The sequence below is a fragment of the Aquila chrysaetos genome, chromosome 21, assembly GCF_900496995.4.
Source record: "Aquila chrysaetos chrysaetos chromosome 21, bAquChr1.4, whole genome shotgun sequence".
In the NCBI taxonomy this organism is placed as follows: domain Eukaryota; kingdom Metazoa; phylum Chordata; class Aves; order Accipitriformes; family Accipitridae; genus Aquila; species Aquila chrysaetos.
The window spans coordinates 17,856,859-18,090,445 of NC_044024.1; the positions used below are offsets into that span (position 1 = coordinate 17,856,859).

The 233,587-nt window shown below is 41.0% G+C and overlaps 3 protein-coding genes across 11 annotated transcripts; 1 reads left to right on the forward strand and 2 right to left on the reverse strand.

The window, feature by feature from the left end:
- Nucleotides 1-1,544: 1,544 nt before the first annotated feature.
- Nucleotides 1,545-3,050, reverse strand: LOC115333893 (collagen alpha-2(I) chain-like). Its single transcript, XM_029997465.1, has 3 exons — nucleotides 3,027-3,050; nucleotides 2,548-2,831; nucleotides 1,545-2,502 (listed from the first exon to the last, which is right to left on the reverse strand). The coding sequence occupies exons 1-3, from the start codon at nucleotides 3,048-3,050 to the stop codon at nucleotides 2,025-2,027; spliced, it is 786 nt and encodes a 261-aa protein (XP_029853325.1). The 3' UTR covers nucleotides 1,545-2,024.
- GRIA3 (glutamate ionotropic receptor AMPA type subunit 3) lies at nucleotides 2,807-158,357 on the forward strand. 6 transcript variants are annotated; one of them, XM_029996557.2, is made up of 16 exons: nucleotides 2,807-3,224; nucleotides 4,127-4,285; nucleotides 37,966-38,205; nucleotides 71,288-71,475; nucleotides 90,323-90,376; nucleotides 91,851-92,012; nucleotides 95,536-95,703; nucleotides 99,075-99,179; nucleotides 100,531-100,638; nucleotides 101,818-102,024; nucleotides 111,911-112,287; nucleotides 119,755-119,953; nucleotides 134,730-134,977; nucleotides 152,507-152,621; nucleotides 154,925-155,172; nucleotides 155,798-158,357. In XM_029996557.2, the coding sequence occupies exons 1-15, from the start codon at nucleotides 3,134-3,136 to the stop codon at nucleotides 155,168-155,170; spliced, it is 2,667 nt and encodes an 888-aa protein (XP_029852417.1). In that variant the 5' UTR covers nucleotides 2,807-3,133; the 3' UTR covers nucleotides 155,171-155,172; nucleotides 155,798-158,357. The 6 variants fall into 6 exon arrangements, 5 of the variants coding, with proteins under 5 accessions (XP_029852417.1, XP_029852416.1, XP_029852414.1 ...); XM_029996556.2 differs by lacking the exon at nucleotides 152,507-152,621 and adding an exon at nucleotides 135,537-135,651 and having other exon boundaries at nucleotides 2,808-3,224; XR_005931023.1 differs by lacking the exon at nucleotides 155,798-158,357 and adding an exon at nucleotides 135,537-135,651 and having other exon boundaries at nucleotides 3,011-3,224; nucleotides 154,925-155,141.
- A 9,726-nt stretch (nucleotides 158,358-168,083) lies between these two features.
- THOC2 (THO complex 2) lies at nucleotides 168,084-224,518 on the reverse strand. 4 transcript variants are annotated; one of them, XM_029996710.2, is made up of 40 exons: nucleotides 224,344-224,518; nucleotides 217,160-217,218; nucleotides 214,848-214,939; nucleotides 213,589-213,640; nucleotides 211,212-211,282; nucleotides 210,363-210,484; nucleotides 209,403-209,536; nucleotides 207,548-207,714; nucleotides 206,849-206,941; nucleotides 204,188-204,343; nucleotides 200,394-200,566; nucleotides 200,043-200,238; nucleotides 198,171-198,212; nucleotides 197,425-197,466; nucleotides 196,000-196,130; nucleotides 195,811-195,912; nucleotides 194,448-194,532; nucleotides 193,307-193,400; nucleotides 192,742-192,822; nucleotides 192,364-192,460; nucleotides 190,413-190,530; nucleotides 189,454-189,633; nucleotides 188,608-188,772; nucleotides 187,648-187,923; nucleotides 187,062-187,203; nucleotides 184,413-184,570; nucleotides 182,629-182,757; nucleotides 181,954-182,085; nucleotides 181,686-181,870; nucleotides 180,714-180,898; nucleotides 180,329-180,431; nucleotides 179,507-179,943; nucleotides 178,590-178,648; nucleotides 177,031-177,066; nucleotides 172,600-172,737; nucleotides 172,184-172,253; nucleotides 171,950-172,107; nucleotides 171,220-171,296; nucleotides 171,071-171,118; nucleotides 168,084-168,942 (listed from the first exon to the last, which is right to left on the reverse strand). In XM_029996710.2, the coding sequence occupies exons 1-39, from the start codon at nucleotides 224,403-224,405 to the stop codon at nucleotides 171,091-171,093; spliced, it is 4,827 nt and encodes a 1,608-aa protein (XP_029852570.1). In that variant the 5' UTR covers nucleotides 224,406-224,518; the 3' UTR covers nucleotides 168,084-168,942; nucleotides 171,071-171,090. The 4 variants fall into 4 exon arrangements, 2 of the variants coding, with proteins under 2 accessions (XP_029852570.1, XP_029852571.1); XM_029996711.2 differs by lacking the exon at nucleotides 198,171-198,212; XR_003920852.2 differs by lacking the exons at nucleotides 168,084-168,942; nucleotides 171,071-171,118; nucleotides 171,220-171,296; nucleotides 171,950-172,107 and having other exon boundaries at nucleotides 172,186-172,253; nucleotides 177,859-178,648.
- Nucleotides 224,519-233,587: the final 9,069 nt, after the last annotated feature.

Sequence of the window (233,587 nt, forward strand, 5' to 3'; positions counted from 1 at the left end):
TATGGGACAGCTGCTGTACCATTTGTATCTGCAAATAGTACCACGAGACTAACTGCCTAAGCAAAAAAGCAAAGTGTGTATTGAAAATTATAATAATGACATGTATATTAGGGACTTCAGGAGGAAAAATGTGGGTGGTAATGAAAATTTATTTGTCTCTTAGCACAGATATATTTTGGATTATAACAAGACTCTCCATTTTGAGATGAGGCTGTGAAGCACCATTTTATTTGAGATGAGATACCCACCCTACTGACTGTGTATGAAAATGAGATTCTGACACACGCCACCTTCATTCATGGCTATTTTATCTCTTCTCTTGTTCTAACATCTATAATGTTAAACATAATTTCTTTCATAATTTTGTCACTACATCATCAGCTGTCAGTGTGGCAGGTGGCAGTCAGCCTGGAATACACAGCTGCAGGGATGGAGAGAAGAACTTTGTGAAAGCAAGTGAACAGGAAGAAAGTAGGGCCACTAGGAAAGGACACAAAATAGAGGACAGCAGGACTTTGTGGAGAATGTGTTAGAAATGGGCTGGAGGTGGGTAGAACAGGGAAAGATAAGTAGTTTGCAACCAGAGAGAGAAATTATTTGCCTATAGGAACATGGTTTTCACAACTATCTTGAATGTCTAAACTTCACGTACCTGTCTGTAGTTTTCAGATCTGCTATGCTCACCGAAGGACACTGGAGAGAAGAGTGCTCTACAGTGAAGCCGGGCTGCTGCTCATGATCTTAATTCTGGGTCTGAAACTTCCTGTCTAGGTGAGCTGGGCCAGTTGCTTCCCTCAAGTTTTTACATCTGTAAGAGAAGAATACAATCATGCTTCATGGGGATGTTTACGGGAATTCATAGGTAATATCTGTAGAGTGCTTTGAGCTTGTGGAGTGCTACAGATATAAAGACGGACTTTATACTCCACCTGTCCATACAGATAACCATTTCTTTAAACAGATAAAGTGACAACTGCCATCTCGATCTAAACAGGGAACATTACCAGAAACCCCGCAGCCTGATCCCTACTCCTGCCTGAACTGGAATAGACTCCATTTTCTGGGAGTAGACGATTCTCATAAAGCAACACACATGTAGCAACCAACGCACGCACCTACGAGTAAGTAGGAGTCGCGTATATGCTGCTAAAGGCATATGTTATGCTCCTGTGTCATTAATGGGATGCCCTGTTCTTCACCTGTGCCTTTGGCTTCCTTCAAGAGTAGTGGTTTGAATCTCTTATGTTATTTATTAGCATATGTGCAGTAACCTGCCACCGTCTCACATCTCGCATACTTATGCGACGCTAGAGCCAGTGGCACTGGTTGATTATTTTGCAAATGCAAAGCCAACTGCTTTTGATATTATCCCTAACTCAACTGAACATAGACCCAAAGAACACCAAAGTCTGAGATTAAGAAAAAAAAAAAAGCAAGCAGAGGAGGACCAAGGGAAAGCGACCTCCTGAAATCAGAGGAAAAGGAAACACTAAGTGAAGAACAATCTTCCCTAAGCCTGTGAGATGGACTAGGTGACCCGATATCTCTTTTCTGTCTCCATTTTCTGCAGTTTTGTGAGCCTCGAAGCAGTGAAAAGAGCTGCAGGATTCATATAGCGAGGTGTCAAGGAGACGGAGCCCTCGGAGAACCAAGCTTCGAGCAGAAGCACAGTAGCTCCCTACGAATGTGCAGGCCAGGGGCGTATCGAGATCGGTGCTCAGCCAAGAGGTGGGTAGCTGAGCGGTGCACAGGACGTCCAACACGCGCCTGCCTGCTGCCCTGCGGCCACGGGGTAGGCCACGCTTTGTGCTCTGTGCTGGAGCGACGCAGCTTCTGACAGAGATGTTCCCTGTCCGTCTTTTCCCAGCATAAGGGATGAAACAGGGCGACTTTGTTGGATTTCCGTCCTTTAGAGGAGGTTGGGGAGGACCTAATATTCCCTTGTGCGGGATAAACTCGTCCTTGTCTGTCTTGACTTCATGGCACCGTGGGCGGAGGAGTGCGGGAGCCTCCCCCCTCAGGCGTTAGCACCGGAGCAGGGACGGGGATAACTCGGGGCCAGGGCAGGCAGCCCCTCCGGGAAAAGTGCATCGTCCCTCCTCGCTCCTTGCCGGCTGCCCCGCGGCCCCTTCCAGCCCTCCCTCCGGCCGCCCCCACGCTCCCGCCTCGACGCCAGCCCCTCTCCCCTCAGGCGGGGCGGCGGAGCGCCGCGCCGGCCCTCGCCCCGGCCGCCCCCGCCCCTCGGGCGCCTTCCTCCGCCCGCCGAGGGGCAGGCCCGCCGGCCCCCGGCTGCCCCCGCCCTCACGGGGGCCTCTCGCGTCGTGTCCCGGCCCTGAGGCGCCCCTGCCGCCTTCGGGCCCCCGGCCCTGAGGCGCCTTCAGCGCCCGCCTTCCCCCGCCCTGCCCTGCCCTGCCCCGCCGCCGGGCGCGGGCAGGACCCGGGCCGCATTCCCCCTCGCACCCCCCCGCCCTCCTCTCCCGGCTCCGGCTCGGCTCCCCCCGCCTCCTCCCCCGCCCGCAGACAGGCGCACGCACCGCACTCACTCACACTCTCTCTCTCTCACACACACACACACACACACACCGAGGCGATGCAGCTTTAAAGGGGCCAGCTGCAGCCCGGGGGCCGGCCCACGTGAGGCCGCTGAGCTCCCTCCGACCGCAGCCCCGAGCGCTGCTGCCGCCGCCGCGGCCGGGAGACGCCAGCGCCGGGGCCGGGCGGGCGGGCCGAGCCGAGCGGAGCGGAGCGGCGGGCGGCTGCCAGCCCGCCTCACGCCAAGTTTGATCGATAACCCCCCTCCCGGCCCGGGCGGAGCAGCCTCGCCGGCTCCGCTACCCACCATCTTTGGGGGAAGTCCCTGCGCTGGGGGGGGGGCTGCTGGAGACGGGGGGAGAAAGGCAACCTCGCAGCCAATGAGCCCTCCCAGGCTGGGGTGAAGACAAGAGGAGAGGGATTTGGGGAAAAAAAAAAAAAAAAAAAAAAAAGAAGAAGGGAAGAAAGGAGGGGGAAACCATCCTCCCCGCTACCTCCGCCAGCATCGCCACCACCATTGACACTACTCCGAGTCTCCAGTTGCGCTCATGCCTGTGCCGCCAGTTTCGTTTTAGGGGCTGAACCGCAGGGGCCGAAGAAAATGGGGCAGAGCGCGCCCCGGACCCTCCTGCTGCTGCTGGCGGGGCTGCTGGGGGAGGCTCTGGCAGGCTTCCCCAACACCATCAGTATCGGTAAGCGCCCGCCGCGGCACCGCGACCCGCTCCTTCCCCCCCGCCAGCCGCGGGGAAGTTGTGCGGAGGGCGAGCGGGGGGCGGCGGGGGGCGAGCCCGGGCGCAGCCGGCTAGGGGCGCGGGCGGCCCCGGCGGCTCTCGGGGCCAGCCCCGCTCCGGCTCCTTCCCGTTGTCGTGAGCGAGAGGCGAGGCAGAAACGGCGCCTGGGCTGCGCCGGCGGGCGGCGGTGAGCGGTGCCGGGCGGCCGCTGGTGCTGCTGCCGCGCTGTCCGTTCCCCTCAGGAACGGCGGGAGGATTTGGTCCGCGCTGATGCGGAACGGTGCCCTGAAGCTGCGCATCCCGCGGTAGCGAATAATGCGAGAGAGTAACGGCGCGAACGTGTACCGACGTGCCCTAACCCCGGCGCCGAGCGAGCCGTGGGGCTGAGGGCACGCGAGTGAAATTTGGGGTTTTTTCCCTGCCTCTCCCTTGGAGCGGCGCGCAGCGGTGCCCGTTCTCCAGCAGACCGTCTCGCCACCCGCGTCCGTAGCGAATAACTCCACGGAGACGTTGTTTGGGGAGTCTGGAGATAATTTAGGGGCCGCGGTTCCGCAAGTTAGACTTTTAAATCGGCGTGTGGGCATCCGTGTAGAAGTGGCCTGGTTCTCAAGGTGCGCCTGCAGCTCCCAGTGACTCCCGACCGCTCGGGGGGCACCTGGATGTGATGCGTGGCTTTAAAAGCCCAACTTTGGACTTCGAGTATGTATTTCATGTACACGCTCTGTCAGAATTACGTGCTCAGGCTCAGCCTGCTCCTGTTCATTCTTTCCTGAGATGTGCGGTATGCAAATGTAACTTACTGCCGCTGTTTCTCCTCAAAATTCATTCTGAAATACCTTTTCCCTTTTTTTTTTCCATCCTAGGTGGACTTTTCATGAGGAACACTGTTCAGGAGCACAGTGCATTTCGATTCGCTGTGCAGTTATACAACACAAACCAAAATACGACGGAGAAGCCCTTCCATTTGAACTATCATGTAGATCACTTGGACTCTTCCAACAGTTTTTCAGTGACAAATGCTTGTAAGTAAATACATGCTTTTTTAAAAAAATACTTATTTGTTATCTAGCTTTACATTCAATTCCTCCCTGGTAGCCCAGAGTTCTTGTTCATACAATGTAGTGCAACAAATGCGTGTACTGACATGAGGTTTAGTAGATTTGCAGCATTATGTGGTTGAATAATACCTTAGGGAAACTTCTCTCACCACTTCTTTTCACCCCTTTAGTTTTGTTTTCCAGAAAAACAACCATGTTTTTTTATATAGCAGCGCTGTGTAGCTGTGATCAGTGAATTGCTGCTGAAGTAACATCCCTTTTCTGTTGAGGCTATAACCTAGCCGTGTGAAACAGTATGATTTGCAAATAATACCATGTAGGAATAAAACAGAAAGAGCTGTTTACAAGTGACCTTGAGGGGACAAAGCTGGAGGGGCTTGCTTGCCTTCTCTGCCCTGAAATACTGGGTTGTTTTCTTACAGTGAAAGTCCTGTTAAAAGCTGAGGAGACTGTAAACTGACAAATACCGTTAGAGCTGAGGGGAGAGAGAACGGAATCAGAATGCTTAGCGTTACGAGAAATAGCTCTGCACAAGCTATAATACTTATAATTTGAGCCTTTATTAACAGAAGCAGCAAAATAGAACTTTGAGTAGTGTTAATGTGGTGTTAAAATGCGAAATCTCTTTCTGAAAGACTGGTGCGTGTTCTGCATTTAAAAAAGCATTCCTTTACCAATAGTAGTTCCTCAATATTTGTTTTACCGATATGTCCAAATTCAGTTTTACTGTAAACCTTTGAAGATGAATGGAGTCTTCTTGTGAGGTAGTTGCATGCACTTTGCAGTATACAGAAATGTGCCTGTGTATGATCTAAAGGACCTCTGAATGCAATGTCCTAACTTTGTCTTATGAGCAGGATTCCTCTTCATACACTCACAGTATAAAATCTTCAAAGAGGAAGCATTGTAGTAAAATAATGAAGTAATGGAGTACAGAAAACTGGTATATCTTGCTTTAAAACAATTCCTTGTTTTGAGGATCTTATTTCTTTAATTTTTTGTTTGTCGGGGATAGGATAGTTCTTACATTCCTGTCCCACGCTGTATAATTGGAAGGCTGGACAAGTAGATATGTTATTCTTCTAGGATTTCAGGTATTTCCCGAGAAAGTTGATGGTTAGAAAATATACAATAAGGAAATATTTGGACAAATTTTGGATTGCTATTCTAACGTATCCCCCATGTGACTGCTTCTTGCTAGTGCAGCATTACACTTTTAAAGGGCTTTGTATCAGCACCTTCAAAACTTTTGCGGGGGGGGTGATTATACAATATCCAATAAAAACATTTGGTAAAGTGGAAAAAAATGGTAAATAAAAGTGTGTCTGTACTTTGCATCTTATTTTACTACTCCTATCTGGCCTAACAGCTCTTACAACAAACATCAGGCTATTAATCCTTAATCAGTGTAATCCCTTCAAGAGGCTGTATCTCAAACATAGTTTCCTAAATATCAATTATATGGATTTAAACTAAATACATTAAACTGCTTGGGTGATTAATTATTAATTGTTTTTTAAAAGTTCTATCAGCGCTTCTTTACAGATCCCACCAAGACAAGTGAACCACACGCTCGTTCAGAGGCAGTCAGTGTATTACTGTGCTTCTCATCTTCTGACATCTAGTGATTTTTGTCATTTCTTAGTGAAAGCTGTGGCAATTTTAGTAAGATGAGGTGGTTTTCTGTAGTATAGGGCTGCATGTTCCAACACACATACTACCAGTGTAGTAAAACTGGGAAACGTTAAATCTTTGGAGAAACCATAGACCAAGAGAATACCAACCTACAATAACGTATTTAAAAATAGAAGATGTGAAAAAAGGAACAGAAGAAAGAAAACGAAAGGGTGACCTTGTCCGTAGCTATGTCAACCATCTGGTAATACTGTTGGTAGGAAAAGACTACGGTGAGTCCAAGTCACCAGTCATATAGACCTCAGTAGCTCAAAATAAAAAAATAGAACAGTAGTTGCTCCTTTTGGATCTGGAAACAATTATCTTTGAAAGTCAGAATGCGCATACATATCGATACATCAGGATGAACTAATAGCCTCTCACACTACCTGGCTAACACGTAAAACATTATGGCCTAAGTACCCTTAATCACATCCTCACTTCGCAGTGGAGTGGCAGATAATTTCAGGGTGCTGCCATATCCATGAAGGAATTCTTTCCACAACATTTTTACTTCTCTTGGAGATAAGCATAAATTGTCTCCAGCGCTGTCACACAGCCTTTTGATCAATATTTGCAATTGGCAGGGATCCATAGGAGAGAAACCTGCAGTGACTCTGACTGCCTTCGCTGGAGAGGGAGGCTGTGACTGACTTTGTGGTGGGATGGGTAAAGGAACTGAAGGGAAATCGGAGAAGGTAGCACGTGTAGCTTAAACCTAGTGCCTGTACTAGTCAGTATCCATAAAATAGTACTTTTCATTCTCCTTTGCTTTGATTTATATGATAGTGACTGTAGTAAGTGTTCATGTGTGCAGGAATTGAGGGGGGCTCCGCTCAGGAAAGACTTACGTTCTTACTGTACAGCTGCACATCCCGCTTGGTGCAATCTGGTGCATTCCAGAGGCAGGAGAAAAAAAATCACTTCTGAAGTATCCTCATGAGCCAGAGATAAAAAGCCCACCTCTGGTAGGGCTGATTTGGCAATATCCCAACATGGGAACAAACTTGTTTAGAAGCAAAAGAAAATTCCTGCCCTAAGCCCCTCCCTCTCATTCCTCTTTCAGTTAAATGATGCATAATCCGATTTATGTACGTGTATTCCCTGCATCACTGCTAGCACTGAGCCCCTCTCTGTATATTTAATTTACACACATGCATACAGTATTCATCCACTCTGTATTTACCTGCCCACCTATTTATTTAGCTGTGTGATATCTTAACAGAGAGAAAATGCAAACACAGATGAAAATTCCAGTGTATTTAAGGGTGAATTGAAGTTTATCAGTTGGCTCTGGGGGGATTTATTACATCTTTTAAAATACGCAGCTTTTTGCCGTCAGAAAAAACAGAAAGGAAGAAAGTTAACTTGACCTGTGAATGAATAAAATCAAGTAAAACATGGATGTTATATTTTCTTCAAAAATGCTCATGTAGGGAGTGAGCTGGCTTTTTCAGAACAATATCAATATAACAAATCAAATGTATAAATTCATCACTGAAGTCTTTCATGCTTTTCTTATAACCTCTGATGAAGGATGTTAGTATTAATGTTGAATTATGCGTACAGTTCTGTAGATCATATTCCCTAGAAATAACCCGCGTATGTCTTTCTGCTCTGCACTTGTAGTGCACTATACTAACACTGCTCTAGCCTCTGCAGTGTCAGCTCATTAGCACACAGATCTCATATTCCCTCTCTGCACTGTCATTGCAAAAAATTGCTGTTGTACACCTTTACAGCCAACAAATGTGCACTTGCGTTATGTACAATTTTCAAGAAATATTTAGAAAAGTAAACTCAACCTTATATATAGTCCCCATGGAATTTCGCAAAAGAAAGCATTAGTTTTCATTAAAATCTGTTGATCATGTAATGATAGTGGTGGGATATGTACGGGCGAAAAGGGGCTGTGATTGCAGAATCTAATTAATCTACAGGCAGATTCCCTCTCTCAGCCAAACCTAATCTATCAGCCGCTAATTCTTGTCCCGTTAATTTTTCTGAGTCATTTCTCATATATCTTCTGAATCCAGAAGGCTTTTTTTATTTTACCAAATGTTGATGTGTAGTGTTTTTTCCACAGGCACTCGTTCTTTAAGAGACCAAAAAAAAAGAGAAGATACAATGACATGCTTACCTTAAGTTGCTAAAATCCTGTAAGTGATTGTGGACACTTTCTTGAAGGGGTCTGATTTCAGACTTTATTAGAAAAATTTTTCTTTAGCATCCTTGCAGTCCTTGTGTTTAATCTTTAAAATTCAGCTTGGAAGATTTTAATGGAAAAAGTGCCTGTTTGTTGTGAGAACGTTGCAGAAAATGATACCACAGGGCTAGTAGCAGACAATTTTTACAGTTTAACTGTATTACTCCCTTTCCCAAAGCACAGGTGCGCATATATATATATATGCTCACATGCATACTGACTCGCACGCATGCACGCGCACACATGCACACACACACACACACGCTTTTTCCTTAGGTGCTGCTCAGCATTTCTTTTTGCCAGTGGGCAGCTAATTTGCTTCCCTTGCATCTGTGTACTCTTTGGCCAGCTGGCAAAGGACACTGATGCTGAAAGTGGTCAGCTCCCTTCTGCCAAAAGCATAAGCTTGTCTCGCTGAAAGTCTTGCCAAGTTTGGTCCGTGTACTGGTGGTTTTGCGTGCTTAGAGACCACAGGGTAGATGCCTCACTCTCCCGATAAGGAATGCACTGTGGTTTCTCCCAGCATTCGGTGGTAAAACACCTGGAAATGTGCTTTCTACGCAACTCTACTCATTACAGATCCCCGAAAATGCCTTTTATGCTGCAGAATGTGCTCGAGTGTTGTATGTTACTGCTGTACGACAAAGAAAATCAGCGGGCTTTAGTTTAGGGGTCAAAGCTTTTGCAATATTGGGCTAGGTTGAAAGGTGAAGGGTGTGTTCCAACTAAAGTTTGTTTCCACTTCATGTCAGAGCAGATGACTTGTCATTAAGCTGAACGGGATCTCAGTGTTAGCAGAAGGAACCATACCACTTTCAAGTATGTTTTATTATTTCTTACATTCATTTTAAAATAAGCTGACACTCCTTTCTCTCCTCCTCTGCTGCACACATAGCATTTACATCCTGTTTAGCTGTTAGGGTTCCATTTAACTCGCACTGTAGAGATGGAAAAAAATCTTACATGAATGGACACTTTTTTTGAGAAACTCTGAATTCACCAAATGAATGAAGAGTAAAGCACGATGAAGAGCACCATTTACTTGTTCAGTTTCAGAAAGATCTTGTGCAGATGCTGAGATAAAATTGTTCACTTTTCCTATATAGCACTGGGCCTGGAGGACCCATGAGACTATTGACATGGGTTGGAGAGCTACTGATTAACTACACATTCCAATAAAATCTGTAACAGCTGCAGTTTGTCTCTGGGAGGAAATGGAGATGCCATGATGGGAGACAAGCATGTGACAGTAGCTTTTAACAACAACAAAAAACCACAGTTTTGTTGAAGGCTGACTCGGGAGCTTGTCCAAGAGCCACATAAAACAGCGGGTTTCTTTCCTCTGGGTTCGCTGTGTTCAGTGTCTGGGAGGTGGGAGGCTGTCCTACTGCAAGTGTAGGACTGTTATGCAAGAAGGTGTGAAATGAGGGAGCTGATGTATCTTTAATGATTCTTTATTGTCATTGTCACAATCCAGCAATTTAACATTTTTCCATTTAAAGTACATATTTTGTCATTACCGATTTTGGAATGCTAATTTTGATTTAGGCAGGCATCCTTATAATGTTTTAGAACATGTTATTTTTAAAGCAGCAACAGTTTGGTTTCATAGTTCAGTTTCAAACCAAGCCAAACCATATAATTGAAAACTCGTGTTCATTTATTGTGAGAAAGATGTTTATGTTGAATTTGTATTTGGCATTTAAGTTGCAGCCTAAGATCAGTACTTTCTATGCTGCTGTAAAGTATAGATCACTGGAAGTCCATGGTCCTCTTTCTAAGGGAGCTCATAAGGCAGCCTAAAAACTCTGTAACTGTTGTCATGAGGTTTGCCATACAGGGGCTTGTACCTCCACTGGAACAATGTGGTGATCTAAAAATAGAAATATATAAATGATTGATCTAGATCAAACCAGTTTCTGTGAAACTGTGTGATAATCACTGCAGTGAAGCAATTTCCAGATTTCATCCATGGGGATTCTTTTTCTTCTAAATGTGTATGTGTTACGTTTCCCATCAGAGGCAGAGACGTGCTTCTCTCTGTTACATCACCTGCTTTATATTATTGTTGATCTTCAGAACATCAGATGCCCTAGAAACCTCAAACTTGAAATCATCTTGGAGTTTTTCATGTGCAGTCATCTGATGAAGACTCCAAAGTAGACACTCATGTTCGGCTGTTTGTAGTCATTGCAGTGTGGATACTAGTAACTATCACACAGTTTCACAGTATGTACTCTGGCCTGACTGTATCGGGGAGCTTGGAGATATTTCTATAGCACCAGAAATGCAGAGTTCATTTATCAGCGCGTACCTGTATGTGAAACATTCAAAGGCAGTCCATGCCTTTTTAGTTGATCTCACCAAGACGTAGTTATTAGGGGTAGAACTGTCATATGCACACAGAGCAAGAGAGAAACAGGTGATAAGGTTTCTGTGTAAAGAGGAAGAGTGAATGTAGGAAGGAGTTACGTCAATGAATCCACCTAGCAGTCGTTCCTGCATATCCTCCTCGTGGTGTCTGAGGTGCCGGGTCTGTTTTGTCATCTGAACTGCGTCTAAGATAGCGAGTGGCAATGTGCAGCCCTCACACATGCACTGCACAGGAGGCACAGAAGCCCTTATGCATGAGGATCAACCTGCAGGGACACTGCACTGCAGATAACTTGCCCAGGCACTTGTGAAAAGGGTGAATTGCTCTCCTAGAATTGGATAATAGCCCAGGGGAGCACTCTTCTGCTGGAATGGAGCGACCTATCTGGTCACTTGTATGTAATTATTTTGGTAGACTATTTGGACGTTTCAGATATGCTGAAAGTTTTGTTTGGTTTTTTTTCAAACACAATTTACAACATGTTCACTTTCAGACCACTCGTAAGTTACGTGATTGCCTTTGGATGCTTGGTCCTGACCTCCTGTTGGGCTTGTATTTGTTGGCGTTTATTCAAATGTGATGTTTGATATGCTGATCAAGAATGTAAAAAAAAAAAAAAAATGCAGGGTTGCATGGTGCCTTTACTGTCCTGAGTCCTTTTTAATACAAGAGCTATCTTTAAAATTATATGCAGGTATCTGGGAAAGGTATGTCCACTCTTTAAAGGTATATAGTCCATGCATACTTACTTCATTCCATGTATACTTCATTATTTTCATACCTCTTTCTCTGGGACTGATGTGTGTAATGTTGGTTGCCGATTTCACTATCAGTAGTTCTGTCATATGCAAACATCAAGCATTTGAGCCCAGCCCGTGTGGTAAAGGGACTGAACTTGGGTAATTGTGGAGTCTTCTGGTGGTTCTTAGCTTGATTTGGAGTAAGTCAAACTACTTTTGGTAGCACAGTTTTTCTACCTCTTATACAAGGGTAATACAATTTACCTGTATCAGGCATTGCAGGGCTGTTTGCAGTGAAAAATTTGGAGAGCTTTGGCTAACAGTGCTTTTTTTCATTTTATTGATGACTTCTTCCACTTCCCTTCCTAAAAAAAAACCAACACCCCCCCCCCCCCAAAACCCACTCAAACCCCAAAAACAAAAAGCAAAAAAAAAAACCCACCAAAACCCAGCCTACTCTTCATGCTTCTGAAAAATAAATTGAAATTAGCACTTACTAATTTGCTGTCCTTGCCAGAAGAAGATGTACATTCCCACTGATGGACCTAGGAGAACATGTGTCACAGCTGTAGAGCAGGCCAATCTATCACTTGACAAAGGAGGAATTTCCAGCTCTTTACCTGAAATAAGCAAAGCTGTTGGAAAGAAAGCAAGTTTAATATTGGAAAGTTCTTTGTCTGCTACATACCCTGGATCTTTATTACAAGTATGGTCCATACTTCTACAGCAAAGCATGTACCCCCAATTCTTGCCTACCTGACCCATACTCACACTGCTTATTTGAGTGGTGGGAGAAAGAACCGTCTTTACTAGGAGCAGTGTTGCCTGTTGATTTCTTGCAGTGAGGTCTGTAGGACATGCTGTAATCAGTATCTCACAGCTGCCAGCTTTTCCAAGAGGTATGCGGCAGTGCATTTTAGGGGTTGGTGCCTTCCACTTCTTTGTCCGATTTCCATTTCAGAGATCTTAGTCCGAGATAGGTGCTGCAGCCCACCTAGTGAACATGGATCAGGTCTTGCGAATCACAGGGTTGCTGCATCGTGACACACATCTTGATTCGTCTTTGTACCTTGCTGTGTATGTTAAATTCCTTAAAACCTTTTGGTTGTTGTAGTTGTTTATGTTCTTCTGAGGGGGAGGTGCAGGGGGAGAGGCAGGTTGGGGGGAAATGGTAATTGGTAAGTTTTTTCAGGTGATGAACTTTCCATAGCCTCTCTACAGGAGAACCTGGTAAGACATTGGTTTTTACCAATTACAGGGGGTTTGTCGTCTTGGGCTTTACCACTTGTGTCACCAAGTTTGGATTCTAATGAAGTCTGATGGTCAGAAAACTCAAGTTCATGTGCATTCTTTTTTCCCAGCAGTTAGATGAGAGCTAATTAGTGTCCATTGATTTGCAAAGGACTGACCCAGGGTCTAACCCTGCATTGAATTGAAACTGTTAGGGGATTATAAATTGTCTAGCAAGTTTAATGTACTCGACCATCTTTCTCCAAAGTGTTTGTGCAGTGGTCAGGTAGCATCTCCAGAGTGGCTTCACTACCATCGTGGAGTTATGTCGAAAGGAGTTGGACCTAAGGAAATGCTGAATGAGCAAGCAGTCAGCGTAATATCTGCTATCCTGCCTTGAATTTCCTTTTTAAAAACATTGCTTTTTGTGCCTGCTTACTTATAACTTCTTGATGGATACAAAATAGTAATAAAGAGAAAAAAATGTATGTGGTCATCCTATGGCAGCTAATCCTATTTCTTTCCTATTTCAGCCATGTCAGCAGAGTGATTCTCATGACTAATGGTAGTTTTCATATATTTATATTGTATGCCTCGGCCAGCTCAGACCAAATTCCTCCATAGAACTGTTATCCCACTGCTGTTCTGTGCATCCCAGAAATGGATTGTATATCCCAGAACATCATGCTGCATGACTTCAAAAACACATATGATCAGAAATGATGGGAGCTGTGTGACTTGCTAATCTTTCATTTCAGATGTAGTTCCAAAAAGGTTTTACAGATTAGATAGGGATCAACCAGCAAATTAGAGGATTAAAAATAAAAGCTTTTTAAATAGTTTCAAACTTCAAAAAATGGACTTGGTTTCAGTTGAAGCCAAATATTTTGGAAATGATGACTACTGGGTTTTGTACATTTCTGTTCTTGACTGAAACAATTTGGTGAAGCCTATCCAAGTTAGCAAGAAGTTTCTGCAGATATGAATCTGCCTTCTTCAATGTAAAAGCACCTGTTCTGTCCAATTTTTATAACGACATATAGATGATGGATGTGAAAAAAAAATTGTGTGTGTTTTGGAAAAAGCTGTCTGCTTTTTTCAGGGTATATAGTTCAAGCTGCTTGTGATAGATTTTATGGATAGACAATTTTTGTCATTTAAAGTATGTATAGCGTGTCTTTCCACACCATCTACAGGCATCTTACTTTATTACCTGGAGAGGCAGTGAGATAAACCCAAAATTTATCAAAATGAGACCAGTTAACCCTCCTGAAGTTTTCCACCACTCCAGTTTGGTGCTCCAGGTGCAGGAGTTGCCTTGTTTAAAGCATGAGGCAGTATAGCTTTAATACATGCAGAGCGCGGTAAATGTAGTGATGGTTTCTACAACCACAATGTCCTGTTTCAAAGATGTGCATTCATATGCATCAAACGTGCATTACTGCCAGTCATTTTGTGCTATATAACACAAAAAGAAATTGCAAGCAGTGATACTTAGTTGTGCATATCTACAATGACCACTGGGACCTAAATGTTGTAGTGCTTCATTGTTCTACCCTAACAGAAAGAAAAAAAAGCCTCTTTGTATCCCATTAGATAAATAGGGGCAGTCAAGATACATAATGGAGTATTTCTCTGATCTTATTTACACGAGGGTGAATTTGGAGTAGCTCTGCAGGAGTTTGAAGAAGTGAAGCCAGTAAAGGGTAAAAACAGAGTGGTCCATCGTGGGATATTCCTGGCTTTAAGCCTCTGGATAAGTGGGGGATTGTGGGTCCAGGACAGCCAATGCATTCTTCGAGGGAGACTCGGAACATCTCAATCAGTAGCACACCTCTCCTCCAGGACTACGCAGGTTGTCCAGGCTCTTGACTTCAACAACTAGCTGAATACACCCTTGTGTAGCGTTGCACATATTTCCTCTTGGAACTTTGGGAAATTTAACAAAATGTTCACGTTCAGCAGTAATAAGTGTCCCTTTATAAATGATGCTGGGTATCTCAGAAGTATCTGTAATAGACTGTGTAGAGCAGAATCTGCCAAGGAAAGATTTTGTTTTTCAATTGAAACAAAATAGTGTAAATCAAATAGTCTCCAGTGGAAAGTGCTGACCTTGCTTTTAGCAGTAGTCAGTTACACCATCTCTAGTTTCAGGTTTTCGTTTTTCTTTTTTTCCCTTTCCCCCCATATGTATTTTTGTAGCTGTGAACATTTCACCACTTTTTTCTCTCTCTCTGCATCAGTTTATGGATTTTGCAATTCTTGTATGAATAGAGGAATAGAGGCTGTGTGACATTAAAGACCATAGACTCTTCTGTGAAATTTAACTCATTGTGTCTCCTGTGTGCTTGCATGAATAATGATAGTCCTGATTGAAAAACATAGCACCTATTCCTGAGTTGCTCTAGAAGTAATTCAAGAACAGATCTCTGGCAAAACAGGGTCTTTTGGCTGAAGCATAAAGCTAACATTTTAACCTATTTTCATCTGTAAAAACACCCTGTTGTTTTTCATGAATAATGAACCTATTGTGGGTAGTGATGCTGCTAACTCCTGCATCCTGGTCAGGTTCCAGCTTGGATCATTATCAACATAAATCAGTTATTCTCCTGGAAGCTTTATTCAGATAAATTATCTGCACTTCCTGTCTTAAATTCTTATTGTGTTGTTCTGCAGTGCTAGCCTCTGTTTCACATAAGATGCATTTGAGATTTGAGGCAATCTCTGCATACGCTGGAGGATACAATTTGATATTAAAGTATATTTTCCTTGCGGGCTTTTCTGAAAAGATTCTGTGCTTCCTTGGTAATGTCTGGAGATTCCCTGTGTTAATAAGAATTGTTTTGTTAATTGATTCCAGAATCTGCTGCTCTGGAATAGTCTGCCTTAATCAGGATCTTCACAGAAATTTAAAAATGGCATCTTTCTGGACAAAATTGCAAGCAGGATTAATGTGATTCCTCCTTTCTACTATGTGGTCTCTAAAAATGCTTGTATCAGCCCCATGTATTTCTTGTGTATGCTGGGTTGAATTCAATCTATTGCAACATTCTCTGTAAGGGGATTAAAATCTCCTTGGAAATAACTTAATCAAAATCGATTATTAATTGTGTTTTCAAGAAGCTTGGGTGAAGCTATGTGTGAAATGTGAATCTATCATTTCAGTTTCTCAGAAATTCAGCTGTGTAATGCAGCGTATGTGGAGTACGCTTGCAAAAAGTATCGGAAAGCTCCAAAGATGGGAGACTTCCTTCTGCGAAATGGGTGTGGGAAGGGCAATAGCAGTTTAAGATTCTCCCCTGCTATCCTGCCTGCCTCATTCCTGGATGAAAGGTGCTATAGAAGTGTAAAGCATTAAGATCAAACCTCCTGGATAATCAGGACTGTGACTTTGTTCTGCATGACAGAGAAGGGCCTGCAGTTCAGACGCTGCTGACTGCCTTCTCTGCTGAGCCTGCCAGCAAAAGGGTCAATTAGTGCCAACTGCAGGAGTGCAGCTCCGTTACAAAGGCCTGCGTCCACTTAGAACTGTTCATTTAGGCTCTCGTTATGGACTTTAGGTTAATAGCAGTGTACACTGCTACCTAACCATTTACCTGAAACTGAGAGACTTTATTTTACCAGTTTAGCCATCCTCCTACCCACTTTGGGTTGTTTTTTTGTGATTGAGTCCAACTTTAAATCTCTGAGACAAGTGTATCATGTTGTGCTGTGATGATTACCATTCAAGTGAGTAGAGATTTATTGCCAATATAGAATAACAAGTAGTAACTAAAATATTGATGATCAAAGCAATAGAGATCTGCAGCTTGATAAATTCACCCGTTCTTAAAAGCTGGCTTTTCTCTGTGAATGTCCTGCAGACAATTTTACTTTAACAATATAATCAAGGCTTTCATTTTAAAACAGCCGCCGACCTTCTGTTTGCAAAGGGAACTTCCACAGTACAGCCTGTCTCATGTCTCAGAGGTGTGAAGGTACCAGCTGGGTTGTGAGCTTCCCCTGTTTGTCCACTGGAAAGCCAGTGTTCTCTTTCTGAAGAAGTTGGTGCCATTAATCTTTTTGCTGTTGGCCATTATGCTAGAAACATCCCACTGAAATGCTTTCTTGGTGTGGCTGCGTGTGCTGATTGTCCTTCATATTATGCTAGCAATAAGCTTGTAAATTGGATAATGCTACAACTTGAAGATTATTTTAATTGCCAAGATATAAATTTTCTGAGCAACAGACTTTAAGACTGAAAAGTGATTGTTTATGGCTATAGATGGAACAATGTGACTTTTTAAAGTTGGTCCAGCAGCATTTTGGTTGCCTGGATGTATGCACATATGCTGTTGCTTCCTGCCCAGTAGTCTATTCAGAGGGCTTGGGCATTTCTGTGGAGCTGATCTGATGGAGTTTCTCGGAGCATTACACTCTGAAGGAGCTGAGGTGATGGCTTTGGCTCCCACTCATGATATCTGCAAGAAAGAAATTGCTGCAGTCCAGTGGTGTATTGAGCTCTCTGCAGTGAATATCTCATGGCAGCATAAGCCCTGCCTGGAAGCAGATGAGTGCCAACCTCTAGGTCCTTGGGAGAACTGATCATTCCTCTGTTTTGCCTAGAGCACACACCAGGCATCTTGTGATTCCTAACTGGTGAAATAGGGTCAAAAACCTAATAATAATTCCTAATGGTTAGGAGATTTTCCTGCAGGAGCATGAGATATGTTCAGAGCCTCAGGGCCGGTGACCCACTGCGGGCTCGCAGGCTGGGCAACAGTGGTGTTTCTGTGCTAGCCCACAGCCCAGCGAGGCTGCCAGGGAGAGTCACTTCAGCCGCAGCAATTGGATCTTTTTTCACTTCAGGGCTTTGGGAGTTTTCTTTGGGATCTGTACTCCGCAGAGATGTGTTTTTTCCCTTTAGTCAGCTGTCTTTATTCCTTTTCCTCTGTTCTCTGTTCTTGCCTTGCTTTGATAGATAGGAGCAGATAGACCATCATTAAAAAAAAAAAAAAAAAAAAAAGGAGCTGTTTCACTTCCCAGAGACAGCGAACAGGCCTGTGAATGGTGCCTTCTGTTCCCCGTCTGCCTGGGTTCACCTCGCACCCATCAGCCTCAGCGTTAGTCTCGTTCACATTGAGCCATTAGGTTTGTTTCGCTCTCAAAAACTTTTGAGAGTAGGCACGTTTCACAGTGAAGTAGTTAAAAATCCCAAACTTGCTTACATTTCCTCAGAATTGACGTTAGTTATTCCCAGGGTAGGTTTACTCGGATCACTGGAGCTTTCTCTGAATCCAGTTTGACTTCTGAGACGGTTACAAATCCTTGAGATGGTGTGAGTTTCCTGCAGAGCTGGAACTGCTATAACACCGGAGGGATCCTGGTGCTTTCGGTGGAGCCTCTATGTAAATACAGTAACTGGGTGAATGAAAAAACCAACAGTATAATTCTTCAGCATTTATTTTTAGTTTCTTGAAGCCTGCCATGCCTTTTGCACTGATATAAGACTTCTGCAGCTCCCAGTGATGAACCCCCCTAAAACAAATGACTCAGATTAGTATTATTTATAGATAACCACAGAGATCATTCATTCCTCTCAAGCTGTTTATTTTTGGGCAGCCCAGTGAAACTGATGAAATTGCCAGTTGTCTGAAATGCTACTGCCAGTTGTTTGAATGAACGGTATTGATTATAGTTACAGGACTATTCATCTTATACTGGCACGCATACAATACATGTATTATAAAAATGTTGTCTCTGTTGACAGCTGGGTTATGAAATGATACACTGAATTATACGTCCTTATAGGCAGTGTATACATAAACTTTTCTTAATCCCAATTCAAAAGTATTAAAAGTTACTTGAAGGAATACAGTATGGAGTATCAGACACTGTATTATAATACCTTCGTTAGAAACAACCACTTAACAAATTTACATTGAAATGAGCTGGCATGATGAAACCTCAATGGGTGCTAACTGGTCTAAACAATCTTCTGCTGTGGAGGTGGAAAAAATTTTATTTTATTAAATGAGTAAAGGATTTCTTGGAAGATGCAGATATGAACGAGACCATTTAAAGCTACTCTATTATTGCAGTTTTGTTTTAAAATCAAAGAAAACCTTGAGGCAAGCCCAGGTTGCAGCACATGCGGTAGTAGTCTTCTGGCTTCATAGAACATACCTTCATCTTTCTGATTTTTTATTTTAAAGAAATGCAGTGATGCAGTGATCACGTTCGTCTATAGTTACCTTCAAAAGTTTTCCATCCTTCATTCTGTCGCTTACTTAATGGTGTGTATCCCAGTTGCCTGGGTTGCTCTGTCACATCACCTTTTGCTGTGGGATTCACTGGAGAGAAGCTCAGCAGATGGCCCTTTGGCTGCAGCTTCTGTCCCTTCACTGGAACAATCTGTTGTTCTAACTCAAAATCGGTTAGAACAAACCTCAAAAAGTTGAAGTAAACCCCCCCTCTTGCATTTTAGAGGATGTGATCTTTCACTGATGCATTGCTGTATATTTGAAAGATTGATATTTTGAAAAACTATGATCGTTAAATAAAGATTAGATAGATTTTTAAGTTCTGTGCTTGAAAATTTCCATTCTCTTGCTCTGTAGTCATGAGTGATCAAAAATAGATTACAGTGCTCAGAGCATTTTTTTCCAAGTCTTACTAATGCTTACTTGACTGTATCTAAAATAATACCATTGTCTCCAGTAGTTGCCCTGAGAGCAGACTTTGCCCATATTTACCTGAGCTAACTGGTACATTGAGCATAACCTGAATTGTACACAGTGGTGACAGATGTAGAATGCTTGGGTGTTTGTTTAACATATATTTGCAACTGTAGCAAATTTGTTAAATAACTGCATTTAAGGTTTCATAAAGTATGTAAGTCCAAATCACAGCTGGAGTAGATTGACTTAGGCTGCCTGATGTAAGTGGATGGAAGCAGATTTATATCACCATGATTCTTAAAATGGTATTTAACAGTTCTTTTTGGCAGTACAGTGGATAGAATTCTTTACAAATTTGTGTGTTGTTCAGTTGCCAAAGGATCATATTCTTCTTCAGCTTATGTTACCTATGATAGCTTTCAAATGGAATATTTTTTTGTCATAATTTCAATTTTCCACGGCATAAACTATCAATTTCATGAATAGGAAAATAATTTTTTTTCTCTTGTTTGTTCTTCCTTTTTCTTCATAGTCTGAGATTTTTCTTTACCAGTAAGTAATACATTTGTAACCATGAAAAAAGCTTTATTTGAGCATCTCTTGTCATTGGTTTTTCAGATCCCAGCAAGCCACTTTTTAACTGTCTGCTTCCTTCTGCTCAACATTTCTGCTTTCTTTTCCTTTATGTCAGTCCCTGCAATGAAGCTGCTGTAATACAACCACATTAATTGATGGTGGTTTATTTTTAAATTCTTTCTCTAAAAATTTAATCTCCTGTTATGAGACAGGATATTTACATGCTCATCCTCTATAAAAGTGGATGAGTTAGCGGAATAAATATCCTACACGTTTATGGGAGAATAGACACCCCCACCCCCATGCTGTCAGCATAGAGAGAGATGGATTCTGTTGATAACTTGTGCGGTGCAGTGGCTGACAAGATACGGTAGCAAGGATAAAACACTAGCTACTGCACTTGGCAAAATTTAGGGGTCTCTTCAGCTGTGAATGGCTCTGCTTAATTGTTACCGAAGCCTCCCCTGCCGAAATGATGCATCAGAGCAGCACAAGCTGAACAGTTGTGATGGCTGAACTTGCTCCTGCTGCTCATGAACCAGATACACTGTAAATGCAAACAGTAGGTGCTCCCCTTGTCTCTAATTAAAGCATGGATGCAAGTTTGGCTATTGAGCTGCAGTATCAAGTTACTCAAAAAGCTAACTTGGGAGTTGAAAAGCAGGTATTTTTGCTTGATACATATACTCAATACCTCTGCTTTTCTGGCTTCCTCGGCAGAAAGGACAGCTTGAGGGTGAAAAAATGCACAGAGGTGAATCTCTCTTTTTTTTTTTTTTTTTTTTTTTTTTTTTTTTTTTTTAAATTATGGAAAACTATGATATTTTTGACTGTTCACTTCAGAGTAAAGAGGAAAATTTCCTGGAAATCCTAAGGAAAGGTGGCCTTCCCTATTCGGTATTTTCTCATTCTTCTGTGGAGCTGCAGTATGACTGATTCTATCCTGCTTGCCTTTTAAAGATACAAGATCAATTATGGTAATAAGGATTACATGGGATGGTTATCTGGATTCTTAAGAAAACAATGGCAGAGGAGGAAATAGGGAACGGCAATATTGTCATTTGAGAGGATGCTTGTACATGGCTTGTAGCTAAAAGCATGTATGATATTCTTCAATATTCTGTGCACTTCTCCATAAAGCCATTAACAGCTTGTTGGAGAACTCAGATGTTGAAATTGGACACTCTAATGTCCAAACTTGCCTTTCAACAGTGTGCTCAGCTGTATAAAATGCTGGATGGATATTCTAATTCAGGCCACTACTTTCTTCTTTGTTAGTAGCAATATCCATTGCAAGAGCCAATGTGGTGGTGTGTAGTCTCCACCATGATCTTCCATTAGATGTCAGTCAAATCTCTGCTTCTGGATTTTGTTTTGTCTTTCAAGACAGTGAGAACGTGTGGGCTTGCTTAGCTTAAATAACTGGTTACTTTTCAGATTAGTTAATCACAACCCCAAGTTTTTCACCTGAGCAATCTTTCCAGGATCATCTATTCAAGTAGCTTTTTCTAATCTTAGGCAACAATTTAACTTTTTAAACACAGAAGCCCTGATTATGCTGTTTTAGAGGAAGAACCCTTACCTTCTAAATCATGTTTCCTCTCACGGTTGATTTTCCTTATTTTTAAAAAGTTTCGATTTTTTTTTTTTCTTTCAGATCAAACTTGTTTCTATTCTTTTCCACTGCAGTTGGCTCATAGATGAAATGCACATCTCCTGTTTGTGCAGACAACAACTGCTTATATCAAGGACAAAAATTTTAAAATTATATGTACAGCAGCATCATTGTGTAATATTACTGTAATCAGTAAAGTTTCTTAATAAGCTACACAACAATATGATTGCTTGATTCCTGAGAAGAGTCTCACAAAGGTGAGTTAAGTTTTACGGGGTGAGATTAATTTCTCACTTGCTCCCCTTGGTCTCCCAAAACTGATATTCAGAAATAAATCTTTTAGGAGAAGAATTTAATTATCTTGCATTTCCCACATCGTTGGCTCTAATTAACTGACTGCCCTTTGGATTCTTTCCCTCATTTGGGAAGTTTGAATAGACCCTGTAGATACAGCGGTTTTAGAAAGAGACTTCAGAATGCAGCTTGTCAGAAGACTACAGCTCTGTACAGCGTGATTAGTTTAACTTATTGGCTTGACCCAGCACATTTATTCTGCTTAACTGAAGTCATGAAAATCCTAGATACTGTACTTATTTACATTTGTTTGAACCATCCTTTTGGTAAAAGAAAATACTTTTATTGTGGCAGTTTGATGGTTTCTCTTTATTGCCTAGTAATATACTCCATGTTATGTTTTTATTCAAAGTTAATTGTGTGATAGCAGGATATTTTTTTATTTGAGAATAGTTTTGGGGGCTGGGAGGGAGGAAGGAGAGGACCAAGTAAGTGGAGGGAAGCCACAGCTTAGAAAAGGATCTGGAACCAAGAGAGTTAAAAGTGCGTTTCTTCCCAAAATGTGAAATTGCTTGAAAGTACTCCCTCCTAGGGCACAACCTTGGTGTGTTTGCTGGTGCTGTTTTGAAAGATTTTCAATTTCTGTATCATGGGTAGATTTTTATGGAAGGGAAGTTTTCTTCCTGAAGGACAGGAATTAAATCATGCTTGCTTCTTTTGGAACTAATGTGTAGTGTGTATCCATGTATTCACGGCTACTGAATTATCCTGCTTCTGTCAATCTCTCTTTCTGTTCCCGTAGTCCCTCAACAAAATAAGTGGCCAGATTCAGAGTATTTTGATTCTTCCGGAGTAAAGAGGAGGCTCCTATCAGCTGGCCACCATCTGAATCCATGTATAACCTGAGAATTTTGATGGGGTGAAAGATTTTTGTGGAACGTAGATTAAAACAGAATAAAATCCCAAAGGTTCTGTGCCTCAAGAGACAATGTGAATTTATGGATTACATATACTCTGTGTAAAATTGTCTTTCCTGCTGTCCTTACCCATAGCACCAACTTGACTGTCATTGGAATAAACCAGAGGGGAAAAAATATTTCTTCTTTTTTCTCGCTTATTTTTGCAAATAGCAATTTCTGACTTGTTGCAGGATCGCATCCCTGCGTTTGTTAGTCCCATCACTTTCTGTCTTCGTTTTTATACAGTGACAAGAAAAAGAGGAACAACTGTATATAAAGATATGCTGTTAAATCCATAAAAAAATTTTGAGAGAGCTGGGCTGAGTGCAGGGCCTGAAACTGCCTTGAAAATGATCTTTAAAAACTGACTGTATCCAGCTGAGGATGGAACAAATACATTGAAGAGGATGAGAAAAAGAAGCTGGGATAGCACAAATTTACTACTTGAACAAAGAAAAGGAAACTATTCCAATGCAGTAACTCAAATTCTGGTTGCTTTCCTTAATAGGATGGCTTCAATAGGATTTAATTTAGGGCTAGTTGCACTAAGCTATGGAAAAATGGAGAGCCAGGAAGGGGTGGTTTTGTTTGTTTTTAAATTATTTTGATGGTTACAAAATAATCTGGGAATTCTCAGTTCATGGAGTTCGTAATTTGGTTGGTTTGATGTGGTTTCTGTAGGTCTCAAGACTTCCTGAAATATTGGACTGACAGTGCTTAACTAAAGCTAAAGCTAGTGACAGCCTAACTGCGTTTGCATTCTGGCATGTTTTTGCAGACTTTTCTTGGGTTAGTAGAAAGCTATAAAGGTCAGTAGCTTGCTATATGTCCATACAGTAACTTCAGGGCTCACAACCATGCTTCTAGCCAGAAAGGGTCTTACAAGTGTATTACTCTAATGAGAAAGATTAGAAACAAATGGGAATATTTTTAAATGTTTCACATTTACTCACTGCAGATTCAACAGTGAGTTTAGCCCCAGAGGCAAAGAATGGCATAATAGAGGGACTTGAATGCCTGTTTTTCTTTTATAGGTGATCTCTGTAGAGCAGGAGGTAAGAAATATTATCTGAGCTTCTTTGGGAAGCTTGGAAGAGCTGATGAATTCATCAGTCCTTTTTGTGCAGCTCTACTGGAGGATTTAAATCTTCATGTCTTCAATTTATTAAATTATTATGAGAAAGTCATTCTATTGTTATCAAATTCATTTTTCTTATGCAAGTTTCTGTGCTATTTTTGTTAGAGAAAGGTATTGTCTCACTGATAACATTGCCAGTGGGAAGGAGGGCTCAGACCGGCTCACGTAAATGGAAAATATATGGAGAAAATCGGAGTACAAAGAAGTCTTCTGTGCCTATAACTGACATTTCTTCAAAAATGAGGTCTCTTATGCCTTATATTATAGTCTGGAGAGGCACTTCACTTTGTCCATTAATCTATCTGAAAAGCTTTACTACCTGAGTTCACCAAATAAATCTATTCCAAGGCCTACAAAATTTTCAAGTCCAAAAATAATCTGTTGATGGGCTGCTTTGAAAAGTTTGACACTGTCAGGGAGTCTGTTTGAAAATCAGACTAGGAAAATTCAGTAACAATAGCCCAGCATTAGCTCTGTACGATGTATTAGTTTAAACAAATACGAGGACACATTATCGTAGTCCTTTCTGTTATCTGCTATTTTGATAGGCAGTATAGAATTATATAAGAGAGAGAGAGATGTGTGTGGAGAAAGAGAGCGGTATTTCCTGTTCTGGAACCTAAGTTTGTGATGAGCTGCTTTTTGCTGAATGGCGTGGGTGCTTTTCTTGACGGCTATTACACTGGTTTTAACAAAAGAAAAATATTTATTTTAAATTTAAACTGAAATTGGCACTGACATTTGCAAGTTAAAATGCAGAGTCATTAATCTATAAAACCTGGAAGATACTGTGAATTAATTTGTAAGAACTTAGTAAAGCAGAAATTTAATATGATCATATTTGGTAGGACATGGGTACATTTAAATTAAAGTGTTACTTACAATCTCTAACTGGAGTCACATATCAGTTTCTATTCTGTTGTGCATAGCAACCTGATTTTTTTTTTAAAGCTTATTTGAAAGGAAGCTGAAAAATTAATCGAGTTCATTGAGTTCATGAAACCGTTCCTCCCATGGTTATGCCTATGCCTGCTGTGAATAAGGGCTTCCCTACCTAGAGCCTAGTGGTGTCATCCAGAACCGGCAGTGTTTCTCTCCGGTTTGGCATCTCTCGGTAAGATCCTTCCTATCCTTAGCGCAGTGTTTTGTTCAGTGGTTGACCTCTGAGGTGCTGCGAACAAGGGATAACCAGCAATGGGGGACGGCCTTCAGGGTGATGATGGTCTTCTGGAAAGAGCCCATGCCGCAGCTTACTGCAGGGCTGGAGCGATGGTACACCCGTGTGAGAACTTTCCTTAAGGCAGATATTGCCACCTGTCATCTAAACTCCTACGGTTAAGCTGTTTGGTGCTGGTAGATTGGCTACAGGAGGCTACTGTCATAGAGATACACACTGCCATTCCAAGGCTGTTTCCCCAGACTTTGTACTGATCTGGGTATTGCACAGCTCTGTTTGAGACACTGATGAGACTCGTTTGCTTGTTCCTTGGCTGAACAATACCCCCTAAATGGGGTAATTCCTTGTGGTACGGCAAGGACTGATTGATTGAGGGCTGTGGAAGGTTCCCTGAAGTGACTTATTGAGGGAAGGATCCACAGTAGAGATTCATACTTATTTTCTGCCATAAGGGTTAGAGTGTTTGTTCCCAAGACCAGAAAAGACTTGGCTAGCGTTGCGGTTCCTTTGTTGTTTTGGACTTCCCCTGCCTCAGTTTTCTTCTCCCTCCAAAGTTTACACAGTGTTTTTGCAGGATGCTTGGAATTTGTTGGTGGATACAAGCAAAGTGTTAGCAGATTTAGTGATTTTTGTGAAAAGTCAGAGGAGAGAATTTTGCAGATACTTCTAATAAATGCTACTGTTACACAGGAATTTGGATTAAGGCTGCTAATGCATCTCTGAGGATGGAGCACGTCCGTGAACCAAGAGGCTAAGGAATAAGTTGGAAAGTAGACCTGATAGAAATGATTAAAGAGTAGGCTGAAAAAGTATTTATTTCAATAGCAACAAAATTGCTTAAATATGTATTTTATTTACAGGCAAAGAAACATTACATAAAAACAGGCCTATGTTTGAAATACAGTACAAATTATTAAATCAAATTATGTACCAGAAACTCATAATGTGAAAATACAATGAAGTTTGCAGTGAGGAGACTGGTTAACTGTACGTATGAAACAGCAAAAATTCATGACATCACTGATACTAACCTTTGTGAGTACTTGAGACTTGATACAGTCTCACCTATCAAATTCCACTTTTTCGATCAAAAGAACTGCCAGCAACTTCAGCTGTTGTTTACAGTAAAGATAAAAAAAAGGGGGGGGGCGGAACACGGGACAATGGAGATGCTTTTGCACATAAAGCTTCTCTTCCTTGAGTCACTTTAGACTTTTCAAGGGGCATCAAGAATTCAGGCTTAGCAGCCTCTTGCATAGGAGGATGTGGATGGGATGCAAAGCGTGGATTGTCACCCATGATGTGAACAACGTGTGTAGCTTGGTAACTTTGGTAAATGTCAGAGTATTTTCAGAAGAAAGCTACTGTTTTTTAACCATGATTCCCATATGGAGGAGCTGTAATGGAGATAACATAATCCAAAATTTTTTAAAAATATTTGTGGTTCTGCATTCATTTGTATTCATGCTGATGAGACCACAAACGTGATGAGATCACAGCAATATTCTCTGGCCTGGATGGTGGTTGTGAATAAAAGACCTTCTAACTCATAGCAGTGGAAGTTAGGGGAGTCTTCTCATTTTCTGTTAACTCTACTAGCAAGTTTGAGAGAGAGGGGAGGGGGAGAAAGGGCTGCTCTTCGAAGTCATCGATTTGCAGGTGTTTTCCTGCTAGGAGAGATTTTAGTAGGTGTTAGTAGAGACTAGGGAAGTGTGGAAGTGTCATGGTGTAAATCAGACTCAATCATCTGAATACGCCTAGTACAGCTAGGTTGTAATGCATCACTGAAGGGGGACCTCCTAGCAGAGTGAGCCTCGTGGTGATTTGACCCCCAGCTGTGATTTCGTGTCTTGAGCACAGTCTGTGTCTGTTCATCAAAGCACCTAAGCGTGTGCTTAAATTTGTGCATGCCGCTTTGGGATCCAGGACATTTAGTAAAACCTTGTTGGTGTCAGTGAAGCAATTCTGCGCATGTAGAATAAGGTTGGTCAAGCTGTGGTTCTTCAGGTGTGCGCAGTTCTAGAGAAATTCAAGTGCTGCCCCACGCTGCCGCTGTCTCATGACACAGTAGGTTTCTCATGAGGACTTGTAGGACCCCTTGAGTAGAACCAAAGGGCTGCTAGTCTCACTTTGGTATGAGGCATTTGGCTCTTCTCTGTCAAGAGAAGACGTGGGAAGAGTCCCACTTCTCTATCACCATCACACGTACCGCTGCAGGCCACAGTCTCATGCTGTTGCTGATGATGAACGAGATTGTTCTCTGCTTATGAATGTCGCAGGGTCTCATGGAACACAGGAAAGCAATGGATTTGCACCAGGTTAACATTTCACTATACAGTTGGCTGAGAGCAGACTTTGAACCAGTATTTAAAGCTACAACAATGTGTCCAAACCCTCTGAGATCAACAAATGATTTCAAACTAGGCCTGTCTGACTTGGCCGCCCCTCCTCCTCTGAAAGGGCAGCACTCAGTTAAGAATTAACAAGTAGCAATGTGACTTTTCTTCCACAATCAGGCTTTTGCTGTACCATTTCCATCAGTTTTGGCTTCCACATTATTCAGCTGTGCACCAGACAACTCCTTTGTTATGTGCCAATTAACCCAGCTTGATAAATAGTGATTATGCATAATTTATACAGAATAATATTCTTGTTGTTCCCTGTAAATAAGGCACTGGCTTAGCAGTGGGTACTGGTCTGTGAATGACTGTCAGATGTGATCGTGAAGGTCCAGGAGGCTAGTGGCAAGAAGGACTCTTGGGACTGTAAGGCAGATAGAAATGATAGCAAGAATAAAACTAGATGGGGGGGGGTGCTTTTGTTTTTGTAAGGGGAGTTGGGATTTTGGTTGTGCAGTTCTGTAGTTTGCTCTTTCGGTGTACTGAATAGGCCTCTTGGTTTTAGTCCAGCTCTCACTGGAGTCCGTGGGAGCTTCCTCGATGACGTTGGTGGGTACTTTATTGGACCCCTAAGGAGCATCTTCAAATGATTTCCCTGGCTGCTGAAGCCAGGTTTTCACAGCCGTTCTGTTTCCTCTTCTGCATTAACTGATCTGAAGTCTCTCAGACTGATGAGCTGAGAGCAGCGGGACGCAAGGAGTGGGTGAGAATTGCATAGCCCCATGAACCTTGAGTAAACAGGGGGAGGACATACGGAAATGTGAAATCCAGTCCACTGGTCCGAGATGTACTCCCAGTGACAGCACTTGCTGGAATACTATTGCAGAGCCTCCAGAAGAGTGTTAGGGACTGTTGCTTTGGGTAAACTGGGCTGTCTGTCAGCCAGCACCATGCTCTGCATGCATAGAGCCAACTGGAAACCCTCCAGAGCTGGAGGCTGCTTGCACAGCTGCTGTTTTGGCGATCACATCCCCTTTCTCCTTGGACAACCTTAATCCTGGCGTTTACCTCATGGTGAATTTTACCCAGTTCAGTGATTCCAGGTGTGTTTGCCATTTTGCCTCTTCTATCTCATCCTCTGTAATGTATCCCCACAGGCCTATAAATGGCACCACCTCAGCAGACTCAGCTCATCTTTCAACGCACTGCCAGAGCCTTCTTTTGATTTATTGCCTTTCGCCACAGTGGCCCAGAATGAAGTCAACTTCTGAAATCACTTAGGGAAGGATCTGCTGAACAAGCATACATTTAATAATACGCCTTTACCTTTTTACTTCCTCCATACTGGGATGTTCCAATGAAATAAGAAATCCCTTCAGAGTATTGGAGTGCTGGAGATAGCTGCTGATGATTCGCAGCTCTGAGGTGCAGCATTGCCTTTAACTGCTGCGCTTTGATTCAGCCCTACGTTCAGCCTAACATCCTCAACTGCGAAATGCTGCCGTTTTCTGATGGGTGCGACTTATTTTTTCTTCATACCACAAAGGGCTTGCTTTTCTCTTAGCCTGTTGTTTAAAGTATTGACAAAATATGCGAGATAGATCGTCTCTGAAGATGTAACAATAGCTACATGGGTACCCCATGGTCTACCACATCTTGTCAAATTCATATTAAAAGCACTTTTTTGAATATGTCTTTTTTTTCCAAAGCAGAGTGCTTAATGGCTTGTTGGAACTCTTATTACTTTGAATAAAATTATAGAAACATTCATGATTTTTATGTTAAACTATTAAATGTTACTATATGTTTATTAGAATATGCATATTAGTAGAGTATATTGGCCACCTGTAAGTAAATGGCTGCTAAATTTCCCTGTGTTTTATAACTGAATAACTTTTGAAAGAATAGGGGTTTTCATACTTTTCCTCTGACCAACATTTTTAGAATAATTGCTTCAGAAAATAAGAGCTACAGTTACAATCCAAAGTGATCACAGCATGCTGGCATAACATACTAGATTAAAATGAAAAGCATTTCAAATGGTGCAACAGATGGAAACAAGTTATTTAACTCAAGTGTGTGTTACATATTTGTGTTGCATGCACACTGTCCATGTTTCTGCAGAGATTAGTCATGAAACAGGAGTTGGAGCCTCGGATGTGGAGAACACAAATGGTCGTTGTTTGCTGTGAATATATTTAGACTCTTCTGGGGAAAACTTTGCCAGGTCCTCTGGCTCCCTCACACAGGTGTTAGCTCATGTACCATGCTTCAGGGAGAAAGGAGTGCGTGTTTACATGGACGGGATAGACTAAGCTTTTCTCAAAGGGCAAAAGCTCAATTAATTGCTTTACATCCACATATTAATTCTCTAACACTCCCTAAATTTGAGGCCAGTGCCTGAACTCTTCAGCATCCAGGATCGTGGAGCTGCCCATCAGGAGCAGAGTGTTGGCATTGCACATACTGCTGTTGTTGGCAAGGCATTTATTATCCTGGAGAAACTGAGCAGAAACATCTCTTCGTCAAAGCACAAAAGGCAGATACCAATGCCTTTCCGTTTCTCTCTAGCAGTGAGTTTAACTGTCTACAAAGAGAAGTGTCTCGCTGCTCCTCCTTCAGGTATCTCCTTTCGTGTCAGGACCAGCATGGGCAGTAAGCGGAAGAGCTCACAAATAACACAAATCCACAGCATTTAAATCTGAGTTCTGAGTTCAGCAGTGTTACAAAGTCTTCTTTCTAAGAGCTTTTTGTTTTAATCTGTATGGTATGTATTTGATGTCTTCCCATTAAAACTAAAAGGAATTCTCCCTTGTGAGCAGCTTGTGGGGGTGGTGGGTTCAGGATGGAAAGTGGTCTGGTAACAGTAGAAGATCGTGGATTGCCAGGATGGGTTTAAAAACAGAAAACTTGGCTATAATTTGTGGTGCCTGATCCGAGAGCTTGAATGCCATGTTGTAAAGACATAAGCAAGATAATGTAGTATTCTGATCAGCACATACTTAAGTATAGTCCTCAAATACCTAACATTTTTTAAATCATCCTCCAAAAAAATCAGTTGATTTGCACAGCACATATATATCTCCTTTCACCTTTAATCCATTTTAAGCTTTAAATCCCTATTTTGCTTCCCTCAAACTCCAATAGATTGAGTATACTTCAAATTGATCATAGCTTTTCAAAAGGAATGTTCTCGTAGAACTCTGAATCTGTGGTATTTTAAAAAAAATCAGTGTGTAATAGTGATCCCAGTTAAAACAAAATCTTTTTTATGATTTGGACCTACTGGTAAGAGGCTGTCACTTTTCCTGGAAACTAGGTGGATTGACTCCTGGGTTTCTTCCATCATCAGAAATGTGTTGTAAATACAGAGATTCTGAATGGTAAGTGGTTTTTTGGGGGGGTTGTTTTTGTTGGTTTTTTTTTTTAATGAAAGTGAAACATACATTATAATTTGGTAGGTTTGCAGGACAAGATACTCATTTTGTGCTTGAGTTTCATCAAGGTTCTACAAAACTTTTTTTTTTTTTTTTTTTTTTTTTTTTTTTTTTTTAACTTTGTAGCCAGTAAGCTGAAAACAGAGGTAGCTGAGACTCTATGTAATCTGAGGTTTGGAAGCAGCTTGAGAACTAAACAGAAGTGAGTAGGTAATAGCAGCACAAGTAGCCTAGCCTGTTCCAAGCCACTCAGGCCACTGCAGTATGTTCTCTGACTAGATAAAGAATACCTTTCAGAAAGCTAAGCACGGCTTTCTCAGGACAATCAAGGTCGTGCTCAGCCTGACTTTCTGTCTGTTTTACAGTTTGGTGCTCAAAGATGTCCTTGTTACTGAGATTTTAAATATATTAGTTAGTTTTTTAAAATACCAAAGCTTTTATTTGCATATACGTCAAATTGGCAGTTTGGGGGCAGAGAGGTTTTGGTCCTGGTTACCTTTGTCTGAGTAAAGTTACGCTAATGGACAAAGTCCATCAGACCTGAATGAACTTCAGCTACCTTTCTCTGAGTGCTTTCTGAAACTGTGCTTTTTGTCAGCCTTTCTGTCTAAAAGGATCTGACTTCAGTTACGCACTTCTTTCTCGCGAGCAGTCATTGCAGGTCTCGACCGGCACCTATTGGCATCACAGCGTGCATGAGGTTTTGTGCTGCTGGTGTTCCTACTAGCACTGCTACAGCCTAAGTGGCCTATTTTTATTGTTGCAAGCTGGCATTTTTCATACGCTCATAAAATTCACACAAATGTTTCGGTGTGAAGAGAAGATCCAGCACGCAGCAAATTCATGTACATTGTTAGGGTTTTATTTGACTGTAGTAGTATATATAAAGGCCAAAATGTGTAAAGTTTAATGAGTCGAGTCATGTATCTCATAAATAATTGGGCATACTGAAGGAAACCAAGGTTGTGGTAATGTATTTCTGCAGCACCCAGCACCCAGGAGCTGTAATTGTGGTCAGGGTTCCAAAGTCATCCTCAAAAGCGGATAAGAAATAAAGACTCATTTAATAATGCATACTGGAGCTGTGATAGGGTGACAAAAGTAATCTTGAACAGGATCTTGACCAGAGAGTGTTTGGGGATGCTTGGATCTGGACATTTGTTTTGGATTGCTTTTCAGTAAATGGTTTGTAAAATATGAATGGATTAATCCTTATGCCTTTCATTTGCGATTTAATAATAGCCCCCTCCCAGTGCCTGAATCTACTGTTTTTACTTTATTGGCTCTTCCAAAAGGAAATGCAAACTGAAGGAAGTATATATGTTTGAAGGAGGCACTAGATAGAATGAAGCAAACTGAGTAGTTCTTTTTATAGAGAACTAGATAAAACACACTGCATTTATATCACTGAGAAAACTTTTGCCATAAATGAAGTAACAAGAGTAAATCATAATTTTGTTTTGCGCTGTGCTGTGAGGTTTTGGGTTGGGGTTTTTTTGTTTGGTTTGGCGGGATTTTTTTACGTTTGTAAGGGCACATCCTTTGTTAGGTAGGATGAGAAGTGATGTTATAGCCTATATCTCAGGAGGATTTGTATCCAGGTTGTAAGTTCCTTGGTTCCCTCCCACCCCAAGAATATTCACTATTAACTATTTCAGAAATGGGTGTTTTCAGAAATGCTTGTTTTCTCAGCTGAATTTTAAACAACTCAGTGGAATATTTTCTTCTTGACAGAATTCAGTGTCTTAAAAATTTTAAATGTAAAAGGTAGTTTTATTTGCCATAGGTAAATGCAGTTCATTTTTAATTTTTAATATGATGAGTTTGTCTTTAAAGGAAGCTCTCAAGTCTGATTGTGTGGAGCCCCCCAAAAGCAGCTCGCTGCTGTGCTGATCTCCTCAGGGCTCAAGGTAGAGAGAGTGTGCCTTTTCATTCAGTGTATTAAAAGGAAAGGGAGAGAAAGCAATAGAGGCATTGTTGGTCTCTCTAAGAGCCTGTATTCTTACTGTATGAAGTGATGTTAATGATAACCCTTACATTATTACAGCAAGGAAGTCATAGGATGGAGCCTTAGATAGCAAATAGCAACTGCTCTGAGATATGCTGCATATTATTCCATAATAAAGTAGTCCCATTAGTCTGTTGGCAGAGGCTGGCAGTTAGAATTGTCTGGAATCCAAGACAATTGGCAGAAGAAAGTGGAGGGAATAAAATTATTTCACAGCTGAGGGAAACACAGAACACAAAACCGAGGAACTGGTATGAGCAATGCGCCATAATGTCAGTTGTGATTGTGCTCCTGCAGCGCCTTTCATCCCAAAGAGCTGTATGATTATCAATAAGGCAGGCCTTACAGTGCCCCTTTGACATAGGTTAATTTTGTCAGACCTACTTTATAAGAAATTGAGTGAACAAAGGGGAAATTACTTGTCCATACAAACAGTAATGAAGAAGGAATAGTGTCTGAGGTATTGTAACCTCCAACCCCTGACTCTTAATGATATCTAGTGGAAATGGTGTATTAAGATCCATCCTTTAACATATTTCTTTGGTTGGCTTTATACATCTTTTCTTTAAACAAGCAAAAATCCAAACCTACTTGTAAATGTTCCTAGTCATGCTTCAGTTGTTTATAGTAAGAACTGGAAGTTAAAAAAAAAATAGAAAGAAAAAAAAAAAAAAGGTGTCAGAGAAGTTTTGACTTCAGCTTCCAGGCAATAGAGAGTAGAAATGTCAGAGCCTATACAACCTTGCTGTGTTAGGAATACTCACAGTCACTAAAAGGTAGAAGAACTAAATACCATTAGAAAGCAAAAAATAAATTTTAAAAGGACACAAAACATCAAATAACATGTGTGAAATGGGGCATCTTTTGAGTTTCTGGCCTGGAGCTTTCCTGGGGTCTGAGTGAAAAAAAAATCACATCTGGTTAATCTTAGCAAGTTTCTGTGGTGGGGCTGATTTGACTGGAGGGAGGATGGAACTGCTCGTAAAACAGAAGACTGGGGTTCATTGACTTACACTGATGTTTAGGATGGCTCAGCTCCTATTCAGTACAGAAACAAAGATTTTTATTTATTTGAGTTTGGTTTGGGTTTTTTGGTTGCCCTTTTTTTTTTTGGTTTGGGTGGAGGGGGTTTAAGTAAATTCTGCTTACCACTGTGATCAGTCTGGCTCTGAGCATTTTCCTTCCTTGGCAGGAAACACTTCCATCTCTCATGACCTGGAAGTTCCTTACCTTCTTTTGACATGCTTGAGAATTCACAGGCTTCTGTCATACCATCCATTCCTTTCCTGAAAATGATGGCATGTGGCAGCTAACTTATTCCGAGAACAAGCCCAGAGTTAAGTCTCCATTAATAAATAGTCACCTTGCACCTAATGCCAAAATATCGGCTTACTATGATCTCCCGTGGGATAACTGCTCCTCAGGACGTCTGTCCCATGTTTGTGGAGGTTGCAACTTTTTCAGATCAGGTTATAAAGCAATTTGATTATGAGCTGTCCTTGGAAACAGATGCACATACACAGTATTAATAACTACAGTTAAGAGCCGTTTCATAAAGGCATAGCTCAGCAAAAAAAAAAATTTGCTTTTTTTTTTTTTGAGGAATAAGGTTGCTTCAGGATTTGTCCAAATCACTTCTTTAACAGCCAAATTATGTGTTTGACCATCTGCATTTTTCAGATGGGAAAAACAAACATAAATCAACTGTGATTAATTAAGGGAAAATACCAAAATTCTTACTCAAACATGAGGATTGTTCTGATTGTCAATGGAAAGTAGTTTGAAAGAGCTTAAAGCTAAGGTTTAGTTAGCCTTTTTTAAATTTTGCTTAAGGCTCAGTGATGTTAGAATAATAATTTAATTAAAATGAATGTAATTATGTGTTTGGGTTTTGGAAAACAAGTAACAATATGGCTGTGGGTTCATGGACGTTCAGTAGGTTCATCTGATCACATAGGAGATTAGGTCACAAACTAAATGAAAGACCTAATGCTACAAAGTTGTAACAAAATTGTGAGTTCAAAAATGCAAATGAACATTGAGGACCAAGATAATTGGCCTTTTAGCTTCTCTTTATAAAAACAACGGTTTATCTGCCTTTTAAATGGGCCAGTAAAATTGAATTGGTACCCTACAGTGCATGCAGAATAGATAGGCAAGAAGAATAAGCTATAATAAGCAGAGAAGCTTAAGAGATGAAGATTTTTCAAAACTAATAGAAGACAGATAGTCCGTAAGTGTGTTAAATCTTAAAGATCTGCAGTGAATACAAACCTGAATCAGGGGAAATAAGACTGGTCAGGGAGGTATGCTTCTTAGAAGATATTGTTGGTGATCCTCCAGAATTTTTAGGCAAAAAAATCGCAGATATCTGAAAGGCCAAATCAGAAGCTGTCACCTGCGCTAGGATACTCCATGCAAGCAGCAGCTCCGTGTTGGCTATTAGGTATTGTTTGGAGGAGGTCCTGCTAACAGTCAGGTTGTTCGCAGACACTGATTTTTTTCTCAGATTACTCACAAATTGAGAGTGGGCTCTTCGCATAAATGAGCAAGAGCACAAACTGCTTTGAAAATAGATACACCTTAATTCGGTATTTTAAAATAGCCATGCAAGACAGAATTTTGACCAAAGGACAAAGACCTTGAACCATTTTCAAACTGTTGACCACAGTGCCTAGGTGCAATATCGCTAAGAACAAGAAAGAGCACAAACCGGACCAATTCTCAGCTGGTTCCCAGCACAATGCAGAGGAACTGGTCCATGCTGGAGCCAGCCACTCTCAGTTACCTCTAGCACTGCACCTATTCTCTCCACTGACTCTATGAGGTGTAGGAACTAGCAGTCCTAGTAAGAGCTAATCTGTATTCTTCATTATAGTCCTACACTTAGATAGCATGGTAGGCTTTCTGAGCCCCCTTGTGACTCTCTTTTTCAGATACTATGTCCCTGTAAATCTCAGAGATTTTAGTGGAGTCACAGTTCAAAAGTATTCCTGAGCCTTATACCTTATACCTGATAAGAAATAATGGGTGAACCCAGGATTGTTTGAAATACTCTGAGTTTTTAGGGTGAGGAGATATTTCCAAATATGTTTTGTTTGCATTGCAAGAAGGGATGTTTCCTGGAATACTTGCTCTTCTCTGCTTTCGCCGCAGTACAGAATCTACATAAAAAACTAGTAAACTAGGCCATTAATAAATATGTAAAAGAAGCCTGGTCTGTGAGGTACTGACTCAGTGTATGTGAGGACACCCAGCTCTGCTAGCCCCACTCCAGTGATTATTTCCATGAAATTAGAGGGCTTACACGCCATTGAAATGATTTGGAGACCGCCAGACTTTCTAATGTAGTCTTTATTTTTCCCTTTTTTTCACCTGTAAGTTAATGCCTTTTATTTGTTATTTCAGCAGATAATTTTTACGGTAGCTTTTCTACTTTATATCCTGCTGGTATATAGTTTAACAAAATGCCTTTTGAAACAGTGTATTTAATTCCTCAGTCATGCCTCTGGGAACAAGTTCTCGCTGTATTATAACTTCTTTTATATCTTTTCCTTACTGTGGTTGAGAACTTCGGCAAACTTTTTCTTTCGGAAATCACTACTTCTTATTCCCTCTCTGTGCCTCATGTGCATCTCTTCTGTCTACACCAGCTGTTACTTGCTGCTGGTATCCACGACTGGTCGTGTCCTGTTACAGTGGCTTAAACACTTAAAGAAGTTCCTTAAGAGCAGTTCTATTTTTGCATCTGGATCTCCAGGAAGAAAATAGAATTTTCCCACCTGGCTACCTATTTGAGGTGTTACCCATGATGCTGTATCAATGAGCTGATATTGTGGAGAATCCTTTTTAAAATTACTTTTAGAGGCTTTAGTGATTCTGAATGGTAGCATTTACGGTAGGAAATGTTTCATGATGGTACTTTTAGAAGTAACGATGCTGTATATTTCTGTGTAGAAGTCGTGTCTTCTTTACCAGTAATTACTTCCCCTTGCTTTTTGCAAAGTTAAATATGAAGTGTTTTGGCAAAAGTGGTTAATGGGGCTAGTTGAAAATTGTTGTTAAATCCAGTTCTTGACAAGTGAAATTGTTAATGTTGAATGAACATTTTTCTGGGAAACTTATCTTCATTACAAATGGAACTTGCTCATCTCAGTCCAAAAATGTTTTGATTTAGAAGTGCTGCTATGCTGTAGTGTATTTCAGTTGTACAATCTTTATCATGGACCAGAGCCCCAGCATCCCACATATCAGGCTCCCTTGCTGTCTCTGATGCAGTCTCCCTCCACGGAAAGAACCCAGGGTCACAAGAAGTTTGCTCTGTTGCTATGGAGTTGAACAACAAAGAAACTGTTTTCCCTGCAACTCCCATGAAGTTGACCACGTTTATAAATTGAAATACTTTCATTTTTGTCCCAAGTGGTCATTGCTGAATCTCTACAAAGTATGGGAAATGAAGTGTTTCCCCAGATAAGTGCATGTGAAACAAAACACCCTTGACTGCATTTTGATTATTTTCTGGTACTAGATGAGTTCTTCAGGACACCAGAAAAGTTAATGACTAAAAGCCTCCTGGTTAAGGGATATCAACTTTCATCCCAGGAAGCAACAATATGTGTTCCTTATTTGCATTGTCATTAATGAGCCGTCCACGTTCCAAATTGCTTCTGAAAGATTTTAACACTCAGTTAAGAAGCCACCTTAATTTCTCACTGAAAAAGACCACACCCAGGTTTCACACAGAGATTTCAGCATTGTGGGACTAGAAAGGAATAAAACATCCAGATTTCTTTAAATCAGATCTGAATCAAGGTGGGATACCAGGGAAAACTACATCTTAACATATTGACTTTCAGGCAGACCTGACATTTGTTACGTAGCTGCTAACAGGTCGTACTCAAGGGAGGGAAGGTATTTTACAGACAAGTAATGTAATCCCATCTTTGTTTTTAAAGAATATGGAGAGATTAGTGGATTATAACAATACAGCAGGACAAATCGCAATGAAAAATGTGCTCGGGCCGGTTTACTTGTGACAAAGTTGGTACAACTCACAGCTACACTGAAATTAGTATAAATTATCTCATGAATTCATTCCATCTGCTGCAGCATACAGAATAATTTCAGGATTGCTTAGAAGGCTTACTTCAAACACACTTTAAAAGTTTGTTGCATTCATTATACGTCAGATTTTAACACCCCTGTCTGTCTTTGTTAGTCTGTTCACAGTTTTCCAGAGGAGTTTACGCCATCTTTGGATTCTACGACCAGATGTCAATGAACACACTGACATCATTTTGTGGAGCACTTCACACATCCTTCGTCACACCCAGCTTCCCAACGGATGCAGATGTGCAGTTTGTCATCCAGATGCGGCCAGCATTAAAAGGAGCCATCTTGAGTCTCTTGACTCATTATAAGTGGGAAAAGTTTGTGTACCTCTATGACACAGAACGGGGTAAGCACCATCACTTTAAGTGATTTTTCTATTTCATAACTTGCTGTAAGTATTACCAGGATCAGCATGTGCAGCCCATCCCAATTTTGTTCTGGATGCAGATAGCACATTCTGATGGTCCTAGAAAACAAGTTTATTCTGAAGAAACTGAAATGAATGGATAGATGGAAGGAAGGCATTTTCATATTACTGATCATTTGTAAAGAGGTTGTTTGGAGGATAGTGTTAGCAGTGTAAGCATTCAATTTGGAATACCTGGTTTCCATGGAACCGCAGACTCAACACTTGCCAGGGTTTTTGAGTCCTTGCAAAATAAATAAAGTCGGCACTACGAAGTAAGCTGTTAAGCAAGACCTTCCGCTGTGCGTGACATTGCAAATCCCACACCACTTTACATAAATGTGCATTTCTCCTGTCACTGGACAAAGACAATCCATACTAGGATACACTCTAAAGATGTCTAGGCATCAATAATGGTCTAAGAATATAACGCATAAGATGCTTTAGGGCTCTGCTGGAGAAAGGATGCTCTAGATATGTCACATTGATATCCAGAGATGAATTTAGATACATGACAAGAATGACCAGAGGTAAGTTTTTACTAAATGAAAACATATTAAAACCAGTGTTTTCACTCTTAAGCCAATTGTTAACTACTAAGAAGCATGAAAGGTAGCAAATCCTGTCAAAAAGAGATCTAAGCATCGGGAACCATTTCCTGTGAGCAATCTTGCATATTTCTGTGGAGCAGCTCTTGCTACCTGCTCTAAGTGTACAGAATTTGCTTGGTTACAGATTTCACCTGGGTAGCATTTTTTGCATCAGATAGATGTGCCACTGCCCTTCTCGCCAGCTTTATGATTAACAACTCCAAGACCTTCTTCAGGTCAAAGGGGTCTGGCTAGAGCCAAAGAAGCTTAGAGTCCATTCCCGGCTCCCATGACAAAGTTCTGATACCCTAGGCTACTGCATATTGATTAAGATCAAGTATTCTGTGGCTGTGGTTTTCACACTGAAGATTAATAGCATCACCCAGCTAAGGACATACCATATGTTGAAAGAAAGCAATTTTTAGTCTGATTTTAGGTGAATGCCAAGAGTTCAGAATTTTCTGAGTGATTTGGAGGTGTTAAATATTTCTGGCATTGAGAAATGCTAGCTATGAGATCAAGTAGGAAAGTATGGAGAAGTTAAGAATGCCATTAGTTTTTAAATCTTTCAAAACCACTATCCGAACATCCATATTTCTGGTTTAGTCCACTTTTAAATGAAAGCTCTTGTGAATATGCCATTTGTCTGAGTAAGAAAGGTTTGATGTGACCAAATGTGATAAACTTACAGCATGCAATAAAGTAAAATGTCAATACGTTCCAGGACTGATGAAACTTATCATGATTAAGGCTAATAAAGTTTGTTTTGGAAAGAGATGCATCAGTCATCCAAGGTCATGCCTAATAAAAAATTTGGCACTGCAGACTGGAAAAATCATCCAAAACAGTGGCAGTTTCACTAGAACTTGTCTGGATGATAGGACTATCAGGCTAACTGAGATGGTGACAGAAGTCACGAGGGAAGACTTGCAGACTCAGAGTTGCATTTTTCTACAATCCTCAGTGTGTACAATCTTTAGGTAGACACAATCTAATCATGAGCTTATTATGATGACTGATCCCTTTGGAACAGTTTAAGCTGTGTCTAGGCTTCATTTTGCCTTGTTCCTACTGAGATTTTAATCACAGGTTAAAACACAGCTCTTGCTGGTGAAATTAGCCCCAGGAATCTGACTTTACCTCTGTTGCCTTCTGCCCCCTGTCTTGACTTCCCATTCACATCCTACTCACAATCTTACAATTACTAATCAAAATCATGTTGTGAACCTACTGTGGCTCGCTATCTGTGTGTTATGTCAGACATTCAGACTAAGTGTCAGAGTGCGAAATCTGAATTAGATGATAGCGCAGGTGACTGAAGGATTGTAAAATGTAGCTCAGGGTTAGAAGATAAAGGACAGCTGTATCTTTAGGATAGAAGAGGCATCAGTGGTATAGGTAGCTTGATGATGGGCTTTGAGTTGTTTAGGATAACCTTACCATATCTTACCTTTCCTTCCTATACATATATTCTCGTTGCTGTTGTTTGATAACGTATTTGCCATCTGCTAAAACAGAAACAGAGATGAACAGTTGATTATCTTCAGTTACTGCTGATTTAGTTAGGTTAAAACAAACTTGGTAGCAGTCTTATCAGAGTTATAATTGCTGTATTCTTCCAGCATTAAAAGAAATTAAGACTCATATAGGAGGGAGAGGCAGGGCAATTAGGTACTGAGAAATAGACATCAGATTCCTTTGCTTGATGAGTAGTAATTGTGGATGACAGCACCTGAAACATTTAGCAGTTCCAGTAGGCTGCGTAATTTCTTGTGATAGGCCTTCAAATACAAAAAAACATCCCAAGATGTTGAACAATAATAATGGTAAATGACTCCTTGTGTGGGGTAGTAAATAGGCTGTACATGTTCCTATGTTGAGATACCACTGGAAGTGAAAACACTAGAGCTGTAACAATTTTTAATAATTCCAATCTTAGATACTTTGCTGCTTTGGGGCACAAACACTGTAGAGAGAAGGTGTTAAGCAGTTTACTGTCAGTTCCTGAAATAAACTGTCATTTAAGTGCTGCCTTTCTATTACAATGATTATCTCACTGGTTTGTTCTGAGAATCTGAGAAATCTCAAAACATTAGACTATTCTTTCTTATGGTGCATATTAGTTATGGACTAAATTGTTCTTGCAAGTAGTTTTACAGTGTTCTGCTGAAGCAAAACGCTGCCATGTATTAAACGTTGCATTGACTATTAATAAATACCCCATCATATTACAGATGCCATACAAAACTGAATAAACCTTCTTGTGGTTTTATACTGCTTGTTGAACTATTTCAGTTTAAGCTTAGGCAAATGGAGAATCAGCTTTATAAAATTGTTTTCCTTAAGCAGTGGCTTTTTTCTTCTTTGCCATCAAATCATATAATCATATGGTTTCCCCCTTGGTGACATTAGGCACAATATTGTGATGTTTGGCTCCTGCAGTGAAGACAAAAGGTAAATCTCAAACAATAGAATAAAGTTAAGATCTGCAATTACATCGATAGGTGGTGAAGCTTTTAATCCAGTGAGTTAGTATGTACATTGTATATGTTTATATTTGTAAGTACATTATTTTCTGTTGCTATGAGATGACTGAATGTTGCAGATTGTGCTCTCAAATATATATTTATGTGCAGGTGCAAAATTCAGTTTCTTAAAAACTGCTAAAGCACACAGAAAGAAAAATAAAATGTGAGATTTATGAATTCCAGCAGCAAGAATTATGTCTTATCATTGCTTATTTCAGTTGCTGGACTTACTCTTCTGTGAAGAAACTGAAGTTTAAGAGAAATATCAAATTGCATGTTCTTCTAGTACCAGCAGAAAAAACAGATTATACTTTGCAGAGAGTAATGATGCGTTAGGAAATGGCTGCTAAGGGAAGAAAGGACATGAGGCAGTGTATAGAAGAAATAGTCATATGTTCATTCCATGCCACATGCTTTTAGTTCATGCGAAAGGGAAAGGCAGGGTTGATTCTGTTTGTATTAACTCACATCAGTAAGTTGACACTGTTGGTTGCTGTGATGCGTGCAAAATAGCTGATTAATTATATGGTGCTAACTGCCTCAGAAGGCTTCTCTGCAGTAGAACTAAGACTAATTAAGATTATGTCAGGATGAAATGAGATGGGGTTACATACAGAAACCTATTAAGAATTTGGGTAGCACTTGTCAGGAAAGTCACCTTTTGCATCTCATGCTGAAGACTATGTTTCATCAAAAACCTCAGGTTTATTTCTAGTCTTCAGGTCTGTTTCTCCTCTTGCCTTACTTTACTGTAAATCAGATGCTATTCCACTGAAGTCAGTGGACCGGAGTAACACTAATATGAATGTGTGGAGAGGTAAGCTTGTGGTTTTCATAGTCATCTTAATGTTGTGTGAAAGTGTGAAGCACTTCTCATTTAATTATAAAAATGGTGTGATAGATTGTAATACCGAAGCTTTTGTTTATTTAAATTGCCATAATGTTTCTTAAGTAACATTTCAGTTTATTTTTGCCTGAGAAACACTCTTTGGTACAGATTGTTCACTTTCCATCTGTCGATACAACACAGGCATTTTATCCTAAGGTACTTTGACTTGTCATACCTACTGTGCACAAAGACATCGATTTCTGTCATGCAGATCATTTAAACAAAATCACACCAAGTGATTTCTGCGATGTGCATCAAGTCTTCTTCCTCTTGCTTCAGACCATAGGAGTCATCACAGGACAGGAAAGTGACTTTGTGTACCTGCACAGTGGGAGCTCAGTCTAAACAGAGGTACAGATAGATCACAGTGTTTATGGCATTGTAATCAAATACCTCTCTAAATCTGAAATTATTCTGTCATTTGGTTTTGATTTAGTCTGTCAGTAGGTATCTAGCAATACCTAAAATCAAGGAGAAAAAAAAAAAAAAAGCTTTGGTAAGTAGGGTTATCATTGGTTAATTTTTATTTTTTTTTAAATTGTTTAACACTGGCTAGATGAAGGCTGAGGCATGAAAGTGTTTGTCTAAAGCCCCAGGTTATGTGGCTAAGAAGAGTTGAAAATATCTGCTTTAAAAGCAGTTACATCTTTAATCTTTACTGCCACAGAAACACAAAAATTTGACCTGAACATAACGGATGGGTAAGGATGCAGAAGACCTGAAAATACTGCTTCAGAAAATATGACCTGTCATATTCCTCAAATATAAACCCTTCTGGTACCCTGTTGCATAAAGAAATGCCGAGTAAAGAGCCAAAAAAAAAAAAATAGGTACAACTGTAAGCTTCTCAATGATTATGTGTAAGGCGTCGAATTGCTTTAAACTGGGTTCAGTTCAAGGCAATGAGATCTGATTCACTGCTTCTGCTGAAGACAAAGAATAACTCTTCTGTTTAGTTCTGCTTTTACAAAATGAGGTTAGTTATCTATTGCTATCAAAGGACAAGACACTTCTGTACTGCTTTCCCTGGAGAATGAGAGATTGGAGCTGATAAAAGAAGCAGTATGTAGAACCAGGCTCATTATATCTTCCACAAAATTAAATTGATGGATTTTTTTTGTGTGAAATAAGAGTTGCACTGAAAATTACTGATATGTAGACCATAACATTCTTTGCAAAACATCTGGAGTAAGATTAATTATTGTGGAATCTAAAAAGAATCTGCTTTAGTACCTGGTGGATTCCTAGGGACTTTGGAATGTCAGGTTCTGGTGGACTGAGTCTCTGCTAAAAACAGCAATGAAAAATGTAATCCAACACAGAATGACTGACTTGTGTTTATAAGCACCTTCCATCAGCAGACAGGTGCAAAAGAACTCCTCCTTCCACATAGCTCATTTGTTAAACTCTGTATTGTCTTTCTGCATGTGAGGAACTTTTATCTTCATTTATAAAGATCATTCTTCAATAAAGGGGAAGAATGAAACTGGTGGTAGCAGCTACACCAGCATTAGTAAACCCTGAATTCAGCACCTGCTGAACAGTCAAATGTCAAAAGAATCAATAGCTGAGCTGTTCACTAATGTGGTTATTCTTCAGAGCAGGGGAGTTATTCCACTAGCTGAAGAACTGGTCTGAATCCATTGCATGAAGGAAAAAGGATTTAAGGCTGGCTGACAGTTTTCTCAGAATTAAACATGGGCTTGTTCCATTTTAAAATTGTAATTCTTGTTTGCTAGTATGTTTATACCTGCTTAATTCTTCTCAGTTGCACCTATACGGTTGATGCAATATATTTTGCTTACACTTTCAAAAGTATGAAAGGATTTAAAATCTTGACATTATCTTCTGTAAATATCAGTCTGTGCTGAAGAATAATGGAACATACAAAGCATGCTTGGAAGCCTATAAAACACCAAAGATGACAAAATGGGGAAGAGTTACTGCAAACTTTGATTCTTCTGAGTTTTTTGGCTCTTTTGCAGGCGTGTTTTGGACAGCAGCCCAGGATCATGGCAGTGGTGACATGTAGACAATATCAATTGCTAGCATTTAGGTAGCTATGTAGATGAGCTGTCTCATTCTCCTTTCCCACTTCTTAATATACTGGGAAATGCACAGCAGGGAATAAAATCTTGGCAAGACCTCCCGAGCTGAGGCTTGGCCTCCATATCACGGGAACAGGCGTCACAGGTCTGTACATTCAAAGAATCATTGTGCCCCAGTAACTGCCATCCAGAAATTTTCTTCTAAGTCATGATGTCAGCAAAAGGCAACTTGCAGCATAGCCACAAAATGCTGCATCTTTTGCATGGCTTTCCTGAAAGGATATGATGTAGGTTCAAGTTTTCAAGCTCTGGTACAATATAGAGCGCGCACAGTATAAAGACCCTTATGGTAGAAAATCCATTATTTAGATTTAAAGAACAATCATACTTCATATAGTTATGTGCAATAAGAAAATTATCTGTTTCTTTCACTATCAGCCTTTTGGGAACAAGTGATTTTACCATCTTATAATGCCTAGAATTTGTATTTATATAGAACAGAAAGTCATAGATACTGCTTAGCAGTGTTTGTGTGAAATATAAGTAATTTACCCTGACAAAGAGGCAAATCTTGACATTCTTATTTAGGGCGCATTGCTTCGTTGCATTCAGCAGTATAATGTATGAACTAAGGCTCTATTCAGGAAACATGCCAGATCCTTAACTGAAATATTCCAGGATTGCTTTACTGTTTGACTTTACTGCCTAAATGTGTTCGGGAATAATCTGAGCCTGAACAGTTAAATCTAGCTTTTGATAATCACTCTCCATTTATTTCCTCTGAAATCTCTAAAGTCTCATACAGACTCCTTTTATCTTGGTCTCTGTGGTACACAGATACAGAAGAAAGCCCTTTTACTGATCCTTCTCCAAACAAACATTCAGACCCTGCGTGGGAGAATGGTTGTTGGCTGGTTTTTGGGTGGACTGAGAGCCCTAAGCGTTTTTCTCCTGATCTTTCCCATTAGCTGCTATTTGTTTAGCTTACCCCTGGTAATCACTTAAACCGTTTTTCTAGCTTATGAACAAGAGGAGTGAATCAACTTTGAAAGTCATCCAGCATGAGATGTATCATACTGGCAAGACTAAGATGCAGCTAAAGACCAACAGCATAGAGTTCATGGCGGTATTCTGCAGCTTTATGCCTCTTTACAAGTTTTGTGCATAAAAAATGGGTTCAGTTTGGTGTTGAGATGCGCAGGAAAAATGCCTGAGCATCCCTTGAAGCTGTTGGAACACCCACTACTGCCAGCAGTATTGTCCAACAGATGGAGTAACTGCACATGTGCAACAAATTTGCGTCTTGTTTTGTGGAGCCCCTGAGAATAAGGAAGTGTGTCAGCCCATTCGTGAAGAAAAGCAGGAACGCAAGAGCATTGTATGACAGAGCCCCGATACTGCTCATGCGGTGATGATGTATCATCGATTCTTCCATCCACACATAATGGTGTTGTGGTAGGGTATTATGGTAGCCTCACTCAAGCGGAGCGTGAATCCAGTTGTGGCTGAGAGAGCGTCAGAATCTGACCTTGCTTTACGTGAAATCAGCTTGTAAAACCAAGTCAGAATGTTCAGGGTACAGAGTATGAATGGGAAAGTCCTGCATAAATAATTTCTGGAAGCCTAAAGGAGGATATGTGCTACCCTCATGGTCCTAACAAAAGCAACTGGAACTCTCGGGAACATGAGCTGAAGCCCTGAATATCTTGCATAGTAAACAGAACTAGCAGCATTGCCACTCACCCATGCCTTAGAAATGAAGTCTTCAAACAATTGTATTTATAAACTGATTTGTGTAAATGCATGCATTTAAATACTTACCTTTTCATAAATATGCATGTTTTATCAACTTTTGGTATAGCCATAACATTTAATTTTTTTATTGTATGCGCAAGTAATTTAAGCGTCAGAAGCTTTTGTTCTCAGTTGATTTTATGTGTGTATCGGCAAGACTTAAACGGTCAGAATCTCACATTTCCAGATTTCTTGAAACAAAGCTAAAGTTCAAGACGGTTTCCAAGTGCGGGTGGAGGGGGAGAAGGGCTGAAAAGATACATGAGAGGGGTTGTTGGCCCTTTTGCTCTGAGACAAGGGCAAGGACTTGACACAAAGCCAAGCCTTAATGGTGATGGAAAGGCTTTGCTTGGAACCAGAGGAGATGAGGTAGAATTTGTTGATCTCGGGGAGGAGATGGGACTTTTTAGACTAGAAAGGAAAGGTATAGAAAAGAACACCTATATGCAAAGGACTGTGAGTAAATTTTTATCAAACCTATTTATTTAACCCTTCTTACCCTACAGATCTAGTTTACTTAAAGTTACTTTGAGTTACTTTATTTTGCATCTGTATATGCAGCATAGCTTTAAAGACTGGAAGCCTTTGGTGTCTTCGGCATTTGGATGCTCGGAGCAAGGTAGGCTAGCTTCACCTGGGGAGTTGTGCTGATTCTGGTCATGGAAGTGAAGTGTCTCGCTGACTTAAAGTCTGTGTAAAGGCCTTAGTACTTTGAGTGGGACTGGAGAAAGCAGCACTGTTGAGTAATGGAATCAAGATGAAGCAATTTTCAGGTATGTATCAAAAAGAGAGATGTGTGACATGGCATTAGTATGTGAACTTTACAATGAATTTCAGTGGAGTAGCATGTTCTGGTTATCACATGTTTTCCAAAGAAAGAGCATTTTGACATCCTATACCTTAATGCAGTTAAGATAGCAGTATTTAACATGTTAGTATTCTTACAAGTTTTCAAATTTTATCACCCTTCACTGGATCTTGACTGTACGTTTACTCTTCCCATGTGTGTGTCTTCACCTAGAAATAGTTCATTCTTAACCTGAGTGACAGCTCTTATTGGTGGCCCATGGTATTTTGTGGAGCAATGGTTGTTTGTTATTCACAGTGAGGGAACAGATTCTCTACATAGGCTATGAGAGACCCCACACTTCTGTGAGCATGATGCAATAGTGAGATGATGATCTTCAGCCCAGACAAATAATCCGTTCACCAGGTGAAGAACTTCTGCAGAACGATCGCAGGCTGTTGTGGCTTAATGGAATGACTATAATAGTTGCAAATGGTAAAAAACGCCAAACACAAAGGAGATTTGTCCAATGCTTGAGGAATATGTGTGTAAAATGGAGTATCTCAGCAAGTCAGTAAATCAAAGCTTTAACTTTCATAGAGTGGTCTCAGATACTCCAAAGCAGGTTCTCAGCTAAGCAATGACATGTGCTTTTCTCACTACCAAAAGAGAGGCTTCATACGCAGTTTGAATTTCTTTTGATACAGGACTAAATAGCGTGCTGGGTGAACGGTGTGTAAGAATTTAACTTTGTTAAAGGCTTTGTGCTTTTGAAGTGATTTTCATTGGATGGTCTCAAACAACAAGTGAATGAAGATCAACAATATCTGTGTGGGGCCTGCAAGGGTTTTCAGTCCTGTTTTTCAGGTGGAAGAATTGATGTACCGATCAGCAGGTTAACAACCTGATCTTCTTCTACTTACATATATGGAAATACCTTTGTTGAATTGAAAGCACAGTAAGCTTTTATTTAAGGGATGTGCAGAACGTCATACTGGAAGTCAATGGCTATGGTTACTAATAAAAAACAGTTTTTCATATTCCTACACAAGAATTACCTTAAGTTTTACCATGAATTTCCCTTCTCACCTAGAAAAAATCTTGAGCCTTTGGAGAAACTCGTAAGGGATTACTAAGAAGCTTTAAGATGGTTAATTAAATGGTGTTTGCCATAGAGTTTATATGAAGGAATCCATTGGTTATAGCTTCAGTACCTTCCTTCATCTGTGACACTTGGCCCTTTTAGATTTACTTTCTTCTTTCAGGCTTCAGATAATTTACCAAACTAGTTTGACCACATCCCTTTTTCTTCCCAGAAAATATCAGCTGTCTCAGTAGCATAAAGATGACTTGAATGCTCTGTAGAAGAAAAATAAATGTGAATGCGTTTATGACAAACCCACTCTGCTGACAGGTAAAATGACCTCATTGTAGTTAGGTTAAGGAGTTTTTAAAGGATTTTTCTCTTACGGAGATAGATTTTTCTCTGGTTTCTCATGAGACATTTTAAATCACACCCTTTCCTTTTCTTTTTTTTTAACTCTCCTCCTTGCAATTGACAGTAGGATAGCACTGTGAGCGTGCATTTCAGAAGGTGTATAAGACAGTGTACTACTGTAGTGCAGTGGAATGAAAAATACCTCCATGAAGTGATTAAGTATTAATCTCTAAAGAAAAAAGGGAAAAGTTCCTGACATTAATTTTGTACTCGGTAACAAGTAATTATTCATTTCTTCAGCTCTAGATGCATAGCTTTTCCTGGCCACCTCTTTTGCTTTGATTCATGACGCAAAGAATCATTGGGAGAGAAAGGTGACCTAAGGTTTTATTCCTTCTGATCCTGAGCTCATCGTGTTCACAGCCTGTTGCTTTGCACTAAAAAGTATTTCTGACTTACTTTGGTTGTCAGCCGCCCAAAGAAACAAATCACCAGTCAGTGATTTGCATAGTATAGCAGCATTTAGGCAGGGCCCCTCTTCAGTTTGTTAAAAGTGATTAAGCACAGAGTTGTCATCTCTTACAACAGCAAAGTATCCCCTTTATTGCTGAAGTGTTTCTCCGTCAGTTTTTAGGGCCAGATTCCTCGGGCAGCACTCTGCGAAGCGGGTGTGCTGTGGAGTCTGGATTTGCACGTCACGTACATCTGTGCTCCCTCCAGGTGAATGGGCTGGAGCCTAAGTAAGGTGAGCTGCTTTTGCCAAGGTAGTAGTAGTTTAGTGAGCAGTGTGGGCTAAGGCATCTTATCTGAAACTGAAGAATTTAATAAGCCAGAACCGTGACTGCTGGAAACACAACTCCAGCTCTGTTCTCTGCCCCAGCGCAGTGATCTGTGCTAGAATGCTTAGTAAGCTATGAGCATCACTGTTCCATGCTGACATGATGAAACAGCATCAGTCTGGAAAGGTTAACAGATACCAAGCAGTGGTCGTTAAGGTTTCTTAGGAGCTCCTGAGGTGTTGTTTGCTTTGGGGGTATTTTTGTCAATGCTGATAATAATAATATGCAGTGAATTGCCAGGGCTGTGACACATACCAGATGTAAGAGGACTACTGTTATTTGCATAAAGTGCTAATATTTTTATAGCATTTCTTCTGCTGCTTATGAAGTTATTTCTCCACTCTCTATTCATTTTCAGGAGAGCAATAATTCATTTTTGATAACTCAGATTTTGATTATCTGCCCAACTGTACTTGAGAATGGGTTTATAAAGGAGCGCAGCCACACCATACACTGCATTGAGCCATGCTACCCAAGGCCAAAGACAAATCCAAGTTGCTTTGTTTGGTTGTGGCATTTTTTTAATCAGCACTTATGTGTTGTGAGCATTTAACTGAGGCTTCTTTCCCCTTTGTAAAGTAAAAGCCACTTCTGGCTATTGTAGTTTAGCCTAATGAAATGGCGACTAATCACTGAAAAGCCTTTTCATTCCTTTCATTTTCTCCTTATGGCATGGTGTACAAAGCAGTCTCAAAGACAATGGCTCTGAGCTGTTCTTAAGCTGTCTAGATCTCAGAGTCATAGTTAAGAAGACTTTTCCAGAGAAGAAAATGCATGACAGTGGTCATTAAAGATTTTCTCAGGGTACTTTAGAATATTTTAAACACTCTGAAGCCATCAGATAAATATGGCAAATAATGCAGGCACTTTCAGGTGTCTTTTTTAGCAAGGTGTTTCATGCTGAGCACTCTAAGGGCATAGTATTGTCATTTTTGTAGCAAAGGCTATACATGACCTTGTAAATTTATACTGGGATTCCCTTGGTGATATAAAAATAATGATGTAGTCTCAGAATTAACATGGGAAAGCGTTTGTTAAAACTCTTGGGTGCCTTCAATTCAGTACTAGTGGTATAGTTAATACCCAAGTATGGGTGGTTCTAATGGGTGAATACATAAAATAAACTATAAAATGTTGGATAAAGTTGTGATATAAACAATATATTTCCTCTATTGGACATAATTTTCAGTTGCCATTATGTCCTGCTGAGCCATCTAAAATATATGAAAGAATCCATAATTGTCACTCATCTTTATGAAATGTCAAAGTCATATACTATGTTGACCTCAATCTATGTGCATTAATTCATGAAGAATTTAATTAGATGAGTTTAAGTCGGAACTGCAGTATAAAATCCTTTCAGTGCAGTTTAATTATTTTGCCAGCATTATATACACATAACACCATCGTAGTCTAGACTGGATTGTGTCATGATCTGCTCCTAAGACTAAAGATACTGTAAATGTGTTTCTAGATCAAAGAGTGCTATTTGCCGCAATCTCATTTCTCACTGGCTTTTTTTCCCCTGCTTAAAAAAGGGGAAATTATGATTTTAGGAGCAAATATTAGTCTTCAGTTTGTGTAGTCTAGCACATCTTTTATTAGCAAGCTAAGGCTTTATTCTTTGAAGGGGGGAGAAGGACAAAAAAGAGGGAAATGAAAAATAAAGCAGCCAGTCTTCTGACATTGTTTGGCTCAGCAAGAGCAAACCTTTGAGTTGACTACACCGGTGTCAGTAATTGCTCTGTAGATAGAATTGCCTATTGCTTAGTAGTACTAGCATTATCGATCAGTTGTTTTTGTCCATGAACTGACAATGATAACCTCAAATTAGATCAAGTTTTATTAAAGAAATAAAATCAAATTATGCCTGGCTGTAGACAAATAATAATGAGTTACATGAACACATAATTATTGCAATAACATTTTTTGCAGAGATTTTTTTAAAATAAAACCCCAAACCCCCCTGTTTGTTTTTTTCTGTCATTTGTTAACGCAGTTCCCTCCCTCCCTCACCTACACTGGTTCTGTGGAAGCCTACTTATTTTTAATAATATTGTAACAGTTGCCACAAAGAGGTGGGCAGATGGGGGCAGGAGGGGAGATCTGAGCTTTTCTTTGAAAGGGGTGCTATATGATGGGGTGAATACGTGGATGCATAAGTTATTGCAGCCTCAAGGCAGCAGTAATTTATGCACTGACAGTTTGAGTTTCATGCTATGCTATTTTAAAAAAGCCTTACAAAGTAACTGCCTCTGTTACATTAGTGTGTGTGTTGGTTTTAGAAGTATTCCACATCACTGAGACAGTTTGAACACAAACATTTGAGAAACATTCATCACAGTGTGGCAGTTGTCCTGTTTCAGTAAGAAAAAAAAAAAAAAAACCTAGCAATTTAAAAAGGATAGTTATTTTCCACATTTTAAAATGAATTTGGGTACCCTGAAGGATTTTTCAGGGTTGTTTCATTGCTTATTTTTAGATATGTTGATGGAAGTGAAAATTGTGGCTTTAGATGATGCATGTATATTGTATTAGTGTAGTTATTACTGTAGTTGTCCTCTCTGGAACCATTTAGCTACACTTCTCAAAGAAAGCAACAAAATGGATGTGAATGGCATACATTTGAATAATGACCATTTTGGTTTGCATGTTTTCCTTATGCTACGAATCAGAGAAAACTCTAGCTGCACACAGCATCCGTAACGTATAAGACCAAAGAATGCTTCCCTTTTGACATGAACCATATAATAATATTTATGCATTAAAGCACTATTTCCTTACAAGGAAGTATTCGACTTGGCTGTTTGATTATGAATTCCCATTTATATAGCAGTAATTTCCATTAGTTTAACAATTATTATGAAACAACACATCTGGAAGCATAAATAAGAACAGTGGCTTCAAAAGTTTGAAGTGTATAGAATTACACTGAGTTTTCATTAGTAATATATATGAAGCCAAACAAATTAAGTGCAAGCAGCTGTAGAACATTACAGTTTAGATTTAATTTAAGTAATCTGTGGATTGAAGGTCAATCTTCAAAAACTGGCCACAGTAGGCAATACAAATACATCATCGTCTGTCTTATAGTGAATTTTAGATGCCAGCTGCATCCTCATAACACTTTATTTGGTCTCCTGTAAAAATTATAGATAAAAAGATAATGGGAGCAATGATGTTACTTGTTCTTAAGTTTTAAGTGCTATTCATTTTGCATAGATATGGTCTTAGTTTATGGGATATTCATTTGCATTTTTCTGCAGATAGTGTTTTTGTGACTTTAGTGACCTCCCTCTGACTATAAAGCTGGATTTTTGTCAAAATGTTTTTAACATTAAAACTTTTACTGCGGGGAATTCAGACTGAAAGTAACCAAGTTGGTTCAGTTGTGTAAAAATCAGAATATGCCTCAGAGCATAGCAGAAGCCATTCATTGCATTTCTTTGAAGTGAAGCAATGCAGATTTGCACAGATGAAGATTCGACCTTATGTGTTTAAAAATTTGAAACAACGAAATTGTAATGCAGAGATAAAAACTTGTACAAAATCATTATTATAAAAGAAGATGAAAAATTCTCCCATATTTTGATATGCAAGTGTGTTCTTTTTTCCAAATCCCAGATAGGTAATTTTTAGGACTTCACATGAATAATGGATGCTATTTAAAATGTTTCCTTAAGAACAGTGAGTTCATTGTATCAATAATAGAGAAGTTTCATCGTGGGCCAGTTTGTAATATTTTGATTGTCATGTTTTATACCACCCTTGAGGTCAGATGGTAGAAATCCACTTAATTGTTGTATTTAACCTGCAGTCATTACTGAAGGTGGGGAGTGAATACATTTTTGTTTTCTGTTTCTACATCATCTACCACAATGGGGGTTCTTGAGAACTACTTTAAACGAATAGTTGCTGATTATTATACTAGAATAAAGGGAAACAAGAGAGGCTTCAGTGGACATCTTGCTAGAAAACTGAGAATTAGCTTCAGTTTTATTACTTGAGCTGTGTTTATATGAGTTACAGTATGAAGAATAGCGGCCCCAACTGTCACACAGGGACCAGAGTCTAGAAGCAATAAAAACAGAAATCACCATGTCACAAGGGAAACTAGTTTTCTGTAAACTAATAAAAATGATGTTCTAATGTGTGATCCTTCAGGGATTTTTAGGGGCATATTTGTTAAAGAAAAGCTGAAAGCTTTCCCTAGCTTTAGTCTTTTTTAATGACTGTCCTTTACAGAATATTCCTTGGTGCGGTGCCTTCTTCTCAAGTTACTATTCACAGTCTTTTCTCATTTCCTTTCCAGGGCTTTCTACTTTATTCTGTGATAACGCAGCACTAGGTTCTTCAGCATAAGTAACAAATGTATATTTTCTCTCTTGCCTGACAGAATTGAAGCTTAAAAAGAAAATTTTTTTCAAGTTAAAGTCAGGTGGAACCTGAAAGGAGCGGGAAAAGTTGAGTGAAACAGAAATTACAAAACATTTCGGACAAAGCTGAAAAGTGTTAGTTTATCTGCAAAAACTCTGGTCCATGTTATTTCAAGACTAACCTTTAGTTTAATCTTTGTTCAGATTTTGAAAGTAAAAGTCATTAACTTTCATTTTGAAAAATATTTTCTTCCATTTTTTTCAGCCAGAGTTATAAATTCAGCTTGGCCTAAATTAACTTGTAACTGTGGTCCCTTCCTCTCCTAAAGGTCTGTTCTTCCAGTAAATGTAATGTTAATTGAAAAAAATTCACCAGCTCTATTACTAAATTAATGGAGCTGTAATTGCTAACGGGACGCTTCCCTAACTGGTAAGTGAAGTTATATGCCCATATGTGACTCATGCACGGCATCAAAGAACATTTTTAATTTATTTGAGAGTGGCCAATGGCCACACTTGATAGAAGAAAACCAGCCAGCAATAAACACGCTGCTTTTTGCCAAAAAGAAATGTATCAGAACATTATTTTAGCAATCTCCACATCTCGGTTAAGTACTATATCATATTATTCTGTGCAAGGATATAATTTTACTGAGACTAGAATAATTTGCATACTCTCCTTCAATTGTTACCATCCACTTTTTTATTTTATTAATAACTATTTAAAAAATAATAAATCACAGTTAAGACACTGTAAACATATTATAAATATGTTCCCATGTTAAATTTGGCCAAAACCAAAATGGATATTTAGCAATGATTTTTAAATCATTAAATTATGGAATTATTGCCCTTCTGCACTATATAAAATTACTTGGCATTCATTGATCATTTATTGATATTTATAAACATGTCCTAGACAAAAAGCATGAAATTATCATTACACATTTTTCTAAGACAAATATAACAGGTTTTGGTTAAAATTGTTCAGGTGCAGAGCAAACGTTTTCATGTTTGTTTTATTTTCTGCTCAGTGTAGTCTTGTCCCAGTGACTTTTGTGTACCGTTGTAGTGTTGATCATGCATTGTCTTTGTAGACTTCTTAAATACTGTTCGCTTAAGCAACAAGTTAGCAAAGTGAATAATAACATATTATTTTATTGATGTAAATGAGAGATGCTTTCCCTTTGCCCCAGGTTAGTTAGGAATGATTCTCAGAAACAGATGTCTGAACAATGCCTATTGTAAGGAGCTATTTAAGAGCTAAGGCTACTGAGAGTAGATTCTACCCAGACGCAAGAACCATCAGACAAGAAGCAGTCGGGTTTGCTTGCTGTCATATTTCTTGCATGGTGCTTTCCAGACAGTCAGCCTAATCTCTGTTATTTTTGTCTCATCAATACAGAAGACGAATAGCGCTGCGGCACCACGGGAGTCAAATGAAGCCGTGGTACATAGTTGCATCTTCTAGTGGTGAGAGTATTGTTGCGGATGGCGTAGATGAACCTAGACAAAATCTTACGTTGAGGCTGTCTTATCTCTTAGCCCTGATGGCATGTATCGTTCGTTCTGACGCTAGTCCTTACAAACGCCATGATAAAAATCCCATTAAAGCTGATGAGAGCTTTTCCTTTGTCCTATTCAGTTTTCAAAGCAGAAATCCTAAGCAACTGGATAAAGGCTCCAAAATCCATTAAGCTAAGTAACAAAAAAATACCCTGCAAGGAAAGCAAGCCTTTTTGTACTCCTTGTGGAGGATGGAGAAGTTGGTGTCTCTTCCATCAGCTGTGGCCCTGATCGTAAAGGACCATGGCATACTATTGTATTCTAGCAACCGGCCCTGCCACGGTGTTGCAAGAAGTGGCCCTTTCCAGACTTCTGGTCTTTTTAGATGAAATCAAATTGCAAGGTAATCCCAACTTTTTTCTTCTGCAGTTAATAGAAATGTATAGTTTAAAAGGCAAGCGTTTATACATTGGGGTCTTGTTTTCTAATGGTGCCTGGAAGAGACTTTATGCATGAACTGTGCTTGTTTCACTAATTGGATTGTTGCATTCAGCTGCTGTGAGTTGCTTTGACAATACCCAGTGGAGCCTCTACCTTCTGTGGGCAAGGGTACAATCATGGTGCATCAGTTTCACTGCAACAGTAGCTTTGTTAAAACCGTCACATTTGCTGACCATTCAATAAAGGTCATTCTGTTTGTGACAGAACAAGCCAGCCAGAAAAGAATTACACAGCTTCTGGCCAAAAAAAAAAAAAGAGTAAGGGCACCACAGCAATATTTTGTCTTTTAAGATCTCTCCTTTTTTTTCCTTGGGATTCTTTCCAAAGAAATGAAGTGTATTATCCATGTGACTTTGGGGAGAAAGAATATTTGAAATAGCCTTTTAGCAATGCATCAGCTGAGGTCAGTATGTGTATGTCAGGTACAGGTGTTGCAGTTTCATGTACTATGCAGTGTAGAGGGATGCAGTCTGTATATCCAGCAAAGTAAGGAAAAGCTGGCTTCCACCGCATTCCACTGAGTGTGAAACAACTTCTTTAATGCAGTCTGAGTGCTGCCACATCAGAGGCTTCATCTCCCACCTTCCTTTGTGCTAGTAATGGTGTTCTGGAACGCTTGGGAGAGAAGCCACAATTTTGGTCTTCAGATGTCAAGAAGAAAATTTAAATCATTCTTTGAAAGACAGCTGCTGGTGCAGAAGCTTACCAGAAGTATTGCAAGGCAATCCCGTGGCACTGGATTGTTAAATGTGGATCCAGTGTGTGTTTGAAGATCATGCTCAATATTGTTGCTCTGAGGAACTATGTGAAGAATACAGGAACTGAAGCTTCAGTAGGGAGTGAAACCTTTCTCACATTGTCAATAATGAATGCTTATTTAAGAAAAAAATCAAGCAAGAAAATACGAATGTCTGATAGCAAGGAAGAGCTTTCCTGTGCCACACGAGATGTTCAGCTCCATGCAAAATTCCTAGAGAAGTCAGTGGGAGTTTTGTCTAGTATATTCGACTTTTCCGTACTGCTTGAATCACGTGTCTGTTGGCCATGAATTGGTCTCTGTGATTTCCTAAAAGATAATAATTTGAATTCAAATTTACCCTTTCTCTCTTCTTTGGCTATTGTAAAATCAACTCTTTTAAAAGATCTAAGTTACTCCTGATACGCTGTGAGAGCTACATACTCATTTCTTGTCAACAGACATGAGTTTCCACTTTGGTAAGTGCTACTGGTAAGAATTAAAGTCTTGGTGGTTGAACACATCCATCAGAAGGAAGCTAAGAAAGATAATTGAAGTGTGTAAAGCTGAAAAATAGACCTGAAGAGACGTGGTTTCCAATTTTTTGTGTATAACAAAATAAAATACTGTTTTGCTTTATCTTAATAGTTTAATACAGTTGGTCAGTACAAGTGAAAAATTAACTTCAAGAGACGAGCCGTATTATTGTGTTCAACCAGAAATAATAAGGCACCAGCACAGTGGAAAAACTATGGTGTGGGCAGTGCAAAATCACAGAATCACCTTGCTGATGTGTGTTTAAGCATGTAAGCAGTTTGATATAGCACGTGATGCTGTTCCCTCCCCAGTGAGTGGCAAAACTCCCTGGAACTCTGTGGTGCTGGAGAGGCGCTCAGTGATTTGGATTAGGTGAATTACTTTGTGATTACTTTGCTTCAAAAGAAGTATTTGCAGGTCTAGACTGCAAGTAAGACTTCTTATAGCCGTTCACAGGTTCTGTGGCCATGGCCTGATCTCTGAGCGAAAGAATTATATGGAAAATATTGCAAATTGTTGGCTTTTAAGTTCTGAATGGCTTGGGGTCCTTCCTGTCATTCAGGTTTATACGCTTAGGGCTAAACTCAGTCTTTCTGTGATCACTTTTAGGAATAACACATACTAATCTCTTCAGGAATATGGCTGGAATAGTCGCAAGTGATCTCTGAATTCCTGCAAAAATTCCACGTGGCTTTAGCTGAAGCAGATTTAGGCTAATGTTGATTGCCAGTGTTTTAAAACTCTTTGCAGGGAATGGAAAAGTGCTGATGTAGAACATACACAGTTAATTTAGCTCTCTTCCTGCTTCACTCCCAAGGTGTTATAGTTCCAGGATGTACGAGGGAGAATAAAATGTTACTGTATGTGAAAAATGAAGTGGTGGTGTTATGTGGAAAGCTGAGGAACTGGAATGTTAAGTTGTTTCTCTTCTGCTGTTCAGTATAGATAATGGCATAAATCCACTCCTCTCCGGAGTCCTGAGTACAGCAGACATTTGGGATTCTGCTGAAGTTAGGCTGAAGGTCTGAAGTGATTTATCCTGGAGTACCTGAACCACTAGTGCAACATGTAATCAGTGGAGGTATAGATGAGACGTGTGCTTAACTGCATGGTGGTAGGACCATGGTGTCAGCCCTGTGTCTTTCAGCACACTTTTATTTTTAATCCTCCCTCAGTTCTACATCATCCAAAGCGATAGATATGAATCACAATGGGGGAGGTAAATGAGTAGAAGCCATGAAGTGCAGCAGAGGAGACAACAGTGCTATTTCGGAAAGATAGGAGTGAAGACACCAAGACTTTCATTACAGGCAGAGACAAAAGGGCTATCCAAAGAGTAAGGACAGAGGTGCACAGTGTAGACCTTTTAAAACAGGGACAGAACTTTTGCTGCATTTAAAAAAAAAAAAAAAAAGGAATCAGTGAAGTGATGGGACATACTCCAAACAGTGAGCAAGAAAACCTGGCATTGAGAGGTAAGACCTTGGTGAGAGCTGTTAAGTGTAGCAGTACAATTAGAATGGGATTCTTGACCCCTTGATACACTAGGGTATATAGCACAGTCATAATAATCCAGTGTTTAAAGAATATGCTTTCCAAACGTTTGCTTTTTTTTTTTTTTGCAGAAACAACAATAATAGAACATTTTGCTGTAAAAAGAAAGATGTTGGCTTGATATTTCATTGCAGGGGGAGGGTTAGTTAGTATTGAGAACAATCAGATGGGACCAGCTCCCTGGAGTAAGCACAGGCATTATACTTTGAGCCTAGAACATCTGTACATTAATAATTAGTAAGGTTAGATGGAAATTTTTTATTGAAGTCAATTCTGGTTGCTCACAGGCGTGACTGACCTGGTTTTCTTTTGCTTTTCATACCTGCACAGAGATAATTACAGTGGCAGAAAGTGTTAAAATAAATCTTACTTAGTTTACTTGGGGGGGAGTAATAAGACTAAACAACAAGAGCCACCCTACTGAAGGAGAGCAGTGGTGGAATGAGAACCTTTTGGTTTAAAGTATTGATTCGCACAGAACACTTACAACCTTTCCACTCTATATACCAGCGACCTCCCTTGTTCTGTGAAATCTTTCTCTGCCTGAATAACTACAGTAATGGTAAATTGAGTGATCAGAACTATCAGTGCTTGTTCTTCTAGCTGTGTGTACCATTCACTGTATTATTTTCTCCTTCAGATTAGATAATACTAAACTTTTTGCATATTTTATCATGTAGTTTGCTAACCATGCAATCAGATTTGTGAGGCTTTGGAGTCATGGAAGAGTAGTCATGCGTCAGTGTAATATCAAAACAAATGGAATAGAAGAGTTCTTTTGTTTCACTGAATATTGGCTGGAATATTCAAATAGCATATAAACATTTTAAATAATAGTAAACACTTGGCAGCATAATTGGGTGCAAAGCCCAACATAATTGGAGTACTGAGGCTGACTGGCCCCAAGGATGTGTTTGTTACAGCTTCCTAATTTTACAAAACAACTCTGAGAAAACATTAAGAACAATTTAATTTGAAAGTATGAAAACAGGCAGTTTGCAGTTTACATGCAACCCGTTCCTTTTGTAATAGATACCCTACTACTCTGCAACCTTGGAGGGGAATTTTCTATCTCCCTTTTCTTCTTCAAGCTAATAATCGATGGTCTGCCTCAGATATGTGTACATCCCATTTAGTCAGGCAGCCCTTATCTGTGCACTTGTTGAACATGTTGCAATGAAATAACTCATTAACAGTGTATTCTGTAGAGAATTCTGTGCCACTTTTTAAGCAGGCCACAGAGTACGTATTCTGAGAAGCACATATCCTATTTTCGTAAGTGATTTCCAAAGGCACACAGGACAGGTCTTTCAGAGGTATTTAGGGTTTCAGCATACACATAGTCACATTGTGAAAAGCACCTCAATGAGATCTATGCCTGGCTGCCATTTAAGTCAGTGGAGTGCAGGTACCCCACCTGCTGAGATTCTTCAGCATCTGCATCTTAATTGCCTCTGAAAACCTACTCCTACCATCCTACCCAAGTCACTTTTGAAAATAAAAGACAGATGCCTGTGGAAATTTTACCTATGCTGCACTGTGAAGTGAGCCTGGTTCTGAGAGGATCATAGGCAAAAGTGTTAGTTGTTTCAAATACTCCGGTTATTACTATTTCTAGATCATTTAACAGAACCTTTACCATTTACCATGTGCACATGCAAGTACAAGATATTTTTTTTTAATGTTTATTGATAATATAAAACTAAGAAACATAGTTTTACGTATTCAATGATTTTGCTGTATAGTCATGGATATATATGGGTATATAGTCCAGGAGCAATTAATGAAGATCTAATGGCTATTAGTTCTTGAAGGATGCATAAACTTTTATTGATACCATCCATGTTTATGGTGATTCAGCAGTGTACACTTCCATTATGCTAATTTTGGGACAAATTTGAGGGTATATGTCTGTCTATCAGCAGGTCCTTTATATGCAAGACCAGTTTTTGCCCCAAGGTGCTCAAGTATGGTAAGGTTGAGCCTCTGCTGAAATTGCCTTTGAAGTCACGTAGGTTATTCCCTGAGTCCGGTTTCTCTGTGAAGCCCATCATACTGGTATTTCTAAACCATCAATTATCAGAGCAGTAAATTAGACAAACTCTGCCTATGCCTAGGTAATATTACCTTTTCTTTTTGATAGATCAAAATTGTGTCATGCTTTCCTGGGCAAATTCCATTTGTGGAGCATAAAAATGAATGGGATGGCACCATGGGTGGGGTGGGCAGGGAATCCAATCCATGGGAAAAATGTCCTGGAAGGGGGAGTGCTATAGTCACAAACTATCTTGGATGCTGTAGAAAAGACTGGATCTGAAGCCCAACCTTTGCTGATGTGTGGAGCCAACTCCAGAATACTCTTCTTCTCCTTCCTTCCCCAACTGAGCACATTGAAACTTGGAGAGATAAAGCCAGAGCTAGACTTTTACATCACATTCCTGTGTCTACTTAGTGAATATTTATGCTTAAATGTTTGCACATTTCTATATAATCCAGCCTAATATTTCATCTGAGCTGCCTTCCTGAGCTAAATCAGGAATAGCATATTCAATAATGGACCACAGATGCTTAAATCTGGGGTTTTTTTCACCCATCTAAGGTTACTGGCTCCAACCCCTGTATTTAGAAGTTGCAAAATACAAAGCAGCAGCCAAAAAATATCCTGTGTGTTAGCAGAGAAGGGATGGCTAATGCTAAAATTCTTAATGATTTTTTGATACAATGAAAGAGACCTCTAATATTCAAGTAGGATTATAAGGTTGAATAATAAAAGCAAGGCATTGTTTCCCCTTTAGTCTCTTTCTTCAGTAGCAGGTAAAGACCCAGGAATTTCCTGACTGGCAATGGGTAGTCTCTACTCTGCAGGTTAAGCGAGCCTGTTGTGTGTCACCACCCTGCAGGATAAACCAAGTCTTTTTGATACACAAAACATAATGCTGCAAGAAGTGGTGGTGTTAGGTCACTGATACAGAGCACTGAACCAGTACATCCTCATCCTGCCACCTCATCTGTGTGAAATGTGTTCAGAGGTAACTGGTTACCCCCAAGCTTTATGCTGGGTCGGGTGTTGTCTATTGATGTCATGCTGGTTCTCTGCTAACTTTGTAAATTGTTGTCCTGTGGCCTCGCTACAGGACTAATCAGTTTAAAGCAGGACAGATGATATATTCTGTGCTCTGGTCAGTCCAATAGAACTACACTTGTGTGTTCCAGCCCCATTCAGACCAAATCTGTATTGCCAAGTAGTCTAGGAAGTATACGCACCAGTTTCGAATTAATATGAGGCCTTGTAATTAATGAATACATCATTGTTATGAAGAGAAATGCTTGTACTGAAAAAATATAGGTAATAGCGCTATATAAAAACTCCTTGTTACGAGCCACTGGCAAAAAAAAGGCAGAAATGGCCAGCTGAGTGACTAAAAAGAAACACACATGCAGACTGTGAGTATGGATCCCTAAATTATCATTTATATTATCATAAAAACTCATTTAAATTTCAGAATATTTTTAAAATTGTGCTCACCCTTTGATTGCTATATTTTTTTTAGTGTTCAGAATAAATAAAAGGAAATTAACTTACGGGTTGAGACATGAGACACATTCCAGCTGCAAGGGCAATTAAAATGCTGGATACCAAAGGGTGAGATGTTGATGAAGAGAGACTTTGAAAGGCTGATAGCATCTGTTAATGAAAATTCTCAGAGGCAAAAGATTTGTTTGCTCAGGTAGCTTGAGAAGCAGAAAGTGTAGATAAAGGTTAGGGAGAGGAATAAATATTTTTCTAACATGATTGACTGAAGGTCAGATAGAAAGAATAATTTTACTATGTTTGAGGACAATTCAAATAGCATCATTTTTTCCAAGACATTTATCTGAGGTGAATCCAGGGGTTTTTTGTGATGAATATGTATTTCAATTCATAGTCTGATTACCATAATCTCCTGTGATTGTTTCTTCAAAGGAATAATATTTATCATTTTTTAGACTCAGCAGTTCCAGACATGTTTTTAAGAGAAGGCAGTCAGCAATACTCTTGCACACTCATGCTAAAACCCCTATATGTATCATGTCAAAGAATTAATTTGTGTTATCAATAATTTTAAGTTTGCAGCATACGTTGAAATCACATTTTTAGCTCTTTAGATGAATGCAGTGATATGTGAGGCCAAGTTTTAACTATTTTCAAAATCCTCTGCTGTTGACAAGTGGTTAAGTTTCCTTTTTCCAGAACATTTATTGCCTATAACAGAATAAATGCACTAGTACTCTCTTTTAGCTAAAAAAGTTATTTAAGCTTAAAAAAAGAATTCATTTTTATTTCCTTTCTCAGATGATAATTCCACACAATACTTTCCTTTTTAAGTCTCTTTGTAATTATATCATGATTGTGTGACTTTACCTGGAATAATAAATAATGATTTCTGTCAGTATCCCAGTTCACTGGGAGCTAGGTAGCTATTCAATTTACTCCAGCAAATAAGATATGAGGAAAATGTATCCTGAGATACCATAGTGATGTTTTTACTATATAATTTCAGTGGCTAGCGTGTTTGTAGACAGTACAGGAATCTTTAAAAGTATATATTCAACTATGTTACGGCTTGAAATAAAAATAAATCTAGATATGAATCAGGAGAACTTGAATTTGAAAATTTGCTCTATTACTAGTTCTCTGTATGGGACAGGCCAAATCATTTTTTTTTTATTATATGTCAAATTTATTATTTGCCTATTTCATATGGGAATGTTGTCAATAAATCTGTTAATTTGCAGTGCTTTGAGCGTTATTTAGCGTTGTTAACATTATTAATGTTTTTGTAAGAATTTTCTGGAAGCTGAATGACGCAAAAACATCTTGTGTGAAGTGGACTGCTTTGTGTTAAGTGTAGACCACTCTGTGGAAGATACAGGCCCACATATGATATACTTCTGAAACAATAAAGCTGGGCTAAAATGCGTCATTAAGGCAGAGATACATCAGGAGTTTTGCAGGGTCATTGAAGAGAGGAAGGAAATCCGTATAGCCGTATCAATGTCAGTGGGAAGGCCAGTGTTAGCGTTACATACGGGGCAGACTTTTGTTTCTGAAATAAGGACAGTGTTCATTGCACCACCTTGCTCAGACCAGCCACAGTCAAGCCTTGAGAAAGGTAGTTCAGCTTGGCTCATCACTGGGAAGCAGCACACTGTTCCATTATTTATCGGGTGGATTTTCATCTTCTGTTTTTCTCCGAGTCATATGATAGGCCAAATATATTTCCTCAAAGTCAGTATTGTCACCAAAAGATGAGTTAAATTCTCGACGTTTTGCGACATCTGTGCATGGTCTGATTTTGGTTTTTGTACGTTTTCCCTTTGACAACTGGCTTCACGTGGAATGTGGTACAGTTGTTTTGCAGACAAGTTAGGTTTTCTTTTCCAGCCTGATAATTGCTAACTCTGTGATTCCTAATTAGAATCTTTTTGCTGAGATAAATATGTAAACACAATTAGATATGTATTTTTAACATGCAGTAATTAGCCTCATCGGTTGAGTGCTAGTCAACACATTGGGATTTTTGTTCTCTTTTAGTTTTCAATTGCAGGTAAAGGTTGTGAGTGATACCTACGTGATGATACCTTACACAACTTCATTCTTCTATGTATTTTCTTCCATTGATTTCCACGCACGTTGCAAACACAGAAAAATTACATGGCATCTCTCTCTCTCTTGACTAGAAAGAGAACCTAAGAGAGTGGAGTGTCATCCAAGTGTGCCTGAAGTTAAGGACAGACTAAGGCCAAAGCCTCTCACTTAGGCCTCACTGTGGTCAACTTTATGGCATCTGACATCAAGAGGATTATGGCTGAGATATTTTCTGTTCACGGTAGCTCAATCTGGTTTCTTCAGTAACCAATGCACAGGAGTAATGAAAAAAACTGGCTCTGATGGTCTGAAGGAAGTGGTTGGTAATATCTGTGTATCTTGGTTTCTTCTTTTTTACCCAAAGAAACTTCTATTCTGATTATGTCATTCAAAGCCTTTTCAGCTGAAGGCTGGCCTGTTGCAAGCAGCAAGGCTTGGTGTGGACTCATTCTAGCTTGCTCCGTACAAGAGGCAGTAACTGAGGCTGCAAAACAGTGTGGTCGTGGGATAGAAGTGCTCAAAGGTGAATAGAAGTGAAAGAAGCCACTGCAAAAGGCTGCATCTAGGCAAGCTATGATACTGTACTAAGGTTATGTTGTTAGCTTCCCGATACCAGTAGGATGCAAGACTGTACTCAGCAGATGGTTTATTTTGAATTTGCTGATGTCACTTGGAGTGTGTCCTTGCTGGAAGTGTCCCTTGGAAGTGTGTCCCTTGCCTGGAGGGCACTCAGGGAAATTGGTGTTGGGCAGGATATCACTGGAATTGAGCTCCCTAGATTTGCGTCCCACTCTATGTGTAACAGTACTGTGCTTACTGCATAGTTTTAGGTTTTTGGCTCTGCTGGACAGACAAGAACCACGACTCAGTGTAGAGCTTCAAAGATGAAATCTCTCTGTACTTAAGCAGTTTATTTTTTTAATTCAGATCTCCTAAAGTTTGGAAGATAATTATTTTTAATGCTAATGTAGTTTCACAATTGTGCCATTTGCATGTAAAAAAGTTTTCCCTTGGGAGGGCTCTCCACTACTCCCAGGCCCGTGTCTCCCAGATCTCAGCATCCTCTGGTGACAGAATGCCCTCACTACTACCTCTGTCAGCTTTCTGATAGCATCAGTATCAAGAGTTCTTAGTAATAAGTACACAGAGGATACGCTACAGCCCATGCCCACTGGACAACAGAATGCTCTTCACCCTCTGTCACTTCTCAAAATACATTATTCCTTTCTCTGATTTTCTGTGCTAGTTCTTCTGTTTTCTCTGCACAGTTGTTTACCTGTTATATTTTCCTCAAGCAGAACATACTCTGGTTTTAAAGTGTTCCCATCTCATCTGTTTTGTTACCCATCTGCATCCAGAAGCTATAATTACTCAATTATTATTCCCTTGGAAATTATTTAAATAAAGATCTGCATAGCAAAGCTGAAACTAGAACACAGCTCTTTCAAAAAACTTGGGATCATATTATTGTATTGAGGTGTACCTATCTGTCCTAGACCAGGAGACTTGCCCACATCATTGTGAAAGTCATGTGAATAAGTCCCCTTACGGAAGTGACAGCATTGCTTACGGCATCTTTCTGTCTGCCCTTGGTTATTGTACTCTTTGATCCCTTACTACATTACTCTCATTTTACACTGGCACAGCTTCATTCAAAAACACTGGAGTTGCACTGACCTAAAACTTGAGTAAAATGAGCGATGAGTTAGATGCAAGGTTGTTATGAAAGTACAGATCAAGGTGAAATGCATTCAGAAAGAGCCATTAAAAAAAAAAAAAAAAAAAAAAGTCTTTTACTGGCATTCAGCAGATCTGAATTCCTGCATGTTTAGCTGTATTCCATCCCAAGCAAATGCAGACCAGATGGTTCCTGTAAATTCTCCTTTAGAGCCAGGCAAGTTCACGTTCACTCAACCAAGCTGACATACCTATTTGTGTAGATTTCTCTGTTTGTGGATGACGGGTTGCAATAATGTAATACATGTACAGGGGAAACTAGAGGTTTACTGAATAGAAAAAGCAGAAGAAAAAAATAACGTTAGAGTGTGTTTGCTACTTGGTCCAGAAAGGTTGTCTGCTACCGGCATAGTGGAGTGTAACACTTTACATGCTGGTTACCAGATAGAAGTGATCAGATCAAAAACAGATGGAATACAGTTATTCTACTCTTATTCAATAATTTGAACTTACATGTGTTAGACTGAAAGAGCACTCCAGTGTACTAGTCATTTGCTGCATCTCTTACTGGTGACTAATTTAGTAGCTTGTTCCTTGCTTCTTCCCCTACTATAAAATTATTAAGCAGACATAGGTTATGCAAAGCATACTTGCCTAACTGACATGTTTGGGTTTTGAATGGTGGGGAGTGTTTGGGGTTGGCTAGTTGTTTTTTACTCACACCTAACGTGTTGATCTGTTTCCTTTTAAATTAGTGTTAAGCTCAGTGCCAAACACACAGAATATCCAAGTATATCTCAACTTACGGACCTGTGGTACACTTGAAATGTAAGCTGGTGTCATAGAATTCATATTTCTCTTGGGGAAGCACTTGCCTTAATGGCCTCCTTTTTGGTGAGTTCATTGTGCCCTGGTCAAACACAGCTCCACACTTAAATCCCTGAAGTTCACTCATAGGCCAGATGCTTAGTTCTTCGCATCCTGTCCCAGATACATAGTTCAAAACACAAGTATTCAGATCAGAGCTGATGTTCATTCCTGGCGGGCAGCATTCTTGTGCCAGCTGAAAATAGACCACTCAAAGATCTTTGGTACTCAGCAAGACAAAAGAAAGAGGGACTGCAAGCAAATGCTCTTTCATTTCTAATTAGGAGGCTAAGGTCCAAGATCTTATCAGGAACATTCCAGAAAAGAGTGATTTACATAAGTGGTAGTTTTTTCTCAGTAAGTACTTTGGTGCCAACTGTAAGGGCTCACGTGATGCTACAGATGTTCCAGGGTGGTCGTTTACTCATGACACATTAATGTTTGCTGTTATTTAAACAAGAGTAAGTTCAATGATGTAGTATATAGAATTTCATACAGCTGAGCAAACTGCTCAGATGAATTTTGCTTACGTGGATGTGGGAAAAGTTTCATGAGCTTTTGTAGATGCAGAAGAGTGAACTGTCCTCTTCAGCTGTGTTACCTAGGTCAGTTGAGAGATGCTTGTATCAAAGGGATGATGATCTGAAAGACTGAGGTACAGGCTTTGCTTCCCTGGCAGAAGTATGAAGATACTGGGTGAATTTATGTCTTAGTCCAGCTGCAGGGAGGACTGCCTAGAATGTAATTCTGTCTGGGTTGTTTAAAGTACAGAGATAGCATTGCAGCAAATAATATTTTCCCTGCTTTGAGGGAAATTTATATTGAGTATTTTCCCTCTTTGCAAGCTTCAGTCAGCAAAACTCAAAATACTTGTTTCAGCTCAATGAGAAGTAAGCTGGGCACTTGTTCTAGTTTTATTACTCTGTCTACCTCCAGCCCAATCATTTTGCAGACCGTTTAGATGAGAGTTAGCTCTTTTAAATCATCAGTATTTTAAGAATAAGCCAGACGATGGCACATTTGAATATTAAAGCCAGGATTGTCTAAGCTTTTAGTAAGTGCAAATCAGATTGACTTGTGAGATTGGATTCAAAGATCACAGGAGCAGCCCCTCCCCAGTACATGGCTAAAAGGGACCAAAACGTAGTATGAGTCTGTTACATGACCTGGCAAGTATGGACATTGCCATCGTGTGACCAGACGTGTTTGTAAATCAGTAATACCAACAAGTTAGTAATGTGGTGCAGTGAAGGGACGTGGTGCCATCAGACAAGCTAGCCTCACAAGCAGTGCTTCCAGAAAGGTGCATGCCTTCCATCCTGCTGCTTTTTCACATCCAAGGTATGACTAAGGAAGAAGAGGTTGAAAGATCAGATTGGGGTCAGAACGAATTTTTCCTGCTGCCTGTATTTGGTTAACGACTAAAGAATAAACAACCTCTGAATTTTAGTAATGGCATTATGAACCTGTTTTGAGATGATCTCATTGCTGTCATCTTCTAGGAGGATGGCAGTTTTTCTTGTCTTATCTAATATTATTTGGCTTTATCGATTGAAGTAGTACAAGCCGGCAACAGTATTAATGAAAGCCTTTCCTGTATGGCTTCTGCACAGACCTGTGGTGAATTATCAGTCCTTTAGTCTTTTGGGATAGGTCTGATGCAGACCATAGAAAAACTACGAAATAGAGATAGTTGCCGCGGCTGGCTGGTTTCCTTCAGGGTGAATGAGATGAGAGGCACCCGCGAGAGTTCAGCACCTCCAGGGTGCTCAGGGGCAAGCAGCTCTTGCGAAGCGTTCACGCGGCGTGTCATGCTAAGGAGAAAGAAAAGTTCACATCTGAAGATAAAATGGTCCTTTTATTTAAACAATCGCAGTGCTTATGTAACAGCTCTCTTAATGGTAAAGTACAGCTGGAGCCTGGAACATGTTGTTTACAGAAATATCAGGTAATGAGTAACAATGTAAAATGTAGTAAATGGCGCTGAAGGTAGTAGGCAGGGAGCGAGATGGGAGGTTGGGAACAGCGAACGTGTGTTTGCGAAGATGGGAGCGCGCTGTCTTCCCGAAAGCAGGAGGTTCGACCCGCGCTTTTGTAAAGCAAGGGGAATGGGCTTTGTAAAAGTCGTCAGAGGACTGGCCTAACGAGCTGCCGCAGGAAGGGCAAATGGTACTTCTCAAAGCACGGACGGGAGAGGGAGAGGGCCCGAGAGAGGCGAGCGGGCACAGCACAGGGGGTGACCACAGGGAGGATTGAAAGAACCGGCAAGGGTAGGGGGGACTGTGACTGTAAAACTTGGTGTGACAAGGAGAAACGGGAAGTAGAGAAGACAGAATCATGACGCTCTGGAACTTTTTCACGCTGAGGTTACTGTAATTGTATTTTCATGCATAGGAGAAAGGCTGCTGAGTAACCTTGCTCTTCTCTTTCTTGAAGGGGTGACCACTGACTAATGCACACACATGCAAAACCACGCACACTCACACCAACACAAACATGCAGTTGCACAGAATTAGGAAACTTGCCCGGGTTTCTTCTGAGATATTCAAGGTTTGACAAAGTGAGCTCTGACTCAAACAGTGTTCGCTGAAGCCGGGTGTATGGCAGGCAACCAATCGCATCTGCTCTCCAGCATGTTCATTTTCACTTCTTTCCTTGAGACAATTTGTAAGTTTTCTATGTGTTATTAGCAAAAAATAGAGCTACAGATGTTTTTAAAGTGTCATTTTTTTATAATATGTTGAACCATTTTGTTCAATTTGGAGTGAAAAAATAGACTTATGGACTGTTTTCTGTTGTTTACAGCAAGCTCAAGGTTCATACTTAGACACTATATGAATGATGAAACAAAGTTGTAAATATTCATTACTTAGTGGAATCATATTTTTTTAAAAGCACATCTTCGTACACAAAGCATTTGTAAATCCCCGTTAGTGGTATTTATGTTCCCACATCAAAATTCCTCGTTTGCAGCCAACCAAATATCTTAGGCTTAGATCTTCCTCCTACATGTAATGGAATCACAATGCTGTCACAGACATCACAGCCATTTTTGTAAAATATGATGTTAAGGAAGACTGAGTTCATTGTACTATACAGATGTAAATGCCTCCCTTTCAATAGTCTCAGGGGAAAGAAGATGCCAGAAAGAATTCCCAACCAGCGTACATATTAATTGTCACCACCTTTCATGGGATAGTAAAGTGCATTCATACAAAGAAAAGCATTAAGAATCAAGGAGGCTGCACAGGGAAAGTGAGGGCATTTGAGTGAGACTTAAGGAAGTCACATGGTAAATTATAATAATCTAACTGCGATCCAGAAAATCACGCTCTTTCCTTGTTTGTGTCTGTAATGAGGTAATGATGCAGCTCCTCTGGCTTCAGACAGCCACTACAGATTTACAGCAGGCTATGGAAGATCAGACTGCAGCACAAGTTCTTTGTTATCGGTGTGCCCCACAATGGTATCTGAGTTCAGAATAGCTATTGGTATAGTTCGAAGCAGTGAACATGTTGTTCCTCTGTAGCTCAAACTGCTTTCAGTTTCAGAAGCGTAGGGGACTTGTTATCACAGAGCACAATTAATTGATTGTTGATCCTGTATGTTTATGTGTTTGTGTGGGTGAAGACATTCTGAGCTTCTCAAATCTGGCTGTGGCTAAGAAATCCACAGTATGACTAAATGATTGGACTGAAGGTTTTGCAAATAAAGTATCTGGACAGAAACACAGCTCACATGGATGCTTCTGTACAAAGAAACTCCACTGGAAGCTACTGTGTGTGCTTGAAGTAGATGACCTCTGTCTTTGATTGGCATCCACCCAGACTTGAAACAATTAGAACCGTGCAAAAAATGCAATTTCCTGACTCAAAACAGGTAATTCATCAAATTCCCAGCTACATACTATAATAAAGGGATGCAAATCAATGTCCGATGACTCCTACAGAGCATGATTTGAAGGAGATTACCATTCCCAGTTCCACCACCTTTCATTTAGGGAGCTGACTTGAGTTCTGTCTGCCACTGAGGCACGGCTGTTCACAAGAAATGAAATGCTGTTTGCTTGTATAATTTCCCACTGTGCAGTCTTTGGTCATTCTGGTCATTGAGGCTGCTAAATGAGTTGGTATTACCTTAATGAAAGCATTGAAAGCGTGGTTAATGCTGCTAGACTCCATATTTAAAAACATTTTTTGAAATCAAAGTGAGTATCAGTAAAATACTCTCCTGTGGTTCGTGGCTCCAATAACCAGTACAATGACTTAATTGGCATTCTTGTGCAGTGCTTGGATCTTTGCCAGTTAATGACCCATTGCTGCAGTCTGCACAGGCAAATTACCCCTTCTGTCCGGCTCTTCAAGCTGATGGACTTTTGCCGAAGTAATGGCTGCAGGCTCCTATTCTCCTGGCACGGACCCCAGCACGACCATAAACATCACTGAGAGGATCATAATATGATATATTGGACAGATTCTGATACGCCTCTCGGTAATATACCGCCAAGCAATTCTGCTGAAGTCAGTGACTTTGGCAGTGGCATAGCTGAAAGAAGAAACTGGTCCCTACACTGTTGCTTTCTCAAGTAATGAAGCACTTGCAGGCTATTAGCTAGTCTGCGTCCCTTCAGATGATACCAGTTTTTGTGAACCCTTTGTCAAACATTCAAAATAGTTTTTATTTTTGTTCTGTTTTTAAATGGTTGCATTGTCTCTTCCCCCCACAGGATTTTCCATTCTTCAGGCGATTATGGAAGCAGCAGTACAGAACAACTGGCAAGTGACAGCCAGATCTGTAGGAAGCATAAAGGATGTTCAAGAGTTCAGAAGAATTATAGAGGAGATGGACAGGCGGCAAGAAAAAAGATACTTAATTGACTGTGAAGTAGACAGAATCAACACCATTTTGGAACAGGTACAAACTTTTCAGAAATTGTGATCTCTCTGTGACAGACATTGTTAATGTTTCCAGAACTGTCTATTTCTAGAAGTTAATTGAATATCCATTGGTATGCGAGTCCCAACAAGTGGCTGATTACCTAGTAAAATTAAAATGCCTCAGTCATGCTCATAGTTGGTGGCAGCACTTACATGTAAGCTACCAGGAAATGCCTCTGTGATATTTTTTCCCAAATGTTAATAATGAATTATTTTCAAGTAGGTTAAGAACTTAAAACCTCGGCTGCTAGAATAACATTACTGGCATCAGGGCTACTTGTAGGGATTGCAAGACAGGTGCAGTGTGTTAAGTGGAACATGAAACAAGAAATAAAAAGCCAGTAAAGTAGTTTTGAATCATCTTAAAGAATTCCCAAATGGAAAGATTGCTGATGAAAAATTCAGCTGGTAGTCCAAATGGCTCATTAGCACTTTTTGGTACATAAAGCCCTTCCCTCTGCACAGCCAATGCTGTTGACAGGCTTAAATTGTGGGTGATAGTGTCTAAACACCTTTATTGGGGAAGATGCACTTTTGGGTGACTATTTTGCTATTGCATGGCCTTCCCAGTGTTTGCTTTGCCCCAGAGGAATGACCATACCCTCTGGCCATCCCAGGGCGCTACCCAGAATGCCTGTGACACTGGCTGTACTGTGCAATGTGCTTGAAGAGGTGTAGTAACAGATACACATCGCAGGGAGCAGAAGCAAGACAGTTCCTTGCTGCCTGGGCTCACAGCAAAGCTGATGTTGGTATGGAAGCAAATCCATGCTGCTTGTTTATTTATAGGCATGTGGGAATTCACTTACATTAAGACTGAGAAACTTCTGATTATTGCTACTTGATAAATTTTAACTGTGGGTTTATAGTATGGAATAGATCAAAAGTAACATTTAAATTTCATGAAGTATTAGCATATGTCTTAAAAATGTTGTATTGTAAACTAGTAGCAAACTGACCTCACTGCCATAAACCCTGGGAAATGCAAAAGCTATATTCACTGAGTTCCTTCTCAAAATACTCAGTTCCTGTCAAGCCTTGAGGTGTGTCACTGAGGGCCAGTCTGCAGGGACTGAATTGCTGTGGTCACGGCCAGGTCCCATAGCTGCCGTTTACAGAGGGCAGCAGGAGGGAAAGAGGCGCTCAAGAGAACGTAGCACAAGCTGATGCTGGTGCATAACCCTGACAGCTGGTATAGTTGTGATACTAATACATAGCATTGCATTTTACACTGTATTTGTAGTCAATATGGTGAGTGCTCTCCTTAGGGAAATTCATACAGCAAAGTGTAAGAAACTTCTTTTTTTTTTTTTTTCTTTCATTTACTCATATTTTTGCAAAAGGTGCAAAACACCATACCCACAGCCCACTCTTCTGAAAATGATGCAGGAGAACGCTCCTGGGCCAAGCTTAAATACCTCTTTGGGCCCACTCTCAACTGGGGAACAGGCCTTTTGTTTGATCTTTCTAACTCCATTTACATTTTGTTCTCTCTTTTTCTTATATTGTGCAAGTGAGAGAAAAAAAAATAATCAAAGCATTCCAGTGCCTAAAATGAAAGCTATATACCAAGCAAACCATATAGCAAAAAACTGGCAAACTCTTTTCTTCTGCAAGCATTCTAAATTCAAACCTAGTAAAGTTGTAATTTTATTAAATGTTTGATTCAGCTTTCTGTCAATGTGATTAGCATCTGTGTAACTAAAGATTTGCTATTGGGGCCTTCAGGTTTCCCCAAACTCTACAGTACACTGTACAGTACTCACACTTTTGCATAATTAGAGCCTTCTGTTGTCATTATTGTATTATATATAGCCCCTCTCTGTACTGTTAAATGACTCTCTTTCTGTATTATGCCTGCTGTCCATCTTTTGAACTTTATTTACACAAAATTGTGACATTGTCATGAAATCTTTATCCTAAATTATCTCAAATATTTCTAAAAGATCTTAAAATTTTCTTGCAGTTGGATTTTAGGACTGTATCAACGAGTTTTAGCCAATCAGTTGAACGCTACCAGTCCGTTGTTTTGCATCCAAATCAGGCAGACATTTTCACACATAAATACTGTCATATATGTTGCCCTATTGATGTAATATGACTATTTCTCCTTAATTTCATTTAAGATAATCATGAGCAAAATTGTTTAAATTTGCAGTATCAAAAATGGATTTAGAACTTTTCATTTAGGAAACCAAGTTAGATAGTAAAGCAAACTAAACATACCTTCTGAGATACTCTAGTACTAATCATGGCTTTTTAGCAGTCTAACAAGAGGAGTCCAGTTATGCAGCACTTTTTTATGAGTATTGTCCCATTTATTTTACTGGGACCATACACTTGACAAAGAATTGCCCAAGCAGCTCCCAGGCTGGTGCCTCTGGTGCTAAAAATACCTTCTGGCAACAATTCCCAGAGTGGTTTTTTATGTGATGCTGAAAAGCAATGACTTAAGTTTCTGCAGGGAAAGTCAGTAATGGTGGACCCCAGGTTGATAGCTGAACAATTACTGGTTTTAGGCTTTTCCTTCCATCTCCGCTGCTTACCTTGTTATCTTCGCATAAAGTAGTTAAAAAAAAAAAATCTCACAAATGTGTGGTACTTAAATCTAGCCAGCCAGTTTGCTCAAGGGAGTGGTGAGCCATTGTCTTCCTAGTCAACTGTGTTTGCTGATAGCATACCATTGAGGGGAAAGATAACTCTGGATTTGCATATTTCAAATCTAGCATTTTATTGCAGTTTAGAAAGTCAAATTGGTGCTTTGTGTGGAGCCTAGAAAGTCTGCTCAGCTAAGAGGCAGTAATGTCTGAGCACGTTAACAGCATGCTGACTGCACAACTGCAGGTGGCTTTGAAGAGCTTTCTCCCAGTGGGAGCCGAGGGAAGCCGAGACTCTCTACCTGTTACGGCAGAGTACCGATGGACAAATTCTGTCCCACAGAGGGTTGGCGTAGGCTGCCTCAGCCCAGCTGCCTTTCCATCCCTCTCTCTTTTTTGGCCTCCTCAGGATCACAGCTTCAAAGGTCAACCCTCCCATCGCCTTCTGGGAGCGATGCCTCCCTCCGGACGGGGGGTTTACCGTGGTCGCTGTGGGGATGTGTGCCACCTGCCATTTCGTTTTCTCGCGGACAACAGCAGCGTTTGCCAGTGACCCTAGATTTCAGAAGCTTAAATGGGACTTATTCAAGAACAAAAGTCATAGCAGAAATAAACAGACTGTAAACCACTAAACAGTCTACGCACGTGCTGAGTTTGCTATCAGACTTTTGGGCTCTTGGCCAGGCCGTTCGGCAAGCTTGTCAGTTCTCTGCTCCAGTAGCCGCATATCGTGGCTTTGTGTTAGTGCTTGGATTAAATAAGAGTGACCTCTTCTCCTGTATCAGGCTGGTCAGTGTGTGCAGTTCCCTTCCTTTGATGCTTTTTTCAACCAGTTCAAACCAGGGTATACCTCTCTTCCAAAAGTGTAGGCTTATCTAAAGACAATTAAGCATCTGAGGATTTTCTTCAGAAACTTCAGGTCCTGCTGGAATATTCTGTACCTTCCTCCAGCGACATACAGACATGCAAATCAGTGACCTTGAGTATTCCGTATGCCTTTAGCATCTGGCACATCTGTATGTCCCTATGTTTCCAAGATCTGAAACCTGTCACGTGAAGTACTTATCTTCTCAGGGCTGGCTGGTACCCAGGAAAGGATCTCTCCCACGTTGTTTCCCCCGTGGTTTGTAAATGTAAGGTAGGGGAAAGAGGACACCTCAGCTCTTACTCTGCCTGGGTAACCTGTTTTGTGCCAGGTTTCACTCTGCAGTGCATCTGGTTTCATTCCCCTTCCAGAGAATCTTGGGATGGGCCCCATATTGTGTCCTAGAGGTGGGTACCCTGCCCAAATCACCTCTGGCCCTGTCTCTTCAGCTGCAGAGTAACGGGAAGCAGAGAGATTAATAGTCATTCTGTAAATTGCCATCTGTTTGTTCACTTGCCCTTATAGTTCTATAACCGTTGAGCATGTGGATCCATATCCCTCCTTGCACAACAAAACTATATCCAATTTAATCATCTAGTGGCCTCTCAAGCATACAGATAGCAACACTTGTGTCATGCAAAATTCATAAGCTCCCCACACTTCTTGTCCCTTGATGCTAAAATATTCCAGTAGTCCTTCACAGATAGATATAAAATTTTGTTCTCATAAACAGAAGAACATTTTCTTCTGAGAACTAACAGTAAGCCTTAGCCTGTTCAACCGTGTATTTAGAGACATGTTTTTGAGTTGAGAAATATGTTTTTCTTATTCCCAAGATAACAAGCTGTATTTCAGACTAGAGTGGCTTTATGTCCATTTAGAAGAAAATCTCCTGAGGGAAAATAAGGAGAAAGAAGCTCCATTCAGGATCAAAATGGTGAAACTTTACAAAAGACCTGTTTATTCCAGAAACTGCATGCTTTTATCAAAAGGGCACTATCTCCAAACATAGTCATAAAGGTTAGGCTCCAAGGCAATGTCTGTATTGAGTGGAGGCATCTCACAAAGCAGAAGCGATGTTACAGTAGAGAATGCAGTCCCCAAAATTTTACAATGACAGTCAAACTGTCAGAGAAGACTTGAAGTAAAGCGTCCGTAGGATTAAGAAGGGTAATCTGGTTGACTGAACTCTGTCCAGTGCAAGCACTGACTATGACTTGACCTTTGAGCCTGAAATTTTGAGATTAGGAAGGTGGTCTGCAGGTTTCAGAACAGCCACAGCTGCATCCCTCTGCAGAGCTGTTCAGATGGCAGAGGAGCGTGCTTACTGCACAACGGCTTTCACATCTGAGGTGTCATAGGAATAAATACAAAACTGCAGTATTCGGTTGACCAATAGTCATTAAAAACAACAACAGTAAGGAAGAATGTAAGTGGAAAAATCAGCATCGCTTTCATGTAAGCTTCCTGGTTTATGTGTTACATTATAAACAGATAGTCTGGTGTGGGTTTGCCTGTGTTCTCCGCAGCAATTACAAATACAACAACTGCCTATAAACACAGTGGGGCGCTTGAAGGAGGAGCAGAGCTATGGGTAGCTTCGGCTTCTGCTTTGCTTGTGAAGCCCAGTGATGCCGTGTCCTCTGAAGGTACGGCGCTGCACGGAGCACAGCCTCCAGAGCAGCGTGCCCCTGCCGCGTTTCCCAGGGCTCGGTGCCACGGCCACGTCACAGCCCGATTTTACCCTCCGCGCGGAGCCGAGGAGAGGGTTCGGCTGAAGTTCCAAGAGAGTGTCTGGTAATGTACAGCGTTGTGTAACGTCACTCAGAAACTGGTACGGTTCATCTTTATGTTTCCAATGAACTAGAAACTTAAAATTTAGGACATGTCGTCATTAGGTGCCCATGAGTATTGTTGAAACCAAGATCTGAAGCAGAAGGAAAGGTCACTTCTTCCCCTTCACATCCAGAGAATTTCAGTAGCTCACAGGTCCGTTTGGGCGTGTGGGGAGGAAGGGGGAATTACTTAGGTCAGTCACCCTCAGGACTGTAGCTAGCGGAAGGTAAGTACAAAATGGGCATATGTCAAAAGCAGCAGCTGTGTTTGCCTTGAAGGGCCTGCTCCTCTCAGCTGTAAAACTAATAAAGGGCCGGAGATGGATTGCTAAAGCAGAGAGAAGTAACATCTTGGGTTAACCTGCCCCACATATAGCACAATTCACACATACCTGAGGAGAGAATTTCTAGCTTGTAAATAGTAATATCTCTCCAAAGCCGTCATCCAGACTTCATAAAGCAAGGCAGGTTCCAAATGACAGGAATTTAACAGAGTATTAGTCATCCTGCAGAATGACTGAGGTAATGGCACACAAAGCTGAGAAGTGTTCAAAAGACATTAAAGCACAGTTTTAAATGTATCTGATCAGTAACACTAATAATTAATACAAAATGTCTCACCGTAAATGTACAAGCTGCTGTATGTAGAAGACCACTGCCAAGCAGCTCCGGTTTCTTTTGCCAGAGGCATATGAACCTGAAGTCACCATTAGAGTTTTTATTTTTCTGTGATGGTGGCAATTACTCATTTTATGTTTTGTGATAATTCATGGGATATAAATGCACACACCAGTGCACACACATGCATCTGCTTTTGGTGTTTTGCATATTTTTACCACAACATTGGTAGTATGCTTTTATGCAGTTACAGGCATATTTATATGGCAACCTTTGCATTGCCATTGAATGTACAGAGAACCAAAATCTTTTCTCAGTTATGCTGCTGCAAGTGTAGAGTCAGCCGTTATCCTGAACGTTATCCTGGAGACAATATTTAAATTGATACCATTGTGCTCATAGAGAGATTGTATTTGCTTTGAACTTCAGTTAATAGGTAGCTGTAAAAGCACCGTTTGCCGCGTAGCGCGCCTTTCTTTGCAGCTTTTCGGTGCACAGAATTTGTGCGTGTGTGTTTGCCCTTAGAAAGCCCTCTGAGGGTCCCACTCATTATTTAGCCTGTGTCCACATCATATGAGCTGCTTCTGCAGCTGGCACTAATTGTTACCCTTGTTGACAGTCTCAGTAGAAAAGTTGAGCCTGAGGGCCATTTGCTATAGCCTCTCACTCCTGCATTTGATGTACTTTGGAAGCAAATGTACACACTGATGCTTCTCATGCCATACCTGGACCGTGGGGAGAGGATGTGGTCTTTCTTTAGCTGTACTGGTATTTTTCAAAAACAACGTTCACAAGAAGTCTTTTAAAGATACAGAGTATTTGAGGGAAAGGGAGAGCTGGCTAGAATTTGCTCAACATGTGATCTCCTGAGTTTTTTGTCCCACTGCATTTGTCCATCTCCCTATCCCTAATAGCTCTGGGAATCTTTGTCACCTCTTATAAGCCCCGGCTGATTTTAAAATCCCTCACTCGCACATCTCCTCCAGGTTTTAAAAATCAGTGTTGTATAGAAGTTGCTTTGTTACAGTCCTAGCATTTAATGTGGTTCTTTCTTCTCCATATAAAGGATAAACCCTTTCATCTTAGCAGACATTACCTTAATTTCTGCATCTGTCTCTCAAATAGTTTAATGCTTGAAACTCTGCTTCTAACCAAAGGCTTTCCTTAATTAGTTTCCAAGGCAACCATCTTGGCGACAATTCAGATGAACCAACTGCAGGGAGAGGAAGGAAACACACTATCAAAATGAATAGTAATAGCACAATACCACTGTGCAAACAGGCGTTGTACATCACCAGAGACAGCGTGATAGTTCTGGTGTCTCATAAGTCCATTTACAAGGGAAGAAGTCCTAACTCAGTAAAAGAAAAGCCGCACAAGAGCGTATGTCTTTTTTTCACAGCTGACTATGGCAGGATTAATGGCTTCAGCGCGATATGAATCACGTATCTGGGGGAGGAGGAGAACCGCTGGTGCTTTTCAGGGCCCCTCGTGCACCAAGGTGTTCCCAAGCGCATTTTGTGAAGCACTGTTACACTACAGTTCAAACAGCAAGATTTTTGGAGTGGGGACCACCCCACTTGGCTTGTTTAGCCCAGATGCTGGCGGTGCGGTATGTAAGACACTAGCAACTGGTAACTACAGCCTTGCAGGGGCAAGTCCCTAAATGTGAGGTCTCTAGGTGTGATCCAGAGCTATGGTGCATTTGCTCTGGGCTACAGATGGGTTTGGATCAGGCCATAAGATGGGAAAGTGCCATCCCAGTGCAAATCACTCGCCGCTTCTAATAATACATTCATACGTGATTCCTGTCTCTTATCCCACCTTCATACCAGTGCAATTCCACTGGCTTCCGTGGAGCAGATTAAAGCTACCAGGGGCAGCCTGGGCTAAATTTACAAAGAATCGGGCCCTGTACGTCATCAACTAAACCTCAGATCCAAACTCATCCCACAGTATTCAGCCAGTAAGATGGAAAACAGCATAACAATTTTAGAGGAAGTTAATGTTCCCAGGCTTAAAGAAAGCCCATGTTGCTAAATTAAATTTATTTGTGTCACACCATGGGTGTGCATGTGTAGGTATAATGGTGTATGAACTACTGGAAGCTCATTCTTCCAAAACGTGTGATGAATAAAATTATCAACAATATACATAGACCCTTAAATACACCCTGAGTATCTTCTGTCCTGGGAGAATGCATGTAAAGAATCAGAAAAGAAAAATATTGCTGTAACTTTATTACCTCATATAAGTAAAACGGCCTCCCCTGCTGCATAGGCTAAGTCTAGTAAAAATAAATTAACTCTTCGTAATCTCTTTCAGTTCATGGTTTATGCACCAAGTTATACAGGGAGTATTGCAGTGTGCTGTTTATAGTGGAGCAGAATAAACCTTTCAAACTCCTTCAGAGCATTGAAAAGAGCAAATTGAATGCAATTCTAGTCACAGTAAAATTCCATTTATAATAAAAAATATAAGAAAAAGTAACCTTGTTTTTCCTAGAGGAGGTTGCACTGACGTTTGGGGTTTTTTCCTTAATTTCATAGGGCATTTAAAAAGGAAAGGAAATGCTCAAATGGAAGAAAAAAAAAAGAATGGCTACTCTTCAGTATTTTTTGGTCTGCTTGAAGGCAGTGCTCTGCAGTACAAAACCCCTTCCAAAAGATTCTCATGTGAGCATTGGGACTGAATTACTGCGACACTTCTGGGTTATATCCAAATAATAGTTTGAAGTGATCCTGACATGCAGTAATGGTTTATATAAGCAGAATTCTGTTTCCAAGGTCTCTTGTTCAATTCCAGGAAATAATACTGAGATTTTACTCTGACATGCTGATGGAAGGTGTGGAGAAAATGGGAAATTTATGTATTTTTAAAATTAGAACCATGTGCCTCAGTTTACCTCATTTCTTCCTCTCTTCCCCTAATGGATATACATCTTTTTATATTTTGAGCAGCTAAGACTGGAGGAGTTTCATTTACCCTGTGGGATATGAGAAGAAGAAATGAGCATTGTTTATGTTTGTCTGTGATTGCAAGAGTGTACTCTTAAGAATGTTCAGCATACAGTTTCACAGTATTGAAAGCCAAAAAGGACAGTTGGATATCTCTGGTGTCACAGGGATTAGGCGCACGATGCAAAGGTCACTGAAGAACTGCTTGTTAACGATGTGGATATGCCTTCAAACTGTATGACAGTGCTGAAGCATTTGCGATTCCTGCAGAAGGTTTGGAAAACTAAGAATAAATGTAAGATTACTATTATTAACAGTCTTTGTGAACGTGATGTTAGGTGTTGTGAAATTTAGTGAAGGATGCTAGTCTGGAAGTTAGTTTTGGTAGTGCTGATTTTGATATACCTGATGTGGACTTGTAGGTCTGCAATGAGAGCATCCACAACTGCCGAGAAGCAAGGAGGTAGCATAAGAGAGCGTATGTGAAGTTGGGAATGAGGATGTTATTGTGATGGGACCATGTTACATGGGATAGGAGCTGGCTGCATTGCAGATTAAGGGAAATTTAATCATGAATGTTGCTAGGGAAAGGCAATCAACTCTAGCAGTACACCCAGGTGCACATTTCTGAGCTAAGAATTGACTAAGAAGTACTGGTTTCTTTTGAAAACATGGTTGTGTGTCAGTGAAAAGCATGTGATGGTTACTGAAAAGCTTACCCATCTGAGCATTTAACATAAATTCCTGTTCGTGTGGGCTCTCTGGAGTATCCGAGCAGAGATAGCAGCAGTACCCATTCCCTCTCAGGTTAGCAAAACCTCATGTCGCTTCTCAGAGGTGGTGAACTGAGGCTTAAGCAGCAGAAGATTTATTTCCACCGGGCCTTGACTGTCGCTCATCCGTGACACCCTTGACGGGGTGAGAAGCAAGATAGATGAATATTTCAGAATTTATCAGAAGCAGTAGGAAGACAGAATACAGTGACGATCTTTCCCATAAGGTGGGAACACTGAACCAGCAGATCTAGAAGATGAAACCAATGAGGAGAGTACCGTAGCATGGTTTGTCAGTGTCAAATTAAAGCAATTCTGGCACTCAACACAGAAAGCTTATTGTGATTTGAAACTTCCTGTACACATTTGGGTTTTGGTTGTTTTCTGTGAGATCTGAAGCCTCTATGTGAAATTTCAGGTGAGTTTTGAACTTAAGATTTCACAGAGGCTTGAGAAAGCACTGGAACCTCTGTGAAATTACCTTGGATGTAAAATCACTCCATTATGAATATTTTTCAAGGGAGGATGTTTCTCAAAGAATATACTAGAACCATGTAGACAATTAAAATATTATCTCCTTCCTAAAATGATCTATGTGTGAAAATCACTGCTGCAGAGTAACATATTTAATTAAGTCATTTACTTCCCATGAAAACAACTGCAAAAATTCCTCTAGAACACAACTGGATTTTTACTTTATTAATCTCATTCAAGAAGCTAAAGAATTCACTAATTAAAAATTTCTACAACATATCTCTTCAAGGAAGCTCTCTGGGAACAAGTATCTTCTCTTGGGAATATCTTGGCAAAATAAGGGGCAAAGGTCTTGGCAATTTTGAGTATCCCTTTCATACGCTACAAAGAATTTTTGTTATGATTGTAACAGATATCTGATCTTGGTTTTAGTGAAATAGCTTCAAGTGATGAAGGGTAGCTTAAGTTTTGATGGATTTTGATATGAAGGTCTTTGTATTTAAGGACACGACTTGTGAAGAGAGATGCAGTCCTGAGAGATATAACACTGTTCTCATCTGTCTAAACAAAGAAGAGATTTTGATATAAAGAAAAGTTTATTTAATGAATTTTCTTCAGCTTACAGAGTAAATAATTGTGATTATGAATGTCAGTTACCAGGGATCATAAAACTCTTCATCTCAGTGTCCTCCAGGGTCTGATGTTTTGCAGTAGAATATGTCCTTTAACAATAACTGTGCCAAAAGATTAGTTAATCTGACAATATTGCTAAGTCACACCAAGGAAAATGAATTTAGGAAAATTGTTTCAGGGCACAGAAAATTCACAGAAAACTTTGTCATCGCACTGAAAGAAATTAGGAGAAAGTGTCATGCCCTCAGAACCTATGTTGCAGTTGTAATTTTTTTCCTAAGTAATTTCTAATGTAACCTTTTATGCACAAATTAAATGCATATTCCACTACACAATCTTCAATCAGCAAATGTCAGATTAGTTATGGGAAAAGAAAGTTTAGCCATATGGAGGGAGAACGAAGTACAATACAGCTTTCAGATGTTGCATTTAATTACCCTCCAAGGACTAACATGCACAACCATCATCTATCTGGAGATGGCCTAAAAGTAAAATTTCACTCTTGATGTGACTATCATCAAGGAGAGAGGCAAGGGAGAGAAGGGCACAAGAAGGGGGCCAGAGGGGGAAAACTTTAATAAAATACTTCAGAGGCATCTCAGATCCCTGTTTCCAATATGTGCATTTCTGTCCCCTTCTTCTAGGAGATTCCTGTTCTCTAGGAGATTATCTCCCATGAGAGATACATTGCAGAAGAGCCACAAGCTGTTTGAAGAATGTTTTATAAGCCCTAACAAATGATCTTGATACTGTGCTATAGAGGAAAGTAGGATTTTGGTTATGAGGTGTAGTCACAAATGTGTAAGGTGGCAGAGTTGCGTGGAAGGAGAATTCTTAGGTCCATAAACTGCACAAAAATACAAAATCCAGCAACTGGGACTGTGTATGGATTTGCGAAATTCCCTAAAGGACATGATGCCTCTGAAATGGTGGATGAATTAATCTCAACTATGTATGCAGTTATTTTTATCTGTAACAAATAATACGTGTGTGGAATCTTCATCTTAATATTTAATACATTCTTCATTTAATATTTAACTCAAATTTAATATAGTACTCATTCTTCATATAAATGAAATCATTGTTTACTGCATATTTTACAGCATCACAACCCCTGGTAGCCAGATTCCCATCCCATTAATACTAAGTGAAGAAATAAATCTCCCTCCCTGGTTTGCACTACAATTACAGTCATGAGGTTTTGACCCTTTGTATGAGGAAAGCCGCTTCTACCGAACGTGGAAATGGCTTTATTTCCGTGGAATTAAAGGCAGGACAAGTATCACCTGTTTGGCTGTGACCGACCAGCACTAGCTGTGACGCATCTTTTGCCACCGCAGGACTGCGCTTCCTTTGGACCGTCATGTATTGGTGCTGGAGGTGGTGGTGTGATAGAAAGAGACAAAATTGTGACACCAAAAAAGCAATTTTTTGTGAATTTACTGAGGGAAGATTGAACCTTGTCTAGTGTTTACAGTCCTCAAAGGGAACTCGCTCTTTCTGCAGGAGCATGTTTGTAAATTGGGAAACAGGGGAGTGGGCTCTACAAACTTATGGAAAGATGGATCTACTGAGGTTATAAGGGATCTTATTTTTAGTGTGGCATCTGGTTAGATGAGGAAAATCCTGTTCACATTTCAGGAGAGCTTTTATTTTCTGTTCTCCTATTTATCCTACTCCTATCTGGAAAATTTACATGACGAGGGGTGACCTGTGCGAAGTAAACATAGCGAGGAACGATTATGTACGGCTGTCAAATCCTCTTGCACCTTTACGCGCGCGGCAGCGCTGTGGGAGGTGAGTACGTTGCCGCTAACAGCGCGGTGACCCCAGAGCACTGAAGTACCGTGGCTGCAAGCCCCACCGCCGCTCCCGAGGGCCCACAGAAGTGGGAGGGAGGCCGGGGAGAGGACTCTCTTTTCCAGCTGAAGGGCTTCTTCAGTTTCTCCTCTCCTTGAGTGGTAGAAACAGAGCAGAGATGCCACTCAGGGTAAGCTGAATGTCCTTGCTGATGCACCGACGAGAACTTTGTGGGCCTTGGCTTCAGCTTTTATTGAACGAATCGGATTGTCACCCCGATACTCTGTTCCTCTCCTTCCTTAAGTGTGTCCTGAAGACCAAATTAGTCAGTGCCACTGGTCCGATTCGGTGCTGCATCGCAAGGCACAAGTTTTCAGTCGTTCAATCCAGTATCGGGTAGGAGCTGCTCAGATCGGGGATAAGCTTTAAGTAACTCGCGTCCTCAGAACAGAAATGCTATCAATAGGGATAGAAACTAGAAAACGCCTGACCTGATACCCAGGAGAGAAAAGTGTGCTCCACAACAATTTAGTCTCGCCAGACAGTTGTTGCTGTGCTTGATATCCGTGCTGTTCCCACCAAGTGCAATCAACACTGGTAGCTGATCCTGACGATGCTGTTGAAATTTTTTTAGACCTGAGTCCGTTTCTCTGTTTTGCTTGTTTGCTGCTGAAAAGAAAGAATTGTGCCATCACTGCTGGCATTTGTACACTGCTTTGAAGGCAAAGGTGTCATAATTGTATTTCTATAGCAAAGTGTAAAGGCACATTACTGCTCAACTGGAGGTAGCTAAGCTCTCCTGTCCTCAGAAACTTACAAGTATACTTAAAAATCAGTAGAAATGCTTGAAGTTAAGTGTGGGCTTTTTGCAAAAGTGGAACCCAAATTAATGCATGATAAATTACACAAAGACAACAAAATCCTTTCTTACTCTGAGCTTATAGGAAATCTCATTCTTCTTGCTGTCTTTTTAAAACCTGGGAAAGAAGAGTTCTAGAGTTAAACTGCCTCATTGTTCCCAGATATGGTCGACATGGAAAGACACATTACAGCAGGTCAGATCTCTGCCTGTCATTCCAGTTAAGTGGCATATTTCTGCCACTTGTCAGGTATGAAAAGCACAGTAAAAATCTTTAGACCTTCTTTGTGGCAATACTGCCTGTCAGCATCAGTATTTTATGTTATGGAAAGATCTAATAGACTCATAAAATATCAGGGATTTGAGCTGTAGATGAGGTAGTCTGTACTCTTGTGATCTGATTTTTTTCTTTCTTTTTTCATTTGTAAATAAAGGATGATAAATAACTTTGATTAAACAGACTAAACTGACCAGATGGCAACGGATTCAAATGAAGGGAAGATGAGCTCCAAACAGGTATTAATTGGACACGGTAGTTTTCTTTTCACAGCTGCCAAAATCGTGATAGCTACTTCTCTAGGTAAAAGTGCAAGCATATCCTCTTAGCTTGTATTTTTCAATGACTCTCTAAAATCAAAGCCCACAGAGGCAGTAAGGTGGATTTAAAAGTGACTGAACTGCTGGGCTTGGAGGGTTGTGATCAGCAACACAAAGGCCAGCTGGAGGCTAGTTACTATTTGGAGTACCCTAAGGGTACTGGAGCTAATGCTGTTTAACCTCTCTATTAATGATCTGAAGGTTATGGGATGGAGTGCACTCTCAGCAAGTTTGCAGATGATACCAAATTAGGAGGAGTGTTTGATACACCAGGTGGTTGTGCTGCGATACTTTGCCAGGCTGGTGAAGTGGCCAGAGAGGAACCTCATGAAGTTGAACGAAGGCAAGTGCAAAGCCCTGCACCCGGGGAAGAATAACCCCAGGCACCAGGACAGACCGGGTAGAGGCTTCCTGGCTGGAAAGCAGCTCTGCAGAGAAGGATCTTGGGGTCCTGGCAGACAAGTTGAGCAGAAGCCAGCACCGCACTCTCACAGCAAAGGCGGCCAACAGCATCCCGGGCTGCATAGGATTAGCACGGTCAGCAGGTCGATAGAGGTGATCCTTCCCCTCTACTCAGCGCTGGCGAGGCAGCATTGAAGTGCCGCGTACGGTTCTGGGCCGACTGGGATAGGAGAGACATGGATGTCCTGGAGCAAGTCCAGCGAAGGGCCCCTACGACGATTAAGGGACTGGAGCATCTGACGTACAAGGAAAGGCTGAGAGAACTTGGGTTGCGTTGCCTGGAGAGGAGAACGCTCAGGGGGAATATTAACAATGTCTGCACGTGCCTGACGGGAAGGAATGAAGAAGATGGAGCCAGACTCTTCTCAGAGAGTCTCACTGAGTTTCAGAGTCTCAGCGATGCCCAGTGACAAGACAAGAGGCAAGGGCACAAACTGAAATGCAGGAGATTCTGTTTAAACATAAGAAAATCATTTTTACTGTGAGAGCGCTCAGACACTGAAACTGGCTGCCCAAAGAGCTTGTGGAATCTCTGTCTTTGGGGCTATTCAAAACCTGACGGGACACCGTCCTCAGCAGCCTGCTCTAGCTGCCCCTGCTTTGAGCTAGGGGGTTGGAATAGACAACCTCTGCAGGTCCCTGCCAGCCTCACCTGTTTTGTGACTTCCTCCATCCATAAAAGAAAAATTCTCTTTCCCTTTTATGAATCAGAGACAAACCATTGATATTTTTAAAAGACAAAATATGACTGCTCAGTCCCACCTACCAAACTTGCACTATTCTTCCACTGCTTGATTTCTCTTGAGCCCACGGTCTTGTCTTTTGTTAGCCCATTCTTTCCTTGCCTCCGGTCTGTTATTACTGTTTACCTATACACTCTGTTCTTACCATTCTAGTTCCTCGTCAAGTCCTTGGAGAAATACTCCATCAAAACCCCCGGATCTGTCTCAGTCACTACTGTTTAAAATGGCTTCCCTGCCTTGACTTTCATCTAAGAGTTCACCAGTCTCCTTGTAATGTTCCCTTCCCCCTTAACTCCAACATCTAATTTTCATGGCCAAAAATCCCAGATCCATGTTCTAGACCAGGAACTAGCCGTGGTTGTAATTTGAGTAGGGAATAAGTCAAAAGGTAATGGAGTAATTGTGAGGTTAGTGTTGAAGTTATTTTGCTTCCTCTTCACTGCCCTTCCTCTTAGGTGTTGTGTAGCCTTTGAGGTACATCATGAGAGAGTCATCATTACTGCTTTAGAAATATCACGATGCTCCATACCAATTTAATACTAGCCAGTTAATCTCTATAATGCTATCTTCCAAAACTGTAAGAAAAATGTAAAAGCTAAGGCAAAAAAATTTGTAGTTGCCTATTTATTATCATGATGACTGATGCAGTGGAAACCAAGTTGTCTTTATGCTTTCATTCAAAAAATAACTTCCCCAGGCAAATGAAAAACTAAAATTGGCAATGCTGACTTGCTTTCTCAAATCTGGCATACAGGTCTGTACTTCCAGTAAGCCTGGTGCTGGCCAGCAGATTTTACTTCTCTTTTAAACCTAGATACGTTTTAATTATGTTCCCTCTAGATTTTCTCTTAATTCATTGGAAATATCCAAAGAGTTAATTAAAAATACAAACTTTATTTGATTCAGTATCAAACCTGACATTATGATCTTTTTATCTACAAGGCAAGAATTATGTGGGATCAGAAGTCTGAATTATTCATGATAGTTTCCAGCCATTTTTTTTCCCCTCCTCCTTTGTTCAGTATAAAATCTTATAAGCTTTTCTTTCAGTCAAGGTGAAAGCAATATTAAGTCTCGGAAGTGAAACTTACCAAAGACATGTAGCTCTGTGAAATCCTTGTCCTGTAATCCTGGCTTTCTATTCACCACCACTATTCAATATCCCACTTTCTATATAAGCTTCACAATATATAAGCAGTTGATGAGATTTATTTGTTATACTCCTGTTTTCCTTCTTCATAAAAAAGCTTTATCCATCCCTTTGCTCCCCTAAGAGCAACACCGATGTCTGTGATTGTTTCTGCTGGGCTCGCTAATCCAGCAGCTTCATTCAAGATGCTGGGCAGTTGATAGAGGGTGGAAAGTGAAGGAGGAGGAGAGTTGTGCTTGTTAAGATTTAGGACAGCATGCGTAGTGAATTTTAAAAACATTGTTAAGATCCAGTTAAATAATTATGAACTAAGATGGTTGATGGTGTGAGTAGAAATACTGGCAGGTCACTTCTGAAATATGCTTTATGAATTAAAGCTTGACTGTAGTATGGTGGACCTCTCTAAGGGACTAAACAGAATTATTTCTGGTCATTTTGGAGGCATGACAACAGATGAGATGGAAGTTGAGTCTGATCTATGCTAATGAGTCCTACATTTCCTATTTGCAGTATCGCTCCTGATGCCTGTAGCAGCTCCATGTATGTTTTTCTTGCAGCCTCTGACTTCATCTGTCGTGGTATTTTTCTCTTTAATAAACACATTTCTGGATAGAAATGTAAAAGCTTTCTTATCTGTTATTAAGGTTAAAACGACAAAAAGGGGTGTTGTTGTTAAATAAGTTCTTTGTCTCTAACCTTTTGAAAGTAAATCGCTGCCTTTAAGGTGAAGTTAAAACATACAGAGAATTCAGTATGCAAATAGCATGCGCACCAGATGATCTGAAGGAAGCCTGCACATTTCCATAGAAAACAAATGTGAGTGTAGGAAAGCAGATGCTTTTTACCAACAGAGTGTACATACAGTTCTCAAGAGGACCTGAACAGCAATTTATTTTCAGACTGCTGGAAGTATGCAAATTCCTACAGAATTAAATGTGAATTTAAAAGAAATGGCATCTATTAAGGACAAGACAACCCAAAGAGGCAATTGGGAACTTAATAATTTAATCAAGAACTTCAACAGGCTCAGCAGTATATCTAAAGTAAATGACTCAAATGTCATCTGTTTTTAGCAAAGACATAAGTGGTCATGTTGAAAAGATGTCTTTTAGAGTATGACATTTGGAGTGTTTATCTGTGACCACAGAGAAGTACGTTAGTATAGTATGTATAGATTTTCGTATGGGTCTCCATCAAAAAGCATCATCTCTTCACTTGAGCTGCTCGTAGGGTATAGTCAGTGATACAGCTGTGGTGTATCGCCCGCATTATGTTTGCTATTTTTAACTTCTCCTAGTTTAACCCAGCAAGTCTGGGTAAGTTTGATTCTGCCCTGACACACACGTAGTCACCGCAACCATTAATTAAATTCTTACTGCTGGACATTGTTCCACCTGGTAGCTGTGGGACTGGATGGATGTTACTGAGATGATAATCTCTAGGCAAGAGAGTACTGCTAAGTGCAGTGGCATAATCTTGCACAAGAGGTATTGCTGGTGAGCTGGCAGCCAGCTGCATAGACACGGGAACTGTGTTTTTCCTACTTTCTGCAAAAGCACAGTACTGCTGGAGTGGGGATGCGCACACAGGGTGGCAGAATTCAGGCTTGCCCAACAGTGGTGCCTCCACTCCTCCCTGTTACCCTGACGGAATCCAGCTGCTCAGTTCATCCTGCTGCTTTTTTGTGTCTTAGCGATTCCATTTAATGACTCCATTTGTACAGAGAGATGCCCAGGTGGGGTCAGGAAGGGCAGGAGATGTTGGTTTAGTGGAATGTGCAACATCGCATTTGGTATAAATTTTGGCTAAAGATGTAAGGTCAGACGTGTCCATTTAGATGCACTGGAAGCAACAAGTTTTCAGGCCTTTTGAAAGCTGTCAAAAGGCAATGAAGGTCACCGCTTATAACTTTAGGAATTTAACTTTAAGCATTCATGTGTGACAAGGCTTGGCCAGAGTTCTCATGGCAGGAAACCCCCTGTACGACCTGGAGCCTACGGAGCCCTGCTGTGCTGGTACAGTTTAATAAACATAGTGAGTGGCTGGGCTGTGTCACCCACCTCTCATACGCTCCACAAACAAGGAACAAAGTAAACAGGAGTTTACTGAGTGGGTAGATATAGTGTTACCTCCTTTCAGAGCAGAAATACTTGAACTGATAACTACCATTGACCTGGCCAGCAGGGCAGACGCTGTGATCGCAAGGGTGAGTTTGCCAGGCGAGGTCACCTCTGCAAGCAGAGTCTTGTCAGCCTTGTGAGTTACTCTGCTTTGTACTCTGCCTGTGTGTTTTAAAAACACAAGTGACTGCATCGTGTCTGTAAAGCCACAGATCTGTAATACTCCTGCTGCCCATAGACTGGGCGTAGAGGATTACCAAAATGTTCATTCTCCAGCTGTTTTCCACTAGTTAAGTCACCCTTTTACAACTGAATAATACGTAATTTTTTTCTTCACACAGGTTGTAATCCTCGGCAAACATTCTAGAGGCTATCACTACATGTTAGCTAACCTGGTAAGAACTTTTCTTCATTAGAAGTATAGCTAAGTTTTACAGGGTAATATATTCTGTTCAGATTGTGGCAACTTTAATCAGCAAAAGAGGCAGTGCATGGATGAGTTCTTGGATTTTGAGAAATTACTTCAGTAAATACTAGAACTGGTATGTTATAGTCATTTGTACTCAATTATGGTCTGTCTTTTGTCTAAGCAGCTCATATCCTCTACCGATTTTAAAATAATAATTTAATTATATGTTTTCCACTAGCTTGTATCCTCATAAATAAGACACTTGATAACCATAATCTTCTATGTAACATATTTGAAATTTAAGCACTCCAGGAAAAATAATTGTAGCATATTTGTGTATAAATAAGTGGTAAAAAGCTGCAAATTAGAACAATTCCATCAAGTAAACCACCCAGGCTGTTTAGCTGTTCTTTCGTATTTCAGAGTGTAGAGTGGTGCCTGTGTATGTGTTGACCTACCAGGACAAGACAGTACATTTTTATCTGTATTGGAGCTTCTTCTGGATTCTAAAATCGACTTTCAGGGATGTTTATGATGCCTTTGAAACACCATCTGCTAGAGTTCCATAGAAAAAGTGTTATATTGTAATTGATCCTGCAGCAAGACTAATTTTTGGGTTCTGTTTCTACTGTGAGCGGAAAAATGTTTTTCCAAAACTCACTTTCAAATTAGCAATCCCACTTAGTAGAAGATTCTCTGCATCCATGTTTGGGTGTGATTAAAGCAGAAAAAAACAAATTTTTAAAATATCCTTGTTTAGTATAAATACTGTATGACTTTAAGATGTGTCATTTTGCATTATAAGAACCAGTCATGATCTCACTGATTAGTGTGTGCATAGAAATACAGGGCTTCTTATTCTGGATTACCTTTTAGCGTGTGTAACCATTGAAATTCAGATAAACATGACTGCAATCAAGTCATGCTAATCAAAAAGACACCAATTTACTGCCTCAGGTATAAATAACAACAGAGTGGGAGAGAATCATACCGTTCTGTTTGCAAGTGAAATGTTAAGTAGCAAGAAAGTGTGCGCTTTGCCTCCACAGAACAATATGGGTGTTAAGTGGTTTTCTGCTCCCAGTGCTGAACCTTTGTGCACAATTGCTGTACAAATGGGATTGAGGTCTTTGACCAGTTCTCACCATGATGAGAAGAGGAAATAGTACTTCAAATTTCCCTACTGTTTTCTTTCTGACCAGTGAATATTACATACCACATTGCCACAACAAAACAGGGCAGTTTTCTATCGCAAAGGTCTGGACAAGAAGATATTTTAAATTCTATTTTATGCTGCTATCACAATCCCAACCGTGATAGTAATTGTCTCCTTGGTAGAATATTCTCAGCTAAGAAGAGGGAAACTAATCTGTTTCATTTATGCTATGCTTGTAAAACTGAGCCAAAGAAAAGGGACTTTGGATGGCAATGACTCTTGTTTTCTACATGTGTCCTCCCAGGGCTTCACAGACATTGTTCTGGAGAGAGTAATGCACGGAGGTGCCAACATTACTGGATTCCAGATTGTTAATAATGAAAACCCAATGGTTCAACAGTTTCTACAACGCTGGGTGAGGCTCGATGAAAGAGAATTCCCAGAAGCCAAAAACTCACCGTTAAAGGTATTTATTTTACCCTGGCAATGATGGAGACTATATGAGTTGCTTTTACCAATTATTTCTGGTTTTTTAACCCCAGGTGTGTGCATGTGTATGATACAGATCCCTGATGAGAGTATTTTGCAACATCCAGTGCCCTTCCAGAAGACAGAAAGAGGCAGAGGCTGTTAGTTGGACACAAGTGCCCACTGGGGTGGGAGTTCCTCAGAGGCAAAGGCTTGGTCTTGCAAATCTTGTCATTGTGCAGCGGATGAAAAACTTTTAACTTGAACTTCTTGAGTTAGTCTTGGAGTGGGTGAGCGGGCTAGTTAGGTTGATTTTTAGATGGAAACTGTGGGTTACTAGTCCATTTTAATGCTAATAGAGAATTTCATGTGCAAAATAAAGTAGCTCTGGATTCACTGAGGAGCCACTGCCACCTCCCAGTCACTGCTGACAGTTGCCCTCATAATCTAGCCCTGCGTTTTGCACCACCGTCCTTTACTTAAACACTCTGGATATTATATCTGCAACCAAAAAAATTTTCCAATTTTTTTTAAATGAAAGTCCCAGGTTCACTGAAACTGTCATAGATTAGGTGAAGTAAAGGCTGCTGTTATTAGGAGACTGTTAATATCTTCCCCAGATTTTTTTCTGCCTCAGCATCTCTATAGTAGAGGGGGATGCTATTCAATGTCTAATTGAGAAGTGCATCAAGGATACCCAGTCCAGTGGAGGAAGTCATAAAATCTTCTAGGACCACTGCATATTATTAATATTCCTATCACGTTCCTTCTTTCTCTTCCTCTTTCGGTGAGGCCTATTCTTTTTCATCAATACGCGTAACTGAATAAAACCTAGGACTGGTGGTGGCTGAGAAGACCTTAAATTCTGTCACACCCGGGAGTGCAGTCCTCCACATCGTGTATACTGACTGTCTCAGGGAAGCCAGACCTATCTAAGAACCACAGCCATGAGGAGACAATTCATGTCTTTCCTGCTTGATTTGGGAGGGACACATGCAAATTGATGAACGGATTTGGAATTCAAAATTACTCCAATAAACTGGAACGAGTTTACGAGTTACGAGTTTCTGCTGCCAGAACACCAGTGCCATTCGGAGGCATACTCTTCCACCCGTGGGATCCTGTGATTTCTGTGCGGAAGGAAAATTACCTTAAGCCCACACCATCCCACAGCCTTGCTGGCATTTCAGAGGAGGCAGAGAAAGGCAAACAGAGGCCCACAAAACTCAGATTAGTGTATTGTTCACTGTTGATTAGGACCTAGGCCTGCTTTCTAAAGCTTTCTAGCAGTGATGCAGAAGTGAAGATAAGTATCATACTAATCTTAAAAGCTCTGAAATATATAAAGTTGACCTGGGAAGATTTTGTTCCACTTGAAAGCAATTTACCTCGAGGGAAAAATTATTCTCCATCCTTAAAAAAGAATCTTAAGTATATGGTACAAACACAAAGATTACATTACCTTTCCACAAATGTACTGCTCATTATAGAAATGTGCACAGTATTTGTCAATCAGACAAAAAGCATACTTAAAAAATTGATGTACAATATTTTTGATTAGGAAATAAAATTGCCTAGAGATTAAAGGCCTGATGTTTAATTTATTCTGTATTTTATCAGCCTTTCCCTTCTCTCTCTCTTTTTTCTCTTTGCATGCTCATGCATTTATAAGTAGAATTCAAATAAAGTAGAAAATTAGATAGCTCTCTTGGCATGACTTGGAAGGGACTGCATTAAGGTTACTGACAATTGACGCAGTCTGCTGAAAAAATTATCAGCGTGTAAGTTTTATGTAGTGCTAGATTGGACAGCTATTACAAGATTTTTTTAATACAAGAACAAATACCTTAAAATGACTCTCTGATTCTATATTGTGTTGTGGAATGGGACATATAACCTTTGTTAACTTACTAAAAGAGGCGAGGGTGATCACTGCAGAGCATCACAGGAAGAGGTGAAGGTGGCCAGGATCAAAAGAGCACCTGTACCTGGGTACAGTCAGAGCAGGAACCACCCCCCGACACACAGTAAGAGTTTATAAACCGCTGTCGTTTAAAACTCAGTAAGAATGGCTGCTGTGTAACCTTCACAATCCTACCTTTGCACTCTTTTTTATCGGATAGGATTCTCTCGATCTGCACATGCAGACACGCCTCATTCTGTGCAGATTTCCTAAGGCTTTATATCAAACTGAAGAGCTTGCAATAAGCTAATACACATTTTTAAGAAATACAGACCACCAATTGTGCTATTCTGCCCTTCAGAATAGAATTGATTCTTCTGAATTTAATAAGTCTTATCCACAAAGAGAGCAGCTGAACGTGCCGTTGAAACTTGGGATTTTCGCCTTTCTAATTCACGCATGGGCAGCATGTTTTCTGGCGCTAACTCCAGCGTAAAGTTCATCGGGAGCCAGGAGCTCTACGGTACCACAGACAGGCAAAAGAAGGGCAGGCGCACTGGTACATGCAGATACCCTTTAAATTCTTTTTTTCTTCTCTTCATTCTCTTAAAAACACTGTGGAAATACAACGGTTCAGTTACAAGGGGTTTGAAATCTGGTCTTACACACTAAGCACATTCACTTGCTCCAAGTATGTGCATGTTGAAATGGTCTCCTGTGCACAGACCCCTAAATTATAGTTATGCTGTAATGCCAGTGAAGACCAGTGATGTCGTATGCAAAGCCTGGGCCATTCTAGGAGGAAAGAACTTTGAGACAAACACATAAATGTGGAAGAAAAGTGAAAAAAACACCTCCATGATATTTTGTAGGTGATACTAAATTTATAGCATTGGGGGACATCACCAGATACGTATGACAAGCAATGGATGAAGTTGACGGCAACATGAACAAGTCTGGGGTTTTTGCTGAAGAGTTGCTGCTACACAAAGCTTACCACCTTCCTCAGATTTACTGTGGAGTAAGAGAAGGCAGATGGGCAATTACCAAGGAGATGTAATGCCTAAAGTGCATTTTGTGATTACTTGATTGTATAGCTGTCTTCTAAGAAAAGTAATCTGATCTATTCTTTGCCACAGATGCTACGTAATCATGATTGTGGTCCAAACAGAAATGATTTATGCTAACTTCAATTCAAAACTCTCTGTCTTGGCAATCTTGTTAGAAAGAAAAAGGGTACTCCAAGCAAAAACCAAATATGAGCTCTTCTTTGCTATTGGTAGCAGTATGGGCCAGCATGGAATTGCAGGCTTTTGTAGTGACCTCATTTAGATGAGCAAGCTTCCAATTAAATTTAAACTTTATGCAACTATAAGCTGGTTTTGTTTTTTTGCTGCTATATGCTATACAAAAGGAAAATATTTTTAATTTGTTAATTGAAATAAATGGAATTGTTAAACTACATAAAGCATCTGCGGCAAGACAGAGAGCAAGCAAAAGGACTTTCCAGCATGATTCTTCTAAGAGTATTTTAATAAAGAGAAGGACTAGACATGATAAACCTGGGGCAATTCTAAGACTGCAGTTTATCACCATATTTTATTTGCATCAATTTTAGTATACGTCTGCACTGACCCATGATGCGGTCCTAGTCATAGCAGAGGCTTTCCGTTACCTCCGAAGACAGCGTGTGGACGTGTCCAGGAGAGGTAGTGCTGGAGACTGCCTGGCTAACCCTGCAGTACCATGGAGCCAAGGAATTGATATAGAAAGAGCGCTGAAAATGGTAAGGGCAAACATACCGGCAAATGAATGTGTATATTCCACAACAGCAGCAATTCTGCTGGGACTGAACTTGTGCCCTACTCCGTGTAGACACAGTTTCTGTATTCACACAAGCAGCTGCAGCTCCTCAGGAAAAAAAAAGAAAGAAAGAAAGAAAAAACAAACTTAATGACAAACTCCAAAGGATGGCCAAAATATATTCAATAGAGGGCAAGGCATAGCAAATTAGCTCTCAAAACTTTGGCCAAAATCACATCCCTCTGGCCCTGGTGCAGCAGCTGCCTGCTTGTCCACTCCAGAGCACCTACAATCTGACTCTCCTGTAACACCCAAGCTTCCCATGAGAGTGAGTATGAGCTACTTTGCAAACGAACGTGTATTGGGAGTTTCTAAAGTCAGGCTGAGGCTGCAAATCTGACTAACAGAACTAGACTGGGTCCTCAGCATGTGTATTGTAAATCTTGCAGGGATAAGGGTATTTATGAACTTAAACACATACGCGCGATTTTGATAATTTGCCAGTAAAAAGTCAACTCAGATTGGTTTAAAGCAGTGGAAAAAATGCTGTCAGTCATAGCAATACTGCTGGATTTCAGCACCAGCCTGAACCTTGACAGAGTTTAGCCTCAAACCAGTTCTGATTCCTGGCATAACTTTGCGCTCAGCCTGATTGCCTTCTGCATGGCCTATTTTTATCCCTAACACTAGTTACTGCATGGGATTCTACCTCACTTATGTCTCTAATTTTGTTGATTTTTAACTCTTTTTAGACTGCTATGTGTGTTAAAGCAAGTGACAACAGGAAAAATTGGATAACGTTGTAGATACAAGAGACAAGAATACGGTCTGCTTTTGATCGGGCTCATATAACTCTAAAAGAAACCTGTTAGAGCTGATTCTATTAATGCAGGCATAGAACTGGACTGAGTGAGATCAGAATTAAGCCCATGTTAGGTATAAACAAATCCTAGGTCAGACTTCATACACTTAGCTTAATTACTGCTTTTTCTCAATTACCGGATTGGAAAGATCGTATCAGAAGGTTATAAGGAGTTATAGAAAGTTATAATCAGATTATATCATCCTTAAGAGTCAGAGAGATCGTTCAGTCTCACATTGCCAGAGCGCTTTTTATGCCATTATGTCACTTCCTAGCAAACACCCTAACTGCACATTTACTAATGTAGCATTACACGCTTTTGAAGAGCAGTTAATTAAATTCAGCCTTCACAATAGTTAAAGAATTTGTACTGTCCATTTGAACTTAATTACAAGCAAAACATAAAACTCCTCTGAATGAGATATGAGGTATTAATGTCAACAAAGAAAACCAACACAGCTACAAGACACTCCCTTATTCAGGGGAATTTATTTAAAGAATGTAATTCATAAGATAAACAAAGCCAAACTGACAACTGGCAAAAAATGCAGAAGTTTGGCTTTCAGCCAGTTGCCTTGTATTGTTTTAGGTGTTCGAAGTCATCCAAGGGAGGTTTATATACACTTCCAACACATGCTACCCAAGATCATCCCACACTGCCTTCCAGACCCCATCCTGTCCGTCACGCTCTCTCCCTCTATTCAGACAATGATCTTGAATCTTTGCTTCAGGAAGAAAACTTTGATTTAACAGTGTTTCCTCTCCACTCTGTGGCAACAACTCAGATAAGAATATTTTTTCCAAGACATCCATGAAATATCCTGTGCCAGCAGAAGGTTCAGTGCCACACTGTAGTCATCCTGCTGGCAAAAGGGAAATAGGCATTACCTGAGTCTGCTTCCCTACAGCCTTGAAAACTGTGCATGTCTGTATTTCTAAAGCTGATTCTAAGACAGCAGATCAGTGGCAGACAGTTTACCTGAACAGCTCTGGGCAGTTATAAATAGTGACTCCATTTGTGATTGCCTCCGCATGCTGCTACCAGAAGCATTCTGAGTCCTGGTGAGTCTCCCTGCCTCAGCTCAGCCAGATTTTGAAAAGTGCTGAGTTTTCCCACCAAAGATAGAAACAAATTAAATTTGAAGTCAAAAGGTGTCAAGTGCACAACACTCGTGTCTCAATATGCATCAGGATGAAGCCAGCTTAACAAGCTCTGCTGAGAAATACAGTCACTGCTGTGCTAAGGTAACCAGACGGCTGCCAGCAAGTGCCAAAAGCAGGCAAGGCAACTCACATCTGGCTGCAAGTTACATGTCAACTACCCTACAAATACCTTCGCTCAGTCCACAGTTGATAAAACCTCTTAGGGGCAAATTTGGCTTTCAAAGTCCCATTCACCTCTCCAGCTTTCTGGAGACAGGAATAACTCACATGTTCTTCCAGACCCCTGAAATGATATAAACTATTTTAAGAAACATTCAAATCCACTTACTGATAAAAAAGTCACACTCCTTATATGTCAGTCTTTGGCTCACTGGCTAATTGGGGGTCCAAGGAATTTTGGCTGGTTTATGTAGCCTTGTCGACCATAACAAGTTTGATTGCACCACCTCTAAACCATAAATAGCAGATCAGTCACCAGCCCTGAACAGTTTCCCTTTGACTAGTCTTCCATCACCTATTCCTGTAACTTCTACTGCATTTTGCTAAATATTAAAGCTAATTTACCCCTACTGAAGTTTCATACTGTTACCCCTTCTGCCTGAGATGACAGCTTGTCAGTGTTGATAAGTGATAAATGGAAATATCTCACCGTTTCATGCAGGGAAGTAAGAAAGATTTTTTCTTTGAAACGAAGTACTTTATACTTCCCCTGAAGATGATTCATGTGAGTAGGTAATGATAATGACTTACGGTCTATACACCCATCCATCCAGATTGAGACCAAAACTCCGTAAGCAGTAGAGACAATTGTCTGGGCTCATTCAGAGAAGACATTCATTCCTTTCTCCTACACTGGGACTGATCTTAAAATAAACCACGTCCCGGAACGAGCAATGATACGGGATTCTGGTCCATATCGCAAATCACTCTGTGCCATATTGTGAGGGGTTTAATGGCAATGAATTGTTGCATGTGCCTCACTGATACTCCATGCTGTATCAGTGAACCCAGCGTGACTCAGCATGGTAGAATCAGTCTTTCTTACACTTAACATACATCCAGGGCTAATTTCACTTATACTTAAATGCAGCTTACTGCGGTAGTGAGTCACCAGCTGAGTACTAGCTAACAAAGAATACGTACAGCTGAAACTGAGAGAATTGGGATTGTTTTTGTTAGGAAGAATATAACTGGCTGTGTCAAAAGTGCTACAAGTCTGTTATATAGACAAAAATTGTGCTAGAGCTAGTGTGTTCCTGCAAAATGTAACGCAGGGAAAAATAAAGTCAATCTTTTATTAAAATGTTTTTTCTGTTTATTCCCTTAAGGTGCAAGTTCAAGGAATGACAGGGAACATCCAGTTCGACACCTATGGGCGGAGAACAAATTACACAATTGATGTGTATGAAATGAAAGCCGCTGGATCACGGAAGGTAAGTGTCAAGATATGCATCCAGATTTCACATCTTCACAAATATTTACTCCAACAAACTAATAAAACTCAAAAATACCACACAGGTACTGTAATAACAGGGCCCTGCGGAAACCCCACCTTCTTGCTGGCTTCCCTATCCGAGGAACCTTGTTTTATTCTGTTCCTGGACCAAACCACTCGCCCTGCTTAATATCTTCATTGGTTTTCCTGTCAACTTCAGACCCCACTTTTTCCCTTAAAACCCTTTTGGAGCTTTTCCACTGCCAAGCATAATACCTGCTGCCACGGTCCTGTGCTCAGCCCTATCTCCTAATTCCTCTCCATCTTTCCCTTCCTCTCCATAACAGCCCTCGGAGCCATAGTGAAGCTGGAGCCAGTGTATTTTAGAAACCTTCCGAAATTAACAGAAAATAAGTTTGGTTTTAATTAGGATTTGCTACTCATTCTCTTGTCTCCTAAATAAAGTATAGATCCTAAGTGGGATAGTTGCCTGGATCCCTATTATAAAAGAAATTTAGGGCAGATTTTCAAAAATAATTATGTAGACAGGGTCTCAGGAGTATCGAGAGAAGAGTCTGTGTGGCCGAGGCACGTAAATCCCCCTGATTTCACCTGGCGATAGGTACCCAACCTGCTCTAGTCACCGTTGAGACTCCTTAAACTCTTCTGCACATATTTGATAACAAAATACCTCTGGACCTGGCTCAGCCATTCAGCTAGGTTTGCAGTGCCGACAAAAGTGTTTACTTCTGTGTTGTGCAGGAATACAAAAACTAGTGTAGTAGCATAGCAATGTAGCCACAGCACCATGAAGGTCAGCACAAGCCAGCTGACAAATAGTCACCTCGTGCTCACAGAGGGTTTTGTATCCCGTACCAAAGATAATGCTACTGCGCCTGCATTGCTAACGATGTCTGTGCATCTACTCTAAAGCTCGCTCAGGCGTGTCTGCAGGGACTGTATTCACTGTCCGAACTGCAACAGAATATAGATAAAAATTATAAAATCAAAGAATTTTACTCAGAGTGCTGTGCAGTTTATTTTCTTGTCTATAGTGTATTCTTAACGCTGTGGATATGTAGGAACTTAGTCCACAGGCACGATGATGATACGAATTTAGATAGGGAGAATTTAATATGTATTTCCACTTAGATTTGGCTTGTATTTATTTGCAAGTGGGCTTCAGAACATTGTTCTTTAAGGACATTATATTAAAGCTAATGTAGTCCTTTAATGGCAAAAATGTTGCATGAATAAGTGTTAGAAAGCCATACGTTTTGACAGTTCCTGTTACAAGTTCACGCACCTTGTAAACATATGTAATGAGGTAACAATCTCCATTTTTATAGGCTGGTTATTGGAATGAATATGAAAGATTTGTGCCAGCATTAGATCAACTGCCCTCTAATGACACTTCATCCGTGGAGAACAGAACTATAGTAGTCACTACCATCTTGGTAAGTTTTATGTTCTTAGTGTGTTTGTGTTTAGGAAACAAGATGCACGGCTCCTGAGGTGTGTTAGACGCCTTGCCAGGAGGCAAATGTTGAATACTATGTGACTTCAAGTGACTGAAAAGTTCAGTATCTTCCCGAGATGTACTGAGGGCTTGACCCTGCAAACTTCTGTGTGTATCAATAAGTTTACTCACAGGAGGAGCTCACTGAGCTCAACACTGACTGCGCTTTGCTGCTTCTCAGACACTTGAACTCAATCAAACGCCTCACATAAGTGAAGTTATTATGCATGTATGTAAATGACTGCGGGATCTGGCCTTCCTGCTGTAGGGTCAAATCTTGCACCCCTCACTCAGGTACAGCTCCTGTAAACTCAACCCCTGTGGACTGAGTAAGGGTGGCACAATGAAGCCTGTAGAGAACTGGAACTGCTGTAGCGCTGGGTGAAAAGCGACCTATACCCATGCAATTCCAAAGGAGTAAAGCTCTTCCTGTGTCTCATAAACAGCAGCACCTGTGTCAGTCCCAGTGCCTCTAGCAGATGTGCTCTGTACAGTATTGTTTGTGACTTTTATGCTTGTTACAGTTCTACTAAGCATGAGCAAATTTTATGCTATTTCCTGAAGCATTGTATTTTATACTCCTGTGGATTTAGCGAGATATAATCAGCACTTCAGCTAGAATTTTCCAAGAAGGCTAAGGGAATTTAGTGACAAAAATTGCTGCTGAGGATTTTAGCCTAGCTTCCCTTAGGCTGCTTTGAAAATATCTCCCATCGGAGCCCCATTTTAGGTCACTGGGGCCTTAGGAAATGATTTTGATGGTACAGGTGTTGGGTATGTCAGTTCTTTAAACACTAAAACCTGAATTATTACTACAGTGATGCTATTTGACTGTCTAATCAGGCCTAATGCTGCAAACAAAAGTGTAACTTTGTTGAAGTGGAATAGTCCTGTTGTCTTCAATGGGTCCATACTAGGAATAAAATCAATAGTATGTGTGGCTGTAGGATCAGCCAAGGATTTTTTAACTGCAAAAGTCTGTCTAATTTCTGTACCAAAACAGGAAACATTGTAAATACTTGCCAGTAATATAAAGGATAATAACAGCTCTCATTTTGTATGTTTTAAAGCTGTATTTTACATTCATAGACTTTTGATCTTTACTTTTGTTTCAAAGGAATCACCATATGTAATGTATAAGAAAAACCATGAACAACTAGAAGGGAATGAGAGATATGAAGGATATTGTGTAGACTTAGCTTCTGAAATAGCAAAACATGTTGGAATAAAATACAAACTGTCAATTGTTGGAGATGGGAAATATGGAGCTAGGGACCCTGAGACTAAGATATGGAATGGCATGGTGGGTGAACTGGTCTATGGGGTAAGTTTCTCTTAACCTTCATTTTAATGTTCTTTATAAAAAGTTATGCTCAAAGTTAATAAACTGCAAAATAAAGATCATCTGTTTGAATACCACCTTTAAAATTCTAGGTATTTCTTTGTAGTGCCATTTTTATAGTCTACTTTTCTAATCGTTTCATTGCAGGAAAGTGTCACTTTTTTACTGCTGTTCTCCAAATCAGAGCCCACAAAATGTTGAGAAGTGGCATTGGGCAAATTTCAAATTCTTTTCTACAGCAGAATTTCCAGTTTGCCCTTCATATGCTGCTTTTGCATTTGCCATGTCTCCTTTGTCAGTCTTGTAAGTTCTGGGAGGGTGCCCCTCCTGTTAAAGGTCTCATCCTGTGATGGTGGCCCTCGCTGGATCACTGGTGTCAGTTTGTGTTTGACCAGAGACTAAACACTCAGTTAGCCCCATGGTTGCTTTTCAGGGTAAGAAGCAAAGCAGGTGTGAAATCACCCATGTCTTTTTTCTTTTTAAAAAGAAGGGTTTGGCTTTAAAAATCAACTGTCAGACAAAAAAAAAAAAAACAAAACAACTCTAATTCATTGCACTCCTCTTTATATTTCTATATTGGGTGTACACTGCTTTGTTTAGTAAGAACAAAAACAGTCCGGAATTGCCATTTTATAAATTTCTTTGAAAATTAGAATTTTGGAATACAGATAAACCAGATGGAAGGGGGAGAAAATTGGCTTTGCAGAAAAGACTTTACAAGCTGATATTTCATCTTTGCTTTTTTTTCCCCAAATGCTAATGAGATGATTTGTGATTCCGCCCAAATCTTCTTTACAGTTTATTTTTAACAAGCTTTCCTTTATTAAAAATATCTGAGCAGAAGCGAATATTTCCATTGCCTCCTTTTGTTCCATAGCTGAGTGTAATTTCTAAAAGACACCTCAAAATTTCCTTGGAATAACATATCATCATTCTTGCAAAATGTTTGGTGAGATAATTCTTTTCAAATGAACCAGTCTTTTCAAAGTAATTGCTAGATTTGCAAAAGTTTTCTTATTCTGGAGCAGTCAGTCCTGATGCCTTATTATATACTTGGTAGCCTATTTGACTTCAAAATACTTTATATAAGCAACAGTGGTTTTTTAATGTTGTGCAAGGGGAGAGAGGGAAATCTACTGATTAGAGAAAGTAAACCGGGGTCTGGACCCCTGGGTTATATCTTCACTTTGCTGTTGCATTGAGGTTTGACATTATGCAAATCTTCTGAACTCCCCAAGCCTCAGTTATGTGATTTGGAAAACCGGTGTTACCTCTCTTAGAGGATACAAGTACGTCGAGGGCCTCTGAAGCAAAGGTTTAGTTTAGTTCCAAGCATAATTACATTGCAGTGGAAACCTAAACCCTCTGTTTCCCTGTGTGTGGTTCAAGAAATATCAAGAGTATTAGCTGTAATTCGGTCCTTTTGATACATTTGCAAGTGACAAGCAGTGAAACAGTTTATTCACTTAAAAAAATAATCATACCATAGGCAAAAGGCATGACAAAAGAGAACCTGAAATTACTGCTAACAGCCAGGGCACAGGGACCATCTACACCAGAGGGGGAAAGGTCTGATATGGGCCAGTGCCTTTGGGACTTGAGCTGAGTGAGATTAGCCTGTGCAGCTGCTGTGCGATGCAAGATCCATCCGGGTAAAGGGCCACAAAAACGATCAGAGGGCTGGAGCACCTCCTGTGAGGACAGGCTGAGAGAGTTGGGGTTGTTCAGCCTGGAGAAGAGAAGGCTCCGGGGAGACCTTACTGCAGCCTTTCAGTACTTACAGGGCGCTTATAAGAAAGACGGGGACAGATTTTTTAGTAGGGCCTGTTACGATAGGACAAGGGGTAATGGTTTTAAAGTAAAAGAGGGTAGATTCAGACTAGATCTAAGGAAGAATCTTTTTTATGGTGAGGGTGGTGAAACACTGGCACAGGTTGCCCAGAGAGGTGGTGGATGCCCCATCCCTGGAAACATCCAAGGCCAGGTTGGATGGGGCTCTGAGCACCCTGATCCAGTTGAAGATGTCCCTGCCCATGGCAGGGGGGTTGGACTAGATGACCTTTAAAGGTCCCTTCCAACCCAAACCATTCTGTGGTAACCAGTTGGCTGCAGATGCCTTTTCCACACCACCTCGGGACGAGCCTCCTTTGCATCAAACTGAGCCCTAGCCACTTCCCCTTGACCCAACCATACTTAGGACTTTTCCACATCCGCAAAAACCAGCCTCGCAGGCACCATAAACCATACCTTTAAACAACCCCAAACCCACTCCGCCATCGTCATCTTCCCCTGCAAAAAGGTCTGTTCCTTTGTATTCTGAAGCACAGTTTTCATCTGTGTTTTCTCATTAATGAAAAATTGAGGAATGTTTCCCTCCCTGACCCCCGACAGCTCTTCTTCTCATGCTGCGAGCTCAGTTACTGAAGCCTCTTCACTGCAGTGCTCAATTATTCAAAGGTCAGATGCATCCCTTGAGGTTTGACTGTAGACCCAGGTTAATGCTTACAGCCCAGCACTGCTGAGCTAGCTCCCCGTCCTGCCGAGCAGAACTTCTGAGCTGGCAAGTGCACAGAAATCCACCTGGCTTTCTGTAAGCAGGGAAAACAGTCCCTGAACTCCAAGTACAAACCTCACCAAAGCCCTCCAGACCCTTTCCCAGCCCTGTTTGCAAACATCATGAAATACCCTTGGCCCCTCTCTCCATCTGTTGAGAGGGGGCTGTGTACCACGCTCACAAGGATGTGCACAAAGCCCTTTGAAGATGAAAAGTGCTCTAGAAGTGCTAATTATTTGGAGCAAGCTCCTCATTTACGTGCTGACTTTCCTTTATCTCTCAGGGGCTTAAAACTCTATTAGGGAACTAAAACTGTACGTTACCCCTAATGCCCCGTGAGCCTTGTCTGCAAAATGCCTGTCATATTTGGCTCTTCTGGATTCCATTTTGGGAAGACAAGAGGGAGATTAGATTTTAAATGCCTTTATTAGCATGTATAGAAGACAGGCGTGGGGGGATAAAAGGGGCCTGATTGGTTTTGATACCAGTTATCCAGCAGCTGAACTGAGCTGTGGCAGAAAACACAATCTTTTAGATTGCGTTTGTCTCAAGTGATAAACAATGACTAGTCATTTGTCAAATACAGAATATTCCTGACCCAACAGGCTTCTCACCACCACGTGGCACTTCTGGGAAGCCTTACCGTGCTTTTTGAACGCTGTGCCCTTTTTTGCATAGCCCCATGCATACAACTCTTCTCTAAAATTGCTCTTAGGACAGTCGTAGGAAGCGAATGGCTTGCCATTTTAATGCCAAAACCCTAATTAACTGTAATTAATGTTCAGTTTGTGCCAGATCGTTGTTACTGTCGCTCTCGCTTCCTGTGGGATACAGCGTAGAGTCAAGAGAAAAAATGCAGCCGGGTCATTGCAGCTTCCAGAGCACCCCAGAAGGGCGACGAGGGGGGAGAGCTGGGGGGGCTCAGTGTGCACGGAGCTGTACTCAGAGCAACAGCGGGGCTGTGTCACCGCGCTGCGGGTCCCGGGGCTGACCGGCACAGCCCTGACTCGCTGGAAGACTAGCCAGAGGTCTGCATTAACTAGGCTCGCTGGAAGAGTCCCGAGAGTTACACGTTACCTGGGGACAGACACGCTAAAATACTTGCCAACAGAAATTCTCCCTCCTCCGTCTCATATCGCATCAGGGCTGGTTGGAGGGCGTAAACGTCTGCTGTGCCGTAGGGCCCCCCCAAAGTCAAGGAGGGTCTCAGCTGGCCCTGTTGGACCTTTCCTTGTGGCTTTGCGATGGGCTGTACAAGTGAACTTGGTCACAGAGAAGGGCTTGCTCTTTGGCAGCATCGGGATGGCAGCCCCGGAGGCAGGGAGTTCTGGCCAAGCAGATATTCCCAAACTCCTTTGCTTCAGACAGGAGAACCCAGAAGTCTTGTTAGAGAGGAGCTAACAGGGCCTTGTGGTTTGCTAGCAATTTTCAGGTGGTGGTAGTGGTGGTAGTAGTAGTAGTAGTAGTAGTAATAACATTAATAATAAAATTTGACGTAAAAATGGAATTTATTTGATTTTTCATAAATCAAAAAATGTCAGTTCCGGTTGAAGAAAAACTTCATTTTCCTCTTTCACTCTGATGGTGTCAAAATAAGACTCTTCTTCCTACTAGAAAAAAACCTACCAATTCAAGCACTATTATTTTTTAAACTAAGAGAAATTTCTAAAGCGTAGTGGAAACTTTCGACAGAATAAAAATAGCATATAGGCAAAGCTTTTTTGCTGGACGTTTTAGAAGAGGGAAGTAGCTAAATCATTCTGTCTGGGAGACTGAATCGCTATTTAAATCTAACCAGCAAAGCAAACTGGCAAGGCAAGTGCTGTCCTCCAGTGATCCACCCGCTAACAACTGTGCCCTCCGCTCGCTCGGGCTGATGAGCAGCAGCATCTCCCACTGCGCACACCCCGCCGGGCTGCTGCTCGGGGCTTTGTACCCACCAGCTGCTGAGCGCTAGACGATCGTCTTTTCTCTTCTGTAGGGTAAGCCTCTTTCTGTAGGCTTCTATTTCTTCTTTCCCTTTTAAAGCAGGCTGCTGTTCTTCCTTCACTGTTCAGCCAGGGAAAGCCTTCCCTCCCCGGGCCTGATGCTTTTCACATCGCTGAAGCTAATTGACAGGAGGTTTAACGCAGTTCTTAATTGTAACTACAAATGCTTTGGGAGTGGGAAGAGCAGCCAGACCTTACAGCCTTTAAAACTCTCCTCGGGTAAAAAAAAAGGTCTTTATAAAAACCTTGCAATGCGTAAAATGGCGTAAAGGAACGAAGCAGGGATGTAAAGGACAGACGGTGCCCCGAACGCAGGCAGCCTCCGCAGTCTGTCAGAGCGAGACCACCTCCACGTCTCCCTGCCTTTAGCAGACTAACCAGCCTCGCGTGGCAGTGGTCTCGCTGGCTCTCCCAGCAGCAGAAGAAAGACTGCAGGTGGCATATACAGCCTTTGAATCGTAGCGGAGAGGAAGACTAGCTCGATTCCTAATTCTCCTCGAAACGTCCCGTGCGCTCTTAGTCTGTGGCAGAGCCTGACTGCGCCGCGAGCCGGAGCAGCTCACCCTTCGCCCCTCTGCCCCGGTTTCTAGAGGAGGGAAGCCCGGGTTCGGGTGCCCAAAGGCAGCCGTGCGATGCCGCTGCCCTGCGGCTCGGGCAGACCCTCATCCTGTACACGCACGGACTGATGCTGGGTCCCTGCCCAGGCAGGCGCTGAGCCGCGGGGGGACGGGACCGCAGCCCCGGCACGGAGCCGCGCTGACGTGGTCCCCGACTTCAGCTGACCTGCCTCCAAGCACGGACAGAGGACGCACGCGTACGTCCGCGACTCGAAAAGCAGATGTACCCTTAATTTCTCCACCTGCGTGCAGCGCTCGTGCCTCAGAAGGAGCCGTGGCCATCCACATAGAGCACGCGTGGACTTAACATTGACAAACTGCAGCGCACAAGGCCAGCTGCGGTTTTAACACCTGAATACCTTTTGACACCGCTCAGCTAATACACATTAAGACTTCAGTGCAGCATGTTGCTGGTCAGATATCAGCTGTTGTTTTTAAATCAGTGTGAGCTAATGTGTTAAAAACACATTGCCCCCATGACCTGGCCTCTCAACGCACCCGGACATCCTTGGGTATACTGGACTCTCTTTACAAGGTAGCTTTTACCAGCAGGTACCACAGGTGATGCGTTGCTCTGACACCCTTTTCTGATACCTGGAAACCTCAAACCGCACTGAGAAGTCCTAAAATGTGCTCGCGGTCAGTCATCGTTCCAGCGCAGTGTCTCCTGATGCCGCTGCGCACCTGCGTTCAGCACTTCTGGGGTGCCCGGAGGTTTGGCTCCCGACGGACGTCGGGCAGTGTCCCTCTGCTTCGGTCTGCACATAAGCTGAGTGCTGGCTGGCTTCCCGGCACACAGAGGTCTTGCAAAGCGGCTGGAGCCCAGACCCACTTCTTGGGAAGCGACACACTGGCAAAGAAACTGTTCGGTTCTGCAAGCATGAGTGACCAGAAGCACGTACAGTAGCCGGTATCTCTTGCTGTCTCTAGCGCGTGGCTTTCAAGTTAGGAAGACTCGTCTTTAGGTCTGTAAGCAAGAGAGTTCAATCCCTCCTTTTGGATTGCAGAGGTGGAACATCTTATCATTTGTCTTTCTCCATGCAGAGGGATATTTCCATTTGCTATTTTTTCTCCCTCGCCTTAAGAGTCTTGAGGTTTGCAGCCCCCGGGGGTCAGCTTTGAACAGAGTGGGTAGTGCCTCTGTGCTGCATGTCCTCTCTAAATCCATCCCTCCCACACTAGTAGGCAAAGACAGAACAAGCCTCAGAGGAATCCATGACATTTCTCGCCCGGCTCAAATGCAGTGAAGATGATGTTTGAAACGCCATTAGTCATGAGTGATTAGCAAAGCTTCGTTGTTGAGGTACTTAAATCCCCCTCCAGTTCTGCACTGGGAAGGGCATGTTTGTGGTTGTGGTTGTGTTCTTTTTAATCGAGCTCAATTTTTATGGGTTCTGTTTATCTGTAGCCATAACAGGGAGGGAAATTCACAACTGTGCTGCAATTATTAATGATCCTTTAGGGTGCTTAGAGCTCTCCTTAAGCTCTCCATTTCAAATACTATATCTCTAAATAAATAAGCACGGAGCGGTCTGGTTTTTAACCTCTCTAGTGCAACTGCTATTCAGGGAAGTGGTGGGGAGCCAGGCTCGGGTGCTGGATTGTAGCTGGCCCACTCTCAGTGCCCTGGTTGTTGATGGTTTCCTGAGCCCCTGTGTCTGAACCCATGCTTGTTCTCTCTGCAGAAAACAATTGCTGCCATGTTCGTTTAGGACATGAGGGTGCGTTTTGGTGTTTCCAATATATTGAACGCTATCAAAAATGGTAGGAAAGCAGGAAGACAGAAATGTTTCAGAAAAATAAATATTTGTATCCCTTGTAATATTAAAATCCAATTTTAAATCATTTACAAAGAAATATGTACTGTATGATATGAATGAGGACATGGTAACAATCAGGCCTTTAAAAACTGATTTGTCTGTGCTTCAGCACAGCATCGGCTTCATCCTCCCAAAGACCCCACAGGAATACCCTGCATGAACTCAGCTGCTCATGAAGGAGATACAGACTTTATTGCACGCTGCATCAGCACTTAGGAAGAGCTCCACCGTGTCTACTTTGGCAATTAAAATATTACTTTGGGAGAATTAAATTTCTCCAAGTCCAGGAAAACGCTACAGACACTAAATGCTCTTATAGCTGAACCAGCCTTTTCCTACCTTGCCGAGCTGTTCCAAGGCTGGCTGAGCATGTGTAGAAGTGCCAGGCAGTAAGGCACCTGCCTCCCACCCAGGCTTCGCTTCGCGTGGAATCATTGCGAAGTCTCTGCAGGGGTCCTGATCTGTTAAGCTTGCTCTAAAAAGGATTAATTTGTAAGTACCTCGTTAGTTCAACATGAAATACAGTGGCCATGGTCAAAGTGCTTAGTCTTCCAGCCAGCCGTGGACTCTTGACTACCTTTAAAACTGATACTCTGTGTGCATCTCATAATTAATGACTGCAGGCATCTAATATTTAACAGTAGCTCAACAAGCAGCAGCTACAAGACAAATAATACGTGTTTGGGGGGAATTCATCAGTGAACAAGTTCCAGCATCACTCAGTCCCTTTACCACAATCTACCCCTGTCCCCCCAAGTCTCTCTATTACTTAGGTGATGGAACACATTCATCTGCAAAGCCAGCAAACACCCAGGCATCCAAAGGCTGACAGCCTTTTCGGTTTCTGTAGTCAAGCCACGTTAAGCTAGATTTTTGCAGTAAGTGACCACAAATCAGGTGAGGGCTTTCTCCCCGAGGAAGGCTGTCACTCAAGGGGAAAGGCAGTGTCCTAGCACGCGTGAATGTCTAAAGGGACTGTGAGAGGGTACACCAAGGACCATAATTTCCGAATGGCTTCCTTAGGCGCACAGGCATGGTTTATTTGATTATTCCACGCAGTGAACTTGTAGTTGCACGTGCCGGTACAAACTGCTGAGAGATATTCCTGAGCGGCTGGAGCAAATCTAGAGGTCGTGTGTGCAGATGGGTACTTCGCGGAGGGAGGCTTGCTGCGGGAAGGGCTGTAGAGGGCCAGTCCTCAGTCCAACAAGTCTGCCATTAGCCTCAGGCTTAAAACGCTGAGAAAGTGCCTTGGGGATGGCTGCACAGTGCCACTGGGGCACCAGCTGGCACAGGGCATGGGACGCTGAGATTAACCTTAGGAGAAGCCTTCACCATTTCCGCTTATTAGACTTTAAAAAAAAAATACCCAAACCAGCCATCTAGGAGGAGGAACAGGTCAGATATTAATGACGGTCGTGTACATCACCATCAGATTTACGTAAAGGCATATTCAGTTATTTTATGGCACAGATTTTAATCGCTTCTTACTTCCTATTAGCTTTTATTCAAACTTCTACTTAATCAGGTTTTATTTTCCCACCAGAAAGAGATACATACTTGCTAGTGGGAAACAAAAATCTCATTTAAAAGGTGCACAGTGGTTTAGGTACTGGGAAGTTAAACTTTCCCTAAGAATCATTTTTTCTTTCTGAAATTCTTAATTACCAATGAAAGGCCATCTTTAAAAGTATCAATAACACAAATAGTTAGAGTGTTCAAAATAGAAGACTACAAAAAAAAGTGTATGTAGGTATGCAGACTCTCATAACAACAATTTTTAAATGAAAAGGGCTTTTTTTTAACATTCTACTCCCCTCCATTGCAAATGCTGACACCTGCTTGAGTACTTGGCTTAATCAAGGTTAGGTTATCTAAACATAATGACTTGAATCTTTCTGGCATAGAAATACAGATACAATTAAATATGTTGAAAATCTATTCTGGAATGTTATTTTTAATCAGGTGGCTAAGTAATTTTTTTACTTCACATTCTTAACCCTCCCATAGAATCCAGCAAGGATGTATTGACTGAAGGGAAGGGTATTGGTTCAGGGTATACCAGCATGCTGGTGAATGACAGATGCAATGACATGAGATTGTGCTTCCAGGTGACACAGCCCCAGCGCATGGTCTATGTTATAAATCTATAGAGCTAAGTTCTGTAAAACAGGATGGCATACATTATACTGAAAAATGCTACTTTGCATTCTTCTCAGATAACCCAGGCTATTTACTTCTCAGGGACTCACAAATCTGTATTGTTGTTCTGCAGTGACGACAGAAAGGATGGGCTGTCTGATTCCTATCACCCCAGTATTTTACCATCTTCTATCCCTTATTGCAATGGGGTTTCGAAGGAGTATATGAGTGGTAGTGCGCAAATGCAGCTGAAATTCAGTGTCTGGTTACTTCTCTTAGGTTCCTTTTAAAGATCCTCGACTAATCAGTAAGGGAAGAGAACTTGCTGAAAGAATGGAAAAGAGAAAATTAAGATATGACAAACATATAATTTGCCCAAACTCTTCAAGACAGATGGATGGATACAGACCATTACTAGAAAATGATATCGTTTTAGTTGCCATCTCACTGTCCAGTTTGCGTGGTGTTTATTTATCCATTTTAACTTAATAGAAACATAAATACATGTTGGTACCTATCTGCCTCTGTCGTGAGGCCCTTGTACAGATTTGATTGTCATTTTTCTTGTTAATGATTTTCTATCAATATCACGTAGTCCTTAACTTCAGTGACTGCAAAATAGGCTGCAAAGAAAATGTTTCCTACTCACTCTTGTAATTTATCATCTGATTCATTAGTCTGAGACTCTAGACTGTGATTATGTTGCAACTGTTTTGTAACTAACTTGGGTTTGTTTTCCCTTTTCAGAGAGCAGATATAGCTGTTGCCCCCCTCACCATAACATTGGTGCGAGAAGAAGTCATAGACTTTTCCAAACCCTTTATGAGCTTGGGCATCTCCATCATGATCAAGAAGCCTCAGAAATCTAAACCGGGCGTATTCTCTTTCCTGGATCCTTTGGCTTATGAAATTTGGATGTGTATAGTCTTTGCTTACATTGGCGTCAGCGTAGTTCTTTTCCTAGTGAGCAGATTCAGCCCTTACGAATGGCACTTGGAAGACAGCAGTGAAGAACCACGTGACCCTCAGAATCCTCCCGACCCTCCAAATGAGTTTGGAATATTTAACAGCCTTTGGTTTTCCCTGGGTGCCTTTATGCAGCAAGGATGCGATATTTCTCCAAGGTTTGTTCCATATCACTCCATCACCTTTTTGCATTTTATGGTCATTTTCTGATGCCATGGTGCATATATGTTACTTTTTCAAATTTCTTTTTAATTCCAAATTTTTTATTTTGACATTCCATTCAATGCTAAGCATCATCATCAAGCCACCATGCTTGCTAACATTCACCTCCGGAGTGAGTGGCATTGCCTTATAATGCCATTTATGCATTTCTGCCAAACTTATATACACCATGTTGAGGCTGTAAAATGCATAGGGTTTTCTGTTTTCAGCAATGCTTGGAGGGCTACCGTGTTTTTGCTGCATATCTCATTTTACGGTCATCTCCTTGGTGCATATAACATACTTTGCTTTGCAAAATTAAGAATTGTTTATTTTAAAATGTCACATGCAACAGCACTTTAAAACACCTTCACTCCCGCCATGGCTTCTGCTGGTCTGTTTACTTTCTTTTGTGCCTCATTTCTCTTCGTTTTGTTCTTGAACCATCCTTTCATCTATTACTAATTTGCTTACCACCGTCTTTCATATGTTCAGGCCTCCATATGTGCCCCTCTAACAGTTATTACGTAGTACCCTGTATGTGTATTGTTATTTCAATCCAGTCTAATCTGTTGTCCCTGTGTTCACAGTCAATATGGTCTAATAAGCATTGCCAGTTTCCATAAAGATTTTTCTTATTCATGAAGACAGTCGTTCTGAATAAGGCTGTAGTAAAACATGTTTGATATTAGTTCCAATTTAAGAGCGAGCACTGGTATTAACTATTGTAGAATTATTTTTCTTTTTTAAAGAAGCATTTTGAAAACCAGATGAGAATAGTGAAGTTCTCTCTAATTGAATAATGCATACCACAAATGTTTTTTGAATAATATATATAATGTTTCTACATTTACACTGGTAAAATACTTTGGTGATGTGCCTGTGATAAGCAGTAAAGTTATCTAGTTTCTTAGTGATGGAGCACTAGTTATATTTTGTATGACAATATTTTAGTGACTAGTTTACAGCTATTTTAATTATTAAAAATACCTGCTTAGTACAAACAGGATGCAGTTTTTCCCTTTAACAAGGCTGATAATTAAAGCGAGAGAGACAGATCTTTTCTAACTAAGCACTTACTTACATTCGAAATACACCTTGTCAATCTCCCTATTTGTGTACCTTTTTCAGTACCTTAATCACTGAAAAGTTACCAGGTTTTTCTGGTCTACATAGCGGTAGAGATCTTGAGGAGCCTCACTGAAGCGAGCGACAAAACTTCTATAAAGTGTCATGGAAAGGATCATGATTTTACCTGTTATAATGTAATAATGATCCTTTAAGTTCACAGTCATTGCACATTCAAATACCTTAATGATCGCAGCGAAATCCAGGACTTTCAGAGATACTGACGTATGCCTGTTGGTATCTGATGCAAGCCATGCCTAAGTTTTAAAAGTTTTGATAGCAGCAGTTAGATTTCATACTTATTGACAGATGCGTATATGTCCTACGTAAAACGCACACATTTTTGCCTGGGTATCACCGTGCGTTAGTTTTCACAGTTACGAGCGTTTGGGTGTGCTGCCTCACTGTCTAGGTATAGCTGTTAGCCTTCTCCTCCTGTTTATACACTCTGTTTCTGCTTTATGCCTAAATTCTGTACTGCAACTTTGCCTCTCTGCTTGCTGTTAAAGGTGATGAGTAGTTATAACATTTAAATTGCTGTTGACCATGTGTGTGCCCAATATAAAGGACCGGGAAATAAGCACTGGGACATCACATGGAAAGCTGCGGGCATTGCACTGTTTCCACTAGGTCTGTTTATTGACAGTTAAATAGAAGTGCATAGGATTTTTGTTAAGCTCTCATGTGACTCTCTGACATGTTCAGCCATTTACCTTATATAATGAGTAGAACATACTCTATTTTTTTTTTCAATACTACCATGATAAGTGCCTTGGAAATACCTACCAAAAAAAAAAAGACAGCAGTAAACCTATTTATTTTATCTGTCCATCAGAAGCTATTAGCTCAGTATTAATACATGGCCCTCGTTTGAAGATGTTGTCCAGTTACTTTGTTACGTTTCATGATGACAGGTTCCAGGCAGTTACATGCATTGTTACTGAAAAAAAGAGAAATTTAATACCTTGGTTTAAATTCCAGAAACACTGTTCCTTTGACCAATATGTTGATTTAAGTTGATTAAATGTCAAATTTCTTTTCCGTAGAAGGGACTATTCCCAAGTATTCCATTCTTAATCCGTATCTTTGTAAGGTTACGCCATTCACAGTACATTGACTATATGAATGTTTCATACTATTTTATTGCCATTAAAAGGGGCTTCATTCTTCCATTGTGAGTTTTGTCTGAATAAATTTCTTATATGAGAGCGTACAGCACTTGTAGAGGGATGCCGACAAGCAGTCTGGAGAGATCACTTTTGTACTTGCTGATAAAGGCTCTTTCAGCTGCCTTTGTGTGGAACAGCTGTGACATCTAATGACTAGTTAGATCTATCCTCGGTGAGTATGCTGTGTGGATATTCCAGAGGATATATCCCTATACTCTCCTCTCTGTATTTAATAGGAGTCATCTAAATGGAATCAGATAGCAGCCAAAGGATGGGGGTTAGTGCATCCCTTGATGGAATCAACATTTGTTCCAGCAGTTTTGTTCTGCTATCAAAGGCTGCTGTGTTTTTGGCATAGTGAGCTAAAGCATTGAAAATTCACTTCTGATGGATCAAAAGTAGATTATTAAACTCGCTTTAATGTAAGATGTGTACAGAAAACGGAATCAGGAGAAAACATAGTCAAATTTGTAACACTGTTCTGAGCGAAAGTATCTTTGAAATCTCTATGAGAGCATGTATTTTCATTTTGCTCTTTATTCGTGTGGAACAAAGAGGCTAGATTAATTAATTGCTGATGGAAAAAGACAGGGGGTTCATTAAAAATTATCTCATGAGGTTGGTCATTTAAGAGGGTGTATTTCTAGATCCCTATTTTCACTGCAGAAGACTCAAGAGACTCCTATTAAAGGCCATGGGAATGACTTTGTGGGACTTTCAAAACAGCAATGAGAGCTGGGTAACTAGATCCTTCTGAAACTCCCACTGCCAGTTCCTATGATGGAAGCATCTCAAGTCAGCACTTCAGATGCCGTTTTTTGTTGCGTTCTGCCGCAGTAGCCGAGGCGAGGGCCGCCTGAGGCCGGCCGGCGAGGCGGAGGGCTGGCTGGGCGCGGGAGCGAGGGACGGAGCTCGCGGCTTGGTGGGTACCAGGTAACGCGTGCTCGGAGTATGAAGGGCTTCTAGGCAAGGAGGGTCTGCCCCGAGGTTGTTCAGGGCTATTGGTCAATATAACAGCCATCTTGTATCGATCGGAAGAGCCCAGTTAAAAATGGAGTAGTGTGAGAAGCTTATTATTTCTGTGTACTGTAGGAAATCAAATATGTTTTATGGCCATGATTAGAAAAAAAAAAAAATCAAGCTGTTTTGATAAATAAATGAGGTTTTGCTTGAATGTATTATTCTTCTGGAAACTGAATGTGAATTTGAATATTTATTTTGTTTTTCTCTTGTTACTAATTTGCTCTCATTTGACTCCATGCTTCCTTTTAAATTTCCTCTCAAGGTATGCACTCTTCCTGTTTACTTCCTTTTGAAAACACCGTCTGACCTTGTTTTGATAATTGAGTTATAATTCTGTTATTCCAGGTCTTTGTCGCTCCTCTCATTTGTTAACACGCTAATTCACTTTAAAATAATGTCGCGCAAACTATCTGTTTATTGAGGTAATTTGGAAAACAACATGTTGGGATAAAGCATTAGTAGTTTCTTTTTAAATTACAACACTGCATACTTGGACAGGTATGTCTTCATCAGAAAAAGCAGTGCTGGTATTAAAGGCCGTGATTGATTTTTCTATAATTATTATCTGAGTAATGGACAAACATTTCTGTGGTTCACAGTACAAACGGTACAAGTATTCTCTTACTACCAGGTGTTTATGTACTAACCCTTTTTCTCCCACACCCCTCTACACCAGCTCCTGCAGTGGGTATAAGGAGTCTCCATATCAGCAGATGGACTGGGGGGAACTGGGGTCCTCTGGACAAGGAGGCTGCCAGGCCATGCTTGTCTATGTTCTTGTTCTTTGACTCTCTCTGTCTGTCTTTCTTTCCTTCAGTGTCAGCTTTGTGGTTTGTTTTGTTTTTCTTTGCCCCATCCCGTGCTACCACCAATTACAGCAGCTACGTCAGCCCAGACTGCTTCGTAGTAGCAGCTGTTGAATCTTCCTTTTTGTGCTCATTGGAAGACTCTGGGAGAAACAACTCAGTAGTGACATCCAGTTTTCTTTCAAGTGACCTCAACTCTTCGGAGAACAGCTCTGGTCCTCATCTAGCAAGACCCCTCTCTTGCATGTAGGGCCCTCAGGGAAGTGCCGCCTTCGTCAAGAGACCCAGCCATGCCCACCTTCCCCTCCCTCTCAGCTGTTCTCCATTTTTTGTCCTGTATCTGTCTGGCTTGGTTCATGCAGGTTGCAAGATCTCTGGGGCAAGATATTTTTACCTTTCTCTGTGTGTAATACGCTGTATGAGCATGCAGCTCGACACAGACTTTTTATTGTTACAGCAGTGTGAACTTGAGGTTTCACTGGTTTGGAAAATGCTTGTCTTCTGCGCATCTTCATCCCAGCAACCCATCTGTCCTGCTAACAGAAGGGGCAGCTACCAATGCAAGTAAGACATTTCCCGTGGGAAACTGTAGGGAGAATGAACACATGCTACTTTGTTCCCAGTAGTTCCAGTGAATTTATCTAAACACCCGGGCAAGTCTTTTTTTCATCTTCCTATTTCCAGAGCTACTGTAAAGCAAGAGGGCCATGGGAACCTGGAAACCCCAGATAAAGCTAGTCTTGCTGTCTGCAAGTGGGTGTTTCATGTGCTGCACCCGCTGGCCAGACTTCTGCTCAGTCTGGCTCCGAAACTGTCCACCTCGCTGCAGGGAGAAGGAATTCAACTCCAGGTCTTCTCTGAAGATGGAAAGTATGTAGTGAAGGAATGAACAAAAGGGAGATGAATTTCACCTGACGTAGCCATCTAAGAGCAATAGGCTGTGTTTCAGTCAGGCATCTCGGTTCTCTTCAAAGTCATGAGACAGATGGGCACCTTCAGACTTATCCCACACAACAGCAAGTGAGATAAATCTCTTTCTGAGGGTGTCTGTCTCCTCTCTTTCTCCACCGGCTCCAAAGGGAGCCTTACACAACGAGTTCAGCAGGCACTGCTTTGCAGTTGGCTAAAATTACATCAGCCCATGTAAGAGGCTGATTCGGCGTGTAGGGTATCGAGTTTTACAAAGTAGCTAAAGGCAAGACCCTAACTGGTAAGAGAGCTGGCCAGAAAGGACTTCAGCCATCTGTAAAATCCCAAGATACTCACTTGATACCTACAAAGAATGTAGAGCGAGGCAGGGAGATTCCTTGACTTACTACATTATTCTGGATTTATATTTCTGCAACTTACCTTTGCAGCTACTCAGTAGCCTTCTGTTAGCCAGCACAGCTGCGGCACAGCCCAGGTTGAAACTTGGAAGCCCTTTTATCCTCTTGGGAGTCCCTCGAGAAAGGCAGGGAAGCCTCCTCCACGTGTCGGTGATCCGGCGGACGTGTGCCTGCCCTGAGGAAGCGCCCGCAGGCCAGAGCGGTGGCGATGTCTCTCGGTTCGCACCTCGAAAGTCATTGCTTCCTGATGGACAAAGAGGTGATGCTTCGCTCCTCAAGCTTTCCTAAGCTTTGTAACCGCCTGAACCGCCTTGCACATCGGTACGGACTTGATGCAGCAGTCCCTGGGACGCTAACCCTGGGGCAAGCGGTGCGTGCTGTAATCCCCAGAGACCAGCCTGCATCTGCCCTCTCGGTGGGAGCTGCTGCTTCGGTTTCTTGGGCAGAGGAGAGTGGAGAATAGCAGTGCTTCACCTCTTAGTTTGTTTCTCCACGTTCCTCTAACCTATTCCAGGTTGCTCTCTCTGTTTTTATTGTGTTGGCGATTTTTTTTCTTTGGTGTGTTCTTTAATGTTGGATGGATTTTTTTTTTCTTTCTTTTTTTCGTAATAATTTAATGGGATTTTTTTGATGGCTCAGGCAGTCTCGGGCTCTGGCCAAGACTAGGCGGTTTACCAGCTAACCCCCCCTGTGTGGGTGGGGTGGGGAGACATCGCAAGACTTTTGCTTTTTTCCTGTCTCCATCTGTTGGTAGGACAACTTGTACCCACTGTCTGGGGATGGCACTGAGGGGCTTGAAGGAAACTAAAATAAACAGGTAAGAGTTTTCTTGCTTTATATTTCTCCCCTGCACACAAACGGAGGACTACAGCACCCAGGTTCCACGGCTTTAATGTATCTGGGATTGATTCTTCCTCCACTGGTATAAGTAGAGTTAAGGGAAAGCATATGAAATAGCTTTGCCTCAGCTCCTGAAATGATTCCTGGTCAACATGCAGTGTTTGAAGAATGAGCACTGTACGTGGTGGTGAAATTCCCCACCCAGCTGAGCGGCGTGACACTGGCATCCTTCAGCCGCGAACAAATATTTTGAGCCTGATGTTCAGTTGCTTCGAAGCATCAAGAGCTCTTACTGACAGGATCTAGACCTCCTGACCACTAGGCATTTTGTAATTACATGTTTACAAATAGGCTTTTTTTTAGTCCTTACGGTATCCTTTTAAAAAAAACAAAAAGCAAAAAACACAACAAAACAGAACATAATTAAATTTTTTTCTGCTTCCTTCTCTGTTGCTCTGGTGGTTATAAAGCAGGAATATGCTTGACTTGGAACAGTGCAACACGCAAATTTTAATTAACATAAAACATAAAACAAACCAGCCTCTCTCCTCACTTTAATATGCAGATTCAGTCTGTAGTTCCTGCTAGGTTGTGATGAGAGAAGGATACTGGATCATTTTGGGTTTATTCCTTTGCGTGTTTACCCAGATTCCGTTTTGCAGTTTGCTACATCTTACATTTTGAGAGTCAGTGCAGTAAGAGGTACATTGGTGTCCTCCAAGCTTGGCAGCCCCCAAAGAGACACAGTGCTGGCAAGCTGGGCAAGCAGAGGACACCAAAGCCTTCTGGCAAAAGACTTCTCCAGCAAAGGGTCTGTGGAAGTCAGGAGACCTTGTTCCTCTCCAAGCCTCCGGTGGGGTTGGCTCAGGTGGATTATTTCTTTATCGACTGTCCTTGGTTTCACTGAAGGACTGCAGAGGGAGTTTAACTAGGTAAGACGAGGTGCACGCTGAGTTTGCTCTCCGGAGGAAGGCTGTCAGGAACTGGCTCGCAGTCCGCCTGTTCACGGATACCTGGAGGATCTGGACAAAAGGGTTGTGCATGTGAATTTCTCCTCAATGAAAAAAAAAAAAAAAAAAAAAATCAAGGAATGTCTTCAAAGCAATTTGATGATGTGTGTTTTTCCATAGATCTCTCTCAGGGCGAATTGTCGGAGGAGTCTGGTGGTTCTTCACTCTCATCATTATCTCTTCCTACACTGCTAATCTTGCTGCCTTCCTTACGGTGGAAAGGATGGTTTCTCCCATAGAGAGCGCAGAGGACCTGGCTAAACAAACCGAAATAGCCTATGGCACTTTGGATTCAGGCTCAACCAAAGAATTCTTTAGAGTAAGTCTGTTAAATCTCCATTAGCGCTTTTCTAATCTGTAAGTGCCTAATACACGGTTTTCAGTCATTTGTTTTTACCCAACAGCTATTAAGCTGTTCTGGTGAAAGCTGCTTTGTGCAATCAGGACAGGCCTGAGTGCAGATTTTAATATCAAAAGGCATTTTATCAAAAATGGGTGGGTTTGCTCAACCTGAAACATCTCAAGATGGAAAACCTGACCTCTGCTATCACAGAAAGGGGGTTTTTAACACCGGTTTCAGAACCTCGGTCTGATGAGCAATAATGCAGTCGTTAGCACAATATTTAGCAAAGAAAACTCGTGGAGGAGTGATGCTCTTGACCTACTTGCTCTCTTTGCCCAGCTGGCAGCCGTTAATGCCATCCGACGTTGGTGTTCACTTGCCAGAATGAGAAGGGGGATGGGAAGCATGTGTTGCCGTTCGTTTCTATATGGTGCATTGATCGCTCCAGCTGTTGGTGCTGTATCTTCACGGCTCACCAGCATCTGGCTGTGGCTGTATCAGGCAGTCAGGGGCGAAACTTTTGTACCCCGGAACACTGGTCTGTATTCATCTTGGTTAGGGAAGTGCTGGGTTTGCAATATTTGGGCGTAGGGGAGAGGATGCACCTTTATTTAAGATCATCCTTTCTTTCTCCACTTGCCAAGCCACAAGCTAAACTGCAGAGAGTTTGGTGAGGGTCATTAAAAACTCTAAATACGACCTCAGACCACTTTTATGTACCTAAAAACGTTGCGACCTGGAAAGCTCTCATTTCTGGCCTTTCCAAGGGTGAACTGAAATGCTCAGCCCTTTCAGGGAGCTCTTGGTTCTCTCTCAGCAGTGCCAATCAGATGCCATTCAAACCAGCGGTTTTTTCTGTAAAAAAGTGGTCAGTGCTGCCTGTCACGCACACTTGGCCAGGTGCAAGTGTGAGAGAGGAGGGAGACAAAAAAACCCTTGCTGCTGTCGGCTGATGAAACACTGAGGGCTCCTTGACTAAATACCGAGGGCTCCTTGAATTTCCTTAAAATTTCAGTACACGACCACACACAGACAGACACACGTGTATGTATAAATCTGATGTAAAGCTGGTGGTGAATGCAGAGGTATTTTATAAAGCTTTTGTACTCTGCCTTACTTCTGTGTTATGTCTTTATATAAAAATAGGTACTCAGTAGTTCTTAATTAACTGTGGTGGCCCGTATGTTACAACAGCTTCTGTTTGTATTAAAATCCTGCAGGATAAACACTGACCTCATAAGGGTGACATGAGTGTGTAAAAATTGGTATTCCGTTTAATTATCAGTCTGAGGCAGTATTATCTGCACAGCAAAAATGAGTTGAGTGGGCCTGTCAGAAGAGGTAGCACAACTTGATTAGAAATATTGGTGCTGCTTATAGTCACTATACTGTTGTTATGGGGGAAAAAAATCTTCTTTTGAATATCTTGTTACCGTTAATACAGAAAGCGGGATCGTATGGGGGTGTTTCTTCATTTCCGTAATAGTTTGACATAGCAAGGAAATCCCTTCTCACCAAGAGATCAAAGGAGTGTGCTTTGTGTGAAAGGATACAAAGCCTAGTAAATGTCTGAATACTTTGTTGTGCTGTTAATAGTCTTGAGATGAGCTGTGACTCTCCTGGAGCTGGAGGCAGCAGGGCTGTAAATGAGGACGATCTGTCAGGAGCTGCCAGCTCCGTCAGGCAGGGAGAGGAGTCGGACGGGGAAGGAGGAGAGCGGAGCCCCGGGAGTGGCGGAGCGGGGCATCGCGCCTGCTCGGAGCCATCCCGATGGGCCAGGCGGGAAGGAGAATGGGCCCTAAGTGGTGCTTCTCTCTCCTCAGCGTTCTCAAGGCACACAACATAATTCCAGTTGTATTAACTTTTGCAGAGTAATTAATTTGAATAGAGCGATGCAGCCATGAAGCTGTTGTAATTAGAGTCTTCTTCAGTTGATTTGAGAAGGGCAAAAGCTTTGCCTTAGATTACATGCATATGTTCACATAAATACTTCGTTGTACAGTCTTTATTAGCTACTTAATAAGATGTAATGATGGCTGAAACTTGAAATAACTCTTAGAGGGCACTTGGTTTCTGAGCACCTGCTGCACAGACTATGCCGGCTCTGTGGTTTGGGATACTTTTCTCCCTGTAAGCTCTTTTCTCACTAGTACTAGAGCATCGGTGGGAGGGATAGTGGTCTGAGTCAGAAAAAGCCATGAGTCCTCCTGGGTACAGTGTGATGCTTATTCCCTCTGTGAGGGGAATATCCTCCTCCGCCCATTCCCCACCAGCATTTAATCAATTTAAGCAACAGTTGGCTGAGTGGGTCAGGATCATCTACCCAGTGAGAAAGGAAGTTTCTAACTGAGGGGATGGCTACGTCAGCAAGTCGGTGCAATCCTTACTCACGCTGGTTGTCTATGCGTATGTACACACGCTCTGGCTCTGGCATGCGAGAGGTAGCTAAATCTTCCCTAGAGATGGGAGAAGTTGGCTGGCTGTGAGCGGGAGGTCAGCACGTGTGTAGAGGCACCGAGAAGAGTAACTTGGCTTTGTAGCAGGGCCGTGACTTCACGCAGGAGGTGCAGGACAGTCTCTCCAAGATCCCATAAAGAAGCTTGTATGGGTATATCTCTTCCTAGAGCTATAAAGCTAAAATGTTTCTCAAACAAAGATATGAGTCAGATATTGATCTTAATGGCTGCTGTTGGCCAGTGAAAGGTGCCAGACTTACAACAGCAAAGAAAAATTGCCTCCTAATGCATCATAGAGGGACGACACGTAAATGACCTTCAGATACCCACCATCTTGTCTGCGTGTGCTAGACGGAGCTCCTTTAGAGCCTTCGGTCCATGGCTCTTTTCTGCCAACCCCATTTCCACTAGGATCACTTCTGAAGGTTTCTTTTACAGTGTGGATACCTATCTGCTAGGAACTGGACCGATACCAGCACCTCATTTCAGAGGAACAGATGGTAATGACTTTCAGCCACTTCAGACCTGGGCAGACTCCAGCTAGTGACCTATTTTATCCTCTTGGCTGTTTCCCTAAACATCACAATGTCTCCCAGATAGATGCTATCCCAGCTATGTAGGTTAGAGCTAGATGCACCATTGCCGTTTCAAGCGTGCACAGTGACTGCTGTCGGCGTGACGTTGCTCGCAGTTATGACGAGAGAGCTTGGTTTTTGTAACAGTTTCACGGCAGGCACTATTCACGCTCCTCGCTTGCTGGTGACTCTGCATTAGGGCATTTGTCCCCCCAGTATATCTAAGAACCAAATGAGCCTTCCTGTATTTTCTTGGTTGTTGCTTGTTTCTGCTCAGAAACATTTTACATTTTGCGCTAATTGGCATATAAAGGCATTTAAATGGCAATCAATAGGTTATATCAATTCCCTTTTGGCTTTCAAAGGGCACTCATCCATATTGAAAAGGAAAAGAAAGAACCTCTCCTTAGATATTTATTAACATACAGTCTCAGATTAAGGAGTCCGGAATACTTCTTCCTCTTTCTTGAAAACTGGCAAAGGCCTGTACTAGAAAGCAATTTCACTTCACTAAGCTACTACTTTTAAGGGTGTATCTGTTAGAATTAACATCTTCTAATACATTCAATTAAAGCTTCAGCATATCTGAGCAGCTCATCAAATCAATATAACACCCTTTAATCCAAATTCAGCACCGAGCCTAAGTATAGTACCACAGTCTAATAGGTTTCACACCTCCAATATGCATATATTCAAAAGGCATGACCTTTACAACCAATTAGTAATTCTTATGTAAACGTGGCCGTATTTAAACTTCAGTAGAAGCAGAATGTGTTTCTAGACATCTGGAAATATAAATTGCTCTTGAATTTATGGTGATTTCTTTTAATTGATAGCAGATACCTGTGTTAAGAGGCTTCTGTAAAATAACTTGCAAGGTTTGTGTTTGATCACTGACAAACACAGCTGACCCGCTAGTGCACTTTACTGAAAACTTGAAATTTCAGAAGGTCCTTGACATTGCTCTCATGTGACAAGGCTTTACAGGTTGAAATATTGAGGCAGGTAACACGTAGCATGATCTTGCATTAGGTCTTTCTCCCTTTTACGGGAAATTGAAGGCGGCTCATATCACACCATTACCAATATAGTTAATCACTGTTAACTAAAACTAAGGAAAAAGGAGGCCTCAAAGGACTTTATTTTATTGTATGGTATTTTATTGTAGAACTTTGTATTTTTCTCAGCAATAGTTTCAAGGATGTCCCTGACAAAATGGATCCGCTACCCAATGGCTCCCCCGTGCCTCAGATGAAATGACTTGCCGCTCTGAAGTCAGTTCCTAATTTTTTGTCCTGGAAACGGCATTAATTGCCAGGCCTGTTAGGAGTTTCAGTAGAAAGGCCAAAGATCCTTTGGACATGATGGTTCCTGCTCTTACAGTTGGTTGCTCCTACCTGGCACTGATGTTCCTGAGTGTTGGACAGAGAGTTTGACACTCACATTGCTTCTGCTCTTGATAAAGACTGTAGGCTCGGTGCCTGGAGGAGCCAAACAGGCTGACAGCCTTCGAGCACAGCTTAGATACTTCAGATATTATTTTTACCATTTTTTTGCAACACGGTACAAAATTCACAGCTACGGCTAAGGTCTCCATTACTTCAGGACACATGGGAGTGATAGCTGACTTGAGGACGCTGAGGAGTCTGTACATGCTTTCCTTGTGCCTCCTGTGTGAAGCCTTCACTTCTCATTGCACTTGAGTGGCCTGGCCAGACACTTCAGTAATATTTTGTTCTTAATTAATGTTTCGTGAGAAGGCGATGCTGTTCTTTTACGCCTTTGTGGGCACATTCAGCACTTGAAATTCCTCTTCCATCAGTTTTCTCAAAAAGTGTTTTTTTCTCAAAAAGTGGTTGTTTCCAAACCAGGTTCAAATGTGAGGCCTTTCTGGACTTCATATAGACATAAAATATGAATATAAAACTACAATTTTTAGGACACAGGAAGTCATGGTAAGGATGGCCCCTAAGATGGTCCCCCTTTTTCTCTCTTCTTGGTTTCATCAAGTCTGAATAGTTCAGCAAGAGCAGATAGAAAAGCGTGAGATGCCCTGGCAAGAGGCTTTGCATTTCTCTCTGCAGCTCTGGTTGCCCATGCTGAGGAACGGTGCTTTGACGTGGAAACAGGTACCAGAAAAAGCATGTAAATATGGTAAGGGGACTGGTGAGGTATCTTTTGAAAAGAACAGCTTGTTTAGCTGGTAAAACGAAAGCCGACACAGGAAATAATTTGTTCAAAAGAAAAGAAAAAACCACCAGACAGATTAGCACCAAAGCGAAAAATAAACGTTTATGTGAGAACAAACGAACGGATTGGCCCAAAACTCCTTGGAAATTAAGAAAACGTTCCTTAAACCCATCAAAAGGATTTTGAAATACCTTCCACTAAAAGCACTCGGGGTAAGTAAAGCCCCCGCTCCTGGTCGGGCTGTACGAGGTGGGGCTGCAGGGGCACCGGTGACACCGGCGGGTCCGTCGCGGCTCCAAGGAGCAAACAGGCGCGGGATCCCTCCCCGGCTGGCCGGGTGCCGAGGGGACTCCCCGTCACGCTCCGTCCCGGGCCCTCGGTAAGGGCAGGCTGTGGCGGACGAGGCTGGTCCCACGGAGGGACAGCCGGGCGGGAGCACAGCACCATCCCAGACCCAGTAGGGAGAGAGGGAGAAATAATGACCGTAACGCGTTCTGAAGCACTAGCGTGTTACGCCCAGATGTGAGATAAAGAGCTCGTCGCTTTCCTCTGATGGTAAGGTTGCGTGAAGACAAGAGGTGAGGGAAATAAATTCTACCAGCAAGCGGTTTAGGTAAGGAAAAGCCTTAAATTATGAGCCAATAGCTGCCGTGTGATTTTTATGCGTTCTCTGCAATCAAACGATATTGAGATCATCATTAGAGCTTATTAAAAATACCATAGTGAACTCTGTGCATGCAGCGCTAAGGGTTTCATCTGTAGTTAAACTCTTTGATTTTTAATTTCAAAATCACTTTGCTAGTGAAGATGAAGGACTTGTTTCTAGCACAGCATTCATACAAATGCTTTGCTTTTGCCTTTGGATAAAACTATGATTAGCAGTTTTAAGCTTTCTGTGTTCTTGGCATTGAGCGAAACAACACAGTCATCATAACAAACGCCTGACAAAAATATAGAAGTGTGTTTGTATTTATGGACTTTAAAGAACAGAACATTGCAGAAAAGCGATAGCTTCAAATATGAGCTGTATAGGTCTTTGATAGGCGACGTGGCAGAGATTAATCAGAAAAAGTACTGTGGCTTAACTGTTTTTCAACACAGAAGGAGTGAAAAACTTATTCACCCATATATTCTCTCTCCCTTCTCTGTTTGATATAGGTGGGAGTGTGCACAAATATTAGAAGGTGAATGTATGCGTGCAGAGAGATCACAGCCTCTCCATTGCATGAATGATAGATGGTCTACGTGTGGGTTTTTTTTTTTTTTTCTTAATCTGTTGAACCTCCTTTCTGCCACATGGCTAACAGGCAGTTTTAAGACAGCAGGAAATCAAATGTGACATAATTACAAAAGAAATGGTTTCCCATGAAGTGATCTAACGTCTTTAAGCCTATAGATCGGAGAGGAAAATGTATCCTTACGGGAACTAAAATTAACAGCTCATCCATCATCCCCTCCTTGGAAAGGAAACGTTTGGATGGTACAGGGGTTAAGGTGGCCGAACCCTTTTACTAATTTCAGCAGACAGGCCAGGATTTAACGAAGCTTTCAGTCAACACTTAATAACGAATACTCGAATAAATCTCTCCTTTATCTGCAGTAACAGATGGCATTTGTCTGTCAGCTCTGCTTGCGTGGACCTGTGTCTCGATGCCGCTCGGGGTCGACCTCTGCGAGGCCGGGGCTGCCGGCTCCGCTGCAGAGGTGAAGGGTTTCCGCGGGTCGGGCAGGAGGAGCGGGCGCAGCCCGCGGGGCAGCCCGGCACGGCAGCTGGCAGCGGGTTAACGCCGTAACCGTGTCTGCACCACCGAGTGGAAGCAGAGAGCGCCTCGGGGAGAAAACCACTTGCTGTTTGAATGCTCTACTTTTCAGAGAGCAGCTCTATGATAATGATAATGACATTGCTCAAGACAGCGAGGACCCTGGTTTTTCAAGTCTCTCCTGCTTTACGTAATGCTGCTGTGTCACATTAATACGTGCTCGTTAGGGATTCATTTAAAATACATGGGTGCTGATAAATTACTCACAGCGCTGCTACTGTTACTTTTGCATAATTAGAAGATACATGAAGGTTTAGAAACTCTAATGATGTGAATATGAAACATCCCCTCTTGCAGTCCACTGGGATTTCTCCATCATTGCCTGTATATTGGGCTGTTCTGTCTGGAGCTGAAAACTCATTAGACCTGACAGTGTTCAGATCGTGTGCTGGAAACGCCGTTCTCTGTTAATTTATTACGGGCCAAATCCAGAGCAGGGCTGGTGTGCTGCTCGGTTGCCCAGACAAGACTACTCTGCTAAATATGTCACTGCTGGAAAGATGCCCCTTAGCCTGAAGGCTGACGTAATCCCTCCCTCCGGCCGGCGCGGGTGCGAGCTGCCTCCTGCTCCCTCGGCGGGCGGACGGACGGACGGACGGACGGACAGGCCTGCAGAGCGCAGCGGTGCGGGTCCCCAGCGGTGCCACCCAGCCCCTCTCGCCTCCCGCGCAGCCTCAGCCTCGCAGTGCGCTGCCTCGGGGTGAGCGCTGGCTCTGGCCGTGAATCACGGAGGATTTACGAAGGCAGCTTGTCTCGTGGTAAAGACTTTCATTTTAATTTCCCAATCAGTATTGCAACGGGGAGGAATGGATGGTGGCAATAAAGTGAGGAGATGGATATAGGCGTAGTCTGAGGTTCAGTGTTGTGCCAGGAAAGGATGTCTTAAAATCTTGATTTACGTTCTGCTACTCAGACTGTTCCTGACATGTCAGCGACGTCTAGTTACAGCCGGAGTGGCTCTTTGCTCGTCTGTTTGTATGAGCGGAGCTCACTCCAGAAAAGATGTCTGTTAAAGCAGCTACTGCACGTTACCTGCCTGCTGCCAAAGCACACGTTTTCAAAATGACCATGATACACAGGAAAAAACCCTTACAATATTGTATTATCTCTGGAAGATAAAGTTTCTTTTAGAATCGGGCCACTACGTATGTCAGGTGGGGAACAACGGTAGTGTTGCTGAAGCCTGGAGGGGATTTTTGCAGGCTGCTTCCCCAGCTGCCTGTGTGCGCGGTGCTGCCGCTGACCCTCCTTCCCCACCGCCGCCTCCTCCACGAGCTCCGGCCGGACCCCCGGACCCCCGGGCCCCCATCCCTGCTCCCATCAGGGCAGAAACACTGCCCGTGGGACGAGAGGGCTGCCTCCGAAAGACAGAAACTGTCCTCACAGCCCCCGTACAGGCGTCGTCTGAATCTTGACTTAGGGGATCCTAGAGGAAAGCGGCAGCCCCGAGGTTTGTGGGACTCACCCTTCAGCTCTCTGGGCTTCATTTGCCCCAGTTGGGAAAGGAAAATGCCAATTCTAAAGCAGAAGTTATGACATCGTTAATTTGAACAACAAACCAACATGACAATGTCTCTCATCGCAAGCTTGACTGTGCAATATTATTATTCACCAGTTTACCCTTTCTTTTACATTTATGCATATGTTATCGAAGATTTGTGTATTCCTACAAATATACAGACTAGTTTACATACGCATGCTTATCTATGGCATCCCATAAATTCATAAACCGTGGGTAGAGTTTGGTAGATTTAGGGGTTCGTCTTGCTAAAAGACAAATGTCCTGTGCATGCTCATGGCATCTGACCTACTTTCTTCTGACGAGAACGTAATAAAAACACGAGGTTCATGTAATGATGGGATTGATTTTTTCTGTCCATATAGGTAAGTAAACTGCTGGCATCACAAGTTATGTGGCTAAAAGCCGTGACATTGATCTGTTAGACTTTGCCCTGTGACCTTCAGTAAGGGACGTCTCTGCTTTCACGTCCGCCCTCGGGGACTAATGGTGCCCTCTGGCCTTCGTGAAAGCTATTTTTTCCTTCTCAGTAAAGAGCTTGGAAATCTCAGGCAGAAGGACCTTGCTAATAATATTTACCATGTTATTATTATGAATGTAGCATCATTAGGCCAGCCTCCGTGTGCTCCACTGGGCTGGGGGCTCCGACCACTGTCCCTCGCTCCTCCCAGAGGCAGCTGTGGCCGGGGGGGCTCGACATCAGGCTCGCGGGGGAGCGGGAAGGCGTCAAATCAAAGCCTTATCCAAAAGACCAAGACCGTGGCAGCCACTCCGTTGCAGTTTGCCGTATTGAAAGTCCAAGAAAGGCGCTGCCTAAAACTGATGGATCTCAAAGTGGTCCCCACGCCAGACAACAGCGGTGGTACCAAGGCAGTCTTCTGGCATTTTTTCACTCCTGTTTAGTAACTTGCTTTTTAATGGTTCATAAGCTGCTGGATTCATTAGCTGCTGTAGAAGAGCTAATTGCACACGTGGAAGAAAAGCAATGAGTGATGATAATGAAGCTAAGGTTCACACTTAACTACCTAAGTTCGTATCAGTGAGGCGTGCATCTATATAAAGGCAGCGTGTATTATTCAGATTAAATACCTGCACTGGTTTTAGTACGGACCTTTGTGTTTTGTATCAGCAACATCTGTCTGACTTAGGGCTATAAATTTCCCTTGTTAAAGAGCTATAAAGTGGTCATAGGGCTGGTGTAGCAGAGGAGTGTGTTAACTCTGCTGCTTTAGGTCCTTTATCGATGTCTCTGCCTGCCGTTGTGTGCGTGCCGTGGTTAGGATGCTCCGTCCACTTTGCACAGGTCTCACTCTCATTTGCTGCACTTCCCTGTTGGATTTGCTGCATTTCAATGTATGCTGGCCTACTCCAAAGTATATTAAAGTTTACGTAGCCCGGACCCAGCCCTGACACCAGGCAGCTGTAACTACCTTCCTTCTGGGTCTTCTTAGACTTCTTAGTTCCATTTCTTAGACTGATACTGCCCAGCATGAAACATTCTCCTGTTCTTCCTTATAGCCCAGCTCCTGGATTACTGGGGCGACCTTATCTCTTTCTCTCCCCCCTCTTTTTTTTAAGCTTGTTTATCACTGTTTTGAAGACAGAGGTAAAAAATATAACATCAGTATCATCTAAAATTTTAAGCATACAGAGTAAAAAAGGGAGAATATATAAATGAATTTTAAAAGTAAAATGGATTTGGGTGAATTTGGCTCATGACTGGGTGATCAACAATAATCACCTATAAGAGAACATTTTGAGCTTGACTGCTAGGAAGTAATTTCCTGGTGCCTGTCATAAGAAACAAAGGACCGTTTTGGTCATTTTAATAAAATATCCCAACAGGGTGCATGAGGCGGGCATTTTGAAGAAGACTTGCAGGTTGCGGAGAAGGTGGCAGAGAGGGCGAAACGTTCTAAAATAGGCAAAGGGCATCCCTGTAACATACTTTAACTAAAAATGCTGTTTCTTTCAAATATAATAGCTTCACCACTACTCAGTAGTGGAAGAGGTGACGCAATGTCACTTTTAGCAGAAGCACGAGGCAGATGTCTGCAGAGGGGGAAAGGTAACTCGGTCATTGGGAGAAGGCTTCAGTCACAAAGAGATTTTAGAGCTAAATTTAACCAATGTCAAGGAATCGTCCAAGATGTGCTGGGTTTTGCGGTATATCTCTAGGCGGTTTGGGATGTGCGCAAGTGAAACCAAGGCATCTGGTCCCGCTCGGCTGGAGCCAGGTTTGCAGGTGCTGGTTTTTTGTCGTTGTTGAACGGATTGACTAAATAACGGCAACGGAGAGGTGAACCTGCCTCCTTCCCGCTGCCTGTAACGCGCGCGCCCAGCCCCGTCCAGCCGCGCTTTTTGACGCCGTGGCACACCGTGGGTTTGTTTGATTTTTCATTTCGGTGCTGGAGCCAACCGCACATCAAAACTAGCAGAATTGGAATGAAAGACGCTGATAAAATTGTGGACTGATTGAATGGGCGCCGCCTTTTAAAATGAACGCGTTGCTACCCAGAAGCAGCGTGTGTTTTAGGTACCGGTGAGTAACGGGCCAAGTGAAGTGACTCCTCAGCGTGAGAGCTGCTGGCTCTGCCGACACAAAAAGGAGCTGCCTCCGCCCTCGTGCTGAGGTGTGTGTGGCTCATACTTCTGCATAAACATCTCCAAAGAAAGAAAAAAGCCAGCGCTATTGACAAAGCAAAGGCCAGCTCTATTTATATCTGCAGTAAGGCCGCGATAATGAAAAGATGCTTTAATGTGTCCCAAGGCCTAGATGAAACACTGAAAATGTTGCTTTTAAGAAAAAAAATGATAATAATATCCCCTTGAAATCCCGAGGAAATGTGTGTGACGGACTTCTTGAGAGCAATATCAAAGAACTGAGATAGGAGTTGCAGAGCATAGGGAGTTACTGCAGTTATGGGCTTTGAATTGGTTTAAATCTTTGCTTTTAAGCTTTTTTCTAAATATCTCTTTAAAAGTAGCACTTTAATGAGAGGGAAAATGTTTTACTGCCACTGAACTCTAGCAGCAGTGCAGATCTGTCAGACCTTACCTTATTCTGGAGTGTAAATCCTTTCTCCATGGTTGCTCCTGCTGTCTGGCCCCTCTGGCAGGTGTCAGACTGCTGGGGGGGGGCACGCAGGCGCTGGGAGGGGTGCCCTGAACATCTGCAGGGGGGGACAGATGGGTGAAAATGTTCTTTCAGCCCAGGATTTGCAGCTAGCTCGAAAGGAAAGAAATTTTCCTTTTCTGAAAGTCTTTTAGGGGCTTCTGGGGGTTTTTTTTTGGAGGCAATTGGAAAATTGGAAAAAGGAAAAGATTTACTCAAAATACCGTCTTTCATTTCATCTCGTGTCTTTGACCGGCTTTAGTCAACTGGTCATCTCGTGCCGTTGAGCAGGTGTAAAACACGGCTCCTGGGGCAGAAAAGGCCCTCGAGCACTTCGGAGCAGGTTTCCAGGTTTCACAGCTCCTCCGGTGGCACTGTCCCTTCCTCTAAGAAGCCTCCTCATAAATCCTTATTTTGGCCTCCTTCTGAATTTAGGGGGACGGCTGCAAAGAGCAGCGCTAACCGAGCAGGACGCAGTGGTCGGAGCCCATCACCCCGCCGGTCCCGCTCCCGGGACGTCCGTGGGTCCTCTCCCAGTCTCCCCCAGCCAGGCTCTGGCCGCTCCGACCGCTCCGAAACCAACACGTGCCCGATGCGTTTTATTTTAACCATTCCCAGTCAATACCTCCTGTGTTCATTTCTAGCATGCATTTTTGTCTGCTTCTACTAGATCCGACTGCTATACTCATTTAGTTAATTCGATAATAACAAGATATTATGAAAATCCCGCTTGGCAGAAGAAGAGGTGGGCAATGATCATATAGAAATGTGCTGGTTTTTATTAACCGCATCATCCAAAAGAGTTAAACGAAGGGAGCAAACTATAAAGCTTAGGCTATTTGTTAAAGTTGAAAGGAGGTCTGGGTTTGAGTGGTGGAATTTGGTTTTTTGAAGCATGAATGATGATATTCACCCTTTGCCCTTGGAGCAGAGAATGTGCTTTGTTTGGACCATTTGCAGCCCTGAGCATGCTGTTGGCACTCATCAGATAACTGTTATTATTAACAATGCACAGATGTATTGGCAATTGCTTTTAGGTAGTCAGGCCAGCTGGAAAGAGTATGAAAGAACTTATTAAAGACAGATATTCTGGTGTGAGTTAGAAGATGAAAAGGAAAAGAAATTCTGCTTTGTCTGTGTAGTTAAAGGCACACTCTGCAGAGGAAAACAAGCAAAAGCATACGTAGTGCATGCGCAATTTTTGAAGGCTAACCACTTTAGCTTGCTGAGAGATATAAAGAGTAAAGCTGTATTTTTACCTTCCTTTTGTCCCTTAGATGCCCATTTGCAAATATAAACGGGCAGGTGCGCTTGTATTACTTATGTTAAAAGAAGATGAAGGTTGTAAGGACAAGCACCTTGAAACTAGGAGAGTTTAACAATTTAACATCAGTATAATCTAAAATTGTAAACATGCGGAGTAAAAAAAGGGAGAACGCACAAATGAATTTTAAAAGCAAAAGCGATTCGGGCGAATTTGGCTCGTGACCGACGGTGCACAATAATCGCCTCTCGGAGAACATTTTGAGCTCCAGTCGCCAGAGTTGCCGCCGCTCACGCAGTCTCCGTGCTGGCCACGCACCCCGCCGCCCAGCCAGCTCCTAACAGAGCCGCACGGCATCGGGGTCTCTCCGATTTCCTATTGTCGGTTGGGCTGATTTTAATTGGTTTGCGTTTTCGGTTGTTTTTCAGCTCATCAGGAAGGATAATTAAAATAAACCCTTGCTCTCCGTGCTCCTCTCCATCCGTCCCAGCGACACTAGCTGGGCTTGTTAATCTGCAGAGCGGTGAAGGCAGGGCTTACTCCCCGTGAAATGTTTGGAGGCTGGTTGTTAAGCGTTACATTATTCAAAACACGTGAAATTGTCCTGAATGAGGAGGAAACACGTCTCGATCATCAAGCTGATGGACATTAACAGTCTTCTGCCACAAGTTTGTTAAATTTGAACTAGATTTAGCTACTGCCTGCCTCATTCCCATTCTGCAAGGGAAGCTGTGGACAGGAAACTGGCAAGGAGTGGGAGGCATAAATTCGAGGTACCCACAGCTTGGACCGAAACCCTTATATAAATCCTTTGGATTTCTAGACTTTAGAGAAATACAGCTGGCATTACTGCCTTCTGTTGACCAAGCAGGAAAGTTTAACCCGTAGTCCAGGGTACGAATGCTTAAGAGCCTGGAGGTGGCTTTAAGATCTGAGAATGGTTTAAATGTTACTGGTGAGGAAGAGGGAGAAGGGGATGTAACACGTTTCTCAACATTTCCAGGTTTACAAAACCTGTATGCCGAGCTAGAGGCTGTTAGGATTGGCTCAGTCTCAAAAACGAGGAGAACAGGAGAAAAATAGATACATACACGACACGCAAGCAGCTAACCGGCAATTTTTTTCAGTTTAGTGCTAATACTTGTGTTTGCTATCTTTTAGGAGAATGTGAAACTGCATTTTGAAAGTTTGACTATTGATTCATAAAAGATTTTATAATTACTATTTATATCCCTCGTATGAGCATCACTATTAGAAGCCACTAGAGCTGTCCTGGTCTCCTGTATCATAGACCCGCCATCGCCGCTGTGAAAAGCGGACTCCTGCCTCGCTGGGAACTTGTCATAAGCAAATGTCAGTGTTTCCTAGCTGCCAGTTAGCAGAAAAACGAACGCTGAGAATTTGTGCGAAGAGGAGAGGCTTCTTTGGCATCTGTTGGCCATGACGGATGAGCTAGGATTTAACATCCTCCCTCTGGTTCCGTAGCAGAGCAGCATTCAGGCGGATAAACCCACCGCAGAGCAGGAGCGGAGGCGCTGGAACGGGCACACACCGTTTCTCATTCTGACTGCCAGGCTGCCAATTACATGGCAATTAGTAGAATAAATGTCTGAGAGATGTTTCCCCCTCCCCGACCATTTTATGGTTCGGTCATTGTTCAGGGGGCAATATGTCTCGCTCCGAGCTACGTTGACTTTTTTATTTGTTAGCCTTCATCAGTTATAGGGTGTTAATTATACCCCTAAGCCCGAGGAGCTCGGTCTTGTGCCCTTGCCAACATGGCTCTTCCTTTCCCTCCTTTCATCTCTCCCAGAGGTCAAAAATAGCCGTCTACGAGAAAATGTGGTCGTACATGAAGTCGGCCGAGCCCTCGGTGTTCACCAAAACGACGGCGGACGGGGTGGCGAGGGTGCGGAAGTCGAAGGGGAAGTTTGCCTTCCTGCTGGAGTCGACGATGAACGAGTACATCGAGCAGCGCAAGCCCTGCGACACCATGAAAGTTGGCGGCAACCTGGATTCCAAGGGCTATGGTGTAGCAACCCCCAAAGGCTCAGCATTAAGGTGGGTGGAATAATATAACAATATCCATGTTGTTATAGTATTCCACCTACCCTGATGTATTGTGTTGTCATTTTCTTTCTTGTGGATTTTGAGGTAACTTTAAAGTTTAAAATCTTCAATATTCCATGGAGTTAAATAAGACGGTAAATTATGGTTTCGTTTATTTAATGCATCCATTTTTTTAGTGTTCTCTTCGTGTTGTCCTTTCTGATTGTTTGTTGCTGTTTTAATTTTACAGTTCAATGGCTTTTTCAATTTAAATGGTAAAAGCCGAGTTAACCTGCCATATGTGACGAATGTTAACTGCATGATGTGGTGTTCTTGTTACTTTTTTTCTCAAAGACGATTTCCCCATCCCGCACACTTCAGTTTTGAGCAAATGTTATCCTCCATGCCACCTTCCAATATTTAACCCTGTATTTGCTGTACAGACATTTTGATAGCTCCACGTTCTGTGAAATTTTAGCCAATTTGTCCTCTTGTGCTCCTTTTTTTATACGTTACGATTTCCTAAGCATTTGTGCATTTTTTCTTACAAGTTATGTTTTATCGTTTCAAGAAATGCTGTTAACCTGGCAGTATTAAAACTGAATGAGCAAGGCCTCTTGGACAAATTGAAAAACAAATGGTGGTACGACAAAGGAGAGTGCGGCAGCGGGGGAGGTGACTCCAAGGTCAGCCTCAATGTCACCACAATCGGGTACCTTAGCAAAGAGTAATCGGCAAGGCTGTTATTTTACTTCTCAAGGAAAAAAAAAACCAACAAAAAAAAAAACCCAAAAAAGAACGCAGATGAAAACTATTTGAATAATTGTGGTGGGGGAAAAAAAGCCATTTGCTTGCCCAGTAGCTCTTTCAAAGAAACGGTCTTATTTAATATCATCAGCAGGCTTGGTCAAGCTTGGAAACCTTATTTAACTAACAGATAGAAAGTCCAGTATTGGTGGGACCAACGCAGAGCAAATCAGTACTCGTGACTGTACAAGAAACCGGTGACCACATCTGGCCGCCATACTAACCCGCAGAGGACAAGGCTTCGGTCCTTCTCCATGATTTAGCTGTGATGGAGAGCGGTTTTTGGGAGGCTGTTTTCGCCAGGATCACCTGTGCCAGCACAGACCTGGAGGCGAGAGGGCTCCCTTCTCCTTTGCTCTTTTGGGGAGGGGTCAAGAGAACCAGTACCGGCACGTGCTGGTTTGCTGGTCCGAACTGGTGCCACCAGAGCCCCTGGGAGGAAGCCTGGTCTCCGGAGAAGAGCTGCTTGGGTGCGTCTGTAGCTCAGGGAGGGAGAGGGTGGCTGCTCATCTAATCGCAGCGTGGGGACGAGATACAAGAGTGAAGCAACGATCATAGCAAAGACGTGGTGTTACGCAGAGACGGTAGTCACCCGCTAATGGTAAAAAAATAGCAATAACGGTAACGCGTAAGGAGCTCGAGCTTGCAGTAGGCAAAGCTGAAACGAGAGATAACGTTGCTTGCAACAGGGAAGTGCATTGATGCGCTAAACTGGAAATGAATCTTAAGGAAAGAGGTTTTGGTAGTTTTGCCTACAATATTCAAATGCCACCTTTTGTAGGTCACTGACCAGTCTCTGCACACACCTGTGCGGGAGCGCTGCGTTCGTGTTTGCTGTGCTTTTGAAACAGATGTGGATTCAAACCCTAGCTCCAGCGACAGCAGTGGCAAAGCTGTCACCGCCTTCTGCTGAGCCGAGGCTTCCCCCAGTCTTTCAGGCAGCCTCTACGGCAGCGAGACTCTCAAGTTGCTTTAATGAGCTTGTGTATTGCAAAAGGTAACTAGCGTGCTTTCATGTTGCCAACCTTTACCCTGTAAAGCTGGCAGTTTCTGCAGTTCTTAACCTGGTGAGGAGAAGCTGTAGCTAGAGTAGGCTGGGCACTGTTGGTCACCTGGAGTACAGGAATTACCAAGAAAATTAATTTACAATACGTTGTTATACTGAAAAGTACCGAGATTAATTTTCATAGTGACACTCTCCTACAGCTAGTAAAACCAGTTCCTTAAGGAACAATAACCCCTAATCTCTCTTATAAAAATGCTTCAGCTTTGGTCCAAAATCAATAATAACAGTATTTTCAGTAAACTGCAGATTTGCACAATTACTGCAAATTACTGCTGCATTCTATTAGTAAGAGTTGCTTACAGTTGGCTACGTAGGAAATTACTCAGCTACGCATCTCTGATGTTAGCAAAAGCCACTGCGTAATAATAAAGGAAGGAAAAGCTCTTGAATTCAGGTTTGTTCAGTAACTGGAGGTCTGCAGTGCTCAGCAGCAGCCTGGAGACGAGCATGAGCTTTTTTATGCTTTTTAGCTCTGCTGCTCATCCTTCACGCAACATTTTTATAAAATGTTACACTTGCCAGTATATTAAATGTTTAATATTCTCCTGGGATCCGGCACCGCATTGTCTAATGCTGCCTCCGTGAAAGAAAACTCTTTGTACAAACCAGCCTCAATGAACTTCATTGCTTCGAGTTCATTGAATTAAACCCAGCCAACTAACGCTTACAGCCCTAAGGAAACTAAAAAGGATTTTTTAAACGGTCATAATCAGGGCAGGGCCATCCTTCTATTTTCGCTTGTGCCGAAAGACCTTTTACAAAGAGCGGTACCATCCGTTAGCAAGCCCTTGGCCCTGGTCAGGGAATGGTGAGGGAGCGGAGTCAGGCGTGCCCTGGTACCACGGGCGGGTGTCCAGTGACGAGGGAAGGGCAGCAAACGCGATGACGTGTGTTTTGCTGGTTTAATCCGTAAGTGACAAAGCGCTGTCTTTCCGCAGTTTGCCACGGCACGCTGTGATGAAGGACTGCTTGTCTGTTTGAGCTACGGCCGTCGGCTCTTGGGGCCACGGCTCAGCCGGCAGAAGTCCCCAGGGAGGAGAACGTGGGTGGGAGAAGACCTCCCGCAGAAGACTAAGCTAGGGGAGGCGGGGAAGGGCTTAGCTGTTGTTCCTAGAGTCGTAAATCGAAGGGCTTTTTTCGTTAGGAAACGGCTTCTCTTTTTGAGGGGGCGTTGCGGCGGGCAGGCGGGTGCCTTCCCGGCCGCGGAGCCCCGTCGCCGGCCGCTGACGCTGCCCGCTCGGGGAGGGCGAGCGCCGGTGCTGCCCTCGGGGTGCTGGGACCCCCCCAGTCTCACCGGCCTCTCTCTCCTCCGCCCCGTCCTCCCACCAGCAGCCTGAGTTGCCCTCGTCATCTCATCCCGTCTCTGCGGTTAATTGTTTCTGCGAACACGGCTTAATTTGTAGAGCGTTTCAGAGGAGTCGCTTCAAAACTGTTCTTTTTTTCCCTTAAAGGAGGCGGGGGGGAGCGGATCAGAGAAGACGGGGTGGTGAAGGTGCCTCAGGTGGAGATGCGGACCTTGCACCCCATCAGACGGGGCGGCACGGGGACCATTACTCGCTCAGGGCAGCTCTCTCTACCGGCTAAGCTGACGGACCGCTTCTCTTAGCTCCGCCAGTAGAGACCCAGGCTTGGGAAATCGCCGCCCTGAGTTTGTAATCGGCCGCTTCCTACCTACTGCCAACGAGCTGCGCGTAGCTGGGAGTCGTTGCGGACCGACGGTGCCGGTTTCTTAAGCTGAATTCCTCTGTGCGATCTGATGTTCTAGCTCGCGCTGAAAGCCAGAGGTAAGTATGCAGCCTGTTCGCTTGTGCCGGTGCCCATCGCTGTACCGCAAAGGACCCCGTCACCCAGAAAACGCCCTCCCACGCTCATCCCTCCTGCGGTTTAGCATGCGGTTCGCCTGTGCTTGGAGATGAATGATTCCGAGCTGCGACTTCGCCTCTTCTTATCGTATCTTCATTGCCATTGGAAAATTAAACAGTGACCTCAGATTTCACGATGATTTTGAGTCTTGCAGCGGGAAAAAGAAAAGGTATTCAGTCGACTTTCTCCGAGGTTTCGAATCTGTTTGGTTACACAGACTGTAAGGTTAGTCCTGTGAGCATCCCGTGCTCCTGGGGTCCACTTGTAATTTAAGACTAAAGAGATTGTGCTGTTTTAATGAGATTGTTTTAAAGGCCTCAGCTGACATATGTCTCATTTTCAGTGCTACCAGTATATGCCAGCGCTGGTGTGGAGCAGAGGGTGCCAGTCCGCCCTGCAGTATCTTGGCTGTCGGTACTGCCCTGGCGAAAGGAGTTGCCCCATTTCGGTAGTGGTCCTTATTTAAGAAGTCCCAAGGGGAGCGTGCTCCATCTATATGTAATTTGTCTGTGACGCATGTCAGTACGTGTGGGCTGACTTGGCTGGTGCAGACATTCTGGTACGTGCATCAGAATTTGTTCGCTTAGCTCTCCTAAATGAGCGTGAATTTACTTTCATCCATTGGATTCATGGCAAAATTATACCGTCTTCAAATTCTCTCATACGTGTGAGCTGAGTTCTCAATCGTGAGAGAATGCAAAATAGCAGTTATAAAAAAACCATATTCCAGGAAATATGTTACAGTGTATTATGAGTTTGGAAACTAATTATTTTGTTTATTATACAATCCTATCATCTCAGAGCTGAGTGATGGCTGAATAGGAATTTAACAAGAAATAGACAAAAGGGGATGCAGACGGCGGTAGCAGGCTGAGTGACTTAAGTGAAACTAATTATTCAGTTGCATAGGAACAATTTTCTGCTAAGATAAATTTCTGTAGTTCTGCTGTTGATATATTTCTTGTATTCTTATGCCTTCACGGTAACATTTAATGACAACCAACACAGAAGGAGAATGTTTGAATGCAGCATCTCGCCAACTTCACATGCCCAGATTATTTGCTAATTATTTGACTTAATTTCTTTAATATATTCTTTTTTAGGCTGATATCTCTTTTGGAGTACATCTGTGAAATGACGTGCGATGTGATACTACTTTGTTTTTCAGTTGTTTCTTTTTAATCGTAGGATTACTTTTCCGGCGTGCTAGTTGAGTTCTGCCCTCGGAGCCATGCTCCATAAAGCATCACATTCCCAAGCCCTTCCGAGCTGTGAGTGTGGCCACAAGCAGATGGGATTTGTTCCCCCATTTCTCTGTGCTATTTTGCTTTGATACATTTTCAGCACAGCCATTAGCATTTGCGGCATAATTTTTTTAAGTGGCTTATTTTTAGAAGGAATCTGTTACGCATTATTTTAGATGATACCTGACATCTAAAGAGCACCATTGCCAAAAGTGGTGTGCTTTAAAGAGAACATTTGGGGAAATGGCTATCTTAAAAAGATGCAGCACAATTTATTTGAGCAATTTGTTTGAAATTATGTTCATCAGCACGAATTTACTTGCCACCCATTCTATAGGCCTGGGTTATGAGCTGGAAAAAGATAAAATGTCTGGTCGGAGCTAGGAGAGTAATTCATGCTCAGAGCTAGGAGAGTAATATGAAATTATTGTATTGTGCAAATCAGTGACAAAGCAAAATAATACTTTGAAAGGAAGACATCAGAATATTTGTTTAATTGACAGCTATTACTTTATAGCATATTAGGAAATAATACCATGTATGGTTTGTGCCAATAATGAAGTCTTAATGCTCTAGGAGTTCATTGGAGCATCTCGCTTAAAGCATTGCCAAGAAGGGCAGAGAGCGTGCTCTGGTTTGCAGAAATGTCTGGGCTGTTGCGCAGATTGTTTGAGGGTATTTTCCTGGGAATGTAACTAGGAGAATGAGAATTTGGGATGAGCAGGTTGCCCAGGCTGGGAAGATGCTGGCGGAGTCAGGGCTGGCATCTAAGAACTGGGAGCTGTTTTGTTTTGCCTGTATAAGCTTTAGCATCGTGGGGACGAGCTTTGCTGCCTCGACGAAGCTGGACCTGAGTGTGCAAGGACACGTGCTTGTGCAGCGTCAACGGGGGCAGAGCCGGGCCTCGTGCAGTGGCACTGCGTCCTGCCTTTATGGCCCCCAGAAATCTTAGAGAAAGACTTGTGACTCATGCGCTCATTTTGATAATACCTGTGGTGCTTAACAGTTAATTTCCATAAATTGCTTGCATGAGTCATTCATCCTGCATTGTAAGCATCAGTATGGGAAAAGCCGAGGCAGAGCTCCTTGGGACTGGAAAAGGAAAAAGGAAAACCAGCAGCTCAAAGTGGGGCTCCCAGCAGCAGGAGCAGGGCCCTTCCTTTGAACATCTCCCTGGGGGTCTGGGCTTGCCTGTTTCCTCTTTAATGGTAACTGCTGGCACCTAACATACAAAGGGAGAAGTAAATGCCTTTCTTCTTCAAAGTAATTCTAATGTTTCAGCGTTGAGCTCGGGTGGACGCAGGCACTTTGCGTTGCTCTGGTGGATTTCTCTGTGCTGGCTGGCACGGTAATCATGGGTCGGACGCCTCTAGCTTTGTACGAGCGATGTAGCTGTTCTTTGAATGTCTTGTGTAGCCTTTGGACTAAGCAGCACCTACCCGCAGCCTACTGAGGAGCCCGAGAGCAGGAGTCACAGAAGAAGCCGTCCCAAGAGGAAAATAAATCGTAGAAGACGGGGGGAAAAATGGATGTGTCTAGAGGCAAGAGAAAGAGAAGGTGAGGGGATAGCCTGCACGCAAGGTAAGTTGAGTCTCTTGCTCATATCCGTCCAGGTTAGAAAGGATCCAGGCAACGACAGGAAAGATCCACGTTGCTGTTTCAGATGTTGTAGGTTTGAGCGTGACGTTAAGCATCTGCTCTCCCTTATTCTGCGTCCCTGTTCGGGTAGCTCTTCCTCCCACCCCCTCGCCACATCTGTACCTCCAGTCTCAGGCGCTGCTGTAAATGAACTACAGTGACTTGTTATGGCTTGCATTTCCTAATCCAATAGGCACGTATTATTGCATTAGCTCTTGGCACTTCTATTAAATTATGATCCTGTTAGTACAGAGTTTAATTTGTTTGAGCTACATTTATGAAACGTATAAATATACTTTCCTAGAGACAGCACCTGCTGCCAAACACGGGCTGCAAAGTCTCTGCAAAGAGTGGAGGAACTTGCAGTCTCAGCTGGTAACACATCTGGCTCCGTGCAGGTGTATTCAGAGCGTGTGTAGGTGTTACAATGGCATCGGACATCTCTGTATGTCTTCCACGTTGCAGCAAATACAGCATCAGTTAACACACCTGAATTTAAAATGCATACCTAGTTACTGCAAGGAAAAACCCCACAGATTCCACAAGGTTGCAGTGGTTGCTCCAACCTGCCTCTAAAAGAAAAACGCGAGAAACCTTGAACTGACCAAAAGAACGCTATTTATGGAAAAACACAGTAATGAAGACTAGAACAAAGTTCTGTTACGGAGAACTATTGCAGCTACTGTATACTCAGCAGTAACTAAAAATCCCATCCCCGATAGATCATTTGCAGAGCGTTCAAACGTCCGTTGCAAAACCGGTGTCCAGCACCCTTCGCAAAGCCTCTCGTTTGCAGGCGTTTGCCACCAGAGCAGAACTGAAAGCGTGCGGAGGTCACGAATGCCCTTTGAACAGAAGCAATCCCGGCAGGATTGCTGACACCCCACGGCAGTTCGGCGGGAGGAACCGCCGCCTGTCTCCATCTCCCGCAGTTGCTGGCTCCGTTGCTGGCAATATCACAAGCAAATTTTAAAAACGGCTTTCTGCGCTATTTCACAGATCAGATTTTTATCGTCCCGTGACGCCGTTCAGTCCCGAAAGGCACAAAAGAGGCAAACCGTGCAGTGACCTGAAGGAGGGTCCCAGCCCGGCTGCGGGTGATGGCCGCGGATGAGCCCACGGCCAGCGCTGGCAGCCGGGGAGCCGCAGTCCCGGGGCGCTGATCCCCGGCCCCCCCTTGAGCAAAGGGAGCCGCTTCTGGCTCTGCTCTTGAGGAAAAACAATGTCCTTCTGCCAGGGGATTTAGCACTGTGCCCGATGCCTCTGAGCGTTATTCCAGCCATCAACATGCAGTGTATTTCTTAGGTGGCCGGGGGATATATGGGGCTTGAGGCACCGGGTTTTAATCTTCTAATTTTGAAAGCTCTTTGTCTTTTCAAGCTAGATGGCTTTCACTTTTATCCCTTCCTCTGCCCACCCGTAAAGCATTTCAATCCCTCAAACGTTAAATCTTATAGATGTGCAACTGCTGGTAACGCAGGGCAGGGAAAAAATGGTGCAGATCTGAAATGGTAGCAAAGAGCAACCAGGTTCATTCCTTAAAGAAGAAATGCCTGGTGCTTTCTCCACGAATATTAAATGTTCGGTGTGAAATACAGAAGGTCACTTTTTGAGACAGAAGGTAACCAATAGGAATAGTGAATGACCATATGTTTTTATGCCCACACTTTCAGGGCTCTGTTCACTCCTGCTTGAAGTACCAGGTAACTGTAGTCTTTAAACAAACGTAGTGGGTTTTAATAATGAGCCCATTTCCATCTGAAATCTTCCCCATCCCTCACGCGTGGGTGCGTAGCAAAACATGAAGTTGTGGCACAGAGACATTGCTAAATCGGTAAATTATGACAGGCAGATAGATCGTATCTTGGAAAGAGGAGAGCACTTGGACAATGCATTCACCCGCAGGTTTTGTATCTAGTCAGAAGTTATTTCAGTAACAAGATCTGACAAAAAGTCCGTTCAATAGTTACAGATCAGGCTGGGATTTATAGAGCTTGGGGGAATAAAATGCCTTATTTGATTTAGATGGGTCTTTAACCTCAAGCAATGCCCTCTAGAGAATAATGCTGCATTTGGTATCTCTCCCTGGATTGTTTCTATCTTTATATTTTAACAATACCAAGGTGGTTGTTAGTGAGATTTTTGTGGTATCCTGTCAAATTAAGCGGAGTGCCCAGGCTTGATTTCTGCATTTCTCAGTGCCCTGCGCTGCCGTGCGCCCGCGCGGGCCGGCCCGGGGACACGGCGGTGGGCCGCTTGCCTTCTGGCGCGCTCAGCTCCAGCGAGCAGGACCGCAGACCCCGTTGGCATCATCTCCCCTTCCCCCCGTCAGCGCTGAGCGCGGGGGGCTGGCCATTTGGCGTGATGCGTGGCTTTGAGGCGTTTCTCTGCGGTGCTGGATGCGTGGGGCTGAAATCTCGGTGCAAGGCAACGGTGCAGTCGTTGGGGTCGTTCTCCCCGTCCCCTTCAGATATTTCCCTCTCCGAGCACGGTGAAGGTGACAATTCCCACATGTCCGCAACAAGCTTCCCACCCTGCCTCCCCTGAAGTCAGTGGAGATTTGCCAGTGATACCAACAGGAACAACTAATTCAGTGTTTTCAGGAGTCTTACCCCAAAGGATGTTAGGAGGCATTTTGAATTAAGAAAATCCTTGCTTGTTCGCGCCTTAGTCCACTTGCCTTTCCTCTGACACTATGAGGTGGATTTTGGAAACCCGAGCATTTAACGTCTAAACTCTTGGATGTTACAACGTTGGTTGGGTTGTGCTGATGTCAGCAGTCCCAGGGGTGGTCCAGCCAGCAAGGACAGCTTTGGTCATTAGAAACAAGAGAAAAACAATTCGTGCTGCAGAAGTGAGAGTGCTCTAAATATGTCAGATTCCTAAATTAAAGGGATTAGGCAAAAATAACAGGGATTAAAAATACAACAAGTCAAAAAACACTTGATAACGTACTAACCAAGACCTGGTACCACCATGGACTTTCGCCTCCTTCACGTCACTGGGATTTGGACGGGAAGGTGAAGAGCCCTTTGCAGGGGATGCAGCTCTTGGTCTGACTGCTCGCCTCGGCAAGGGCCACACGCCGACTCGGAGGGAGGACGTCACGCATCATTAATCTTGCAATCTTCGGAAGGCCAGATTTGCCAGAAACCTCCTGTGGCTTTTTGTTGCTCCGATCCCACAAATCAGCAATAAACCTGGCCGAACCAGATATTAGACCAGATTTACAGCTGTTCTGCCCCCATGCGGTATGACACAGCTGGAGCCCAGGGGTGCCTTTGGCGCGGTGATTCTGCCTCCCCTGATGTACCCAAACGGCCAGCGCCAGGGTACATTAAAACACAAACAGCTTTGCTGTAAATACCGCATCCCTAGTGATGTGTGCCTGCATTTCCACAGCGCTTCTCCAACCAGAGTTATTTGGCATCTGATGTTGTACCGCTGGGAAAAAAATGAGAAAGGGCATGTTAGTGACCACGCAGGATTTTGCATTGTGGCAGATGCTGTATTAATTACCCGGGGAAGTGATGTCCCTGGCCTTCTAGCCAGACCTCTTAGCAATGGACGAGGCTTCTGTTAGCCGTGCGTGCCATACGTCTGGAGCCAGCATCCATCTGCCTTGTGAGAAGGATCCCCGTGGCCACCGGTCTTCAATTTCTTAGCTTCATCACTGATTGAACCCTCTGTCCCCGGGTAAGATGGCACACATCCCTCCCTGGTGCCGCTGGGGACGCAGACGTCCTGCCTACGTGGCACTGTGGAAGCCACCGAGCCCTCCTGCGCAGGGACGGCGCAGAAGAGCGGTGGAGCCGCGGTGGTTGGAGCTCTTGCCCGGCGGTTGGCATCCTCCCGAGCCGGCTGGGCAGCCGGGCGTCCCTCTCCGGGCTGGGACACTGATCGGCTCTTCTGCAGCTTGTTCGCTGCTGTCCTGAGCCTCTGCCCTGGGCATGAGTGGAGAAAAGCCATTTTCAAGACCAGAGAAGAGTTCTCACTGCTGATGTTATTCTGGTCTTCCTTCAAGCTCATGCGTGATTTCTTCACCCTCTACCCCCCAAAAAGCTACATTCGGACTCTCAAGATGCTGCAAGCAACAGTGCTGAGAAAAATGCCGCACTGTACCCTGTACACCAAATATTTTACGGAACGTCAGAAATCAGCTGAAGAACACCTGCAGTTTGTAAAACCCAGGTGGCAAAAGGTGCCAGGTCAGCCCTCGGGCAGCCCCACTGCCTGGGAGATTCAGTGCAAGCCATGCACTGCCCACCCCGTCCTGCGCAACTCTGAGGAAGCCCTTTAATTAGCGCGTTGAAGAGCCTTTGCTTGTTGCACCTTTTCTTTGCAGCTCCCTTTTCTGAAGGATTGCGTCTAAAAATCCGAAATTAATTCTGAGCAATGGTTCATCTGGTTGGAGGGAACAGTGTGCTGTCTGCTGTGTTCATTTGCTCTCCTTGGCAATGATCATTTTTGGGTATAACATTTATATTACATCCATTAGAGCATAGAATGGGATGTGAATTATCCAAAGCTGTTCCAATCACCACTTACATCTTTATTGATTGCAAGTCATAAACATAACTACGGTGTTGCCGAGACTTTATGCCACTCAAACACCGGTTACAAGCAGCCGACGAAAGTCTACAGATTATTGGGTGAGATTTTCGAGTCCCCAAGTGACTTTTGCTCCTAAATCTCGCCTGTAGTGGTCACCGGCTCTTCTCTGGATCACCTGCTGCGACTTGTGAGGACCAAAACACTGGCTACAAAGCCATGAGCATCAGTACATCCCATTGCTTGTTCCTGGAAAATCGCTCTTTCCTGGCAAGATCGGGATGTTCTTTTCAAAAATTAACAGCACTTTTCCAAGAAGTTGCTCAGACTCTTCTCTGCAGTCCGAGTTCATTCAGGGAAGGGTCCTGTTCGCAGCACCAGCACGCAAACACGATGGCCAGTAACTGGAATCAGATCGCCAAAAGAGCAACCTGGCCAGCTTTTCCAGTTGTATGTGGGACTTCAGCCTGCTGGGTCTCTTTCTTAAGCTGGTAGAAGCTAGAGTGATGGCACTAGGTAAAATATCTGTTTAGGGATTATCTACTTTATATAGGTGCAGGTGAAATCGTGAACCTAAAAGGTCATTAATCAACCTAAAAGCCTGTCATGATTGATAATTTGAGAGGGGCAGAAATTATATCTTCTCGCATTTGGGACTGATAAAGAACTATTTCTTTGATGATTAATTTACTTTTTTTCTACTTCAAACTTGTTCTGGCCAGAAAGAAATATTTTAATGCCACCAGTTTTCTCAATGGAGTTAAAAACTACTGCCGCTAACCTGAAACTGGTGCTGTGGCGAGAGGAGGCAGGGCAAGAAATCCCTCAGACAGGGTGAGGGTGTCTCAAAGAGAAGTAAGAAGAGAGCGCAGATGGCTTCTGCACCATCGTCTTCCCTCTTTTCCATATTAAGGGTGTGGATGGAAAATAGGTAATAATGAAATAGAAACATAATAGATGCTCTGCAAAGAGCATATAGCAGCTCTTTCTTCTGAGGGGTGATCTCACACGTCAGCGCGATGAACCTACTCAGCCTGGAAGCGATGCTGTATTTTATGCAAGATCAACCTTCACGACAAAGAAGTGCTGTAGCGATTCCTGAATTTGGAGGGAGAGGTGGCCAGGATTTTTAAACTGAACCCAAAGCTTTGGGGACCTAGTTCAGGGATGGGATTTTAATGAGTGAACGTACATCGTTTTTCAAAAATGGGTTCACTCCGTCAGCATCGTCCTGTCGCCTGGGGCCACCAGCAGCAAGGGGTGCAGCAGGACTTTTGGGGCTGGTGTCCTGAGCCAAGAGGGGCTGAGATGCAGCAGGGAGGAGGTCCCAGGGCCACAAGGGGAAGGGAAGAGGTCCTTGCCTTTGAGATGGTGCCACGCTGCATTTGAAAAAGACTGGCACCACTCGTTTTCTGCCAGTAGCTGCCAGCACCCGAGCGGGGTCTTCTAACGGGAGCAGAGGAACCAAACTGCTGAAACACCGATAAAGCCCACCTCTGTCCCAGGTGTAAAATCGTGTTTGCAGCAGACTCGGATAAAGTGAAGCCTGTGAGAATAGATGGGCACCGATCTTCTTAACGTCGTGCCTCTCTTAAATAAATCAACCATAGCAAATGGTTTAATTTGCCACTGGGGGCAATACTATTCAGTATGAGGCAGCCGGGACCGTTTCTCTAGACTCAAGTCTTCCTGTCATTTGTAGATGTCGGCAAAAAAAAATCTTAGCAGGGTTGGTAAAGCAGCCCAACAGATCCAGCCTCACGTGGTTAAGCCTGCAGCAGCCAACCCTCCTACATCTGGATGAAAAGCACAAGCAAGTAAAAACAAAAAAATCCTTCTGTGATGGTGAGGAAGAAAACCACTGCAAGAATACCATCTTATGACATCTGAAATGATCCTAATTGCCTCAGCTCATTTTCTTGGGCATACAGAGCGCAACAAGAGAGCACAAGCTCTCAAACCTCTGAACATTTTACTGGGATAAAAGCAACCAAACTACTAGAGAGCTGGGCTGAAAACCACACGGGGGAAGATGAAAAAGAACCCCGTCATAAATTAAAGGCAGAGGAAAAACAGCTGAAGCCCCTGGGGAAGGGGCCGAGGACCTCATAGGATACCCTGTACAGCCCAACAACAGCAACCTAATTAAAAAAAGCAGCTGGAAAGCACAAAGTTATCCCAGGAAAAAGATGAGGAGATGAAAGTCTTTTGAGAGAGAGACCCAGAAACTGAGCAGATGATCCTCTCAGCCGTTTTTGGAGTGGCACAGCTAGCCGGGGAGGCAGGTGGGTGGCTGGGACACAGCCTTCCCGTGGGACCCGGGCAAGTCATTTAGTCTCTCCATTCCTCTGCCTCTAAGGCAATTAAAAAAATCCCTCCTCAAACAAACAGTGCCAGGGCAAGCTATGAAAAAATCCTTTTCCTCCAGCTAACAGCCCTCGCTCCCAGAAGAGCCCTACGCTTCCCTCTGTAATAGCAAACAAAACACTTTGCAGCTTCGACCTGCCGGTGTGGGCAGGGTGCTGGCGCTGCCCGAGGGCTTTTTTTGGGACCGGCTGAGTTGCAAGCCGAGGCACAGTACAGAGGATTCGCATTCAACGTGCGCTGCTGAGCGCTCGGCGAGAAAAACACCACGGCCCAGACGTGCCCTTCTGCACCTCCATCAGGATTTCAGCCAAAGCCATGCCTGACTCTGACTATTAAATTGAACAAGGCTAGACAGCTACTCAGAGATGAGCAATCGGAAAAGGTACCAGCAGCCAGGCTCACTTTTCAATATATTTGCTTATCTGGGGAATTTGGGAGCTGAGGAGTCCACCCCGCAGTAGCTCGCCTTGCATCCCCGCGGGTGAAGCGCTGGACCGGGGGCTGCAGAGGTGTCACGCCTTCTCCCATCACCAGGTCGCTCAAATCCTGCTGCACAGGGGAGCAGCTCACGCATTAGGAGGTCTCGGGATTAATTTCCTGGAAGCAGACAAAATCGTTCCTTAGGACTTTGATCAAACAAGCTGCATTTCACATGCCACAAATCGGTGCTTTTTCTAGCGCCTTGAGAGGGCTTCTTCGCTCAGGTACGCACCGTTCATCCCAGTGCCCCGGCCAGCAAAATAGTGGAGCCGAGGGAAGCCGGGGAGCTCGCTCGGGCAAACCTCCAGGTCGTCTGCGTGCCGGGGGGGACGGGACGGGCTAAGGCAGGGGAGGACAAGTGCCAGCTACTGCTTCCCGTCGGACTTTCCTCCCCCAGTCCCTCCTTACGCGACGTGCCCATCTCGTCCCAGCTGCCCGCGGTCAGTCCCCGTGCCGGGCAGGACGGCTGGCAGCCCCCCAGCACAGGAGCACCCCGGCACGGTGACGGCTCTGCGGCAGAGGTTGGCGGGCCTGAAGCATGCAGCGGCTCCTCGGCACTTGTCTGCCTGTCCCGCTCTGCTCCTTGTGCCGGGACAGACGGACGGAGGAAATCGCCTCTTTCCTACCCGGGCTGAGGTATTGCAGTACCTCACCTGACAAATAGGGCCATGACAAACTATAGTGAAAACCCCAGTTTAGGCAAATTCCCATCTGTTTAGTTAAGATAATTTTAGTTTACTACTTTTTTTTTTTTTTTTTGGCAGTTGCGTGTGCACAATTAACTCCAATCTTGGCTTTAAAAAAAAAAATAAAGCACCCTAATTAGCATATTAAGCCTCCTCATTTCCCAATACTGTATAATGTTGTGAAAGCTAATCTATAATGTATTGGATGTTATGCAAATTCTCTGTACTCCATATGGGTTTTATAAAGGCATGCAAATTAAAAATAGTGTTTGGAATAGGACTGGGGGGAGGGGAAAATTTGCACAACAAAATATGCAGATAGGAGAAAAGGTGTTATAACCTTCTCCCTATTGTTCATGTATTCTCAGCTGCACAATGCTTTTCAAAGCAGAGAGATGTATTGCATAAAATCTCTCCGAATTGAATAGTTTTTAAATGAAATTTAAAATGAGAGCACTGTTCTCTAAGCAATAATCCACACCACTCTTTCTGCTGGGGCTTGTAACGGGTGGGTAAAGACACTCCGCTTTCACTGACCTGCATCGCAATCATGCACGGCTTCTTGTAGTGTATTTGCCGGGGCGTCACCGCGGAACTCGTCACAGCACAGCTGCCCAGGAGGGTCCACGGGGGTGGCTTGGCCAGGACCCGGCCGGTCCCCGTTGGCGTAAACCAATGGGGCGGGTGCATTACCCGCGGCACCCGGAGCGTTCGCGGTGCCTGTGGAGGGTGCGTTGATATTTTAGAGCCCTGCCTATAGGTGGATGCAAACATAGCTGCGGCACAGCTGGCTTTTTACGATGCCACCGGCTCCTGGTGGAGGGGCTGCGTGCCTGCTGCCAGAGCCGAGCCAGCAAACGCGGCCGTCTCGTGTGGTTTGTCCCCGCTGCCCGTCGGCCGTGTCCAGCTGAGGGCGTGAAGCCTTCCCTGACTGATACTTAATTAGATTACAGCTGCTGCTTAAAAATAGCCATTTTTACAAAGATAAAATCTTGGCTGGTGTTAAACCAAGCCCTGTGCAGACCGGGAGAAGTGGTGCTGCCTCTGCCCGGCCAGCCGGGAAGCTCTGCCAGCGCAGGCAGTGCCGGCGTCGCTGCCGCTGGGACCGGGGACCAGCGGTTCTCCCCACCTCGATGGGGTTTTTTCCTGCTTTTGCCCTCCCTGCTGACCTGGGTAATGCCGCACTGGGTCACGTTGGTGCAGCCCAAGGAGCGTTCAGCTCAGGAGCTCTTGAAAATGCTCGTTTTTCTCATGGGACCCCACGACCTGCTCCGTGGGCTGCCGCTCTCCGGTTGGCACCTCGCTCCCGCTCTCCTCCCGAAGGGCACGTAGCATCTCCGAGGGCAGCGCTTTTCAACGTCAGCTGCCGAGAGGTCTCAGGGCCTTCTCGGAGGAGGGAACGGGGCTTTTCTTCACTAGCTGCTTCTTCCAGCATCTACCTGCCCCGGGCACGGCGGGGCTCAGCCGCTCCTGCTGCTCGAGGGCTGTGAGCCCTCCCAGCCCGTGGACATTTCCCTAAATGCCGCCGTGTAATTAAGCTTGCAATTAAGTTGTTTTTGTATAGGTTGCGCTGCTCTTTCTCCTCAATCTCTTCTGCTCTGCAGAGAGTCACGCGCTTTGGGGTGGGAGAAAAGCAGGGAGCAGCGAGAGCGAGAAGCGAGGCTGGCACCGGCGCGGACGTGGGCTGAGCTCCTGCATCCCCTCCACTGGCGGCAGGCGCGGACGGACCCGCAGCGGGGCACGTCGCAGGGCAGCCACGCGCGCGTCTGCCTGCTGTTATCCCATGCACAGCGGCACAGCGGCGCTGGGGATAAGGACCCAGCCCTTCCCTGCCCACCGGCTGCCCCGCACGGCCACGGAGCGGGGATCAAAGCTGTTCAAGCAAGAGCAGGAACGGAAGATGTCCCTAATGCAGGGAGCCTGTCTCAAGGAAGCAGGCAGAAAAAAAAAAAAAAACGCCAAGACATCACGCAAGGAAGAAATGGAAATGACAAAACCCAACCGAGGGCTCCTCAGGCGCTGCTTTCCCACAGGGAAAGGACGGGCGAGCTCAGGTCCCCCCGGGCTTGCAGGCTCTTAGCAGCGCCACAGTCAGCAGCTGCCTTCATCCCGCCAACATTTCCCACCCTCGGCACTTTCAGCCGGCGTTTCCGCGGTCGCTAGTTTGTTTCATAAAGGTCTGCATTTGCTTATTTTCTGCTGCAGTTCCCTGGACCGGCGGAGCTGGGGATGCAGCAGCTCCAGGGGAGAGCAGCCGCCCGCGCGGTGCCTCCCAGCACGGCGGCAACCGCAGGAGCTGGAGAAACCACCGCCAGCGGGGAAACAGCCCCGACGGCTGGCAAAATCTCCCTCCGGGACATCCACCCTGGGGTTTTATTTGCTTCGCAGATATGCGCGCACACACACACACACGCAGAGAGCCCCAGGTGCAGGGGGCTGCCCGCAAACTCTGTTTTACCGTAAGAAGCCCCAGTTGCTCGTTGGTGGGGCTTGCTGTCTGTTAGTGCAATACGAGGGGTCCTGCTGGATCAAACCCACCATAATCCATGAAGCTACTGTGAATGCCTGTGATTGTACCAAAGTGGGAAATTGGCCTTGCTTTGTTTCTACTACCTTCATTTAACAGTGAGTGCCGATTACTCAAAGCGATATGGGCAGGACCTGGTAATATAGCGTTGCTCTAGCGTTAACTTAAGGGGATGATCCAGTTGCCTGCAGTGTAAATACTTTGTGGCCAGGAACCCTGCTTTATCGCTTTGTATAGTTTTAAAGTAGTTTAAAGATTGAATAACATAAAATAACATAATATAATGTTATTTATGTTATTTCCCACGTGAAGAACTCCTGTAAACCTTGCAGTATTGAAACTCAGTGAACAAGGCATCTTAGACAAGCTGAAAAACAAATGGTGGTACGATAAGGGTGAATGTGGAGCCAAGGACTCCGGAAGTAAGGTCAGTCGCTGAAGGTCTTTTTGTACTGATTAGCAATCACATTTTGACCCACTGTTTGTTTATACAAAGAATGGCTTTCAAAAGTTGATATTTACATTTTGAAGGTTGAAAGAAAAGAATAGAAAAAATAATTGAACGTGACAGCATTTTTCTTTTGTGCAGTAGCAGACTGTAGTTGTAAGTATGTTTTACTATTTGAGTATTTTGCTAGAAAAACATGGAAAGAGAAGCCCCCCAAAGCCCCCCAAGCTGGTATCTTCATTTAAATGTGCACCTTTCAGCACAGTCAATGTGTATTATTCAGGCCAGCGTCTTTTCTTATTTTTAGTTTCATTGAAAAAACACCTTTTTTTGTCTCAAAATTGTGACTTACTTAGATTCTCTACATGTCAGTTTGGGAAGCAGTCACATGCTTGCTAAGGGTGACCAATTTCAGGACAGACCCGCGATAAGTTAAAAAAAACCACCATTCCTGCCCTATTTTCCCATTCAGTTTGAAATTGGTTTGATTTAAAAAAAAAAACAATCTAGGAATACTGTTGATAACTCATTACATGAATATTATATATTCTTTTTTTATTCTGCTTTGAACCATTTTGCTGCTGTACTGCCCTGTCCCACACCAGCCATGCTGCAGGGCCAGCCAGCCTCCAGCAGCTCCTCGTGCAGGACCGCTGTGGACCCCAGTGGAGATCCCACCCCTGGGGTGGCAGGTGGATCAACCCGGTAGCCGCACACTTAAATTGCAGGAAATATTTATTTACACCATTCAGTTAAAAGAAAACACACAGGATTTTTTTTTTTTTAATGCTTGTAAAGCTATTCAAGAGAAAAACGCTGTAGAAGTGCTGGGCTTGTTGGAGACAAGGACATTTTCAAAGGCACCAAGAGGAGGAGAAATCCAGCTCCAGCTGAAATCAGTCGCAGTCGAGTGTCTGACTCCCCTGGTGCCTTTGGAAGTGCTCTCTATAATAATTCAAACAGAAAGCTATAATTTGGAAGCACCCTCTCGGTGTCAGAGGACAATTTCGAGTTCCATCAAAGCCAATAATAAAAATCATTGATTTTAGCTGGACTGGAAGTTCCTTAGAGCACAACCCTGCAGCTGTTGCATGAGCTAAATTTGGGATCATGGGACATCTGAATGCACAGCAGCTGCAGAAGGAAACTGTAATTGCAAAGAGGTGTAAATGAGTAATATCTTTAGTTTAAATGGCAGGCTGCTTGCTACAACTGCATCTATCCAAACTGCCTGTGAAACGCACAGACACTTACAAGGGACATCGTATTTTATTCTGACTATATGCAAGTTTTGCTGTCCCTGGAGACGCTCGTAAACCGAGCTCTGTCAGCAAGCATCCTCCCTGGGCTCAGCCCCTTGCTGCAGGTTGCTCTGGCATCTGCCCGTCCAGCTGGGCTGGCGTGACGTGGCGTGACGTGGCATGACGTGGCGTGACACGGCATGGCGTGGCGTGACGTGGCATGGCGTGGCGTGGCGTGGCAGCCCAGCCCGGCGCCCTGCCTGCCAGCAGCGATTCCTGCACACAGCCAGCCGGCCCGCACAGCAGCAAAAGGGTTGCAGGTCTATTTGATCTGATTAGAGAATGCTGGTTTTAAAAATGCAAGCCTTCTCCCCCCCATCTGACATGTATTGAAGGAAGGTAAACCCTGGCCAGCATTTTTTCTGTTACAATGACTGGTTTTATTCCGCAAGTCGCTCTCCCTCGGTCACCGAAGGTGCTAGTTTAGCTTAGGGCTCTGCTGCTTGACCTTAAAGTAACTGACCATCTTCCTAGGGTGTTTTTTTTTTTTCCTAACTAACTGTTGAAAAAAAAAAGGTAGATAAGTTTAGCAGCATCTCAGTAATTTTATCTGCATTCACCAAAACCAAGTGTGTAGAGTTTGGGGTTTTTCTTTTTCTAGTTTTATAAGGGCCTTCTGTAAAACCTGCTGTTTTACGCAGCCGCTGCTTTCCCCATCAGAGCTTTCCCAAGGTGCCTTTGCCCCCAGAGATGCTCGGCCGTAGACAGGTTTGCTCTGGGACGCCAAAGGCCTGGGGAAGTCAGTGGCCAAAAAAAAAACCCTCATCGCCTCGGAGTCAGCCAGGGTTTCGCCCACCAAAGGGTGGGAGACAGAGCGGTGACGGCTGCCGGGGACGGGGGGGGACGGCACGGATCCATGAGTGGGACACGAAATGCCACGAGTGTAGTTATTCCAGCTAGGACGAGGTGCAAAGTAGCCTGTTGTCTGTCTGTCTGTCTGCTCCTCGCAGCGAAACTAACGGCGTGGCTCGTTTCTCTTAGGACAAGACGAGCGCCCTGAGCCTGAGCAATGTTGCCGGGGTTTTCTATATCCTTGTCGGAGGCCTCGGGCTGGCCATGATGGTGGCACTGATCGAGTTCTGCTACAAGTCTCGGGCCGAGTCCAAGCGAATGAAACTCACCAAGAACACGCAGAACTTCAAACCTGCTCCCGCCACCAACACCCAGAATTACGCTACGTACAGAGAAGGCTACAACGTGTACGGCACAGAAAGTGTGAAAATCTAGGGGTACGGCTATGGGCCGGGAGCTAAAACCCTCTGGGTTTTCTTTCTCTTTCTTTTTTTTTTCTTTTTTTTTTTTTTTTAAGCTGTGTGTGATATTTTGTTGTGTGCATCAGCAGACTGCTGCAGAAGGGCTTTTGAAGCATCGTCTGGTGGCAGTCTCAGAGTAGAAGTGATTTAAATTTCTTCCCCGAACAGAAGTAAGCTTGGTACCATCCTATATTGCAAACAGTGGTAGCTGGCTTCGTGCTGAAGTGAGTAACTCCTCTCTCCAGCATTGTGCTAGTTCAGTACATATAAAAGTATTTTATTAATTGCTTTAAAAATGACTATAATCGGAGTTTGCATCTCTCTCTCTTGCTAGCGACCTCTTCCCCTTTATTTTTTAAGCTATAATAAGGTCAGGTAAGTGCTTTTAGGAAGTCTCAGAAAAATCTGCAATAGAACAAAAAAGTCTACGCTAGAAATCATGATTTCTAAAGCATGAAAAGTAGAGTTGAATTGATGAAAACGACTCTGGAAAAGCCTGGTTAGCCCATCGCCCACACACTGTGCCTCTCCCCAGGCCAAGCTTCCCTGCCCCTCCCCTGCACTCCCGGGCAGTGATGAAATCTTTCTGGTTTTATTATAGATCGTCACCCTGACAGCACGCAAGAGGAGAAGCAGCAGAGAATGTGGCTACTTCATGGATTCGGACCACCTGAGCCAGTCGTACTCTCGCCGAGGTGTCAGGCATGACACGCATTGATGATGGTGCAATGTACTTTTAATAGGAAAAACTGATATTTTTCCTTCAGTGCCTTATGGAAGACTCTGAGACTCACAACAATGCAAACCATCACCGAAATATTCTTGCTTTGCTTGAAAGAAGAAGAAGAAACAGTAAAAGAAAAAGAAAAAAGAAAAAAAAAAAGAAAAAGAAAAGAGATAAAAGAAAAGAAAGGAAAGAAAAAGAAAGAAGAGAGAAGAAAAAGAGAAAGAAAAAAGAAAGGAAAAGAGAAAGAAAAGAAAGGAAAAGAGGAAAAGAAAAGGAAAGGACTGGTAACAAGATATTAGTATGTGAAAAAAAATTCTTGTAAAAAAAATCAGTGCAACAAAAGCCATTCTTTGATACCACTGCACAGTAAATGAACTTGTGTCCTGAAAGCAAACCGCAGCTGGTTTCATCAGCTACCCCAATTGTATCAAATTATGAAACTCCTCCTGACACAAAGCCTCAGAAATCTGCTGCGTGCGAACACGGACTGGCCTGTCACTGCTTGTATGAGCTGATGTCAAGATGTTTCAGTATTTACTTACCAGTGGTGTGATTTTTTTTTTTTTTTTCCGAGCCACTTTAAACTTTCCAGCTAATTTGAGCAATTCTGTATAGCAGTAAAAGGTGTAACATCTAAAGAAAAGAATTGTGCATTAAAACCCGTTAAGGTCAATGACTGTGAATCTGTAAATCCAAAAGAAAGTAATTTGTGGAACTGCATGTCTTGCTTCCAGATCAGTAAATTAATTTCTTGACAAGGTAGCTAAAGTGTGGGCAGAAAATATTGCATTCCTTTTTTTTTTTTTTTTTCTATCATCAGGCATACCTACAGGTGCTTTATTAAAATGACATTGGGTGGCTTTTAAAAAAAAAAAAAAAGAAAAGCTACTTGCTGTTTAGGTTCAGACCATATATCTCTTTTCTTGCTGTGCATTTGCATTTAATTCACTGTTTAATATCAAGCAATGAAGCAAGAGAAACGCAGGTTAGTTTTTCCCAGGCCTGCTTCCACTTCACCCCAGTTCTCTCACAACTAGCACTGTGCTCCGCTAATGCTTCTCGGTAATGGTCATTTTAAAACAAAAGTAAGGAAAGAGGATAGTAACTCAAATTAGAGCTGCAGTTCCAGAGTAATATTAAGCGATCTAACATGACTCCTGCTAGTACTGTTATATTATATCAGCTCCTGCCAACTCTTGTTTCATGGCTACTGGTGAGAGGATGCTCCTGTCCTTGCCCTCTCTGTAAAGAGGACACCGCGCTCCAGCCGACACTGCTACAGGTAGGGGCTCACTATTACTCACAGCCAACGTCTTAGACAGCAGCAGCGTTTCAGCCTTGAACCTCTGCCTGGAAACTACTTAACTTCATCTTTTTAAAAAAAAAAAAAAAAAAAAAAAAGCAAAAGACAAAAAAAAAAACAACCAACCTTTAAACATATTGTCAATCACATGGGAAATGTTCAATGGAATATCTGCATACTAATTACCTCTAATCGACAATATGTATTTTCTGTAGTTTACTATAGAGTTTTATTTCATCAGTAACATACAATGAAAAAGAAACGCATTTAAACCAGTCTGACCCTTAGGCGTTTAGTTTGCTGATGATAGATTTGAACTTTTAATAGGATTTAAAAAAAAGAAAAAGATTATATGGGGAAAGTCTTGTTAAAAATAAGTATTTCCAACAAAATGTAATATAAAATAATTTTAAAAGCTCATAGGAGAATAATTTATTGTTCGAGTTTTTAACAAGATCTTGACAAAAAATTGTTGTTTTGTTTTCATTTTCTTTCCATGAAACTGTGATTATTTTTTTTTTTCAACTTCTGAACGCGATCACGACCCCAGCAAGGGCGAGCTAAAGCTGTGCGGTTATGAGTTGTATTTAAAACAAACCTTTTTCTTAAAAGCTGTATAAAAGATGTATGTTTATCAGATCAATTTTTAAGAATGGAGGCTTCACACCAGTGAAGGGAGTTTGGTAAATGGTTCGATATTTTTTAAACTTGCATGTAAAGCTAAAACAAAACGTGTTGAGTGCTTACCAATTCCGGCTACCAACTTCAAGCTATCGGAAGTTTGGCAGTAGTCTCACGATGATTTGTTTCGGTATTTGTTTTTCATTTGTTTTGCTTTGGGGGATTTTGGGGTTCTTTCCTTTTTTTTTTTTTTTTTTTTTCCCTTTTTTTTTTTTTTTTTTTTTTTTTTTTTTTTTTTTTTGTAATTTAAGTTCCTATTTTTGGTCGTTGAAACTGCACTTCAGTGAGCAGAAAAATTGCCAAGCAAACTAATGGCTGTAAAAGCATAAACTGCATGTGTGGGCATCAATTACTGAGCCTCATTTTAATGAGGTGTTGTACAAAGAGTTTTAATACATTTTGTAAATAAAACTGTAAAGAAAAAAAAAATAAAAAGCCCACTGATCTTTTCACCAGAGGAGAGAGAGTCCCTACCTACTGATGATGTCCCTTTGGCCAGGCAAGCCTGTCTCTCTCTATTTGGGATGCCCCACAGGTATTTATTTTGGGGCCGGGTGGTGCCTCGGGCCGCGGAGGTGCCACCGATGCTTCACCCACAACACTGAGCCGAGGACACTGCTGGGAAATGCGTATTTCTGTCTTGGCACCCTGCAAACAAACTAATTTTTTTTTTTCTTGATGAGTGAAGCTGGTTGATTTTGGCCGGGTGTGAAGGGCACCCTGCGGGGAGGGGGGGAAGGGGCAGGGGAGAGCCCCCGGGGCTGCGGCCAGGGCAGGAGATGCTATGTCCTCTGTGGGTAAATAAATTCCTCAAACGTTGACTATACAGATGTATTTTCCTGCAGCTCCCACATTTTCAGCAATGCTTTAAAAAAAAAAAAAAACAAACCCAAACTTCACCCAACAGTGCGGCTAATCCCAAGTCTTGAGTTCATCTCATCCACAGTTTGGTTTTTCCAAGTCACCACAAATTATGAACCATAGTAATCCTGGTATTAAACAGCCGGTGTGGACCCAAATCACACCCCAGCAGGGGCAGCCCCTCCAGGGGTACCCCTGGCCCAACCAGCCCGGTGGTCCCCATCAGAAACCAGCTCCCACTGGGCTCCCTCTGGGGGCCACGGCGGGTGACCCTCCCTTGTGAGCACCCAGCGCCTGCTGGGGACTGAGCTGGAGCAGCGCAAGGCTTCGCTCCGATGGCTGGGAATGTAAAGATCAACTCCTGAAAATGCAAAAATCCAACAGCGAAGGTCCTAGGCGGGCAGGTAGCAACGCTGCAGAGCAGGGGGGCATGGGGCCTGAGCGACCGGTTTGGTACCTGCTGGCCAAAGCACACCCTGGCACCCGACCGGAGTGACCCCACAGTGGTGCCTCTGGCTGTGGGGAAAAAAAAAAAAAAAAACAAAACAAAAAAAGGTGTGTGGCAATGACTTTGGTACCTTTCCCAGGCCAGCACCTGGTGCCTGGCGGTGGGTCCTGGCCGTTGGGGGTGCTGAGCCCAGCCCTGGGTGCTTCTTGTATGTGAGCGCCACGGTGGGACGCGGGGCTGAGCCCAAATGCGTGTCTTCACCCAGGTCTTCAACAACAGCAAAGTAAGCTCAGGAAGAAGCAAGGGTTAAGAAAGAGCAATAAACAACAATTATTTGACCCTAAACCATCCTACAAAGCTGAAGGTCTCAGATGGTTTTGGGGGTGAGAAGAGCACCATGCTGGGCTCCACGCGCGTGTCCAGCACGGGCAGCAGGGACACAAGCCTATTTATATGTAAAGCACCCACACAATGAACGCAGGGAGGCATGAAAAAATATTGTCCTGTCTTTTAGCCTTCATTTCATGCTCAACATCCAGTTCATCATGGGTGGGTTGCATTTTTCTAGAGAGCCACCTTGACCTGCTGCCCACCGCCTGACGGCCACGCACAGCCCTGCGCCGGCCCCGGGGGTGAGCGAGCGGTGCTCCCGGCCCCACGTACCTGCCAAAACGCACTGCTGCAAACAGAGCTTAATTTGCCTGCTGAGCCCCAGCGCCGAACTGCGAGGGTGTGAGCGAACCGGCAATGGCAGACCGAGAGCCAGCCCTGGCCCTGCGTGAGCAGCCCACCGGTGCAGTGCTGCCCTGCCGGGGTCACACCGAGCACCGGATCCTAGCAAAAAGGGTGTTAAGGTTTGCTAACAAATAAATACGCATCAGGCCGAATGAGGCAATTGGGGCTGGGGTGAAGCGGCATGCTGGGGAGCCCCGGCTGGGATGGGGACAGGGTGGAGGACAGCCCCACGCGGGTCCGTGGCCACGAGGATGAGGTGCAGGAGCGGGTCCTGCCATCCCAGGCCAGGCTGTGGAGCCTCCCCGGGCTGCAGGGACGGTGCATGTTGGGCCAACACCTGGACTCTGCAACAGCCACTGCAGCGAAGGCAGCAGAGCTGGTGCAACAGCCCTGGAATGCAGTGCTCTAACAACACACCCCAAAGTGACTTTGCTGGGGGGGGAATAATAGAAGGAAAAATTCAAATTCATCCAGTTTCCAGAGCCATCAAGTGGGAGCAAAAGGACCTCAACCATGTTCAAGTTCAGACCTAAAAAAACCCCAAACCCATAGCAGCTCCTCCTCACAGCAAAAAAGAGCCCATCTGACAACAAAATAAATAAATAATAATAAGCTGTAACACAACCCCCACTGTAGTAGTATGGCATAGTTTTCCTTCCAATGTTTTGTGTGAAGCACTGCAACATATTTTTTTAAAAAGATTATTATTTATGGTTATTAAAATAATAATAAGTCATGGTTATTAAAATTAAATTACAAAATGTCTTTGGTGCTCATATTCATCATCTCAGTCTGGAAAATTGACTCTATTTTGCAGGCAGCAATACATAAACAAGCTCTGGATAATGTTAGCTCTATTCAATTAAACTAAAGGATTTAAGTAGAGAGATAATATTTTCATGGATATTATAAATTTCAAAGTAATATTAACTCAGAACATAATACATCTAAAATTGGTATCAGGGAGGACAGTGCCCGCAGCAGCAGCGCCCGCACCCCAGCACGCTGCTGAGCTGGACTTGGTGTCCCCACGGCACCGGGGCTGCAGAAAAGGCCCCGGCTGGCATCACGCCACGGGCTAACATCAGTGGGGCCGGGGCAGCCTCTGCAGTGTCTCGCCCAGCCCAGCAGCCCCACCACCACGGTGGGACTCCCCTCTCCTGTGTGGTGCCCTGTGGGGAGGCAGGTTTGGCTAAAATCCACCCTTCCCAACACCCCAGGCCTGCTCCGGCTCCGTGCTCGGGCTTTCTTGACTTATTTCATCAGTCATCACTAGAGGAATTACTGAGACTGGTTTTTTAATGTGGCAGCGTTGCTGCAACAGCATCAACAAAAGTGCTTTCCAGCTTCCCCGGCATGCGGGCACGGCCGTCGGCAGCAGCCGCCCCGCGAGGCGAGGAGCAGCCGGACACCGCGCCGGTACCCAGCGAGGAGCCTGAGCAAAGGAGCTGCCGTACACACCTTACAGCCAGCATAACAGCAAAACCTCTGCCCCTTCCCAGCTACCAGGCTTTCCACGCCTGTCTGCTGCCTGGTATAGTTGATAAAACTCGCTGGAAGCACCTGCATCACTGGTTTTGCTGGACGCCGTGGCACCGGCAGACTGATGTGCTGGGTGGCGGCGCGTCCATGGGCTGACACGAAGGGCAGGATAATGAAACCTTCGTGCACACACCAAGTATTATTTATTTATTGCAGTTTCTAACATTGAAGTGTTAGCCCTAAATTATATATGATGGCTATGGCATTTTAGGATGACAGGACATCTTACAGAAGAGCAAGAGGACAAGATCCCGCTCGGCAGCAACTTGTAATCAGCAGAGCAGGAGGAGCAGGGAAGGTGCCATGAGAAGCGACGGAGCACGGGGCGGGGGAGAGCAGAGCCGAGGAAGAGCAGAGGCTTTCCAGCAGTGCGTCATTTCCAGCTGGTGAAGAGGCTGTTGACATCTCCATGCAAGCAGGCAGAACTGACACGGAAAGGTGAACTCGGAGCCAATTTGTAGCAGCAGGTGAGGATCAAACCCAGGATGAGTGGTGGCACCTGGCCTGCCCCAGCAGACAGTTACAGGGGAGTCTCCCATCATCTATTTTGTTGTGGTTTCAGGTCATTCTGACTTTATTCTGGTTTGAGGCGGTGTGAAAGAAGCAGTGAGGAGCCGAAGGCGGCAGCAGAAAACGAGCTAAAGCCAAAGGGAGACGGCTCTGAGGAAGGGCTGGGAAACATGGCGGGTGATTACAGAACTGCCCCCGGAGCGGGGACCCGCACGGGCACTGCGGGACCGGGGCTGAGCTGGCGGCTGGTCCACGAAGGGTTAACAGGGCTCTGGCCTTGATGGCACGGAGAGGGTAAGGCACATCATAAAGCCTCTAAAAAATGCAAAACACAAACCACAGCCACGATGCTGGTAATGACTGGTGCTTTAGATAATGTTTAGCATATAAATAAAGTAATTGACCAATTAATGAGCACATGGCAGATGCTTGATATGCTGTAACGAGTAGGAAAATGTATGATAGAACACAAGAAATTGATTAAAGGACTAGAAAAGTGGAGCTGCTGCGGGGCGGGTTTGGGGTCCAGGCCGCAAGTGGGGGGACGGGGACAAGGGGTTTGGTCCCCGCTGCAGAGACAGAGCAGGGCCCAGCCGACACCGAGGGCAAGGGGATAACGCCAGAAAGCCAGGCCAGCTCCCCGCCATGGCTCCATTGCCCTGGTGTAAAAACCAACCCCCCCCCCGCCGCCGCCGCCTTTTTGGCCCTGAAGAGCCCAGCAGTGTGTCTGCGTTTAAACCAGGAGCCGGGAGACCGTGGCGAGGGAGTCGGAATGGTGTCCGTCTCCTTCAAGGACAAGAAAACCCCTTTTCGAGCCGAGGGGTTGAAGCTGCAGGCCGCGGGTCTCCGTCTCCACACGCTGCCGTTGTTCGGAGCAACACTGACATGCAGCGGCCGCTGAGGGCGGGAAACGCGGCGTTCCTGCCGCCGTCCCTTTTTTTTGGGGAGGGGGGGGGTCCCCCCATCCTAAACCCGGTTCCCGGCAGAGCTGGACCCTGGGGGCTGCGAGGCCTGTGAGGAACTGAGCCCCCCTGCCCCAGTCAGCCCAGGTGTCCCCCAGTTACAGCCCAGTACACAGCCCCCACTGGAGAAAGGTGGGTCCCAGGGAGCCCACCCCCCCCCCGTTTCTACCTCAACAGCACCCCGGGTTTTGCGCCCGTTGGAGCCCAACGCACCCAACTCTTTCCCACCCGAGCTGCCGCGACAACGTTCAGCGCAGGGCCGGCATTTTTCTGAGGGGGAGAGGCGTTTGCTGTGTGCTCAGGGAGCAGATTTTAATATCGTTCGAAGCTTTTCGACAAATATTGGATTTGAATTCCAAATATGGGCTGAGCAGGCTAATTACCAAAAACCTACAAAATTAATGTAAGAGCCACAGTTTGATCTGAGGCAAATAAATATAAATGGTATTTATTTAATATTCCCCTGCACTTTAAACAAGGGAAGTTTGCCATATTCAGGCAAAATAGCTTATTATAAAATAGCTGAAGCTGCGACCTATCGCAGATGCTGCAGATTACACAGAGCGATTAGAATATCACATCAGACGGGCCACGCCAGAAACGGCGCTTAGCTCCTGGTGCTTTGTACCGGGTTCTCCCCGGGGCCACGGGCCAGCACGGCGCAGGGTGCGCTGCCGGGGCCACCCCCCGGCTCGCCCCCCCCGCCAGGCCGGCCCTGTCCGTTCTTCCCCACAACCTTCAAATTTAGTCGATGGGGTCGATGAGCGCGCCGGTGGCTCTCATAGCTGTGCAACCCGGCCAGCTCTGGAAACAGAGTCGTCTTCTTTCCGTGCTTTCCCCAGCCCTCCGGGACTCACTGACACCCCCCCCCCCCAATTCCCACTCCAGGTCTCTGGCCTTCCCCCCAGCCACGAGCTGTACTCGAGATACAGCTCCCATCGCCAAACACCCCTAAACCCTCCCTGATGGCTCCACACGTGCAGCTGAGTCCCAGCAGAGACCCACGCGGGGAAGAAGGACCAGCTTTCTTTTGGAAAGTTGTCTCGGGGGAGAAAACCCTCCCATAGCCATGAACGTGGCGAGAGGCTGTTCCCTGTGGCCCTTCTCAGGAAACCAGGATGTTGCAGAGCACGTCCGAGTTATCCCAGCTACAGCACGTGCTTTCACAAACTTTAGTAATTCCCTCCTGCAGTTTGCTGCTGGCGTATCGCTGCGCTTGCCGCAACAGGGTCAGCGTAAGCATCCCGCATCCCTTCTCCTCTCCCACCGCTGCAAGCAGCACCCTGCTGCTGCCGTGTCAGCGGGCATCGCCGGTGAGGGACGAACCCTCCCGTCAGGGTAAGTATGCCATTCCTCGAAGCTGAATTTTAAATGGTTGTTTCAATTCCCATTTAAGTGTCCGGGCTGACAGAGAGTCTCCTGTTTAAGGTTGGAAATTACACTATATTCAGAGACCCCCAGGGTGACCTTTTTCTTTGGCCAGCTCCAACCCCATCTCAGTGTGCCCAGCCGGCTGCCATGCGCACAGTCAACCAGCCAAAGCCTCATCTCATTCGCACTCCAGTAAATCCCAAGGACTAGAGTGACTTTGATGGATGTATTTCATTTTAGACTGCCCTAATGAGTTAATTAAAAGCACCTGAGTATTTAGCTTGGTTACTCTCCTTTTTAGTAATTCTTCCTCACCTCTAATTAGCTGGGTAACTCTTACCTGATTCCCTTCCCAATTTGTCTGTGTCTTTCTTGCACTGCAGGACAAGGGTTTGTAATCTTCCCCAGTTCATTCAGAAATAGCCTCTAATTAACAAGGACAATGCTAATCAGAAGAGTTTTACTGATCAAGTCTATAAGCATTACAATTTCTTAATATTCAATACTTTCAAATACAGCCACCAAGATGACACCCTCTGTCCCAAATCTCAGATTACTGAAGACAAAAACTGACCTTCACAGAGCACCAGGGATGCTCAACTTTTGGTTTAAGTTCCCTTTCTCTGGATTATTTAAAAACAAACCAACCAAACCACACCAAAACCTCACAATATTTACACGACAAGTAAGCCTCTGTGTTTAATAGTAATAATACTTGATACAAAAAAGTTAGGTTTTTATCATTATAGTCAGCAAATATTCTATTAGTTATAGGTTTGCTTTTGTTAACGTTGAATCCATGCAAAAAAATCTATTTCTAAACACTCTGGGAATAAACCAAATTAATTTACTTTATGGACAGTACCTGTAGGCCAAGATCATCTTCTGCAATTAAAAATCTGTCAAGTTACAACTCCTTACAAGGCAGTAATTTTAAGCAGGCACGTGCTCCATCTCCTCGCAGTCCTGTCACATACTTTAGTGTCAACAGTATCACACACTGAGGCCTGGCAACAGTTCAGATGCCCATCACCTCTGAAAACACCCAGGCTCATCGCTTCAGGCACAGACAAGGGCACATTAAACATTTTTTTAAACAGAGAAACAAGATTCTCAAAGGAGAAAAAAAAATCCTATACTGCAGTTATTTAAAAGGTCTTTACGTTGTTGGCATAACATTTTCCCCATTGTTTGTCACATATTTTGTGAACCATCAGTTGTTTTAACCACAACTAATTCATGATGAAGTTTTATTAGGCTTGATACCGTTAAACACGCTATCAGTTTAGCACAGGATGTACCTTACACATTTTACTATTTTAAAATAGTCGTTATAGGCAAATTCTAAGCAAACACCTATCGAGCTCCACAGAAACACTGACTCTCGAGCCAAACCACACTGCCTGCCTCAGCTTGATCTGCTGATGATGTACAGTCGGACTCCTGTTTGTCACCAAAGAAAGTTCCTCGACAAAGAAATGACCCTCAGAAACTCGAGCTCCTCATATATGATTTTTTTGGACAAGGGGAGAGCAGGACAGGAAAAAGCAATACAGGTGCGACACTCCATATACAGCAAAAGTGTTGTTTAAACACAGCATACTGCAATTAACTTACTATTTAAAATAAGATTTAAGTCTTCAATGTCACCCTTATTTCCTTGTGCACTTGTATTTTGAAAGTGCACATAAACAGAATATCGAACATTTAAATCTACTAAGCATGTTTCTCAGAAAAATCATTAAAAATTAGTTTGCTCTGACAGAGTGGTATTTTATACACTTCCCCGTGAGCAAACCCCATTTCCCAAGCCTGTTCAATAAGGACCGATCTCCCCACGTAAACTTAAGTTGATTTGTATCAATTTCACTAATAAGCATCAATGAACCTCTTTCTGGGAAGACGGGGCCAACAGAAAGTGTTTATGGGAATCATTGCTGCTACCACCGTAGTGCTTAGTAGAGGTAAACAGAATTAAGGCAACAGAGACTAGCACGGTATGCTGATGGTAGTAATACAAACCGCAGCAGTCCAGCAGGCAGAATGACTTCTCTGCTTGTCAATCCAAAAGGGAAACCTTGAAAAACATGATCATCCTTTCCTGTTAGAGATCATAAAAAATGAGAACACTCTGCTTTATGTAATCTTTCCAGTATTGTAGGGACTGGGATAGATTACAGTCCTGGGAGAAGTTGTACCTACAAAAAATCTCAGTCTTTCTTATCAAGATCACCACTTCATGGCACTTAAATCTTTCAAGATTAGATCCCACACCTTCTCCAAGAAACTGGTCCTTAACTTGCATGACTTCATCTTTTAAAAGAATTATTCAAATTAAAGGGATTACGATTAGCTTTGTATTTGCTGCGCCTTTTAAAAATAGAGGCAAACTACACACTAGCCTTTGGGCAGCAGCTGGGACAGCTCTCACTGCTTCTGCTCACAATCTTCTGAAGCTGCACAAGGACCACAGTTGTAAGGTTTTACAGTTCTGCTAATATTTCAGTCTTAATAATGTGAAACGCCTCCCACTGGCATCAGATCCTCTCCTCCACACCCCAACATGGTTTTATTGCACCGATTTTGAAAAGTAGATCCTTACCAAAGGGATGAAGAGCAGAATTTGGATTTAAAAAAGAGACCGAAATAAGCCCAAAGGCTGAAGAGGACCTACTTGGTGCAGTCTGATACTACAATTCAACTGATTTGGTATGTAAATGCCACCAAAAGGGGAAGTTTTCTCTCCCTCTCCAGGTCACCACTTCTTCTCTCACGCCTGCTGACTGCAGAAGTACAGGAGGACCTACAAGGGGTTTACAGAAAGCTGTCCATCTCACAGGGCTCCAGGCAAACAAAGGAGCAAACACACTCGAAGTTGCAATCAGTCCTGCAGTCCCTGGAGTGAGAATGGGCTGTAGAGAACGAGCACGAGAGATGCACCATCTCCAAAACTTCACAAGAATCTAGCTGTAACAGCAGGTCCTGCTTTTTGGTGAATACATGTTCATTGGGTATTTAAACTGCTTTACCCAGGCCAAGAAAGCTCAGCTTCCAATTATACCTTTTTAATCACTAAAGAGTGAACAAAGTCTCTAGACAAGACATTAGGACTTCCCCTTCTCTAAAGGCAGCAAACGGGTATTCTTTCACAACTCACATTTTCTAGTTTAAACAAACTAGTGATCACTTTTCCGGAAGGAAATCCACACCTTTGGGGCAGGGGCAGAAATGAGTCATGAATGTGACCTAAAGACTTCCAGACCTGAAGACTTCTTACCCAGGTGAACATCTGAGATGGCAGCTTCATCGACATGACCTACCATGCTATGTCAGAAGCCAGGCAGAGTCCCTTTTTTGTCAGGCATTAAACTAAACTGGTCAAACTAAACTAAGACATTTTTGAAGACACTCTGTAAGTCAGTCTAATTTAAATGAATTAGGAAAGGGGCGGGGGGGAGTGCCAGAGATTTTAATGAGCTTCGGATGAGGCACAAATGCCTCAAGGGAAAGATGTAAACTTGACTGAATGCAGGAAGGCAAACCCCGAGCTTCTCAAAACCACTGGAGAAGCATAACACATCTGTCACTTTACAATAGGCATCGCACTGTGGAACGAACCCTTTGCATCTGATCAGCAAGCAGATACAGAGGACTCATAAGCAAAGACAGAAAACACCCTCCCACAATTCCAACTAGTATCAAATTTTCAGAATACATAGAGCAATAAAGTGACCACACACAGAATGATTTACGACCCATTGAGAAAACTATTGTTTATTTAGAAAAAAGGTTACACTGGTAGAATTCAGCAGATAAAAAAATTTTTTTTTTTTTTAAAAATGTCATTGTGAAACTTTTCAGATTAAAGTTCAGCAATACAAAGCTCCTGTAGCTGTAATTGAAACTTCATTTATTTCAGTTTTGAAGAGAGCATTTCCAATCAATCTAAAAACAACATGACAAACAAAAGGTGTGGCAAGGGACAACTGAGCACAGATTTAGGTTGGGATGGAAGGGACAGGGTTCATTCTTTTGTTTCTTTAAACAAGTCAACGTTGTACACAATATACAAATAATCCCTAAGCCTTGCATGAAAACAGTGCTCCCACTTGACTTTTTTTTTTTAGTCACGGATATTAAAAACAGGCCAAGTAATAAATAAAAACTGAGTTTAAATGAGGTAAATCCAAAAAGGTTCAATAACTGTTTATTCATGTTTTTCAAACATCTAAAAGAATGCATTTCAGATTGAAAGAATTACTAAACTCAGGCAGTATTTTCGACAACCTAAAGTGGAACTCTGTACACATGAAACCTCATTTGCACTATGGCAACTGTTTGTTTGCAGCACATTGTGCTAAAATATGGAATAGGTAACACTTTCAGCCAGGTACTGAAAATAAATGTGTAAGAAACTAAGCAACAAGTTAAAATACAGTAATGTACAACTCAACAATTAAATCCTCAGCATGGGGAAATAAAGCAGAGAACTGAATAATTTAAGGAGATGCAGATGGGTCCTCTTCATTCACAAATTTCTGTGCAATCTATACTCTGGAAAATACATTTCTGGTCACAGCTGGATATCTTCCCATTTCAATCTCACCTACAACAAAGGCATACATAATTGGAATTAGATGTTGTTCAAATGAACACTGATCTCACAACTTAGCATTTTATTCCATTCACAATTCAAAGAATGAGGGGGAAAATAAAACGGTTTTCATCAGTCAGTCATTCCCTCACTCTAGCTTAATCCACAGAACTATATTAATGTGAGCACTGCATTGTAAGTAGTGAAACACTAATTTAAAGATACAAATAAGAAACAAGTAGTCACTTGTGAAGGTAAAAACTCTTTTAGAAGTACAACTCCCTCAAATAGTTACTATCTCTAAATGAGGCAAGAAAGAAATACAGTCAATCAGATGTTGTACATTAGGAAGAATGTTATAAAAGACTTAAACCGGAACACAGGATTACATTCCACAACCATGTTGCTATGAAAAGCATTTTTTCATACTTCGCTATGCAAATGATGGGGTGTTGTCAGTATTCTAGGCCAGATGCTTCAGTTTAGCCCATTACACAGCTGGATGTGAATTTTACTGGGCAACTGACATTTACCTAAGCACTTGTTGCTTAAATCACGATGTAATCATAAAAACAGCTGTGCTTTTTTAATTGATGACAATCCTCACTTTATATTGAATTGCCGGTCAAGATAAAACTTCACACTTCATTATTAAAGAAGCTGCAAGTCCTGAGTAGTGAATTTCATCTACCAAGATGCCTTCTTTTTTTTTTTTTTGTCTCTCAAACATAACGTTGAAAGAAATGGGGAAAAAAACCCTGGGATGCATCCACAGCGATCAGACAATAATGGCTATGAAGGACAAAGAGTCAAAAAAATTCCATGATATTCCTTTGAAAGAGTGCTCATAATTTTCAGTTTGGAAACTATTCACAGAAGCATCTTTTATTATTTCCAGAAGATAAAACAAAAAGAAATAGTTCTAAGAAGCAATAACCTGAACTCCTACCCTTTTTTTCCACCAACACCCTCCAAAGAGCACATGGTATCAGCATGAGCTTTGTCACCCAAAACCCCTCCACACATTTGCCCTCAGCTTCAGTGGCTGAACAAGCAATGTCACCAAATGAAATTCGAGACCCTTTTTCCAGTAATCCCCCCTTTGCTCTATGAGGGCACAATCCACACCTGAAAAAAGTCTCCACAAGACACTTCTGGATGACTGGAAGATTTCAGAATTCAAATTCTGGGTTTTGCTTGTTTTGTTGGACCCTCATCGAAACACTCCTCTAAGTGTTATACAAGCCATCCTATAATCCTTAGGCCTCTCGGAAAAGAATTCCCAACAGCAAAGCACCTACACCTGTCAGACTTGGTCTCCATTGGTTTAGTTAGACAGAGACAAACAGAAGAACTTGGGACTATGTCATGGTCCTTCTCTGACACCTAAAGTAGGAACAGCCACTACAAGGAGCAAAGTTAAATTGAGAGTCTACAGCCAATAGATCTCTCCAGTAAGTTTTGCCATATAATATCCCCTTAAGTATTCCCAAACATGATACCCATATAACTGAATTTCCAAAAAAATTATGTCAGAAGGGACCTCTGAAGACTATGCAGTCCAACACCCTTGCTCCAAAAGCAGAATTAACTAAGAGCAGGTTGCTCAGGATTGTGGCCTGCCAAGGTAAGTTTTGAACACCCTAAGGATGGCAGCTCTGCCACCTCTCTAGGCAAACTCTTACAGTTTTTGACCACTCACAGTAAAAAGATTTCCGCCGGCTCAAATCTTTAAATGGAATTCACAACAAATCATGTTTGTGAAAAGTAGCATCACTTTCTAGACCAGCCAAGACAGTCATGAAAACAAGACAAATTTTCAGCCTCATCAATCCTTCTTCAAAATCTGAAACAAAGGACTTGTGCATTTAAAAACATTGTCTTCCCCTTCTCTGTAACAGTATCAGTTTGATAGACAGTGGGATAGAACTAGAAAAAAAAAAAAAAAAGGCAACAACAAAAAAACCATACAAACAAAAAGACAACCACCCCCAAAAAATCCCCTCAAAACAACCAAAAACCCACCCTGGGTAATTTCAGCCCTTTCATACTCAGGCTGTTTTGTTTGTATATCCTTTACCAGTCAGAAGCCACCACAGGAGGTATCGAGCCAAATGGAGTAAATCATAAAAATTTTTACCTTGACTGGAATAATCTTCATTATCTGTGCTTGTCTGAAGATTTATGAGTAGATTCAACGTTAAGGAAAAAAAATATATTTTACTACATATAATAAAAAGGAAGCTTGCTTTCTGTATTCTTCTGAAATGTTAATGTGTAAAAGGATATTGTTTCTTTTCTTCTTTCCCTCCAGTACTGTCTCGTTTTTCTTTCTTTTCCGGTTTTTCTTTATCATGTCTTGATTCCTTTAAAAAATACACATACAGGAAATAGTTTATTATAGTATACACTGTACAGTCTGATTAGAAGGATTATACATATTTAAAGTTATAACTGGCTACAGCTAAAAAAAAAATCATCAGTCAGAATGACAGTAATTAGCTTCTATGATTTCTGAGGTTATTCTAACTTTGTCTTACAGTTCTATGATAACCACTACAGAATTATAACTGGGAACTATTGTTTGATGTTTTACAACTATGACTACAACATACTTACCTGTTTTCACCAAAAAAAAGCTGTGATGACACATGCACTTGAAAATCTGAATACAAGCAGACTAGTTTATATGTGAATCAATGCTGCTTTCACATACTTTTTCACCAAACCAGTCTGCAAATATTCTAGACTATTCAAAACCTAAAGTATAAGTTCTGAATTTTCCTGGCTACTGCCAAAATGAACTAATTCCTCCAATTTATCCTGCCAGGAGTGCCTCCTGAAACATTTAGAGCCACATGATACCGGAATTTCCAGAATAATTTTCCTACACATTCACAGCGTATCTTTTCAATTTAGGCCATGAAGCAGCAATAAAAATTATGAAAAAAGAATTGGCTTGTTCTGTCAACAACAACAAAAAAAATCAAATCAACAAAGTGAGAATAGCTAATTTTACCTTTTTGCTGCCAGAAGAGCTCTTCTCCATCTTTTCTGCTTTAATTGAATCACCTTTCTCTTTTCCTGAAGATTTTGATTTGTTCTTCTCCTTCTCCTTTTCATTTAAGCGAGGGGAATCAGAAGGACTTTCACTTTTACTATGTTTTGAAGAACCAGCTAAAAACACAACAAAAAGTTGTAATTCACAACAAGTAAAAGCCTAACACAGACACACACAAAATAAAATACATACTTGTCCCATTTTCCTCTTTGCGTCGTTTAGTTGAATCCTGTGGTACCTCTCGGTCACTGTTTGAATGATCCTGGCACCAAATACAATTATCCAGATGTTAGCAGATTAAAACATGCTCCTGAAGTAGCACCTGCTTATAATGTTATTTTGGAAAACTGATTTTTGAATACTTAAAATGCAACTGAGTTGCTACATCTTGCATAAAGTTTCTTGAGATCAGTTTCAAAGGGAAATTTTGAATACATTACTGTAAACTGACCTTTGAAAAAGTAACAGAGCAAAAGAAAAACAACCCTGATATGGATCACTTCTGCTTGAACAGGCCGTACAAGCAGTTATTACTGCAAGGACTTTGAACAGAAAGCTTTCCAAGTATATACCAACTTTCTAAACTAGTTCATAAAAATTTCACCAACCCTTTTTCGATCTTTCCTGTCCTTTTCATCTTTCTTCTCTCTCTCTCTGGATCTTTCCCTTGACTTGTCCAAATCTTTCTTGTCCACTTCTCTCTCCTTACTCTTGGACAGTGTTGGAGTAGTGTGGTTAATGTAGTGCTGTTAAATTAAGGCAATATCACCAAATATTAATAAGTATTTCTAGATGTGTAAATAAAAAGTCTTACTCTAGTATAACAGATCTAGCTCAAAGAGCAAAATTAAACAACAGTACTTTACTAGCAAAAAAAAAAAAGTGACTGAAGACACTTTCAAACTTTTAATCTGTAATTTAACCTATAGCTTTGTTTTCTCAAATCCAGAAATGCAGGAACACTTTCTCTTAACTTAAACACTTACATTAAATACACATAGCCTTGTTCACCAGTATTGTTTGATACATTAAAACAAACCAGACATCAGTACTATTGACGCAGGACACACAGTACTATTGAAACAGGATAAGCAGATTCCTGGAGTGACTTAACACTTGCAATCTTGCCTGGAACAAGTGAATGGAATCAGCTGCTTAAACGGGTTCTAGTTAATTTTTGGAGAATAATCTTAATCCACAAAGTATTTAAGCCAATACTTTGAATAATGTGGTTTTTCATCTAAAGTAATAAAAAACTCCACCTTAAGCCTAAACTTCAAACGATAAAAGCAGCTGAACATAGAGAAGAGTTATTTTTACTCTGTAATGTGTTCTAGATTGTTATCCCACTCTCTCTTCTAACCCATTTTGATAAGCTCTGTAAAACATACTAATTTCACAAAGCTGAATATTTTTAATATAAACTGGGGTCCCAGGGGAGGAGAACAGAAAATAAGTCACAGTAATGTCAAGTGTAACACTTGACAAAGTTTAAATGCTAGTGTGTGTGTACACGCATGTGTGTACACATATAAGGTAGGTAGCACATGTATTATATAAATACCAATGCATTACAGCAAGTAATTCTGCCTTTTAAAATACAATTACATAGTTAGATCCAAGAAATATTTTTCATAAAATACCAATAAGAGCACATTTTAAATTAAAAACACCTTTCCTTGGTATTTTATATATTTAAGTTACAGCAACACACAGATTTAAATTAGTGTATTTCAATCTTTCCCAGTTCCATAAGCTATCCATTTTATTTGGGAAAAAAATTAATATCTTTTAATTAAAATGTTCTCTGTATTTCTTTTTTGAGAGCCATCTTACTTAAAAGGACACCAAAGAAAGAGGTAAGCGGAAGATTAGTTTAGAACAATCTAGAAATCACTTGAACCAAATCAAGTATTGTTTCAAATAATTTTATTCTTTTAATTAAACTAATCCTGTCCTTTTCCAGTTCTGGTAAATGTTTAACCTACCAAAACTTGATGTTACTGGGCCTATGTTAAAAGCCACACTGACAATGGTAGGTCTCTTTTCCTTTTATTACTTAACTGGAATTTTATTACCCTTCTACATCAGAGACTGAACCTTCAATACTCCTTTCACTAGGTAATTTTCTTTCTGCTCTTTTCTTGTTCCATTTCATACACTGCCATTGCACAAGTAAATTTACCCTTGCTCCCTTTTTTGCTGTCAACTTTTAACAGTGACTTGCCAATACGTTTTTACTACGCAGCCCCGTTCAGTTGTCTCCCAGAGATGATTTCCACATGAGAAAGCAAACATGTAGCTCTGCTTTCTCCTATTCTATTTCTTAGGTTTGCATGGCTGTTCACGACAGATTCCACTCCTCTTCCACCATCCCAATGCAGACTTTTGGAAAACTGCATCCCTTCTACCCCCCTTTACAAGAAAAGGCTGGATTTAGCTCATCAGGCTTTAGCAGGATTTCTAGAAGCAAGTTGATAACTGAAACCACATCAAATTCTGGGTACTGTTTTATGTTGCGTAACTTGGGCAAAGGCCAAAGCAAGAATGAACACAAACCTAACTCAAATCTGGCACCATTTACTTTATAACCTGCAATGTAAACCAACGTTTCAATGGTCTGGACCCAGAAACTGGGTAAAGTCAGGCATAAAGAAAGCCTGTAAGTGTAAAATAGCACTAGACTTCTACTGACTTTCAGTGGAAGATGAACTCATCAATCTTACAGGCTTCTGACTATCCCATCCTTTCCCCAAACAAGTACATGGCAGTAAAGAAGAGCATTTAACTTGTCTTATGCCATGTATAGGGAACACTGTCAAGAAGTGCCTTAAGTCTGTTAGAATGGCACTGAAGAATGAAAATGAAAGGGTCGGACACCGCCCATCCCCTGAGCACTTAAACAAACCCATGAGAAAGTCACACAACTCAATATACTTCCAGCTAAGTCTATACAAACACGTTAGAGTTAATTCTAAAATTTAACTTCTCAAATTGACTAGAAAAATAAAGCCATTCGTTAATCATTTAATTGCAAATAGCTTTGCTTGATTACCACATCAACATGTTAATAAGTAAAAGAAACAGTTTTAAATAAAAAATTTAGCTTAACTAATGAAAACTTGACTGAAATTTCAATTAACCAGTTTAACCTTGACTAATACAGTAAGGGAGGGAAAAGTGAGATTATACAGACTACCATATACCACACTTCAGATAGATGTGAGCTCAAGACAAATATTATAGTCTTATTTCAAAAAACTTAAATATACAAGATACCATGACAATGATTTATAGATAATTTTTTGAAAGTATATGGATCCAATCTATAGACACTAATTTCATCAACTGTAAGAATCAAAGGATGCTACCTATACACACTTTCCCTATAAGTAGATATGGTTGGTACTGGAAAGATTCAATTAAAAAACCCCATCAGCAAGTGTCCATTATAAAGTCAGAGCTATTTTGAATTAAAACATATAAAGTGTTCTGAACACTTTGTTTATACAAAGAGAGCTACAAGTAAAACAATAGTGTAAGTATAGAATAGGAAGTGATAATCCATTATGCACTTTTAAATAAAGTGAATATAAGTAATCCTAGATAAACCTGTTAAATTATCCAGAAAGTCCAAATGGTCAGCATTTTCCAAGTGATAAACATTTGTGCTATTTAGTTACATGTTAATACTGACTGCATAATCAAAAATCTTAATAGCAACTTTAAAAGATCCATTTCCTATTAGCCACATACCCTAATATATGAGCACGTTTCCAGTATTTGCGACTGTTTCTATGCAAGTGGTTGAGTTTAAAAAAAGCAACAGAATAGCTGCAGAATCTGTCTAAAATACAATATTCCAAAACGTCATTCAACTCATATCCCACTCTACTCAGCGCTTGTCAGGCCACACCTGGACTGCTGTGTTCAGTTTTGGTCCCCAGTATACAAAAAAAGATGGGGCCAGGCTGGAGAGGGTCCAGAGAAGTGTCACAAAGATGATCAAAGAACTGGGAAACCTGCCGTATGAGGAAAGGCTGAGAGAACTGGGTTTGTTCAGTCTTAGGAAAAGAAGGCTGAGGGAAGACCTTATCACCACTTTCCAGTATTTTAAGGGGGGCTACAAAGATGATGTAAAAGGGAGTCTCCAAGGGATCACATGGAAAAGACAAGGGGTAATGGGTACAAGTTACTCCTGGAAAGATTCCAACTGGACACCAGAGGACAATTTTTCACAATGAGAACAACCAGCCATTAGAATCATCTCCCCAGGAAGTGGTGGATTCCCCAGCATCAGACACTTTTAAGATTAGATTCAGCTGGACAGGGTGCTGGGCCATCTTGTCTAGACCGTGCTTTTGCCAAGAAAGGTGGGACCAGCTGATCCTTGAGGTCCCTTCCAACCTGGTATTCTATGAACTCTTGAAAGCATTCTTTAACATAACATTCTCCTAAGATACTGAATCTCAAGTGCGTTTACAGGAAGCAAAGGCACAAAGATGATAATTTAGGAGGTTGTCTGTGATGCTTAGAAATAGAGTACTATAGCACTAAAACATCAGTACAACAGCAGTAAGAGTACTGATACTCCAGAGATAACGTCTCAAATATTTTTGGTTTTAAATAACTTTTAAATGTTTTTTAATTGGTATCAAAAAAAGAACTAACTCTTCTAAGAACTATTTTAAGTATTCTATTACCTCTTCAGCCAAATAAATTGCTTTATCATAAGGACATTTCTACAAATTTACAAGTTTCAGAGAGGACCAGAAAAGATCTGACCCATTAAATCTCTTAAAAATATTGACAGAATGGTAAATTTCAGGGGATTTTCGTTATGTTGCTTCCACATAACTAACCCTCTCCCCGATACAGGTGCTATATAGCAGACTGAAAAAAACCCTCCATTACTACACTAGCATTTACAGGAATGGAATTTGAATTTTTCTGATGGGGTTTGCCACAAAACCAGAAGTTAAATTCTCTCTGCAACAAAACATGAAAGTAAACTTTGGTGGTGTCTAAAAGATTCAAACCTTTGCTGAAGATTCCTTGAGTTCGTTGAGGTTGTCCTGTAGAAAATGAATGGAGATGACACGTAAGCTGGAATAGTTTTCAGAAACCAGAGGAACTTTGGGAAGCATGGCCGTACCCTTGAAACAAAAAACAGCTACTCCTTCTGGAATAAATCTTATGTTAATACTGTACACTGAATAAAGCTAGGAACTGAAATATTTTTTAAAAAGAAAGAAGGAGAGGAAAAAAAAAAAGAGACAGTCATATCTATTCTGTAGACCCAATTATTAAGTAAACTACAAAATGTGTTTATATCTAATTCTTCATAAAACAGTGAAAAAAACCACTCTCCCGCCAAGACAAAATATAAAGAAAAAATAGTCTTAACTCTAAATACAGATGAACCACAGGTGAAACAGGTTTAAAACATTTTTAAACCTGTATCTTCTCCACTTTCAGTTAAATGTGGTAGAAGTCACTCCTGAATGACTTTACGCTGCCATTTACAAAAAACAGGCAAGAAAAACTTCATAATTTTGAGTAGTTATCACTGTCACCTGCTTCCTCAAAACTAGTAACAGCTACTTGAGTTCTCCAAAATTAGCCTAAATCTTTCAAGCAAATCTTACATAGAAAAAGATGTACTCTTTGAAAAAACAGAAAAAAAGAAAAGCTTGTTCTAAAGTTGGTAAGATGGTGAAGTTTAAAGGCCCACATAATCCATCACAGTGCTCTTGATGAAGTATTAGTAACTTACAGTTTTAAATGTTCAACGTACTGCAAATTCAAAGATTCCATGAATATAGATGGTTTAGAAATAAAATAAATATGGAGCAAGGAATGGCTACCCTGAGTCTTCAAGTAGGCTACGCCCATGGTTTTGTGCTGCGCTTGAATGCTTGGGGTTTCTCTTTGCTGGGTAGTAGGCTTGGTTGCCACATCTGGTTTTATCGTAACGCAGGGCTCAACATGGTGGGAACCCATTGGAAATAAACAAACCTCGAAGGGAAGGTACAACAGAAGCTGCATGCGCACTGAATATACACAACTACAGGAGAACTGATCACCAAGGAGACTTTAAAATGGAACTCCTTTCAAGACTCCTCCTTAGAAGGCACATATCGGTATGATGCTCATCAAGAAGCCTGATGAATTCAGAGGTATCGTACATCCCGTATCATCCAGGAATCTTCAGTGCTATAGATTCTTCAATAGAAGTGCAGAAAAATATGCTCCACTCTGCTGCAAAGACTCATTTGCTTGTAGCTACCATTGCACTCCAAAAAAACTCACTGCTTAAAACAATGAGGCACTTCTGTGTAAAAATTCTCTTGCAATTTCCAAACACTATTTACAAAATTTGTGCTAGGTCCTTGAAGCATTATTTTGGTTAATTAAAAATATTTTTATAGAAAAAAAGACAGTCCGCCAATAAAGAAAAGGAATGCATTTTCTAATGCAACATAAAACCTCCAGTGGTTCCAGTGTATACTTGGCACAAAACTTGAAGGAAGTCGAACATTGGCATCCCAAACTTGTGAGCCTAACATGGGTGCTGCCTTCCTCAGGCTATACTAACCTTTACTGTTGAGGAATGTGATGGAGAAGAATGTGTATCAACTTTGCGGCGTTTTTGTTCTGAGGAAAGAAAAGAACAATAGCATTATTAAAACACATCTAAAGGAGGATAATGTAATAATATGGCTTTCTCAAGTACCAAAATAATTTATGCTAGAATTCAAGTTTTACCACTACGTAAATTTTGTTTTTCTTGAGCTATCTAGAGTTACCAGCATGCCTTGACCATCTTTATGAAAGTTTGCAGGAAAAGTGTAATGTGAACAAACTGCTGCAAAATTATGCTAATTTCAAACTTCCACTTTATGTAAGTCCGTATCTGAATTTCAGAATTGCTATGAAGACTCTGAAAAGGTGAACTTGATGAAAAGCATTGCAACCCTCCTTTACCTGGTTTGCCTTCAGCAGTGCAAGTATAAAACTCAACACTGGCCTCAGACTATAAGAACTTAAAATATGAACATTAAAGATTTGTTAACCCCTAATGTAAGAAGGAACTGATAAAGCTTACTGTGTCCTTCTTAAGGACACAAAGGTCTACATCTTCCGTATCATCCATCTTTCTATGCAAAGGTATGATGAAGCTCTCCGAGTACACTCTGCGAAACTTGCAAGGCCACAGCTATACAAGTACATTTTAATAAAAGACCATTAAGACTTACACTAAAAAAATAGGCTTTATGAAAATGAGCACTCACTGAAGACATGTGAAGTTCACATATTCACACAGTTTGCCTTTTGGAGATATCCTGACTACCTACTTTAGGCACTAACTGTATTTAAAAGCCAATGCCAAAATGCTAGCTATTATGTAGCAATACTTTCTCACCATCTTTAGCATTTTTTGACATTCAGTGATTTTCCAGTGACACATTTTGTTTTTCTAGACAAGAACAGAAATTAAATATGCAAACTTACCCCTTTCAGATTCTGATGTTTCTGATCGGGGAACAGGTGACTTCAAGGACCCAGCTACTGGCACCTTTTCTCCTCCTTTAGCATTTTCCTTGGATTTCATTTCCTTCGCTACATCTCTTTCTCTGGACGGCTCCTTCTCTCTCTCCTTTTCTGCAGTTGACTTTGACTCAATGATGGTAACAACTGTCTTGGATTTTTCTTCTTTTGAAGCTTTTTCTTCTTTCTTCACTTTTTCCTTCTCTTTGTCAGATTTTGGCGTTTTCTCCTTGATCTCTCTTGCTTTATCATCTTTGTTTGCCCGTTCTTCCTTTGGTTTATCTTTCCCATCTTTCCCAAGTGCCTTCATCTCTGGAGTGGCAGCTGGAGTCTTGTCTTTTTTTTCTTTATCTTTTTCCTTCCCGCTTTTTTCTTTATCATCTTTCTCTTTAGTAATTTTGCTGCATCAAAAAGAAAAAGGCCAATTAGCATGTATACAAAACCAGCTCTGGTTTTATCACAAAAGTTTTACTTCTGATGTTTTGATAGAACCTCCTGGAGCAGTCACTGTCAGATTTCAGATTAGCTGTCTCTATCAGAACAGCAACAAGCAAATGCTCTCATTTGTTTTATTTTTATTTAGCTAAAATGGAATGCATTTAACAACAGTGTCAGATCAGTACAGCTGTACATTTTAGAAGAAAATCTCATTTATTAAACTTTGAAGAAATGGAAACTATTTATATAGAACCTGAAAGTAAAAAAGAAAAGGCAGGTCAGTTTCAAGTATAATTCTATCCTTTGGAAGGAAGAAAATACAGAATGTCAAAAAGTAGTTTTTCCCACCTATTAGAAGCACTGTTTCCATTGCTTGTTGTCACCTTCGGTGTAGCATTGACAGCTTTATTAATAACTTTCACCACACCCTGAGACTTCTCCTTTAATTTATCTGTTTAAAAAAGAAAACAGCTTTATTTCAACAAGTTAATACTGGTTAAAATAAAACAAGTACCCCAGCACATTCATGTAAGACCATGTGTAGCTAGCAGTTAAAATAGGTAATTAACTGCAGAACACCCTCTCCCAAAACCAACTAAAAATAAAGAACACACACTGACCCTATGTAGCATCACATTTAGATTTTTTTTTCCCTCTTTTCAGTTTAATGAGCCAAATTGAGAGAGTACTCTACTTAAAAAAAAAAAAAAACCAAAACCATAGGTTTGTTTACCAGTCTCCTCGGTAGTGCCTTCTTCCAGTCTAACTGTATTTATTGTGAGAGATGTAGGCATCCCAGCACCACCTGGCCCATTTTGCACTGTTGCAGCTACAGCATTCCTGGCAGGTGGGTCTTTGTGGTGGAATTCATTTTCAGGTATCATGAAAGGCTTCCTACTTTTCAACTGCCCAGAATAGCTGCAAGTCGCACAGATTGTTAAATATGCACAAACATAAAGCAAAACATGGGTTGAATCTTAAATGAGGATCTAACAGTTCATCTGTTATTTATTTCACAGTTTTTCCCAAGTGATATGCAGCTTCTTCCCCTTTTATCGATGAGCTCAAAAGAAGGAGGGGGGGGGGGGGGGGGGGGGGGGAACAAACAACCCACAACAAACAACAAAAAAAACAAAACAAAAAAAAAAACCCAAAAAAAACCCCAAACCAACCCACTAGACACAGAAGAAGCCCTACCTCCACACCCTCTTCACAACCACCACACACACACCTGACAAACACACAGAAGAAACAGTCTACTGACAAAACTTAAAACTGTTAGGGAAACCTGAATTGCCCCTCAAGCATACGTGGATGATTCTGCATTCATCACAGAGAGATGTAAACCATAACTAAGCATTGTAGTTTAGCATTTTAGAATCTTGCATCAATAGCCCTTGGCTGTCTTCATTTTACTCTCCCTCTTATCTACTTGCGGCTACATTACTTCTCTAAAATTAAGCTATGCTCCTGTGAGTGGAAATCTTTACTATTTAAAGTGTTTTACTAGAGTCTTGTAATGGAAATTAGTGATCATCCAGCACAAAATGAAAGTTTTCATTCACACTGCCAGCCCTGAGATGCAGGATAGCGAAATCTTCTGTGATAAGGTAAAAATCAAATGTTAGGACTGTAACAGTTCCGAGTCTTTAGAAGCTTTTCATGATCCACTTTTAACCACTTTCTTAAAGTAAGGTGTTGTTACCCCATAGCCAATGCATATAGATCAGGTCTCTTCTCTTTCTCTTCCTGACATATCTTATGTACTCTTCTTTCCAAGGCTTGGCCCAGGTTCAGCACTTTTGGATACCATGGAAGGATTTTGGTCAGCACAATCAGGATATTTCTGATATGTGTATATTCACCTGTTTCAAGGCAGTGCACAGAAGCCTACAAGACAAATTAAATCTAATGAAGTTGGTTTGGTTTTTTAAAGCTTCCAAAAACCTAATTTTTTCAGCTTCTTTATTTACCTTAGTTAATTTATAGTGCCATTTGTGTACCACATGTCTAAAATTCTCATAATCCAATTGATCAGCTTTATTTCCACCATCAAATCCAGTTGCCCGTAATATAGTTAGGAAGCCTGGATAGTTGCCACACTCCTACATGCACATAGAAAAAAAAAAAAAAAAAGAAAAAAAATCATTGTCGGGAAGCATAAAAACAGTCATTTGCAAAAGTTAATGATAACTGAAGCACCTTTTCACTGATCCTGCTAAAGACTAAGACACGATCACACTTTAGAAGACTTGCACGCTTTTTTTTTTTTTTTTAAAAGCTTATTTATATTGGAATCTTAGTTGTGAGTGAGAAAAAAGATTATTTGTAATTTAACTAGCTCTTGCAAGGAGTTTTGTGAGAGTTTCCATATGCTCCCTAAATTATCTTCAAGACAAGCTATGAGAAAATCAGAAATATAATTATTTTTTTAGCCACTGTATTTTTTTTGACACTACATAAAATTCTGTTAAAACTACATGAATTGCAGGAACTCAATTCTAAGATTACGCCATCAGAAAAATTCAATCACACAGTGTTTTTAAATCTAACTAATGATTTTGCTAAACCCATTTTTATTGGGCTGAATTACACAAGTGGCCATTATATATTCTTATGAGCAAACTCATTTTAATAACTTCACATACCTTTTCATATATGACTCTGTCACTATGCCATCTAGTCACAGTCTCCAGCATACAGCATAAAAACCTGCCATATCTACTAGCTTCATTTTCAGTGCAACTTGCAACTGTATATATAATATCAGAGAAAACCTGTGAATAGCAGTAATAAAAAGTTATAGTGACTTTACTGTATTACAAAAGGAACAAGAACAAACAAGAATTTCAAATTTCTCTCATCTAAACCACCATTAAGCTGGATTCTAAGTTTAAAGGAGATATCTTATAAAATAGTCGCCGTTTGTTTTCAAGACTTTATTATCCAACTACTGGTCCTTCACACTTAGCCCAGAGCCTAAGCACCGCACATAGCAGCTGCTGACACACAGTTTTCCATAGTTAAAGTGTGTCTTCATTGGCATATAACTGTTTTGTTTTCAAATTAGTAACTTATTTGAGCAGGTAGAAGTAAACACCTAGCCAAGCTGATGCGAAAGGATTTTTTTTCCTGGACTGCACAGGTTCATCAGATAGGGCTCATGCAATTGGCTACTTTTGTGACTTAGAATGTGGACTGAGTATCTGAGTAAGAATGCTCTTTGGGACCCATGAAATCAAAGCAGATACCCACTTCAAATCTCTCATCTCAAAGGAAACCAGACAACCTTAATTGAATGTTCATACGAAAACAATCTTCACCATGATTTTTTTTACAATACAGCCCCATACACCTCCTTTTAACCAAAGCTCACAGTCAAATCTGTTATAACTATAGAGATGATGCACTAACTTAATAATTTGATCTCTTATAGCAGTAAGTGCCAGAACAGTTCTGATACTCCGGAACAGTACAGTCAGCTGGTACTGTTGGAGCTGAATGCATCCCGCAAGATTCTTCCTTCTACATTCTCCACATTTTTCCTCCATAGGAGGAAAAAGAATGGCTATACGAACAGTGAGAACAGCCTGAACTAATGCCTCCTCCAACTGCCCTGTTTGACCCAGAAAGTCAGGCTGCTACTGCTATCAAAAGTACTCCCCATATCACCAGGGGAGTCCCAGCAGTGATACAAATTAGTCCACTGCCTGTAGTACCATTCGCCAGGGTCAGAAGGGTCCCAAGGATGCTGCTTGGGGGTGGCGGGGCGGAGGGGGGGGGGGGGCAAGTATAAGCAAGTTGATACTACAGCAGTATGGCACACACAGCTAAAATGGGAGGGTTAGATGAGACCATAGAAACACAGACCACTGGAAGGTTGCAAAACCTGAATGCAACTCCTGTGACTGCTAATGACTTTGCTCTGAAACTCTAGTCTCATTAGGATAAATCAAAAACAAAATTTCTTGAAAATAAACCCCTGAAGCTCTAGGAAAACTTGGTTTGTAGAATCTGAAGTGCAAAAGGGAACTTTGACCTGTCACAGATTCTAGAATTAAACATAGGTAATGATTCTGTTTATGTCTTTTGGAGGCAGGTGGGATACTAGGGAGGCAGGTGGGATACTAGGGAGGCAGGTGGGATACTAGGGAGGCAGGTGGGATACTAGGGAGGCAGGTGGGATACTAGGGAGGCAGGTGGGATACTAGGGAGGCAGGTGGGATACTAGGGAGGCAGGGCAGGTGGGATACTAGGGAGGCAGGTGGGATACTAGGGAGGCAGGTGGGATACTAGGGAGGCAGGTGGGATACTAGGGAGGCAGGTGGGATACTAGGGAGGCAGGTGGGATACTAGGGAGGCAGGTGGGATACTAGTTCTGCATGCTCATAATAGTAATTAAGTACACACACACACAGTTCTAGCTACTTACTCTGTCATAGCAGAGAAGTGTGGAGAAGTTGGGTGTTTTCTGCTGATGCACAAGTTCTACAAAGTGAGCACAATAAACTGCATCGATTGCCGAAAAAATGCATCGAGGAAATATACATAACTGCAAAAATTTTGTGATAGTCTCATTTTTGGTAGACTCTTCAAAAACAAAGAAATTAAGAGAAAAAAAAAGAAAGAAAGATAGAAAGTTAATGGGTTAACACTCAACTACTCTTTTCCCAAGAAGTTCAGTATCACACATCCATATTCTTGAGTTTGTACATTAGGCAGCTTGTATTCCAAACATATCTTCAGCACTGCTCAGAAAAAGTAAAAATAAGCTTAACTGTTTGAGTATGCAGGGGGAGGGCAGGAGGGTGCTTGTAGAAAATCTTTATTTGTTATTGGGAAAATTCTTCTGTTACACAGTGGGGGGAAAACTGGCTCAGAAAAAACTTTGGTAAACTTCTACAACTGCTCAGATTCTGCACACTAGTGATAGGAACACCATCTGCTACAACACTTGTTTTCTCCCTTCTAGATGGGGCTGACTTTCAGCTCAGTTTCCTTAGAAATGGACGAACATGCTGTCTATATACAATCCCTTAACAATCATTCTTCCTATCAACCAAACAATTATAGGCATTTAAATAGAGGAACAGTCAGTCTTCAGTAAACCACCATCCCAAAATGCACACATTTTGTGAAAGCTTCATTCTACCACTAAGTAAAAGACTGCACTGTATGCTCAACCTGTTCCATTTGACCAACCGCTGGTTGGTCAACACAACAGCCAAACACATACCCAAACCGGTCCCATGGCAGCTCTTGCCCAGTTAACAAGGAGCGTAAAAACAAGCTGGGAGGGATGTACAGCACAAAAGGAAGGCAGGAAGAAAACAAACATATGGATGAAAGCACAGAACTGAAGACTGCAAATGGACGCCTTCAGAAGAAGAACAGTCGTGATCCTCATGAGGGCAACTGGTGTTTTTGCACTGGGATTCTTGCACAGGCTGCAGGGCACAAGTCATAAAACCCAGGATTACTTGCTTCAATTCTGTGATGCTCATGGAATAAAGCTTGTTCAATAAAGGACTGTCAGTTTTTACTTAACTAAAAATTTTATGTTGATCTTATTTAATCTTAGTATCTACCCCTCAAAGGTTACAACAAGCCTTTGACACTTTAAGAAAAATCAACCAAAAGAATCACAGCTCATAGAACAATCAAGTGTGTAAGTTTTACTTCAAAAGTGTAAAAGTAAAGCAAGTAAGCGGCCAGCCAGAATAGCTAGTTTCCGATTGCTAAAACTACCAATCTACTTATTCTGCCAAAAATTAACCTAGTCTTAATGATATAACCACTCTATCAAAAGTATCTACACAAGAAGAAAGTCTTTTTTAAAAAATTAAGTATTAATAATTTTTAAAAATAACAATTAAAACTACACTACAGTAGATGTGCTGTTCAATTTCCTCATATAGCACAATTACAGATAATGTCTTTCAATGGGGAAACTGCTGAAAAACTTAAGTTCATCTCCTCATGCAATGCGGGAAAACTTCTTGCAGCTGAAGCCTGAGTACTCAAGAGCCAACAATAAGCCATTCCCCACACCCCACAAATGCGTGTATTAAGAGTACACGTTCATATCCAGATCATATCTACACAAACAATTTTCTACATGCCTTTGGGTGCTTCCTTAAGCAAATTTATCAATCAGCTCTAGACTAAGCTTCAGTCAGGTAGTAATTTTTCAACCAGTAATTTCATGTAGCTACTCAGCTGTCCGTACCAGTACATTAAATATTTATAGGCAATAACCGTTCTTAATTTAACTGTCAATGTTTCTTCATTAAACCAGTTGCGTGTATCTTACATGAGTTGGACAATAAAATGCTTTTCCACTGGATTATGCTAGGCTTCTTGGGACAGACGAACAACTACTTCCAGTTACAAACTGAAAGTTCTTCCAGAGAAAACTGACCAGAGAAAAACATTTCACATTAACCACACTAGCAGAGTTCACAATCAATATGAAACATTGCAGAGGCTTTGTCAGAGAAAAAAGTTTGTTCTGCCTCCTGCATATCTGCCATATGAAACATTTGCATGCTGTTTCATTTCATGGTGCTGTTAGGCTGGCACAATACTTATCTTGTCATTGGAACAGGGTTTATATTACCCCCCAAATACTGGCCTATTGCTCCTAATCGATTACAGGACTCAAACAAAGTAAGTTAACTCAAACCGCTCATTGAAAGTTTACATGCCTATTTCTTGCAATGTAGCAGTTATCCTAACTTAGCAGCATCCTAACTGCAGTAAATAAGCGCAAGCCATCTTGTAATTACAACTTTCCACTGAATTGGTCAATCTCTTATTTATTTTCTAAATTAGTGCAATATTTAAAAGGTCCTGACATTGCAAGAAACAAAGAAAACATCTTCCTGAAAACCAAGTACTTGGCATTTGCAGCAAAGACACACTACCTTCTAATTAAAAGTTTACCTTGCTAACAGACCTCAACACGTAGAGATCAAATTTTAAAAACAACATTAAGAGTATTAGTGCAAGCTGAACTTTTAGTTCTGGGGACAGTGATGACTACAAAAACATCCAGAGTGTCTCCTCTACACACACTTACTTGCCAGAAGCCAGTTATCCTTCTCTAGTTTCAGTCTCTGTAGAACCCTCTGCACATGCTCCAGCTGCTTCTTCTCCTCTTCAAGGAGTTTGTCCTGAAGAGCTGTGCAACGTTCTTTTTCTTTTTTCTTTTTATTTGGAGGCTAGAAAATGTCAATGCAACACACTTAGTATTATGCTAACACTTGCTATAGGTAGAGCAATTAAATTCCTGATAATAGTAAAGAATACTTGAAAAGCTTTCTATTTCACTAATGCTCTGCTCTAGAAATCAACTGATTTTATGAACGCTGGCTGACTAAGCTTAAGAGAAAAGTGAACAGCTAAACCACAGATACAGGTGTCAAAGACTGCTTTCTGAAACACAAATTTTCCAGTAATTTTCACTAAGTGAAGTCACTGATACTTTTAACGTGGGAATTATAAGGATGAGTCAATCTAAATGATGTGAATGTGACAAATCAGAATGGATGAATCAGGTCACAAAACATCCCAGATCTAAATTACCTTAATATAACATTTCACAAAGAAAAAAGTCTTTCAAGGTTAGAAAGTTTAAACCAGACCATAAAATTATATAAACATACCATTTCCTGATTGTCATCTATGGCTTTCATCTGGACTTTAAGTTTATTGACTTCTCTGTCATAGCTACTATGTGGGACAGCAAGGTCATACATTGTCAAAGACCAGAATGTAGCATAAAACTGAGGGCTGATGTCATCCCAAACCTTGGGAAGGTGCAGAGAAATTACAGCATCATGAACAGGAGCCATCACCAGCTCACACGATGTAATGTATTTGTGAACTTTGTGCTGCTGTTTATTTCCCTTCTCAGCTTTTTTTAGTTCATCATACTTAGACTGTGGACAAAAAAGAGAAATTTGTAGTCTTTGTACACAAACAATATCATTTAACTTTTACAATATAATTTAACTTTTCTCAAAAACCTGTCTAAAACATTTACACACATGAAATGTCATTTATGTACACAAACCACTGAAGAACACCATACAGAACTTTTAGTATTCATCCATATTGGACAGATTTATCTTCCTTCACTGATGCTGCTACCTGTTGTTATCATAACATGTTATACTACACCGAGTAAAAATTGCTCCTGATATTTAACGTTTTAGATGCAGGGACAAATTTATTTCTGACACTTCCTGAGATACCACACCTTTTGACAGCTGCAGCATTTTCCTCCACAGCAATATCCATCTAAAACATCTGCAGAAGAACTTACACATTTGGGGGGAACAGGAAGGGAGAGAACTACTGATCACCCAAATCATCAGAAAAGAGAGATGACTTCATTAGCTACAACTTCCGTCAGTTGTGTGAAAGCTGACACATGGGCCATACTTTCTATGAACATAAAGGATAACCTGTTCCCCGCCCACAGCTGCTCTTTCTACCTCTACTCATAAAGCTTCTGCAAGTTTTGTTTAGTAAACTTAAACTTTGGTTCCTGCTAAACACATACATTGATAACATGTAATACAGCAGCACTAACAGCAGGCAAACAGAAGAGTTCTACTTACAGAAATATGGTGTGCATACATGGGCCTTGAGAGGAAAAATGCAGCATCGTGAGGTGTGTGAAACTCATTACAGAGAACGTCAATAGAAGGCACTCGCTTAATGTAATCCTCTGTGCTTAGATTGGATGCTAAAAACCCACCAAATTGTACCAGGGTGTCATGGCACTACATGTGAAAGACAAAAAGATAGCGAACAGTATTATTTTGTTTAAAAGTGAAGTTAGGGAGAGATTGAAAGCTTTTTTTTTTTTTCTTTTTCAAAAAAGTTAACACCACATTGTAGAGCACAAATTTTCTCATGGCGGAAGAGATGCTAAATTTTCCATGCCACATACTTGTCACTCAATGCTGACTCAAATCTATCTGCACCTAAAAAAAAGCCCCAACCAACCAAACAAAAAACCACCCTACAAAAGCCAGCAGAACTGTAAAAGCATTCTATTCTACCAGAATGAAATGAAACTAGTTCCTACGGCTTAAGGCAGCAAAAGAATTCAATTCAGGCTGCTGCTTTAAAAAAAACAAAGAAGAAAGTTCCTCAAACAGAGTAAGATCAGAAAAAAAAATAATAGCTGACTTAACAAATAAGAACTTAACTTTTTCTGACGAAGGATGTTTTAATCTTTCACTCAGAAGTCACTTGTCAATACAATATATATTTAATATACCCATATATTTTAATGAGATTACTGCAACTGATTTGGAAAAGTCTTATATATTCATATTTATTGTGCTGAATTCTTATATATTCTTATTTCTGTGCTGAATTCTTATATGTTGTGCTGATACGCTAGAAGTTACCAAAGAAAAGGAGGGGTTCTTATAAATGCAAATGTTTTTACTTGCCTGATCATACAGTTTTCCCACCAGCTTCAGATGTTTTTCCCCTCCCTCTTGAAAGATCACACCATTTCTCTGTTGAGCCATAAGCAAGCACAGTGGAAGGGCAAGATCATGGTCCAGTAATGCATCTTTCAATCTCTGAGAAGATTTTTTTGTATTCCTGATTTGGCCAAAGTATCCACCCTGCACAGAACAGAAAAAGTTACCCAAGTTTGGAAATAATGCACCACAAATGGAAACCATACATGCTTCTAACTGCAGAAATACTGATGAATTAACATCAATACAGTTTCTTGTCCATCAATAAAACTCTCTCTCTGGATCCTGTACTGCAACGTAAGTATATAAGAATCAGAAACTAACTGGTCTTGCATGTTATTAATTACGTCTTTTACACGGTAAGCGAAGAGCAACATTTCAGCTCAGACATCATGACACTGCATTTTAGACCTAGGTCTGCTGTGATCTGCTCAAAGTCTCTGTTCAGTACAGGAATTTCAGATTTTAGTTCCGATTATAGCTATTCAACTCCCTAGACAGCTGAGTCTAGGTCAGACTCAACTAGGTCTTTGACACCAAGGCTGCAACAGTTTTAGCTGTTAAAATGGTTTAAGATATTACTCTACACAACAGGGAGCTGCTACCCTCAGAGCAGGGCTATAACAGCAGGACTGCACAACGTACAAGCTCACTGGCTGCTATAATTCGCAGGTCTGTCATGTAACACTGGATAACGAAGGCTGCTTTCATTAATATGGGATGCTGTGAAGCACAACAATTAAGGCTCATGTATACGTTGTCTTGGCTGCCTGTCTGCAAGGCCTGTAAAGCTCAATGGAGTGGGAAGCTCTCTGATGAAAGCAGTAATACCTTTCTCAGCTGTGCTGCCAGAATTCATGAATCAGAGTCTTTAGAACAACCATTAATAAGCAATAGCTATTATAAATTTAACACGAACACACCTCAGCTTTTAGTTGTTCTCCACCAGTCATGGCTTCCAATTGTTCCATTGTCATTTCCTCTGTAATTTCTATCCCTGCCATTTTCTGTACTACCTCTTTTAAAATAAGCAAATCAAAGCTGCACAGAAAACAGAAAAGTGGAGTAAAAACAAGAAAATTTGTTTAAGAAATGGAAGCTATGACATCCAATACACAGTACAAAGCAACACTATGATGCACATTAAAACAATTAACATTTTAATTCTTTTTTGAAGAAGAAACTAGTATGCTGAGTGCACAAGGATTTCTTTATTGCAAGTAAAAAGTTAGTACTTAAAAGCAATGCAGGCATTCAACAGCTGGATTTCAGAACACCCCTTCAGAACAATTTCATTGTTTTTGAAAATAATAGTGACTGTGGTGCTATTAACTTTTAAATATCAACAAATTAATCATAAAGTTTATTGCTCCCTTTTGTTGTTTACATACTTCAAGCTGTATCTATACGGTTATTTCATGAACATAGAATATTCTAAACTCTATTAAAAATTTCTAGAATAGTACACAGCCTTAGAAATTTACTGGCAAAATTAGTCTGAAGAGGACATTTGGAACATGGAAAACACTTTTTTACATAAAACACAAAATATACAAAACACTCCAATAATCACCCCGTCCAGAGACTAGGCTTTACTTCCTGCTCCGAATTCTGTAAGGGCAATGACTTTTCCTCAACAGACATATAGTAAATTATATCATGCTCATTCAAATCAGCAATATTTTCCAGTAACTTCTGAAATTTGTGTGACCTACTTATAAAAAGTGTTGACCCATGCCCTCCAAAACAGTTTTATATTTAAATAATTTATATTGTTTATATTTTTCTTTGCTTTTGCAACCATAAGTATGTTTTCTGTCTAGTAACTATGCAACACCAATATATACTCCAATTCAAATACTTGAATACTCCAGTCCTATGGAACTGTCACAGTGGTAAATCCATTTTATTTCTACGACCCTAAATACTAAACTGAATATTAAAAACAATTTGATTTTTTTTTTCCAGAAGTCTTAATACTTAATTCTGGGCAAAGACAAGAAACATTACTTACCCTTCCTCTGTAGCTCAATGTGATTGTACCATCATCAGAATACAAAACAAATTGGGGACAGGGGAGCACATGAGACTGAGTGTCTACATTGCAGGGAAGGGAAAAAACTAGATTTCTCAACATAAATACCCTAAAATAACATGCTGCATTAACTCCACGGGTAAGCTGTCTTTCAGTAAGCATATGGGGAGTCATAATAGAAAAAAGATGATACTCACCTATGTGATAAAAATAACACATTAAAATTAAATAAATAAATGAAACAATAATATTAAGTGATAATGATGGAACGACAAAAGGGAAAGGAAGATTTAAGTTGCAAACCTTGTTTAAAAAAGTTTTTTTGAGTTATGATTAACATTGATGTATCAAGAAGCAATTCAACTGCCATTAAATAAATTGAACAAAGTACTTAAAATAATATTATAATGTTAAGAGACATCCCTACAGAGAAGACATTATGACAAAGAAAAAACTAAATCTGTAACAGTCACACCCTTTTATATCACAGATACCTATTTTTTAAATAACGTATAACAATTTCCATGACAGTATTACAGACTAGCAGGGTTTTTTCCCTGTCTGGGTAGTTGTTAAGAAAACTGTATTAAAGTAAGTTACAGATCAAAAATCAGTACTTCAAAAATAATGTGTCACAGTTAAACAATTAAAGGAAAAATAACGTTCTAAAGAGGATATTATTCTTTCTGCTATTTAAGTTTCTTAACCTTCCTGGTATTATGAATGGAGTTTTACCACTACTAGACTAATTTACTACATCAAGCACCCATGTACCAGCAAACACCAAAATAATACATTATAAAAATTGAGTTTATAAAGACCAGTTGTGCAAGACTTGCCTTTTCCCAGCTTTCAGTTGGTTGGCTACATATTGAAGTAGACCAGCAAGTTCAATTGGGTATTTTCGGAAAACTGCACCACAAAAGCTAGCCAGACCTAAAGCAAGGAGAAATAGCTGAGACTGCACATCATGAGATACTAATTGCTAAATAAGCATTAACGAAGTACACATGGAATGTTAGCAATATATGTATTTTTGTAATACATAGAAAAAAATATTTTCCTATTTATTAAATTTGCCAGCTCTCTGCCTTGTTTAAAAAATTAGCTGGTGGATCCAAGTGAAATATTGATCATAATGATCAATAGTATGGTAGATCATAGGAATGGTGAAGTATTTTAAACATTAATGTAATAAATAAAACAAGAATACTAACTCTGCAGCCAGCTCGAGATTGTAGTGTCATCATGCTTCATTCTCTCCTTTTCAGGGTTTGCCAGAGCTTCAATGATACAGTCTTTAGTGGAGTTAAAGAGAATATTTTTCCTCAATTTGTAAAAAGAAAAGTTACACAGACCTGTTTTTCCAGCTCCACAATTTCTAATGTATGAACATAATATGCAAGTATAGCAAGCATAACAAGGGATCCACTAACATAGTTATGGTATAAAAAAATAAAATCATGAAAGAAATGGTAACTTAAAAAGCAGGATTTACCTCACTATTTACAGGATCATCATGCCTTCAAGAATAGAGTGAAAGTAGTAAAAAAACCCTTCAAAATAAAGTATAAGTTTCGTAGTGTGAAAGAACAAATAGAGAGGGTTCTGTAACCCACTAAGAGGGCAAAGGTATTTGCAAACTTCACTGAAGTTTCCAGCAAAAAGCAGCAAGAATAGAAAACAATAGAAGGTAATATTTACTCACAGACAACAGGTTTAATCTGGCTACAGCTGCAACTTTATCAGTAACTAGATATATTGACTTACATAAAAGGATACATGCCAAAACATCGTAGTTCAGTGAAGTGAGGTATTTCAGTGAATCAACAACTGGAGTTATTAAGTTATCGTATTTTTGTATTTGTGATAAAATCTGAAAGTTACAAAAGACATTCAGCTGAACAGGAACAGTATTTCGTTCTTTCACATAATAAATCAAAACTGTTTAACAATGCTCGTCTTAAAAACCTACATAAAACATCCTTTGAAATTAATTTTTCAGAAGGTCCTAAACCACTTTCAAAGGAATAGGTAATCTCATGAATTTATCTAGTACCTTTCAGATATCAGTGAAACATGTCTCTAACATGTAAAAACAATTTTGTATAATTATTTTTCTTCTCAATTATCAGAAAATAAAATAACGGAAACATTTCACTCTTTTTTTTTTTTCCCCTAAGATTTCTTAAGAATCCTAAACCTTAGCAATAAGAGTTTCTGTTGCTACTTATAATAATAAAAAACTATTTTAAAAAAATGAACCTAGGTCATGAAAGAATACAAAGTAAACTGCATTAATAAAATTTTAGAATGTTCTCTTTGGTACATGACCCGCACACATATGTGTGTGTATTACAGTATTAATCTCTTCAAGTAAAGTCTAAAAACTGGTAGATCAATAATCACAAATCACATTTGTGAGTAAGGTGGAGGTCCATCAATATACTTTACATCTCTCAAGCATTCTGTAGCACCAAGTAATCTTTAAAATCCTCTCCAACTTCATAGGTGTATTTCAGACTTCAAAGCTTTTATGTTTTCTCTAAATGACCCTGAGGTATCTTCATCACACACACATACAGCTGCCCAGAGCAACCTAACTTGAATTTGCATTCTGCATAACCTGATCAGCACATCCCTGTACCTCCGAGACCCACCTCAGCCATCTCAAATCAAATACTTCACTCCTATAAATAAGGGGATGTCATCTTCTGTGCAGTTGTGGTTGTTCAAGAGCTATTGTCATATTTAATATCTCAGACCTGTGCACTACGAACAAATAATCATATTTTAAAATTTGCATCAAAAGTAAAAAATAATGAAATTACAACTGCCCTCTTCCTAAGACAGCAGGTCCTTTCCTATACTTTAATATCTATTTTTAGGATGAAATAGTATTCAAATACATGTAGATACACACATAATCAAATAAAATTGTAGGATTGCTGTGGCTGAGCTTCCCAATTTGCCTTCCAGAGGGTTTCACATTTTCCTTAGTTAAACGCCTGTAAAAGAGAACATATTTTATTGCAATAGACAAGCTAAAAGAATACTAAAACAACAGGTTAGTTCCAGTGAAGAAAACACCTTTATTAGTTGCAGAAATTAAATTCTCACTAGCAGATGTGTTTTTAAGAAACCTGACAATAAGAAATATTACTCCTCTGGGAATCTGAAATTTGTAATCCTGTAACATACAGAGAGTACAAACAAACTAGTTGTCCGTGTATTACTATGGACTGTATTCTAGTTTCAACTTTGAGCACTTTGCATTTGGAAGTTGTCAGTGAGACCTATACCACATATAAATACAGCATGTGATGCTGTTGATATCTCCTGCAAATTTAATTTAGCCACATATCAGTCATTTTACATTTGTTGCATTCTGCTCACTGAAAAACAATATTAATTTCATAGTTTTACGCTTCCGCAGCATTCCCTACTGAAGATATGAACTTAACATGAAACCTGAAGTTGATACACAAAGTAAATTGTACACATAGCAATCTCAACAACTGACAGCACTGTGGCTCATCTGTACGACTGAATCTACTGTACAAGAGAAGGGATGTGAAGTTTTACAGTCTATGCCAGCTATGCAGCAAGGCAGAAAAGAATCAAAATCATTGTTTCTAGCTTTCACAGCTGCAAGTCCAAAGTCTTTTACCCAGTAACAATTATTCTGTCTTGCCTACATAGAAAGGTTCTGATTATCCACATTATAAAACCACAGCATTTGCTTTTGGCAGCAACAAATGGAGAACCCAAATCCCTGACAGTGATGTCAGAGACATTAAATTTGAGGTAAATCTGAAATTTTTGTGAGACCACTTGAAGATTAGAATTAATCTTAGAATTAATCATCCCATTCAATTCAACTTACTGCCCTACTTTCAAACTTACAGAAACAGAAACTGTGACAAGATTTTTGAGACTCTTTCGATTAAATAGTCTCCATACCTAGAGAAAATATGTTCCACACTGACACTTCCATAAGCAAAGCAATTTATCAAACAACAGCATACCCATGGAAAAGGTTTTAAATAATATAATGGGAAATTTTTCACAGATGAAATACCCTTGTTGGTGACAAATTTGTCTGTATCCTTACTTATTTGACAGTTTTTAATCACAGTACATTAAATACTTCATGAACAAGGAAAATCAGTACAATTACTGAGTCATTAGAAAAGGAATATATTTGTCAAGTTTTTTTCTCCAGTTAGTGACATGCAATACACTGTACCACAGTTGTTTATTATTTATGGAATTAGACAACTTACTTCATGATATATTTGGCTCGGTCTATGGTTTGAGCTTTAACTTTCACTAGAAGTGGGTGACTATTGTATGTTTCATTCTTCCACTGCCCATAAAGACGGTACCTTGAGAGATTAAAAAAGAAAACTATTTTTAGTACTGACAATTCAAGAGACCACTTCCAAAGAATGGAAACAAACTACTCTACTCACCGGTATTGGTATGGAAAAGTCTTGAACATTCCCCATAATTCTTCAGACATGCATGCGTTGCAGTCCATCAGAGAAAGAGATGGCAGTAAGACTTGATCGGTAATACTCAACAAACAGCTAAACAGTATCTCCTGAGATAAAGACAAAAAAACTCGAGGTAACTATCAAGTAAGTACATCAGAAGCAATGCTATGCATGCTATGCAGATATGCACGAATTGCACATCTTAGTAGACTGATAAAAAACAAGTTTGCCACAAGATTAAGACTTCCTAACCAAAACCAACCAACCAAAAAAAAAAAAAAAATCTAAAAAGGACTTAAAAGTATCTCCCATCATAAATGTTTTTATTAGATAAGTTATGGACCACATATACTGTCAATATTTTATTTGTCTACATAAGGTATTTGAGCAAAGCTGCTGAAGTTTTCGGCAAGTTGCACTCATATTTTCAAATCAAAGAAATAATTTAAAAATTAATATACTGTGGACGTGCACGAAGTGCAACAGAAGAAAATATATTTTGGCACCTACTTTCAATCTATTAAGGTATTCTTTGACACTTCCATTTTCAAAATTCCAGATTAAAACCCGAAGCCATTATACATGTTCCCAAAGCACAGTACCAATTTCCATGTTTTCAGTATCCTATCCTCCCCCTTTCTTAAACATTTCTCTTTCCCACTGAGCTGTTAGGATAACCATAGCAGAAAAAAAAAACCCAAACACCCCCCCCCCCCCCCAACCCTCCAAACAAAACAAACAAACAAAACAAAACACAACCAACCATGCAACAAAAAAAAGCCAGAAGAGACTAATTTTCTCTGCAATGATTCAGGAAGTCAGGAAATCATGACAAGTAAGAAACAGGAGTAATAAGTAAAAATGAAAACTGCAAACTTCATACTGAAAACTTGCTTGTGGATTAAAAAAATTCATTGTGATCAATCTTGATAATTCAATAAATTAGAAAATTTAGAAAGAAATAAATTAGCCAATAAAGAAAAATTAGCTATTGTACTATTAAACACCTCCCCTACTTGTAACTTCTCTTTTTCTCTATGCTCTTGCCCATCTTTAAGATACAAGGTGCCACCATAAAAAGTGTATTTACAGAAAAAAAAGCTGGAGGTACTCCAGCTGATTCCAAGCAAATAAGTAGCAGCATGCTCTAGACTAAAAAGAACAAGATTAAGTTTGAGGAGTGCAGGAAAGAAAAAAAAAAAAAAAAAAAAAGAGAGGACCAGAATACAAAAAAAACCCCCTGTGACTGGCTCAAACTTGCCCATAAAAATCAAGACAAGTCTATAGCATACATTTGTTAAAGCATAAAACTCTACAGAGAAAGAAGAGTTGTACAGTCATTAAACATTTGGTCTCAATTACAATCTTACATAAAAAAACCTTCCTCCAAAATAAACTCACCATTTTCTCTTTATCTTCTTGTTTGCTTCCATCAGACTGAAACTATAACAAAGACAATCATGTTAATTGTAGCATAATTAACGTAACAGTTTCAGAACAAGGCTACCTCAGCAAAAGCATGAACCTGAAGGGCCACATGCCTAGTAAATGTTTAATTTTCCAGATCTGTCAGCGTTAAAACATTTTTTAACAGAAATCCAAATGCACAGATGAAAAGCATCGCTTACACATATAGGGGCTTATGACCTCTTTTTGAACTGATATTTTAGTTTGTACGCTTCAAAGAAACTTACTATTGTAGATGAACTACTGAATTTTCTTACTGGCAAGAGGAAAAAAAAAAATGCCCTAAGCATTCACCTTCTACCTAAAAAAACAAACCCAGGACTTCCAACCCAATTATCAACAGCCATAGATTATTTTCCCCATCTTTCCTCTCACAGTAATTCCCTCTTAAGCTTTTAGTCTTCATTATTAAGTTACTTTCTTTTCTCTCTTCTTGTTCCACTCACCATCAAAAGCATATTAAGCTATCACACCAGTAAGTGCACAATTATTTTAAAGGTACACTTGAGCATGAAAGCTGCAGTGCAATGTTAGTAGTCTAACTTTTAAACTACTGTATGGGTTAACTTACAGTCAAATCACCTCCAGTTATAAGTATTTCTACTGTGTGTTAAATGTAGTTTCATAACTAGAACATGCTGATGGCAATAGTGCATTAAAAATAACTTTCCCTATGTTACCTTAACCACTCTGTCACTGACGAATTTCTTCATAGTTCCAACCTAGAGCAAATAGCTAAAATGTTGCTCATTCTTGTCAGAAACACATTAAACTATTATATTCATATATTCACAGTAAAACTGCACAAGAGATTCCTATAACCAAGTAATCTCCATTCCACTGTACATATCCACAAAGAAACAAGGGCTTTCTCAGACCTTCAATACTTGAACTTAATTACAAAGTAGTCCTAATAGTCTGCTGACAGCAGTAAAATGGATTACTCCCTTGAAATTACAATTTCCAAATTAACTGCATCGTCAGGGGAACATAGCGTATCACTCATACACCAATCTTCTCACAGGCTAGCAAGAAATAAGCATGCTATAAAGAAAAAACATTAACTACTGGGAAATCTTATCATTCTGGATGAGAAGATGCTGAGAAATCATCCCTCCTACAAAGATACGGAAGTAGGGGAAGATAGAAATGCTTGAATTGACCATGATTTTATGACAAAGACAACTTGGAACCCAAACTTAGTGCAGCTTCCGTCACCCTATCATTGCATCTTGGAACCTGATGAGAGCAAACTCTCTTGCCAAAATCTGTTAGGTTAGACAAAAAGATCAATCCCAATAATTATCTGTGTTCTTAGCTCTGCATCATCAAGTACAGCTGGACATGAAAGCTTCCCCTCAGGTGGTACGTAAATTTTGAACATTCCAGTATTTGTTAGTTGTAGTTGAAATAAAAAATACTTCCAAGAAAAAAAGTTATAAAACTGCAAATCTCCCCTCCAGTACCATTTAGATCAACCAACCTCTCCAACTTTCAGTTTTAAGGTAAAATAACAAGCTAAGTAACAAAAACAGTGATTTTTAAGTTTGGGGGTTTTGTTTGTTTGTTTTTAATAACAACAACAACAATAATAATTTTTTAAATTATTTCAAAAACTTTGAATTGCAAAGTTTCTCTGAGCTGCTTTTTAAAAACAATTTAAAAACCCTCTTTTGTTGACTTGAAAATAAAACAAAAACTGCTAGTCAAATAAGCAAATTACCAGAGAAGTAGCCAAAGAAATCACTAGCCTCAGTCTGAACTACTGAGTACATTCTAAGGGAGTTCAGAATATAAATTCAACTTGCAGCCTTTTAAAACAGGTCATACCACCACTCTTTCAGTATACACATGGTAAAGATATGGTCAAAAGACAACAACAAATCTCAAGGCCATTTTATTTCTGAAGTTGGCGACTTAAGGCTTTATAAGGTGTTTTAGATCTCCCCATTGAAATCATCCTTAGTGGCATCCAGAGATTTGTCACCAACACAAGTTCAAGAAGAGCAGCATTTTAACTGGCATAACAGGGGGACACCCCACTAATTAAAAAGATGCAACATCACCTACTTCCTAAATAACATAACAGGTGGAATAGAAAGTACTATCTTAAGTACTGGATGTGTATTAGGTTATTGTTCCCCACTGTCTACACTGTCGCTCTAATAATGTAAAAGCTTCCATGCAATTAGTATCATATGTCCATTTTGTTTGTGGGTTTTTGTTTTTTGTTTTTTTTTTGTTTGTTTGTTTGTTTTTTTCTCTCAATAACCATACACAATGTTTTAAAAGATGAAGACCGTAATGAGAAATCAGTTATTGCTAAATATTCCTGGTTATAAACTTAAAGTGCCTTAAGTTGTTCATAAAAATGTTTGTTATGTTTATTGATCATAAAAATGATCAAGAATTAAAATAAGATTCTCCAAATTTGTCCTTAGTTAAAGAAATTTTTTTATGTTTCAGTATCTGAATATATACACAATTAGTAAGACTTGAGCATTTTTTGACATCAGCAGAACTAGTATTTGACAAGCTGTTGTCATACCAACCTCTTTCATAAATGCTTTTCCAAGGCGCACCACTTTTGCAAATAAAATGGGATCATGGGAGAGATGCGGACCAAGGTAACAAAGCATGTTGAACACTTCCTTTCTCAAGTCCTCGAAGCTGTCTGCTTGTTTTGGTGCTCTCTTGTTTGGCAAAGAAGAAATTGGTGACCCTTTAGCTCCTTTAGGTACACCAACTCTGAAAAATAAGATGTGCAGCATTTCACATGAAACAGAAGTGAAAATTTTAGAAGTGTACCAATACAGTTGGGCTTATTATTGAATTGATAGTTATAAATAAATACTAGTTTTCCCCTATGTAGCAACAGAATTCTATTCTACTTTTCACTTTACCTGCGGTACAGAGGTTCAATTGTCACATGTACAAGCTGGCAAAGGGCAATGGCAATAGACTTGTGTGAAGTAGCATAAAACGGAGGCATCTGATCCATAATACTTTGTGCATGCTGCCAATCGCCAATTTTTAATAAAGCTTCCAATAAACCAAGCTTCTGATTATCAGGAGGCTGCAAGATAACAAACAATTAATGAAAATGTGTATTCATAAAGTCTTCTTAATATTTCTTCTTAAGCAGTATGCAGCGGTAATCCACAGCTAGAAAAAAACCCCTAGTATTTCAACTACATAATAAAAACAAATACATAAAATAAAATTCAGCTAGGCATTTAGACAATAAGCACACTCCAAAAGGAATGATAAAGCAATCCATGCAGAATCTAACATCCAGATCAAAGAAAAAAAAGTTAGAAATAAAGTTAAAAACAGAAGTTTATAAAGTTGTCTGACATGTCTGTTTGTGACTTCTTGAGAAGTACACTATCTATTGCAGCTTATTTCTTTACATGACATTAAGAACAATGCATTTAAGAATCCTTTGCGTTGTGTGTTGTTCTGGATTTAAAAGCACTGCCAAAATTTCTCTTGCAAAATTATTTAAAAAAAAAAAAACCAAAACAACCAACACCAAACCAAACCCAAAACCTTTACCAGTCTCTTAGTTTGCCAGTATCATAAGTTTCACATTAGCATCTACTCTAGGAGAGTCTAGTTTTAAGTGCAAGTCTACAGGAAGTTTTCCAAATATCCCATTCTGCAATATAGGCATAAGAGGAAATAGGAATTTACAGTTAAGATCATGCCTTGAAGCATTTTTACATGGGCATGGTATTGATATATTTTATTGTTTTAAGTTGGTTTTCCCTGGTCACCAAGGTAAAAGTCTATTAGTAAACGACTAATGGTAAAGAATAGTGACTGCAACCTAGCTGTAACTACAAGCCTAAGATAATGTTTACACCGAGGGAGGGAAGATGACAAGTCTAGGACAAAACAGTTAAGCATTTTAAGGCAAAAGGCCAGTTTTATTTAAATCATGCAAACAGACAAGACAGACTGACAAGAACAAAAATTATTACAAAGCAGATGCTTCTGTGGTTCTATAGTTTGCATGGATTTTTTTTAAATTTTTTTTTTTCCCTTTTAAAACTTCTTTGTAACATTGGCAACTATTTTTCTGATAGTTTTGAAAACAGAAAACAATCTCCTACAAAGTAACATGCAGAGGAAAGTTTCAGAACAAAATGAAGTGCACAGATCTATATTCATGTAGAACTTGTGTAGCAATGAAATTTTAGCCTTCCCTTCAGGGGGAGAAAAAAAAAATATCTGCACATCAGAACGAAATGAGCTGCTGAAAGATGAAAAACATACATCTGCAATTAGAAATGCACACACTAATGTTATTTTACCATGCAACTACTTCAAGTTCCTTTGATGCCAAGGATTCTCTTTGTAAGCTAATATATACTATTGTAACAAAAGGGTACACTGATACTTTACTGAAGTGTTTAAAAGCTTTACTTGTGCAGGGTATGCAAGAAGGTTGAAATCCATGTTCAATACAATAGACTTCTTAAATTACAAGTCATGTTATTACAAAAAAAAAAAGTCATAAAACAGTTATTTAATGGGTATGAACATACCCGTTAAAGTTCAATACTAGACACCATATTTTTGGCAATTTGGGATTTTGGGGTGATTACTAACTGTATCAGAATCCATGTTTTTACTCACTCGGTCTTTCTAGGCATTATGTGTTAGTATGCTATTTCATTTCCAAAGCAGTCACTGCTCACACACATGCATGCTGCTTGACTGGGTCTCTCTTCAGGTAAGCAAGCTCTTCTGAAACATGCTCTCCAAAAGCAAAAAGCATGCATGGCACAGAGAAGAGTCAGTCTGGAATTGCTGTCAAATCTAGTCATACTCCTGAGTTCTGTGACCTCTCAAGTATCGCCCTATTATTCAGTTAGATCAAATGCATCTTAAGAGGCAAAAGTAGGTAATGCATTTGCCAATACTAAATTATTCGTATTAGAGTCATGAGACGATAATAAATTTTAACGATGCAAAATAAGCACTTTGTGGATTTAAAAGAAAAGTTAAGTCAGTAATTGTTAAACACTATTTTCCTTATCCAGGCATTTATTCCATGGTCATGGTTATTCCATGGTCATGGTTATTCCATATCAAAAATTGTATCCAGTGTGCAGTTCTAATGTACAAAGTACTCAAATTTAGACTGTCAACAGCTTTCACATGTTGTTACTCTACTAATTGCTATGAAATGCACAGCTAATCGCATACAAAAATACTAACACAGAAACAAGCTCTTCACGAAACAGCATGCATTGCATAACTGTGTGAAGTGTCACAGAAATTGTTTTTAAGTACAGCTCACCACTTTTCTACCACACAGGCTCAGATTGTTATTTGTCATTGTAATCCTTTAGAAAAATGTTGCAGTTTCTGCTAGAGCTTAAAATTCCCTAGTACTTAATTCTAAAGCTTAGCCATAAAAACTGTCTTAATTCTTCTGACATTACTTGCAATACATACACTCCCCAAGTCCCATCAAGAGTTTAGTTTTTCCATCAGAACGTGGTGACATGCATGCTTCAAAGAATACCAGGCAGCCTCGTCTGTCTGCAGAGAAGGTGGACCAAAGCAATGTGGTATAATCAAAAGGGGTATTGAAATAATGAGTGGGAGAGAGGTCAGAAACTTAAAGCTAGTGAAAGGAATCAGTTTAAACAGCAGGTGTGGCTGCAGTTCAGAGCCAGAGAGCAGTGACTACATCAGCTGCCTGAAGGAAGAAACTGAAATTAGCTTTTTCAAGCTAGGCAAGAAAAATGGAAGGAGAAAGGAAGGTCAGAGATGTATAGAATCAAGGTGGGGTAGAACAAATGGGAGTAAGTAGACAAAACAAATTAACATAATGAATCCAGGAGGATACAGAAAGTTAAGAACAGAAACTGTGAAGACTGATGGACCCCTCCCCGCTCTCCAGTATGCCACTTAGAAAATGCAAATATCAAGCTTTTATTTTACTTTTTTTGTTTTAAAAAAAGATGTTTGAGCAGTACTTAGACACTCAAATGAAGATGACAACAGAAAGGCTGCTAAAAGATTAAATAATTTTGTTTTTAAAGTAAGGCTTGGACACACTGAAACAAATTAGACCTAGGGCAACATGAACAATACATGATGTCATAGCACCTTAAATAAAGAGTATACTTTCACACATACAAAGATACAGATCTAATGGAAAGCACAGCAGATAGTTACAATTAAAAGTGTTCAGTTAAAACCTTTTTCTACAATGCAGGATAACTATACCAGCATTCATAAGTCTGGCAGTTCTATACGTCCTAATCCTTGATTGAGAGAAATAAAGAATAAATTCTTACTAATGTCCTTATTTTTAAGAAATCCACTAGCATTATACTATCACAGGTCCTAGAAAACACAGCTGTTAAAGACTGTGAAGTATATCGATGCTGGGTCATACCTATTGGAGCTGATAAAAAAAAAAAATGAGGAAAGAAATTAAATAGCCATTGAATCAAGAACATTAAACCTTGAGAAATCCAGAACAAACCCCAAACCATGCATTTTTGCACTTCTGTTATATTGAATGTGCAATCAGAGATAGACACAAGCCTTCCAAGTACATAACTGTATGTTTCAAAAAAATACAGAAAATGTTTTCATAACAATTATTATGTTTAGTTTAAAACAATTTAAAATAATTTTCTTGGGCAGGAAACTATTCAAAGGCACACACCTTTTCGGTTTTCTCCTCCTCTTTTTCTTTTTCCTTCTCCTTTTCCTCGGTCTTTTCAGAGGATAAGACAACCATCGTAAGTTTTCTGACAATTTGCTTAGCTTCCACTATCTCTCGCTTGTGTTCCTCAATGATGGCATTATCCCCCGGAAGAAGCTAAAAAAACCAGAACAAACATTACATCTGAAAATTCAAGTGACCTATTGCTACTTTTGATCACTTGAGCTCAAAGCAGAAGTTTGTCCTTCCTTGTTACTAATCAGATAAACTTACTCCCTGAAACATTCCTTTCCTTGCTACCATCATCCCGACAAGGAAGTATACTATTAACAGACTATTCTGAAATCAACGATTCATGAAAAATAATACTGTTCTACTTCCTCACAACCATTAGTTGTATAAGCTTCCCTTCCCCTCTTCAATTTACCATTCAGCTGTAGCTATATGGTGACAATTATGCACATACTTGATAACATTTACAAAATTCAGGGTCTTAAAACAAAGTGAATATTCAAAAGCATAAATTTACTTGGTCATCTAAAGCAAAAAAAAATTTCATCAAAGAAAACCAGGTTACCTACTTAAACACACATTTTGATTGCACTTTATTTTAAAGGAATACCATTTGAAGCTTACCAAATTTCCCATTTATCAGCAATGTGGGTTAAACATATGTAACATCTGTTCCTTGAAAACCATCTTACATTAAGAGATACAGTATGATAAAACCTTAGCACAGTCTTGTACTTGAGAACTATCAGAGTGAGGAATATAAACCTACACTCAAAAATTAAAAGGGCAAGTTGTGAGACAGAACAAAAGCTCTTTTTCTGACAAAGCCAAAATTCAATTTGATTCCCAAAATCATGCTCAAACTTTAACTGCAAATAAGTAATCAAAACTCACTGTAGAGTCATGACCTCTTTGATACAGTAATCTTTTCTTCTGTTGTTTTTAACAGGGGAGGATTTTTATTGTTTTTTCTCCTCCCAAACTGATAGCAGAAGAAGGAAAGACTAAGCATCACCTTCTTCAGAGAAAAGATAGTAGAATTCCTCAATTTCATAGAAATTTGGGGAAGAAAGAATCCCACTTGAGGAGGTAAAAAGGTTTAAAGAGCTCACTTCTCATTTGAAAACCCAGGTAACCTACTAACATTCACCAAGAAATACCTAGTGTGGAATTTCAAGAGTTAAATCACATCTTCACGATGCAATACATATTATATATGGCTGTGTGTATATATACACAAATAGAAACCAGTTCTTACAGTCTTGTAAGGGGAAGGGAGGGCAGGGCAGAGGTGGGGAGAACATTCTTGATATGAATGATAATCCTGACAGGTGCTATTATATACAAGCTGCACAATATATACCACTTAAGACTCAACACCTACATGCTAATTATTTTCTTGAAACTCCCATAGCAAGTTAAATTAAGCCTGAACTGAAAATAGGAAAAAAGTGCCATTCTAAACATGCAAAGACAGACAGAAAGACTGGCAGAGGGATTCTGGAATCAAAGTAGATTAAAAGTGAGACTGAGAATCAACATGACAAAGTTGAACAGTATAAATGAATGCAGGGACCATTCTAGGTGTAAGACTGTCAGAAAACATGCCCATACCTATACAGGTCTGAGTTAAGATTGCACAGGTCACTGTAATTCTGAGTCTGAGCGTTGTTTGTAAGCTTACAAACATTCCTTAACAAACTAGCATTATTATCATGCATTGTTCCCTCCCCACCAATTATCTGAGACACACACTCCTCCTCTTGCTCCACCTGACACACTTTTAGCCAAAACACTCCTATGAAGCCAGAGACAGCTTTTGAACAAGTCAGATTGTGACTAAGGCTATTAACTGCCACACAAATTAATGGCAAGACTACATTCCAAAATTTCCATAGCTCTAACTAGAGCTCATTTCCTTGATTCCAGTGGAAGTTAAGAGTCTTAAAATATCTATGATATTCTGAAATTAAAAATTGGTGTATAATGTAAAATTATTTTGATAACTGTAACATTCTGTTTACCATCTGCCAAACTGGTATGTTGGTTGGCTTCTAAGACTGTCAGACTGGAGAGGGTAAGTCTCTCTGATTAAATCTGAACAAGTAACTCCATTTTCGTCTTTCAACCTAACAAATGGTGAGAATTCTTGTAGAGGGAATGAGAGACCTATTCAGGAATACGTAAGAGTTTAAAAAAAAAATCCTACTATTAAACTAAACAAAGAACACTAAGAGCTGATCATCCTACCACTTTTTGCAAAAATTGATCTTGTGAAGCAAGACGCTAGATCTAGAGAAGGTATAGATCTTAAAGAAGGTTACTTGGGCATTTAAAGCATACTCAGGCATATGAAATATGAAATAATATGAAATAAATACCTCCTATTCAGGCAGGAGGTAAGCAAGCTGGAGGATGCTACACATATTATTCAAATAAAGTGTATCAGCATTTTTATTTCACTGTGTGTTGATTTGAATATGCGGCATTAGAAAGTGCTGGAAATTTTAGAAGACATTAAACATGCACATATGCAGGTATTACACAGTATGTCCTGAATCTGAAGCTTTAGGAATAGGGTAAAATATCTGGCTTGCTTTTTTAAATTTTCTTAGTTTTGGCATTTGACAGAGTAGCACTGTCACTTACATGAACATAAAGATCTTCCAAATCTATGAGATTATGTTGCAAAAGGACAGCAGCAACTCTGTATAAGGAGGAAGGTGTCTCACCACTTGGATCCTAAAAAGGACAAAATTGCAAATTTAAGAAAAAAAGCAGACTACTGCAGAAGGTCATGAAACAGAAAAGAAACTACTCAAAGTTCAGATGAAACATATTAATCCACAGTTCTCCTTGTTATCATGTTATTTAACTGCTGTTACTCCAAAGCCACTAGATTTAACTGCAATACACAATCAGAATTTTCAGAAACAAAAACATTTAATTATCTTCACACCTTATGGTGCTTGTATGCAATTCCTAATCGTACATTTAAAACAACCTTTAATATTTTATCAAATATGAACAATGACTCCCTTGCAAACACGCTCTTCGCTCCTGGGAACAAGTCTTCTGTTCATAAGGTACAACCTCTTCTTTAATTCAAGTCTTTATATACTTATACAAATTCAAAGGGAAGATATCAAGACTGTTTTCAGCTGTCTTGGAGAATGCTAAGCACTATCCTCTAAAATAAATTAGTGACTTCCACTCAACTCATGAAATTACTGCTTTTAATACTGGAATTTTACAACTTGGAAATTAATTTCTATGTAAAAAAGAAATCTGCAGCAACACTGAGTACAAACAACCACCAAAAAAAAATTAAGAATGGAAATACATTACCTGATAAAATTTGAATTTGAACCCAAGGATATGGCATAGAGTTTGAGGTTCACACATGTACATGTAAGACTCTATCAGTGGTACAAAGAAGTCATCATACTCAGGCCTGCACTCATAGACTTCTAGGATAATATCCAAAACTCTGTTAGGATCAAGGTTAAAACATCCTAGTGGAGAAGAACAGAGTAGAAAAGCTTAACATTGCTACTTTTCATCTTCATTCTGTTACTAAACCACAAATGCATTAGTTTTTAAAGTTAATTCTTTTCAGTTAAAATTGAGCCTGGATTTATCTACAGCAAAACAATCTGTATCATCTGTAAATACAGCATCAATTGTTTTGACTTGTGTTGAATATTGAATTAGGCAAAGATACTAAACAGGACTTTCAATTCAGATTACAGAAAAACTAGAAATTACCATCTTAAGGTGAACATTTAAAAAGTAAAAACCCAACCTCACTAATACCACAGTGCCAGCAAAAGGCATGGGCTGCTTCCTCTCCCCTTGTGCTGGCACACATTCATGCAGTCACACAAATCAGCCAGCTAGAAATCATTTTACACCCTAAAAATTGTTCTGGTTTGAGCTAGACCCTGATCCACCTGGTTGTACTGTCCTGTCAACTCAGTATCATTGCTAGCATTAGGGAGAACGGCTTGTTTATTTTGAGGGGAGCAACAGGAATGGTATAGATCAGCTTAAGCCAATGTTGTAATCATACCTGTACTTTACTACATTAACATTTCCACCAAAACTCCAGGAGACATGCTTGAGACAGAAATATTACTTGTATCAAAAGAATCCACATCTAGACTATTTTCTTCACTGTGCCATGGGAAGTTTTATCCAGGCACATCCACTATGCAGACAGATAAGTGCATCAGTCTTTCCTCCCCAAAAGCCATTTCCACTACACCAGGACCTACTGCAAGTCAGTACTTTAAAAGAATTGACAATTTATAGGAAGTCTATCTGCAACTCCTAAAATTCCAGAAGACAAAAAAAATGTTTTGTTATAGAATTCCTCAAACTGAGTGTATATTTTTTACAGTAATCACTAGCAAAACCATCCTCTTCTCTACCTCTCTTCCAAAATAAGTATTACTATTACAGGGATTTGACAGTCTCAGGTAAAATTCTGTGATAGATGAAAAATTATCTTTTATAAAATAGTAACATAGCCTTTTGACTATTACTGCATTGGTACCATATGAAACAGGCACTGATGACATTGTATAAAACTCTTCATTCACAAAGGAAGTGTAAAACATGGGGAAATTACAGATATTTCCTGTTTTTAATGTATTTTGCACTTCGATTGCGACACTCTCACCAACACTCAACTTAGAAATATGGACAAATCACAATCAGAACTAGATAAAGGAAGAACATTTACTACTTCTTATTTCTTTTCAGAAGGAATCACTTGTTCAACTGCTTTAAGACTAAAAGAATATTCATGCATTGAATTGAGAACCTTAAAATAGCAAAAAGCATTTCTTTGTTATGCTCCAACCTGCTTGCTAAAAGATGACAAGCACATCCTTAAAAAACACTGCCAAAATGAATCAAAATCACAGCATGCATATTTGAGGCTGTACTGTAAATTCAGTATCTAAATTATGTTTAACTACACAACATTCCCCAAACTAATTTTGCCACAGAAGCAGGAGCTTCCAAATGTCATGATTCTATCCAAGGTGATCTACCAGTATGTGTTACTATCACACTACACGCCTGCATGACGTATTATTTGATCCACAGATGATTTCAAACAGTAGTCTATATTCACTCTCCGTAGTCGTAAGACCATGTAGGAAAAACAGTGCCCATATTCCTTCAAACTCCTTACCTATTAAAGATTTGATATTTTCAAGGATTAAATCACTAGTGATATTTCCAGATAAGTCTTGCCCCAGTTCTGCAATGAGCTTTGCATAACCTTCATTCTCCTCTCTTAACAAATTAAACTTCTGTTGCTTATAACTGCAAATAAACAGAAATTAAACACTATTGTGTAACACATGTCCACAGTGAAGCTTATTTATGCTCTTACCAATATTAAATGCTACACAAAATGGTAATTTTGAACACATTTTTAAGAACTTGTAATTTACTTGAGCTATTGCAAAGATTACAGAATGCAGTACAAAGAATACCTGCAAGGTAGCAAGCATTCTCCAAACAAATCCAGCTCTTCTTTACTTCAAATGCAGACTATTTAAAAGCAAGATTATGCTTATACTTAAGAGTAAAGCTTGTTCTTACACACTATGTTGCAGAACTGCTCTGTAACAGTCTGTGCTTAAGGACCTATTCTAGTTTCAAGTGGTGTTCTTGGAGATCGAGACTGAAACATTGGATGCAGAGAAAAAAACAAACATACACCCACAAAAATATATCCTGTGTTGCCAAAACTAACGTCATTACATTTGCTTATTTATGAAAACAAATGTGTATGCTTAACTGATGCAACAACAATAATTAATTTTCTTATACTTTAAGTTCACATTTGTCACAAATAAAATTAAATACTAAGTATTAAATCTGCACATATGGAATTGCTGTAGCAAAAGCCATAGCAATAGGTGACATTAAAAAAAGATTTTACACTTCTCAAGAGTTTGAAAACTAAGAGGGCTAACAAGGTTCTTTTGCCAATGACAAGTTAAAGTGCAAACCACATTTCCTAAAAAAAATTGAGTATTTTATTAAAAGAAACATTACTCATTGTTAGAAAACATTGTTACCAAACTAATTACCATTGTCCCTCCCCACCCACTCCCCAAATAACCCTTGCCCCAAAACTTACAACAGTTTTGTCTTTATTTTAACAGATTTCTGATTGAACTGTTGAGACTGCTTTATAAGTCCTAATGACTCCAGTGTCTCTGGATCTAAGCGCTCCTTTAGGACAGTGTCAGATACAAGATACTAAAACAAAAACACCAAAAAAATACATCAGATTTGTCAATTACAAAGACCTAAAAAACATCTGATTATTACTTTAGGCTACATATGCGTTCTGACTATAAAAAAAAAAGTTCAACTATCATGATATAGCATGATACTAAATGCATTCTGCTTTGAAGACAGAAGTGGACAAAACTGAGAAACCATTTAACTGAAATTGAAATTCTACAGTGGTAGATTTTATATACAAAAGCACCTTGAAGAAACAAGCCCTAGAGACTAATTGCTGGTTACAAAGTACACACTGCATAGCACCTAGGGATATTATTATCAAGAACTGTGTATTTACAAAGCTTATACCCATTCTCTCACATTCTGGGAGAAAAGCCTTGTTTTCGTATGCTGAATTTTCCTACAAATCAAGCTTATTCCATGTGGTGAGGAATGCCACTTCTACATTCAGAGGAGATTGCATAAAGAAGTAGTCTAACTCAAAACATACTTCACAAGCAAAATTTCCATTGAACTGACAGAAAAAGTTTCTCTCAAAACTCTTTAAAGAATTCAAGGGACAACTATACTATATTACTCTACCATAATGCTTTGAAAATGCATTTTTAGGGTATTCAGGAATTTGTTAAAGCATTGTAATAGTCTTTTCCAGGGAGAAGCGCTTCAAAACTCTCTGATTTTTCTTGTCAGATTTTGGCATATACTTTTACCAAAAGACTTTCTAAGCGCAACTTACCAAACAGGCTAGTACCAGTTGGGTAAAATGATCCCTCTTACTTTTTTCTTCTAAACAACTTGTTTCAATATCTAGTATAAAGGAAGATGAAACAAAAAAGGGAAAAAAGAAATCATTACTTGTGGAATTTATAAGACTTTCTTCTTTTTAATAACTATTCCAATAAATTCTAACAATAGCACAACACAAAGCAGCTTGTTTATAACATGTGAGCTTCTTGCCACTTTCCAGCTACTCATCCACCTCAAGATCCACATAATATTTTGATGACAATTCTCACACATCCACAAATAGCATGAAAAGGTAAAACAGGAACCAGAGGAATGTCACAGTAATTTTTCTTGCCCTTCTCTCTGTTGCAATAAGGTTTTTATGGCTAGCATTAAGAATCAATAATAAGCACAAAAGAAGAGAATTATGAATTGCTAAAAAGAACTGTGTGATCCTAGCCTTAATGTGTTCTAGTCTTTTTCCCTGTGTCTTCAGAGTAACTACCATTTACTGCCTGGTCTGCAGTCTTCTACTAGCTCTGCTTCTGTATTTCCATTCTTTTCTTTTGCATTGTCAATAATTACTGAATGCAATTCATAAATTCACTCCTGTGGGAAGACAGTCCATAAAAAAATGGCCAAGGAAGCACACCTGTCTAAAGTAGTTTAAAAAAGCGCATCACTACAGGAAGCAAGGAGCTGCAAAAGGAGTGGAAAACTCAATGAAAGAATGCAAGGCAGACATTACAAAAAAAAAAAAACCCAACCCCAAACCAAAACAAACAAACAACTTACACCCCCCCCCCCCCCCCGAAAAACTACAGAAAACATCAACAACAAAAAACTGAGAAAGAAGTCCCCAAACAGACTGAAAACCAATGACGTAGCAGTGTGGCAGTGGAGGCAACAGACTTGCCAGATCAGTCTGGACCTAGCAGCTAAGCCTCTCAGCCAAAGAAGAACCTGCTGAAAAAAATCAGTCCAGGGAATGTGGATGAGTGGATAAAGTTGATAAAATTCTCATATAACGAAACATATTAACTATAAGATGAGGACATTAGGAAAAAAAAAAAAAATCCTGATAGTAGCAAATACTGGTTAGAGGGAAAAAGTGTTAGAGGAAACTCATTAAAAACAAGCAAGAAATTGTCAAATGTCCTTTGTTCCAGAGTTTGAAACCTAGCTCCTCAGCCATACTATTTCTCTGCTACTAGTGGAGGCATGGCATTTGGCTACATACTGATTTGAAGGCAAGGGAAGAGCAAAAAAAGCGGGAAGAGCAAAAAAAGCGGGAAGAGCAAAAAAAGCGGGAAGAGCAAAAAAAGCGGGAAGAGCAAAAAAAGCGGGAAGAGCAAAAAAAGAAAAAAGGCAGACAGATACACTAGTTTCAGTTATTCCAGTAGTTCAAGAAGCAACTAATCTAAGTTTTCTAACTCAGCTTAAAAAATGAAAGGGTCCAGTGTAATACTGCATTATAAAAGCTAATTATTACAAAAAGATTATACAAGTACACAGTATGAAACATTATGAAACATTATGAAAAAAAAGTCGAAATTCGTCATTTAGATGTTACAGAACTGAAGCTCCACATGCAAACTTAAGTAGGTGTCTCTGCACAGGCAGCCACAGCACAGAAGACACCACACTCCTTCAGTTTACAGAACAAACCAGGATCTGTGATGAGCAGACTGCCAAAAGAATTTGCTGAAATTTGTTGGAAAAAAACCATAGAGACATAGAACAAGATAGAAACTGCAAGCAGTTAAAACTATGATCTGGAAAAAAGTATACAAGATTAAAATTTTAAAAGCATGAGAGAAACAGTTTGGAATTAACATTACAACATAAAAATCCAGAAGTTATTACCAGGATAAGAAGTACGCATCTTTAAAGCCTGCTCAGTTGGCAGATAGTAACTTGGCAAATTATGCTGTTTGCCTTTAGATTTCTGGACAATTAGTACAAGCTCCACTTAACTAAGAGTGACTGTACAGACAAAAATATTTACAGAACATATTCTGAGAACAGAGGATCTACCCACCAGTAAGTCGACTTTTACTTAAAATACTTATAAGAATGATAACAACACTAAGTCACTGATTCCATTAGCTAACATCCAACAAGCTAGCTCCTTTAACTATTCTTGGCAGATCAATTTCCACTGCCTGTAATAGGTAAACTCCTGGAAACTGTAACAGAACAAAGCAGAATGAAAAAGACATTAACGACTGAGATGCAGATACTCTGAGGAAAAATAAACATATTTTGTAAAGAGAAGTCATGCTTTACAGATTTAATGAAATTTCCTGAAGCCAACAAGCAAACACACAAAGCATGTTATTTCTCCAAATCTGTTGCAATGCTGAAAGGAAGGGAACCTAACTTACCTAATATGCAGAATACATCAGCTAGGATAGAAGGCATGTCTTCCCGAAATTCCTAAAAAGGAAAAAGATCACACTTACTGAACACAGAAACTCCAATAAGTACACTTAGAAAATTCTTATTCCATTACATAAAACAACACTTCATCATATAAGTTTAGTAATAATAATCTGTGTTATTAGTCTGATTATATTAATAATAATTAATAATTCAGATAAATTCATAAAGAAGAGGCTCCATTATTGACTAATATCTAACATAAGTGCTGTACTAATTATTGATATGTAATGAAATAACATAACATTTTAGTGTAATTTAAAAGATTATCTAGTGGCCATGGACAAAACCCTCTAGTTACTACCCCCAGTTCTCTAGCACAATGGAACTCCCTGTCTGAAGAACAGCACCAGCCTGTACAGTAAACTATACTTTCTCAGGCACCAAGCAAATTACAATTTCCTACACTAACTAAAGATCAAACATTATCGTGTTACCCCAACAGCAAGGTGCACTTCGGCCTTGACTACTCTCAAACCCAATGCAGAAGCTTAAAAACGTAAAAAAGTGATTCTGTAATAGATTACTGCAAAAGGTATTTTTTCTTCATGGTCTATACATGTCAAAACAGCAATCTAAGAACTCAAAAAGAATAAGAAATCATTTTTAGAAGATATTTCTTTCTTCCCAATTCTTTTTTTTTGAGAAACACCAACATTTGGCAACCTTAGAAGTTGAGAGGAAAATACTCGTTTCCCTGCTTTCTCTATTTATCCAAAGCATTTTAAGAGAAAAAATTTTCAAACAGAAAACAAGTCTAATGCATTATTTTAAAGGCAGTCATGGGACTTGAACATCTCAATAGTAAAATGGCAGACACCCATTGCTACACTGCAAGAAAGATCTAAATTATAAAAACCAGTAGGTGGCATTACAGACATGCTGCATAAGCAAGTGAAATCTATTTTTAGCATTTATTAGAAACTTCAGTCTTCGTAGGCCCTTAAAAAATTATTTAATTTTTAATTTAGGCTAAAATGAATACAGCTATTCCTCACCACAAAAAGTAGAAGAAAAAACGAAACCCTGACAGACTACATACATTTCAAGTGCACACTAATGAAGAAAAAGGACTTGACAAGAATGACTTTTTAGACATGGAAAAAGAAGTCTGTTGAATTATTATCCTACCTAATTTTCATTCGAACTTTTGTAACAAAGTAAAAATTTAGTAAGTCTGCAATTATTACAAATCTATACTTACTATGACATCACCAAGAACATTAGAAGCTTGATCATGCTTTAAGTTTCCCCTGACAACATGGTACGCGAGTTCATACAAAGCCTGTTGGATGTCTGTTGAAAGAGAACAGATGATTAAGAAACATATTAGGTAATCCTTGGTCTAACTTTTAAAGCAACGTTTACAGTAATGCTGTAGACTTCAGACACCCTGCAAGTAAAGAGGATATGCTTCTCTTACCAATGAGGGGGATTACTTTATTACTGCTGATATATATTGATGCTCAAATTTAATGTAAGACTTCACACAAGCAGATAGTAACAGATGATCCACTTTCCCTAGAGAGTTTATGGAATAACAGTAAAACGGGATGAAAAACTAGTCCTGCACATAATTACTTGAGTCTTGGCAGTTGGTTTAACAAAGACACCTTTAACTTATAATTCACATAAATATCATATTATACATATATACACACGCATATATATAAAAAGATATAATACATAGAAAACATTCCAGTACTTTTTCTTAATCATATCTCATCACAGATATGCTTTCAAAAACCAGTTCTCTAGGAGAAAGTAAAATTTAATTGGGAGAAAAAAATGCTTAACAAGGATTTTTTTTAATTTATCTTTTTAAGGAAAATCTCCCATAACTGAAGAATGCTGTTTTACAAAAGCTTATATTAAGCCAAAACACTAAACAGAGGTACTGCATTTGAGAAAAAACTTGCAATGTTAAACATGGCAGTTGCAAAAACAGCTATGGTAAACTTCTAAGGAATCGTTTCTTAAGTAATACACCACAATGTTGCTATACTTCCTAGTATATGAAAAATAATAAGCCCCCATGCTTTCACCCTGCACTTGTACCACGTGGTTTGCTCCATAAAGAATATTCACAATGGGTATACAAGTTACAGATCTTAATGACATAAACCAAGTACTCAATAACTTTGTGACTGCAGACCACTGTAGCTGCATTAGAAGCAGATTGATTTATTTTTTAAATGGACAAGTTAATTTTACCTATCACAGTGCTTTTGGCAAAGAACACTAATTGCTGAACACGTGAATATAGCAGGATTGGTTTAGACATCAATTCTCCACAAAACATAACTCTACTACTTTGAAGGCCAATTGAAGAGGACAGTTTGGTACAGTACCCAATTTAATAACTTAAGATGAACCCAAACCAGCCATAAGCATAGCCTCAGACATGCCTCTGCAAGTGGCTCCCCACATTGCGGAGAATTTGGTACACAGGTACACCACCAAATATGACCCGTCTCCGTAAGTCTGTGGTTGGTATATCGGATTTCAATGAATGTCTTTCTGGAACTAAAAGGCAGAAATGCAAGTGCCAGTGCAGTTTGCAGAACTGGATCCAGGTCACATGGACTGAAACAAATACTCAGTCAGCATCTCACTCCAGATTATCCATGTTTTCACATTTTTTCCATCACCAGAAGGACTTCAACTATTTCTACTGCCTATTAGTTCCTCCAATATAGCCACTGCATGTATCTACCTAGTCATTCCCACTGCATCTTTTAGATCCTGACAGCAAGAGCAAAGAAAAAGAAAACAGCATATAAAAAATTGTCAACCTCTCTCTAGAACAGAGAACATCTGGTGGCCTTTCTTCAAAAACTTTAGGAACAGTGATTTTGCTTTGTTGAACAATAAATTCTTACTTATAATTTACATTGAAAAGTTTTGGTTTATCTTTTCTGCTATTATTATTGCCCATTATGACTATTTTAGCAAGAACCCAAAGCACCATCAAAACAGCATAGCACATTTGTGGTCTTAGTAATATGGAAGCTTTTCTTTCAACAGATTCTGCAAAGCAAACAAAAATTTAATTTTTCTTTAAAGATTTCTTAAAGTGCAAATTTAAAACGTAAAGACAGCAGTGTCTTTCACTAACAAAGGAGAAAATGCCTAACTCCGGTACTGTTGTAAAAATTACTTTCTGCAGTATACAATCACGCTTGCATACATTAGTGTTCATAAATTTAACCTTCAGAATAAAATCTAGTTGTATGTTGAGTTTGCAAAATGGAATTCCATTTTCTATAACACAGACCAAGTACTGGACTACCCCACCACCATTTACTACTGCCTAAGAAATCTCTCACCTGGATGTCTGAAGACAGACCTACCTGTGGATGTTTGTATTGCCCTACTATTTATAGTATTTGCCTTTAGCACGCATTAATGGTCACCATATATGAATGGTCCAAGCAGATACATGCAGGGCTGCCAGGATTAACTGTTTCCAGGCTTTTATTTAATTAAAAATTACCAAAACCCCACAAAACTTACCTCTGAAACCCATATTATCATGGCTTTTGTTTTCACTGAGAGTGCGACATAGTTGCACGCTGAAATAAAAGAAATATAAAAAAATGAAAACCCATACAAATAGTTAGATATTAGCATACACACAGGAACATTTTGGGGCTCTTTTTTTGTTGTTGTTCTGGCTGAAATAACTTCACATTTGGGCAGTTTAAATGGCTGACTACATTTTAATTTTCAGAGAGTAAATGCTAATTCACAGAAGTTCCACAGCAAAGAAATACAAGACTCCCAACAGTTCTCATACACATATATATCACATACTTAAAAAAATATTCTTCCTAACATTACACATGCTTACACACAGAAAAGGGAGAGTACTAGGCAATTTTAGTATGTGAAAGGAACCATGGAAGTGCTAGCATTAACCTACTACTGTCAACCAATGAGGAAATGCTTCTCATAGAAATACTATGACTATGATCATTTTCAAACTCTGACCTGTAAAAAATTTTTAACATTAACCTATGTGCATGATTTCCTGATGCAATGTTTTAGCAATGCTAAAACAGAATTTTACCTGTTCTGGTCACTAAGAGAATCCACTATAGGATGTAAAGACCTGTCACGTTACATCATCTTCAGTCACTCTGAAGGCTCCCTCAAATTAGCCATATGTAAAAAGTACACTAAATACCGTACAGACTGTTCCATGAAATAAAATAATAGTTGTGTGTGCTACAAAATAAATGCTTAAGGAGCAGGCTTCTCCACTACGCTGACAGCTTAGAAATGGACATGCTTCCAAGCTATAAGGATTTTCCCTCTCCTCTACCGCTATTGTCACCCCAGCATGAGGCTTCAAAAGCACTTTCACATTTAGAAGCAACAGTATTTTAAAAAAGGTAGTGATTTACCTATAACAGACACCAATGAATATCTTAAGCATTTTCTTCACACTTGCAAATTTTCAACCAAAAGTTTCACATATTTTTCATCAATAGGTCTTTCATGTGCAGAAACTGAGGACAGTATCAGAGCTACATCATATTCCTGCATAAGATGGCAAGACTACAATTTCCTGTGGGAGTGATTTTTAAGCATGTGCTCAAATAAGGCATGTATGTACAATTATTACAGAGGCTTACAATGAAAAATAAACAGTAAAAAAGGATTCTGTAGCAATTCGTTACTCATTCTATTTGCATCCTATACAGATTATTACCTCTCTAGCAGGACTAAACAGTTGTTTCAGAAATCAAAGGATTATAATTAGCAAATACAAGGTATATGCACCCTTTAAGACAACTGGAAAACAGGCAGTTTCACATAATCAGCAGAAACTTGCAAGCTCAGCAAAAAGCAATGGTATGGCTAAGATGTTCTAAATGCTATTGAAGAGTATGCAATATATTTGGAAATAACCAGAAAGAGACAGCAAAATAGGGGAATAGGTAATTTATTTTATTTTTCATGAATGGTAAGTGCACTTTTTTTTTTAAAGAAGCAATAGATTTTTTTCCCCAGCTGTCCCCAAAGAGTGTATCAATTTGATCTAAGTCAGATTTTCTTAAATTTTAATTACTATTCCTCCATAAAGAAGTTACCCTGTAAATACTCATTTCTAAGCTCTGTATACAAATAACAGTAAAGTGAAACATCTGATTCAAAAAAGAATTGTCTACCGAGATGCACACTTTGACCCTGATGTCACAAGATGATATCATCAACTACATTACATGAGCAACAACCCTGTCTGCTTGGACTTAAGAGTTCACTTAAGTACATCTTAATACAAAAATAAGAGTTTTAACCTCTTCCAATTGCCTTTCCAGCAATACCAAAACAGTACTACTATAAACTCCACATTACTTTAAGACACAAATCTGTTTGATCAATGTAACAAGATCAGTTGTATCTGTATTTAAATACAGTTGTATCTGTACCTAAGATCAGTCTGTAAAACAAGTTGCTTTATAGTTATAATTAAAATCCAATGAATTATTAAATTGGAAAAAAAGTAATTTTTTTTGTGAAAGTCTACATGGGAAGATTTTGGTAGTAGAGAAATAAGATGTTGGTATTACTCTTTGGATCTAAATTAATAATTGTGCTTATGTTCTTTTATACAGCTACTCTATCTCCAAAGGAGGATGACCTTTTCTGAAGGTGCTGTCAGGCAGTACAGCTGAGCTGATTTAATGGCTTGTTGCTGCAGAAATGGACACATTCACTGCTACTTCCTCCCTTCTTGGCCACACAATTCTAGCCCTCATGTCAGTTAAATCAGTTAAACTGACAAACCTGGCAGAAAAACTGGTCAGAAAACAAGTCTTCTGCCAACTTTGCAAGTTGAAGCAGCTTACCAGGAGATCAGGTAAGCACCAGAGTAGAAAGAGCCCTGGTGAATGAAGACAAGGCAGAAGCCCTCCCTTCCAGTACCGACAAGCTGTGAGATTAGTTCATCTAGTCTCAACTGAGTGCATCATAAATTAAAATCAAAATACTTGCACAGTCACAGGAATAAAAATGTCAGTATTAGTACAATTAATCAGCTCAGAAAAAGGACACATCAATAATTCCCCACTTACACAACACCCAGTACAATGGAAATTTATCAGGTCCACTTTGCAGTTCAACAGACCCAAACTGTCTGTTGTCTGTTAAGAGTACTCTAATCTTGCAGTTCATTGCTGCGAGCTTAGGATGGAGAACTTCCCCACTCCACTAAAACCTACATTCCTTCATCCAAAGGTAAAACTGTGTAATGCATGTAAAATACAATTAAAAAATAGGATAAGCTAGAAAGTAAAAATAATTAATAACAACAACAACAAGAAATCACAGAATCACTTCTGAAAACCAATGTTTCCAATTTGTTTTGGACTAAGCTGGGATAGATTTGCTTAAATAACAAATTCTGAAGCAATGTTGAGCGCTTACCGAACAAGTTTGCAGGGCAGAGCCAGCAACTGAACCTAAGCCTCTCAATTCATACACAACGTCCTATATCCTCAATTACACTCCCACAGATAGTATATGGCAGTAATTATCACAAAGTGCATGTGCCTGCAAACATTTAAGTATATGCATAATTTAACTGATGCGGGTAGTTCTCTAGTTGAGATAAAGTACAATCAACTGCATTTTGCAGTCAGGATGGCAAAACCACAACTAAAGTCTGTTTTCCTGACTCTCAGCCCTCTAACTCAACACCGTGACATTCCTCATGCAAGTAAAGTAACAAACATGTTGGGAGTGCTTGAAAGACCGAGTCTCAAGATTTAACATTCACAGAATGTTAAGCTCCTTCAGTTTATCTTGAGGCTTAACATACTGCATAAACTGCCAGCCAAATACATTATTAAAGCCATACTTCCCCACTAAAGGGTCCTCCATGTGTTTAATCTATCACAAAACAAGGTAAGGTATGAGTCTAATAGTAAGTGCTTGCCATTGTATGCGTATTCTAAGCGTCCATATGGGCTACAGTCATAGACCAGCATCTTACTGTGAAAGACACTATACAAAACAACACAATTTCACTACAAAGGACAGTATACGTCCACACAAATAGGTCTACAAGGAGTCTAGACTGATCAGCATAATAAGCATTCACACACAGATTCCAACTCAATCTCTACACAATACCCGACAGTAGCAAAACAAATGCACATCATTTAATAAATTGTATTTAGACAGCGAAGTGTCTGAACAAAATAGAAAGTGACAGATAAGATGACCACATCCTGACCAATTTATAGTTCGGGCAGGAAAACACTTGAAACTACCTCATGAGGTACACTGATGTATTTGTATTAGATATTATTATACATCAGTAGCTGGATTAATTAAATTCAAAGCATGTACAGTTTTGAACAAGGTCTCTGAACAATTTCTAGGAAGTGAATGGCCATTGCTACCTAAGCTCTATGATGCTGCCTCACTAATTAACATTATGACACTCTAAGACACATACAAAATCCTTACCTTCTGGTTTTTGGATATAACTGTTATATCATGACAAACTGATCACATCAGCAAAAATAACAAAGTTCGTTATTTTTCACAGTAAGAGATCAGTCAGCTTAAAACTGATTTCCTACTGAATTTATTTAAAACATCCCTATATTTTGTTTTCTTTATAAAACAATCAACCTTTTTCTTTTTCTTTTGTAATAGCAATATTACAAATCCTGTATGTTTTCAAGCATTGGCAGACTACCACCACCCCACTCAGAAAGAAAACATAAGAAAACATACAGCGATCATCTTAAGCATCCATTATTCATCACAGTAGAAGTTAAGATGCAAAATAAAATCATTCACTTCTCTCAATACAGTTTCATATTGCCCCAAAACATAAAACTGTGTTTTTATTTAGGTACAAGTAACTGCCAAAATACTACCTTGAGATGACCTAGTCAGATCACGTAAGCCATTTCACGCTCCAGCAAATAAATATTTTTTTCCATAAGACCTAATCTTTTCTTTCTGCTAATTGGGGGGGGGGGTGGGGGGGGGGGGGGTGTGTCCTGTAATCCTCACTTTTCAACAAAGTTGGTATTTGTCTCCCTGTGAATAAGCCCACCACTTTGTTTAAAAATTAAACAAACCCCTCCATACAGGAGTGAATGTTTTCTGACTTCGTGCATGGGCTGAATTAGACCAGGCTTCCATCGAGTTTAAAAAAAACCAAAAAACGAAGAAAACCCACCCACAAAAAAAACTTCTAAAATTTTGGCAAATCCTGTATTTGCTAGAAATGTCAGTTTTGTCCTTCTGCAGTATCCTTCCCCTCCACACTTTTCTAACTTGTTTATCAACATAATGCATTGTCTTAACTTTGAACCACAAACCCTGAGACTGGAATTGTGGCCTAGTCTTAGGCCTAGACCCAATTAATGTTTTTGGGCATATTTGTATTAGATAAATAATTCAATAAAATAAGAAGTATCATTACATTTATTCCCCTCTTACTTTAAATTAATGTTTAAAAATACTCCATGTGTTTAATTTTGGAAAGAGAGCATCATAATTTTATTTTTCTCCAGTAAAACAGGAGATAGGAAGTTTTGGAAAAAAGAAACACAAAGTTACACACTGAAGATCCCCCCCAAAAAGTCAGTTTCCTAAAAAGTTCTCTAGATATTGGCTACAGATACATTCTTTTGCATCTAGAAAGTAAGTTCATACATATTCCACATGCTTATAAAGCTATCACTGCAAAACCTCACAACTGTTATCCAGACACAATCACATTTCTTTAAAAATATATGGCCTCTTTTGCAAACTACTCTTTAAATCATGCCTGGAACTGCATTTAAGCAGTATTCCAAATGAACTGCAAATGCCACAAATTCAGGAATTTAGCCTATCATTTTGTTTTATTGGTCCCACAGCAGATTAACACTTTCCTCCCATCATGGTTAAGTAGTACTGCTCTAGGGGGAGGGGAGAATCATAAAAGGTTTTATCATGGTCAAAAGCTAAGGTAACTTGCCTCTTATACAGTTAAAAGTTCTGTGAATTCAATGCGAACAATGCAGTTACCATTACATGATCAACTATGAAATTTCTGTCGTCATACAAACTCCATACAATCTCAGTGATCATAACAGGGTAAGTTACAAAAATCATAATCACATGTGACTACTTCAGGCAAAAATGACTTAACGATAATTACAGAAAAGCTAGCAAGTGCGTTTACATGTATATAATGTTATGTACAAAAAGGCAATCTATTATAGTCATTTGTGCATTTTTGAAAGGTATCAGTATACGTTTTATTCTTTATTATTCATATAGAGGTTTCTAAACACTGAAGTTCAATGAAAAGGTCTCCGTGCTTATTGTGTAAGTATTGCCATGATGGATGCAAATTCTGCTACTGACATAAAATCTTAAGCAGGAGATTTAAAAAGCAACGCAAACCTCAGCATTGTTTTGGGGCTCCTGAATACTTTTATTATTGTTGGAAATGCAGCTACAGAAGAGATTTTCATTGGCCTTGTATCATTCACATCAGAACGTGTGAAACTTACATGCTAACCCCATAATGGTTCTAGCACAATTCAAAGCCAAAAATGATATGACTATGAAGGGGGGCCCCTTCACGACAAAATGGAGGGTCTGGGGAGAACTGTGTTTTGTGCAGGGAGCCTCTATGTCCTCTATTCTCTACCCCACTACCTTTTTTTCATGCACAGGAAAGATCATTACAATAGCTGCACAACCTTTTAAAAATAGATGAACAAAAGACAGTAACAAAAAGAGTAAGTATCAAGAAGCGTTTCTCAAAATGATCCCCCAAACACCTACATTTGAAACTGTAGGGGTTTTTTGTTACAACAAAAAACAGAAGAGCATGGAAGAATTAAAATAAGGGCATTTAAAAACATATATGGTTAGTACACAGGACACCCTTGTCCAAGCTAACATAGCAACATGAAATGGACAAAGTGATGAATAGACCCCTTGAACAGATGTACTCCTGAAACACAGCACGCAGCACAATTAGTGAACCTGCCAAGCTAAGATTGCTTAAAACAGATACACAGAAGGCCCTGAAAGGGAAAGCTCCTAGCACACCTGGATTGATTTGGGAAGCTGCAACCGGACCCCTCGGCGCACAAAGGTTACCTTGTAGGATAGATAGGAATGACTAGCCGATCCTACCTTGCCCGACTCGAAGAACACAGCGCTAGTCACCCCGGAATAGGTAGAAAGGTGGGAACGGGGGCCGAGATCTCTGCCAGAAAGGTCGACATCGCGGAGCCAGCGAAACAAGAACGCTTCAGGCTCCATATTACCCCGGGGGGCGGCTGAAGAGGAGCCCGACACCCGATAAATCTGGCCCAGAGGCAGGAAGGGGGCGCTCGGGGCGCGGGCAACGGGCGCCAGGAGAGCTAGGCCCAGCTACGGGGGACGGGTGTCGGCGGAGGTCGTCACCAACCCACAAAGGAGGCCGAGCCGCAGAGGAAGGCGGCCCGGGCCCTCCGCCCGACCAGGGTTTCGTCCCTAAGCCCCGGCAGCAAGGACGCAGCCCCGAGCGACGTCCTCCCCGCCCGCTCCCACCTCTCCGCCGCCCCCCCCCACCCTCAGTCTCCCTCGACCGCTGAGGCCCAGGCCCCCCCCCCCCCCTCCCTCCCGCAGCCCGGCGGCCTGCAGCGCCCCACCGCCTTCCCGCGTCAAGACCCCGCACTCACAACTCGTTCTTGCCCCCTTTCTCCCAGTTCTTTATCCACTCGGCAGGGAGCAGCGCCGCCATCTTCCCCGTGTGGCGCCGAGAGCCCGGATGGTGGAGCAACGAGCCCGGGTCAGAGGGGACGCAACGGCCCGCGAGGAACGACGGGACGCGGACGCGCCGTACCCTGGGAGACGGCGCGCAGCCCGCCATCGCGCCTGCGCTTTAGCCCCGTTCCCCCCCCCCCCCCCGGCCAAGCGCTCAACGGTCGCCGCCCTCAAGTACCGCGGCGGCCGCGTCGAGTCTGTCAGTCAGCGGCCGCGCCGAGCCCCTCGGCGGCCCCGGCCCGCTCCAGGCCTTCTCCTGGACCCAGAGGACACCTCGCACACACGCACACACACCCCAGGGTGAGCCCAGCCCGCGGTTAAAATTCCTGTGGGTTGGGGGAACCTCCTGGTAACTCGTAGTGGGAGATGGAGCGCGGAGCCGGGTGGGATCTCGCCAGGTAGCTCGCTTCGCCAGATCCGTAAGAATACTGCGAGCGAGGGTTTTTACAAACACGAAAAGATCGTTCAGGAAACAGAGATAGCTTGAGGGTGTCAGGTGCGTTTAATGCGTGTGTGGCATGAAACATCCTTCATGAATTATTACATAGCCGTGAATTAGATTTCAATCCATTACAAGAACGTTGGCAGTTAAGAGCAGTTAAAAACCACACTTTCCAAATCTTGAGCTCGCCATTCAGATTCCAGCATCACCAATTGAAGGCAGCAAAGTTTTTCTTCTTCTTAAAAAAAAAGCAGATTCTGTAATGGGAATAAAGCCCAACCATGTGGTGCTTTGCATCGCTGTTCCCCAAAAAACTGTAAACCTGTCACCTGCGTGTAGCTCCATGGCTGAAGAGACTCCATTTAAGGGCGAGAGTTAACAGGGAGCACAAGCAGACAGCACACGCGTGTCCTCTGTCGATCCACCACCCCTCTAATAAAGCAAAGCTGAAAGCACATAAACTCTTTTTGGATGGTTCCTTCCCATGTAAGCAACTTCCTCCTCTAATTCACAGTGACCCGAAGCAAGGCAGCGTGTAAGTAGCGCGTAGTTTCATACGGATGTGTGAGCAACCACCCCGCAAGCAGCAGAGCCAATGTTAGACTGACCAACAGAGAGCTAACACACCAAACTAGACCTTAAAGAAAGGAATTTAAGAGAAATAAAGATGGTATGATTTTCAGAACATCATGCACCTGAAGCTCATGTGGCCCTCAAATAGTCCTTAAGGGGTTTTTTTGTTATTCACGTTCTGCAGGTTTGGAAAGCATTGAGCAAAACAGTGCATGGCGGGGTGGGGAGTGCAAACACACGTCATTCTAAGTATCTGGAAGTGCGAAAAATACAACCCTAGTCATTCAAAATTCAGAGACCCCTGTCCAGGATGATGAACTACCTCAGCATCCCTTGTGAACCATGTTGCAAGATGAAGAGGTTTTATCTTTCAAAATAAAAAGCAGATTTTCTTTATCTTTTGTCACAACATTTTTACCAATAAATTATCCAATTATTTCTTCAATTGCAATTTAGGTAATATTTTGAAAATTATAACATTTTTCATTATGCTCTGACAAGTTAGTATTATTTTAATAAATTGTTATTTATTAAATTCATTAAGTTAGTACATTTAGTAAATTCAGTAAATTCTTTTAATGAAAATTGTAAAAAAAAGGTCTCTGTAAAAATTATTATGAAAAATCCAAACTCTCTGTAATTATGTGTTAATCTTTCTTGGAGATTTTGAACACAGTCACACTAATGTAACATCTCAGTGAGGTGATTTTTTATGAAATAAGATAGAGTATTGAACTCTAAACTTGGAAGTACACTTTAATTGATTATATCACATTATTTATTCTGTTGCAGCCTCTAATAGAAATTCAGAATATCGCCAGTACATTGTACTGTGTCTGAAACCTCATCTTTTTGCAGATGGTACATCCTCTTGATTATGGGTATAAACACTTATGACAAACAACTATATGGATGTCATCTTCTGATTATCATCCCTAATACATGTGCCCATCTTATTGCATGTTATTCATCCATGTAAGTCTCTCCAAGCTGTTCTTAATTTCCTTCAGTTGCTAATCAGGATATATGAGTTAAGAAATACTTCATTTGGTCAGGCAGCACATGTTTTTAGTCTTTCCAGAAATTCCTCTTGCCTGTCAAGAAGTCTTTATTTCATCTGCCTTCTCAGTCTTGTACATGCTTCCTCCTCTATTGAAGTGTAAATCATTTCACAAATATGATGAAACTGAAGAAAATTGAGAATTTGAAATAAAAAAAAAAAAAAAAAAAAAGATGAGGCCTAAGTGCACTTGTGCCAATTTCGGTGCTTGCACTGCTCTGGTTTCTCTGCTGCATGCTGTATTCTCCACATTTAACAGAAACTTACAGCTTGCAAGCACTTTGTGCGAAAGTGTTGTTCTACTTTGAAAAGAGCCCTGATCAGAAAGTCTGTAGAATTTCAGCAAATCCATATAACTGCTGACTGAGAGAGGGAATAGTGTTGTTTTAATTATTATTCACAGCCAGTCCCGGTGCAAGCTGTATACTAGACAGAATGCTGTTGTTCTTGATCTGTATGTACAACACCTACTACACAGGGACCCATTAAAGCCCCTAAACTCTGCAGTAACACAAGTAATAAAGGAGGCAGATTCTCTGCCTCCTGTACTTAGATTTTAAATTAGACACAAACTACGTTTCAGGCATATAGTATGCAGTGTGCTAAAAGATAACCACAGTTTAAAAGTGCCTAATATCTTTCTGATGGGTTATTTTTAAAAATTGCATTAAATAAATACATTTAAAACAGACGTGTGAATGGTAAGAGGCACAAAATTGCAAACCTAAGGAATAACTTGAGAAGGTATTACAAGCGAATGCAATAGGTGTTTTTAGAAGATAAGCCTAAGAGATGCATAAACAGAAAACAAGAAGCTAGCAAAAGGTATTAGGAACAAGGATTTATGTAGGTGCAGAGCTATGCAAGGTCTGAATGTAAACATGAAATTCTGCCTTCATGATGAGGATGAAAAGATGCTCACGGAGAAATACAGAAGAATAAAGCCATCAAGTCATTGCATCTAACCAAAAGGTTAGATCCCAAGTTTATTCAAGGAAACTAAGCCACTTCTTTTGTGAAGTATGTTGGTAACAGACTGGAACAGGCTGAAGATAAAAGGAGCTATTACATGCAGTGTAGAAATATATGTGACAGAAACAATTTGAAAATCTAATTGAGTATAGCCTAATAATAAATAATGGCTATCAAATCTATGACAAGCATGTACTTTTGTTTACTATGTTTCTTGCTAAAAGACAATCACTTCAATATAAAGGCTTATGAGTTCTAAGTGTAGGAAAAGTCATTTCAGGTCAATATAGCAACTTTATGTTTCTTTTCATTTTAACACAGGGATGTTTGTATCTTTATATGCTAATGCAAACAACACAATGGCAGTGTCATAACTATAAATTGCAAAACTCCAACTTCTTTTTTACTTGGATTTTGTAATTCAGCAATGGAACAACCTAACAGAGACAAATTAAAAGTACTGTAAAATGAAATGTGGACTTACGTAATTGAATTTGGTTTTAAAGTGGACAAGTTAATCAGCTGTAGAAAAGAGACAAATGTTCAGTGTTGCACCTTCTTGCAAAATACTGACTGCTGCTGCAAATGCTTAGATTCCTCGACCATCATTGAGAGCAATTTCACTAAAAATGCTGTCTTCCTTCTCTCTTGGCCAGAGCTACGAGGCTCTTTTTAAAGATCCTGTATGGGTGTTTGTAAAATGTTGACTTCATACCATGCCAATACAGTGCAATGCCAATTTTTACTGTTTCAGAGTGTAGATTTTTGTAGCAAATGCCTGTGGTCTGGGTCTGTGACAGCAGTAGAGTGCCATGTAGCCCTAATAAAGAAGTAGTATTCTATAACGCTCACATTTTAGTTAGCAACCACAATAATTAATGACACAAAAGCAGATTTTCAAAGGTGTTCAAGATGCAGTTGGGACCATAAAAAGATTTTGCAAAAGTAGGTGAGATGCTGTAGTGGTTTAACCCCAGCCAGCAACCAAGCACCACGCAGCTGCTCACTCACTTCCCCCCCACCCAGTGGGATGGGGGAGAGAATCGGGAAAAGAATTAAAACTTGTGGGTTGAGATAAGAACGGTTTAATATAACAGAAAAGAAGAAACTAATAATGATAATGATAACACTATAAAATGACAATAGTAATAGTGAAAGGATAGGAATATACAAGTGATGCACAATGCAATTGCTCACCACCCGCCGACCGATGCCCAGTTAGTCCCCAAGCGGCGATCCCCCCATCCCCGCTCCCCCCAGTTTATATACTGGACGTGACGTCACATGGTATGGAATACCCCCGTTGGCCACTTTGGGTCAGCTGTCCTGGCTGTGTCCCCTCCCAACTTCTCGTGCCCCTCCAGCCTTCCTGTTGGCTGGGCATCAGAAGTTGAAAAATCCTTGACTTTAGACTAAACATTACTTAGCAACAACTGAAAACATCAGTGTGTTATCAACATTCTTCTCATACCTAGCTCAAAAACACAGCACTGTACCAACTACTAGAAAGACAATTAACTCTATCCCGGCTGAAACCAGGACAGATGCCTGGCTCCCGTGGCTTTCAGTGCGTCTCTCAGAACTACCCGGTTTCAGTATGTTTATCTCACAGGCACTTGCCTGCAACTTAAGCCTAGAAATGTATTTGGATATCTGAATCTTAGAATGTGCGCCCTTAAAATATCATTAAAGTGTGATACAGCTTTTAAAGGGTGAGAGTTTTAAGTGGTTTCATGGTTTCTAAAGCTTCACAAAGTGAATGTCACTGAAAGGAATTTTAGAAAACCTGTAAGTGTAGATCCGCCATTCAACAGTGACTCAGTAAAGGAGTATTTGGTTATTGTAAGGGTTGGGCTATTAATTAAATAGCTTATTAAATACTTAAATACTTATGGAATAATTAGGCCTGGGATTAAAGTGCAGTCAGTTGTTGTCAAACAATTTTACCAAGTCAGCATTACTACATTTTCTATATTGTCTATACATTTCATTTATAATAACTAAATGGTATAGTGAAATTGTGGTGAATGGTACAACTTTTACAGTAAATGAAATGCATTTGCTATGGGCGCTGATATGCTGCAATTTTTTGTTTGGTAGATACTTTGTAAGTTATTTACAATCCATTTAGAGCCTATTCTTATGAACATTTTTGCTGGTGAGTAATTTACCTGCCGAGACTTGCACAGACTAGACATGAGTAAACTTTTCCACTTCTATAAAGGTTTGCAAAGTCATGTCCTGATATATTACATTTTTTTCATATGTAAATATATTGATTTGTAGTTCAGAATTATTTACACTTTTCAACACATTGCAATTCTCTGTTCCAAGTTATTCTTTTCAGGTTTTTAATAAAAATAATTAAGAATACTAAATAAGCATAGGTAGAGAAACAGTTTTCTTATAAGTCCACATGAAGTGAAGTCTCTTCTCAGAAATTATCATCAAATGAAGGACTATATATTTCCAATTTCACATTTAGAACTACGGCATAACGAAAAAGGAATGAAAAACATATATAAAAGTATAACTACAAATGAAATATACGTGGGGTTTAGAGATATATTTGTTCTAGACTCAATTTGCTTGCCATTTTTCCATTAACTTTACCGACATAGTTTAAGATAGATATGAGGGGGAAAAAAACAGATATAGGTCTTTATAAAGGACCTAAATGAAGTTATTTAACACTTGACTAAAATGTGTTTTAGATATATTTTAGAAATTCTTTTGCAGATAGTTTAGCTATTACACGTTTCCTATTAGCCATTACATATAAAATATATGTATTTGTATCAGCCATTTACATTTTTTATGGCTTTTATAGTCACAGAATCATAGAATACTTTTAGGCATGAAGGGACTTTTGGTGGCCACCTGCTCCAAAGCTCTGCTTGAAGCAGGGCCTAAAAAGTTTAGTCAGGTTGCGAGGCACCTTATCTCACAGAGTTGTGAATACTTTCAAGGAGGTGATTTCACAGTCCCGGTGTTTGAGCACTGAAGCATTTTTTCCTTGAGTCAGACTGGAATTTTCCTTGCTGCAACTCATGTCTACTCTGAGAATAGCCTGATTTCACAATATATAGCACTATAGAAAGGATTTTTTGATAGGATTTATATAAAATAATCTCTACTTAATAAAGATGCATGATAGATAACCTCTAAAACATAAGACACTTGTACATTTTATTAAGTTAATACAGGCAAAGCAAAATATTTTGAAATTAAGTATGCACCAATTCCTCTTCAGATTAATATATTATTGACACAGAGTAGTGTTCACTCCTAGGCTACAAAATCATATAAAATTTTGTCTTATCCTTGCTTATGTGGTGGACATCTTTCTTAGTGCTACCTGGTATTAGCTGAATTGTGAGGAATCCCTAGGTTAAAAAGTAAGATCTATATTTTAGCTCTATAAAACAGCCTTTATATCTTATTCTCCATCTTTTCATGAGGCTTTTGTGTGCTAGAAAAAGTGTCATGGGCATCCTAAGGTTCCTATAAATGAATCAGAGACCCTTGTTAAAAGCTAGGACGGCTTTTTGTTTCCTTCTGTTATTTCTAGAAGTTGACATTTACCTTTCTAAATATTGGGATAAAATAAAATTTTGAAAAAAAGGAAAAATGATGATGACTGCAAAGGCACAATATGTCATACTGCAGTCTTAAGTCACCTACTGTGCTTCCTGCCTGAATAAAGAAGCAATTTGAATGTTTTGTCCCAACTACACTAAAGAAAATGCCTGTGGTGGGCACTATGGTAACAGCTGGATAGCAGCAGGAAGTTATTTAGCTTAATGGCAAATACAAGGTTTTCAAGGGTGTAGTATATTATCCAGCAGATACATAGCTAGAAAAAAAATCAGAGTTAATTTAATCTTATAAAAATGTATTTATTCTTGGTTTTCTAAATAAATACTACAGACATCAATTAGGAGAGCTGGAAAGGTACAAAAGGAGAAATAAAAAGCCCAACAGCTCATTTCCTCTCTATTAACCCACCCTATGAATTTGTGTGACAAGTCACAACTCTGTTATCTGCTCTGAGGGGTAAACAATGGAGTGCTTTACTTTTCTTGCATAGACTTTGAAGAATGAGTGTTTGGAATAAAATGTTCTTTATTACTTGGCTTTTATAACACATCCATGTAAGAATTAATTGCTCTAAATTCCTGATTTATTTTTTTTTTAAATCAGTCATTGTTTGGCGATTGTTCCTGTTGTTTTTCTGGGGACATTTCCTAAATTCTCATGCAGAAGAAAAAGGGTACAAAGGCGGCACACTTCCACATTTTCCAGATGATTTCCATTTGGTAAATGCTGTTTAGGCAAGTAAAAAATCCTAAACATTAGCTAGTACTGGCTGTTTCTATTCAGCTGGGCAACTGAAAGGAGAAACATTGTCAGATAGTGATTGTCAAACAGATCTTACAACTCTTGGGTTTTTTTCACAGCTAAACTCAGTGTCACTTCATCACGCTGAGCTGTAAAATGTACCAGATTTAATTAAGATCAGTGGATGTGGAGGAACACACTGTTTGGGAAAAGTTTGCATGTTTTCAGCTCACAGAAAGCAGGGTTGTTTCAGTAAGTCATTTGTTGTTTGCCTTTGTCACCCACTTTCCAACACAGGCAACAGCCAACTGTAGATTTAGGTCCCATTTCCAAACCCTGTTGGCCTGGAAGTCTTCTGGTCAAGGTGTTGGAACAGTTGCATTCATCTTCTTAACTTGTTGGTTCTGTGTATGTTCATGCACTTGCTGGTGAAGGATGGAAGGCAGAAAGACTAGTGAAGCTCTTCGACACAATGCCTGTGAAGAAGGGGCTTTGTTTGTCAAAAGAGGTGCTGGGAGCAATGCCTGGAGCAATGCAATTGGAACTGTGTGTGGTAGGCAGCAGACCAGTTATTTGCTTGACAATATATTTCACTCTTTTTCAATCTGTATTTCTTTCTGATCAGAGTGTATAGCTCTAAAGAGTGCTGTTCATTTTTTTCTGATTAGCATGAACAAGGAAAGACAAAAAGACACCCGAAAACCTCTGGTTCATCAATGGCTTTGAACAATGGAGAAATCTACAAATACAGGAAAAAAGAGGATTGTTTCTTTAATCACAGCCTCACCAAACAGCGAAATGTTAGCGCAGAAGTGGGGATCTGCAAGTCGGTTACTGCTGGGATTTTTTTGAAGGATGGAGATGAGCTGTTCTAAGGGGCTTTGCTCCCAGCCTGTGCTGGAACCATTGCATGGACGATTCCTGTTTGCCTGCTCTGAAGAATGAAGGCACAATGAAAAACTAATAAATGAATTAAGAAACATTTTGTCTTCCAGTACATACACCTTCTTAGCAAGTGCCGTATCAAGGTCAGTTATTGGAATCTCGAGATAATAGTATGTAAAGTGTGAAAATATGGAAAAAACTAGGAATGTTGCATGTTTTGTAAGCTGAGCAGTGACAGTATCATTACCAATGCAATTCAGAGTCTTGCAGCATTACCTGAGACCACTAATGCAGAGAGGCAGAGTACAAGTTGTAAAGCAGGTGTTCCTGAACTCACAGCTCATCACTTACTTGTTTGTCTAATAGCTGGATGTTCTTCAGGATGGGCCTGTATCATTACACCTCTTGGATTACATACATCCCACAGAAAATGCTATTTGATTTACTGCACTCTGCTGACAAAATCCATTTGCTAACTTCAGCCCATAATTAGTCTGCCCTCATGCATAGGAAGGGTCTGGCGTAGCAACTTTGTGGCAGCGGCTGTCCAGCGGTGGGAGAGCCAGGCAGCCCATGCTGGCATCTGAGCAGTTCTGCAGCACGTGCTTACAGTTTATGCTCCTGCCCCTCTCCTCTGGGATGTGTCCAGTGAAGCTCCAGATGACCGGAGCATCTGCGGATAGTTGGCTGGGTGCTGGCGATGCAGGACTCATAGGGAGCCAAAGTTTGCCAACAACAGTCACTGCTTATCAGTGGGTGGGCAGTAACTGCAGCTTGCCCGAGCTGATTGGCGTGGCTGTTATTGAAGTTCGCAGGCACTTGCCCCATCGCATATGTGAGAAAAAAATTTGAACACCATAGGTACCTTGTGCTGGTTTATTGTGAG

What these genes read in the sequence shown, in the direction of transcription:
- LOC115333893 (XM_029997465.1), bottom strand. Translation starts at nt 3,050, where the DNA reads ATGGTGGTGGCGATGCTGGCGGAG. An exon ending in TGGTGGCGATGCTGGCGGAG is followed by an intron (nt 2,832 to 3,026) that starts GTAGCGGGGAGG and finishes GATGGTGGGTAG; the next exon opens with CGGAGCCGGCGAGGCTGCTC. An exon ending in GTGTGTGAGAGAGAGAGAGT is followed by an intron (nt 2,503 to 2,547) that starts GTGAGTGAGTGC and finishes GCGGGGGAGGAG; the next exon opens with GCGGGGGGAGCCGAGCCGGA.
- THOC2 (XM_029996710.2), bottom strand. Translation starts at nt 224,405, where the DNA reads ATGGCGGCGCTGCTCCCTGCCGAGTGGATAAAGAACTGGGAGAAAGGG. An exon ending in AATCTCGAGCTGGCTGCAGA is followed by an intron (nt 192,461 to 192,741) that starts GTTAGTATTCTT and finishes TCCTTGCTTTAG; the next exon opens with GTCTGGCTAGCTTTTGTGGT. An exon ending in TCAAGGAATCTTCAGCAAAG is followed by an intron (nt 172,738 to 177,030) that starts GTTTGAATCTTT and finishes TTAATTTAACAG; the next exon opens with CACTACATTAACCACACTAC.
- GRIA3 (XM_029996557.2), top strand. Translation starts at nt 3,134, where the DNA reads ATGGGGCAGAGCGCGCCCCGGACCCTCCTGCTGCTGCTGGCGGGGCTG. An exon ending in CCAAAAACTCACCGTTAAAG is followed by an intron (nt 92,013 to 95,535) that starts GTATTTATTTTA and finishes CATCAATTTTAG; the next exon opens with TATACGTCTGCACTGACCCA. An exon ending in CAACCAAAGAATTCTTTAGA is followed by an intron (nt 119,954 to 134,729) that starts GTAAGTCTGTTA and finishes CATCTCTCCCAG; the next exon opens with AGGTCAAAAATAGCCGTCTA.